Raw genomic sequence first — 288,358 nt, forward strand, 5'->3', positions numbered from 1 at the left:
AATATCAGAAAATAAATTAAATACAGAATCTTTAAACATCACAAAAGCTTGTAATACTGCATTAAGCTCTACCTTTTGAGCTGATTGTTTGGGTACTAAAAATGTAAAAGTTTGATCAGGGGTAACTACTGCTGCTGTACCATTACCTGACCCATCAGTGAATAAATTTGGAGCATTCATGATAGATGTTTTTCTTGTCATTTTTGGAAAAACTACAAGATGCAAAGACCAAAAAGACAAAAAAAAGGATTATATGGAAAGTGATTATCAAATAAAACATTAGATTTACACATGATTATTGCCCAAGTATTTAACTCATTAGCTAACTCATCAATTTGATCCATAGTATATGGAGTAATAATTTTATTGGGAGAAATTCCAACACTCCCTTTGCTGCTTTTATTCCTTTGAGTATTAATTGTCCTACAGCCTCAGGATACCTAGTAAGAATAGTGTTAGGGGAATAAGACAAATGTATCCACAATAATGGACCTTCTTGCCAAAATACTCCTGTAGGAATATTTTTTGTTGGTATTACAAGAAATAATAAAGGCAAACTTATATCAGTTCTATCCAAATGTGTATTTTCCATATACGTTTCAATAATTTTTAATGCCTTTTTGCTTCAGGTGTTAACATGCAGGGTGAATTTGGATCTGATGGACCTTTTAGGATATCAAATAAAGGTCCCAACTCTCCTGTTGGTATGCCTAGATAAGGCCTTATTCAATTTATGTCTCCTAATAACTTTTGAAAGTCGTTAAGTGATTTGAGTTGATCTACTCCTATTTGAATTTTTGGTGGACGGACCATGGTTGTGGATAATAGAACTCCTACATAATTAATTGGAAAATTTAATTGTACTTTATCGATTTCTATCTCTAGATTATAATATTTTAATAAGTTTGTAAGTGTGGCATAACATACTAGCAATGTGTTTTTATCTTTATGTGCTAATAATACATCTTTCATATATTGATATATTTGTAGTTCAGGATTTTGATTTCTAAGTGGCTGGATTACTTTGTTAACATAAATTTGACACATAGTTGGGCTGTTAGCTGTCCCTTGAGGTAGTACATTCCATTCATATCTCTGATCAGGACCTTCATGATTTACTGCAGGGATAGTAAATGCAAAACGTAGACTATCCTCAGTATGAATTGGAATTGAAAAAAAAAAAACAATCTTTAATATCTATAGCTAAAACATACCAGCTTTTTAGCAAAGCAGACAATTGGGGAATCCCTGACTGAGCAGGTCTCATCATAACCATCTCATTGTTAATGGCTCTTAAATCTTGCAATAATCTCCATTTACCAGATTTCTTTTTAATGACAAAAAATGGGAGTATTATGGGAAGATATGGAAGGTTGTATATGTCCCTCCACTAATTGTTGTTTGACCACATCATGGGCTGCTTGTATCTTTTCTTTAGTCAGGGGCCACTGAGGAACTCATACAGGTCTTTCTGATTTCCAAGTAATTTTTATTGTCTCAGTGACCCCTTCTGAAAACCAAATCCATGTCTATTTATTTATTCCTTGATCTATTTGAATTGGTACTGTTATACCTTGTTCTTGTTCTCCTAATCTTTTTTTCTTTCCTAAAACCTTGTCTAGCCCTAATAGTGGGCGCATTTGGATTGATGTTATTCGTTAATGTCAAACCTAATTGATCTAGTACACCTTGTCCCCATAAATTTATAGGAAGATGATCCAATACGTATGGCTGTAGAGTTCCTTCACATCCTTCAGGATCTTTCCAATTGAATACCATTAACTTCTATGGGGATTAGTTGCTACTCCTAGGCCTCGAAGCATTTCAGTGGCTTGTTGTAATGGCCAATGTTTTGGCCATTCTTGACGAGAGATGATGCTAAGGCCTGCACCTGTATCAAATAGCCCATTAGATTCATGTCCTTGAATATTTAGTTTTAGCATGGGGCGAGAATCTAAATTTAAAGACAGCATAGCCCAATCTACACCTGTGGAGTCTAATACCCTGGAACCTCTTTGTGCAGTAAGGCTGGAAAATTTATCATGCAGGTTGGGTATTATTAATTACTGTGCTATTCTATCTCCTGGTGAAATTACTGATATACCTCTTGGAGAACTAGCTATAATTTTTATTTCACCTTCATAATCAGGATTAATTACCCCAGGACTTATCATAAGTCCTTTTAGTGTAGAAAAACTGCATCCCAATAATAAGCCTACTGTTCCTTGGGGAAGAGGTCCTTTTACTCCTGTGGGAATGATTTGAACTTTCATCTCTGGAGTTAGTACTGCTCTGGTGGAGGCGTAGATGTCCAACCCTGCACTCCCTCTGATTTGTCTGATGAGGGATCTAATGGATAATGTGTCCTGTGAACTAAACCTGATGGTGTTGCTGGGTTCCTCCATTGCCCTGTATATTTGTGGTTGTGGGCCCCAGAGCATTGGGCCCCCTGTCCATTTTTTGGCAATGGAGCCCAATGATTTTCTCCATGATATCATGGTTAAACACCTGGTCCTTTTCCATTGTTTGATAATGGAGTACCCTCTATGGTGGTTTGAGAATGGCATTCATTAGCCCAATGTCTCCCTTTATGGCATCGTGGGCAAATACCCAGTATTCTACTCCTTTGATACCTAGCTTTGTTAAACCCTCCTCCTATGGGGCAACTCCTTTTAAAATGTTCTGTTTGTTCACAATTGTAGTATGTTTTCAGCTTGGCATCTAAAGCCTGTTTTACTGCAGCTGCCAAGACTTGCCCTTGTTCATTAATGTCTCTACATAATTTGATATATGTGTTTAAATCTCCATGTTTCCATGGTCTAATGGCCTCCTTGCACCATCTGTTTGCTTGCTCAAAGGCTACCTGTTTAATTAATGGCATTGCTTGTTCTGTATCCCCAAAAACTCTGGTAGCTGTTAGAATAAGCAGATCTACAAATTCAGCATAAGGTTCATTAGCTCCTTGTATTAGCTTAGATAATTCACCTTGTAAATCTCCATGTCCTTGTAAAGTCTTCCATGCCCTAACTGCATCTGCAGCAATTTGTGAATATATAGCAGGATTATATGCAATTTGTTGCAGCTGACCATCATAAGGTCCTTTTCCTAACAACATATCTAGATTTCTCTGAGGATAACCAGCTGCTGCATTTCACCTGGCTCTCTCCGTGCAAAATTCCTCATTGGCAACCTTCCATAACAGGTATTGTCCTCCATTTAGCACAGCTTTACACATACTAGTCCAATCTGCTGGCATCATATTCAAGTTTGTAATGGATTCGACCAAGCTTATAGTGAAGGGTGCTTGAGGACCATAGGTTGTTACAGCCTCTTTTAGCTGCTTCACTGTTTTGAAATCTAAAACATGGTGATTTTGCTGCCCTCCTGCCGCCTCAAATACAGGGCATGCTAATCTTTGAGATCCTGTCTCATGTTCCCATCTATCAACTACGGGGGTTGAGGGCCACTCAGCATATTTTGTCTCCATAGGCAGAGCTGTTGGTTGGACACTTACGCCATCTGGTGATAGAAAGGTGTTAGAAGCAGCCTCCTTTTGTAACTTTTCCCCGATCTCTTTTTCTGCTCTAAACTTTCTTCCCCTTTCTGACTATCTCGAGAGGCCTCCTCTTTTACCTGATCTCATATATCTTCCACCATAATCTGAACTGAAAGGTTTGGACTAGGCAAACAAAATTGTATCATCATCGACAATGGCAATGTGCCAACTGGCAGAGTTCCTGGGTTTTTCTTTTCGCTGTTCCTTAAATCTTCACCATGATGGTCCCATTGTGATATATTCAACAACTCCTCCTTAAAAAGCCATGGGCTACATTTTTGTATTGTATCAGCATATGCCCTGACTGTTTTTGGTTTTACTGGGGTGCCTCCTTCCTCTAACAATTTACTTAACATTCTTTCAGTTTGTTTTTTTGCTAATTTCTGACCCCATATTTCTGCTACAAGGATAACGCAACTCAAATAGATAACTCAAAACAAAACCGAAGCAAAACAAAACAAAAAAAGAACAAAAAATCGTATCAATTTTCCTATTTTTGTGAAATGTATATTCGTGGTCTATCTCTATCTCTTCCTCAGGGCTGAACAAATTCAAACCTTGAGCCAACCATTTTTCCCAGTTTGCCTGAGAAAGTTCTAGGGATAGGCAGCTTGAAACAAAAACAAACAAATCAAAAGAAGAACACATTGTTTTTTTGAAATGGTCACCCATTCTCTCGCCTTCCCTCAGGGATGAGCAATTTACCTTATCACTTACCCTCAGGCGTTCCCCATATGGGCCACCAAATGCCACAGTCTTGCTGGACAAGAATAACTGAGCCGCCACAAAGCCTTGTAGGTTCAAACAGCAACTACTTTATTTCAACTCTCACCGGCACTGAATGCACGCTTTTTCGCCAAGGCTACCCATTCGGCCCTTCCAGCAACCCCCCACACCTGAAATCCCTCCTCCGGCACTTCCCCAACCAATGGGAACTCTCCAGGAATCCCTATGAGAACTCCAAAGTTGCGCGAGAACTCCAAAGTAGCAGGCGCCCAAGGCAGCATGAGCCGACCCATTGCCCAACAGTAAAGGTCAAATATAAAATACAATCAATCCAGCATCACAGCAATTATATATAGCTTAACTCAAATCCTCATCTCAATGGTTTGCTGGTGTCACCTTTCAAACATTCCCTCTGGCAAATGCCAGGCATCATTCTGACCAGCCGTGGCTCTCAACACTTAACTCATATGTAGTTGTGAGATTAAGGAAATTAATACAAAAAAAGACATTTAACAGTGCCAGCCACTGAGTAAGCCCTCAGGTAATATTATTTTTATTTCCATAGCCCATCACAGGCCTAGTCTTCAACCTTCAGTTATTTAGCAAACATTTATTGAGCACCTACCCTGGGCCTGGCCAGTGCTAGGGAAGAACACACCCTGGTGGAACATCTGGTATGGCCAATGACACATTTGTTAAAATACCTTTGATGGAGAGATGTGCTAGATCAGTGGGAGGATTTCATACTGGCCCTGACCTGGCCTGAGCCTGGGAAGGCTGCCCCATGGCTGATGTTAGAGCTGAGCAGTTCTCAGCCAGATCAAGTAGGGATGCTTGGGATAGGTAATGAGTATGAGTTAACAAGTGGGAGAGGCAGAGAGAAGCATAAACAACTCTGGAGAAGGTTGGCAATAAAGAACAGGGGAAATAGCAGCTGAGAGCTCAAAGTAAAAATCCAGGAAGAATTTTTTTTAGTTGTTGTTGTTCTTTTTAAAAAAAAAAAAAAAAAAAAAAGATCCAGGGACATGTTTAAATGCTGACAGGAAGGATTAGGTAGAAAGGAAGAGGGTGAAGACACAGGCCAGCCTGGGCAGATATATCATGCAGAGAAGGAATAAGAGTGCAGGAGGCAGGAGGGAGGGAGCCCCAGCCAGGCAGGGCCACTCCTGGTGGAGAAGGCCTTTCCTGCTCAGATAGGAGGGTCGGGTGTCAGGCACAGGTGCATAAGAGTTTCACATGGAAGGATTTGCAGCTATTCATTTCATCAGAGCTAAATGTGGCCAAGAATCCCTGGCATTTGTCATAGTTCAGTGAGGCAGGTGGTTACATGTGCTCTCCCCTGGCGGAGGAGAAGTTCAGAGCTCCCAGGGCACATGTGGTGCTGCAGTGAGTTCTCTCCATCTCAGGCACCATTCATGCAAGGGAAACGACAGCACAGCTGTGAGCTGGCCCATTACTGCCCTAAGTTGAGGGGCATCTCTCAGCCAATCATGGGAATTCCCATGCCTCAGTCATTAGGACTGAAGCAGACTTGCTTGCTCGCTAGGATGGCAGCTGCCCTTGTGAGTGGTACAAAGACCCACAGATTTTCCTGGTGCCATCTGTTTTTCTTTTGTATGTGGAGAAACTGAGGCCCAGAAGGGCAGAGGACTAGTTAGAAATAGTTATCCACATAGGTGACAAATATATGAAATGCTTTTTAAAATGCAGATGTTTGTCCATCTGCACAGTGCTACGTTTTCCCCAGGTAGGGAGTGGGGGGCAGCTAAGACTTTAGTAACCAGGACACCTCTTCCTCTCACCTCTTGTCTCTTTCAGTTGCTCATCCTATGCTTTGGCAGTGATGAACCCGTCACACAATTTCACCCCTCCCTGTCCTGAGACACAATGTTTCTAAGGTTTGGAATATTCTTTTGGGGGGGATGTGTGTTACGGACTGAATTGTATCTCCTTAAAACTCCTATGTTGAAGCCCCAATATCTTAGAAGGTGACTGTATTTAGAGATGGAACCTTTAAAGACATGGTTAAGGTTAAATGAAGTCACAAGGGTGGGACCCTATTCCTACACTTTGGTGGAAAGGCCACTCAAGGACAACCCAGGAAGGTGGCTGTCTGCAAGCCTGAGACAGACAACATGGAAACCATGCCTGTGGACACCTTGAACTTCTAGTCTCTGTAACTAGGAGGAAATGAATTCCTGATGTTTAGGCTACCCAGTCTGTAGGATTTTTTTGTGAAAGCCCTGGCAAATAAAGACTAGGACAGTCTTTATTTTTTTTCCTCCTAATACAAAAATAATCATTTCTTATAATTTAAACAAAAGCAAAAGCTCCCTTACCAATCTCCTCTCTCCTTCCCCCAGGGGATGCCCTGGTCAAGAGTGTGGTAGCATCTTTGAAGTTCCCCTTTTCTACCTTTCTTTTATGTATATATGCATTTGTATTAGTATGTGGATATGAGATCTGCCCATTTGTATTTTTTTCACTTAATAATATCTGAGGGATTTTTTAATGTCAGTACAAAAAGGTCTTTCTCACTGTGTATATAAAATATTCTATACAGTGTTTAAGAGTGTGACTATATCACAGTTTACTTTAACATATTGAGGGGTTATTTCCAAGTATTCCCTTTGGTGAACAACCATGTGAGATCACATTTATGCATGGATATATTCCTAGAATTGAAATAGCTGAGTAAATAAGCATTTTAAGTTTTAGCTTATTTTATTTAACTTGATGATAGATAAAACAATGACGTGATTTACAAAGCATAAGAAGATAAAAAGTGAAAGGGAGGACCCCTGCCAGCTGGCACCCCAGTCACGCCTTTCTTGTGACCTCTCTCAGAGGCTTGTTTCTTTTTCAAATGCCAATACAATCACAAATGAGTGTACAGTCCCTTTTCTTTCTCTCTTCTACAGGACAGTATGCACTACATATATTATTCTGCAACTTGATTTTTTTTCACTTAACATTATAGCTTGAGGGTCTTCTACCCCTCAGCATATCAAGAATATTTTCATATTTTTTTAAAAAATAAAGTTTCACAAGTATCCTTTTGTTCAGATATATCATAATCTATTTAACTGAATTCCTATTAAGACTCATTTAGGTTGTTTTAAATTTCATGATGCTTTAATCAAGACTGCCATCAAAAGCCTATGGTTTATCTATCTTAGATTTTGGACACATTGCCCCAATACTTTTCTCTTGACTCCTTTATCTGCCTGAAAAATTGTTTTCATCTTTAAATAACCATCAAATATCACCTCTAGAAGCTTCCTTCCCTCACAGTCCTTTCTCTTTGCGTTGCATTTTCTGCACGTGGTTGCATTAACCCACAGCATTATCATTTGCTGCTGGCCATACCTGTTTTTCTCATTGGACCATGAGCTCCTGGAGGCAGAGATTGTGTCTTAGTCATCTTTGTGTTACTAGTGCCTAGCACAGGTTTGGCATACAGTAGGTGCCTAATAAACAACATGTGAGAGGCAAACGGGGAGTGGGCTGAAAGATAGTCATTCTTATGTGCTCTGGGCCACTTGTATGATGTCTGAGGGACATGTGACAAAGAGGCATGATTCATGATCCCAGTTCTTTCTGATTTCATTGAGAACTTTATGTGGTGGTTCCAGCCATGCCATGCAGCAGACTGACTAGAAGCACTTCTTGGAGCTGTCCCCAAAGAATGTCTGGTGCTTATTGTTCCAATTTAACATTTAATAAGACACAGGCTTCTGACATCATTGCCCACGTTGCTCAAAGTATCAATGTCAATTAACCAAGAGAGGGAGTTCATTTTCAATGAGCTGGCCTTACCTCAGTTTCCTGATAGGAGTTGTTGATCATGGCTATGAGCATGTTGAGCAGCACTACCACCATGGTGATGTTATAAACGCCATAGAGAATGTAGCCGATGTTCTCGATGAATTTGTGGTCATATTTCAGCACCACCGAGACCACTTCAGATAAGCCAAATATGGACCAAAATAAGGTTTTAAAACTTTCTTCAACCCTACAAGGAAACAGACAGTCCTTTTATGAGGTCCGTGTGGGCTTACACTTTAATAATGCTGTCCTTGCCCAGACTTTAGTGGTCCCCCTGGAGTGGGGATGGGGCTGGTTGGTAGGGTATATGTTCTGAAATAATGAGATCTTCAGATTTCTAAGAAAACTTGGAAATTCCGAGTATTATAAATGGCAATTTCTTTTCCATTCAATCTATTAATTGGGACTCCTGACTGAGGTATTATTTTTTATCTTGCTGTAATTAATTAAACATCTAAAATTAAACACCAGGGCTAATGTTTGCTCAAAAGCATTATTAGCCTTGGAAAACACCCTGTTCCTTCAGTAGACTCTGAAGCATCTTGTCTCAGTCTACACAGCCCCAGGTGAAGGGGAGCGAGGGCTGTGACCTGGGGAGGTGGGCAGTGTCCACAGATGGAGCTAGTTTCCTTGGGGCCTGGCATTCACTGGGCACTTGGCTTAGAACAGCTCACATCAGCTTCATGGCCACCTGTGTGGTAGGCTCATTTTTACCTCCATTGCACATACTTGAGGCTAGCTGCATATATTAAGTCTTCTAAACTAGGATGGAATTATTAGAAATGAAAGTTAGGAGTCCACATTTTTAAAATCCATCAAGTAACTGCACAAATCTCCCCCTGTGGTGCATTCAGGTGGATGCTACACATGCTTTGACAGAAATTTAGATAAGATCTGGCTTTTAGAATATTGTTCTTGGACTCTTTTGAGACTCTGAAGTTACTGAAATACAGTTATTTTAAGCCTAAAACCCAAACACATTTCACCGGCCATATTTATGGCTATGCCCATGTATTGGATTTATGACCTCAAACACATCAGAAATCTGGATTTTGCCTTGGTGGTCTGGAACATGCCAAAGTAGATGATACCATCCGAATGGCTAAATCAGTTCTTTAATTGTGCACCCAAATTTTTGTTACAATTATGAGAAAGAAAAAACTGTTTTTCACTTTAAAATTTCAGGTTTTTAACACTCCACCCATAAAAAGCCAGAATTAACTAGATCTCAAAGAGAAAAAAATCACTGTATCTCAAGGATTGATATTTATTTGACAAGATGTATAAAAATACTAGTACTTTTCACTTGAGCTAAAAATCCACTCTTGATTTGCATGAATTTACAGCTCTCCTGAGTGTGTGTGTGTGTGTCTGTGTGTGTGTGTGTGTCTGTGTCTGTGTGTGTGTGTGTGTGTGTAAGCCTAGCCAGCTGTTTGGCTTGTTTCCTATGAATCCAGGAGTCTGAAAAACTGGTAGGTGAAGTTGGGTTTGTGTTGTCAGTGTTCGTTTTTGATTTCTTTCAAGGCTCTGATTTTGGAACAATTAAGTCATTTCAGTGTTGGCAGGGAGAAATTCGGTTATGGGTTTTGAAGTAATGACCAGGTCTCTAAGCCTGTCTGCAGAGATCATAAAGCTGTTCTGAGATGTGGAAAAGTAGTTTCTTTATGTGAGAAGCAGTATCTGCTTTGTGGGAAACAATGCCACACACTGTGTGGCAAGACTCACTACAGTGTTGTCTCCTATTGCAAAATAATCTTTCAGTTATCCTTCTAGTAGAAGAGAACAGTGCAGCCAGTGTCCAAAACCACTGGATGAACTCCGAATCCCAAAATGGGAGGGGATAGCAGGGATGTGGTCTCTCTGATGGTTGTTCCCTTCAGGGGAAAACCAGAGGGCACCCTTCTGAGAGGGGGTTGGCCAAGCAGGTGCTGGCTTAGAACTCTGTACTTACCATGAACAATGTAAAAAAATGGCTAATACTTTTGACAGAGAGATATTTTACCCAAATTCATTTTCCTTTTCTTACCTTGGAACACCCCACAAACTTTGGCTGACACTAAGGAAGCAAGGAATTATAGAACGTATCCATGGAAAACCTTCTGAATTTTGATTAGGTAAAATGGGCCTGGTTTCAGCATGTATTTTTTTCTCGTTTGCTTCTCACCATGAATTTTGCCACTGAGGACCAATTTACCCCTGGCTCCTAACGTAGGCATTCTGTGTCAATAATCAGAAGGAGGCAGAGCTGGCCCATTAAGCAGTGTGTGTTGTGGTAAAGGAATACTTACAAATATCTCAGCCTATGCATCAGCCCCTCCTCTGCCTGGTCCTCCAGCAGAGGACATACCTAGCTTGGAACAATAATCAATTTCTATTTGTTGTCTGTTTTACAGCCAGACTTTGTGCTCTGTATCTATTTCATTTCTATTCTGTTGTTTAGAGATTAACCTCTGGACATGGACTTGACCATGATCTTTAGGAGACTCCAACTATAAGGGGCTCAGACTCATGGGGACATGAGCAATAACCAGCTGCAGCGGCTGGCCAGAATGAACTCTTAGCCAAACTATGCATTTCTAAAAATGTCTTCCATGTTCTGAAAGGATTGTGTCTATGACCCTTGTTTCCTCCTTTTTATGAGGAAAAAAAAGAGTTGAGGTAACAAAATCCTTCTTTAAAGAAAAGGTGGGTGTATTGGCTTGAGTCACCCAGGACAGCTAGATTCATCATTTGGGTCTCTTGGGTCTTTCACTTGTACCTATCCCTCTTGACATGACCACATAAAATTAACTTATCTATATCAAAAACATAATAAGAAAAATATAAGGCAAAAAACTAAGTGAGGAAAAAAATCTGTATTTGCAAACATGAGGCAATGTATGATGTCATTCTTACATAAAGAGCTCTTATAAGAACCAATATGAAAATGATAGACATAATTGTAGAAAGCAAAGGGAAGAAAAACTTTAGTGACAAGAGCTTTACAATTAATGTGACATGCCATGCTGGTGTCATTTTCTAGTTTTAATATGTGGCTGGAAATAAATGAAACTTGGCCGCACTATGCTGAATGGGAAAAGATTTGTGTTATCTTGACCTGGAGACCTACAAATATATATTTTCAGAGAGAAGGTTGGTCCTGTAAATAAGCTCATAATACATTACTGATCCCAAGGGCTCAGGCCCTAGTATCCTGTGAGGTTAGTATGCTCTCTGAGTTAGGTATTAATCATCATCCATAATTTTCAGGGGCAATGGAACATAGGGCATGGGACAGAAGGCTCATCACTGGGGAGGTCTGGGGCTGGCAAAGGAAGAAAGTGCCTTGGCATGGGCTTAACTGATATTTATCATGAAACCACCCTTTTCATGAACTAGTAGGTTTCAAGGCTAAAATTGAGGCTTTTTACTGACAGGGATGGAAGCCACTTCCTCCAACCCATGCTGGCTGTAGAGTCACAGATCTCTTCAACTGTGTCAATCACAAGTGTTTTCACAGAGATAGTTGGGGGAGTATAAAAGGCAAAGGTGCAAAGCTGGATTCAAATCTCGGCAACATCATGCACTAACTGTGTGAGTTTGGGTATGTTACAATTAAGCCTATTTAAGTCTCCATTTACTCATCTATGAAATGGGCATAATGACACCTTATTATTCAGTTCCTGTGAAGATGAAATGAGAAATATATGTAAAATATATAATAATAGCCCAATAAATGATAGCTACTATTTTGATTCATTTGTTTATTTTCTGAATTCTAATTGTGTAGTAGGTTATAAAGATATAGTCATGTCCAGAACACATGTGTTTGTCCTTTTGTAGGTCCCAGTTGAAAAAAAAGCCCAATAAGGTGAGAGAATGCTGTGACACCACAAGCACGTTGCTCTGCTTGCCTCTGCCTTCCCCAGTCACACATATAACCCATCAACTCCTTAGGTGCTTTCAACCCAGGCAGACCTGAATGAAGTTAATAATTCAGCTACTTATTTACTTTTCTGAACAAACCTCATTTTCTTTCCTATCTGCAAATATCATCACAAAACCTTGATTTCATGCAAATTCTCCTTCTGATTTCTCCAGCCCATGCTGTTTTTTTTTTTTTTTTTTTTTTGGCTCTTGGCTGGCAGTGGAAGGGACTGAAGTTTAGTCAATAGGCCACCCTGGCATAAGAAGTACTCCTAATGAAGAAAGAGAGAAAAGTGCCCTTGAGTGATGTTGAATAGAACATAATTCACCCTTCTCTGACTGGGCAGGGGTGTGTATGTGTGGGAAGGTTGGGGCTGATTTGTCATGCAGAAAGCAGGGAAAAGGTAATCAGTTCTCTACCAGATCTGTCTTGCCTGGATAATGAGACTTTAATAACAAGTTTCCTGAAGAGGCAGTTGTGTATGGGCCTCAGAGAACAAACTGATCAACAAGGTGAGGGTTTAGGGTGATGGTTATGAAAATTGCTGCTTCTTCAGAATTCCAGGACTCCCTCCCCCACTCCCCACCCAGCAGTTCAGTTCAGTAGCCTACCCAAATCTGCACATAGCAGGCTAAAATTAAGCAGGAGGATCAGACCTCAAAAGGCTGTTTCTTCAGTTCAGAAGATAATAGCTGCTGCTGCGCTAGAGCTCTGTCACAGGGGAAACAATGCCTGCCTGCCATCCGAGCTGGGCTGATGGAGGAAGGTGTCTGGAGTGAGAAGAGACCTTATTGGAGGGCTGTGTTTCCCCAGTGGCCAGACCCAGAGACCAAATGAGAAAGGCTTGAGGAAGGTCAGTAGAGATGGCCAAATGCCCAAGGAAGACTGCACCTCATCCCTGTCACCCTCTGAACCAACTTCTCATTCTACCTTCAGTCCTGGATAAGTAGTTTGATTTGGACAGTCCAGAAGGAGAGGAGTCTGGCCACAAAAGCAATGCCAAAGCAGCCTGGATTCATTTATATTGAGGACCAAGCTATGATCACAGTAGTTTGGGAGCTCTTTGGGGGCAGAGGCTAAGCCTTCTTGGTATCTGAGACTACATACACAGGCTGACACCCAGGAGGCACTTAGTAAATTCAATGTCTATTGCATGAGTGGATAAATGGATCTCTGATGCACATTTTGACTTCCTTTTCTCTGATTCTAGTTTCATGGCTGATGAATGGGTCAGTATGTGGGTCAGTATGCCTGGCAAACCTGGGTTTGACTAAGTTTTTGGCCAAATAACGTACCTGCTCTATGTCTCTTTTTCTCTGGAGATAAAATAGAAAAATAATAACATCTGTTTTGTAGGATTGTTTGTAAGGATTAAATGAATTAATAGGATGCTTGTGAGTTGCATAAAATACTGTCTGGTACTTACCAATGGCACAATAAATTTTATTAGTAGTAGTACTACTAGTTTTTTAAATTCTCTCTCTCTCTCTCTCTCTCTCTCTCTCTCTCTCTCTCTCTCTCTCTCTCTCAATTGGAATAAGCTTTAGGATATGACTGAAATCCTCTGACACCCACAGTTAACTCTCAGAAGAATCCTTTATGAGTAGAAATCAGATCCTGCACTTCCCTTCTTAGCTTCCATATGGCCAACAACCAAAGCCAATAACCTGGCTGAACTCTTTAATGCCATAGGAAATCTGGCTCCTGCCACTTTCTGGAGCCCTTATGGGCAGTTTAGTTTCCTGTGGAATGACAGTTTAAATCTTTCCATCCTAGACTGAATTTTAGTTAAAAAAAATAAAAGAAAGGTAGGAATTTCTTCTTTGTCAGGCTGCATCTGAGAATAACATGGAGGATGTGGGGAAGCATCTAGGAACGTGCCAAGAAGACATCATCCAAAGAAGCATGTTTTTTATGTATCCTTAGGTCTCTTTCCTCAAAGCTTTGTAGCTTTTCAGCCTGTTTCAGAGGCTCAAAGGTACCAGGCTTTTCAAATCCATGTCATGAATAAACAATAAGAGAGCAAATAAGTGAGCACTATATGATAGGAGAATGTCTGTAGTAACAGACTTTATTAATATCTTATAAAAATCTACAATTTTACTGTTTATTAGAAAGTTATACAAAGATAAGAATTTATATTACATCTAAACCACTTTGTTTTGGACACATTAACATCATTTCCACTTACCAAGCCTCTCTGGGTCTGACCATGTGGTGTCTTTCAAGTCTATGCATTTTTCTGTGCTAGTTGCTCTGCATAGAATGGCCTCAATAAGCTCTTGTGCCCTCAGACACCTTTATTAAATTTGTAAGATGAAAGATGGAGGTAAGTTTCACAATTTAATAGAGTATGATGTAAAACTGGCCTGCAGAGCTTCCGAATCAGGGTGCCCATGTTTCTACAGTGATCTAGGAACCTGGGACAAGTCTGTCCTCTGTGAGAACCAGTAGGCTGATGCCCTTCCATGTTCCCCACCTCTGAACACTTTCATCATGCTCCACACGAAGACAATGGCAGTGAGCCAGGTCCTCCATATACCACAGGGTGACTTATCCCTGGTTTCTATTAATAGGGCCTTGGTTTGGGGGTGTTTTCCAACAAAACCCAGCCTTGGCTGCCCCAGCAGGACACCCCTGTGTGGCCATATCCTTGCACTCTACCTCTCCTGCCCACATGGCCATTCCCTTAGTGCAGCAGGACATCCTCTTTCACGTGGCTCCCTGTCACAGCCTTCTGGGGCCCATGGCAGAGATCCTCTGGAGCTGTTCTTCTTTCAGATTTCTTTCTTGCAGACCATTTCTTCTATTTGTTATCATGCTTCTTTCTTGCGATTATGTGATAAACACCTGTCTTTCCTAACAACTGCAACTGTCATGATGAAAGGGGCCTTGGCTGTTCTAACCACCACATCCCCATCATCAAGCTAGCACCAGGTTTGAGCTTCCCCTTCTAACCTCTCCTTCACACAGTTGCAACAGCATTCTTTCTGAAGGCAGCTTTGAGTGTATCTGCCTGTTTTTAAAAAGGCCTTAGTGGAGACTGTAACACCTAATGAGGACTATCTCTCCATAATCTGGCTCCTTCTGGACTCCGATTTAGTCTTCTGCCATCCCCCGAACACTTGCCTACCTGTGGTTCCCCCAAAATGCCATGCACAGGCTGGAATGCCTTCTAGTCATCCTCCAAAATCCTCCCTAAGGCGACCCCTTCCATGAAGCCATTCCTGGCACTGCCAGGTGGAGTTCAGCAACTCCTCTGGTGTGTTGCAGTGGTCACAGGGTGTTACAGCTGCTACTTTCCTCCTCTCCAGTCTTCACTTGTCTATAAGTTCCCAGGGGCATAAAGAATCTCATTTTTTTGGAGGGGGAGGACTGAACTCAGGGGCACTCCACCACTGAGCATCATCCCCATCCCTATTTGCTATTTTTATTTAGAGACAGGGTCTCACTGAGTTGCTTATGCCTTGCTTTTGTTGAGGCTGGATTTGAATTCTTGATCCTCTTGTCTTAGCCTCTTAAACTGCTGGGATTACCATGCCTGAAAGTAATCTCTTAATCTTCATGACTCCAGGACCCAACCCAGAACTTGGCATAGAATGGCTGCTACCTAAATGTTCCTAAATGAATGAACTCACTTTGGAGTAGAGCACTTGTTTCACATAAAGGAGAATCAAAGGCTGCAGTTATAGCTCAGGTATGTAGAATCATCAAATTCTCGCCAATAATCAAAATCTGGATTCAGTATCCTATTCTTTAGAATTTAGAAGCACAGGAAAATGACCCAACCTTTGAAGAGACTAGGCCTCTGCCTCAAAAGCACAGGGGTATGGGATTCCCACTCTTGTTAATTTCAGTTCAGAAGGTGGAGGATGGTCTTGAATCATAAAGATCTGGGCTGGGATCCTCTTTCTGGCTCTGTGATCTTAGTTAAGTCCAGGTCTCTCTGAGCCTTGGCTTCCTGTAGTGGTATCTGTCATTCCATAGCACAAATGAAATAAGAGGGAAGATACATACATGTGTTTGTCATAACATGTTGTTCAGCACATGATGCTGATTCTTCTTCCTGCTTCTCACTGCCTCTACCAGGAGCTTTGATTTCAGCTCTGAGCCAGGAGTATGTGAAGCTCAGCCTCCAGAGTTGGACAGTTGGTGGCAAGTAGAACAGGCCTAGGATGGGGAAGGTGTATGAGGGCAGGGTCTTCACAATTCTCTCCCTTAGCCCCACACTCTCCAGGATCACTGGAAGGAGAAGCTGGCTTGCCTGTGACCTGGATAGGTGAGGCAGGGCTGGATCAGTGCTTTCTTCTTCTGGTGGCCATATTAATCCCTTCCTTTTACAGTGTGGAAATTTTCCATAACTGTCATGGAAAATAGAAGCTTCTAATTTTGCCTAGCACTGCTGAAACTCCTTTCATTAAAATAATTCCTGGGGAGACAGAACAATCTTAAGAGAGGTATTATTTTTGATTAGAAAAGTGTCAGCCCAGCTCTGCTAGGAAGCTGACTCCACAACAGTCTATAGAAAAGGTTGTCTGGGATCATCTTTTGAGGGATGGAGCCCACATTAATCTGCAATCAGAGTTAAATAAGAGAGGCCAAGTTCACTCACAGGGGAGAGCAGGGGCCTAACATGTTCTATTGGAGAATCTTCCACTTCCCTGCTCTGGGTCACTTTATTGCCCCTAACCGCTCCTATTTTCCATGTATTTGTCTAGTTAAGTGTGATATAACAACTTTCTGTCAAATGGTGGAATACATATACGACAATGGTCACATATGGCCTAGATGTGTGGTAGGCTATGTGGTCTAGGTTTGTGTAAGGGCATTATATATTTGTAGAATGATAAAACTGCTTAATGTTACAGTTGTCAGAATGTAACTTTGTAAAGCCATGCGTGACTGTAGAAGGAGAGCATTTTTTTCTATGTATTCTCTCCCAGCTGTATTTCACCTATGAGCTAAGGACTTTTTGTTTCTCTTTCTCTATACACTAACAGTTCTGGGACTCCAAGGTTTCCATACAATCTCTAAACAGAAATTCCTTGCTTTATGGAATATCTACATTTCACCAAAGTTGCCTACAAAACCTCCAAAAAGCAAATCCTATTTCTCTATTCACTTCCATGATATAAGCATAATTTATATCCCCAAGAAGAACAAAATTCCTAACAATCTGAACTGAGAACTTAAAAAAAAAAAAACTTTTCTATTTCTTCAATACATCTTGGAAAACTTTGATTTTGTACTCTGAGAGCATAAAACTGGTCTGGACACCTTGTCTTCCTCCCCTTTGGTTATTCTCAGTTTGTAATAGAAGTGGCTTGGAGATAATGAGCTGCCAGCAGGTGTGCTATCTGTCATGTTCAGACAGGCTTCAGCTCACAGAGCAGGGACCCTTGCATCCAAGTTCACCAACCAGCAACCTTTGCATCCACATTTCTACTCCTTCCCTTCAGGCCAGCCTCTGTCAGGGAAGTGGCCATGAAAAGCAACCCAGACCTTTGGGAGAATCTTGGGTCTGAAGTAGAAGGAGGATGAGAAATTGAGAACCGCTTATAGGATCTGACTTGAGGGCTTGCTACTGCTTGATCTGGCTATCTACTCAATGCCTTGTGCTTAAAAATGTGTGTTTGCATGACCTGAAATCCTGTCAGTATGATGCTTGCTTAGGTTAATGAGCTTCTGGCTTCTGAGATGCACAGAACTGACAGTGGCTTCCATATCCTCAACTGTGCAGTGATGAAGTCAGATCAGACCCATCTTTCTTATCCTGTGATCCAATACTACCTGTGCAGAACCCTGCAGAGCTTTTGTTAATGTAGATTTCTTGGCCCCACCCTAGAACTATTATAATTAGATGCTAAGAGGTGTCCCAAATTTTGCTCCTTCTTCCCTAGGTGATTCTGGTGTGTTGAAGACCACTGACCTCATTAAGGGTGTTCATGTTGTGTTTTTATTCACATTTTTGGTGAAACATTTCAATCCATCCATTTTCTTCTACCTGCTTTAGTGAGGTCTGCTGGTGAAGGCAATGGGCATTTGAGGGTGGGGAGGAAGTTTTGTGACTTAGGAGCAGGAACCCACTGGGAGTTACTGCAGGGCTTGGTCGAGGGCAGGAGGTTGGAGTTGATAGAAAAAAATTTATTTTCCTTATCTTTCCTTTTGTCTTAAACTATATGCTTTACCCTCTACCTTTGGGACAGAACTGCATCTTGGTAAGTCTCTGGTAGAACTGGCTTTTGTGAACTGGCCTGGGACCACACTCCTAGGGCCAGCGAGGCTTTCCTGAGACAACTCTCTCTAGATTTCTAATAGCTGCCTTAAAAATTTTTTCTTTAAATTATTTATTTATTTTTCTTTAAAAATGTTTTTACTAGTGCATGATAGCTACACATAATATTGTGGGTTCATGTTGACACAATCACACATGCATAGAATATAATTTGTTCCATTTCAGTCCCCAGTACCTCTTCCATCCCTCCCTTTCTCCCCTACCCCTGCTCTACCTCTTCTACTCCACTGGTCTTCTGGCCTTCCTCTCATCTATTTATTATTTTTACATATGGGTGCCTCTCTGTGGTACATTCGCACATGCACACAGCACAATTTGGTTGACTTCATTTCATAGTTCCTCCCATTTCCCATCCCTATCCCTTCCAACTCAACCCTGCTCCTCTACTCCACTCTATTGATCTACCTCCCATTTTTGAAGTGGCCCCCAAAATCCCACCTCCTTATTTTGCTCTTGCTTCTGCATATGAGAGAAAACATTCAGTCCTGACTTTCTGAGTCTGGCTTATTTCACTTAGCACGATATTCTCCAGTTCTATTCATTTACCAGCAAATGCCATAATTTCATTCTTCTTTATGGCTGAGTAAAACTCCATTGTGTATATGTACCACATTTTCCTTATTCATTCATCTGTTTATGTGCACCTGGCTGGTCCTAAAACTTGGCTATTGTGAATTGAGCTGCTGTAAACACCGTATCACTACAATATGCTGATTTTAGTTCTTCTGGATAAATATCAAGGAGTAGGATAGCTGGGTCATATGGTAGTTCCATTCCCAGCCTTTTGAAGAATTTCTAGACCAAACAGCTGCCTCTATTTAAAAAAAAAAAAAAAAAAACATTTTTTAGTTGTAGTTGGACATGATACCTTTATTTTATTTACTTATTTTTATGTGGTGCTGAGGATCGAACCCAGTGCCTCACTTGTGCTAAGAGAGCGCTCTACCTCCGAGCCACAACCTCAGCCCTCAAACAGCTGCCTTTTAAAGTGGACTCTTGAATAGCATTTAGGAATCCAATTTTCCCTTGAACATGGCCAGAACAGAGATGGGGGGCAGGTGGATCATTTCAAAGTGAAGGTGAGGGGATTCCCGCAGTGTATTCCAACCCACATTTTCCTTCTGTAGGATTGAGTCTTCTGAATCTACAGAAACAGATGAGAAGAGCTCTGTCTTACCCTACAAACTCAAAGTTCCACAGGGTAGGCAGGTCTGGGTGGAGACCATGGGATGGTTTGCTCTGGAGTAGGCACACATCTGAGTGGGGTCTTCATCATCAGCATAGCTGCATTTAGCATAGCTTTGAGTTCCTTAAGGTATGAGTCTTATTTATTCTCAAATGGATTTTTATTATCAAAGAAGATCTCTAGGAGGGTGACATACTCCAGAGAGAGTCAAAAGGTAAAAGATGACATTTACAAAAATCAATTTTTCCTCTCTCTACCTCAATGCTCTATTGACTTTTCCTGTTCAATTGAATCCTATTTACTGCCACACATCCCATTTCAGGAACTTCCAAGGCAATGACTATCCTGTCTCTTTTTTTTATTGTACTTTCTGTTCCATGCTTGTACATATCCCCATCCGAAAAGGCTTGGGGTCCTCTTTGCCTGGGTCCCTCTAGTCTGGAAAGTCTCAATTACATTCTGAGCACGAGGGACTCAACTGATTTTACCCTTTCTCCTGATTTTACTTTTCTCCATAACTTCCTGAGCCAGAGAGCCCAGGCCACCTCTCCTTACTTTCTCTATAGATAGCTAGGTTACATCTGGTTGAAAATTATGGCCAGATCAGTCCTACTCTAGGTCATGGCCTTTTTCATGGTCCTGTAAGGGGAGAGAATAAAGGTTGCACAGATCAGCCAGGACAGCAGAGATGGGACAGAAGCCTAGGTTACCAGATGCCCAGTCTATTATTTACTTGGCTGCCTTTAACCTGGCTGCGTTTTCCCTATTTATTCTCTCATTCTTGCTCATTTAGCATTTAGTGGGCAAATATTCTATGCAAGGCACTGTGCTGGACTGAAAATGGGAGTGACATCAGGGCCTGACCACAGAAGGCAAGACCTTTTGTTCCTAGGCTGACAACTTCTTCATGTCCAAAAACAATGCATCTCATGTCAAGGGGATGCATTTAGCTCTTTTCTAGCACATTTAGAGCATATTTGCTTGTGGGGACTTCAAGCTTATTCCCTTCCTGAAACAATTAACTGCTGAGTATTGGAGTGATATAAAGCAGTCCCCCTAAATCAATAATGTGCTTAGCCTGAGCTGGTGGAGAGTTTGTCAAGTAGGCCATTACCCAGAGAGGTGTCTATAGTGCCAAATCTGTACCCAGGTGTCTCTGCTGTTTGTCTTTCATCCCATATTTGCCCCCATCTTCATTATCATAAGCACCATTTATTAAAGATTTATGATAAGTCAAACCATGTAAGTTTCCCATTTATTCTAATCCTGTATGGATGGATCTCTTAATATGTTTTATCCTTCCAGAATTAGGAAAACTGGGGCCAAGCACTTGCCCAAGGCCACATAGCGAGTGAGAGGCAGAGTGCAGACTGAAACCCAGTCTTTCTGTCTTTTCTGGTGCTAAGGCTGCCACACAACCTGGGCCACCTTCAGGGACATTTATCACCACTGGACATGGCACCAATTCTCTGTGGACACAGTTACTTCTTTTTTGCCACAGAGAGTAACAGCCTTTGAGGTTCAGCACTGAGGGCCACCCAGCAGGCAGGGCAGCATAATCCCTAGTTCTGAGCTGAGCAGCCTGACAGCCACTGCACTTGGTTCTTAGACACAAGTATCTTCCCTTGATGGTTATTTCTCCAGAAGCAGGGTAAGCTGAGGCCCTGATGTAAGGTGGGAATTGCTCAGGGTGCCTGCATGGTTAAGGCTTAGGGGCCGTCTTCAATTACTGGAAAACTTAAACACCAGACCGCTTAGGGTTTCTTAGGGGTAAGTGTCAGAAAGTCTCCTTTTAAGATTCTGGTAGGAGGTTGATGAAGGCAAGGAGAAGTTCTGGAACTGCATGGGTCTGGAGAAGGACTCAGGCTGGAAACTCTCTGTGTTTATCCACTTTACATAAACTGCCACATCTATCCATGTAGGTATTTACAAAGAAGGGGGAAAGTCCTATCTTCATTTTACAGATGAGTACATAAGGGCTTAGATAAATCAAGTGATTTGGCTAAAAGTCATTAGCCAGTAAATTCCTTTGTCAGAGTATACATCTAGCCCTGCCACATCCTTTCAGTAGACCCTGCTCAGACCCTGAGCACAAGAGAGTCAATTGATTTGCCGCTTTCTCCTGATCTTGCGCATTCCCCATCTCTTGCTCTCTCTACAGATATTTGGGTCACATTTGGTTGAAAATTATGGCCAGAGAAGTCCTACTCTAGGTCATGGCCTTTTTCATGGCCCTGTGGGTTCATACAGGTTCCGTGTAAGGAGAGGGAAGAAGGGTTACACAGATGAGCCAGGGCAGAAGAGTTGGGATAGAAGCCCATGTCACCAGATACCCCACCAGCCTGGTATTCCCCACAGAGAGGAGGAGTTTTGAATTTTTGTAGTCAGAGAGTCAGTGAGCTCTGTCTCTACCTCCATGGTGTGTGGGTGCCATTGTGTTGTTTTGTCTGCTTGGCTGGCTGGAACCCCTCAGAAACAATCTCCGAATCCTGATATCAGTGCCTTACTTATCACCCAGGCCACATGCCTCCTGGCTACCTGGCCTGGGCCTCCTCTCTGGCTGCAGGGGCATATGATGCTGTAGGACTTGCTCGGTGCCCATGCATGGGCAGTGGTATGCCCAGCCAGGTGGGAAGAACTGCTGACCCAGGCCAACTTGCAGACCTACTTCCCATGCTATGTGACATGGCTTCACTATGGCCGCCCTTAAAGTGTAGGTGAGTTCATGAATCTGACTCATGAGAGATAGCAGATGGTAAAGATCTGACTATTAAGTTCCCTTTCTCATCCTGATGTGATGCTCCCTTCTCTGTACACAGCAAGTACTGAAAACGCTTGTTAAATGACTGAATGAACTCCTAACCACAAGTTTAGAGAAGTCTCAAGTACAAACAAATGAATTCTCACAGGGACCAGGAATCTTCAAGATTTGGCTGAAAAAATATTCTTGGGTTTTGTTCCCTCAGTAGTCTCCCTGGCAGGGTCTATCATGCCCAGGTTATGTATTCTGGCAGATAATGGCTTAGGGCAGCAACCTATATTTGCCTTCCCTATACCTTGCTTCATGTATTGCCCATGCAGTGAGACCTTGACCTTGTCCTTGCTTACCCTCCACCCATATTTCACTTTCCTTTCCCCTTCAGTATTATTTTCCTCAGATTACAACTCACTTCCTTTAATAAAGTGCTGGCATGCAATTTTTGCCCAGGGTTCTCTTTTCTAGGCAACACAGGCAATATGATGATGATGATGCTAATGATAATAATTATAACAATAATATCAATTCCTCCCATTTATATGTTATGGGCTAAACTATACGTGCCTTGACCTGACAAACTCTATTTACCCTGAGACTCCAATTCATATAAGAAATGCTTCTTCTATGAGAAAACCTGCCTCTGCCACCTCCCATTAAGCACAACCTGTTTGAAAAGGCATGGTGGTATAAAAATGTTTATGTTATTTTTATTTAATGTATTATGCTCTCTTTTTAATTTCCATTTTTCTTGGGCAATGTACTATACCCTGTACTGGGTCATTTTGACCCACTTCCTATATTCCTATGGTTTTTGACTTACTGGTAGCTTGTGGTTTTTAGCTATAAACATATAATTTTATATATATACTTGCTGCGAGGGATTGAGGGTTGCAAAGGCAACTTGCTTGCTGTCCTTTCTACCCCCCAGTGAATAATGTCCCATGTCTTGCTCCAAGACTAACTTGGTGATTTATTTCAAATGTGCCAAGATATATTCTATATGTGTGAGTTATATCATCTCACAAAATCCTCACACTATCCCTACAAAGCAGGCATAATTATTATGTCCATTTTAAAGATGAGGAAATGAAGGCTCAAAGGAGTTAAGGAAGGTGCTTATGCTGCACAGCGTATAAGTGGCAAAGTAAGGATTTAACCCAGCTCTTTTGTTCTTCCAACTTCAGAACTTGAACTCTAAGCCACCTTTGAATAAAGTTATCTTAAATCTCAAGAAATACCAAAGAAACCTGAATTTCTGTAAGAAACTACTTGCAAGAGACTCCCAAGGATTCCCAGGAAAGCCAGAGAGAGCCTCAGGTGAGAGCCCTGGGATACTCACGTTGTAAACACTGGGTTGTACTTTGCACCTCAGTAGTAAGAATACAGGTTGAACATCCCAATCATGAAGGCCACAAATACCATGATGAAAATGACCATGAATTTGAAGATATTTTTCATAGTTCTCCCCAGGGAGATCTGTAGGGGCCCAAAGCTCTCATTGGCTGGCAGGAAGTACACAATGAGAGAGAAGCTCAGCACAACTGCTATCGCATACAGCCCTTCGGATATGATCTGAGGGTCTGAAGGCCACCAATTGTCCCTGGCTAAAAGAAAATAATCTGGGTTACTGACTGGGGGGATAGGATCTGCTCTGGAAGAGAAACCAATTAGGCATCTTCAGGGGTCTCCAACCACATGACTTGCAATTCCTACCCTGCCCTAGATTAATCCAAATACAGAACACAAGGTACCTTCCTCTTGAAATGTGCTGGTCCACTGCCTAGAACACTTTCCTCACTTCAAGGTCTGATTCACTTCCAATCATCCTTTAAAGATCTGCTTAGGTGTCACCTCCTCCAGGTGTGTAACTCCCACAGGCTAGACAGGATCCCTATTCCCCGTCTGTTCCCATGGATGTCTGTACACACTCTGGTTCTGGTAGTTGCCACACTGCTTGCTATTCCATCACCCTTACCAGTGTTTACACTTGACACCCAGGTGCTATCCCACTCACTGGGGAAGCAGCATGAGGAGGTAACACAGGAGCACCTATGAGCAAGGGTTTGGAGACAGTCAACTAATTTTCTGGAGCCTCGTTCCCCTCATCTGTACATTAAAGATCCTACCAACTCAGTACTATGAGGAAGATGAAATGAAATCTGATATTCAGTGCTCAGCATGGCACCTGGCACATAGTGGGTGTTGATGAATGCTTGTTAAATAACCACAAGTTGGAACAAATGAGCTCACATAAGAACCAGGGTTAGAACTAGGAATGATCAGATCATGCCTGAGAAAATACTCTTGGGTTTTGTTTCCCAGGTGGTATGTGCCAAGAATGTTGCTTCCTGATTTAGCTAAGGCTCCCCCAAAGTGGTGACCAGTCAGGCATGTTAGCCATAACAGCTATCTGTTCTGGCTGGGTAAGAGGCTGGGACCAATCCTGAGCTGCAGAGACTCTGCTTGCAGTCACTGGTGACCACCAGGGCTTCAACTGCTTTCTGGACATTCTTGCAGCAGAGCAAACCTGCAAAGTGCTCCTCCTGCAGTTCTAATGCCATGAGGAGCAGTGTCCATCACAAATCAGCTGCCTACTATGTGTCAGGACATACAGCCATCCTCAAGTGAGGGCAGTACCTCTCTCCCAAGAGAAGTGTGTGGGGCTGTCTGTGGTCATCACAATGACTAGGTAGGAGTATTTCTGGGATGCTTAAAATACTGCAATGCCCCAGACAGTCCTGCACCATGGAAATTGTCCTGCTGAAGAAGCCAATAGTGGTCCTGTTGAGAAATGCTAAGTAAAACTTAAATTGAGAAACCTAAATAGCCCTTACACTTACATGAGCTGTAATTTTCACTACAGCCCTGTAGAGTAGATATAATTATTGCCATTTTTAAGATTGGATTTGGGGTATGGGGTACTTTTCAGAGCCTAGTAAGTGCAGTTAGCAAGGATATTGCATAGCAATTCTTGGCACCCCAAGGGAGATGGAAGAAGAAGAATTTTATTCTTCATTTTCAAAGCTAGATTCTGTTAAATAATTATAAAAATAGAGAGCAAGTAAGAAACCTTAAGTAAGGGAAGCAGGGCTACAAAGTTTCATGTAGCACATTCTAAATTACATTTGGAAATATAACAACATTATAGATATTATGTTATCATCAAGGCCATAACTCAAAAGTTCATGAAAGACAACGAAGGAGAACAAATTATGTGTTTTCCAATATATCTCTCACTCTCCATGGGTAAGTAACACATTTGAATAACATGAAATAGGATGTGACTTCTTCTATTAAACAGACACTAAAAAGGATTTTTTCCTGCCACCTATAATTTAGCATTTTCAACCTCAGCTATAACTATAAAAGCTACACCAATAATCTATTAAGATAGATTTAGCTGTTGTCAGATCCTAGTGACCAGGTCAGAACTTTTAGTGAAAAATATCCTGCCTGGAATGACCTGTAAGAGTTATAATGGGTGTAAAACAAGCAGCACTATGATTATTCAGACCTAGGTGTTTTCATCTAGGAGCCATTTCCATGAGGAAAATGGCTTTATCACAACCTGAAAATTTGGGGTCTGTCTATATGCAGCTGTAGAGCTTGGAGAGAACCATTGGTTTTCTGGCCACAAGGGGGCTCTGTTCTCCCATAACTGGAGCACAAGTGAACACTGAGAGATGCAGATGATTTCCAAGGGCATGGGGTGAACCACAAAAGCAAGGACAATAATGTGCTATGCTTTGCGTTGGGTGAGACTTAATACAATTCATAAAGAAATAGAAGTCACAAATGAACAATACTGCAGCCTGAATCGTGGCATTAAGAAACATCTCTCATCTTTCCTTGGTGAACCTGGAGCCACACGGAGGGGAAAATATACAAGCTTATTGTGTTTTAAGAAAGTCAGAATTTGCCAAATTCTGGTATGTGTGTGTCAGCCAGGTGGGTAGTCGAGGAGAGAGTAGATGATTTGTAATACTACAAGACTCTTCATTTCTCAATGGGGGGGGGGGTTACCTACCAAATTTGCACATAATACAATTTATGTTGATAGTAAAGAGCAAATCAACTTTTTAAGTGACAATCCTCTACAGATCATTATTGTACTGATCATGAAGATTCTGGAGAGGCAACAGCCATATGGCTTCATGTAACAGAGACATTCGACACTTAAACCCTTCAAGGTGTAGCAGCTGCCATTAAGGAAGACTTATTAAGCATTCAGCTATATTTTACTGGTGAAAATAAATAGCTGTTGTTCCTTCACTCTCTCATCTTTCTTTTTCACCATAGAAAGTACTGTGTTTGAACAAGAAAATGACCCAAGAGAATGTACTGATAAAACTATTATCATTTAGTGAAAATTTAGTATTTTCAGGGCATAGTGCTAAATTCTTCACAGTACTATTTAATCTTCAAAACAAACATTTTGACATAGGTTTTATTATTTCCGTTTTACATATGAGAAAATGGAAGCTCAGAATAGTTAAGTAAACACATGTTATAGGAAGCTACAGAACTAGAATTTGAATTCTGGTCTAATATTAAAGTCTGGGACAAAAGTACGAGGCTATTCACCTTGACTTTCAATTCATCTCAGGCCAGGATTCCCTGCTATACAAAGCAATCCTTTATTTCTGATTATAGTATTATCCCTGCTATGAAAACAACTTTCTGTTTTCAGCTATAAAATAGGAACAAACAAAACAGATCGCTTTTTTTTTAATTTTTTTATTGTGGGTTGTTCAAAACATTACAAATTTCTTGACATATCATATTCCACACTTTGATTCAAGTGGGTTATGAACTCCCACCTTCACCCCATACACAGATTGCAGAATCACATCAGTTACACATCCATTGATTTACATATTGCCATACTAGTGTCTGTTGTGCTCCACTGCCTTTCCCATCCTCCACCCTCCCCCCTCCCCACCTCTCCCCTCCCCTCCTCTCTCTCTACCCCCTCCACTGTATAACCCTGAGGGTCTTCTTCCATTACCATGCAATTTCCCTTCTCTCTCCCTTTCCCTCCCACCTCTCATCCCTGCTAAATGTTAATCTTCTTCTCCTGCTCTTCATCCCTACTCTGATCTTAGTTACTCTCCTTATATCAAAGAAGACATTTGGCATTTGTTTTTTAGGGATTGGCTAGCTTCACTTAGCATAATCTGCTCTAATGCCATCCATTTCCCTGTAAATTCTATGATTTTGTCATTTTTTAATGCAGAGTAAAACTCCATTGTGTATAAATGCCACAATTTTTTTTATCCATTCGTCTATTGAAGGGCATCTAGGTTGGTTCCACAGTCTTGTTATTGTGAATTGTGCTACTATGAACATCGATGTAGCAGTGTCCCTGTAGCATACTCTTTTTAGGTCTTTAGGGAATAGACCAAGAAGGGGAATAGCTGGGTCAAATGGTGGCTCCATTCCCAGCTTTCCAAGAAATCTCCATACTGCTTTCCAAATTGGCTGCACCAATTTGCAGTCCCACCAGCAATGTACAAGTGTACCCTTTTCCCCACATCCTCTCCAGCACTTGTTGTTATTTGATTTCATAATGGCTGCCAATCTTACTGGAGTGAGATGGTATCTTAGGGTGGTTTTGATTTGCATTTCTCTGACAGCTAGAGATGTTGAGCATTTTTTCATGTACTTGTTGATTGACTGTATGTCCTCCTCTGAGAAGTGCCTGTTCAGATCCTTGGCCCATTTGTTGATTGGGTTGTTTGTTCTCTTATTGTCTAATTTTTTGAGTTCTTTGTATACTCTGGATATTAGGGCTCTATCTGTTGAGAGCCACAGCCGAAGGGGCCCCAGCAAACTTCCAGCTGCCAGCAAACTTCCAGCTGCCGGCTGATGATTGGCTCACAGCGGCCCCAGCAACATCTAGCTGATTGGCTCCTCGGCCCCAGCAACATCTAGCTGATTGGCTCCTCTGTGGTGATGCTCATTGGGCTGTTTCCCTGCCCTTTCAGACCACGGAGCTGCTCATTGGGGGACTTTTTTGGCTCTGCACATGTGACCCAGCCAATCCGCCTCAAGAGCAGGAGGATTGTGGGAGGTGGAGAGAAGCTTATGTGGGAGAGAGAGGCTTGTGGAAAGCTGGTGGTGGCAGTTGAGGCTCTGAGGGTTTTTCCTGAGAGGCTGTTTTGTTTGGCGTGTGTGGTTCTAAAAATAAAGTTAGTTTCTTTTGACAAGTGGCTCCTGATTGTGCCCAGCCAGACTGCGGCATTTGGTGGCTCGCACGGGGAGCGACTGAGGGTAAGTGAAACTGCTCGCCCCTGAGGGCAGGGCGAGAGGATGGGTAGCCATTTTAAGATTCCTCTTTTATTTTGCTTCACTTTTGTTTTAAGTTGCCTGTCCCTGGAGATGAGTGAGATGGAAGAAAAACCGCTCACATCTGAGGAAAAACTATTTACGTCTGAGGAACAGATAGGGAGAAAGGAGGGATGCACATGTCAGGAGGATAGAAAGGCTATAATGACTTTTTGTTGTTCCCTTTTTATTTCATTCTGTCTCGGTTTTGTTTGGCGTCATCTTGTTGGGTTGTATTATAGTAGAAATACGGGATCAGAAATTAGTAAAAAACAAACTGAAAGAGTGTTAAGTAAATTGTTAGAGGAAGGAGGCATCTCAGTAAAATCAAGAACAATCAGGGCATACATTGATACAATACAAAAATGTAGCCCATGGCTATTTAAGGAGGAGTTGTTAAATATATCACAATGGAACCATCATGGTGAAGATTTAAAAAGAATAGAAAAGAAAAGCCCAGGGACTCTGCCAGATGGCACATTGCCATTGTGGACGTTCATATCTTGTTTGCTTAGTCCAAAGCCTTCAGTTCAGACAATGGTAGAGGAAGGAGAAGACATAATGATTCAAGTAAAAGAGAAGGTCTCTCAAGTTAGTCAGACAGAGGAAAAGATTCAAGTAAAAGAGAAGGCCTCTCAAGCTAGTCAGACAGAGAAAGAAAGTGTAAAACAGAAAAAGCCATCAGGGGGAAAGTTACAACAGGAAACTGCTACTAACACCTTTCTATCACCAGAGTGTGTAAGTGTCCAACCAACAGCACCACCTCTACAGGAGACTGCTACTAACACCTTTCTATCACCAGAGGGCGTAAGTGTCCAACCAACAGCGCCACCTCCATATGCTGGGAGGCCCCCAACCCCCGCAGTTGATAGTTGGGATCCTGAGACAAGATCTCAAATATTAACATGCCCTGTATTTGAGGAAGGAGGGCAGCGATTTTACCAAGTTTTAAATTTCAAAACAGTGAAGCAGCTAAAAGAGGCTGTAACAACCTATGGTCCTCAAGCACCCTTCACTGTAAGCATGGTCGAATCCATTAACAACTTGAACATGACGCCAGCAGATTGGGCTAATATGTGTAAAGCTGTGTTAAATGGAGGACAATACCTGTTATGGAAGGTTGCCAATGAGGAATTTTGCAAGGAGACGGCTAGGCAAAATGCAGCAGCTGGTTATCCTCAGAGAAATCTAGATATGTTGTTAGGAAAGGGACCTTATGAGGATCAGCAGCAACAAATTGCATATGATCCTGGCGTATACGCACAAATTGCTGCAGATGCAATTAAGGCATGGAAGACTTTACAAGGACATGGAGGTTTACAAGGTCAATTATCTAAGGTAATACAAGGAGCTAATGAACCTTATGCTGAATTTGTAGATAGGCTTATTCAAACAGCTACCAGAGTTTTTGGGAATACAGAACAAGCAATGCCATTACTAAAACACCTGGCTTATGAGCAAGCGAATCATTGGTGCAGAGATATCATTAGACCATGGAAACATGAAGATTTAAACACATATATTAAATTATGTAGAGACATTAATGAACAAGAGCAAGTCATGGCAGCTGCAGTAAAACAGGCTTTAGATGCCAGAGACATTAATGAACAAGGGCAAATTGTGGCAGGTGCAGTAAAACAGGCTTTAGATGCCAGGCCAAGAACATGCTACAATTGTCAACAAACAGGACATTTTAAAAGGAATTGCCCCATTGGAGGAGGGTTTAACAAAACCAGGTATCAAAGGAGTAGAATACCAGGTATTTGCCCACGATGCCGTAGAGGGAGACATTGGGCTAATGAATGCCGTTCTCAAACCACCATAGAGGGTACTCCATTATCAAAAAACGAACAAGGACCAGGTGTTTATCCACGATATCATGGAGAAAGGCATCGGGCTCCATTGCCAAAAAATGGACAGGGGGGCCCAATGCTCCGGGGCCCAAAACCACAAATATACGGAGCACTGGAGGAACCCAGCAACCCCATCAGGGTAGTGCCAAGGACACATTGTCCATCAGATCCCTCATCAGACAAACCAGAGGGAGCGCAGGGTTGGACATCTGCGCCTCCGCCAGAGCAGTACTAACTCCAGAGATGGGAGTTCAAATCATTCCCACAGGGGTGAAAGGACCTCTTCCCAAAGGAACAGTAGGCTTATTATTGGGACGCAGCTCTTCTACTCTAAAAGGACTTATGATAAGTCCTGGGGTAATTGATCCCGATTATGAAGGTGAAATAAAAATTATAGCCAGTTCTCCAAAGGGTATATCAGTAATTTCACCAGGAGATAGAATAGCACAGTTACTAATAATACCCAGCCTACATGATAAATTTTCCAGTCGTACTGTAGAAAGAGGTTCCAAGGGATTAGGCTCCACAGGTGTAGATTGGGCCATGCTTTCTTTAAATTTAGATTCTCGCCCCATGCTAAAACTAAATATTCAAGGACATGAATTTAATGGGCTACTGGATACAGGTGCAGACCTTAGCATCATCTCTCGTCAAGAATGGCCAAAACATTGGCCATTACAACAAGCCACTCAAACGCTTTGAGGCCTAGGAGTGGCAACTAATCCCCATAGAAGTGCAATGGTATTAGATTGGAAGGATCCTGAAGGATGTGAAGGAACTATACAGCCATATGTATTGGATCATCTTCCCGTAAATTTATGGGGACGAGATGTCCTAGATCACTTAGGTTTGACATTAACAAATAACATCAACCAAAATGCACCCACTATTATGACTAGACAAGGTTTTAGGAAAGGAAAAAGATTAGAAAAACAAGAACAAGGTATAGCAGCACCAATACAAATAGATCAAGGAACAGACAGACATGGGTTGGATTTTCAGAAAGGGCCACTGAGACAATAAAAATTACTTGGAAATCAGAAAGACCAGTATGGGTTCCTCAGTGGCCCCTGACTAAAGAAAAGATACAAGCAGCCCATGACCTGGTCAAACAACAATTAGCAGAAGGACATATACAACCTTCTGTATCTCCCCATAATACTCCCATTTTTGTCCTCAAAAAGAATTCTGGTAAATGGAGATTATTGCAAGATTTAAGAGCCATTAATAATGAGATGGTTATTATGGGACCTGCTCAATCAGGGATTCCTCAGTTGTCTGCTTTGCCAAAAACCTGGTATGTTTTAGTTATAGATATTAAAGATTGTTTTTTTTTTTCAATTCCAATTCATCCTGAGGATAGTCCACATTTTGCATTTACTATCCCTGCACTGAATCATGAAGGTCCTGATCAGAGATATGAATGGAAAGTACTCCCTCAAGGGATGGCTAACAGCCCAACTATGTGTCAAATTTATGTTAACAAAGTAATCCAGCCACTTAGAAATCAAAATCCTGAACTACAAATATTTCACTATATGGATGATGTATTATTAGCACACAAAGATAAAAACACATTGCTAGAATGTTATGACACGCTTACAAACTTATTAAAAAAAATTATAATCTAGAGATAGCAATACATAAAGTACAATTAAATTTTCCAATTAATTATTTAGGAGTTCTATTATCCTCAACCATGGTCCGTCCACCAAAAATTAAAATACGAGTAGATCAACTCAAATCACTTAATGACTTTCAAAAGTTATTAGGAGACATAAATGGGATAAGGCCTTATTTAGGTATACCAACAGGAGAGTTGGGACCTTTATTTGATATCCTAAAAGGTCCATCAGATCCAAATTCACCCCGAATGTTAACGCCTGAAGCAAGAAAGGCATTAAAAATCATTGAAACATATATGTAAAATATGCATTTGTATAGAATTGATATAAGTTTGCCTTTATTATTTATTGTACTACCAACAAAAAAATATTCCTACAGGAGTATTTTGGCAAGAAGGTCCATTATTATGGATACATTTATCTTATTCTCCTAACACTATTCTTAGTAGGTATCCTGAGGCTGTAGGACAATTAATACTCAAAGGAATAAAAGCAGCAAAGGGAGTGTTTGGAATTTCTCCCAATAAAATTATTACTCCATATACTATGAATCAAATTGATGAGTTAGCTAATGAGTTAAATACTTGGGCAATAATCATGTGCAAATCTAATGTTTCATTTGATAACCACTTACCATCGAATCCTTTATTCTCTTTTTGGTCATTGCATCCTGTAATTTTTCCAAAAATGACAAGAAAAACACCTATCATGAATGCTCCAAATATATTCACTGATGGGTCAAATAATGGGACAGCAGCAGTAGTTACCCCTGATCAAACTTTTACATTTTTAGTACCCAAACAATCAGCTCAAAAGGTAGAGCTTAATGCAGTTTTACAAGCTTTTGTGATGTTTAAAGATTCTGTATTTAATTTATTTTCTGATAGTCAGTATGTAGTTAATGCTATAGTATCTCTTGAAGATGCTGGTAGGATTTCCCCTTCTTCTACTGTTTTCTCTTTGCTTTCCACTATACAAAGTCTAATCTGGGACAGAAAAGATCCATTCTTTATAGGACATATCAGGGCACATACAGGATTGCCTGGAGCCCTTAGTTTGGGCAATGATTTAGCAGATAAAACTACACATGACATACATATTTTCTCTACACTAGAAGAAGCTATAAATTTTCATAAAAAGTTCCATGTCAATGCTAATACTTTACAAAAGCGTTTTAAAATAACTAAGGAACAAGCTAGACAAATAATAAAACAATGTCAAAATTGTGTGACCTTTTTACCACAAGTTAATCTTGGAGTCAATCCTAGAGGATTGATACCTAACCATATTTGGCAGATGGACGTCACACACTTGCCAGAATTTGGAAAATTAAAATATTTGCATGTTACAGTTGATACTTCTTCTGGATTTTTGATGGGCTCCCTTCATGCCGGAGAAAAAACTAAAGGTGTTATAGCTCATTGCTTACAAAATTTTGCCACTGTGGGTGTTCCAAAACAGTTAAAAACAGATAATGCCCCTGGTTATACTTCTACCTCTTTTAAACAGTTTTGCTCAACATTTGGCATTACTCATATAACAGGAATCCCATACAATCCACAGGGACAATGCATAGTTGAAAGAGCTCATCCAACTATTAAAATGTACTTATTAAAGCAAAAAGAAGGAATTGGGAAGGGGTATATATTCCCCAAAGATAAACTTAAAATAACCCTTTTTACTCTAAACTTTTTAAATTTGGATTCATCAGGACTTAGTGCTGCGGAAAGGCATATGTGTCCAAAAAATGTACATAAGCCCAAGGTACTTTGGAAGGATATTCTAATAGGACAATGGAAAGGTCCTGACCCAGTAATTGTCTGGAGTCGGGGGTCTGTTTGTGTGTTTCCACAGGGAGAACAGCAGCCGATTTGGATTCCAGAGAGATTAACCAAGGTCCTGACCCAGTGATTGTCTGGAGTCGGGGGTCTGTTTGTGTGTTTCCACAGGGAGAACAGCAGCCGATTTGGATTCCAGAAAGATTAACTAAAGCGATTTCTACAGACCAAAAAGAAGATGATTTGGCTCAAATCCATAACAACTGATATCCAAAACTCCAGTTTGGCTATTCTTACATCTGCAACAGAACCAGGATGCTTTTTTCAATATCTATTTTATTATTGCCCTTTGCCATATCATGAAGTCCTATTTTGTTTTTTGAGCTCATACAGACCTAGGTTAATGTTTTGCTGATCAGTTCTATTTTTTGACTATAGAGTTTTTAAACATTGCAATGGAGATTTCACCTGTAAAAAGTTATAAGGCCTTTACTATAATGTTATGTGTTGTATGTATTATATTATGTGTGCACACTTGTGTTTTGTGTTATATGTTTGAATGTACGTATGTCCATATATCATATATGATGAGCGCTCATGATAAAATGGATCCAAATATTTTTTTCACGTGATTTATATGGTTTAATTTAAATTGGGTAAACAACTGTTGAGGATTGTTTTAATATGTAAACAAAAAAGAAGGTTAACAGATCTGTTTGTTTACTTTCACCTTTCCTTTTCATTATATTTAATAATTCTCTTAAAGATAATGTAAATTGTTAAGAAAATTGTTTTCTTTTAGTGCCTTCTGTAATGTTACATAATTTTTTCTTTAGCCATTATTGCCAGAATTCCTATCTTCATCCCAGTGCCAGTGAAGACAATGTAAATTGTTAAGAAAATTGTTTTCTTTTAGTGCCTTCTGTAATGTTACATAATTTTTTCTTTAGCCATTATTGCCAGAATTCCTATCTTCATCCCAGTGCTGGTGAAGTCAAAGATAAAACCAATCTACAGCTTCTACAATAGCCATCACTGAACTGCTTGCAGAACTTGCCTGGACACATTGTGAGCTCACCTGTATGCATTGTGAACTATCTGTTGGTACAGCGAATTGTGGTAGTGCTGGAATATTTTTGCTGATGGTGTCACCGGTGGTACAATTTTTCAAAGGAGCCCTCAGTTGGCTTAATGTCATGGCATTTTGCATCCTCCTCTACTAGTGATGGTGTAAAATTTGGGGGCCAACAGAGGTGAGGCAAAGAACCTCACCCCCCCACAGGTGCAAAGGCCTATCCACAAGTATGGCTGTATGCTGGACCGGTAGTCAGTGACGGGTATGATCCAATTGCAGTGGTACCAACCTAAGACAGGAGGCTGACGCCTAGAGGTCAGTTCATCCGATGACGGGTAAGGACCATATGTTGAATTGCACTGCCTAACAGGCACGGTCCCTAAGCCACATGCTTGTTGTTTAAACAGAGAGGGGGAGATGTTGAGAGCCACAGCCGAAGGGGCCCCAGCAAACTTCCAGCTGCCAGCAAACTTCCAGCTGCCGGCTGATGATTGGCTCACAGCGGCCCCAGCAACATCTAGCTGATTGGCTCCTCGGCCCCAGCAACATCTAGCTGATTGGCTCCTCTGCGGTGATGCTCATTGGGCTGTTTCCCTGCCCTTTCAGACCAGGGAGCTGCTCATTGGGGGACTTTTTTGGCTCCGCACACGTGACCCAGCCAATCGGCCTCAAGAGCAGGAGGATTGTGGGAGGTGGAGAGAAGCTTGTGTGGGAGAGAGAGGCTTGTGGAAAGCCGGTGGTGGCAGTTGAGGCTCTGAGGGTTTTTCCTGAGAGGCTGTTTTGTTTGGCGTGTGTGGTTCTAAAAATAAAGTTAGTTTCTTTTGACAAGTGGCTCCTGATTGTGCCCAGCCAGACTGCGGCATCTATCTGAAGTGTGAGGAGTAAAGATTTGTTCCCAGGGTGTAGGCTCCCTATTTACCTCTCTTATTGTTTCTTTTGCTGAGAAAAAACTTTTTAGTTTGAGTAAGTCCCATTTGTTGATTCTAGTTATTAACTTTTGTGCTATGGGTGTCCTATTGAGGAATTTGGAGCCCGACCACACAGTATGTAGATCGTAGCCAACTTTTTCTTCTATCAGACGGCGCGTCTCTGATTTGATATCAAGCTCCTTGATCCATTTTTGAATTCACTTTTGTGCATGGCGAGAGAAAGGGATTCAGTTTCATTTTGTTGCATATGGATTTCCAGTTTTCCCAGCACCATTTGTTGAAGATGCTATCCTTCCTCCATTGCATGCTTTTAGCCCCTTTATCAAATATAAGATAGTTGTAGTTTTGTGGATTGGTTTCTGTGTCCTCTATACTGTTTTGGTACCAGTACCATGCCGTTTTTGTTACTATTGCTCTGTAGTATAGTTTGAAGTCTGGTATCGCTATACCGCCTGATTCACACTTCCTGCTTAGCATTGTTTTTGCTATTCTGGGTCTTTTATTTTTCCATATGAATTTCATGATTGCTTTCTCTATTTCTACAAGAAATGCCATTGGGATTTTGATTGGCATTGCATTAAACCTATAGAGAACTTTTGGTAATATCGCCATTTTGATGATGTTAGTTCTGCCTATCCATGAACAGGGTATATTTTTCCATCTTCTAAGATCTTCTTCTATTTCTCTCTTTCGGGTTCTGTAGTTTTCATTGTATAAGTCTTTCACCTATTTTGTTAGGTTGATTCCCAAGTATTTTATTTTTTTTCTGAAGATATTTTGAATGGAGTGGTTGTCCTCATTTCCATTTCCGAGGTTTTGTCGCTGATATACAGGAATGCCTTTGATTTATGTGTGTTGATTTTATAGCCTGCCACTTTGATGAATTCATTTGTTAGCTCTAATAGTTTCTTTGTAGAGCCTTTTGGGTCTGCTAGATATAGAATCATATCATCTGCAAATAGTGATAATTTAATTTCTTCTTTTCCTGTTTTTATGCCTTTAATTTCTTTTGTCTGTCTAATTGCTCTGGCCAGTGTTTCGAGAACTATATTGACCAGAAGTGGAGAGAGAGGGCATCCCTGTCTTGTTCCAGATTTTAGAGGGAATGCCTTCAGTTTTTCTCCATTCAGAATGATGCTAGCCTGAGGCTTAGCATAGATTGCTTTTACAATATTGAGGTATGTTCCTGTTATCCCTAGTTTTTCTAGAGTTTTGAACATAAAGGGATGCTGTACTTTGTCAAATGCTTTTTCCGCATCTATCCAGATGATCATATGGTTCTTATTTTTAAGTCTATTGATGTGGTGAATAACATTTATTGATTTCTGTATATTGAACCAGCCTTGCATCCCAGGGATGAATCCTACTTGATCATGGTGTACAATTTTTTTGATATGTTTTTGTATCCGATTCGCCAGAATTTTATTGAGGATTTTTGCATCTAGGTTCATTAGAGATATTGGTCTGTAGTTTTCTTTCTTTCAAGTGTCTTTGTCTGGTTTAGGTATCAGGGTGATGTTGGCTTCATAGAATGAATTTGGAAGTTCTCCCTCCTTTTCTATTTCCTGAAGTAGCTTGAAAAGTATTGGTATTAGTTCTTCTTTAAAGGTTTTGTAAAATTCTGCTGTATAGCCATCCAGTCCTGGGCTTTTCTTAGTTGGTAGTCTTTTTATGGTTTCTTCTATTTCCTCAATTGATATTGGTCTGTTTTGGTTGTCTATATCCTCCTGACTCAATCTGGGCAGATCATATGACTTAAGAAATTTATCTATGCCTTCACTATCTTCTAATGTATTGGAGTATAAGGATTCAAAATAGTTTTTGATTATCTTCTGTATTTCTGAAGTGTCTGTTGTGATATTGCCTTTTTCATCACCTATGCTAGTAATTTGAGTTCTCTCTCTTCTTCTCTTCGCTAGCATCACTAAGGGTCTGTCGATTTTGTTTATTTTTTCAAAGAACCAACTTTTAGTTTTGTCAATTTTTTCAATTGTTTCTTTTGTTTCGATTTCATTAATTTCAGCTCTGATTTTAATTATTTCTTGCCTTCTACTTCTTTTGCTGTTGTTTTCCTATTCTTTTTCAAGGATTTTGAGATGAAGTATAAGATCATTTATTTGTTGGTTTTTTCTTTTTTTAAGGAATGAACTTCAAGCAATGAATTTTCCTCTTAGAACTGCTTTCAATGTGTCCCATAGATTCCGATATGTTGTGTCTGTGTTTTCATTTATCTCTAAGAATTTTTTAATTTCCTCCTTGATGTCTTCTATAACCCATTGATCATTCAGTAACCTATTGTTCATTCTCCAAGTGATGTATGCTTTTTCCTTCCTTCTTTTATCGTTGATTTTCAGTTTCATTCCATTATGATCAGATAAGATGCATGGTATTATCTCTACTCCTTTATATTGTCTAAGAGTTGCCCTGTGACATAATATATGATCTATTTTGAGAAGGATCTATGTGCTGCTGAGAAAAAAGTGTAACTGCTTGATGTTGGGTGGTATACTCTATATATGTCAATTAGGTCTAGGTTATTAATAGTGTTATTGAGTTCTATAGTTTCCTTATTCAACTTTTGTTTGGAAGATCTGTCCAGTGGCGAGAGAGGTGTGTTGAAGTCTCCCATGATTATGGTATGGTGGTCTATTAGACTCTTGAACTTGAGAAGAGTTTGTTTGACGAACATAGCTGCACCATTGTTTGGGGCATAAATATTTATGATTGTTATGTCTTGTTGGTGTATGGTTCCCTTAAGCAGTATGTACTGTCCCTCTTTATCCCTTTTGATTAACTTTGGCTTGAAATCTATTTTATTTGATATGAGTATGGACACTCCTGCTTGTTTCCAAAGTCCATATGAGTGATATGATTTTTCCCAACCTTTCATCTTCAGCCTATGTATGTCTTTTCCTATCAAATGCGTCTCCTGTAGGCAGCATATTGTTGGTTCTTGTTTTGTGATCCACTCTACTAGCCTGTGTCTCTTAATTGGTGAGTTTAAGCCATTAACATTTAGGGTTATTATTGAGATATGGGTTGTTCTTCCAGCCATATTTGTTTATTTCTGTTACTAAACATTGTTTGTTTTCCTCTTTGATTGTTCCCCCCCCCCTTTACTGTCCTACCTCCCACTGTTGGTTTTCATTGTTATTTTCCATTTCCTCTTCCTGTAATACTTTGGCTAGGATGTTTTGAAGAGATGGTTTTCTAGCTGCGAATTCTTTAAACTTTTGTTTATCGTGGAAGGTTTTAATTTCATTCTCCATCCTGAAGCTTAATTTCGCTGGATACACAATTCTTGGTTTGAACCCATTTTCTTTCAGTGTTTGAAATATGTTATTCCAGGATCTTCTAGCTTTCAGAGTCTGTGTTGAAAGATCAGCTGTTATCCTGATTGGCTTGCCCCTAAATGTAATCTGCTTCCTTTCTCTTGTAGCTTTTAAAATTCTCTCCTTATTCTGTATGTTGGGCATCTTCATTATAATGTGTCTAGGTGTGGATCTCTTATGATTTTGCACATTCGGCGTCCTGTAGGCTTCTAGGATTTGGGATTCTGTCTCATTCTTCAAGTCTGGGAAGTTTTCTTGTATTATTTCATTGAATAGACTGCTCATTCCTTTGGTTTGGAGCTCTGTACCTTCCTGTATCCCAATGACTCTTAAGTTTGGTCTCTTAATGTTATCCCATATTTCTTGGATGTTCTGCTCATGGTTTCTTAACAGTCTTGCTGAGCTGTCTATGTTCTTTTCCAGTTGAAATACTTTGTCTTCATTGTCTGATGTTCTATCTTCTAAGTGTTCTACTCTGTTGGTAGTATTCTCCATTGAGTTTTTAAGTTGGTTTATTGCTTCCTGCATTTCTAGGATTTCTGATTGCTTGTTTTTTATAACCTCTATCTCCCTGTATAGTTGATCCTTTGCTTCCTGGATTTGTTTGCGTAATTCGTTGTCGAAGTGATCTTTCATTGTCTGATTTTGCTGTTTAATGTCTTCCTTGATACTCCAGATCATCTGAAGCATGTATATCCTGAATTCTTTATCTGACATTCCATCTGCTGCAGCTGTTACCTCTTCTAAAGTTGCGTTGACCTGCATTGCTTGTGGTCCTTTCTTTCCTTGTCTTTTCATACTGCTTGCGTATCTTTCCTGCAGGTGCGGGCGGCGGCTCTGCTCTCTCCTTATTCCAATTGGGGTGTCGTGGCTACCACGCCGGCAGGTCACTGGGCCTGTTCTGGGAGCTGGTGGCGGCTCTGTTCTGCCCCTACTCCAATTGGGGTGACGTGTCTGTCGTACCAGCAGGCCACTGGGCCTGTCCCGCTGGTCGGTCGCAGATCTGCCCACCTTTCGGGCACGGGTGGAGGCTCTGCTTTGCCCCTACTCCAATTGGGGTGTCGTGACTACCCCGCCTGCAGGATGCTGGGTCTGTTCCTGGCAAGGGAGGCGACTCTGCTCTGTCCCTACTCCAATTAGGGTGGTGTTTGTACCCCGCCGGCAGGCTCCTGGGCCTGATCCGCCGGTCTGTTGTAGGTCTGCCTACCTTGAAGGCGCGGGCGGCGGATCTGCCCTGCCCCTCCTACCACGCCTGCGGACCCCTGGGCCTGATCTGCAGGTTGATCACTGGTCTGCTCACCCTGCGGGCACGGGTGGCGGTTCCGCTCCGCCCCCACTCCAATTGGGGTCACGTGACCACCACACCGGCAGGGCCTGATCCGGGCGTGGGAGAAGGATCTGCTCTGCCCCTACTCCAGTTGGGGTGACGTGTGTACCACACTGGCAGGCCACTGGGCCTGACCCGCCAGGCTGTCACAGGTCTGTTTACCTTGCAAGCGCGAACGGCGGCTCTGCCCTGCCCCTCCTACCACGCCCATGTACTACTGGGTCGTGGGTCTGCCCACCTGGCGGGTGTGGGTGGCGGCTCCGCTCCGCCCCCTCTCCAATTGGGGTCACGCGGTAACCAAGCTGGCGAGCCGCTGGGCCTGCTCCGGGCGCTGGCAGCGGCCCGGCTCCTCCCCTCTGGCTCGACGATAAATTGAGGAGACTCGGGTGTCTGTGCCTCACCCCCCATACCAGGAGACCAACTGTTTATGTCGCCACTGGTATTGATGAAGTTCTCTCCTCCGCCGCTTTCTGATGACATCAGATCTCTGCCATGTTGGTATCCTATGTGAATGGCAGCATTTCGTTCCCCTTGCCGGGCAACCAAAGCAACGGGTGAGTCCTCACTGGCCCTCAGCAGGACCCGGACCGAGAAGCAGTTTCCGCGGGCTCCTAGCCCCGGGCCAGGGAAGTTCCGAGAGCTGGAACTCGGCCGCTCCGTGCTCGGTGTAAGCTCCTATAAGTGTAGGCTCCAAGAAGCAGTCCCCGCGGGCTCAGTTCCGGGAGCCGGAATTCGGCCGCTTAGTGCTTGGTGTATGCTCTGATAGGAGCAGGGTCCAAGAAGCAGCCTCCGCAGGCTCCGCAGCCCTGGGCCAGGGCGGTTCCGGGACGGTTCCGGGAGCCAGAACTCGGCCGCCCCACGCTCAGTGTTCGCTCCGATAAGATCAGGTTCTAAGAAGCACCCAGGCACTGAACCCTAGCAATCTGTCTGCAAGCCGCAGGCGAATTGCAGCCTGAAATTACCTGTTCTATGGCTGAATGAGCTGCGGTCAGTCGAAAACAGGGATGGTGACGTCAGCTTTCCAACATGGTGGCTGCTGGCCTCCTCTGTGGTCTGACCGGTGTGGAGAACCGAGATGGACCACTTCCTTCCCCCGTCTCGAACCCAGAATTCAGCCCTGAGTACGGTGCTTGCACGGCTGGCAGAAACTGCAGCGCTGTATCCCTGCGTCGCTATCTCCTCGTTTCCCAGCGCGCACTGCAGACTCTAGCAGCGGGGCGATTTGCTGAATAAGCAGTGTTACCCTCCGTGCGACAAACCTCTCGCGTTTGAGTCCCCATAGCCAATCCTCGTGTGATGGAAATCCTTCCTCCAGGTTCCAGAGCACCCCACTATTGCTGGAAATTCCTAACAAGATATCCTTTAGCCGTCCTGAGTTGTCATACTCCAACACAGTGAAGCAGCACACGGGGGCAATGCACTCCCCTCGCCGCCATCTTCCTTGACCCCCCAACAGATCGATTTTGTAGTACTATTACAAGGACTGGATTTTATGTGAGTTAGATGTCTACACAATTCCTGGCCATAGTAAGTCCTCAATAAATGGATGCAATAACTATTATCATTATTATTCTTAAAATATCAATTTACTGCTTCAAACCACATGGCTTTGTGGTTCAAAGGGTACTTAGAGGACCTATATCCATGAGGAAAGAACTTTTGAACTAGCAAAGAAGGCCTTATCTTTGTACAAAGCAGGGATCCAATATGGAAGGAAATATTTTTTGGTATATACATTCCTTTTAGGACTGGATTCACATCAGAAAAAAAATGTTTTTTAAAAAACAAAACCAAAAACCTACAGGAATGCCCCCAACAACCTTTCCAAAACAAACTCATTCTTCCTAATACAGAAAGATGCATTTCTAAATCACTAATTAACTCCACGTTCTGTTCAGCTGGTTGCACTGAAGGAATGAGGTATTTTGGGGGACTCTGGGGGGCTCTGACCTGGCTGTCAGTCCACAAGACCCAAATTGGCCAAAGTGCAAATTGCAGGCTGTGACACCGTCCTAGTCAAGGGCCAGGGCGGGGGCTCAGATGCACCCAGGCTGAACCAGACTCACCGTAGGTGAAGTAGGCCACTTCCGGTGGAAGTGCGATGTTGTGCAGTGTGTCGTCCTGCACGTACTGGTCCACGTACAGCTGGGCCTCACTGGCCTTCAGGAAGCCATGAACCGTGTGGTGAAGGAGGCCACGAAGATTGACAGCCTCCCGAAATCCAGGAGGTTCCACAGGTGCAGCATGTACTCCCGCGGCCCCTCCTCCCAGATCTCCTTACATTCCGACCAGATCATTCCTGCATGAGGGGGAGAGGACCAGGCCCGGTTTTCAGATTCTTTGGCGTTTGTGACCACAAGAGGGCACGGAGGGAACCGAGATATGATAGAAAAGGTCAACTCTTTGGCGCTAGGAATGTTGATGACCAGAAGCAAACGGAAATGTGCCTTCAAAGAAAGGCTTAGAATCAGGAGATCCTCAGTTTGGGAGAAGACACCTCAATGGTCCCTGTCCTTACAGACAATCCTCTTTTTTGGAAGAGAGGAAAGAGTTCTTAACCATTGATAATTTATTGGAGGCATAATAGGGGAAATATGATTGCTGATATTTACACATGGTAGACATCTTAAGGGATCATTCAGTCATTGATTAAATGTAGGGAAACTGAATCTAGGAATTTCTTAAGGTACCACATATGACCTAAAACCAAGTTTTTCTAATTTACAGATTAGAATGCTTTCCTCTATATTTCTGTAACTATTTCAATGAGCTTTAGTATGTGCTTATTAGGTGTTTTTTGGTACCAGGAATTGAACCAAGGGATGCTTAACCACTGAGCCACATCCTCAGCCCTTTATTTTTTATTTTGAGCCAGGGTCTTGCTAAGTTGGTTAGGGCCATGATGAATTGCTGAGGATGGCTTTGAACTTGCCATCCTCCTGCCCCAGCCTCTCAAGCTGCTGGGATTTCAGACATAAGCCACCCCACTTAGCAGTTATTAGTTATTAAAAAAAACAATTAGTTTTTAGTTTTCAGTTATTGGTTTTTGAAAAATAATTTATTGGATTTTAAAGACATAAACTATGTCAATAGTTCCCCCATCCCTCTTCCAGTTCATCCCTGTAAGGTGGCCTGGGCTAATACTTTGGTGGGTATTCTTTTAGATCTGCACTAATACTGTAGCTACTTTGCAAATATGTGTCAGGTGACTATCTTCCTACTTCTTCTTAAGAGCTTCAAAGCTGAATTCCCACCCTGTGGAGACTGCTGTTAGTGACTATCTTGCCAGTGGCAGAAATACCAACTACTCCAAGCTGGCCTCCCTATCCTTCCCATCCTCACTTTGTCCCTCCATTGCCCAGTATTCTCTACTGCATCTCTGACTCCTCTGGCTGTCATCAGTGATCACAGTAGTTCTGCACATCCTTCTCTGGTAGACTCTCAGATCCTTCCTGCCTTTTGATTTTCAGCTCCATTCTCTTACCTCATGAAGTACAGGTAACATTATGGTTACATTTCCTTTTCAAACACCTGCAATGTAGTCCTTATTTAACATCCAAATTCCAAAGCTAGACTGTTGAACCTTTCAATCCTCCTCTATCTCCATACATTCTGCACTCCAGCAGACCAGGTCTACCCATCAGTCCCCAACAGTTCCACCCCCAGTCATTTGCTTATTTACTTTTCTTCTTTTCCCTACACTTCAAATACAGTGGTCTTTGAGAGTTCAGCTGCTGAAAAGCCTGGAGTCAAAGATGATGCTTGAGCAGACAGAGGATGATGGTGGCACTACCATAGCCAGAGTCCGACTGACTTGGTCATAGGCCCAACTCTGGTCGTGTGTGAGTGATGAGCTGATTGCCTATACTCTTCTGGGAATCTGAACAGAAACTGTTTTTGCCAGAATTTTTCCTTTTTCTAGTGGAAATGGCCCATAAAATAAAAAGAATTGAAATGTTTTTCTAAGCAAAAAATAATTTGAGAGCAGCTGTTTAGAGAAGAGTCATGGCTTTGTGTGCTGAATATCAAATTGGAGTTCCCACAATAGGAAATATCCCAAAACACTACAAGTCTGTTTACAAGACTTCCCCCAACCCCTGCCTCCCTCCCTCTCCATCCCTCCACCCTGCTTTAACAAAGCTACTTCTAAAGCATACCCTCTCAAAATTTGCATGATAATTCAATGAAATCATAATTTTCTTAAAACACTGAAATATACTTTCATTTTGCCTGTTCAAATAGGTATTTTAAAAATGTTATTAGAAAAACCATTACAGGCTAGAAAATGTTTATTGCTTTCCTCTACCTCCAAATTAAAATTCCTAATGTTTTAGTGAAATTGCTTTTAGTTGGGCCTTAGGAGAATCAGAGACTATCACTTAGAGTGATTGGCTTTGATTTAGGAAATCCTGGGGTCAGGTTATAGCTTCAATATTTAATGACAGTGTGACTTTTGATAAGTCCCTTGATTTGCTGTGGGACCCAGATTTTATATTTGTAAAATGAATGAATTGAGATTTTGGAGTAACTTCAAATAATTAAAAGCTATTTGAATCTGAAATGTAAATTATGTACAGAAAACTGACTTTCCTGATGGGTAGTGTAACACCTCATTGGGCATTGCAAATCAATTTCTCCATGGTCAAATGTCTGCATCAGTTTTCCTAGATTTATATATTAACTTACCCAGACTAATTTAAATTATTCCAAGGCCATAAGTAAAAGTAACAGGCCCAAGTGTTTGAGCAGCAGAAATGCTTAATGAAAAAAGAAATGTGTGAAATTAACTACTTTAGTGAGTGAAATGAGGCCCCCTACTTCCAAGTTGCCAAGGGTAGTTTAGGATTTGATACAGGAGCTGAGCCTCCGGGTCTTTTGCCTCCAGCATGCCAATCAAAGTATCCAGAGCCCAAGAGTTCAAGGGTTGTGGATACTGGGCACTTGAACCTCCTCCAGGCCAAATTCTCATCACTTAGGGATGCCTAGAGCTCAGAGAACAAGGTCTGAGATAAATAAGAAGGGGGCCTGGCCAAGGAACAGGCTGGGACTTGCCAGGAAGCCTCAGGATAAATGAGTAGCTTGATGTAGATTGCTTCTGAATAATGGCCTGCAGGCTGTGGAGATGGATTTTGACAGCTAAAAAAACATTTACTTCCATCCAGGCTCAGATGGCATTCAGAAGGGCTCCACTTTGAAGTCCTGTGTGGCTTAAATATGCCCAGTCTTTACATGGTCATTGCTCCCAGGGGTTCCTCTTCTCCATCTCAGGGCCCCACATTTGCTTTTCTGTTCCCTCAGGCCAATTTCTTATCATTGGTCCAGGATACCGAGGTTCTGTGAACTCACAGGAGGGCAAATATGCCTGGGAGTTCTGTATCCACAGGCCCTAATATCCAAACACTATCTCAATAACCAGTCCTTTGGAAAATCTCTGGATCTTACACACTTTCAGGGTTTAAAAATGTCCTAAGAAAATTCCTTCTCTTCTTTGTCTTCTTTTCTAATTATAGCAGCCAACAATTATTGAATTCCTTCTAGATACCAGGTCCTGTGCTAAGCACTTTATAAACACTACATCTTCACACTAGTTGAATAGATAGTACTATGATTATCTCCACTCTACAGGTGAGGAAACTCATATATAAAGGTGGCAAGTGAGTTGTGCAAAGTCACACAGGCAGTCCAGGCTTCTTGTTGTCCACTGTGCTGACTCCACTATGCCTTTCACTAAGTACAAGCTTACTCTGATGGGTCATCAACTCACTTATCCATGGACCAGATGTTGACTTTCACTTCTGTGCCAGGCGCCATTCTGGGGATGCAACAATCAACATAATGGTAGTCTTTTGTAATAGTGGTTGATTTAATTCTTTGAATATAGCCCTTGCCATTCTACCATGGCAACTCATTTTTAGACTGGACATGATTTGTTCTTTTCCTCTCTCCATGCTCCTCTTTAATCTCTCCCCATGCCTAATCTTAGTTTCTGGGAAACTGATTTACCTTTCTTCCCCATTTTAGATGGATTTATCTGTCCTTGAGTACACATCCACCATAGGAGCAACATAATCTAGACTTTGGGGATTGCACCAGAAATCTCAGAAATGACTGCCTCCCAAATTAACAAGTGACTTAACAGAGGACACCTGTAATGTAGCCTTTTAATCACCTCTTTGAAAGGCCCTATTCCTTCTGATTAGCAGAATTGCTGTCTCTAGGACAAGAGTCCACTGTGTTTCTCCTTTGCTAGGTAAGAAATAAAACTTCTTTTTCCTCAAATCTGTGTCCTTGTTATTAGATTGGCATTGGGGACAAGGACTGTGCTTTTGGTAACATTTTCATAGTAATTTAAGTCTAGTGCTGGAGACAGATGTGTCCACAGGTCACAGAGCTATATGGTGACAGATGTTGTAATGAAAAATGTTCAGGAAAGTCAACATTACAGTCAAATGACCTTGGCATACCACATATCCATTGACTCAGTGAAGGTGTGAGTTCATGAAGGGGAACTTAGGGCGAGGGACAAGTGGTAAACTAGGTGAAGGGGCAAGGGCTGGCAAAATGTTCCAGGTGATAGCCATAGACATAAGGGGGAGTGGGTCTTTCCAGGGAACTGACGTGCTCCATAAGATTCAAGGGTCAGGCAATAGCTTCAGGTGAAGTTACTGAAAAGCTCTCTTTTAGGCAGTGCTAAGGAAACTGGGGTTCATTCTGAGTGCCTAGGAAGCCCCTAAATGTGATATGCAGGGCAGCCACATGGTCTGGCTTTCTGGAATACACTTTGGAAAATTGTTTGGGATATTTTGTTAGGAAAACTTACCTAGATGTAAGCTGAGACTGTTAAAATAACTCAGTGCACATGACTTTACAGTTTTACTCTTGGTCAAGCCTAAGAGTGTGATTTTGGAGCTAAGATGTAGCACTGCCCTCAGAGTTTATAATCCTAGGTGGGTTTGGGTGAGGCAATAGCTAGACGTTCATATTTTATAGATGTGGAAACTGAAATCCAGAGAGGCAAGGCCACTAAAGAGAGGGGGACACAGTCAGGACTGGGCTTCCTGACACCTGGTACCAAGCTCATTCCCCTAACACTTTTTTTGTTTTGCTACTGAACTGGACATTTACATCTCATTCCAATTGAGTGTTCAGTACTGTAGCATCTGTTTAAGAATACACTGCCAGCTTTTCTAGGAGATTGGAGCAGAGTGAAATGATTCTATTCCTATATGGAGGAATCACATTAGGCGAGGTTTCCTGACCTCCAAGCCTGTAATGGCTTTCTGGGAACTACTAACATTTTATATACTCCCGTGATGAGCATCTCTAGAGATACATGCTCCAGTTGAGAAGCTTATTATAAGTTCTTCAACTACTCTAGAGTCAGGTAATAAACATAGGACACTGATGTTGGGGATTCTTCAGGGTGGAAGGAGTGATAGTCTCTGGTTCACGTAATACTCTACAAATATATAGTTCTACAGAATATATGTGCCTACCAATAAATTTGTCCTTCCTTACTCAGTCATGCTTCTTACTTGACATCCTTGATGTTATGTCCTCCTGGATTTTCTTCTACCCTGCTGGCTATATATTCTTAGTCTCTGTGTGGCCTTAACCTCTCCACCCCATGCTTTACATATCTTGGGTTGACAGAAGTTTCTAAAATTCTGCTGATGACCATGAAAAGCATTTGGAGTGAAGGAAGAACATATTTCTAATTGGGTTTAACCATCCTGTGAAATGATACAGCAGAAGAGGAATAATCTATATGCTCAATAGGAGGAGGCTGGGGAGTATTGTAGAGTACTGCACTCTATGTGGCCACTGAAAGAAGTCATTGAGAAAATTAAATGTCCATATGGAGAGAGGACTGCAATTAAATAGAAGATGACAAGAGCAGCTGCAAATCTGTGTGACTGCAGAAATAATAATGTTAATTTAGACAATAAACAGTGAGCATACATATAGTCTTGTCAGAGGTGGTAACTATTATGAAGAAAATCAGAGAAGGGAGGAAAAACAGAAGAGGAGGAAGTAGGGTAGGGAGACTTGCAATTTTAAACAGGTTGATTCAAAAAAGGCCTTATTTTCAGAAGGGGAACTTCTGAGCAAAGACCTGAGGAAGTAAGGAGTGACTCACACAGCTCCCTGCAGGAGGAACTCTCCAGGCACAGGGGCCAAGCCTAGTAAGGACTTCTGAGGCAGAAGCAGTGAGGCAAGGAGACCAGTGGGCCTAAGACAGGGTGAGTGAGAGGAAATGTGGCAGGAGGAACCATAGAGATGGGGCAGAGAGTTGAGGGCACCATAGGCTGTGTGATAACATTAGTTGTCATATGGAGGGAGATGGGAAACTACTGAAGAGTTTCTGAGGTCAAGTGACAAGACTTGGGTACCTTTTAATGGATCACTTTATCTCTTGTGCAGAGAACATATTGAGACATGTGAGTGGGAATGGCAGAAACTGAAATACTTGAATAAGGTCATTCACCTTCCTATGGCTAAAATGTCCACCCCTGCATTGAGCAGTTTGGACTTGTTGGGTCCTAAGCTTCTCTTCAATTCTACAACTGATTCTGGCAAAGAGGGAACAATGACTTGGGTCTTTTCATAACCAGTCTGTATGAAGTACTACAGTTATGAGTGTGATATGCCATGGGGAGAGAGGTTTGTGCAGTTGTCTTTGTAACTGATTCAAGGCCTTCTTGGCAGTGTCTTGGAACAGAATTCTAAGATGCCATCAGCAGGGGTCTGGTACAACTTTATGCTCTGCTACTTCTGAGCAGAGAGTGGATTAGATACATGTTAGATCTCACAATGGACCAGCAAAAAGATCCTTTTGTATGAACACAAAGGTTATCTCTTAAAGTTCATCATGATTATTTTTGTCATAATTAAAGAGCTCTAGAAGATATTTAGAACAAGATAATACTACTTTTATTTATAGTTTCTTCCTTAGTACCTGACATAGTCCTTAATAACTAAATGATTAATGCAAATGCTTGATAACTAAAACATATTTATTGAGAAAAATGGATAAAATATCAGAAAAGAACATCTACATGTTCCCATCACTGCATCCCAACACACTATCTGCACTATGCCTTCACCCTCCCTCCTGTTACAATAAATGAAGGTTCCATGTTCCTGTTAAGGCCAACTACTCTAATTGGACCCTGGATCTCATTGCTCCACCTGTTCAGGAACTTTGCCTCCAAAGCTGATGGTCCGTCCTTAGATCTCATGTTATTTGATCCATCAGCAGTGTCTGACATAAAGGATCACTCCCTGGTTCTTGATATAGTTACTTTTGGGTCACCAGAAGTCTGTGAAGAAGGTCTCTTGGTTATCCTTTTACCTCATCTCTTTTTCTGTATACTTCGCATCTTTCCATACCTAAACCATTGGCTTGATCCTCAGTTCATCTGTCTATAGTTAAAGTGAATGTTATCTCATATAATTTACGTAAATATACCGGTATGTCAAATTTTTTTTGTTTCCAGACTCATTTTTCCTCTGAACTTCAGACATATATATCCATTTGTTACTTGATGTTTACTCTTAAATGTCTAATACATAGCTGTCAAGCTGAAGTCTTGATTTCCATTTCTCTTCCCTGTCCAAACTGATTTTTGTCTATTCCTATCTTAGTAAATGGCTTTGTGCTATCCTATTGCTTGAGCTAAAATACTTGGAATTGTCTTTTCTCTCTTTATTTCATATCCCACATATAATATAATAGTAAATATTATTGGATTTTACCTTCAAAATATAATCACCATCTCCTGCCCCCTTACATTAACCATTTACCACTTGGATAATTGCCGTGGCTTCCTAACTGGTCTGTTACTTCTGCTATTTGTCCCACAATCATCTGTTCTTAACACAGCAGTCACTGACTCTTTACTGAATTCACATGATGTTATTTCTGTGCCCAGAATTCTGCAAAGCTCTTCTCCTGCCTTCATCTCTACTTTTCTCCTCTGTATTTATGTATTCTAGCCACATTAGTCTGCATGATGTTCTTTGAACATGTCCAGCTTGTTTTGGATTCTAGGCTTTAACATATACTGTTCCTTCTGCCTAGAATGCTTCTTACCTTATCAGAGAAGGGGGATAAGTGTACCTGCTCCTATTTGCTCAATTACTCTGAGAGGTGAAATGTGAACAGAGATCTGAAGGAAAAAAGGAAGCAAGTCATGCTGTTACTTATTCAACATAACTCTCTCAATCAGAGGCATTTTTTACTAATTGGATGTATGAAGACATTAAGAAATTTTTAATTTTCTTTTAAGTCTGATAGTGTTTTTCTGGTTATGCTTTAAAAAAAAACCGTCCTGATTTCTGTTACCAGCCACTCTGCAATAACTGAAGAAAAATTATTTTTAGACATTGGAGATAGCATAAGTCTGTGATTCCTAAGTAATGGGAACCATGAGATAAGTCATATGAGGACACTGGCTGTCTTTCTGGAAGCACATTCCAGTCTGCCAGGCATAGGAGGGGGCCCAGAAACAGAGCAGGCAGTCTCACTGAGTGAAGAGGCTGAGATTAGAGCTCAGACAGAGCTCCAGAGAGAAGGGTACTGTGCAAACACAAGCAAGCAAGCAAGCCAATCAACAAAACTCCCTGAAGGAAACAAACAAAAAAATTCCAGAAATTTAAAGAATTTAAATGTTCTTGAATAATAAGTCATAAAAACAAAAAGTGGATTCCAAAGACAACAGTCAGGGAGCTATAAGTTGGACAGTTTCTAGAGCTCTGACCATAAGAGCTGAGAGTCTTTACTGACCACCAGGACTTTCAGTAGAGACCTCAGAAGTGAATCTCCATAATACAAAGGTAAACAATCCTTAGCTTCTCCAGATCCACTCTAAGAAGGAGTGGAAAGGAATGAAAATGATGTGCAAATATCCTTTCCGAATAAAGTAAAACCCTCTTTAATCTTTTCCCCTTGTAGTGTACTAAGGATTCAACACAGGGCCTCACACATGCCCGGCAGTGCTCCTCCACTGAGCTACACTGCAGCCCCACTCTTTAATGGAAGTCAACAGCTATGATTGAGTATGGTTCAAAACTCACATGATCCCCAGTGTATTGGGAGATGGGGCCCCATGTTAAGTGTTTGGGTTATGGGGTCCTCATGAGTGAACTGATGCTTTCTCACATGAGTGGGTTCTTGCTCTTTGGGAGTGGATTAGGTACTGTGAGAGTGAAGTTTTATAAAAGTGACATTGCTCCTAGTGTTTTCTCTCCTTCGTGCATGCCCACTTGCCCTTCCACTTTCCACCACAAGTTGACATAGCACAAGGCTGTCAAGCAGATGCAGCTGCCTTATCTTGGACTTCCTAGCCTCCAAAAGTGTGAACCAAAATAAACCTCTAACACATATAATGAGAAAATGTTACCCTCTAAATTGTAGACTTATATTTATTATCAAGATTTTATGTATCTGCAATAACAAAAATATCTTTTAAACTATACAATTTTATATCCTTTTTTAGAAGCAGAACTTGATTTCCTAAGGCTTTCAGGAGACTATTTTTAAATGATCAAAATAAGGTTTCCCATGCAAACCACTTTTCAATCATTTTTAATACATTTTTAATGAAAAATACTTTACAAAAATTTCCCCAAACATTTCCTTTCAAAATTGGGAGTTATTTTACAAGTCTGTGCATTTTAAACACGAGCTCACATAAAAGCTGACTTTGACTTTCTTCTTGGTCATCCACTTGCTATTTTGTCTGCCAAGAGTATATTCATGATGGGAGGTTGAGTTCAGAAATCAGAGTTTAATAATGGCCTATTATAATTGGCAGGGAGGGGGAGAACAAAAAGAAAGAGCAACTTGCTTACCTAAGACCCACTTTATGATGAGCATTTCTGTCCAGGAGAACTGTGTAGTTTTCACTCTGAAGATCTGTTTTGGGTAGTCTGTGAAGGTTTCATTGGGCAGGGTTTTAACACCTTCAACTTGGTCGGATGCATTTACCACTAACAGTCCCAAGAAGATTGTAAAAAAAACTGCGTGGGTTACAAACTTCATGAAAGGGATCCTCACAGTTTGTCCTAGCTGAAAACAAAATGTGCACAAGATGTGTTAAACTGGCAGCTCTAGGTGGGTGTAGGTCTTTCTTTAAAACATTGATTTCATCAAACCAGAGTTTAACCAGAGAATTTTCCATCTTAGACAGACTACTAACTGAGCCCAGACAGTGTTTTCTCTTATATATAAATTTGAGATGCTGCTTGACCAAATCTATTTAATACTGACCTCATTTTTTTCTATTTAACAGTCTTAGAGGGGCTAATAGAAAGGAATGGAACACAGTGATGTGTCATCATGTTACATCTGATTGCATAGATACTCTTGTTTGCATGGATATGATTTTTATGTCCTACAGATCTGGAAAAAAATAATATGTCTGAATAGAATATACAATTTCAAAAGATATATTTGAGGTATGCTCGTTTGCTGTTTAATTGGGATTTATGATTAGATAGCTTTCAACCTTTCTTCTATCTGGATTAACTTTTTAAAAATCTATATATTTCCTGCTAGGTACTGCTTTAACTGTGTTCCCACAAAATTTGACACTGAACACTTTCATTGGTAATTATGCATATTTTAAAATTCTCTTTTGATTTAATTTTCAACTTAGGTATTATTTTATTTCCATACAAGTAGGACTTTATTTTTTCCTGCTTTCAAAAATTCTAACTTTACTATTGCTTATTTACAGAACATAGACTATGCTATTATTTTAAAATTTATTCAAGTTTTTCTTATGGCCTAGTGTTAATTCTTCATTCCACATGAGTCTGAAATGGTCCAAATTTTGCCCTATTTGGGAGCAAGTTTTGGTCACATTTTCTCAGATCTCAGGGTGTCCCATCCAAAGATCATTTAGATCTTTGAGGGCTGAATTCACATGATGTTATTTCTGTGAAGGGCTATGTATTGAGTCCTTGCTGAATCCCTATTAATAAACTTACTTGCATCTCTTCCTGGTCACTGTTGTCACCCTCATTTAAGCACCAAACCTTAGCCCCCATCCAGGTATGATAATAAGACAAGAGTTAAGAGGGAACTATTTTCTGAAGCTCAGCTCCTTCTCCAGAGAAGATATTCAGTTATAATCTGTGACTGATTAATTGATGTTCACACTCTGCCTCATTCAGGAGTCCTAGAGTGAAATGTCACACAGGAGCTAGAGTATTGGTACAACAGAAAATCAATTACGGGGGTAAAATTTTTATCTAGGTAAAATTTTTCTAATTATGACTATGTTCAACATAGCATTTGTAAATCAGATGCCCTGATAATGTTCTTTAAATGTGCTTCAGTATGATAATCATCTTCTTTTAATTCTAGTCTTTCATATAACATGATTTATTATGAGTCCGATGACATTGAAGTGTCAACTGCAATATATATATATATATATATATATATATATATATATATATATATATATATATATATATTACTGCAAATTGAACTCAGGAGCACTTAGCAACTGAGGCATATACCTAACCCTATTTCATATTTTATTTAGAGACAGGGTCTCATTGAGTTTCTTAGTGCCTTCCTTTTACTGAAGCTGGCTTTGAACTTGTGATCCTCCTGCCTCAGCCTCTCAAGCTGCTGGGTTTACAAGCATGAACCACCATGCCCAGCCCTGCAATATTTTTAAGAAGCTGCTTTTATCTTTAAAAAAAAAACCCTGTATCTCAGATACAGACAAAGGGAATCCCTGATTGTGTTAGAAGTTACTTGAGTTCACGTGCATATTGTTGTATGATATTTGAAATAACTTCAGAAATGTAAAGAGTTGCTTAGCTGATAATCAAAGGCCCACAAATACCTTACAAATGAAATTTGTATAAACTGTAATGCTTATCTTTGTTATTTACAAAAACAGTAGTATAGTTTTGGCAACAGGCAGATGTACTAATTTCAGAAGGCAGAAACTAAATGAAAGGACTAATAAAAATATCTCACATAAATTCAGTAAATATATGAATCAATTCAAGTCTAATTTTATTTGTATGATATTATATATCCATTTTGAAAATCTCAGCATTTTAGCTAATGATGTTATCCCCATTTCCCAATCAGGACTGTGGAATATTTTGGTATACCCAGGAGATATCCTTAAATAGTCTTCACATTGTTTCTTATTATTGTGTCACAACTTCATTCAGGACACAGTAATAATGGAAGATATAAAAAGACCTTAGGAGGAGAGTGGGAGAGGCAAAGAGAGGGCAAGGTATCCCCATATCTTGTATATCACAACAGATCCACAGGAATGTCAGAAAAAGATGGAACACTTGGACAAAGACACAGCTCCTAAGGGATTGTCAGCCAATTTTCCTGACCCTTTGTCTAAGGACTATACATAGTGTCTTCTGTTGATCTGGGGTACACCTTTCCATCTTCTCATCCAGATGAGGCATCTGATTGAATACATTTGTGACTAAATACAAGCTGACCTTGGGATTCCCTAGAAGACCTTGGTACTAGAGATTTATGTTCCTTTTGTTACCTCTTTCAAGTTGGTATCCTATGGCAGATGATGAGTGTGTATAAATCATTAGTGAAAAATGTAATTAAAAAACCCTGATAACACCCTGTGGTGATTTGGAAGTTTACCCTGGGCTCAGTTCCCACTTGATCTAGGTCATAGTGAAGAAAAGTGAGACTAGGAATTGATTTCTTTTTCTTTTTGTTTTTCTGAGACAAATGCATCTTTTTACCTGGTAAAATTTTGACAAAGGTCAGATGAAATCCAGTTATTATAGTGGCTTTCTTTTTCTTTCTGTGTAAAATTTCTTATTTTACACATTAAGACAATTTTTGAAGCAAATTACCCTTGGAGAAAATGTTCCCCTTCACAAGACCATCAGATGGGCCAAAAGAAAAATAAATTCAACCAATATGTGCCAACAACTTTTAGTTATGGAATCATTAAAACTGGGTCAGGTCACAACTTTTAAAATGGATGTTAGAGCTTTGGCAAATGTAGTTGTCCATTCTACCTGCAGTGCAGAACCTGTGAGTCTGACAACGTGCTGAAAGCAGCTTAGGACCTTATGAGCTGAGAACATCACAGAAGATATATGTCTGTAGAATCTAGTCTCTGGCTTGCCTCAGACTTCCTGGGCACCATTCTTTTACTCTGAGAAATATATGAATTTGAGAGCAACTGAGTATGCCCTCGAACTGGTTCCAAAAAAGTTACATTCACAGATCCTCAGGGATTGGCACCTGCATTTACTGGTTGGTATAAATTTGTTCCATGAAACTGGACTATTGACCTTAACCACTAGTGTAAGCACCTGGTGGTCTGGGGGTCTACTATGCCAAGAAAGTAACCTGTGACCATGGTTTTAGTAGATCACAAGGAGAATGTTTCCTGTACCTCTTTCTAGTCTTATACCACCAGAGTCTCCCTCACTAAATGTCATCCTCACTTTCAGCCAGATGCCAATGGTCTCAAGCTCAGTTTATAAGGGCTCAGTTTATAAGTTGGAAAGTTGAACAGATGCAAACTTTGGAATCATTCCAAAAAGAAACATGTACTTCTTTAAAGTCTAGTTGTTCTAAATGTTAGAAAGATCCTGGTTAAATTACTGGTAGATTCCTCAATATGCTTCTTCTAAATTCTTATTCAAAATATCTAACCTATGGATTAGGAATCTCTCCTTTTGAGGGAAGTATTCATTTAGGTGTCTCTAGTCAGAATATACACACATTTTAATGTGAAGTCACAGTTTGTTCTGTGGGCTGAAGAGGTGCTGAGTGATAATGGAATTTACACCGTGAGACATTTAATGAAAGAAAAGAAAAGAATAGAGTTTATCCTTTAGAGGTTTTCTTTTCTCCTTTCTAGAAAACTCCTTCCAGCTCTAACATTCCAAAGCAAGTCTAAGGTTAAGATGTGTACAGTAGGCATTGAAGGTCATAATACTGTTGATGTAACCAGAGAATTATGTGCGTGCATGTGTGTGTGTACATGTGTGTGTATACGTAGTGGCTATAGGAATATTTCTGGAGTCAGAGATCCCAGGTTTCAATCACAGCTCCATACGTTTTTGGCAAGTTGCTTAAACTGTTACTGTCTTAGTTTATTCAGTAAAATGGAGACAAAAATAGTACCTCCTGCACAGGATTGATGCAAGCAATGAATTATGTAATGTGTAATGTGTGTATAGTGTATCTCAACAGGTGGCCCTGAGCAGCTCAGGGAATACCCTCAAGGGAAATTTAAAAGAGACCTGACTAACTCTTGAAAAGCTCAGCATGTTTGAAAGCTCTTTAATGAGGCAATCTTTCCTTGTTATGAACGATGACACGAAGAGTCATCTTAATACCACAGATGAAGACTTGTCACTCAGCCACCAACAAGCCCCAACCCCTGCATTTAGCTCAGACCTGAATTTACAAAGTACACAGAAATGACAAGTACTTAATGATCAGCCCATGTTTATCTTGAATGCTTTAAATTTTACTCTAACTGGAAGTTTTGGGAGCATCAAATATAAATCAAACAATATTTGAACAAAGGAGAGAAATCCCCAGTCATGGGCCAAACTTTCCTGTAATCATTTCCTCCAGAATGTTCCAGTAGACTGCTACAGATCTGACCCTTATGTCCTTTGGGTGGTATCAATTTCCTGGATTGACTGGGCCTTAGAAATTCCAGAATACCCTTCCTGTACTATATACATTTTTGGTGGGTCTTATATGCATATTTGCAAAGATTCTTCTCAAACCTACCAAAAAGCTAAAAAAAATTCATCAGCAGCTGGAATATCGTTTTTTTTTTTTTTTTCCTGAATTGTTTTCCATGCTACCAGGCAGGCAGAGGCAAATCAATTTGCTGTTGTTGACTAGTTCCAGGTTCTTGGAAGCTGTCATATTTAGCTTTGTAGCAAAGTGAGGATTGGCAGCATTTTCTCCACAATGTTGTTATTTTAATTATTGAAAAGCCTAGAATCAGTTCTGAGGCTCAGAGAGAGCATAGGCAAGTGTCTCTATCCATGCAGTCTCTGGTTACAGGCCAGGATCCAATTTCCACTACATACTAGATGATCCCAGCATCAAAACACGTGCCTGCAACCAATGACCAGCTCTAGTCCAGCTCTAAATCTGCTTAGTTTCTTTTTGTTTTCTGAGTTTTTTTGTCCATAATAAAATTCAGAACAAAAGTGGTTTTATCTACATATGTATTATTATTTAGAAGTACATAGCATGAGACTACCGTAGAAACAGAATTCTCAATAAATATAAGGTCAAATTCTGTGAACACTCAGTATTTGGCTTTTATTTTCAATATTGTCCATAGGAGATAGTGTTTGAGGCCTGGCCTCCCTCTATGATTCCTAACTGACTCTGAGACAGTCAAATGATTGCCTGCCTGGTTAGGTGGCCTCTTCTGCACCCCTGGAGCCTCAGACCTATTATTCTGGACTGAGTTCTCTATAAATGGACTTGACAAGAGGGTCACCTCACTAGTGAAATTTTTATTAAGCACATTAGCTGATCAAATTTCCTGTGGAACTAATCTCCCTGTAGTCATATTTTCTCTTGAGTGTTGATTACCTTACTTTCTTTAAAAATCTATCACTAGATAAATGTCGCTTTGGAACTTTTGAAAACAATATTAAACCCATGAAACATATTTTAAAATTTCTGCATGCTTTGGTTTTCTAGACACTAACTCTTGCCCTGAGCTGGAGTACTGGTTCTTTCTGTGGCTTTGGACCAAATGGCTGGGCTACCGTGGGGTGGTGGTGATAGAACAGGCAGTGGGATAATTTGGAACCTGCAGATACCATTCCTCTTGTCTTCAGTTGTCCCTTGACATACTTTCTTAAAAACCAGCCCTGCACTTTTTGAGGTCATATTTTGCCCTTTTTTCTCTTGTAACCTAATTAATTGCCCATGTGGGCCAGAACATCATCAAGGAGGCTAGGAAAACAAGAACAATGTGGCAATGGGTCTGCAGTGCCCCAGAATGAGCTGCAATTTAATTCTCAGCCTGCTAGTTATTTCTCACTTCTGAACAGACTTCAATGAAGCATATATGTTATAATGTAATTGAGAAAAGTCCATGAAAAGGACTTAGCAAAGAAAAGTACTCAATAAGTGCTGGCTATTACTATTACCATAATTATGATGATTGTACTGTGGGTTTGGAGGACATGCTTAGCACATTGCATAATTAGAAGAAGAAAAGTGCCTTTATTCTTTCTCTGTTCTGTTATGCATCCATTTAGATTTTTCCTCACATGTTTAAAATTTCCCATTTTGTTGCCCTTCTCTCTTTAAAAATGATGATTAAAAACCAGGTCTTAACATTTTCCCTCTTATGTGACTTTCTACATTTGCTAGATATCTTAGAACTATTATCTTTTAAAATTTAGTTTGGTTCTTGGGCTAGAACTCAGGGCCTACTCTCATGCTAGGCAAGGTTTCTACCACTGAGCTACATCCCCAGCCCAGGACTATTATCCTTCAATAATAGTGGGAAAAGATCAGTGTTGATTTGAATAACATGAACTTCTGGTAATGCTAAGAGAGAAGAAATAACTGCAAACGACATGCACCTTAAGCAGTCTGTACCTTGCTGCAGGGAGCAATCCAATAGGCTATGGCGAGAAAAGGGAGGCCTATGGAGACTCCAAAGACAGCCAGAAATTTCACAGTGATAGACTCTTGACATAAGCCTGAGAGATGTTCATACCACATGGTAAGCAATTGCTGCTGACAGTTAGGATGAGCAACGAACTGTAAAAACAAAACAAAAAACAAAAACAAAAAGTAACAGGAAAATGGCATTGATAGCACTTGAACAGTATAAAATTTAGAAGTAACTTGGGGCTGAAGTGTTTGACCTGGGGGTGACCTGAGTGTTGGAGCTGGGTAGCTGGGGCAGGTATTTGCAGGGGTAAGTGGAGATGGGTGGGGCTTCTGACTCTGGGATGCTGAGGAGCTTTGTGCTACAGCCAGAACCCTTGTAGGTTGGGCTGGGTGAATTAGTCCTTTCCAAAGTGAGGCCCAGGAGAAGCCACAGTCACAGAAAATGACAGTCAGCTTTTGTATAAATGCTTATCTTGAGTCCAGGCTATTTATCTGATCAGGGGAGACTTATCTCTGGGCTCATTTGTAAAACCATACAGAGGAATGATTGGATCATGACTAGGGGTTTGGAGTCAGATTTTGGGTTTGGATTTTGCTCTGTCATTTACTAGCTGGATGTCCTTGTGCCAGATATTTAACCTTTTTGAGCCTCTTATCTGCAAAACAGAGTTTATCAGGTCATCTTATAGGATTAAATGAGATACTTTAGAAAGGTACCCTTCTCTGTTCCTCTGTGGTCTAAGGAAAAACAATTACAGTGTTTCCAGAGAACATTTGAAAATTTCTCTGTATTTCCTCACTGCATCTTAGTGGTGTTCAGCTAGGATCCATGGAGTTCTCGTGGTGTGCTGGAGCACTGGCACATTGTATTCCCAGGTAATACCTTTCTTTTGGGACATCATGCAGCCTCTCACCACCATCTTCCTCCCTTGGAACTGCCCTGCCCTAATGCTCAAATTACAAGTTGGACCTCTTGTGACCATCTGATATTGTGTGGCCTCGTCGCTAGATACCTATGATAGTTTATTTGACTAGGGATAGAAACTTGATCTGAACTGGGCCCATAAGGTTTTCTCTTTTAGGTATTTGGAAGTATGATGAAAGAGGCAGTTTATATAGTAGGCAGTTAACACGTACCTGGGGAGATCTGGGCAGCTGTGTTCTGAGTAGACTAGTTAGCAAAATAAGCCAGTTGAAAAGAAAAAGGAGAATGAAGATGTGAAGAAGCTGAGATAGTGTCTGACCCAGCTCCACTTTGCTCTTATGAGCCCTGAGATATCCTTATATTCATAGACAAAACTTCCTTTTCCCACTAGATCTGGCATATAGGCTTGATTTGCCACAATCAAAACACCCCTTTTCTGCAAATAGTTTTTACCACATGGCCATTTGTTCATTTGACCCTGTGTCTTAGCCATTATAAACTGGCAATAGGCAATATTTAAGTAAAACTTATGGGAATAAAGTTTAAATTTGAGAAAATTATAAACATTATCTTATGTTTTCCCCATGACAGGAAAAGGTATTATTTGCTTTTGTCAGGCCTATCCTTTGGCTCTACTCTGCATATCCAATAGATAGGGGTGCTATTGGAACCCATGGTCTAGAAAGACTAGACTGGATATTTTTTGAAAAAGCTTTGAACTGATTACCCCAAAGTATAATGTGCCCATTTCATCTCATTTACCATTTTGGGTATTAAGAGAACATGTACAATAATTTCTGGGAAATGTAAAACATTCTCTTTTCATTATAAGAACAATATAAATAGAGCTATTTTAGAATTTTCAGTGCAGACATGTTCTTGTTTCTAGTTTCTGGGAGCTCACGGTAGCAGCAAATGATCTGCAAGGACACTATCAAAAGTTTATTGCGCTCTGCAGCCTTTGATGCTACTATTACATGAATATTAGATGCAAGCAAATGAGCCTTCTTTTGTAGCATTATTGGACTCATAGCAACTAACTATCGTGGTCTTTCCAAGATAGACACAAAAGATTCTCCTCAATCTACAGAAGACTCAGCAGATAATGTACTGTCCTGGCCCCCTTTCCAACTCAAAACAAAGAGAAGCAACCAACAGAAAATTATGTAAATATCATAGTGATTTAGAATCTAGTCAGTCATAACAAGGTCCCAGAGTGGATGGTGGGTGAGCATAGGGGGAACAGTCATTTTTGTTTTCATCAGTCAAGCTTTCATGGGCACTGAAAGGGCACTTGCTCTGGAGACTCAAAGTCTGATTCCAAGGTGGGACATATGCCCATGAAATAGTAGAAGATGACTACTGGACTCACCCAAGGGCTTCCTGTACCTTAGCTTCCCTGGAAGGTTCTTGTTGCATTCGCCATTATTAGTTTCCCTGTGACTGGGGAGAGCCCACCCCATGCTTACTCTGTTGTTTCTATGCAGGCAAATCAGCACAACAGATTAGGTAGCATGAGATTGGGCAGAATTCTGAGCCAGAGAAAAGTGGGGACCATCCCTACTGTCCCTCACTTGCCTGAGGGGAAGGCAGTGGTCTAACTAGAAGAGAGGTACTCTCCTGAGACTCTGCTTTCCTTGATTAGATCTTTGCTAATTTCTACAGCTGCATTTATTCCTCCATAATAAAGCAATCTAGCTTTAAATACACTGTTTATTTGTAGACAGGCTTTATAATATAATGCTCCCAGAAAGCTGACAGCAGCTGATAACTGAAGCCCAAGTTGATGTTTACTTTTCATGGGCATTTTTCTATACTCATGGAAGACCTTAGAAGACACCTTCATGACACATAGTTTGAGGTGTATCAAAGGACTTTCTCTGCTGTAATTTTAATGCACAAAATATATCATCCCTGATCCAAGGAGGATGAGAATAGCGAATGAAGTACACCAAGAGGACACAAAGAAAACTCTAACGAAAAGGGCACAGAGTCAAGGAACAAAGGTAGGAAGAACTGAGAGTGGGAGGAATATTTTCAAAAGCAAGGTCAGAGAGAAACCCACGAAGAGAAGCCGACAGCTAGAATAGAATGGAACTCAGAATATTGGTATTTACTTGGGTTTGCTTTCTTTGACATCTAGCTCAAAAAAGAATGAAATGATCAAAGTATGAATGCCACCATGAGTTTTACCTAAGCCTCTCCTGCCCCAAGCCATTTTGGCCTACAGCATGGTACTTTTAGGAAAATTCTTCAAGGGAAGAGCTGATGTGACTGCCTTGATTTTCCTAATGATAATGATTCATACCATTTAGAGCAGGGAGTTTGTAATGGGCTGGAGTTGAGAATCTTTTAAGGTGGGTTTATGTGGGGCTGAGTATCCTCATAGGAGAGAAAAAAACTGTATTCATAACTGGGATGAACTGCTGTTCAGTAAACTGGGTGATGGAGGGAGTTTAGGAAGTTCAACTGCTAGGCAAGATAGAAGAGTACTCTGAGACAAAATTCTTTATAATGGTAGGGAAAATGTGGGATTAGCCAGACTGGGAAATAGGAACTGAGGGACTGGAATTTGTGGGCGGCTGGTTCTTGAAACCATCCCATCCCAATTCAATTGTCCTGGTGGCCCATTTTCACCAGCCTTCATGGATAATGAAACATTTGTGCTGGTTTCTGGTAATATCTCATCTAATCTTCTTGTTCCTCCTAGCCACAGGTGCATTCTGAGAATATAATTCTAGCTTTTCTGGATTTTGGAGGCATATTGGCTGAACCTTGGCTCTTATTTATTTTTAATTGGCTCATAGGCTATTATTTTTCTTTCATAACCCAAAGAAAAACCACCCTTTGCTCTTTTCTCTACTTATATTCATCCACAAGGAAGTAGCTACTGTTTTAAACTAGTCAGTTTTGGAGAAGGTACAAAAATTCCTTAACTCACTATTGAGATTTTAAGGGCTGTTTTATGGGACATTCAGACCCATAGCCCATACATTAAAAAAACAGAATATAATACTTCTATGATGGTGGGTGGTTAAATACATGGATTTCTCTAGTGCTACCTGGGTTTAAGTCCTGTTTCTGCCTTAGGCTGGCCAGATGCTGTTAGGTTATTCTTAGTTCTTCACATGCTTAGCTTTCCCTCTTCTGAACAATGAGGCTGATAATGAGGATTTAATGTTATAGTTTAGATATTAGATGTCCTCGAAAGCTCATGTGTGAGACAATGCAAGAAAGTTTAGAGGTATTGGGTTATGAGGTCCTTAACCTAATCAGTGCATTAATCCTCTGACAGGGATTAATGGGTGGTAACTATAGTTAGGCTGAAGAAGTTGGGCCATTGGGGGTATACCTTTGGGGTATATATTTTGTCAATGGTGAGAGAAAAATTCTCTCTCTCTCTGGCTTCCTGGTGCTATGCCCTGAGCCATTTTCCTCTACCATGCTTTTCTGACATTCTCTCTTGACTAGGACCCAGAGCAATGGAGTCATTTCTCTATAGACTAAGACCTTTGAAATTGTGAGTGCAAATAAAACTCTGTCCTCTAAAATTGTTCTTGTCATGTGTTTTGGTTGCAGCAGTGAAAAAGCTGACTAAAATATTTAGTGAGTCAGTATTTATAAAATGCTGAGAACAGTACCTGGCAATAATAAGTTGTATATTACTTTTAGATAAATAAAAACAAGCCAATGGCTGTTCTTTCCTTTCCATTTTTCTTCCCCTCTTCCTCTTGTTTCTCCTTTCCTCCCTCCCACTCCCTACCTCACCTTCCTGCCTGTATTCCTGACTGATGTTTTGTTGGCAGACATTTTCTTGAAGTATCCATGTAACCTAAGCAGGCAGGTTAGGCCAGACCACCTTCTCTATCCAATTCTTCTTTCCTCATACCCTACTGAAGGTGGAGCTTGACTTATCCAGGCTATTAAGTCAAAATGGATTATTTTTCTTTGCTGGGGCTGTCAGGGTTACCATCAAGCCTATTCATCAGACACACTGGTACTAGCTCCTCTAATGATTATGGAGCCCTCTCTCAATGAGGAGCAGCGCAGATTACAGACAGAACCTGCAGAAAGCTCTTCTCTCCTTCTCCCTCCCTTAGAGCCTCTCCTCTTCATCACCTTAAAAGCTGCTAAGTCCTGCATGTAGCCCTTTTTTTGGGGGGAAAGGAATACGGCTGCCTTGAGACTATATGATTTCCATATCTCTTAAGCATAGATTTTCCTCTCTGATACTAGGACTTATTTATACAGTAATGAGATGTGGCAATGCATGTTTTGATAAGCTGAAGAATAACTTAGCTGGAAAAAAAATTCATGAGATTCAATGCTTATGGGGAAGATAATTTTCTTTAATATAGATATGCTATCAAAGCACCCCTCCCCCGACTATGTCTCATGTGACTTTGGTCAAGATTTTCCCCTTTGCTTTTCACTAACATTAGTTATAGAAATCCTGTCTTCTGGAAACTGTCTTCAGAGGGAAAAGAAGACAGACACTGCATCAGCCATCAAGTGGTTGTTCTCAGTGAAGGGCAGGAAGTCCATATGAATTATAAGCAATTGTGTGGTGTCATTTCTTATTTAGAGCATTATATAGAATTAGGTTCCATGGTGCTAATATTCTTCCCTTCTTTTTTGTCTTGGCAATGCTCTCAAGTCATGGTGGTTGGGAGGAAAGAAGAGAGTTGGAAAGGTCAGTCATTTACTGGTTTATTTTGTTGGTTTATTCACTTGTTCATTCCTTCATCCACTCAACAAACCTTCCCAAGGGAATCCTCTAGTAGGCACTGTCCTCGGCACTGGGGATAGGTTGCAGTCTTTGTCTACAGGGAACTCTCGGTTTTATTATTGGAAGTGGAGCAGGACTTAATAGCAACACCCCATTAATTCCTGAGCAGGCCCTTCATGGTGGGTGAATGAATGAATAACAAGTGCTCATTGGAGCATGGATCATTAGATGGTGGCATTAATGCCATTTCTTATGGGTTTCTCTTTATTTGTGCCCCACATCTTCAGAGAATCTAGTTGCTAGAATCTAACACATTCTGGGGTTAGACCACCCAGGTTCAAAACATAGATCTTCTGTTTACCATCTGAGTGATCCTGAGTCAGCCTTCTCACTGCTCTTAGTTTTGTGATATCTGCAAGAAGTATCACAGTGCTCAGTAAGTATTGAAGGTGGTCACTTGTATGAATGTTATTCCCATTATCACTTTTCCAGTTCCTCCAGGGGCTGTTTATATAGTTCTTTCACTCTTGCTGAGTTTATACCATTAGCATAGAGTGTTGAATAGCTATGTTCTTTTAGAGTTAAACATTCCTGGAGTATATAGTGTGTTTCATTAAAAAAAATAAAAAACTACTATTATTTTATTAAGTTTTAAATTTATGGGGCACTTTGGTATGAGCCAACATTGTTATTCTCATCAAGCCTATTTATTTTTCCATGAAGTTCTGGAATAGCCATTATAGGAAAATAATCCATGATAGTCCTGGGAGATGGTGGTGGTGAGTTTTGGGTGAGGAACCCATATAGTCATAGCTCTTTTTAGGTGCCTCTAAATATGGGCACCAGGCAAAATGGAAAGTTTGAAAGATATATCTTTAAGTTTATACTGTTATTTACTGAGGATCTAGTATGGAGGAGATATATTATTATCCATAATCTTTTCAATAAATCTCCCCTAAAATGGATGTTTTTATATGTCCACATCCACAAATGGGATTGTATTATCATTTCCATGTTTCAGTTGAGGAAATTGAGACTAGACTATCTCAAATTAGCCACGGTCTCATGGCTAGAAAGTTGAGGTTCTAATTCTCATCTGCCTCTAAGCCTGAGCTCTTTTCACTTCACTAAATGCCACCCTCCCCTTGAATTTTCTTGATCTGATTGACTTAGATTTTACCCTCTGCTGGTCTTAGTTCCCTGTCATAAATAAAACAATAAAAACCAGATATTACTGAGAACTTACCATTGTTCAGGTTGAGCACTTTATAAACATTTTTTTCACTTATTTCTTGTCATACAATGTGGTGAGAACAATCATGCCCATTTAAAAGCTGAGAACACTGTGACAGACAATATGTTGTAGAGACACTATGTTCATAACCATCTCCTTATGTTGCTTCTCCCAACTGAGGCTTCCAACATCTCCTCTGGGTCAGGCCACTGTCCCATTCTGTCCATTAGGCAGGAGAGCATCTCTGTGAGCCTGCGGATTTCAGATGTGCCACAGAGAGGCTTGTATGTTTTTCAGCCAGAGTTCTGGATGTCTACTCTTGCCCTGTGAAAGTGAACTATGTCCTTTTGGGCAGGACAATTGATTTATGACTTTCATCTCCAGAGTAATAGAAGTTGCAATGATAATCCCATATCCACTTCATTTATACTGTTGTGATAGATGGAAGGATAGAGATATAGATAAATGGAATTTTAGCTCGGGAGAAAGGAAGTAACTCAAAGGGAATGGAAAGAAGAAAAATAAAGAAGAACAAAGCAAGGGAAGGGAGAATGGAAGTGGGAGATAAAGTTCAAAACTTGACCTCCAACTGTTATTCCAACTTGGTTTCTACTCTTTTTCTTCTCATTCCTAGTGTCTAGTCAAACTGTGCCAAACTAGTCCCTGAGCCTGTCATAAGCATCCTATCTCTGAGTCTCTGCTCAAGGGATCTGCTACCTTAAATGCTTTTCCTAATATCTGTCCTTGTTCAAGTTTTATCCAGCCCTGCAATTATCTTTTCCATGAAGGCTTACCAAGATTCTTACCAGTCCGGTGAGAATCTTTCTTTTCTTTTATGTAATTCTTAGTTTGTCTCTCTTATATTCAATATATGCCTGTATGACCCTCTGCGGGACAGCAGATTCCTCCTGGAGGGCTCCTGTTGTGCTCAATGAGTGGGTTCCATTTGAGTAAATGGCAGAGTCAGAAGTTCTCAGCTTTTAGACTGCAAACCTGGTATCATCCATAGGATCAAAGTAGCCTTCTTACTCACTGTCCCTGTGGTGTGGCAGATTCTCAGCACTACTGGCTATGGCATCACATCTGGAAGAGCCACATGGGTACAAAAGGCTGAAGGTTTGCTTGCTTTCCAGGGGACATGATGAATAGATAATTATTGAATTCATGTCTCTGCTGAATTCAGTAGAAGTGCCAGCAGATTGGAAATAATAACAACAACTTCTTTAATTCCCAAAGGCAATTGAGTTAGGAGTTTAAAGAGCCTGCCAGGAAAAAAAAATATAGCACCATCTGGAGAGGAACTTTAAGAACAATGAGCCAAGGAGGAGGATCGAGTTGGAACTCAGCCCACGGGAACTTTTGGCTACATTTTGGGGTTCTTTATTTCATATAATCTGCTTAAACACTATGCCTGTACCCTTTTCACAGTATTGCTTTAGAATTTCTTGCTTTTTGTTTTGGTCTGTATTTTTTGGTAGTAGGGATAGAATCCAGGGCTTCAAGTATCCTACACAAGCATTCTACCACTGAGCTATATTCCCACCCTAGAATTTCTCGATTTTGGACCACTATCAGAAACATCCTCCTCACTGTTGGGAGGTTCCATTTTGATACATGTGTCAATGTCTCTCACTTGTTTCCAACCTTCCCTGACTCCTCTCCCATGTGTGGACCCCAATCCCACCCAGTTGTGGCATGCTTCTTGGTTATTTCCACAGCTGAGATTCAGGCCAGGCAGCTGCTCACTGAGCATTCTGGAAGTCTGCCAGGCAGCCAGAGGATATGGGGACTGCTGAAGGGTCTTCAACTCCTGCAGATACTTCATTTCACCTGAATTTTAGTTATGTAGCTCTCTCCATTATTCTCAAAGATGTATCTCTATTCCAGTTTCCCTAGCAGAATGTAAAACAATCTCTCTCAGCTGTCCTTAAACAAATCTCCAGTTTTCTAAATCAAAAGGAAATACTTATACATATGTCCCAAATTGGTGGGCGGCTCTGAGGACTAGTGACTCAGCAGCATCTCTCTCACCAAAGAAAGAATGATTTTCTGAAAATCATGAACCAGCCTATGCCTCCATCTCAGAGATGCAGGAACCAAGACAAATGTCATTGGACTTCTCCCAGAGCTGTGGGTGAGCCATTTCCTGAGCACAGGTGCCTAGGCAGCAGGCCATGGCTGAACTTCCTGGAGATGGATGAAATGCTGTGATTTGCAAGTGCTCATCAGGTTCTCCCACAGCAGTGAATCCTGAGAATACAGATGACATGGCCAGAGTCCTACTGCTATAGATGATTGCCTCTGTTCTTTCACAGTGTCATAAAGAAGCTACTCTGCATACCTAGGTAGCATTTTTTTACCCCATGTAGTGCTGTGACTTATCCTGAAACTAAAGAAGTAGCAGAAGTTGCTTCTAGAAAACTTTCTTGGATTATTTCCAATTACTTCCCTTTTTGAGACTTTGCCTCTAGCCAAGTTTCTGTGAATACCATTTCCAAACATAGCAAATGTATCTACCCAACTGTGTTCAAAGAATTTCCATTTAGCTCCTCTAACATTTGGTTCTAATCAGCCTTTAAAATCCAACTTCTTATTCACCTCCCAGTTCCACTAAGTACCTTAGTCTCCCAAGATGTCTTGGACTCCCATGGATCTAATTCTGTGGCCCCTTCACTTGTCATCATTTCTTGAGTGTGGATAGCTATACTCCTGTATTTATATCTGATCTTTTCTATTGTTTTACTCTCCTTGAGAGAACCAACTGTCTGTGTATGTCCAAGAGTGTGCAGCCTTATGTTTTGCATGTAAGGGGTGCTCAGTAAACTTCTGTTGAATGATCAATAAATTGAATGTTCTTCTGAATCCATTTAAGATTTGTTCCATGATTTTCCCTGTGACTCATCATCCCAGAATAGTTTCAAAATATGACAAAATCCTCTATTACTCAAGGTCTGATGAACACTTAACTGTCTTCACGTCTTTACTAAAAAGTAGATAGGAGAGATGATGAAAACTAAATGGGGCTCTTGTCTTGTGCAAAAGATTGAAATATAATTCTAAAATAGGTGTTGAGGATCATTTCTTGATCAAATGAGGATTATTTAATTTCACTGTACATTATGTACTACTGAAAGCTTATATAAATTCAATATTTTAATATCAATTCAAATATTTATATAATAATAATAATAATAATAATAATAATAATTACAATAAGGAATAACTAATTTTTTGAGCACTCTTCTCTGCCAGACTTTGTGCTTAACAGTCATTATATTACTTAATCCTGTATTAGTCTGCTTTCAGTTACTATAACAAACTACTTGGTACAAAGAGGCTTATTTACTTCATAATTTTAAAGGCTGTAAGTCAAAGCTTGGGTGGCCCCATCAGTTCTGCCTCTGATGAGGAGTTTTTGGTTATATCACAGTATGGCAGATGACATCATCATGGGAGCATGTAAAGCAGGAGAGATCACCTGGTGAGACAGGAAGCCAGAGACCAGGGAGTGGGCCAGACTTGCTCTTTTATCACAACCCAATCTTTTGAGAAATAATTTATTCTGCAAAACCAACTTCAATCCCTTCTGAGGGTTACGTCCCCAATGCCTAATTAACTTGTACTAGACTTCATCTCTTAAAGGTTCTACTACCTCTCAATATTGGCACACTGACAACCAAGTTTTTAGCACATGAAATCTGCAGGTACACACTCAAACCATATGCAATTCATAGGAAACCCTTGCATCACTTCCTTGATGTTCATATTATTAAATACTTATTTTAAATATGGGGCATAAGACATAGACTAAGGACCTACCCTGCAATCAGTCACAAAATTGATTGTTTATTAAAAGCCAATTTGACTTCAAAAATAATGTTTTGAACTATTATCTGTATTTCCACAAGGGAGATAAAACTCAGTCAGACATACCAAAGCACAAAGGACCATGATTTCTTCAAGTCTGCAAAGGCAGATGATCTCACCATCCAAGATGTGTTAGAACTCCCATGTCTCTTCATTTCTACCTATTAGTCTCAGTGGAGAAAAAGATCAGGAATACACAGAAGAAAGACTCAAAGTTAATGCTCTTAACAACTCTATCCTCTTAAAAGGAGTAAGAGGTCATGCTAAAGATGAAATCCTGGGGTTTTTTCTTCCACATGTGGAGAGGAGTAGCAGTGACTGATTCTGTGATGGCTCAAGTTTCTGGTCACCACTTTGCCAGGAACCAAGTTAATGTAGAGGCACCTAAGACCAGATTTATAGCCTTGAATAGTGCAAATGATGCTCAAAAATCTTCTTCTCTGCTGAGGGAGCCAATTAGAGTCTCAGGCCGTTTGCCAAATCACACCTGACTCTGATGTCTTAGTAGGAAGAGCTGCAGTTCCAGGTGGTTCCCCAAGTCTCAGTTTTGATTGGGTAATTTCTTGTTGTTTGCATAACTCTGCAGACCTTCCTGGCTGTTCTGTCCTTTGGGTAACAAGATTCATGGAGTTGAGGACATGTGAGCTCTGTGGTCAGCCTGCTCAGTCTTAGCCCCATCCCTGACTTGTGAGGGACCAACTAGCTTAACTTCTCAGTTAACTTCTCTATAAAGTGACCATAAACATGACTAACTCAAGGGAATTTTCAAGGGCTTAGGAAATGCATATTCCTTTTTTGGTACAAATTATGGTGCAGTTCTTAAGTAGCAACATGCTATTTTTTTTTTGTTGGTGGGCTATTTTATTTATGAAATAAAAATCATAAGTATAAATCACTTATATCATGCATTAAAAGTTTTGATCAACCAAAATATGGTCACTAACCAAGAACCTGTTTATTTTTCATGGTTCTTAAGTAGAGAAAGAAACTTGGTCATCAATAAAAGGAATAATTATTATTGTAGTTCAAACACTTTATCAACAAGGATAACATAAATCCAAAGTTACTGATATCCAAACAAGAAATCTACATGGGAATTTGTGTCCATATTTAATTAGATGAAAGAAGACAGAAATAGACTGCACATGCTTTCTTCAAATATAAACCACAGCTTCCAAGCAATACAAAAATTGTAGTTCTAGGCTGATATAACTGAGAATTATATGGTTTTAAAAATGACTTCCTCAGCCACATTTGGTGGTTTATACCTGTAACTCCAGCTTCTTGGGAGGCTGAGGCAGGAGGACCACAAGTTCAAGCCCAGCCTGAACAACTTAGTGAGACTCTGTCTCAAAATAAAAAATTAAAAGGAAAGGGAATGTCGCTTAATGGTAAGAGCACCCCTGAATTTAATTCCAATATTGGGGAAAAAGACTTAATTATATTATCAAATTAAATATTAGGTGAGATACAAGAAGATAAAGAAATCAGAGGGCAATAGTTGGAGCTTTCTTATCTCTTTGTGATTCCAAGTTTCCCAAATATTTTTTGCAGAAAATGTGCATATAAACCAGTAATAATATATTCGTTAATTTTCCTTTTAAAAACCACATTATGTTTTATTTTTAAATTTACATTTTAAAGTAATGCTTTAAAATTAATTTCATCTTTGTGAATTTGTATTATAATGTTGATGTATATATAGCATATTTTACACATATTTTATTTTTACTTGATGTTTTATGTGTATATGCAGTTTTATGGTTGAAATATACTCAAGATTTAGTGCTACTAATTTAAATTTTAATTTTGAATTTTCAAATTTATAAAATGTTACTTCTACCAGTATTTTGATCTTATGAGACATAAGGGCTGAAATAATGGCAAAGTTACTGGTTTAAGGATAAGGAATAACACGTATAACCCCATTGTCGTAGGTCTCAGCAGCAGGTGAGAAAAAAATCTAGTCTCAGTGGTTGATAGTCATTTTTCTATTCCTCAGACACACAGTACATGGTTGTTGATACCAGGTATGTGCCTTTAGGAATGGAAGATACTGTAAACAAGATGGTCAATGCTGTGTCTGGGAAGGTTTTTAATCCCCCAAACTTGAGTCCTTCCAAACTAGATGTCAGGGAAGTTTTTTAAATTACAGCTTTCTCCTATGTTTTCACATTTGACTTAAAGTTCTCACTGAAGTCACTTTACTATCCTTAATATACTAAGTGCAGATATCAGCAACTCCCTTCTCATTCTAAGTAGGCCAGCACTGCACTAGGAATAGCTGCTGCTCTGTCTATAACTCTGCTCTATTGCCCCAGCATCCCCTCTCCACTTGGTGCTTCTGTTTGCATTGAAGCCTCCTTCACAGGCTGGGCCCATATTGCTGGCCAAATAGACCAGCCCTCAACTCTTTGCTCTGCCCTTAGGTTTTCTCCTGCAATTCTACTGATGGGCCAGCAGGGACCCATGTAGTGCTAGGTGCTGAATTCCTTTGGACCTTGATGTCTCCTTGGCCTGTGGTATCTTATTTCTCTGCAAAGCTGGCTAGATTTGCTCTCCTTTGTTCCTACCTCCAGATCTCCACTATTTTTACAGAATGACAGTCTCTTCTCATGCTTTTTTTTTTTTTCTAAAGGGCAATCCTTTAACAGAATTGCTGGTAGTGATGCCCAGAGTGAAGTATGATCTGTTGTTCCATAATTTCTTCTTCCCAGGCTTCAGGCCTGCATGTTTTTGCTTTTGATGATGCCAAGTGGGGTTTTACTTGATTAATTTCATTTTCCCTCCATCTGACCATGTGTGGTCACCTTCCACTAAGGCTGGATGGAGAGAGGTATAAAATCCTGATGCACACTGAGTTCATCTTGGCTTATAGGAAGGGAGGTTGAGGAGAGTTCTGAGTTCAGAACCACTGTTCACCCATCCCACTTAAGTCTTGTCCAGATCGCTTACTTTGGGAATTTTTCTCTCAAATTTTCCTTAAAAATTAACTTTAACTCCTGCTCTTCTACTTCCTAACACCAACCTGATCAATAAATTTGACCCAGCTCAAGTTCTTTCTCATGTGGTCTGGATTCTATGCAAATAATAGAGGAATGAACATCCCTTCTCCTCCAACAACCACCATAATTCTTCACATACATTGCTCACAGGACACTTTTAAGGGATGCCTCCTAATTTTCTACATCATGTTCCCTGTTCCTATTCTAATACTTTAAGAGGCATTGTTACTTAGACAAAGAACCTGACACATATCTAAGCGTGACACTTAGTAAATGTTGGTGTCGTCGTCGTCGTCTTCTTCTTCTTCTTCTTCTTCTTCTTCTTCTTCTTCTTCTTCTTCTTCTTCTTCTCCTCCTCCTCCTCCTCCTCCTCCTCCTCCTCCTCCTCCTTCTCCTTCTTCTTATCCTCCTCCTCCTCCTCCTCCTCCTTCTCCTTCTTCTTCTTCTTACCCTCCTCCTCCTCCTCCTCCTTCTCCTTATCCTTCTTCTCCTTCTTCTTCTCCTCCTCCTCCTTCTTCTCCTCCCCCTCCTTCTTCTCCTCCTCCTCCTTCTCCTCCTCATCTTCTTCCTCCTCCTCCTCCTCCTCCTCCTCCTCCTTCTTCTTCTTTTTGTAATGTTTGTGGGTACTGTGCCACCTGGGGTTTCTAGTTTGGACAATTTCAATTGCTGTCTTCACTTTCCCAATAAATGTGGAAATTTATCACATCCCAAACACTGAGAAACATTTCTGGTGAAGGTACATCTTAGTCATGCAGATGACCTCTAGATTTAGATGTCAAATGAGGACATGAATATTCAGCATCCAATGCAAAGGTCCCCTAGGCACTTGGGATTGCTAGTTGAAGCGTAAGTAGTTCCATTTTTCATCTAGGAGCCAGTCCTGTGCCATGATATAAACAGTACATAAAATTTATGAGTTGGGTTAATTTTGCTCATATTTTAATGGTTTTTTATTAAGTTATTATAAATATAATCTCTGTCTTCATAATCATATTCATATTCTTCTTAATAGGGAACTGAGATTGAGTCTCACAAAATGTTGCAATATACTTGAAGTCACATCTACCTACACTCAGATTTATCTGATCATTTGTGTTTCATTTCCTCAGCAGATATCTACTGAACTAGGCACTAGTAACACTAAGGTCAATAATAATGTCCTGGTGCTCATGGTCCTCTAAGTATAGTTAGGGAAACAGTCCAACAGGCAAATTTAATGTAGTTCAATCAGTGCCATGGCAGGATATCATGAATTCACAGAGAAGAAGAACCCAAGCCAAGCTGGGATGAAGAGGGTCAGTGAGTAAAGGATTGCTGGGGGAGGAATTTTTGTGTTGAGTAATGAAGGCTATACTCAAGCCACCAAGAGAGTTGGGAAGAGCATGCTGAAGAGAAGGAGCAGCAAAGCATTTGGGCTCTAAAGGGAGACAGATTTTGGTTTAAATCTTGCCTCTGACTGTGACTGACTGATATTTAACAAGTTATGTTACCTCTGAGCTGCATCTGTTTTATCAGGCTCATTGAATGAGAAGCACTTGGCATAGTAAAGAACATAGATTGAACACTTAATAAATTGTCATTGTTGCTACTGAAGCCTTAGAGCACAGAGTGTCAGAAAAGTTATAGGTAACTCAGGGTCCATGCAGGAATGAAAGAAGTTGGGAAACACTGAAGGACTTGTGAGTCATGCTGAGACAAAGACTGAATGTGACATGAAAAAGCCAGATGCCTGGGAGTTAAAACTTGTAGTAGACTTTTACTTTTTGATATATGGGTTAGATAGCCATAGTGTAGGGTTTTGTGCACCCACACTTGCCCCTGCTGCACCCTCAGGTACTAAAGAGCAGAACGACATCCTCCATTTAAATTATAGCATGAGACAGTCTTAAAAGGCTCCAGGGACACCTGATTCATGGAACCTGCCCAGTGGACAATGATAATTTATTGCAGCATCCAGTATTCTGTTTGCAGACTCTTTAAAGGTTAATGACCAATAATGTAATTATGATGGGGAAAGTTTCTGGGCCAGTTGTGGGTTTAATTTAATTTACAAAGCCATCTGGAGCTATGCAAAATTATTTTTTACATTTTTTCCAGACCAAATTTGGATGCCTTGTAGTTATTATAATATCAAGCCTATAGCAAAGGCATTACCCTCGGTCTCTGAGATCCAGAAGGAAGCATGGTGGCCTGAGGATGAGTTTACACAAGGATTGTGGTGGATTTTATAATTTCCCCTCCCCCTGCCTCTCCAAATGCAGGGAAGGAGGATTATTTGGCTAGTAAGGATGGGTTTCTGTTAAGAACTGAGTCTCATTCATCTGTCCAAGAGGCCAGAAAAATGGCTATTTACTATGCTTAGGAAAAAAGTTCATATTTGTTCCTATGTCTATAAAGACTTTGGTAATTTGGTTCTTTACATCCAGTCATTTTCCCTTTTGCTCTCTATGATCCAGCCCTACTGGCCTCCTTACTATTCCTAAAATGCACCAAGGCCCTTTCTCCCCCCCTCCCTCCCTCCCTCCCTCCCTCCCTTCCTTCCTTCCTTCCTTCCTTTCTTACCAGGGATTGAACTCAGGGGCACTTGATCACTGAGCAACATCCCCAGCCCTACTTCATATTTTATGTAGAGACAGGGTCTCACTGAGTTTCTTAGTACTTTGCTTTTGCTGAGGCTGGCTTTGATCTTGATCCTCCTGCCTCAGCCTCCTGAGCCACAGGGATTACAGTCGTGCTCCACCTTACCCAGTACACCAAGGCCTTTCTTGACCATCCTGTCTAAAATATAAGTTCCTCCTTTCTTATTAATTTTCTTTCTGTTCTTTCACCTGGCTTTATCTTTCATCACTTAGCAACTACCACAGTTTATTATACATTTAAAGTCTGTGATTATTAAATGTACTAAAATAGAAGACCAAGGACCTTTTTCTTTTTGCTTACTGTATTTTATCTAGACTTAGAACAGTGTCCAGTACATGGTAGCAAATTCAACAAATATTTGTTGAAAGAATAAATTCATGAATGAATCCTGTGCCTAATGTAATTGATTCAACAGTGCACTCCCACAAGTAGGAATGCTAACTTTTCTCTCCTCCGGGAAGGGATGGCATTTCTAAACATGGCAGCAATATCTCCCATTCCAATTGCTCTGGAATATTATCTTCCTGCTCTTGGAGTTGGCTTAACTTTCAGTGACCTATTTTGATCAATAGAATGCTGCGGAAGTAATGCTGCAAAACTCACTAGTTAAAAGCATTAGAGATCTTTCAGCAGTTGCCATTATTCCTAGGAAAGCCTCTTAGAAGTCCAAATCCCCTGAGACCACCATGCTGTGAGGAAGCTCAATATGGCTATGCTAAGGGAGACCACGAATTCTTTGTCTAGGAAGGAGTCAGTTATTTCAGGAAGGCATCTCTAACTACCATGTAAAGAAATGTCAGGATATTTGTATACTGTTTGTAAATTTAAAAACCCATAAAATTATGATAGAATATTATATATAATATAATATTACATGTAATATTATATATATATTCTTTCCCCTCCCCATAGTACAAGGTCAGTTTTGTCTGGGTAGTGGTTTATTATCAGCTAAGGATCTGTAACTAGTGCTAATGAATTTGTTGAAAATTTGTTCTTGAAAACCCTCCCTAATGGGTTTTAATTTCACTAAATTCAGCCTGATGGTCTTTGGAAGTATCTTCCAAATTAGCCAATACTCTAACATCTCCTTTTTACCAAGGGAATGAAGGACCTTATTAGAAAAGCAAGTACTATGTTTATTTAATTGCAAGTATCTGAGGGAATCTGGATGAGGAAGGCTAGCTGAGGATCTGGTGAGTGTAATATTCTGAGGATCTTGGTGGACTGGAGCAAGAGTGTCTTGCTCTGCAGGTTCATTTGTCTCTCCCCACCATGGGAATTCCTCTGGCAGCCTATATGACTGGTCCACCAGGTTAAGAACTGAACTCAGTACAGGCTTTGGAACAAGCTGGATATGAGTTGGAGTCTCTGCTTGGCTTCTTGGACTTCAAGTGACTTGCTCCTCCTCTCTGGGTCTCAGTTGCTTCATTAGTAAAACAAAGAAAGCATGACAATGGCTGATGTGAGGATGCAGCATGTATAAGAAGGGCAGAGACACAGCTCCTGCTGGCACTTAATCAGAGAGAACCACTCAACCTCCCTTCTTCGTGAGCATCCCTCCCAAGTTCCGTTTCCTCTGTCTTTGTTCTTTGCTCCAATCCCTTTCCCATGCACTATGGGCCTAGGCCTTCTTTGGGTTCTTCAGAGCTCTGTGCTGTGCATTTTACCACAAAGTCCTCCAAGTTCCAAAGGGGCCTCTAATTCCCCCTGCCCTCTTACCAAAAGTAGACCTCTGTTAGTGTAATTTAGGAACCTGAGTAGTTTATTCTAACATGAATTAAAGAGGAAGGCAGGAGCCAAATCATGCAGCAGCTTGTAGGCCATAGTTAGTGGTTGAAACCTGAGTACTTTAGAGCATGATGATATTGGTTTCTTGCCAAGATCCCTCTTACTAGGAAAGAGCACCCAGCCCTACATGCTGGGGTCCTGGATGCTGAGGGCTCATAGATACACTCTTTTTCAAAAATTCCCTCCAGCCAATGGGAACCACTTTGTCCAGAAATATTTATGTACCCCCCCACCCCGGGAGACCTGCAACTGGTGACTGACTGATATAGGTATACAAATAGGTAAAAGGCCAACCCTTAGCCTTAATATGGTGCAAATCTGTGGACCTACCACACACTCCACTCTGAGGCACCTCTCCAGATCAAACTGAAGGTGGACTTCTTTGAAACCACCTCTTAATTTAGCTTCTTCTCCTTCAGCATCCTACTCTGCCCCTTCAATGTAGGTTTCTCATGAGATCATGATTTAGTAAAACAGGACTTTCAAGAGCCCTTATCTTAGGCTCTGCTTCGAGTAGTGATGAGTATCAGACTATACCTGGCTTATAGATGAAAGATATAAGCTGGGGCATGAAATAATTCAATTATTTATTTTTTTTCCTGGTGTGTGTGTGTGTGTGTGTGTGTGTGTGTGTGTAGGTATGTGTCTGTCTGTATATTTGTAGGGGAAAGAGAAAAGGAAGGCAGACATGTTAATTATATGCTATTGTCATCATCTAGGCATAATATAACTATGGCTTAGATTACATGAAGTATCCTTATTAAACAGAAAGTTTCATCTACAATTATACTTACATCAAGAAAATGTGCAAGTGACTTTAGGCAGATGAATGTTAAAAGGAGTAATGCACTTTGGCATATAATGGGATGAATATGTGAAAGTTAAAGTGCTCATTGAAAGTCTAAATCTATTTATGAGCATTTAGTACAAAAATAATGTGATAGAAATGTGCAGTTGGTCTTTAGCTTAATTACTGGAGTTAGTCACGGGTCCTTGGGGGAGATTGTAGTTTCTAAGATCTGTTTAATTCTGGGATAAAAGTGACAATTTGAAAATGGCTTTTGTTATCTTTCCCACTTTGGGCTAGTAAATATTTCTGACTGCATCTTTTCTGGAGGGCACTAAGTGGGTATATGTTTCTGTCTTGAATGCTAAATAAAAATTTCTCTTCCTGATAATCCCCAAATAAGGAGGTAATAGTAATCAGACTCTGACTTTCTTAACAAACACAGCACACAATGAATATAGTTTGATTAAACAAGCCAAGTCCACATAGTTTAGGAAACATAATAACCAAGGAGAAAAACAATGCTTTGAAGAATTATCCTTTCACACAAATATTTATGTATGACAAGAGCTGAATGAAAGGCAGCAAAACATCCAAAGGTAATCATGTTCTGCCCTGATGTGACAACCCTTACTTTAAAGATCTGAAATCTCTTTTGCAAATTCACAGTGCTATCAGTGTATTAGAGAAAGTCTTGTCAGGTGATTTGCAGCATACCTGAAGAAGGGCAGAAAGAAAGCATCAGACTCTTTCTTCCCTTCCTCTTCACTCTAAGTGTGGCGGGATGTGGGAATGGGGAAGCAATGAAGGCTAATAAGAGGAGGGAGCACTCTCAAGATCCTCTGCATAGCACTCAGTGAAGCACTCACTCAGTGATCTGAGCTCCCTTCAGGAAGCAAAGTCCTCAGTGACTCTCCCTGACTGTGCAGGATTCCCTGGGAGCCATTTACTTCTCTGCTCTCTCCCTATAGACTTCCAGGCCAGAATCTGTATTAGGGCTTCCCTGGATAATAAGAACTCTTTTCAAATTATAAATCCCAAATGAGCATGCAGTTGGCAATGGAAGGACTGTATATGACAGACCCAAACTCTGGGGCCAGTCTCAAACATCACCTGGATTCTAATGGGTTTTAATTACAAGTGGGAATTACAATTGGAGAAGAAGTAAAGCCTTTGATGTCCCACTGAATAAACCATCTATTCATTTAGTGAAATTGGAGGCTTTACATTATATACAGAATGTGTATTGTTATCAGCTATCAGAGATCAAGATAAATGAAGAGAGGCCCCCACCTTCTAGGAGCTCCATCTTTATAAAATTTGAAATAATTAGAACATCTTTAAAAAATACCAGTTGTTGTGTGCCCACCCAGACAAACTGGATTAGACAGTCTGTGGCAGTGGTATTTTTAACAAAGCTCCCAAGTACTTTTCTTACTTGGAATTTGGACCCATCATTTGAGAGCCACTGGTCTTGAGAGATACAATATATCCCATATAACTACAATCCCTGCCCCCAGGGCCTTAAAATTAAGGAGTCATGGCCTAGATCCTGAAAACTAGCCCAGAAGTTCTCAGCACTTAATGATTTCTCTTGCCATGCACAAAAGTTAATTCAAAATGGATCAAGGAGCTTGATATCAAATCAGAGACACGCCCTCTGATAGAAGAAAAAGTTGGCTACGATCTACATTCGGTGGGGTCGGGCTCCAAATTCCTTAATAGGACACCCATAGCACAAAAGTTAATAACTAGAATCAACAAATGGGACTTACTCAAGCTAAAAAGGTTTTTCTCAGCAAAAGAAACAATAAGACAGGTAAATACGGAGCCTACACCCTGGGAACAAATCTTTACTCCTCACACTTCAGATAGAGCCCTAATATCCAGAGTATACAAAGAACTCAAAAAATTAGACAATAAGAGAACAAACAACCCAATCAACAAATGGGCCAAGGACCTGAACAGACACTTCTCAGAGGAGGACATACAATCAATCAACAAGTACATGAAAAAATGCTCACCATCTCTAGCTGTCAGAGAAATGCAAATCAAAACCACCCTAAGATACCATCTCACTCCAGTAAGATTGGCAGCCATTATGAAGTCAAACAACAACAAGTGCTGGCGACGAAGAGCATGAGAAGAAGATTAACATTAAACAGGGATGAGAGGTGGGAGGGAACATGGTTTCATGTATAATGTTTTTCAACTAGGAAGCTCACCCACAGGTTGAATTTTCAGTTCCATCAGCGTTTAGGAGGAGTGATCTTTTCTCACAATTTGTATCTGCAAAATTCAGTGACCTCACAAGAATGTACGTGTGATACCAGGTAGGATTCTATATATGCATATAAAAATACATGTGCTGAATAGGCTACAGAGAAAGGGAGACAGACATTTACATATTTGTTAACTTTAAAAACTCATGGAGAAGTATTACAATGAAAAGTTGACTAGATTTATAACACATAGCCTGGATGAAGCAAAAGGAAAGTCCAAGTATACACCATGCCTCCTGTGAACTGCCTGTACTTCTTTTCAGTTAGGTTTATTTTTCTCCATCATGTTAGGATTAGTAGTCAGACTCTAGTAGGGTACCGGTTAGTGTCAAGGATTCAGTATTTCGAATGGAAAATAGGAAAATGAATCCAATGTGTATGCAAACATGTGCTACACAAAAATCTTCCCACTCTCATCCAGAACAATGCCTTGTGATTACCATCGCCCCAAGTAAGACACAATTAGAGGAGAAGAGGAAGAAAATCTGTGAAGACATATCCGGAATGGAAAATGCTCAGGAGTTCACAACCTTGGAGGTGATAGAGGAGCTTCCAAAAGTAAAGGACAGGGAAAACACTCCACAAACATGGAGCTCTGCTAGCCTAATGACTTCTTGAGAAACTACCTCTGAGGTTAGGCACTTGAAATATATATTGTGGTCAGGAGCTTTAGCTTCCTTTGTAGTGAGACCATCAGAGTTGGGTATGCATCTATGTCACCTGGAGGACATGGTTCCTTATTTTCCAATGAACATAAGTCAGCAGTGCTGAATCCTCTCTTTGTATGTAAACTGTGGCCACTAGGGGCTTAGTGTCTCCCCATGTGGACTGTGAATTCATTTGGTCGTCCTCCACTTTTCATGGTGTTTCTTCAGCTGCACTGGTGTTTCTTCACGAAATACAATGAGTTCAACTGGCACACACTGCTAGAGGGAGTTCTGTCATGTGTGGTGGGTCAGGATCTGCTGGAGAATACACCAACTGGGTTGCTATTCCATACAGCTTGACCCCTTGACCATAGCAACCTGATTTTGAACATTGCCCTGAAACCTCTTCACATAACAAGATGCCTTTACATATAAGGGTCTGCTGGCTGCACCATGTCAGTCACAATTCATTTGGAAGCCAATGGCAGATCCACATGGCCCCACCACAGATGTTATATCACACACCTGCACTCCACTGATCAAGGCCCACTTCTCAGCAGGCTCCAACTTACTGGCAACTCTATTCTACACCATTTTCATGAAATCCAGTCAATCAAGCCACTGTCTGGTACAGTCATGATCAGCAACAGGATATCCAAAGGTTCTCCAGTGCCACCTGGTCATGGGAATTTCAAAAATTTCATGGTATTTATCTAGCCATATTTCAAGGATGAAGTAGGTTTCAATTCATTCAGGAACCATTAAATGGTGAGGAATCTCCTTTCAATGAAAGCTCTGGAGAACTCTCACAGGCAAGGCTTCCCAAAGAGTGGCCAAAAGGTCACATGAAGCCAGGCCCATTGATGTCTACCATGTGAGGTCTATGTGTGTTTTGACTCTCAACTATGGCTGCCAAATCTTTAAGAATAAAATCATGTGATATCCTGGCTGAGATTCCCAGTGCTGTGTGGAAAGCCACCCTGGGCCTAGATCTCTGTTTCCAAGGTTGACTCTCACGTGTGGCCACCTAAAATCCCAACTCAATTCACGGCAATACTTCTCTGAGGTCAGTTCCAGAACTCAGTCTCTAAGGGGAATCACACCAAAGTTCAAGCTGAGGTTGACCAAGTCATCTCTTCCAACCGCCACACAAATGACCACAATTAAAACCAAAAACACTCCCACATGGCCCTCATCTTCTTCCATATAGACACTCATCATAACCTCTGGCTGGAGGTTTCCATGAGGGGTGCAGCCCAAGACAGTGTCCAAAATAAGCTCCCATGCCCCTCATTTGCCTAAGTCAGAGTGGCCTGGACACCCTTCTGAGAACCAAGAGAGATCCAATAGGCCTGCTGTTAATACTGCTCCACTTCTCAAATTTGAGGCCTACTGACTGTTGGGTATAGATTCTTTATGTGAATTGGAGTCATGAGAAAACTCAAGAACATATGGGCTAGCCTCTGCAGGGCTTTCAAGACCTCATTTGTCCGAAAGGATCCCTATTCTCACTTCAAGCAGGTCAGGAACCTTACAGAGGAAGGAGAGAAACTTCATTCACAATGACTTCTCTTTTTGCCATTTTTGTTTTGGATGCACACATGGGTTTTTTATTTAGTTCCATCGGGTGCTGAGAATCTAAAGCACAGCCTCACACAGTGCCAAGAGGCTGATTCAGACACATCTCTTTCCAAAGTAATTAAACAAAGAGCCACAGGGATGCCCCTTCATTTTCATTTGGAAACTCTTTTCTTCAGGCTTCACAAAGGGGTGGCCTGAGAGAAAAACCTCCCTGACATTCAAGGCAACAGAACAATAGGTTAAAAAAGGCCCAAAGCAGGGTTTCTCCACTGAGACTTTACTGGTCACACTGATATCTGAGTTTTCTGAGATGCTCGGCATGCCCTTAAGCTATCCAGTACATGGCCATGTCACAGAGCTTGGAGGTTGCACATATCTTGGATACAAAACCATGAGCCTGTACTGAAGAGTGGCCAGAATTCAGGAAGAATACAGGAACTTAGGAAGATAGTAGGTGTTGCCCATCAATAAGGGAAGCCACAGTCCATTCATAAATTGGGCAGGATGAATGCTGGGAAGCTTTCCACTAGACAGGACACATACATTGATGCATTCTGTTTTCTAATCACTACAACCGCAGACACAGTGGGATACATAAACATAGAAACAGTCGCCTTGAGCAAACGACTCACTAGAAACAGTCCACTCCAAAATGAACCAACCGCCTTTCCTATATATTCTCAGAACATGAGACAAAACCACAAATTCAAACACACTCCCAGAAAGGCACCTCCTTTCCCCAAGTAGGTCTGCGACTATCTGGAGTGTCCTCTGACTGGTGGGCCATACTATGTTCCCCAGCAGTGGCCTGTCTTGTCTCAGATCTGGTATCCTTGGCCAACTCTGTGAAGTTGTCAGGAGCCAGCGATGAGCCACTACCTTCTTTCTCAGGAAAGGTCCCTCTTCAGAACTTTCCTGGCATTTGGCATTCTCACTTCAGTAGGTACCAAGAAAGACTGACTCTGTCCTTGGAAAATCCAAACAAGTGAGCCCACTGGGACTGAGACTGGGACTGGATCTGGGTGCCTCCCTACCTGGATCCCAATTTCAGAGAGTTCCATCACCAAGGAAGTGAGGTGAGGTCACTTCCTGCAAGGAACTGAATGAGGTCACTGCCTTGGCAACCACTGTGTCCTAACAGTTGCTTCCAAGGGTCCCATGAGATGGAGGCTGCCCCATCTTCCTCTGACACTTTCAAAAGATAGAATGCTATATAAACCATAGGCCCCCAGGAACAGCTATCTACACAAGCCTGGTTTGGTCCATCTTCCCTGCATTGAGAAGACAGAGGCTGATTCAGACACATCCCTTCATCCTGATCGGGTTGTTTGCCATGGAACATGACTTTTGCTCTCTCAGGTCCTACATAGCTGCCTACATCTTATCCAGGGATCATTTCTGCATCAAACTTTGAGGTTCTCAGCAGGTGTAGGATCCCCTACATTCCTGAATTGAAAGATCAACTCTGTACCTGTTCTTCGGTAAAGTTAGATTGAGGGAACAGTGTATGGTTAGGGTTAATAAAATGTTCGATTTGTGTTAGGAATCATTCTGCTGGATGAATACTGGTATTGGGAACCTGAGATATTTATAAGAATATATAGGTGAAATATAAGTATGAAAACAGAAATCTAGGTAAGATTTGAAGCACAAAAGTGCATTGGGCCCTTGATTGGGATAATTAGTTTTGAATTAAGTTCTGCATAGCTGTATCAGATAAATCAATATACAATGGCATAAGATCTTGTACCTCGGATTATTGAATGTAGAAGAGAACATCCAGTCAAAAAGGGATAGTCAGAGACCACGCGACCCAGACAAGGGGCCCAGTGGCCCACCTGCGCAGTAGACAGACCACACCAACTGGAGGAGGAGCCCAGTCTCCCTCCTGCATATTAGGCAGACCATGCGGCCCGGAGTGGGGGCACAGCCACCCGCTGGCATGGTAGACAGACCACCCCAACTGGAGGAGGGGTCCAGCCGCCTGCCCGTGCGGTCACCTGACCGAGCTCTGAACAAACATAAGGTTTCCCCAACACCCCCCACCTCATCAAACACCTTATGAGAAAAATTGATGGAACTCATCTTGAAAAATCCCACCAACCCTTAAAACCCACCAACCAGTGGGTGTGGCTACCTGCTCAGTTCTGCAGCAGATCAGGACCTGGTTTACATCTCAGAGAATAAGAGTAGAGAGTCCATAGGTGAAAGCTCAAGTCCTCTCACACTGACTACCACCACCACCCTGAACCCAGAGACTCAAGCTAGGAATAGACAACACCACCAACTGGAAGAAAAGAAAACAGAGTTCTGAGAGATATATTTTTTTCTTTCTTTTTTTCTCTTTTCTCTCTCTTTTCATCCATTCATCCAGTCTCCTCTACCCTTCCCCCTCTGGTCCTCACAACCTCAACACATGTGAAACCAAGAATTGTGCATGAAAAAGGTTTCTAAAAACTGAATCACCCGAATAATATAATATAGGGGAATTGCATATGCCCTACCTTTCTCCCCCCACCCTTTTATTTCTTTTCTTTTTTCTCTTATTTTCATTTTCCCGCACTCTTTTTTCTCTTTCTTTCCTTGTTATTTGTTTTTCTCCTTCTTACTCCCTCTATCCCACTTGCACCCCCCTAAATTTTACTATTTATAAGTAGGGTAATCTTACAAATACAGATAGGAATTTGAATCTATACATTCTTCCATAAATTACCCATCTATTGATTTAGAGCTTTCCAAAGTTACTAAGTTAGATTAACCCCATATCCTCACTCCTATCCCCCTAAACATAACATCCTACACCTGAAATTCAGTATTCTTCAAGACACCAGAAACGGTATGCCTTTCATGAAACCAATGTCTATATTTGTAAATGATAATCAAAACCAACATTTGTAGACATAGAGTCTAGCTATAAATGTAGTAATAAGGAAATAGATGATGTACTATTGATATTGGGAACTATTAACATTGTCTTTCTCCACAAAAGCGAAACTTGGCAACTATACAAGAGCAATATAAATATATAGGGGAAAAAGCAATAACATAACAGTTTCACAAAGCAGAAAGAAATGTGAGCAGTATGAAAAGACAAGGAAATAAATGACTACAAGCAATGCAGGTCAACTCAACTTTAGAAGAGGTAATATCTGCAGCAGATGGAATGTCAGATAAAGAATTCAGGATACACATGCTTCAGATGATCTGGAGTATCAAGGAAGACATTAGACAGCAAAATCAGACAATGAAAGGTCACTTTGACAATGAATTATATAAACAAATCCAAGAAGCAAAAGATCAACTATACAGGGAGATAGAGGTTATAAAAAACAAACAGAAATTCTAGAAATGCATGAAGCAATAAACCAAATTAAAAACTCAAATGAGAGTACTACCAGCAGAGTAGAACACTTAGAAGATAGAACATCAGACAATGAATACAAAGTATTTCAACTTGAAAAGAACATAGAGAGCTCAGCAAGACTGTTAAGAAACCATGAGCAGAACATCCAAGAAATATGGGATAACATCGGGTGCTGAGAATCTAAGCCACAGCCTCACACAGGGCCAAGAGGCTGATTCAGACACATCCCTTTACAAAACAATTAACCAAAGAGCCACAGGTGATCCCCATTCATTTCCATTTGTAAACTCTTTTCTTCATGCTTCACAAAAGGGTGACCTGAGGCAAAGACCTTCCTGACATTCAGGACAACAGAACAATAGGTAAGAAATAGGCTCAAAGCAGGGTTTCTTTACTGAGACTTTACTGGTCACACTGATTTTTCTAAGTTGCTTGGCATTCCCTTCAGCTATCCAGTACATTGCCATGTCACAGAGCTTGGAGGTGGTACCTATCTTGGACACAAACCATGAGCCTGTTCTGAAGAGTGGCCTGAGCCAAAGACCTTCCTGATAATTCAGGGTAACAGAACAATAGGTAAGAAAAAGGCCCAAAGCAGGATTTCTCCACTGAGACTTTACTGGTCACACTGATATCTGAGTTTTCTGAGACGCTAGGCATTCCCTTCAGCTTTCCAGTACATGGCATGTCACAGAGCTTGGAGGTGGCACATATCTTGGTCACAAATCCATGAGCCTGTTATGGAGAGTGGCCAGAATTCAGGAAGAATAGAGGAACTCCGGAAGATAGTAGGTGTTGCCCATCAATAAGGGAAGCCACAGTCCATTCATAAATTGGGCAGGATGAATGCTGGGAAGCTTTCCACTAGACAGGATACATCCATTGATGCATTCTATTTTCTAATGTCTACAACCACAGACACATTGGGATACATAGACATAGAAACACTCGCCTTGAGCAAACGACTCACTTGAAACAGTCCACTCCAAACCAAACAAACCGCCTTTCCTACAAAACCACAAATTCAAACACACACCCACAAAGGCACCTCCTTTCCCCAAGTAGGTCTGCGACTACCTGGAGTGTCCTCTGACTGGTGGGCCATACTATATTCCCCAGGAGTGGCCTGTCCTGTCTTAGATCTGGTCTCCTTGGCCAACTCTGTGATACTGTCAGGAGCCAGCGATGAGCCACTACCTTCTTTCTCAGGAAAGGCCCCTCTTCAGAGCGTTCCTGGCATTTGGCCATCCTCACATCAGTAGGTACCAAGAAAGGCTGACTGTGTCCTTGGTAAACCCAAAGAAGTGAGTCCACTTGGACTGGGACTGGCTCTGGGTGCCTCGCTACATGGATCCCAAGTTCAGAGAGTTCCATCACCAAGGAAGTGAGGTGAGGTCACTTCCTGCAAGGAACTGAATGAGGTCACTGCCTTGGCAACCACTGTGTCCTAACAGTTGCTTCCAAGGGTTCCATGAGATGGAGGCTGCCCAATCTTCCTGCAACACTTTCACAAGTTAGAATGGTATATAAACCACAGGCACCCAGGAACAGGTATCCACTCAGGCCTGGTTTGGTCCATCTTCCCTGCATTGAGAAAACAGAGGCTGATTCAGACACATCCCTTCATCCTGACCAGGATGTTTGCCATGGAAGATGACTTTTGCTCTCTCAGGTCCTACATAGCTGCCTGCATCTTCTCCAGGGATAATTTCTGCATCTACCTTTGAGGTTCTCAGAAGGTGTAGGATCCCCTACATTACTGTATTGTAAGATCAACTCTGTATCTGCTCTTCTTTAAAGTTAGATTGAGGAAACACTATGGTTAGGGTTAATAACATGTTCGATTTGGGTTAGGAATCATTCTGCTGGATGAATACTGGTATTGGACCTGTGATATTTATAAGAATATACAGGTGAAATATAAGTATGAAAACAGAAATCTAGGTAAGATTTGAAGCACAGAAGGGCATTGGGCCCTTGATTGGGATACAAAGGTTTGAGTTACGTTCTGCACAGTTGTATCAGATAAATCAATATACAATGGCATAGGATCTTGTACCTCGGATTATTGAATGTAGAAGAGAACATCCAGTCAAAAAGGGATAGTCAGTAGGATTAGGAAGATAGTCCGTAGGTTTAGGATGAAGAGTGAGTATAGGATTTGGACAAAAACAAAAAACCAGGAAAAAAAGTACCTGAACTAGTCACAAAATAATAATGTTTAAAATTTTGAACAGATTGCATTAAAATGTTAAGTCAAATGTTAAAAATTAGAATTAGCCAAAGACCACAGTGAACTTAGAAGAATTAAATAATTATTTTAAATAAGAAAAATGTAAATATATTTAAAAACCTACAAAACCAATGTGTTAGCTTGCATAATGTCAGTGTTAATTTTTAGTGTTTACCATGTTTTCATTTCAACAATATTACAAATATATAACATTTTTAATAGGGTAACAATAAAGGGTTAAAACAATTTTTTAACTCAATCTCACAGAGATGTCTAAAACAAATTTAAATGTCTGTTACTGAAATCAAATTTATGAATGAAATTAACTTTTTAATGATTCAACTATCCTTTAAGTTTTCCTTTAAGAGGGGCACAGTGGCACTCACCAGTAATCCCAGCAGCTTGAGAGGCTGAGGCAGGAGGATTACTAGTTCAACACAATCAGCAACTTAGTGAGGCCCCCAGTAATTTAGTGAGACCCCATTTCTAAATAAACTACAAAAAAGGACTGGAGATGTGACTCAGTGGTTAAGTGCCTCTGCGTGGTACTGAAAAAAAATTTCCTTTAAATGTTAAAGGATGAAAATAAGAAACCAAGAATAAGGTCAAAAGCAAATACTAAGTCTGATCTAATTATTTCTAAAATATTTCTTGATATCGTGGAAAAAACACATAAATTGGAAATCTAAAGAACTTAATACCAGTTCCAGCTCTGCCACTAACCGAAAATTTGGCAAAGTTACTTCTCTGGGCTTCATGCTTCTTAGCTTTTATAAGGATCTGAAATGGACCATTCCTTATGGTCAAAAATCTGTGCTTTTAATGACATGGTTTGTAAGCAAATTAGGGAATAGAGTAAATAAGGACAGAAAAATAAGGGAAAGCATGACTTAGGAAATAAAGAGAAAGGCATGAAAATCTAAATAGATTTTGGCTGAAGTGTATGATAAGCCATCGATAAGCCATCTTCTAATTCTGCATTTTTTCTACCAATATCATCAGTCCCCCAACACCAAATGTCCCTCGTATACCCTGCAAAGCAAACTGATCTTACTTCCAATGGAAGTACCTCCAATTTACACTTTCTGGATGACAGAAGTTAAACACTATTTCTGCAGAAATCTATGATAGTTTTCAGCAGTATTATTTAAAAGAAAAAAAATTAAATACAGTTTTCATTCAAAAGAAATAAAATATAAAGACCATAACAGGCTCAAAATAAGCTAACAAAACTTTGAGTAGATGACCCGTATGTTATGATTGATAGGTACAATTCCTTGGCATGACTGATAGGCAAGATTCATTCAAAAATATCTTAAATTGCTTCAAAGTTAAGGAATGAAGTAGTCATAAGAAATGTCAAATTACTAAAAACATGAAAAGGCTTTAATCCATACAAATAATTATACCCTGCTATATGCTTAATGGTTGTGGTAAGGGCTTTATATTTATTATTTTAATCTGTTCTTGAAACAAATCTTCACAGTAGTTATTATATACTTTCATATGTAATAACTAACTCGTATTGAGTTCTTTCTATATAGTAGGCCATATCCTGATATTCATTTAGACCTCATAATAACAATAAGAGGCAAATATTATTCTCCCCCTTTCACTGATAGTGACTCTCCTTACAAGTGACTTCTATAGTCTCTAGAAAAAAACGCAAATGAACTCTGCTTTACAACTAACTTACTCTACCAGTGTTTTCCAAATTGTGAGTCTAAAATCAATTTAACAGATTATAATTGCTTTCATAAAAAGAATACCATGTTTTGAATAAATTAAGATACTTTTTCAAATATGTATGTATATATACATCTATACATAGGTTTATATTTATGTTCAACATGAAAAAAAAAAAAAAGATTTCTCACTGTGAACAAATATTTTTCAAAAACACTACACAAGGACTGATGAATAGTGGTAGAACCCTTGCCTAGCATGTGCAGGGCTTTGGGTTTGATTCCCTAGCACTCCAAGAAAAAAAGAAGCAGGAAAAATAAAAGCCACACTAAACATTGGATCTAGTAATGTTAAAAGAACTAGTAATGTTAAAATCTAAAGTTGAGGTAATGGGAAGAGACTGGGGTCTCAAAAATAAACATTAATTCTGAAAACAAATTTTAAAAAATATTCTCCAAAGGCTATGACTAACAATGATAGAAATGCCAATACCAATAAAAACAAAATCAGCCATCTTTATACTTTGTTTCATTTAATCCTCACAAAAATCCTATGACAGTTACTATTTTTCCCACCTTGGCCAGATGGGAAAACTGAAGTATAAAAGTCTAAGTAACTTGGCTAAGATTACCCAGCAAGTAAAAAGACTAGAACTGGAGCTTTTATTAAGCCTGGCTGAAACCAAACCACAAAGTCTTTTTCAAACCCTGTGCTTGCTAAGAGGAAATAAGCACTACTCTCAGTGTACATTTCCAGGAATAAATTGGTATTCTAGAATACAAAGTATCATGTAAAAGGGAAATGCCAGAATATACTAATTTACACAATCATTTGAATCATTCCAAGTCTCCTGAACAGATGATTGCCTGGTAGAAACCCATCACAAAAATAACAACTAGTTTCAAAACCAATATGAAAAATTTCAAGGAAGATCGTAAAGGGCAAAGAAAGTACAAAGCTTTAGTCCCCATGATTTTTTATAATAACATGGTTACTAACAGGCTAAACTAAAATATCCAACCATAGTGTACCATTTTACTATATTTTAATATATATTAATACATTTTAAATAATTCTTTAATAATAATAAGCAATCTCTTTCTTTTCTTTTCTTTTGTGGTGCTGGGGATTGAACCCAGAGCATTGTGCATGCGAGGCAAGCACTCAACCAAATGAGCTATATCCCCAGCCAATAATAAGCAATCATTTTAAAGTGATGTTGAAAAATGTTTAATGAGGGCTGGGGTATAGCTCAGTGGTAGCATGTTTTCCTAGCAAGCACAAAGCCTTGGGTTAGATCCCCAATGCCACTCCAAAAAATAAAAAAAATAAAATGACATGATAATATATTAATGATATAATAGGAAAAAAACAGATTGAAAAAGATTGAAACTATTTCATTAAAAACAAGAAGTATCTTTCACCATTTCTGTGATGAAAAGAAATCAGAGAGTGAGTCTGGATAGGGAGCTTCGGAGATGCCAAGTTATACAAATCTATTTACTTGCCAGGGCACATGCTCTTTGGTAGGCAGAATAGATTCCTGTCTCTATTTCAATTTTTCTCTTCTTTCTTAAAACTTTATTTTTCTCTTTTTTTCCCTGAGTATATAGTTGAATTTACCTACGTTAAGTGCAAAATTCTATTGTATGTATCTCTAGATATACATTTGTACATATAATCAGCCCTCTGTATCCATGGGTTCTGCAACCATGGATTTAATCAAGCATAGATCGAAAATATGCCAAAAAAAAAAAAAAAAATACTGTGCCTATACTGAGCAAGGACACATTGTTTTCTTGTCATTATGCTGTGAGCAATTCAGTATAATAACTACACACACAATTCAAAAAGCAATGTAATCCGTTCAGAGCAGAGATCCTCAGAGATTTTCTCATAGAAATTAAAAATATATACATATTTGCTTACTTAAAAAAGATATAATTGATAATAAAGATTGTATATATTCAAGGTATACAATGTAAAGACTTGATATATTCATTGTATAATGATTACCACAAATTAATAGATCTATCACTACCCATAGTGTACATAAGATCCCATGAACTAGTTTATTTTATAATTTAAAGTTTGTACATCTGGACCAACATCTCTTCAATTCCTTTGTCCCTCAACTCCTAGTTGTACTCAAGTTGCCTACAATAGAAGATCTCAAGTCTTAGTAAAAGAGTTCTCAAATGCATGTTGAAACATAACTGATGATGATTTTGCTCTGCCTGCCCCACATCACACAGTAGCAACTCTCAGGAAACATGTTATTAAAAAAGCTTGGATTAAGTCTGTATGTGATAACTAGTGATAATGAGCAATGATGATTATCATCTGAGTTTACTCTATGTGTCAGGTGTTATGGTAAACATTTGATATTCATCATCTCCTTCAATTCTTATAATAATCATATAATGTAGGTTCTATTACTATTTTACAAACACAAGAACAGTCTTGGGATAAGTAATTTTCTCAAATGATATAGCTAGTCAGTGGGGAGCCATTAAGTGGATCCAAATCCAAAGGCCATGTTTTTACAACTATGCTCTACTAGAATCTGAAGAGAAAGCTTCCAAACAATGGCACTAAAATAGACATATGTGAATTATTTCTTAAATACAAACTCAAATTTGAATTCTATTCCGATTTGACAAGAATTTCTTAGGACTGGCAAGTATCCTCATTTATAGTGTTTAAATTGACCTACTCCTTGAATAATCTTATTATTAGAGACACTGTTTCCACTAACTTCATTAACTCCCACTAACTGATGCACCAATCAGGAAAGAATGAAAAATTCTAATGAAGGGAAGGGCATCACTGACAGATGGGCTATTTTTTCAAATTATTATTTTAGTTGTCAGAGTTAACGGGAGAAAATCCATTTTATTGATTTGAGGTATATCTATAGTAGGACAAGATATAATTTTAAAATGAAAATTTTATGTGCTTGTAAATACTTTTCAATAACACAAGAGACTGATTACTGTTAAAAGCAGATACTATTTTCTACGGAAACAGACAGTTCTTACAAAATAATATAAACTCAGTAACAATCTAGTCTTTGAACTTCATATCTTGTAGCTCCAAAATTCATGAAAACCTCCCGATACCAAACTCACGGGCTGTCTGCAGTGAACAGCTAGAACTCTCTGCTGTCTGACACCAACAGCTAGAACCTGTTGAGTATTTAACACATTTTACCCAATTATTCCATAGTTTAAGTTGTAAACTATGGAACAAAATTAGTTCTCATCAGATCATTTCTTTTTCACAAGAGTAGTTCAAGTTAAAGTGCAGCAGCCTGTTTTGGTTTCTTTGTAACAAAGGGGTTAATTAACTCCAGAATTCTTGAATTAGCTAAAGGAGAAACCATAGGACTGCTGCTCAGCGCTCACAGGCACTCTCATTTGCAGAACACTTTGCCAGTGTATCTCTGCAAGTCCGTTAGGTAGTCAGGACAGGTTTTATCTTGAAGCTACAACTGGGGCTAGGAGCTGGCTCCCAAAGGAGCAATAGCACAAAGCTAATAGCTGAACCTCGCCAGCCAAAAACTTTATGCGGTCATGAAGGAAAACTCCTCATTTGATAGTTAAGCCCAGAGACACACTTACATCTGCATCTGAAACAAAACACTCCAATTTGGAGTCCAGGAACCTCACACTGCAAGGTGCTGGACAGTTACAGTCCTATGCCAAAGTCAGAGAATGAAGCCAAGATACCCTAGAAAACTTCCTCTCAAAACTGAAGGCAGAAGATCGCTGCACCTCCTGCAGAGAAGTCAGGCTAACCCATTCTCTTGGTTAGTACTGGAGTTCTTTCCGGCTTTCACTTTCTCCCAGGGACTGGCCCTCTCCCACCCCCCCCCCCTTCCCTTAACGCTTCCGTTTGTCAACAAGACCATCTGGTCCTCTAGACTTGAGGCGGCGGCCATACCCCCGCTCCCAGTAAGACAGGTCATCAAAAGCAGCGTCAGAGGGATCAGAGTTTTCTCCTCTAGCACTTCTCACTCACCTCAGGCCCGGAAGAGTTTACCGCGAGTACTTCACTTCAATGTCCGCCTCCTGGCGCTTCAAACTCCACCACAGGATTCAAAACCAAGCCAGCGGCTCTTTTCACTGGCTGCCGTCCTCGTGACGTCACTACGTCTGAGGTTGCCTCTTGGTGCCAGGAGGCTCAGTGGTGCGGCTGGTTGGAAATGGCTTTTCTGTGCGTTGTGGTGTCAATGCGCAGCGGTTTCCGGAGGCCGTGGCCGAGGTGGGCGGGGCTAGACCGGAGGTGCAGGTGGGAGGCAGCCACCTGGGATCTTCACTTGGCCAACAGATCAGCAGGAGCAGAGCTGGCTCTCAGAGTTCAGGGTGTGAGTGAAACATTTTACTGGCAGGGGTTGGCGTGTGCCCTCTGCTATGTGGAGAGGCAGAACCTTGTGGGTGTGGATTAATGGGTTTTGGATATTTATTTTCTTCTTTTCCCTCTCTGCTTAGTGAGGCAGGGCTCATGCCTCTGGGTGCTTTTCCCCCCCTGAATTAATTAGAAATCCAGGTCCCATGTTTAGAGGGGCCCACGGCTTCATTTCTCAGTACTCCCTGGCCTACTACCTGGTTGAAGCTATTTGGTGTTTGCTTGCTTTTTACAATCTTTTAATGATGACATTTGAAATAAATTTATTTAAAGCTATTGGCTTAGTTTGTTATTGGATGAAGTGATAATTTTTAAGTCTTAAGATTGTAGGTATTGTCTCAGAATGTACACTTGAAAAAGACAAAAAGTACTTGGAAAAGAATGAGAACTATTTTTTGCTAAGATAACTCGTCTTCCTTTGTAAAGATATTTAAATTTTAGTTTTATTGTATTTTTGTAGTGCTGGGGATTGAACCCCGGAGCCTCATGCATGCTAGGCAAGCCCTCTGCCACTGAGTTACTGAGTAATTTGAATTTTATTGTTCTTCATATTACTGTTATTGTATCCTTTCAGCAAATATTGATTGTAGATTTTAGGGACACAATAGTACACAGTAGGGTCAAAATTCCTACCTTCTTGGAGTTCATATTCTAGTGATCCAGTATCACTGTATACAAATAGGATGCGACAATGCAGACAATTATAGTGAAACAATGTATGGGAATCTCAACAGATTATGGACCCTATGATTCTTCAGTAGGCTGAATAATATCAGAGGCATTGTGTATTATATGTGATGCATGTTATATGATTGTCTCTGAACACTGGGAAGATCATCAATAAAGCTACTATTTATTTCTCACTATTATATGTATTTTAGCTAATGGAAGTTATTTGAAGCTGGGCTTGGCAATAAAATTGAGAAATCTTTTTATTTTATTTTAAATATGTCCTTATTGTATGGTACTTTACCTCTGACATTTCAGGTATTTTATTAGTCACTTTATGTATTTTCTTCTCTCATTTAATTATAAAAACAGCCCATTCAATGTATATATCATTAATTTTACCAAGAGAAAACAGAATTTTCAGAATACCCATAAAGTAAAATACTTGAATTCTACAAACAAGCCAACTCAGAAGTCATTTGTTGCTGAAATACTTTTTAGGTTAAGTGACAGTAAGATGATATCCTAATCTGAAAATATGCATTTCTTACCATATTCTTATAAAATTGCATTTATTTTTGGTGAATAAGTAAATGTAAGTATTTTTAAATTTCATCAGTTTTGACATGCACATGGTGTTGGCTTATCAGTTTTATAGGTGTTTCCACACCTCATTCAAGTATTAATTTTTCATTTAACTTCAGTTCAGCTACACTTGCCATATAGTACTGTTGAGATGTAGACTGTATTCTTAAGGAATCTTATATTGGATTAAAGCAGACTGGTTTTGACATTACAATCTGCCACAGTCTGGCTGGGCACAAATAACTGGGAGGTCAAGAGCCACTTGTAGATTCAAGCAGGAACGAACTTTATTCCAGAACCCACTCGAACTCAACGGGAACACAACAGGAACTCCATGAGAACTCAAAGGTAGTGGGCATCCTAGGTAGCAGGAGCCACCTTATTGCCAGACAGCAGAGGTTTATATACACAACTGAATACACAGCTTGTTTCAATTTAGCATCATCCAATTACAGAAATCAGTCATTATCTTAATAATTATACACAGATTAAGTTAATTATCATCATCTTAATGGCTCACTGGCATTACTTCTCAACCACCCCTTCTGGCAAAATGCCAGGCACCATCTTGACTTGGTTGTGGCTCTCAACAACAATCAATGCCATACTGTGCCAGCTGGCTAGTCTTAAGTTTGGCAAGATATTAAGGAGGTGTAATATAGGAAAAGAAAATGGGTATTTTATAATGAAATGAAGGAAAATAGATTCCAAACTTTCCAACCATGTAGAGCTACGGAAACATAAGTTCCCACATTTTGTTAGAAACTGGAGTACTTTATAATTTACACTCATGTTATTGGACCACTAATTTATTTTCATAATAAATCAAAGAGTAAAGGAGAAAATGGAAAATTAGATTTAAAGTTGCCTCAGACACTTAAAAAAAAAGATGTAAAAGCGAATTTAAACATGGAAATGGTGAGGTCTTATTTATTCCCCTCAGGAAGGTCCTTTGGAAACTTCAGTGCCTGCAAGAGTCTTTCACAGCTGGGTCTGGAAGCAACAGAAGGAAAGGCAGATGGTCCTCGGTTGCTGGGGCGGACCTGGGCTCAATTTGTCCTTCCTTGCAAGATTCCTCCAGGGCTGGGAACTAAGTTGCTGATTGCATTGAACTCGCAATCCTCCTGTCTCAGCCTCCTAAGCTGCTAGGATGACAGGTATGTGTCACCATGTCTGGCTAATCGTTTTGAATTTTGAATATTTTTCAGCTTTTAGAATTTTTGCATATACATCATTAGATATCTAGGGATCAGGACCCAAGACTAAAAACAAAAGTTCCTTATGTTTTGTTTGCATCTTATTCACATAGCCTAAATGTAATTCTGCACACATATTTTATACACCTGTGACCTGTCTCATGAGGTCAAGTGTGAAATTTTTCCTTTGTAGCATGAAGTTGAAGCTTAAAAACTTCCTGATTTTGGAGCATCACCAATTTAAGATTTGGGGATTAGAGATACTAAACCTGTAATAAGTTTTAATTCTGTCCTTCCAATGCAGGGAATTGTTTTTCAATCTAAATTAAGTATATCTTAGGCACTAGCAGAAACAAATTAATGGTTTGAGATGTGTTTCTGGCTAGGTGCAGTGGCACATGCCTGTAATCCTAGCATCTTGAGAGGCTGAGGCAGGAGGATCAAGAGTTCAAAGCCAGCCTCAGCCAAAGTGAGGCCCTAAGCAACTCAGGGAGACCCTGTCTCTAAATAAGATACAAAATAGGGCTGGGGATGGGGCTCAGTGGTCGAGTGCCCCTGAGTTCAATCCCTGGTAAATAATAATAATAATAATAATAATAATAATAATAATAAAAACAGTAAATTATAGCTGTGGTCCAAAATGTACATTGGAAATGTTCTTCCAATATTACATTACAGAGAAGAATAGTTGGTTTTTATTTCTCTGGGAAATGGTCTGCAACCTCAATTTATCTTATCGGCAAAGGTGATCCATGTCAAAATTCAGTCTGGCATTTGGTTGTGGGCTGTGTAGTCAAACTTCACATTTCTTTCATTCTCTTAGGAGCCGTGAACCCTTAGATTTTTTTTTTGGGGGGGGGGGATTCATTGAATAGGAAGAATATCCACTCTGGAGCCCAAATTCACAGAATGTCTGAATTCTTCACTTTGGTCTCGTCAGCAAGACGCCACAGAGAGCCTCATATCTAATTTCCTTATTTAACATCACAGACACTGAGAGGAAGATGAATGGCACAAATGCAGTATTTCTAGGAAAAAAGCATCACAAATTGGTCTTTTATTATATGAATACAACCTGTACACCACATGCCATGAGGCACTTGTGGATTCAAAATAGGAACTCCTTTATTATCTGAACTCCCACAAATGCCACCCATGGCCACCCATATGGCCCTTCCAGGAACACCACACACAAGAAAATCCCTCCTCCGGCACTTCCCCAACCAATGGGAACTCAAAGTAGCAGGCTGAGGCAGACAGCAGGGGTCTGATATACAATTGAATACAGAGCTTAACATAACCATCATCATCTCAATGGCTCTCTGGGCACCTCTCAACCACTCCCTTCTGGCACAAATGCCATGCATTATTCCTACTCGGCTGTGGCTCTCAGCACCTGTGATTGACAGAAGCAGATCTCCATGTAATCTCTTGGGTGACCAGAGCCTTTGTTCTTCAGAGATGAGGGACCCCTTGATCCATGCCATATCTCCTGGTGCCAATGGAACTGGGGACCAGGGTTTGACCACAGGCATATTTTAAATCATTTCCTTTCCTGAGAGGGAGACAGACAGGCCATGTGTGTTTGTCCCCTAGCCCCCACGCTGGCTCAAAATTTAAGTGTCCTTCCCCCTCCATGGGTTCAGCCTGCAGGTTGCTTAGCAAGGAGGCTTCGAAGATGTCAATCTTCCCAGGACACAGACAGAGAAGCTCCTCTTGCAGTAGCTTTTCATGGGAGGGTCTCTGCTCCTGGATGTCCCTTCCAAATGTGTACCCCTGAGAGGTCCCCTGCACCCACTCTCCCCCAAACAGACAAGCAGGTAGGCTAGTTGGCAGCCAGTCACTCTCTGTGATTGCATGTCCTGTTTGGAGTGGCCAGGAGACTTCTTCCCACCAGAGGAATCCGGTGAAGATATTGGACTTGGGCGCTCTGAACAGAGGAGTGACCCACAGGACCATGCAGTTTGTGCTCTGAGCAATCTCCTTGTAGGGATTTTTATATATTTACATATGAATATGTGCAAAATTATATGAAAGTAATAAAATATAAATATATTATACAATTAAATAAGTTAATTATACAATCATGCATTATTGTAATAGAATTTTATATAAATAACAAAATGAGATTAACACAATTGCATATATTAATAATGCAATTAGATATTGCATTTGATGTTTTTGGCACTGGGGAGTGAATCCAGGGGTGCTTAAGCACCTAGACATAACCCAGGCCCTTTTCTGTATTTATTGCATTTGGAGATAAGCTCTCATTGAGTTGCTTAGCACTTCACCAAGATGTTGAGGCTGGCTTTGAGTTCCGGATCCTCCTGCCTCAGGCTCCCAAGATGCTGGGATTACAGGCGTGCCCCACCGCATCTGGCTATATATATTATCTTAATGGTAGAATTGTATATATAAAGAATAAAATGATCTATTAATACAATTTCATTTATTAATAATGTAATTATGTGTTATCTTAATAGACTTTTACATAAATAATAAAGTGTAATATTAGTACCATCACATACATTAAAAATATTATAGATCATCTTAACAATGCAATTATATATTGTATTAATATGATTAAATACAATATTAATAATACAATTGCATAATATTAAAACACAATTATCTGCCATAAAACAATAAAATATTCAGTATTCAGATATAGAGTCATATATAATTGCATATGAGGTTATCGTATTAATCATATGTGATAATCATGCAAAAATTCTTTATAATATTAACAACTTAATCAACGAAGATATTTTCTTTGTGGTATTTATTTTTATGCACTTTCTTTCTGAGGTAGAAACCGCAGCACTTCATAGAAGCAAGCTCACTCCACCCAGAACCCACATCCCTGAACCATTTCCAAGGCACCGTCAAGGTCACACTGGGGCAGACATGGATTCTCCTGAGAATCATGCAGTTACTCAATTGGGGTGTTCAGATGGAAGAATCGGAGAAGAAGGCTTCCTTCTTTCTCCTTTCTATACTTCCCTCACCCCAATTTCCTTGTCTCCCTGCTAAATATCCTCTGAAGGTATCCCTGAGAGATGAAGGAAAGGAGGACATAGATACATATTAGGGCATTTTTGTAAGATTTTTTTTTTTTTTTTTTTTTTTTTTTTTTTTGCAGGAGGGTACCAGGGATGGAGCTCAGGGGCACTTGACCACTGAGCCCCGTCCCCAGCCCTATTTTGCATTTTATTTAGAGACAGGGTCTCCCTGAGTTGCTTTTGGCCTCGCTTTGGCAGAGGCTGGCTTTGAACTCGCCATCCTCCTGCCTCAGCCTCCCAAGCCACTGGGATTATAGGACTGCACCACCACACCTGGCCAGAATGTCTTTTTAACGCTGAATAGAATTCCATTCTGTAGCAATAGTACATTTTTCTTATTGGGTTATTTGTTGTTATTCTTGATATCAACATTATTCAAAGCTATACTATCACAGAAAACAAAGTCACATAGAACATGTGCTGAGTCTCTCTGCATTAGCATCTTTGGGATCCATCTAGTGACATGGACATGGTATCATTCAACCCACAAAGAGATCAGTTGACACCCCTGTAGCAAATTCCTCATCTTCTCATTATTGCCCCAGTCACATAAAACCCATTTTTTTTGCTAATGTAAGAAGACCATAGTATAAAGGATTACTTGCTTGTTCCAGCTTGACTGACATGTATGTCACCTCCTACAAGAAAACCAAATTTGGTCTTCTCCTTCCTCTGGCAGAGGTGACTTTTAATGGCTCAGGGTGCCCATAAGCCATATCTACAGCTGACCACGTGCATGTGTGCAAACGATCTAGTACAAGAAAACAGTATGTATGCTACACGAGGATAAATTGCATGGATTTACACTCATGCATGATTATATCTATAATTACATATGTGCACATATAATCACTGATAACCCCATTTGTTCCAATGATTCAAAACGGAAGGTCAGTCTAAGACTAACTACAACAAAAAAGGATTTCCTGATAAAAACATGTTCTTTCTGCCTTCCATAAGCCAAAGCCAATGGATAAACCAGAAGCCATTGGTGTATACATCAGGGAACAGAGTCTCACCTCTTGTGGGTCTGGAGGGTATTTTCAAAAACCATTAAAGATACTTTGTATCACTTTATACAGGTCCTTTAAATAGCTGTCCCAATAAGAAGATGGGACAATGATTTGCTCATTCATTCTCATCTCCCCACATCTGGAGGCAATATTTGGGGAGGGAGGAAAGCACATGGTCTGGATTCTGCCTGAATTCCATGTTCTCAGCTGCTAAACTTTGGATAATTGACTGACCTTCTTCATTGATTCCCCATAAGATTTTAGGATAGGAATATCAATAAGATCCATAAGTGATATCAACATCCTATGCATATTTATCTGTTTCTATATTTTCCACGCCTATACATCCATATTTCAATGAGAAACACCTTTTAGCAAAGAAATAAAACAAAACCCATCAATCAAACACCAATTCCATGCCACGGGTTCCATGAAGCAACCAGAGCCGACCAGTAGGTGGCGCCCTCTGCTCTGCGTCCAGAGAGCAATCTTCTGAGGCGGGAAAGGAGGCAATTGCAGGATAGCAAGATAGTGTGCCTGGGAAGAGTGTCACCAAGGGCCACTCTAGCGGCCAGACGTCCGGTGTCCATCTTCCTGCACACTTGCCCCTGGCCCTAGCAGCGCAGGAGAGTGCACTGTGGAGTTGCATGGCCCAGGAGCACCCTGTGCTTCTGAAGAATCCCTCCCAGCTCCCTAGGCATCACCTCCATTCCATCTTGGATCTTTTCCTCCATCAGTGAAGAAGTGGAGCTTTGGAGAAAGTCCACGGAGACGCTCCTGGGTCCACCCCCTTTAATTCACTGCACATCGTTCCGAGTATCACACTGGGAGCTGGCAACGGGTCAGCCTGGGGTAATGGCCACTCTGCAGAACCCAAGGTGGAATTTTTTTTTTTTAATTTTTTATTGTTGGTTGTTCAAAACATTACAAATTTCTTGACATATCATATTCCTCACTTTGATTCAAGTGGGTTATGAACTCCCACCTTCACCCCATACACAGATTGCAGAATCACATCAGTTACACATCCATTGATTTACATATTGCCATACTAGTGTCTGTTGTGCTCCGCTGCCTTTCCCATCCTCCACCATCCCCCCTCCCCACCTCTCCCCTCCCCTCCCCTCATCTCTCTCTACCCCCTCCACTGTATAACCCTGAGGGTCTCCTTCCATTTCCATGCAATTTCCCTTTTCTCTCCCTTTCCCTCCCACCTCTCATCCCTGTTAAATGTTAATCTTCTTCTCCTGCTCTTCATCCCTACTCTGATCTTAGTTACTCTCCTTATATCAAAGAAGACATTTGGCATTTGTTTTTTAGGGATTGGCTAGCTTCACTTAGCATAATCTGCTCTAATGCCATCCATTTCCCTGCAAATTCTATGATTTTGTCATTTTTTAATGCAGAGTAATACTCCATTGTGTATAAATGCCACATTTTTTTTATCCATTCGTCTATTGAAGGGCATCTAGGTTGGTTCCACAGTCTTGCTATTGTGAATTGTGCTGCTATGAACATCCATGTAGCAGTGTCCCTGTAGCATACTCTTTTTAGGTCTTTAGGGAATAGACCAAGAAGGGGAATAGCTGGGTCAAATGGTGGCTCCATTCCCAGCTTTCCAAGAAATCTCCATACTGCTTTCCAAATTGGCTGCACCAATTTGCAGTCCCACCAGCAATGTACAAGTGTACCCTTTTCCCCACATCCTCGCCAGCACTTGTTGTTGTTTGACTTCATAATGGCTGCCAATCTTACTGGAGTGAGATGGTATCTTAGGGTGGTTTTGATTTGCATTTCTCTGACTGCTAGAGATGGTGAGCATTTTTTCATGTACTTGTTGATTGACTGTATGTCCTCCTCTGAGAAGTGTCTGTTCAGGTCCTTGGCCCATTTGTTGATTGGGTTGTTTGTTCTCTTATTGTCTAATTTTTTTGAGTTCGTTGTATACTCTGCATATTAGGGCTCTATCTGAAGTGTGAGGAGTAAAGATTTGTTCCCAGGATGTAGGCTCCCTATTTACCTCTCTTATTGTTTCTTTTGCTGAGAAAAACCTTTTTAGCTTGAGTAAGTCCCATTTGTTGATTCTAGTTATTAACTTTTGTGCTATGGGTGTCCTATTGAGGAATTTGGAGCCCGACCCCACCGACTGTAGATCGTAGCCAACTTTTTCTTCTATCAGACGGCGCGTCTCTGATTTGATATCAAGCTCCTTGATCCATTTTTGAATTCACTTTTGTGCATGGCGAGAGAAAGGGATTCAGTTTCATTTTGTTGCATATGGATTTCCAGTTTTCCCAGCACCATTTGTTGAAGATGCTATCCTTCCTCCATTGCATGCTTTTAGCCCCTTTATCAAATATAAGATAGTTGTAGTTTTGTGGATTGGTTTCTGTGTCCTCTATTCTGTACCATTGGTCCACCCGCCTGTTTTGGTACCAGTACCATGCTGTTTTTATTACCATTGCTCTGTAGTATAGTTTGAAGTCTGGTATCGCTATACCGCCTGATTCACACTTCCTGCTTAGCATTGTTTTTGCTATTCTGGGTCTTTTATTTTTCCATATGAATTTCATGATTGCTTTCTCTATTTCTACACGAAATGCCGTTGGGATTTTGCTTGGCATTAAACCTATAGAGAACTTTTGGTAATATCGCCATTTTGATGATGTTAGTTCTGCCTATCCATGAACAGGGTGTATTTTTCCATCTTCTAAGATCTTCTTCTATTTCTCTCTTTAGGGTTCTGTAGTTTTCATTGTATAAGTCTTTCACCACTTTTGTTAGGTTGATTCCCAAGTATTTTTTTTTTTTTGAAGATATTGTGAATGGAGTGGTTGTCCTCATTTCCATTTCAGAGGATTTGTCGCTGATATACAGGAATGCCTTTGATTTATGCGTGTTGATTTTATATCCTGCCACTTTGCTGAATTAATTTATTAGCTCTAATAGTTTCTTTCTAGAGCCTTTTGGGTCTGCTAGGTATAGAATCATATCATCTGCAAATAGTGATAATTTAAGTTCTTCTTTTCCTATTTTTATGCCTTTATATTCTTTTGTCTGTCTAATTGCTCTGGCCAGTGTTTCGAGAACTATATTGACCAGAAGTGGAGAGAGAGGGCATCCCTGTCTTGTTCCAGATTTTAGAGGGTATGCCTTCAGTTTTTCTCCATTCAGAATGATGCTAGCCTGAGGCTTAGCATAGATTGCTTTTACAATATTGAGGTATGTTCCTGTTATCCCTAGTTTTTCTAGAGTTTTGAACATAAAGGGATGCTGTACTTTTTCGAATGCTTTTTCCGCATCTATCGAGATGATCATATGGTTCTTATTTTTAAGTCTATTGATGTGGTGAATAACATTTATTGATTTCCGTATATTGAACCAGCCTTGCATCCCAGGGATGAATCCTACTTGATCTTGGTGCACAATTTTTTGATATGTTTTTGTATCCAATTCACCAGAATTTTAATGAAGATTTTTGCATCTAGGTTCATTAGAGATATTGGTCTGTAGTTTTCTTTCTTTGAAGTGTCTTTGTCTGGTTTAGGAATCAGGGTGATGTTGGCCTCGTAGAATGAATTTGGAAGTTATCCCTCTTTTTCTATTTCCTGAAATAGCTTGAAAAGTATTGGTATTAGTTCTTCTTTAAAGGTTTTGTAAAACTCTGCTGTATACCCATCCAGTCCTGGGCTTTACTTAGTTGGTAGTCTTTTGATGGTTTCTTCTATTTCCTCAATTGATATTGGTCTGTTTATGTTGTCTATATCCTCCGGACTCAATCTGGGCAGATCATATGACTTAACAAATTTATCGATGCCTTCCCTATCTTCTATTTTATTGGAGTATAAGGATTCAAAATAGTTTTTGAATATCTTCCGTATTTCTGAAGTGTCTGTTGTGATATTGCCTTTTTCATCCCGTATGCTAGTAATTTGAGTTCTCTCTCTTCTTCTCTTCGCTAGCATGGCTAAGGGTCTGTCGATTTTGTTTATTTTTTCAAAGAACCAACTTTTAGTTTTGTCAATTTTTTCAGTTGTTTCTTTTGTTTCGATTTCATTAATTTCAGCTCTGATTTTAATTATTTCTTGCCTTCTACTTTTTTGCTGTTGTTTTGCTCTTCTTTTTCTAGGATTTTGAAATGAAGTATGAGATCATTTATTTGTTGTTTTTTTCTTTTTTTAAGGAATGAACTCCAAGCAATGAATTTTCCTCTTAGAACTGCTTTCACTGTGTCCCATAGATTCCGATATGTTGTGTCTGTGTTTTCATTTATCTCTAAGAATTTTTTTTAATTTCCTCCTTGATGTCTTCTATAACCCATTGATCATTCAGTAACCTATTGTTCATTCTCCAAGTGATGTATGCTTTTTCCTTCCTTCTTTTATCGTTGATTTTTAATTTCATTCCATTATGATCAGATAAGATGCATGGTATTATCTCTACTCCTTTATATTGTCTAAGAGTTGCCCTGTGACATAATATATGATCTATTTTTGAGAAGGATCCATGTGCTGCTGAGAAAAAAGTATAACTGCTTGATGTTGGGTGGTATACTCTATATATGTCAATTAAGTCTAGGTTATTAATTGTGTTATTGAGTTCTATAGTTTCCTTATTCAACTTTTGTTTGGAAGATCTGTCCAGTGGCGAGAGAGGTGTGTTGAAGTCTCCCATGATTATGGTATGGTGGTCTATTAGACTCTTGCACTTGAGAAGAGTTTGTTTGACGAACATAGCTGCACCATTGTTTGGGGCATAAATATTTATGAGTGTTATGTCTTGTTGGTGTATGTTTCCCTTAAGCAGTATGTAGTGTCCCTCTTTATCCCTTTTGATTAACGTTGGCTTGAAATCTATTTTATTTGATATGAGTATGGACACTCCTGCTTGTTTCCGAAGTCCATATGAGTGATATGATTTTTCCCAACCTTTCACCTTCAGCCTATGTATGTCTTTTCCTATCAAATGCGTCTCCTGTAGGCAGCATATTGTTGGTTCTTGTTTTGTGATCCATTCTACTAGCCTGTGTCTCTTAATTGGTGAGTTTAAGCCATTAACATTTAGGGTTATTATTGAGATATGGGTTGTTCTTCCAGCCATATTTGTTTATTTCTGTTACTAAACATGGTTTGTTTTCCTCTTTGATTATTCCCCCCCTTTACTGTCCTACCTCCCACTGTTGGTTTTCATTGTTATTTTCCATTTCCTCTTCCTGTAATGTTTTGGCGAGGATGTTTTGAAGAGATGCTTTTCTAGCTGCAAATTCTTTAAACTTTTGTTTATCATGGAAGGTTTTAATTTCATCTTCCATCCTGAAGCTTAATTTCGCTGGATACACAATTCTTGGTTGGAACCCATTTTCTTTCAGTGTTTGAAATATGTTATTCCAGGATCTTCTAGCTTTCAGAGTCTGTTTTGAAAGATCAGCTGTTATCCTGATTGGCTTACCCCTAAATGTAATCTGCTTCCTTTCTCTTGTAGCTTTTAAAATTCTCTCCTTATTCTGTATGTTGGGCATCTTCATTATAATGTGTCTAGGTGTGGATCTTTTATGATTTTGCACATTCGGCATCCTGTAGGCTTCTAGGATTTGGGATTCTGTCTCATTCTTCAAGTCTGGGAAGTTTTCTCGTATTATTTCATTGAATAGACTGCTCATTCCTTTGGTTTGGAGCTCTGTACCTTCCTGTATCCCAATGACTCTTAAGTTTGCTCTCTTAATGTTATTCCATATTTCTTGGATGTTCTGCTCATGGTTTCTTAACAGTCTTGTTGAGCTGTCTATGTTCTTTTCCAGTTGAAATACTTTGTCTTCATTGTCTGATGTTCTATCTTCTAAGTGTTCTACTCTGCTGGTAGTATTCTCCATTGAGTTTTTAAGTTGGTTTATTGCTTCCTGCATTTCTAGGATTTCTATTTGTTTGTTTTTTATAATCTCTATCTCCCTGTATAGTTGATCCTTTGCTTCCTGGATTTGTTTGCGTAATTCATTGTCAAAGTGATCTTTCATTATCTGATTTTGCTGTTTAATGTCTTCCTTGATACTCCAGATCATCTGAAGCATGTATATCCTGAATTCTTTATCTGACATTCCATCTGCTGCAGCTGTTACCTCTTCTAAAGTTGTGTTGACCTGCATTGCTTTCTTTCCTTGTCTTTTCATACTGCTTGCGTTTCTTTCCTGCAGGCACGGGCGGCGGCTCTGCTCTCTCCTTATTCCAATTGGGGTGTCGTGACTACCACGCCGGCAGGCCACTGGGCCTGATCCGCCAGTCGGTTCCAGGTTTGCCTACCCTGCAGGCACAGGCGGTGGCTGTACTCTGCCCCTACTCCAAATGGGGTGACGTGTCTGTCGTACCGGCAGGCCACTGGGCCTGTCCCGCTAGTCGGTCGCAGATCTGCCCACCTTTCGGGCATGGGTGGTGGCTCTGCTCTGCCCCTACTCCAATTGGGGTGTCGTGACTACCCCGCCGGCAGGTCGCTGGGCCTGTTCCTGGCACGGGCGGCGACTCTGCTCTGCCCCTACTCCAATTAGGGTGATATGTGTACCACGCCGTTAGGCTCCTGGGCCTAGTCTGCAGGTTGGTCACAGGTCTGCTCACCCTGTGGGCACGGGTGGCGGTTCCGCTCCTCCCCCACTCCAGTTGGGTCACGTGACCACCACACCGGCAGGGCCTGATCCGGGCGTGGGCGAAGGATCTGCTCTGCCCCTACTCCAGTTGGGGTGCCGTGTGTACCACGCTGGCAGGCCACTGGGCCTGACCCACCAGTCTGTCACAGGTCTGCTTTCCTTGCAAGCGCGGGCAGCGGCTCTGCCCTGCCCCTCCTACCACGCCCGTGTACCACTGGGTCGCGGGTCTGCCCACCTTGCGGGCGCGGGTGGTGGCTCCGCTCCACCCCCTCTCCAATTGGGGTCATGTGGTCACCATGCCTGCGAGTCGCTGGGCCTGCTCCAGGAGCTGGCGGCGGCCTGGCTCCTCCCCTCTGAAAATTCTGCTTTCTACTAGGAGTTTTTCCAAGTAGAAAATGGGGCCATTTATGGCATGCCTGTAAAGTGTGCAGAAGATGATCATTTGGCTCAATTTTAGACAGGCAATATAGATGGAAATGGTCCTTCCACCACTGCCCTCCCTCCTTGACATTCTTCGCTGAGGGAAACCTTCCATGGGACACATTTTGTGTTCTTCTGGCTCCAAATCTATAAAAAGAATCTTGAAGTTGGCATTGGGAAATAGAAGTTTATGGAGAACACTGGCTTGGTGTGTTACCATCCTTTGTGGATTCCTTCCATTTCTATTAAGAATGCAGGTGACTCACAAAGGATTACAGTCTGCAGTCTTATTCAGCTCTCTCTGCAGTTTCCCAAAGAACTTTTCATGAACATTATTTTCTTTTTACTTGCTCAGTCTGCCTTCTACCTCAGGTGGTGATTCTGCTTCTTACTTAGAGAAGTTGAAGCTCTCAGTATGAATTCCCTCAGCTTTTCTCCTGTGGTAATCATTAGTGCTATTTCCCAAATTGCTCTGTTTTTCTCTCCATTCAAACCATGGCAAGATTCTACTCCCTGATCCTTCTGGAGGTGGGGTAGGAGGTCTGACTAATTCTTCATAAAGTGAGCAGAAACAAAGAGTGCCACATCCAGGTAAAAGCATGTGATTGTTGGGGTGAGGCTCTAGGTCTAGGTTCTAGGTTTCTACCTCTTGGCATAGTGGAAACATTTGACATGTTGGCCATTCTATCAGCTTGAATTCCTGGAGTGGATCCTGTTCTAAGATGGAAATAGGATAAACAATGAATAAATCTTAATTTGTTGAAAAATCACTGCAATGTTGGTTTTCTTTGTCAACACAGCACAAGTTAGCCTATCTTGACTAATATCCTGTCCCTTTCATCCAACAAAATGCTGTATCCACACCCATCCTTTTTTGCTTCAAGACTTTTTCAGATGATAAGCTGTCTCCCTGGATATACCAATCTTTAAAATCACTCTTGATTAGCCCTCAAAAAATAAAATAAAATAAAAAACCAGAAAACAAAAAGCAAACACCCAACAACAACAAAAAGCAAAACAAAAATAAAAACCAAATTATTTAGAACTTTGCATTGTCTGGAAGGCTGCATTGTCTGGCCTGTCTTTAGCCTCATCCCACACCTCACTTCTCATGCCCTCTAACTTGGTCACATTCTCTTTCTTTTGGTTCCTTTTACTTGGTTTCTTTTCACCTCAGGACCTTTGGATATACTTTAAATATGATCTTTCTGCCAGAAATGCCATCCCCACCACTGGTTGACTGTTTATATTCTTTTGCTCTTGAGGTATTAGCTCCTTAGAGAAATTTCATTGACTCCCCTACTTATGTCATATCTTCTTTTAGAAGCTCTCATAATTTCATGTTCTTTTCTTCATAATACTTACAATTGGAGTATTACAGGTTATTTGTGTGATGCTTTGATTAAGGTCTGTCTTCCCTCTTGATGGCCAAGATCATGATACTTTCATTCATTACTATGTCCCCAGTGTTTGGCAAATCACACTTTGCAATCATTCAGTAAAAGCCTGTTGAAGGTACAAATGAGGATACACAGCCATGCTGTACAATTTGGTAACCACAGGCCACATGTTGAACTTTAAATTAATTAATTTTTAAAGATATAAATAATTGTTCCATAATCACACCAACCTCAATTCCAATGCTAATTAGCCACATGAGGCTTATAACTCCCATATTGGACAATAGAAAATAGAACATTTCCATCATCATAGAAAGTCCTGGCACTATCAAGTCCAGGAGACATTACCTGGCATGAATGCCTTCAAGTGTCTGGTTCTTGGCAAACTTTCAGCCTATTCCTTTCCCAGTAATGATAAAGCCACAGGGAAGGATCACTCCTCTAAACACATTACCTGAACATGCTTCTCTTTCTCAGCAATCTGTGGCTTTTTGCTTTTACCTCTCTCTACCTAAATTGCCATCCTATTTAGCACTTCCCATTCATGAAGCCTCCCCCACTGTCCCCCACCACAGATATTTCTGTGAAACTACATCATTGGGAAAATTTTACTAAGGTCCCAAACAGTGCTAGCCAGTATTTTCTTTGGCCTCTATATTGCACCTTTCCCATTCGTTTGTGCCCTGCTCAGACAGGATTGTATCATTTGTTCACTATTTCTGCTATCACTACATGAGGCCTCAAGAGCAAGGCCTGGGCCTTGGTCTTCCAGTGTGCTGAGCACAGAACTGGTGATATGTAGACATCAGTGGGTGTTTGTTAAACGAGGAATATGTAAGTGAATGAAAATCTTAGGGAATACTATTTCCTTAATTCAGTAGCATGAGGAAAAAGGGAAGTGTGTTATTGAGGTAGAGACAGTAGGGTCTTCCCAGGACCCTGTGCGCTAATATTCCTCCCAATGGACATGTATCAGACCCTTATTTTGTGTGAGAATAGCTTCTGAAGTCAAGAATAACCCCTAAGTTCTTGGGTCTTGAAGGCTTGGGAGCAGTGGAACTGTTTCTTGAGGAGAGTGGGGGCCTCTCAGCTGAATGGAAAGATGGCTCATACCATGATCAGAGTCCAAGCCAAGCTGCACCCCACAAAGACAGAACTGGGAGCCAGCTGGAAGTCTGAAACAGAGATTAGACTGTGAATTTAACTTTGCTCAGATAGTTAAGTAGTTAAGGGACTCCCTCCTGTGCACAGGTTGCTGCTGTTAAAGTCATGGGATATTTGTCCCAACTCACTCACTAGACTGATAGCTTATACACTGTCTTATTCTCCTTGGGTTCTCTAGCAGGCTGAGGTCAGTGTCTATGGGTAGATCCTATGGGTGGTGGCTAAAATGATTGATTAGATGGAACTAATTACCCTTGTTGGAAATGCTGCATGGTAACAGATATGCTTTCTGTTCTGATAATAATCTATTTTGCCAAAAATATTCTCATGTCTTCTTGTGATTTTTTTCAGTAGCAGGCCTTTGCTTAATTATGTCTATCTCCTTTTAAGATGAAGTTATAGCTTCTGTCATGCGAACAGGACATTCTGAGTTTCTTTGCTCCATCCTCCTTCAACAATTGAGCCTACAGGACTAATGACCACATAGTTCTCTTGTAGTGACTAGGATATTCACCTGATCCTAATTAAGGCATACTGGAGGAAGGGATGAGAAGAGATGATATAGGGAGAGGAAGGGAAAACATCATTATGGTAAGTCCAGAGATGGAGAAGCAACAAAGAAGACTGAGACATGTTGTCCAATAGACAACTGGTCCATTGAACAAGTTGAACAGGACACCAAGACCTGGGTCTTGATGTCTGTGACATGTCACTGAGCACACCACACACTGGGTTCACTTTAGGGGTACAGCCTGGGTCCAAATGAGCCAAATTGGGATCCAGAATGGGTCTTCATAATTGGTGGGGCTGGAAATCCCCTATGCATTTATTTAGAGTCAGTTTATGTTATGAGAAGAAGGCCTTTGAGAAGGATATTTAGGTATGACTCCCTGGGGCTAAGATAGAGAGATGGAGAAGACTGTTATCCAAAAGGGCCCTGGAGGAGGAGGTCTAGAGTAGTGATGTACATTAAGGACTCAATAATGTCTTTAAGCATAGAAATCTGTTTGACTATGTTAACTTAAGGTCTCCAAATTTATTTGAATACAACACATTTTCTTTCACTCTCTTTTTCTTTTTAAGGTAACACCTTATTAGCAACTCAAGGAACTGCCAAGAAAAACTATTTTTTTTGGATTACTGGATTAATGGGTTGGTTTTTACATCAAGTAGACAGAGCCATAGGAATTTTTTATGGTTTATTATTATAGCTATATAAGCTATAAAAGGCAGTATATTTGTAAATAGACCTTGGTGCTAGTTAGTTTATAACTCAAATATCCAGGTTAGATTGTGCCTATGCAAGCATGGTAAAGTTAATAAATTAAAAATGGAAGTGAATTATAATATTAGTATGCCTTTTGATATTATAAATTTTCACCAGTAATACATGATATAATAAATGTCAAGGAAAGCTTTGAGTCTGCCTACTATTGCATAATGGTATACATGGTTTGAAAGAATTGATCCCCTGGAAATGAGCAAGGCTGGCATTTTATGCTGGTCATTGATCATCTTTCTGCCTATGGATGGCAACAGACATTTGACATTCATGATGGATATTTCATGAGACCTTTCTGACTCTCCTAATTGGCAAATACCACTAGAGCAAATAATTTCCCTCATGAAAGCTTTTAATTCTGAACTAAACCATCATGCTTATGGAGGGCTCCACTTTTTCTTGTCATTAATTATCAGGGCCATTTGTACTTGGTAATTGACAATGAGAGGGAACATGTAGCTGTGAGGAAGTGGCAAGACTTCTGGCTTTACTGTGCACTCTACCATTGATGACAGTTTTGCTAGACTTATTTTATGTTTCAGAAAAATGGCTAATATCTGCATGCCATGGACTCTTGAAATTGCTCATGAATAGCTGAAACTGTGACTGTATATTTTCAAACATCAAGCATCATCTCCTGTTCTCTGGCTTTTCAAAGACATCTTCACTTTTTCCATGTGCTAAGTGGCAAGAAGATACTCTGGTTTGGGGAGGGAAGAAAATGTTTGCAGTTTTGGAAATTCAAGCTCACCTTTACTAGTGCTGTGCAGCCTCTACCGCAGGTTTATGTGAACTCAAGGGCATGGATATCTCAGCAGTTTCAGGAAGTGATTGCCATGCTTTAGTAAAAAACATCAGGGAGTTCTTGTCTTAGTTTTAAAAAAATGTATTTCCCTAAGCTAAGAAAATATCATTATACTTGAAACCACAATCTGACTTTTCCAAGCACAGCAATAAACTCTCTGCTTTCTAATATGAATCTCAAGGCTACCTTTTCCATGGTTTATCAATATGATCTTTGGGACTCAGAGTCTTAGGAAAAAAATCAATATTTTTTCTTAGGATTTGTGACTATTATTGAAGTAAAATGGCAGAAATATTTTATCAACCTTGGAAGCTCTTTATAGATGAATCCCACAGATCCATGTCATTTCTTGAAGACTGGTTGACCTCACACAAAGTAAGATAATCAGGGGAGAGGAGACATTTCCAGTGGGCAATTTGGGAGGTAATAAAAATACTTTTCACGTTTGACATGTGAAATAGCCACCCCCATCAAAAAAAAAAAAAAAAAAAAAAAAACAAATCCTCAAAGACAGATCCACTCTGCCTTGCTCATATAGAAAGTCCATTGACATTTAACTATACAGGTTTTTGGAGCTTTCCAGTTTTCATCAAGACGAATAATGTCAGCCAACAGAGCAGATTCTACAGAATTCAAATATATATAAAATGGAAATACAAGTGACTTTTGCTCCTTAGGACCCTAATCTGACCAGACACTATGATGCAAGGGTTATTGGGTGACAAGAGTCATTACAGACATGTTGATATCTATTGAGGAGGTGGAACAAGCTTACTTTTGGGAAAGTGTACTTAAGCTTCCCACTAAGGGATTTCATATGACTTTGAAGTAAATTTCTCTAATCCTTTGAGGACCATGGATGCCACAAATCCTTTACTCTAAACCATTTTCTGCACAATTAATGCTATTGAAAGACCTGAGTTATCTGTTTCTCAAGATTTGGAATTGGCTTTCTAGTAATGGGATTCCTCACTGTGACACTACTGCCAGTAGTCTGGAGTCTGAAAATCTCTTCTGTTCTCCAGGTTAAAGGTCTAGTCATGGACTGACTCATGATTCCTCTCTCTCTATTTGGAGGCTGGGAATTGAGGTGGGAAAAGGTGGTGGGATCTGAGCAGCCCTGTGAGACTAGCAGTTCCCTGTCTGGAGAGAATTTGGGTGTAATCACAGTCACTTTACAGGAACATGAAATATGAGCACAAAGCTAGGCCAGCTGCCCTGTGAAGTGAGGCAGGAAGACCAAGAAAGATGGGAAATCTTACCTTCTTGACTTCATATTTAATGGCAAGTTTGATCCGGCTCAAACTTGGACGGTGGTGGTTGGACCAGACTTGGAGGTTCACATCACCATTTAAAATCACCTCTACCTCTTCTGTGTCTCAGCACAGGTCCAGCACGCCTTCCACAAAATCCTTGCATTGCATAGATAACTGCCTGTAATAATTCTAACAGAATAAAGAAAAATCAGGGGTGTGTCACAGTGAGCCCCACAGATAAGCTTGCCCAGCACAGCAGTGTCAATCAGCAATTGTCCAGCAAGTGTGAACTTAATGGAACACATTGGAACCAAGGGCAATTGCTGGATTCAGAAGACAGGGATGTTTCTCTTGACACACAACCTAGAGGACACATTCTCTAAGTCAGCACTTGTCAGAGTGTAGTCCACAGATCACTTGCATTAGAGTTACTTTAGATCATGCTAAAATTGTAGAATTCATGGGAATGAGGCCCAGGAATGTATTTTTTTAAAGTTTGCTCTTTAAATGATTTGAGTACCCGCCATAGCCCATCCAGGCTTTTTCAAAGCAGCAAATCTTTGGGCCTAATTACTAGCCAATTGTAAGGGAGGAGTAATAAGGAAATGAACTTTAAAGATGCTAGAAATAATACCTTACTCATTTACCACCAACCTAAAATAGTGACTGCTCTGCATAGGAATTTACTAGAAAGATAAGGCTGACACACTGAAGTTGGAAGAAATTTATGCACAGGTATGCTTTTTATATGTGCTAGAAAATTGCTTGTAATTTACACATTTAAAACTCTGATGCAATTTACACTTTACAGGATTCTTTCTTATTACAAATCCATTTGTATGGCAAATCATGGCTCCTTAAATTACTTGACTGATGAGTAGACACTTTTAGTCTTGAACTTTTTGTTGTTTCACTTTTTTAATGAGTTGCCCCTGGGATACTCTTTTCCTTCCTCTAGGTATATCTTTCCAACTATCTTTGAGAAATTTCCTCCCTTCCTTTCTTAGCAACACACCAACTTCTCTCCCTCCCAAACACACAGCTTAATTTTTAGATAATGATCCAAAATGTTGGACAAAAGAATGTTTCATGTCACCCTCATACCACTACTTTCCTCCAAATATATCCTCCTGAGGCTTCCTTATTGCTTTCTTGATTGAAACCAGTCTATTTAGAAACTACATAAGGACCAGATGTCACTTTCAATGTTAATCAATGTCAACAACCCTCAGACTCATAAATAGTAGTTGGCAATAGGAGAGCAGTTTTGCTTTTCCGGAGCCCAGATTCTTCAGCAAATAGGTGGGAGCCTGGCAAACTGCAGGAGCTCAGCTATTTTTCTGAGTTAATGTTTTTTGTCTCCTTCTAGGGCTGCTGCATTAAAATGTCACTTGGCAGTAGAGAAAGAGGTAAGTAAATGCTTGCTTGCTGGGAAAGGGAAAATGATTATGAAAATATTTTCAGATGAGAATGGATACCCTTCATTTTTATGTATAATTTAGGTAGAAGAAGGAAATTTGAAAATTATGAGTAGAAAAAGGACTGCTCACCTTAGGCAGATTGTGATGGAGAAAAATTTGGGTAAGATACTTAGAGTGTCCTAGGTTTGGGCATCTATTGGGTGGTGGTTGGGTGGTGACATGAAGAGTTGTATTCTGTGCTTCTCCATCCCTAACACCCACCCATTCACATTCATTCATCATTGAGGAGCTACTGTATACCAGACTCTAAGTTAGCAGAGAAGGAGGCTAATGTGGTTTCTAAGTAGTGAGGGCTGAAGGAGGCTGGGGATCCATCCTTAGGGTCCCATAAGGGTAATGCCAAGTAAAACTTGCACAGAGTTTGTCCTGGTTAAAACATTTTGCAGAGTGCCGATGAGCCAGAGTTGGGAATCTCACCGTATAATACACTGGGCTCAGCAAAATGGAGAAGATGGTTCACCTCACCACATTGACCCTGACCCATTCAACTCTGGCAGTCCCTCTGTTACAACTGACATTTCCTGAATCTCCTTGCCCTGAAGCATCAACCTATTGCCTCTTCAATGAGAACCAGAATTGTCTCTGAATGTCAGTTTTCCTGGTAAAATGGAACCTGTTGGCTAGACTATACATCAAATCTTGGTGGAAACTCCTACCTGTAACTGAATGCATGAATGGGTACATGAAGTAGAAAAGGCTTGCCTTAGCCCTGTTCTAAGCTCCCACACTGGGAACAAGTCAGGCTATATGGCACTATACATGTTTATCTTCTGCAGAGTTTGAAGCAGGAAGTGCTCCTTCATTAGAGGCTGTCAAATTCCTGGGCTCTTTTACCTAGCCTGCCCATCAAAAAGGAGGCACCAGAGCAGCCAAAGTATATAATTACATTTTTGTCTTCTGCATTAGACACAGGCTGTATGTCAATAAGGCTGGTATCTGCAGGTGGCTGGAGGGAAAAGAGAGAACCCAAGACTGCCAGAGAGGAGAATCTATGGTCATGTATGGTGGCAGAGGGTTATAGGTGAAACCTCTAAAGAATTATGATGAGTATGCTTAATTGGGCCAACCCTGAGCTCTTGAGCCTTACAACACATACCCCTCATTGTAGTTGAGGTAGATGAGATACATGTTCAAGACATCAGACATGCTCTTTAAATTTTTTAAAAATATATTCCTATATTCTGAGGTTCCCCAGTCCCAATGGGTGACAGGTGTATCATCTAGCTCAAGTCTTATAAAAAGTCATGATGGAAAGGCTATCACCATTTTCAACTTAAAGATGAGGAAACTAAGACAGAGATAAATGGGCTGAATACACTTCTCTTTCTTGTGTTAGTTACTGATCTATGGGTCACACTCTCACCTTTGGTGATTTGAACTCCTATCTCACTCCCACTGTCCCTCCATTACTGCTTTTGTTATTCTTGGCAGTTTCAGTATATTGAAAGATGACTTTCCTAATACCCTGTCCTCTCACTTTCTTGACAGATCCTTTTACAATGAGCTCATCTTAATCCAAACTCAGCCACTCAGTCTCTTAGTTATTTCAGTAGCTGTGCATCATCCATGATTGCAACTACAAATATCTTTTTTTTCCAATCACCGCCTCCCTATATGTCCAGCTCACTGTTTCTGGGACCCCAATTAGTAATCTTTTAATTTCACCAGACCTACAAGCATTTGACCATTCTTCTTTTACCCTAATTTATACTCCCCACTTTAGGTTACTGTTTTCCTCCTTAAAAAGCTTATATTTCATTGTTAATTATATGATAACCTCTGCACACATCATCAACTTTTCTGGGCTTCACTTATTTTAGCCTTCACTGGATAAAAGCCTGGTCTTAGTTGAGTCTAATCGTCTACCACTCTGGTCCTGCCTCTGTACAGTAAATGTGTCTGAGAAGAGACAACTGCACTGATGCATCTTCCTGTTAACTGTCTATAACCTCAAGTAGTCCTTAGTATTCCTGGCAATTTACTCTTTTACTCTTAAACAAGCATTTCATACCTTTCCCCCCTACATCTTCAAAAATCTCTACTTCTTCCTAACTCTTGGATGAGGACCTTGTTTTCTATTTATTAAGAAAATAGAAGTTATCAGCAGGGAAGCTCCCCATGCTCACACCATCACAAATATGTACCCACACATATCTGTGTCCATGTATTCTGTTTTCCCTCTTTTTACTTTGGATGAACTGCCTCTGCCCCTCTCTAAGATCAACTCCTCCACTTGCATCCTGGATATCAACCTCTTATGCCTACTCAAGGATGATGCTCCTACAACCTTCCTTATTCTCTCCTGTGCTGTCAACTTCTCCTCTCCCTACTTGCTCAGCACACAAACATGTGGTTATTTTTCTTTTCTTAAATAGAAATTTATCTTGACCCCTCTTCCTCCTCCAATTGCTATTCCAATTTTCTGTTCCATTCTACACCAAAATTCTTCAATAGAGTTTTCTACATTTATTGTCTTCAATTGCCCTTTTTGTACTCTTTATTGTTCCATTTAATAAGGCTTTCCAGCCCAGAGAATTTACTGTGACTCTTCTCAGTAAAGTCATAAAGGATTTTCATGTTCCTAAATTCAACAGTTGGTTCTCAGTCCTCATTTTACATATCAAGTGCTTTGATATAGGTGATCATTTCCTCTTACTTGATATACAGTTACTTGGCTTCAAATATAAATATACTTTTGTGTTTATTTTTCCTGAATTGCTACTTTTTTTTCACTCTTTGTTGATTCATACTCATTCTCCTTATGTCTTTTTTTTTGGAATACCCCAAAGATGTGTCCGGTCCTCAAAAGTCTCCTTTTATCTATTGACACTCATTGCTTTAGTGATCTTATCTGGTGTCATGGCTTTCAGTAATGTACATATGCTGATAAATCTGAAATTTATATCTTTGATGCAACCTTCTCCCCTGAACTCAAGATTCATATATCTGACTGTCAACTTTATATCTTCACTCTAATGTCTAATAGGCATATTTCAGATTTAACAAAAATTTTGAAATGAGTCTTTACCTTATTTTCTTTCCCCCACAGTTTCAGTTATTCTAGACAAAAAAATTCTTAAATCTAGCCTTGATGTCTATCTTCCTCTTATAACCTGGAAACTTAGTGGGACTTTGTATGAAAATGAAAAATAAAACAGGGTGGAGATGTAGCTCAGTGGTTGCATATCCCTGGGTCCAATTTCCAGAAAACAAAATCAAGGAAAGGTAATGGGGAGTTGAGGAATGCTATAGTTTGGATCATGTGTTAGACTTAGTCCCCAGGGTGGTAGTAAGGGTATGCCCCCAAATTACCTAAGGACCTTCTACTAGGCCCCACTTCTTAAAGTTACTACCACCCTGGGGACCAAGTCTCTAATACATGATCCAAACCATAGCATTCCTCCACTCCCCATTACCCTTCCTTGATTTTGTTTTCTGTAAATTGGACCCAAGGATACGCTACCACTGAGCTATATCTCCACCCTTTTTTTTTTCATTTTCATATAAAGTTTCACTAAGTTGCCAAGACTGGCCTTGAACTTGTGGTCCTCCTGCCTCAGCTTCCTGAATCACTGGGATTATAGGCATACACTACTGCTCCTGACGTTTTTTGTTTTCCTTTATTGTACTTATAACAATCTTATGTAGTAGGTTTGCTTATTTGTTATATTTATTTTTAATATCTACCACCAGAAAGTAAAATTCTTTTTTTTTAAGTTTTTATTTGTTCCTTTTAGTTATACATTGGTAGTAGAGTGTATTTTGACATATCATACATATATGGACTATAACTTCCAATTTTTGTGGTTATACACGATGTGGAGTTACACTGATTGTGTATTCATGTCAGAATGTAAAATTCTTGAGGGCAGGGATTTTTTTTCCATTTTATTCACAAGTATATCCTAAAATCTTATAGCATTTCCTGGAACATGATAGGCATCCAGTAAATGCTTATTGAGTGACTCACAGCATAAAACTTTTCTAAGACAACCTAGCCACTAAGTGGTAGAGCCAAGATTCAAAATAGGTTGATTTGACTCAAATGCTGTTCTCCTCCCTCTCTTCCTGTTGCCTCTGGGAGCAGCATGTTTCCTTCTACATAGCACACTCTAAAAATGGGCCTTAACTAGGGCTTACTCTCAACTCATTTGGGGAATTAAAGGGTGGCATGTGGCTATCTGAATCTCCAACAGATTCTATGGTGTAGTAGGTAAGTACATAGATTTCGAAGTCAGAAGGACCTGAAGTTTGAAATCCTATTACTTGCCAGTAAAATTATGAAACTGAGCAAGCCACTTAAGTCTTTTGCATCTCAGTTTTCCCTCTGTAATAATATGTACATCATACAATCACTGTGAGAATTCAAAACCAAAAAATGTGAAAATGCTTAGTATAGTTAATGATAAATGCTAGAAATCACAAAATAAATAAAAACTTAAAGAAAAATAAAGTTTACAAATGGCATTTGTTTTTATTGGTAGCCACTCATTTTATCCATTAATTTCAAACTCCTAACCTCTTAAACCTTTGTGGCTATTAACTACTAAAGTGTGAGCAAGACTGACTTATGGGTAGCAGGAGAATAAAAAATACCAGAGAAACCCTTACACTACAGATCTAATTCATATATTAAATACCCTGAATATGTCTACTTTCTTCATCTCTAGTAATTATATAAGTTCTTCCCAGATTAGTACCTCTAGTCACTACATACAGGTTAACAGTGAAGTCTGTAAACTTACTGGTCTCTACATCAGTCAGAATGAAGGTGTTCACCTTGCTGAGACCATCTCAGAGGAATGGATAGGGTGAACATCATGGTTCATCATATGAGGGCTTCTTTTGTATCCATAAAGATCTTTCTTACTTGCATAAATTGTATGTAACATCCTTAGGTAAAATAGGATGCATAGGTGAGATGGAAGTTCTATCTAGTCTTGTCAATACTGATGGCATCCATAAAACAAGCAGGGTAAGATATGTGAATGTGGATCTTGTCATTTATCTCACTAAACCACTAGGTAGGCCCAGATATTCTTTACTTCATCTCCTGTTAGGGCACACTTAAATCTGTTCTTTAAAATAGAGGGTTGAAAGGAGGTATTCTTAGATTCTGGGGACTAATGAATGAATGAGGAATAAACACACCAGGCAATATGTCCAGCATTCAGGGCTTAGGAGATGTTGTATGCTGCAGTGCTTCTTTGGACCATAGCAATGGCTATGCTGAACAGAAAAAGAGGCCCTAGATTTTTACCTCTTCAAGGATGTCACATAAATTACATCATATAGGATATAACTCTTTGAGACTGACTTTTTTTTCTGAGCATAATCTCTTTTAGATTCACCATGTTGTTGCATGCTTCGAAAGCTTATTTTCGATCCATCCACATGGGCCTCTGGAGGTCCAGGCGCATAGCAGGGCTGGTCCACCCCTCCCTAGCAGGGCAGACACCTGCCAGAGCCTAGCCTCTGGTGCAGGACCATCCCTTCTGAGCAGCAGACTACCACTTGAGGTCAAACCCAGCAGCCCAGATCCACCCACTCCAACTTATGCAGGACCCAGATCCAGAATGCAGTAGCATTCACTGAGGGACACCAGCAAGGTCTGGAAGCCCAACAACAAGGTGAGGTACAATCTGCACGGGTACTACAAGAATATAGGGAAGAAACTGTAATATCTCAGATTCACACTGTGAGAAAGGTAAACACATAGACAACATGAAAAAACAAGGGATGAAAGTGCCCCAAATAAACCAGGACACTATAATAACAGAACCAATGGACAGCAAAGTTGATGAAATGTCAGAGAAGGAGTTCAGAAGGTTCATAATTAAAATGATCTGTGAATTAAAGAATGACCTAAATGAGCAAATATAGGTGAAAAATTGATCACTCCAACAATGAGATAAGAGAGCAAATACAGGTAGCAAAAGATTACTTCAAGAGAGAGATAGAGACTCTGAAAAAATCAGAAATCATTGAAATGAAGAATACAATAAATCAAATAAAAAATTCAATAGGAAGCATAACCAACAGACTAGATCACTTGGAAGAAAGAATGTGAGATAATGAAGACAAAGTATACAATCTGGAAAACAAAGGTGATCACACAGTGAAGAAAGTTAAAGACCATGAACAGAATATTCAGAAATTAGGGGACAGCATCAAAAGACCAAATCTAAGAGTCATTGGGATAGAGGAAGGCACAGAGTTTCAAACCAATGAATGCACAATCTCTTCAATGACATAATATCATAAAATTTCCCAAGCATGAAGAATGAAATGGAAAACCAAATACAAGAGGCTTATAGGACATGAAGTGTACAAAATTACAACAGATCTACACCAAGGCACATTATAATGAAAATGCCTAGCATGCAGAAAAAGGATAGAAACTTAAAAGCTGCAAAAGAGAGGAATCAGATCATATAAAGGGGGAAATCAATTTGTATCTCAGCAGATTTTTCAACCCAGACCCTAAAAGCCAGGAGATCGTAGAACAACATATACCAAGTCCTGAAAGAAAATGGATGCCAACGAAGAATCTTATATCCAGCAAATCTAAGCTTTAGCTTTGATGATGAAATAAAAACCTTCTATGATAAACAAAAGTTAAAATAATTTACAACTAGAAAGACTGCACTACAGAACATCCTCAGCAAAATATTCCAAGAAGATGAAGTGAAAAACAATAATGAAAATCATCAGAGGGAGAGATTACACTAAAGGCAAATCAAATCAGTGGAGAAGCCAAGTCACATTAAATACCAAAAAATAAACAAAAATGTCTGGGAATACAAATAATTTCTCAATAATAACCCTGAATGTTAATGGCTTAAACTCACCAATCAAAAGACATAGACTGGCAGATTGGATAAAAAATAAATAAATAAGACCCAACAATATGCTGCCTCCAAGTGACTCATCTCATAGCAAAAGACATCCACAGTCTGAAGGTAAAGGGTTGGGGAAAAGCATACTACTCAGATGGACTGCAGAAGCAAGCAGGGGTTTCCATCCTCATATGAAACAAAGTAGACTTCAAACTAAAGTCAATCAAAAAGGATAAAGAAGGACACTACAAACTGCTCAAGGTAACCATACACCAACAAGACTTAACAATTATAAAGATATATATATATATACCCTAAACAATGGAGCATCTATGTTCATCAAACAAACTCTTCTCAAGTTCAAGAGTCAAATAGACCAGACCACAACACAATAATTTTGGGTGACTTTAACACACCTCTTTCATCACTATATACATCCTCCAAACAAAAGCTGAACAAAGAAAGTATAGAACTCAATAATACAATCAATAACTTAGACTTAACTGACATATATAGAATATTTAATTTTTCAATGAGTAAACACACTTTCTTCTCAGCAGCACATGGGTCCTTCTCTAAAACAGACCATATAATATGCCACAAAACAACTCTTAGCAGATATATAAAAAACTAGAGGTACTACCCTTCATTCTATCAGATCATATGGAATGAAATTAGAAATCAATGATAAAATAAGAAATAAAATCCACTCCAACACCTGGAGACTAAATAATATGCTACTGAGTGAACAATGGGTTACAGAAGACATCAAGGAGGAGATTAAAAATTTTTAGAGGTGAATGAGAACACAGATACAACATATAGAAATGAAAGCAGTTCTAAGAGGAAAGTTCATTGCATGGAGCTCATTCCTCAAAAGAAGAAAAAGTCAACAAATAAATGACTTAACATTACATCTCAAAGCCCTAAAAACAAGAACAAATCAACACCCAAAGCAGTAGAAGACAGGAAATATTTAAAATCAAAGATGAAATCAAAACAAAAAAATAATTAGAAAATTGACAGAACAAAAAGTTGGTTCTTTGAAAACATAAATAAAATTAACAGACACTTAGCCATGCTAACAAAGAGAAGGAGAGAGAAAACTCTAAGAGTTATTTTCTGATATTATCTCATTGAAGAGATTGTGCATTCCTTTGGTTTGAAAATCTGTGCCTTTCTCTATCCCAATAACTCTTAGATTTTTTCATCACTAACATACGTGATGAAAAAGGAAATATCACAACAGACACTATAGACATACTGAGGATAATTAGAAATTATTTTAAAAACTTGTACTGCAATAAAATAGAAAATATTGAAGGCATTGACAAATTTCTAGAGTCATATAATTTGCTCAAATTGAATTAGGATGATATATACAATTTAAACAGATCAATTTCAAGTGACAAAATAGAAGACACCACTAAAAGCCTACCAACCAAGAAAAGCCCAGGACAGGATGGATACACAGCTGAGTTCTATAAGACCTTTAAAGAGGAGCTAGTACCTATACTCTCCAATTTATTTCAGGAAATAGAAAAAGAAGCAGCACTTCCAAACTCATTCTTTGAGGCCAATATCACTCTGATTTCAAAACCAGGAAAAGACACATCCAAAAAAGAAAACATCAGACCAATATCTCTAATGAACAGAGATGCAAAAATTCTCAATAAAATTCTGGCAAATCAAATACAAAAACATATCAAAAAGATCGTGCACTATAATCAAGTGGAATTCATCCCAGGGATACAAGGTTGGTTCAACATATGGAAATCAATAAATGTAATTCATTGCATCAATATACTTAAATATAAGAATAATATGATCATCTCAATAGATGCAGAAAAAGCATTTGACAAGGAGTAGGGAAGATGGCGGCGAAGGGAGTGCATCACCCCCGAGTACCGCGTCACTGTGCGGGAGAATGACGAGTTAGAATGGCTAAAAGCTATCTTGTTAGGAATTTCCAGCAAAATTGGTGTGCTCCAAAACCTAGAGGAAGGGTTTCCATCACACGAGGATCAGCTAAGGGGACTCAAACGCGAGAGATTTGTCCGCACGGAGGGACACGCTGATTATTCAGCAAATCGCCCCGCGGCTAGAGTCTGCGGTGCGCGCTGGGAAACGACGAGATAGCAACGCAAAGATACAGCGCTGCAGATTCTGTGGGCTTCTGCCAGCTGTGCAATCACCGTGCTCAGTGCTGAATTCTGGGTTTGAGACGGGGGAAGGAAGCGGTCCAGTTCGGTTATCCACACCGGTCAGACCACAGAGGAAGCCAGCGGCCACCAACTTGGAGAACTGACATCACCATCCCTGTTTTCGACTGGTTGCAGCTCATTCAGCCATAGAACAGGTAATTTCAGGCTGCCATTCACCTGCGTCTCGCAGACAAATTACTCAGGCTCAGTGCTAAAGAACCCAAGGAAACTGCTTCTTGGAGCCTGCTCTTATCAGAACATACACCGAGCCCGGAGCGGCTGAATTCCGGCTCCCAGAACTTCTCTGGCCCAGGGCTAAAGAACCCGCTGAAACTGCTTCTCGGTCCGGGTCCTGCTGAATACTGTGGAGGTAAATACCAACTGAGCATTCATAGGCAGTGGCCACAGGATTGAGATGGGGCTTGTGAGGGCCGGTCAGGACTCACCCGTTGCTTTGGTCACCCGGCAAAGGGAACGAAATGCTGCCATTCTCATGGGATACCAACATGGCAGAGATCTGATGTCATCAGAAAGCAGTGGAGGAGAGAACTTCATGGATACCAGCGGCGACAGAAACAGTTGGTCTCCTGGTAAAGAAAGTGAGTCACAAACACCCGAGTCTCTCTCACTTTGTCATCAAGCCAGAGGGGCAGAGCAGAGCCACCGCCCGTGCCTGCAAGGGAGGCAGACCTGCAACCGACCAGCAGATCAGGCCAGTGGCCGGCTGGCATGGTAGTCACGTCACCCCAATTGGAGTAGGGGCAGAGCAGAGCCATCTCTGGCGCGTGGAACAAGCCCAGCGACCCGCTGACGTGGTAGACACATCACCCCAATTGGAGTAAGGGCAGAGCAGAGCCGCCGCCCGCACCTGCAAGGTAGGCAGACCTGTGACCAACCAGCAGAACAGGCCCAGCGGCCTGTCAGTGTGGTAGACAGATCACCCCAATTGGAGGAAGAGCACAGCCGCCGCCCGACCCTGCAAGGGAGAATTTTCAACTAAAGAAGAGCAATATAAATATACAGAGGGAAAATATCAAAAACACAACAGTTTCACCAAGCAGAAAGAAATGCGAGCAGTATGAAAAGACAAGGAAATAAAGGACCACAAACAATGCAGGTCAACTCAACTTTAGAAGAGGTAATAGCTGCAGCAGATGGAATGTCAGATAAAGAATTCAGGATATACATGCTTCAGATGATCTGGCGTATCAAGGAAGACATTAGATAGCAAAATCAGACAATTAAAGATCACTTTGACAATGAATTACTTAAACAAATCCAGGAAGCAAAAGATCAACTATACAGGGAGATAGAGGTTATAAAAAAAAAAACAAACAGAAATCCTAGAAATGCAGGAAGCAATAAACCAACTTAAAAACTCAATGGAGAATACTACCAGCAGAGTAGAACACTTAGAAGATAGAACATCAGACAATGAAGACAAAGTATTTCAACTTGAAAAGAACATAGACAGCTCAGCAAGACTGTTAAGAAACCATGAGCATAACATCCAAGAAATATGGGATAACATAAAGAGACCAAACTTAAGAGTCACTGGGATACAGGAAGATATAGAGCTCCAAACCAAAGGAATGAGCAATCTATTCAATGAAATAATACGAGAAAACTTCCCAGACTTGAAGAATGAGAATCCCAAAATCCTAGAAGCCTACAGGGCGCCGAAGGTGCAAAATCATAAGAGATCCACACCTAGACACATTATAATGAAGATGCCCAGCATACAGAATAAGGAGAGAATTTTAAAAGCTACAAGAGAAAGGAAGCAGATTACATTTAGGGGTAAGCCAATCAGGATAACAGCTGATCTTTCAACACAGACTCTGAAAGCTAGAAGATCCTGGAATAACATATTTCAAACATTGAAAGAAAATGGGTTCCAACCAAGAATTGTGTATCCAGTGAAATTAAGCTTCAGGATGGAAGATGAAATTAAAACCTTCCACGATAAACAAAAGTTTAAAGAATTTGCAGCTAGAAAACCATCTCTTCAAAACATCCTCGCCAAAACATTACAGGAAGAGGAAATGGAAAATAACAATGAAAACCAACAGTGGGAGTTAGGACAGTAAAGGGGGGGGAAATAATCAAAGAGGAAAACAAACCATGTTTAGTAACAGAAATAAACAAATATGGCTGGAAGAACAACCCATATCTCAATAATAACCCTAAATGTTAATGGCTTAAACTCACCAATTAAGAGACACAGGCTAGTAGAATGGATCACAAAACAAGAACCAACAATATGCTGCCTACAGGAGACGCATTTGATAGGAAAAGACATACATAGGCTGAAGATGAAAGGTTGGGAAAAATCATATCACTCATATGGACTTCGGAAACAAGCAGGAGTGTCCATATTCATATCAAATAAAATAGATTTCAAGCCAAAGTTAATCAAAAGGGATAAAGAGGGACACTACATACTGCTCAAGGGAACCATACACCAACAAGACATAAAAATCATAAATAAATATGCCCCAAACAATGGTGCAGCTATGTTCATCAAACAAACTCTTCTCAAGTTCAAGAGTCTAATAGACCACCATACAATAATCATGGGAGACTTCAACACGCCTTTCTAACTACTGGACAGATCTTCCAAACAAAAGTTGAATAAGGAAACTATAGAACTCAATAACACAATTAATTACCTAGACTTAATAGACATATATAGAATATACCACCCAACATCAAGCAGTTACACTTTTTTCTCGGCAGCACATGGATCCTTCTCAAAAATAGATCATATATTATGTCACAGGGCAACTCTTAGACAATATAAAGGAGTACAGATAATACCATGCATCTTATCTGATCATAATGGAATGAAATTAAAAATCAATGATAAAAGAAGGAAGGAAAAATCTTGCATCACTTGGAGAATGAACAATAGGTTACTGAATGATCAATGGGTTATAGAAGACATCAAGGAGGAAATTAAAAAATTCTTAGAGATAAATGAAAACACAGACACAACATATCGGAATCTATGGGACACATTGAAAGCAGTTCTAAGAGGAAAATTCATTGCTTGGAGTTCATTCCTTAAAAAAAGAAAAAAAAACAACAAATAAATGATCTCATACTTCATCTCAAAATCCTAGAAAAAGAAGAGCAAAACAACAGCAAAAGAAGTAGAAGGCAAGAAATAATTAAAATCAGAGCTGAAATTAATGAAATCGAAACAAAAGAAACAATTGAAAAAATTGACAAAACTAAAAGTTGGTTCTTTGAAAAAATAAACAAAATCAACAGACCCTTAGCGATGCTAGCGAAGAGAAGAAGAGAGAGAACTCAAATTACTAGCATACGGGATGAAAAAGGCAATATCACAACAGACACTTCAGAAATACAGAAGATAATCAAAAACTATTTTGAATCCTTATACTCCAATAAAATAGAAGATAGGGAAGGCATCGATAAATTTGTTAAGTCATATGATCTGCCCAGATTGAGTCCGGAGGATATAGACAACATAAACAGACCAATATCAATTGAGGAAATAGAAGAAACCATCAAAAGACTACCAACTAAGAAAAGCCCAGGACTGGATGGGTATACAGCAGAGTTTTACAAAACCTTTAAAGAAGAACTAATACCAATACTTTTCAAGCTATTTCAGGAAATAGAAAAAGAGGGATAACTTCCAAATTCATTCTACGAGGCCAACATCACCCTGATTCCTAAACCAGACAAAGACACTTCAAAGAAAGAAAACTACAGACCAATATCTCTAATGAACCTAGATGCAAAAATCTTCAATAAAATTCTGGTGAATTGGATACAAAAACATATCAAAAAATTGTGCACCAAGATCAAGTAGGATTCATCCCTGGGATGCAAGGCTGGTTCAATATACGGAAATCAATAAATGTTATTCACCACATCAATAGACTTAAAAACAAGAACCATATGATCATCTCGATAGATGCGGAAAAAGCATTCGACAAAGTACAGCATCCCTTCATGTTCAAAACTCTACAAAAACTAGGGATAACAGGAACATACCTTAATATTGTAAAAGCAATCTATGCTAAGCCTCAGGCTAGCATCATTCTGAATGGAGAAAAACTGAAGGCATTCCCTCTAAAATCTGGAACAAGACAGGGATGCCCTCTCTCACCACTTCTGTTCAACATAGTTCTCGAAACACTGGCCAGAGCAATTAGACAGATGAAAGAAATTAAAAGCATAAAAACAGGAAAAGAAGAACTTAAATTATCACTATTTGCAGGTGACATGATTCTATACCTAGCAGACCCAAAAGGGTCTACAAAGAAACTATTAGAGCTAATAAATGAATTCAGCAAAGTGGCAGGATATAAAATCAAGACACATAAATCAAAGGCATTCCTGTATATCAGCGACAAAACCTCGGAAATGGAAATGAGGACAACCACTCCATTCACAATATCTTCAAAAAAAATAAAATACTTGGGAATCAACCTAACAAAAGAGGTGAAAGACTTATACAATGAAAACTACAGAACCCCAAAGAGAGAAATAGAAAAAGATCTTAGAAGATGGAAAAATATACCCTGTTCATGGATAGGCAGAACTAACATCATCAAAATGGCAATATTACCAAAAGTTCTCTATAGGTTTAATGCAATGCCAATCAAAATCCCAACAGCATTTCTTGTAGAAATAAATAAAGCAATTATGAAATTCATATGGAAAAATAAAAGACCCAGAATAGCAAAAACAACCCTAAGCAGGAAGTGTGAATCCAGTGGTATAGCGATACCAGACCTCAAACTATACTACAGAGCAATAGTAACAAAAAGAGCATGGTAGTGGTACCAAAACAGGCGGGTGGACCAATGGTACAGAATAGAGGACACAGAAACCAATCCACAAAACTACAACTATCTTATATTTGATAAAGATGCTAAAAGCATGCAATGGAGTAAGGATAGCATCTTCAACAAATGGTACTGGGAAAACTGGAAATCCATATGCAACAAAATGAAACTGAATCCCTTTCTCTCGCCATGCACAAAGGATAACTCAAAATGGATCAAGGAGCTTGATATCAAATCAGAGACGCGCCGTCTGATAGAAAAAAAAGTTGGCTACGATCTACATATTGTGGGGTCAGGCTCCAAATTCCTCAATAGGACACCCATAGCACAAGAGTTAATAACTAGAATCAACAAATGGGACTTACTCAAGCTAAAAATTTTTTTCTCAGCAAAAGAAACAATAAGAGAGGTAAATAGGGAGCCTATATCCTGGGAACAAATCTTTACTCCTCACACTTCAGATAGAGCCCTAATATCCAGAGTATACAGAGAACTCAAAAAATTAGACAATAAGATAACAAACAACCCAAGCAACAAATGGGCCAAGGACCTGAACAGACACTTCTCAGAGGAGGACATACAATCAATCAAGAAGTACATGAAAAAAATGCTCACCATCTCTAGCAGTCAGAGAAATGCAAATCAAAACCACCCTAAGATACCATCTCACTCCAGTAAGATTGACAGCCATTATGAAGTCAAACAACAAGTGCTGGTGACAATGTGGGGAAAAGGGTACACTTGTACATTGCTGGTGGGACTGCAAATTGGTGCAGCCAATTTGGAAAGCAGTATGAAGATTTCTTGGAAAGCTGGGAATGGAGCCACCATTTGACCCAGCTATTCCCCTTCTTGGTCTATTCCCTAAAGACCTAAAAAGAGCATGCTACAGGGACACTGCTACATGGATGTTCATAGCAGCACAATTCACAATAGCAAGACTGTGGAACCAACCTAGATGCCCTTCAATAGATGAATGGAAAAAAATGTGGCATTTATACACAATGGAGTATTACTCTGCATTAAAAAATGACAAAATCATAGAATTTGCAGGGAAATGGATGGCATTAGAGCAGATTATGCTAAGTGAAGCTAGCCAATCCCTAAAAAACAAATGCCAAATGTCTTCTTTGATATAAGGAGAGGAACTAAGAACAGAATAGGGACGAAGAGCATGAGAAGAAGATTAACATTAAACAGGGATGAGAGGTGGGAGGGAAAGGGAGAGAGAAGGGAAATTGCATGGAAATGGAAAGAGACCCTCAGGGTTATACAAAATTACATACAAGAGGAAGTGAGGGGAAAGGGAAAAATAATACAAGGGGGAGAAATGAATGACAGTAGAGGGGGTAGATAGAGAAGAGGGGAGGGGAGGGGAGGGGGATAGTAGAGGATAGGAAAGGCAGCAAATACAACAGACACTAGTATGGCAATATGTAAATCAATGGATGTGTAACTGATGTGATTCTGCAATCTGTACACGGGGTAAAAATGGGAGTTCATAACCCACTTGAATCAAAGTGTGAAATATGATATATCAAGAACTATGTAATGTTTTGAAAAACCAACAATAAAAATTAAAAAAAAAATAGAAAAAAAAGCATTTGACAAAATACAGCACTCCTTTATGTTCAAAACACTGGAAAAACTAGGGATAACTGGAACATATCTGAACATCATAAAGGCTATCTATGCTAAACCCAGACATCATTCTAAATGGAGAACAATTGAAGGCATTCCCTCTAAAAGCTGGAACAAGACAGGGATGCCCTCTTTCACCATTTCTATTTAACATAGTTCTTGAAACACTGGCCAGAGCAATTAGACAGATGAAAAAAATCAAAGGGATACAAATAGGAAAAGAAGAACTCAAATTGACACTATTTGCTGATGATATGATTCTATACTTTGAAGACCCTAAAAGTTCCAGCAGAAATTTTTTAGAACTAAGAAATGAATTCAGCAAAGTAGCTGGATATAAAATCAACACCCATAAATTAAACACATTTCTGTATATCAGTGACAAATCCTCATATAGGAAACCGAGGAAAACTACCCCATTTACAATAGCCTCAAAATAAATAAATAAATAAATACATACATACATACTTGGGAATCAACAAAAGAAGTGAAAGATCTATATAATGAAAATTACAGAATTTTAAAGAAAGAAGTCAAAGAAGACCTTAGAGGATGGAAAGATCTACCTTGCTCTTGGATAGGCAGAATTAATATTATCATTATGACCATGCTTCCAAAAGCACTATACAGATTTAATGCAATTCTTATCAAAATCCCAATTACATTCCTCATAGAAATAGAAAAAGTAATCATGAAATTCATCTGGAAGAATAAGAAACCCAGAATAGCTAAAGCAATCCTTAGCAGGAAGAGTGAAGCAGATGACATTACTATACCAGACCTTAAACTATACTATAGAGCAATAGTAACAAAAATAGCATAGTATTGGCACCAAAAAAGACTGGTAGATGAATGGTACAGAATAGAGGACACAGAGACTAACCCTCAAAATTACAATTATATTAGACAAAGTTGCCAAAAACATGCATTGGAGAAAAGATAGCCTCTTCAAGAAATAGTGCTGGGGAATCTGGAAATCCATATGCAACAAAATGAAAAATTAAACCGCTATCTCTCATCATGCACAAAACTCAACTCAAAATGGACCAAGGACTTAGGAATACAATGAGAGACCCTGCATCTAACAGAAGAAAAATTAGGCCCTAATCTCCAACATGTGGGATTAGACCCCGACTTCCTTAATAAGACTCCTGTGGTTCAAGAATTAAGATTAAGAATCAATAAATGGGATGGACTCAAACTAAACGTTTCTTCTCAGCTGAAGAAGCAATCTATCAGGTGAATAGAGAGCGTACATCTTGGGAGAAAATCTTTGCAACTCATACATCAGATAAAGCACTAAATTCTAGGGTACATAAAGAACTCAAAAAGCTAAACACCTCCCCCCCACAAAAAAAAAACCATCACAAATAATCCAATCAATAAATGGGCCAAGGATCTGAACAGACATTTCTCAGAAGAGGATATACAATTAATCAACAAATATATGAAAGAAATATTCATCATCACTAGCAACTAGAGAAATGCAAATCAAAACCACTCTAAGATTTCATCTCACTCCAGTCAGAATGGCAGCTATTATGCATACAAATGATAATGAGTATTGTCAAGGATGTGGGGAAAAAGGCACACTCATACATTGCTTCTGGGACTGCAAATTAGTGCAGCCAATATGGAAAATAGCATGGAGATTTCTTGGAAAATCGGGAATGGAACCACCGTTTGACCCAGCTATCCCTCTCCTCAGTCTATAACCAAAAGACTTAAAAACAGCATACTATAGGAACACAGCCACATCAATGTTTATAGTGGCACAATTCACAATAGCTAGATTATGGAGCCAACCTAGATACCCTTAAATAGATGAATGGATTAAAATAATGTAGCATATATACACAATGGATATTACTCAGCAAAAAAAGACAATAAAATCATGGCTTTTGAAGGTGTGGATGGAGTTAGAGAAGATAATGCTAAGTGAAGTTAGCTAATCCCCCAAAACCAAGTGCTGAATGTTTTCTTTGATATAAGGAGGCTGAATCATAGAGGGATAGGGAGAGGGAGCATGAAAGGAATAGGCGAACTCTACATAGGGCAGAGGGGTTGGAGGGAAAGGGAGGGGGCATGGGGTTATAAATGATGGTGAAATATGATGATCATTAATAGCCAAAGTACATGTATAAAGAAAAAAAAGCTTATTTTTTTTCTGTTTAACATCCACTATATGTTTGTATCACAATTTATATATTCATTCACTGATTGATTGGTTGTTTCCAGTTCTTGGCAATTAAGAAGAAGGCTGCTATAAATATTCACATATAAGTTTTTGGGTGAAAATAAATTCTTATTGTTAGAAAAGCTATCTAGGAGTGGGATTGTTGAGAATATGGTAAGTGCATGTTTAACTTTGTAAGAAACTACCAGTTTGTTTCTGGAATAGGTATACTATTTTATATTACCACCATCAAATTATGAGAACTCCAGCTACTCCATAGTCTTGCCAGCATTAGCTATTGCCAAATTATTTTCTGTGTCATGGTATTTCATTGTGGTTTTAATTTGCATTCACTAATGGGTAGTGATGTTGGGCATCTTTTTCTGTGCATCTTTACCACCTCTGTATCTTCTTTGAGGAAAGATCTGTTCAAATTCTTTGTCCTTTTAAAAAAATTGAATTGTTAATTTTCTTATTATTGAGTTTTGAGAGTTCTTTTTATATTCTGGATATAATTATATATTTATATAAGAATTATGCAAGTTTTCAAGTCTTTTCTCTTAGTCTGTGACTTATTCTCTTAACAGTAACTTTCAAAAAGCAGATGTTTTTAATTTTGGTGAACTCTAGTTTATCATGTTTTCTTTCTATGGTTATGCTTTTGATGTCACAACTAAGAAATATTTCCTTAACAAAGAAAATTTTTCTCTAGAACTTTTATAGGTTCATTTACATATTTAGCCATGACCCATTTGTGTTAATTTTTATATAAGGTGTGCACATAGAATTTCACTTGTTCTAGTCTCATTTGTTGAAAAATTATCCTCTTTCCATTGAATTGCTTTGACACAATTGTCCAAAATTACTGACTGTATTAGTATGTGTTTATTTCAGTCTCTCTATTCTGGTTCCTATAGCCTATCTTTTCCTACCTTCACTAATACCCAATGTCTTTATTTTTGTTGCTTTCTGTTAATTATCAAAAGTAAGTACTTTTAGTCCTCCAACCATGCTCTATGTTTTAAAATTGCTTTGACTTTTTTTCATTCCTTCCATTTTTATATAAATTTTTAAAATAAGATTATTCATATCTAAAATAACTTACTCTGAGATTTTTAATGGAGTTTTATTGAATATATAAATCATTTGGGGGAAAATTGATTTCTTTGTTGAGTCCTTCAAACAATTAAAATGATATTTATCTCCATTTACTTGGGTGTTCTTTGATTTCTTTTACTGATGTTTTGTGGTCTCAAACATATGGGTTTTACATATGTTTGTAAGATTTCTAATTGAGTATTTAATTTTTCAACTACTAGAATTTACTTTTTTCTTTTATATTGTTCATTAAATAGTAATATGATTAACTTTTGTTTGTTTTCCTTATGTCCTATGACTTTGCTAAATTCACTTATTGGTGCTTTGTTGATTTATTGAGATTTTTCCATATGAACAAACATATTCTCTGAAAATATCGATTGTTGACCTTCTATGAACACATAGTTTAGACACATTTATTAACATGACTGATAAAACGCTCAGAATGATTATTTTACATTTTTTGGACTTATGAAATATTGTTTTAAAGAAGAAAATGTTGTCAAAGAATGTTTTTTGTTATCTTTCATTTTTTAATATTTTTTAGTTGTCAATGGATCTTTTTATTTTATTTATTTATATGTGGTGCTGAGGATTGAACCCAGGGCCTTGCACATGCTAGGCAAGTGCTCTACCACTGAGCCACCCCTCATCCCTGTTTTTTGTTATCTTTCAACTCAAACTTATTAGCTCCATAGTTTTTATGTAGTCAACACATTAAACAGTTTTAAAACTATTCACCCTTTATTTCTGGTTTTCTGTTCAACAGATATTAGCTGAAATTCTTTGGTTCTTAATAGCCCAGAATTTCTTTTCTTTTCTTTGAGTTCTTAAATTTCACAGGCTTATTTATTACTGAAATGCATTTCTAGTCCTAATACAAAGGACAAACTGAAACCATCCAACAAGGTAAATTGATATCTTGAACTTTTGGTGCTGAGGCTATTGTTTTGACAGCATCAATTTAAGGAAATGATTAGTTTGCTTGATTTTGGTTAAAAAATCCCAACTCTACAATTTTGTAATAGCTACTGACAAACTTAAAACAAAAGAGGGAGAGAAGCTCATTACACTGATGGGTCAAAAGTTAATTGATTTTCTCAGTAGGATGCTGTAGAGACACCCACACAGTACAGAATAATTAACACTCATTTCTCAATGGAGACCTTAGAAATTAGATTTAAAAAGAGTGTGGGCTTCAAATACATTCCCTCACCCCTCCCTTAAGGAATGTAGTTATTTGAAAGGAATGTGTATGGAAAGCTTCAAGTGAAATATAAAAGGAGGTAAGTCAGTAGATGTGTGTATGCTGTAAAACCTGGGAGATGTTTCTGCTTTTGACATTAAGGTTAAGTTTAATAAATTGTTGTTATGACAATATTAATAATAAATATGTTCTAAACATTTTAGTGTGTTACTAAACAGTCACAACTGTCTTATAAAGCAGATAGGGCCATTAACCCTAAATGAGAAAAGTGAGAATTGACTAAAATTGGAGGTCACTGGTTACCTTGACTGGAGTACTACTGGGAGAATGAGGGGCATCATCAAAAGATGAAAGAAATATTAGAGCCAATAGTTTAGACAGCCCTGGTGAGAAATTTTATTGCAAAGAGAAATGAATTAGTAGCTGATGTGAGAAGTAGGGTCAAGAGAAGCTTTTCTTTCCTTTCTTTCCTCACTTTCTTCTTTCATCCTCCATTTCCCCTTCCTTTTTTCCTTCCTCCTCCTGATGAGATAATATTTTTTTATGCTGATGGAAATTTTTCAGTAGATAATTATGCTAATCATTGCCTATGATATTAGTAGATCATTATATTAATCCAGTAGGCTTAGTAGTTTAGAGCATTGAATGTAGTGTATAAGTAGAAGAATAAATTTATATAGAATCATATATGGTTTGTTTGTAGTAACAGGAGGGAAGGTCAATTTGTAGGTGAGGAAGCTAGTAGGGTTAATTCATGAATGAAGAAGATTACAGATATTTTCTTCCTATTGCCTTAATTTCTTTCAGTGAAATAGGACTAAAAAGGATTAGTTAACATTGGAAATAAAGGAGGTTGTAGTAGAAGTTCAAGGAGAGGAGGTCTGATATAGGTTTTAGGAGAACATGAAAATGCAAAGATTGGTCAGTTAGGATATGAATATGGAGAACAATAAGAGCCCAGTTGAGAATGATGGTCCTCAATTTAAATGAAGTCAGTCAATGTGGTGATTTTTTTTCCTACCACATTCATTTTCTTGGGTGCCAGTATGGAATAGATAGAGATTTTACCAGGGTTGTTTTTTGTATACAAATCAAGAGAGGGGCTGAGAAGTTGAACAGTATATGAAGGAGTGCTTATGATTACAGTCATGGTACTGAAACTGGCATGAAGAAATTTGAGGGGAAGTTAAAAAATGAAAGAAGGGTTATGTGAGTTTGGGGTACTGGAGGAGATAAGAGACTGACAGAACTGGTGTAGTCAAGGAAGATGGAAATATTGGAGCTGCTATTCTGAGATTGTGATTGGTGATGCTTAGATGATGGAGGATTTACATTCATTGATCAGAACACGTGTAGGCTCAAGTAAACTGCTGATGACCAACAGAAGTGTGGAATATGAAGAGATGAGTCCAACTGAGTCAGGGTGTTGGAAGAACAATCTATGTGTATGTTAAAATGCCAAGAATTTAAACAGATGGAACTGAAATCATGGGGAATGATTGGGAGTGACCCATTGTTGCAGACTGTACCAAAAAAGGAAGTGGCAGATGTCCTCTAATGAAATATGGCTCAAAGATGGATGCTCTTAGGGAGGAAAGATGGAAAAAGGTATGGAGAGTCAAGGAATAGCAAGTGGATGCCCATCCCATTGCCAGGCCCAGTGCTATGAAGACTGTGGGAACAAAACCAGGCCCAGTTATGAGGACTGCAGGGGAGACTATGTCATTAGGGGGAGCCAATCTTTAGAAAGAGTAACAAGGTGGAGCATCTCTCAGGGAAGCAGTCAATGACAAGGGTCCTTTGCTGAGGAGGGACTATGACTTCTAGTGGATGAGGTGAGAGGGTATCTGGGAATGAAGAAAAAGGCAGGTATTAGGGTGGAGTAGTGGAAAGGAGGAATCTTCTGGAGAAACCAATACAGGTTCCAAGGGTGATCTGGGACACAGTGGCTTCCTATGGCAATGACGTGGAGAAGCTTAGTTATGTGATGTTATAAGGATTTGTGAAGTGAGGCAAATAAAGCAGGAAGCACAGTGCTGGACACACAGGTCACACACAGTAACTTTTAGCTCGCAGGACTTCAGTGCTGCATCCTACCCTAGCACACTCCCTTCTGCACATCCCCTCACTTGTTTTGTTGGATGAGAAAACTCTGAATGCTAATACTTAACAAACATGACTGAATTCTTATTAATTATAACTGGAATCATTGAAATAATTAATGAATGTGAAATGATGGGTAAGAACCTGAGCCTGGTGCTCATTTTTGCAGTTGAAAACTGAAAAGCTTCAATCCATGTTTTAGGTTTCATGCATACAATTAATTGTTTCATTAACCTTCACCATATCAATAAACTCATGATCCAAAGGATCATCAAATCAAATACTCTTCAGTATTTAAACTCCACTTAGGAGCACAGACCTAAGGAATGTGGTTCAAATTTTGTATATGATACAGAAATCCAGTACTTCTTGGAGCTTTCTCAGCGAGATTTAGATAACTCCTTGGTTCTCAGCATCCAGGGTTGTGCCCTGAGGGTGGGGTCAGGTAGACCTGGGTCCTTGCCCAAGACCCCCATAGAGGCTCTGCCATTGTTTACTCACTGTCATCCTGAGTTGATATGCTCTCTGCAGGAAGTCTTCTTTTGTTCACCCTAAGTGTATTCCCTGCATTTTCCAAATGCATCTCTGTGCATCAGGGTTTCAAGGTCTGGGAAAGAGTAGTGTGTGTGTCTGTGTGTGTGTGTGTGTGTGTGTGTGTGTGTGTGTGTGTGAGAGACAGAGAGAGAGAGAGAGAGAGAGAGAGAGAGAGAGAGAGAGAGAGAGATTGGTGATTTTGGAATTTTTACTGATTAGTTTTTTTTTTCATGAGAAGGATTGCTGGATAGTTAGTGTTTGGGTTCTAATCTCAGCTCTGCTGCATGCTGCATGTATATTTTTGAGTATAAAATTTCATCTCAGTATTTTCTAGTTAAGTCTACATAACAGGGATGATAAGAATATCTACTTTGTAATTTGTTGCAAAGAGAAAACTGAAAAAGATAATCTAAATGAATTTCTTAACACAATAAGTGACAACTGGCCAATATTACAGCAATCTCAACTTTCAGGTTAGCAATATGGCTAGTTGTCAATTTGAGTGCCTTTTCTAATACAGCTGACAAATCCTCTTATTGGATTCACTCCCAAAGTTTCACTCTGTGTGAGTCCTTAGGTAAAAGGTACAAACAGTTGGACAGAAGCTTAGAGTATGGAGATTGGGGCAGAGTTCTGCTAACTCGCAATGCAGGAGCAGCACCCAGGTACTGAGCAATGAATATGCAGGGCACTGTGTACCACCTTCTTCTACCAAGCAGAGCTGACAGTGCCTCTGTAGGCACTTCAGTTTCTCACCTGGTTTTTGGTTTACTTAATTGGAAGCTACTGACATTGTGAGCAGCTCTTAGCACTTCAAAATGATATTTGTGAAATCCCAGAAGTAATGGATTGCTCTGCTTGTTGATTTTTTAACAAGTCCCTTCTGTTGGATTCAGAAGCTTGCCTAAGAACATAGGCTGTCTTTTAAGGAAGCATCTCAGGTATTTCATTAGCAACTCAGGTATAATGTCTACTGATTTAGCATCCACAGTGATGGGCTCTGGGAATACAAATCTAGATAAAAGACAATCCTCACCCTTGATGAGCTCAGGGTCTTCCTGAAGAGGATACAAGTAACCAGATGAGAGCCACAGGTTGATATAAGTGCCTTGGGGTGGAAGACAGGGTGGGGACACACTAGCTTAGCTACAGATATCAGGGGCTTCAAAGAGAAGGCAGAGTGTGAACTGACACCTGAAATGAGTAGATGTTAGTGGGGCTGAGGCAGGTGAAAGAAGAGGTAGCAGAGAATAGATATTCCAGAAAAAGGGAGCTCCCAGTGCAAAGGTTCCATGAAGAGAGAATATTCATACATGTATGGCTTAGCTGACTTTAACCAGAGCATGGTCATATGCACAGTATTCAATATTTTACATAATTTCTCAGAATTAAGTGAACATCAATATGCTTATGTATCTGGAGAAGAATTTGTGTACACTCTGTACATACTTATCTGGATTAAAGATGCTGATTGTGTCTCTTATGGAACTTCCAGAAGAACCTCTCAGCTTTCTGCTCTTCCTGCTAGAACCACAGTGAACCCAAACTGGGAAGCAGGTCTACCTATGGGAGCTTTGCCCCATGCTGTTACCACACATATCTCACTCTAGCCAACATAGGTATGTGATCCATGGCAGAGTGACTCCTCTAAACTGTGACTTAGGAAATATGCCAGGACATGTAAGTTGAAAGAGGAACCTCCAGCAGCCCTGTGGTTCACTAAATAGAAGCAACTCCACCTTTTTTCAGGCCTGCCTCCACCTGGGTTGGCCTAAGTATGATTGATTGGTCTCTGCACTTCTCACAGTGAGAAACTATGGTTTGAATGTTTCCTCCAAAGTTTATTTTTAATCAAAATTTTGATACACTACCAATATATTTCTTTTTATCAGTTATTGCCACTGGTGTCTCTAATATACTGTCAGAATTTTACAGAATTTTTTTTAAATTGCCATTCTTTTTTTTTGTTGGTTGTTCAAAACATTACAAAGCTCATGATATATCATCTTCCATACATTTGATTCAAGTGGGTTATGAACTCCCATTTTTTACCCCAAATACAAGTTGCAGAATCACATCGGTTACTCATCCACATTTTTACATAATACCATATTAATGACTGTTGTATTCTGCTACCTTTCCTATCCCCTACTATCCCCCCTCCCCTTCCCTCTCATCTTCCCTCTCTACCCCATCTGCTGTTGTTTAATTCTCTCCCTTGTTTTTTTTCCCTTTCCCCTCACAAACTCTTATATGTAATTTTGTGTAACAATGAGGGTCTCCTTCCATTTCCATAGTTTCCCTTCTCTCTCCCTTTCTCTCCCCCCCACTCGTCTCTGTTTAATGTTAATCTTTTCCTCATGCTCTTCTTCCCTGTTCTGATCTTAGTTGCTCTCTTTATATCAAAGAAGACATTTGGCATTTGTTTTTTAAGGATTGGCTAGCTTCACTTAGCATAATCTGCTCTAATGCCATCCATTTCCCTACAAAATCCATGATTTTGTCATTTTTTAGTGCTGCGTAATACTCCATTGTGTATAAATGCCACAGTTTTTTAATCCATTCATCTATTAAACTAAAAAGTTTTTTTCTCAGCAAGAGAAACAATAAGAGAGGTAAATAGGGAACCTACATCCTGGGAACAAATTTTTACTCCTCACACTTCAGATAGAGCCCTAATATCCAGAATATACAAAGAACTCAAAAAAATTAAACAATAAGATAACAAACAACCCTATCAACAAATCGGCCAAGGACCTGAACAGACACTTCTCAGAGGAGGACATACAATCAATCGATAAGTACATGAAAAAATGCTCACCATCTCTAGCAGTCAGAGAAATGCAAATCAAAACCACCCTAAGATACCATCTCACTCCAGTAAGACTGGCAGCCATTATGAAGTCAAGCAACAATAAGTGCTGGCGAGGATGTGGGGAAAAGGGTACACTTGTACATTGCTGGTGGAACTGCAAATTGGTGCGGCCAATATGGAAAGCCGTATGGAGATTCCTAGGAAAGCTGGGAATGGAACCACCATTTGACCCAGCTATTCCCCTTCTCGGTCTATTCCCTGAGGACCTTAAAAGAGCATACTATAGGGATACTGCCACATCAATGATCATAGCAGCACAATTCACAAAGTTGATGTCTTGGAAACTTAATCCCCAATCCATAGTGTTGGGAGATGGGGTCTAATAGAAGATGATGAGGTCATGAGATCTCTGCACTCATGAATGGATTAATGTCATTATTGGGGGAGTGGGTTGGTTATGGCATGGGTGGGCTTGTTATAAAACCAAATTCAGTCTTTCCTTACTCTCTGGCACTCTCTTGCCCTTCTACCTACCACCATGAGATAATGCAATCAGAAGCCCCTCACCAGATGCTGACATTTTGGCACTGGACTTCCCAATCTTCATGGTTCTGAAGAGAACCATGAGAAATAAATTTCTTTATAAGTTATCCAATCTGTGATATTCTATTATAGGAACATAAAACAGGCTAAGAGACAACATTAAATGATACGATTATTACTATTGTTGCTACTATTAGTTATTATTTATTGTTTACTATGTACAAAGCCTTGAGCTGATTGCTTTACATATTTAGCTCATTAAATTCTCATGGGAAACCTAGGAACTAGTTATTATCATGTTTCTTCTGTGTAGACAGGGGAACTAAAGCCCGGAGACTTCAATAGCAGCTGAGATCTGAACTCAGGTATGACTGACTCCGAACCCATGATTTTAACATTGGTAAGTACTTATTTGATAAAAATATCAACTGCCCTACCTTATGCCCTGAATATGACTCTGCAGGACAGGGTGTGATAGGGGTGTTCAAGGTCCTTCCTGATGAAAAGAAAGAGAAAGATGAGGGAATATTGTTATGAGACAAAGGTACTGAATTTAAGTAAGGCAATCCCTTTTTTGATATACCTAAGAGAAGGTTATCAAAGGGAGGCCAGCTGAATCCAGGGATCTGAGATTAACCTTCATACTCTTAGGTTACCAGTAGGTATGTTTATGATCAGAAAGACATGGGATAGAAGCTGTCCCTAAGGATAGGCCCATCCTATTGTTCCCAAGGCTCTAAGCCTCTGAGCAAAATGTCCATCTGTCCACTCTCTGTACCTTCTTTGGTCTCATGACTCTTATCAGGGCGTTGGTTACTTTTATTCTGCAATGAGAATTCCAGTTCCATCAGTGGTGGTGAAAAATTATGGAAATGGATGGGGGTAAGCAGAGGGATTGCTGAGTTCCCTCCTGATGTGACTTGGGGAATTGTGGAGCACAATTCTCAGGCACACAGAGAAACAGCATGGTAGGATGAGAGAGCATTACTTATGTTACTTCAGTCCGTCAGGGGGCAGCATGGTGACTGTTGTTCGTGATGCACTGGCTTTTAACTGGCACATTTTGGGGGTCAGTTTTCTCTACTGGGCTAAAGCATACAATCTAGTTTCATAGTGGTGCTAAAGTAGAAGATTTCTTTATCCTGGATCCTTCCAAATTTTTCATCCACAAAGCACACAGCTCAGCCACATGAGTGCATGGATTGGCTCATGGTAGACCTTATGTATAAATTCATTCATTTAATCAATAAGCATCTGTTATGGGATAAATACTGTGCTGGAGTCCTGACAGTGCAATGGAGAGTGAGGCAGGCATAGTTTTGCTCTCATGGATGTGGCAGACTTGAGGGCAAGGTAGACAATGAGAGTCCAGTTGTGAAGTGGCATGGTGAGCTCTCCTCTTTGCAATTTAGACCTGAGTCCCTCTATATCCAGCCTCACATTTATTTATTAGGAAGACATTTCCTTCCAAATAAACCCAACTGCTAAATTGCAGAAACTAGGAACGAGTCTGTTAGCTCAAAGGTTTGAGTGACTTCTAGGAGTCACTCTTATGGAGATGTTCTGCTCAATTCAACATGGGCTTACTGAGTCTCCTGTGTGCCAGAAATTGTGCCTTGCATTAGAAATAAAAGGAGGAGTAAGATGGCATTACTGCTCGCCCATGGAGTTATTGCACAAGCAGATCTCTTTAATATCATGTGGTGAGTGCTAGTCATTCAGGCAGCATGTGGTCATTAAGTAACCATTTTGTGCCAGGAGCTGTTCTGTTTTAGAGGTACAGCCATAAGCAAAACAGATAGCCTCTACTCATTTGGTACTTTTTATTTTATAGGGGAGTAGGGATTGTAGACTATTTTATATAGATGGTGAAACAAGAACTCCCTGGGGGGACTTTTTTTGTACCAGGGATTGAACCCAGAGATTATTAACCACTAAGCCACATTCCTAGCCCATTTTATATTTTATTTAGAGCCAGGGTCTTACTGAGTTCTTTAGGGCTTCATTAAATTGCTGAACTCTCAATCCTCCTGCCTCAGCCTCTGGAGCCACTGGGATTACAGGCCTGCACCACTGGCACCCGCCCTCAAGGGGGTTTTGAATAAAGAGTTGAAGGAGGTAAGTAAGGTAGTAAAAAAGATTTATGAGATGTTCTAGGCAGTGTCACAGTCACAGAGGGAGAAGAGTGTAAAGGGAGAAGAGGGAGAGCTTCAGGAGTTCGTTAGGAATAGCTGGGGGGCTGGTGACTGGGGCAAAGAGGGCCAGAGGATAAAAGGAAGAGATGAAGCCAGGAGAGCAGCAGGGAGAAGATGGCCCACACCCTAATAGGTACTTGTCAGGATGGTAGTTTTTCCTCTGGTGAGATGGGAGATTCATTAGAAGTTTCAGGAAGTGAAGCTTACATGATCTGATTTATGTTCTGAGAGAGGATCACTCTGGCTGCTGGGATGGAATAAATTGTAGAGGCAAGACTAGACCAGAAGGACCAATTCTAGGGCTGTTGCAATTATCCAGAGGAGCGAAGATGGTGGCTTGGATCTGAGAAGTAAAAAGTAAATAGTCAAGGAGATGAGGAGTGTACCATTCTAGAAGTCTTTTAAAGAGTAAAGAGGATTTGTTGATGGACCGCATATGAAGTATTAAAAAAAGAAAGAAACAAGGATGAATCAGAGATTTTGGGCTTGAACAACTAGTAAGATAGAGTTACCATTGAAATGAGCAGTAGGATAGGCTAGATAATTGTTTGGCAAATATTTCCCTCCTTCCTCTCTGTCTGCATGAGAAGGATCTACATTGATGTTGGCTTTGGTCATAAGACTTGCTTAGGCAAATGAAATGTGGGTGGAAATGATGGTGTGTGGGTTCTTGGCCTAAGAAACATCATGGATTTTCTGTTGCCCCCTTGAGAGCTGACTGCTGCCAGGACAATGTGTCCTAGGTAGATATCCACTATCTACTGGGCTCCAGAATAAGAATTAATACAGCCTCCTTTCCTAACACCAGAATTTTGATTATAAAAATAAATGTTAATTTCATAGACAACTGAGTTTTGAGGTGGTCTGTTACATAGTATTAGTGTGGCAATTACTGACTGATAAAAGGGACACAGGTTGGCTCCGTTCTTTCAGACATCAGTATCAAAGACAGGTTCTCAGCCATGTCTGTGTCTGGGAAGTTGCCCTGGAAGAAATAAAGCCATTGCTGAAACCTAAAGATTCACTTACCCAGTTTGAGAGGTGGAGATAACCAAACTAAGGGCATATCACAAGCAGAAACAGAGACACATGAGAAATTACAGGAATATACAGGGAACTATGCAAAGAGAGGCAGAGGGTAACAAAGATGAATTTAAAGAAGTAAATAAGAAATGGATTATAAAGAGTTATTTGAATTCCCTGATAAGGAGACAACCTATCCCCTAGGCAGAGGGAGTCACCAAAACCTTTTAAGTGGGAGAATATCATGGTTTGATTTGCACCTAGGTAAGATCCATTTTTTTTGTCAATGTCAATATCACAAAATGAGTTTATTTATAAGGATAATTAAATATAAGATTCTTTTGGCCCCTTGTTGAAGACCGCCTCAGTGTTATGGAATGTTGTGTCCTGAAGGCAGAAGGGTCAAGTAGGCTCTGTTTATAATCACCTGTCTCTTGCAATAGTGTTCAGGATGCAGGGATGGAAATGGATTTGGGAAACACTGAAGTGTTAAAACCAGCAGGATTTATATAGAGAGAAAGAGCTCAGTATGTGGCATGCTTGAGATATCAAATGCTGGAAAAAATTTCCTATCATGTTAATGTCTCCTGGGATTCTAGATGGTTTTTCTTTTCTTCTTTACAAATTCATTTCCTAAATTAATCACACATTTAAAATATAAACAGAAAAAATTTGGGGGTATGTTACAGTGTTTAAATCTGTGTGTTTTGCTATAGATCAAATTTCTTGCACCTTAAAATCTTAGTATTGTTGAATCTTAAAATCTTAAAGTTTTGATGTCCTCTTGGCCAAGGTTGCTGTGTTTTCTACTTGGTATCTGACTATTTGAATCTTTTTTTTAGATAAACTGAAAGAAAATCTAAAAAGAGTTTCAGAGCAAATGTGACCTATACATCTTATTTGTACTAACTGTATATTGTGAAAACATTTCAGAGCAACACTAATTGGGAATTGGCATCACCAGATAACATATCCTTTCAGAGGATTATGTCATGACTCATCTGATTATAGATTCAGAATAAGAAATATGCATGAGATTCATTTCAAAGAGTAATTAAAGCACAGCATATGTGTAGGAGTAAATTTTTAAAAATTGCTTGTGATTGCTGAAAATGTTATTAAGAAGTGCTAATAGCTAGATGGTAAAGTAGCAATTTAAAAAAAATGTAGAGCTTTGCTGATGATAAAGAACAAAAATCAAGTTAAGCAAATCAGTACTTGTAATTTCTCTGTTCAAGGAATATACCTGGCCTTCCACTTCAGTGCCCCTATCCATAGTGTTCCAAGCCTATACTGACACTCTTCTTTGCCACCTCTAAGAACCCTACTCCTTTTCAAGACTAGCTTGAAAGTAACTCTAGGGTGCCTTTTCTATATTCCTGGGGAAGTCTGCTGTTTCATGCCATGGGATCCTACTGCATTTTATTCTTAGGGTCCAATAGCCTTGTCCATGTGCTGTCTATATTTTTGGCTTTTGGACACTTAACCAATCAAAGTCATTCATTTGTATACTCTAGCCCAGGATGTGACACACTATATATGTTAAGAAGTGTTGCTCAGGGCTGCAGTTATGGCTCAGTGGTAGAGCACTTGCCTAGCATGTGTGAGGCACTGGGTTCAATTCTCAGCACCACATGTAAATGAATAAAGAAAATAAAGGTCCATCAACAACTAAAAAGTATTTTAAAAAGAAATGTTGCTTAAAATGACTTGATATGTATACTCTGATTTAAGAATCTTCTTTTATAGGAAGCTAAGGAGCAAGTAAATGTTGGTATGTGGCTAGAAAGAAATTGAACTGGGTGCAATAAAGCAGTATAACGTGGCTCAAAACTATGGTCTTGAAACCAAAGCTGGCTGCTAACAGCCATTATGTTATGCTTAGATGCTTGCAGTGACTTTCTAAAAGTCCTGGAGAAGGCAGAGGTGAAAAAATGAGTAAGGATTGCTTTTAAATAAGTTTTAATCTAATTAGGAAAATGAGATTTCATATTTTTGCTTTGAACTGATTTATTTAATTAAAGACTGGATAACACTTGGAAGTAGTTCTTATAACTATTGTGTAAACTCAGAGACTGAGGCTTTGACATGATTTCATTTATTTCCACAGTGTTTGTGGTCACTTATGTGCTTATTCCTAGGCTTTTACCTCCAAATACAGACTGTATATTTTAAAACTATTTTTAAAATATTTATTCTTAAGCTTTAGGTGGACACAATATCTTTTTACATTTATGTGATGCTGAGGCTCGAACTCAGTGCCTCCTGCATGCTAGGCAAGCACTCTACCATTGAGCCACAACACCAGCCCCTCCAGACTGTATTTTAAAGATCAAACTTGTGTATTCAATTGGAAAATGCTCATCTACACTTGTAAGTCCTGCATGCTCCAAGCAAAACATATGGATATTCCATCTAACACCAAAACCTGATCTTCTGTTTCCTGTTTAAGGAAAGAGTCCCTATACACTCAGCCTCTGGAGCTAGAAATTCTGGGTTCATGTTATCTCTGCCAGTTACTTGCCAAGATGTATGGATTCTGATCCAAATTATCTTTTTTTGTTTGACATCTAAACACCATACTCACACTATTATGTCAAATTCTCACCATTTATTGTCCAGACATTTGTACTAGCCTACTAATTGGGCCACTTACTAAAAACAGTTCCTTTTGCTATCCAGATGCTAAAACACCACTCCCTTGATTCAAAAGCTACAAGAGCAAATTTGGGCCTTTTATTATCACACATTATTAACATCAAGCTCCTTCCTATAACCCAACTTCCCTTCAGCAGCACCTATCCTCCATAATTACTAAGCCTGTTCATGCCTTTGTACATACTCATCCTTCTACCTTTATGCCTTTCTTTCTCTCTCTCATTCATCAAACAGAAGGATGTCACTTTTCATCCTTCAAGAACCACTTCAAACTATCATTTCTTCTGAGAAGGCTTCTCTCATATTGCCACGTAGCTTGTTGCACTCTTTTGTTTTCTCCTAGCAGTTTGCTCATGTTACCCTATAGTGATGGTCTTGTTACAATACAGCCTCTCCCTTTCTTTGGGGTTGGGGCCTGGAGTTCATTCCTACTTGGTATTCCTAGGACCTAGCACAAGGTTTGGCATGCAGAGGTAAGAGTACCTTGCTAATACTATTCTAACCATTCTTATTCTGTTTCCTCATCTGTAAAACAGGAATGATAATCTGTTTCTAAATTTCAATTTAGATGTTGTTATGGAAATGTTCTGCTGGAGTTGAAGGAAGGGCTAAAGAAGTGAGGAGTTAAGGGATTATTTAATCCATGCAATTGGCTTTATGAATGAGGAAGATGTGCTGCAGAACAGTGAAATGATTCAGCCAACCTCACATGGAAGTTCATGGCAGAGCCTGGGTCTCCTGACTCAAGGTCTTTTTATTCCATTTCTCTGCTTTTGGAAACTTCAAGGACATATCCTAGTATTGTCCCAAAGGACCTTCCTTTCTGATGCTATATAACTTGAGACATATGCCATGCCCTGAGGAGAGTCTGATCATAAGGCTGCAAGCAATTTGCTTTCCTCAAGTAATCTCCTAAATAGGACCATCATGCAATTGCTCCTCAAATATTTGCATGAAATATTTGGGTTAAAAACAGATCCAAACACTATGCTTAATCTCTGATTTCTAAATTTGCAATCTTAGAGGAGAATCTATTTAGAGCAATAAATTCTGGCTCCTGATTTTTTTTCAGCCTAATTTAAATATTTTTTCCCTCTTCTTGCCAACTTTCTCAAGCTCAATTTTCATGATTATGTTAAAATATGTTTTATGTGCATAAAATATGAAGTTTCTGATGTCCTTTGGGAAAATACTGGGTAGATTCTTAAGAGTATAAACAAAATAATCACCAGAGAAGAGAAATTGTCATCAGAAAGACTTTTTGTCCAGCAGTCCTAAGTGAGATGGAAAAAGGCTCAAAGTACTGTTTTCAAAGAATGTGTGTGTAGGAGAAGCTGTTAACTCAACAGAAAAAGAACATTAATTCACATCATGCAGAATGTTGGCAGCTGCAGGCTACTGCTCCTAACAATGAAAACATGAACACTGACCTCCAAGCAATTGCATTCTGAGTAATGATACTGGAGATAGAGAGGGAGAGAGAAAGGAGGAGGGGAGAGATGAGAGAGAGAGAGAGAGAGAGAGAGAGAGAGAGAGAGAGAGAGAGAGAGAGAGAGAGAGAGAGAATATGAATATATGAGGAGGGGCAGGGGGAAGAGAAAAGAGATGAAGTGCTTAGCATTTCAATGTGTCCCTTCTGAATTTTTAAAGCTTTTGTCAATCAATAACTAGCAATCTTTATATGAAGTCAAGAAAAGCAGGCTATTATTATTAATTCCATAATATAGGTATGAGAGATGAAGAAATCACAGTAATATGAAAGATGATCATGCTACCAAGAATTTGGGTAGCCCATTTCTGTTTGAGAACTGATAGTACTTAGAAAAATTTAGCTTTAATAATTATTATATTCCAGTAATTTTAGTAATATTTACAATCTAAATTTTCTTGATTTTCTATATCTTATACAACATGGCCTCAACTGTTACCTGAGCTTGTACCCCTACTCATCCACAATTCTTGTCCATTAGGGGTCAAGAAATGAGTGTATATGGTACCACACCACCTGATACATTTTATTTGGTGCTGATAGAAAAGTGTATGACCTTCTGTTGCTCAGGCAGTGCATATTTTGAAAGGAAGTCTGTGCCAGGATATTAGAAGACTTTATTTCAGAGTTATTTATTGCTACACTGTGTTTGAATCTGTGACATCTATGGTATATATCAATCACATAGTTTGTAAATGGTAAAGAGAGATACACTTAGTTCATCAATCTCAGGAGAGATTACTGGCTTGTTACATCTGAGTGATGGAGATTTTTTTCAAATTTCAGTTACTTGCAGTTATCTCACTTTTCTTGAGTGGCATTAAATGATACTCTAACTTGGATCCAGAGGCTGCAGTGGCATTCAAGAGCTTCTTATAACTCATGGGCTGATGGGCAAAGACAAGAACTATGACTTATTACTGGTACTGCACAATTACCAAACACTAAAATAATCTAAAGCCTGAAAAAAATGTTAAAAATGAACTGAATAATGCTTTTGACTTCCTGTTTAATATTTGTGGATGAAAAGAAATTTCCTAAAAATAATGAAAATAATTTTATTCATAATAGTCCCCCCCTAAAAAATACCTGAAACTAAATCTAATAAAGATTTTTTTATATATAATTGGGCTGTGGTTGTAGTTCAGTGGTAGAATGATTACCTAGCATGTGTTAGGTGCTGGGTTCAATCCTCAACACTACATAAAAATAAATAAAAAAGGTATTGTGTTCATCTGCAACTAAAAATATTTTTAAAATTCATTATAATCTATTTAAGATTTAAAAATAATAACAATGAAAATTATAGAACACTAAAAATAGAAATTGAAGAAAATATTAGATGGAAAGATCTCCCATGTTCTTAGATAGGCAGAATTAATATTATTAAAATGGCCATATTATCAAAGCTGATAAACAGATTCAACTTAATACCTATCAAAGCACCAGTGACATTCACAGAATTGGATAAACTAATCCTAAAATTTATATAGAAGAATAAATGATCAAATAGCCAAAGCAATCCTGAGCAAAAGTAGCTGGAGGCATCACAATACAGAATTTTCAATTATACTATAGAGCTACAGTGACAAAAACAACTTGATACTGGCATAAAAAATTTGTAGACCATGATTGATTAGGATAGATGATGTATACGAACCCACATATATAAAGTCTTCTGATTCTTGACATTGTGCCAAAAATATGCTGGAGAAAAGACAGCTTTTTCTTTTTAACAAGTTTTGCTGGGAAAAACTGGACATCCACATGAAGAATGAAACTAGATCCCCATATCTCACACATAACAAAAATCAACTCAAAGACATTGGAATTAGACCAGAAACACTGAGAGTATTAGAAGAAAATTATCAGGTCAACATTTCAACAGTTTTAGGCATTGTATTTCTCAATAAGACTCCTCCAACTCAAGAAATAAAACCAAGAGTTAATAAATGTAATGGCATCAAATTAAAAATCTTCTGCACAGCAAAGAAAACAGGGTGAAGGAAGAACCTACAGAACGGGAGAAAATATTTGCCAGCTACTCTTCTGACAGAGGATTAATATCCTGAATACATAAAGAGCTTGAAAAACTCACCACCAAAAAAATAAATTAAGACAACCTTATCAATAAATGGGCAAATGAACTAAAGAGACATCTCTTGAAGGAGGAAATGTAAATGGCCAACAAATATATGAAAACATGTTCAACATCTTTAGCAATCAAGGAAATGTAAATCAAAACTGCACTGAAATTTCATCCTCTCCAATTAGAATGGCAATCATTAAGAATACAAGTAGTAATAAATGCTGGCAAGGAAGTGAAAAAAAGGAATTATTATACACTGTTGAGATTGTACAACCACCATAGACATTAGAATGGAGGTTCCTTATCCCAGTTATACCACTCCTTAGTATTTATCTAGAAGAATTAAGCCAACATCCTATAGTGATATATGCATACTCATGTTTATAGCAGCACAGTTCACAATAGCCAATTTATGGAACAAATCAACATGGTTTAGATATTAGGTGTCCCCCAAAAGCTTGTGTGTGAGACAGTACAAGAAAGTTTAGAGATGAAATGATTGGATTACAAAAGGTTTAATTTCATCAGTGTATTAATCCCCTAATAGGGAGACACTTGTTGATAACTGTAGAATGGTAGGGTGTGACTAGGGGAGGTGGCTCCTTGGGTGCATGCCTTTGGGTTTTATATGTTGTCCTTGTTCAACAGAGCCCACATGATCTTTCTCCCTTTCTCTCTCTCCTTCTTGGGTGACATATTTCCAATTGCTTTCCTTTGCCACACTCTTGTGCCATGATGTTCTGTCTTACCTCATGCCCAAAGAAATGGAGCTATCTGTCTATGGACTGAGATCTCTGAAACTGTGAGCTCCAAACTAAACTTTTCCACATTAAAATTATTCTTGTCAGGTATTTTGATCACAGCCACAAAGAAACTAGCTAAAACAGTATCCATGAAGAAATAAATGGATAAAAAATATGGATAAAGAAAAATACACAATGGAGTTTTGCTCAATTATAAAGAATAAAATCATACAATTTGCAGGAAAATGGATGGAACTGAGAATGTGATAAGTGAAATAAGCCTGACTCAGAAAGTCAAGGGTCATATTTTTTCCCATATATGAAAGTTAGAGGGAAAAGGGGAAAAAGGGATTGCATAAAAATAGAATGGAGACCAACAGAGTAGAACATGGGGACTAGGGGAAGAGAGTTGTGAAAGTGAAGGGGAGGTACTGGGAAATGAAATAGACCAAATTTTGCCATGTGCAGGTAGGAATATTGTTTTATTTAGCTTTGTCACTGCTGTGATCAAAAGACCTGACAAGAACAACTTTAGAGGAGGAACAGTTTATTTGGAGCTCATGATTTCAGAAGTCTCAGTCAAAAGAAAGTTGGCTCCACTTCTAGGGGCTCAAGGTGAGGCAGAACATCACAGCAGAAGAGTGTTGTGGAGGAAAGCAGCTCAGTACATGGAAATCAGGAAACAGCTCTTGCTCACCAGAGACAAAATATATACCACAAAAGCACATCCCTAATGACTCACCTCTTGCAGCCACACCCTACCTGCCAAAAGTTAGCACCAAGTAAATCCCTAGCAGGGGATTAATGTACTGATTAGATTAAGGCTCTCATAACCCAATCATTTCACCTCTAAACTTTTTTGCATTGTCTCACACATGAGCTTTTGGGGACACCTAATATCTAAACCATAACAAATATATCACAATGAAACCTACTATTACATATAAATATAAATCACACATAAAAATATTAAAAATTATTTGTGAATGAAAGATATCTATCTGTGCTTTGATGGGCAAATTAGTAGTCCCTTTTATTGGTATCCCCCTTCATTCTTCTTAACTAAGTTCCCTTCTCTGATCCTTTTAAAGAATATCCTTCCCCGAATAGATTTGTCTCTGCTTCAGCACCTGGGGCCCACCCTCACCCTAGCCTGAGACAGAAATGTCCTAGGGTGGGAAGTTACCACAAAGTTTTATTTATGACAATGCTAAAATTTGATAGGAACTGGTATTTATCAACTGTTGACATAACACAGGGGAAATGCCAAAGTTAAAATATTCAGTGAGAAAAGTAGGATTCCAAATTGTCTATATTTTCTTGCCATAATTGTAAAAGACAAACAAATCTATTCAAAGAAGGGAAAAAAGCCCTGATTCTTCCTACTTGGTTAAGGTTATAAAACAATGTAGAAATGAAACTGTAGGAGTAATAGTTATACTGAATACTGGAATGGAATAGAAATCCCAGAAACAGAAACTTGTACATTTGGGAATTGGTCTTTAATGAAGGCGACTTTGCAGATGAGTGGAGGAAATTTGGATTATTTAATAGATGATGCTGGGAAACTATGTGGAACAGAAAACCTTGTAAAAACTTGCTCTGCAAACAAAAGGAAATTCCAATTTGACTAAACACTTAAATGACTGATAAATCTATGAAAAGAAAAGAAAGAAAAAAATATATGTCTTTATGACTTTGGGTGGGGAAGAATGTTTCAGGAAAACTAAAAACATAAAAAAAATTCAAAACTAAGGGCTGCTGGAGCTGAGCTTGCCTAGCACCTGTGAGGCACTGGGTTTGATCCTCAGCACCACATAAAAATAAATAAATAAAATAAAGGCATTGTGTTCATCTACAACTAAAACTATTTTTAAAAAACCAAACATTAAAAAAAGATAAGGGTTTCTGTTCAAGAAATGATGCAAGATGTTTATCAGAAGTTAGGGCTCAAAAGACACTATCCCAAAAGACTTTGAAGTAAAAGAGATTGGGAGGACCTCAGAGGCAAGAAGGTCATCTGACCTTCCCCTCTCTCTGTGTGAGAGCTGGCCATCAAGTAATTTCCTGCCCTAACCCACCCCCTAAAATTTTGTCATAGACCCTCATGTCAGAGGGGTCCTACCTTATATTTAGGGGAAGGAATGGTACACAAAAGAGGTCACAGAGAATCTAGAAAGACCTTACTTTTACTATTAGATAATATTCTTGTTCAGTCATATTTTCCATTCTCCATTGAACCTAAGCATAAAAATAGAATAGTTCTCCCAGTTCTTTGAGTCTACATTTATTAAGGATCCTATCTATGACTTGTGAAACTCTGTTAAATAAATTTGTCATGCTTTTCTTTTATTCACCTGTCTTATGTTATAGGAATGTCAGCTGTGACCCTTGTGATAGGTTAAAAAGACATGACACTCTTTTTACTCCAATACAGATAAGTGACAGACTAGAAGAAGATATTTGCAATGTCTGAAATAGGCCAGGAAATATTATGTAGAATATGTAAGGAACTCTTGCAAGAAAAATTTGAATACCCCAAGACAAGTTGGGTGTGATGGTATATACCTGTAATCCCAATTACCCCATGGGCTGAGTAGGAGGATCTCAAGTTCCAGGTCAGCCTAGGCCACTTAGTGAGACCCTGTGTCAAAATAAAAAGAACTGGTGAGGTAGCTCAGTGGATCACCCCTGGGTTCAATCCCCTATATTTCCAAGAAAAAAATACTGCAAGATAGAAATAATGTTGAAGAGTGGTAAAGGGCTCTGCACAAAACTAAACTCAAAGTGGATCAAGGACCTCGGCATTAGACCAGAGATCCTTCTCCTCCTAGAAGAAAAAGTAGGCTCAAATCTCCATCATGTTGGCGTAGGAATCAAATTCTTTAACAAGACTCCTAACCCACCCCTTAAAATTACATCACAGACCCTCATGCTAGAGGAGTCCTCCCTTATATTCAAGGGAAGGAATGGTACACAGAAGAGGCCCCAAAGAATCTAGACATGCCTTACTATTACTATTATATCATATTCTTGTTCAGTCATACTTTCCATTCTCCATTGAACCTAAGCATGAAAAGTCATAAGAAGTCAAATCAAGAATCAATAAATGGGATGGTATCAAACTAAAAATCTTCTTTATAGCAAAGGAAACAATCAAAAATGTGAAAAGAGAGCTTTTAGAATGGTAGAAATCTTTGCCACCTGCACCTCAGATACAGCATTAATCTCCAGCATATATAAAAAACTCAAAAACTTAACAACCAAAACCCAAATAACCCAATTAATAAATGGGCAAAGGAACTGAACAGATACTTTTCAGAAGAAGAAATATGATTGGTTAACAAATATTTGAAAAACTGTTCAACACCACTAGCAATTAGACTTAATTATCAATTAGAAATGCAAATTAAAATTACACTGAGGTTTCATCTCATTTCTGTCAGAATGGCAATTATCAAGAATTCAAGTAATAATAAATGTTGGTGATGATGTGAGGAAAAAAACTACACTTGTATATTGCTGGTGGGACTGCAAATTGGTGCAACCACTCTGGAAAGCAGTATAGAGATTCCTCAGAAAACTTGGAAACACCATTTGATTCAGTTATCCCACACCTAGGTTTGTTTATTTATTTATTTAAATGTTATTTATCTGTTTAAATTTTTTTCATTTGTTATACTTAGTTGGGCATGACAGCAGAATGCATTTCAATTCATTGTACACAAATGGAGCACAACATTTCAATTCTTTGGTTGTACATGATGTAGAGACACACAATTCGTTCAATCATATGTGTACCTAGGGTAATGATGTCCATCTCACTCCATCATCTTTCCTACCTCCATAATCCCTTCTCACCCTCCCCTTTGCTCAGTCCAATGTTCCTGCATTCTTCTCATGCCCCACCCCCATCATAGATCTGCATCCACTAATCAGAGAAAACATTCAGCCTTTAGTTTTTTGGGATTGGCTTACTTCACTTAGCATGATATTCTCCAACTCCATCCATTTACCTGCAAATACCATGATTTTATTATCTTTTAATGTTGAATAATATTCTATTGTGTATATATGCCATATTTTATTTATCCATTCATCTACTGAAGGGCATCTAGATTGGTTCCACAATTAATCTATTGTGAATTGTGCTGCTATAAACATTGATGTGGCTGTGTCTCTGTAGTATGCTGTTTTTATGTCCTTTAGATATAAACTGAGGAGTGGGATAGCAGGGTCAAATGGTGGTTCCATTCCCAGTTTTCCAAGGAATCTCCATTTTGCTTTCCATATTGATGGCACCAATTTAAAGTCCTACTAGTAATATATGAGTGTGCCTTTTTTCCCACATCCTCGCCAACACTTATTGTTGTTTATACTCTTAATAGCTGTCATTATAACTGGAGTGAGATAAAATCTTAGAGTATTTTTGATTTGCATTTCTCTAACTACTAGAGATGTTGAACATTTTTCATACATTTGTTAATTGATTATATATCATCTTCTGAGAATTGTCTGTTCAGTTCCTTGGCCATTTATTAACTGGATTATTTGGGTTGTTTTTTTTTTTTTTTGATGTTAAGATTTTTGAGTTCTTTATATATCCTACATATTAGTGTTCCTTCTGATGTGTGTTGGGAAAAATTTGCTCCCATTCTGTAGGCTCTCTATTAAACTCACTGATTATCTCTTTTGCTGAGAAACAGCTTTTTAGTTTGGATTTATCCCATTTATTGATTCTTGATTTTATTTCTTGCAATATAGGAGTCTTGTTTAAAAAGTCAGGGCCTAATTTGTCATGATAAAGATTTGGGCCTTTTTTTTCTTCTATTAGGCATAGGGTCTCTCGATCCACTTTGAGTTGAGTTGGTGAGATAGGAGTTTAACTTCATTTTGCTACATATGGATAGCCAGGTTTCCCAGCACCATTTGTTGAATAGGCTATCTTTTCTCCAATATATGTTTTCTAATATGAGATAACTGTGTTTATGTGGGTTCATCTGTGTGTCCTCTACTCTGTACCATTGGTCTAGCAGCTTTTTCTATTCCTATGAGGAATATCATTAAGATTTTGATTCGAATTGCATTAAATCTGTGTAGTACTTTTGGTAGTATGGTCATTTTGACAATATTAATTCTGACAATATTTATTCTGCCTATCCAATAATAAGGTAGATCTTTCCATCTTTTAAGGTCTTTAATTTCTTTCTTAACTTTCTGTAGTTTTCATTGTAGAGGTTTTTCACCTCCTTTGTTGATTCCCAAGTATTTAATTTTTTTGAGGCTATTGTAAATGGCATAGTTTTCCTAGTTTCTCTTCTAGAGGATGTGTCACTGATGTACAGAAATGTCTTTGATTTATGGGTGTTGATTTTATATCCTGCTACTTTGCTGAATTCTTTTACTAGTTCTAGCAAATAGTGCTAATTTAAATTCTTCTTTCCCTATACATATCCCTTTAATTTCTTTTGTCTAATTACTCTGGCCAGAGTTTCAATAACTATGTTGAATAGAAGTGGTGAAAGTGGGCATCCCTGTCTTGTTCCAGTTTTTAGAGGGAATGCCTTCAATTGTTCTCCATTTAGAATGATGTTGGCCTGGGGCTTTACAATGTTGAGATATGTTCCTCTTATCCCTAGTTTTTCTAGTGTTTTGAACATAAAGCTGTGCTGTATTTTGTTGAATGCTTTTTCTGCATCTATTGAGATGATCATATGATTCTTATCTTTAAGTCTATTGATGAATTACATTTATTGATTTCCATATGTAGAACCAACCTTGCATCCCTGGGATGAATCCCACTTGATTGTGGAGCATGATCTTTTTGGTATGTTTTTGTATTCTATTTGCCAGAATTTTATTGAGAAGTTTTGCATCTATGTTCATTAGAAATATATTTCTGATGTGTCTTTGTGTGACTTTGGAATCAGGATGATATTGGCCTCATATAATGAGTTTGAAAGTGTTCCCTCTTTTTTTATTTTATGAAATAATTTGAGGAGTATTTGAAAGTCTTATAGAATTCAGCTGTGTATCCATCAGGTCTTGGGCTTTTCTGGGTTGATAGGCTTCTGATGGCATCTTGTATTTCAATGCTTGAAACTGAATTTTTTAACTTGTATATATCCTCCTGATTTAGTTTAGGCAAGTCATATGACTCTAGAAATTTGTTGATGCCTTTGATATTTTCTATTTTATTGGAGTGCAAATTTTCAAAATAATTTCTAATTACCTTCAGTATTTTTGTAGAGTCCGTTGTGATATTTCCTTTTTCACCATTGATGTCAGTAAATTGAGTTTTCTGTCTTCTTCTATTAATTAACATGGCTAAGCATTTATCAATTTTATTTATTTTTTCAAAGAACCAATATTTGTTTTGTCAATTTTTTCAATTGTTTCTATTTCATTGATTTCAGCTTTGATTTTAATTATTTCCTGTCTTCTACTGCTTTTGGTTTTGATTTGTTCCTTTTTTCTAGGACTTTGAGATGTAATATCAGATTATTTATTTATTGACTTTTTCTTTTTCTTCTCTTAAGAAATGAACTCCATGCAATGAACTTTCCTCTTAGTACTGCCTTCATAGTGTCCCAGAGATTTTGGTATGTTGTATCAATGTTCTGATTTACCTCTAAGAATTTTTTTAATCTCCTCTTTAATGTCTACTGCACCACATTGTTGTTTTAATAACATATAATTTAGTCTCCAGGTGTTGGGGTAGCTTTTATTTTTTATTTATCTTCGATTTCTAATTTCATTTCATTATGATCTGATAGAATGCAGGGTAGTATCTCTACTTTTTTTTTGTATTTGCTAAGAGTTGCTTTGTGGCATAATATATGATCTATTTTATAGAAGGATCCATGTGCTGCTGAGAAGAAAGTGAATTCACTTGTTGATGGATGACCCACTCTTAGGTTTATATCAAAGAATGTAAAATCAGCAAAATATAATGATGTAGCCATACCAATGTTTATAGCAGCTCAATTCACAAAGTAAGCTATGGAACCAACTTAGGTGCTTTTCAACAGATAAATGGTTAAAGAAAATGTGGTACATATACACATATTACTCACTCATAAAGAAGAATGAAATTATGATTTTTGCCAGTAAATGGATGGAACTGGAAACTATCATGCTAAATGAAATAAGCCAATTCCAAAAAGCCAAAGTCCATATGTTTTCTCTCATATGTTAATATTGTCTCACAATAGGTGGGGGGTGAGGGGGTGCTAAAGTCTAGCAAGTGCTCAGCTTCATTAATGATTAGAGAAATGTTAAGTCAAGTGACTTCACATTGCTCAAACTGGAAGACAATGGAAAGCAGAATAATACTCAGTGCTGGCATCATGTTGCAAACTGCAGCCCCAAGAGAGTGTAACCAGGGCAGGCCTTCTGGGCAGCAGTGTGTTTGGTGAAGTTAAACATGGATGTTCCTTCGTGAATCTGGAGTACCTTAATGAGATTGTAAGAGGGTACAGGGATGTCTTTGCAGCACCATTTGTGGTAATAAGAAGTTAGAAGCAATGTAGGGACAAGAAGAAGTTAGAAGCAATATATGCTATCCCTGTGGGAAGGAATAACTTTAAGACTGTGCAGAGGATGAAAGACTAGATGGTAGACAGAAGAAATGAACCATTTTTACCCACAGCAACATAGAGACAACAGGGAAAAAAGCACTGGGTGACAGAGAATAAGAAAGAACAACTTTTTATGCCATAATCCCCCTGTATGTAATTTACAAACACACAAACATACCCAATCAACAGTTACTTTTCTGTAACCTGCATTAAAATATAAACTTCAAGAGGACAGAGATGATGGGGTTCTTAATGATCTTGAGGTATTCACAGTCTCTAGAATTTGAGAGTACTGTAGAGGCATCGGATATGTTCCTTAAATGAATTACACATATCAACATTCTTAAATATATAAATACATTGCAATGGGTGACTATTTTAGTATGAGAGCATGGGAATGGAGAGAAATTATGAAGGGTAACAAAAATATTGTGGTAATATTCCATCATCTGATTCACAGTAATAATTCAAATTTTGCACCTGGGATAGGAGGAACTCTAGGCAGAACATTCCGAAACACGTAATATTCTTAGGTGCTGGAATTAGTGTTCACTTCTTTGTCCCCTCTGAATTTTTATATTTTCTAAAAATTCTAGAATGAGTAGTATTTTATTTTTATTATCCCCAAATCCAACACTTGAAAATGCCTTCCTCAGGCTGGGGCTAGCTCAGTGGTAGAGTGCTTGCCTAGCACATGTGAGGCACTGGGTTCAATTCTCAGCACCACATATAAATAAATAAAACAAAGGTCCATCAACAACTAAAAAAAATATTTAGAAAAAAAGAAAATGCCTTCCTCATACTTGAAAGGAGCAATGCCCTCAATACCAACTTTCCTTCCATTGCTTCTGTCCCTACCTTCCCACCTTTTATCCACCCTGCCTCCTTCCCCCAGCACTCCCACCCCCACTCACTTGTATGGAGTTGTAGTATAGCATCCTTGGCTGTGCTTGTGTCTCTGTCAATAAGTAGTACCAGCAGCCTTACCCTTTTCTTTCAGACTGACCTCCTAGTGTAGGACTGACTTTGTTTTTCCAGAATAACTGATTTATGACCTTTTATCTTGCTTTCCTTTGAAGATTTGCCTTGTTTCCTGGTCTCAGCCTTCTCTAATTCATGTGAACCTGGTACTTCTTCCAGTGTATTGCTCAATAGTGTCCCCTACTCCAAGGCCTATCCTACCTAGAAATTCAGAAGGTGATCTTATTTGATAATGGGGTAGTTACAGGTGTAATTAGTTATGATGGAGTCCTACTAGAGTAGGGTGGCCCTTTAGTCCAAAATGACTGCCACCCTTATGAGAAGAGACATAGAAATATCCAGGAAAACCACCACATGCTGTCAGAGGCACAGACTGGAGGGATGTGTTGATGAGATAATATTAGTGGCAACTGCCAGAAACTAGGAAGAGGAAAGGAAGGTTTCTCCCTGAGAACCTTTGGAGACAGCATGGCCCTGCTAATGTCTCACCTTAAATACTGTAATACAATAAAGTTCTGTTGTGTTTCATCACCAAAATTTTAATAGTTTGTTATGGTAGCACTAGAAAACCAATACACCCACCCTGACTAAACTGGGTGTCCACCAAGGAGGATTTTGGGTGCTCAGAAAGCCTTGCCCATATTCTGTCTCCTTTTAGTCTGTCACAACACCAAAAACCTCAAGGGGAAAGGAGGAGGAAGAAAAGGTCTACTCCATGCTTATATTTATGCTAAAATGAGCTCCATTTTAACACAAATTAGAGATATGACTCAACAATTTCTCTCACTTGAATGAAAAATTAAAATGGGACAAAGATGTCTTCAGAGTCTGGAACATGCAGTGCAAAGATTAAAAATCAGTAGGATCTTTTCCATACTAGGATTATCACTTTTTATTCCACCTTCCAATATCTCTGTGCTGCCAATGCTTTGCAGAGAATAATTTGGCCAAGTCTGGAAGTCAACATCTTCTTCCTTCAAAGGTCAGGGTGGCATATTGCCCTCTTCCTATTCCACCGGGCTTCTGAATTAGAGGAGAAGTTAAAGCCCTGGTATATTATGTTTCCTTTTCCTGTGGTTCTCCACTGCCCAGTGCACCCCTGTGTAGCCCCAAAAGATCCCAGAGATTGGAGAAGCAGGGCCTTTGGAGGCTCATAACAAGAAAGCTGTCTAGGAGGCAATCACATCCTCTAACTATGCTGTGGGTCCATCTGTGATGATTCACCCACTGGGTGAGATGTGCTATTCCTTCTGGAAACTCATGCCATTCACCCTCGTTCAGGGATGATCTCATCTTCCTCAGCAATCTTTAACTTCTTCCTGTCTTTTCCTCTCTAATCCATTTTCTACAGTAGGCAGATTGGATCTTTCAAACTGTAGATGCGAGTCACTCTTTCACCTGCTGAAAGCTTCCAATGGCTCTCCAGATTCCCCTTACAATGAAGTCCAGCTTTTTACATGGTCACTAAAGGTAAAGCCCTGTCTGAGGTCCTGGTCAGCATCCCTATCACCTGCTTCTTTTTCCTTTGACTCCCCACAATGGATCCATACCATGATACCTGCAATTTTCTGAATGAGCCTCCTTTTCCCTCTCAGCAGTGTGTTATTTCATGTAACTTTCCTATGCCCAGAACCCTCTTTTCCATTCCTTGATGTCTGTTTTGCTCTTTTATGCCCTTGGGTTTCAGTAAAACATTGCCTTCTTTGAAAATCTTTAAATATGTGCATGTAAACAGACATACACACACACACACACACACACACACACACGTGCATGCACCTGCACACACACACACATCTGCATCACTGACTCAACTCTCTGAAAACTATAGAGTTTATAGTTTTATAGTTTATAGTGCATAATTTGTAATGCTGTGTTTATTTTTGTGGTTGTATGAAGAATGTCTGTTTCCTCCATTAGACAATGAGCTCCTTGACCGTGGGAACTTTACTTTCATTATTTATTTGAGCACCTAACCCAGAGGCTTGCTTAGGCTAGAGGCTTGATAAGAATCTGTCATGGCTGGGCACGATAGCTCTTGCCTGTAATCCCAGTGGCTGGGGAGGCTGAGGCAGGAAGATTGTAAATTCAAAACCAGCCTCTGCAACTTAGCAAGGCCTTAAGCAACTCAGTGAGACCCTGTCTTTAAATAAAAAATAAATTGTTTGATGGTTAAGCACCCTGGGTTCAATACTGGGTACCAAAAAAAAAAAAAAAAAGAATTTATGGCATGAGCACTTGGGTTTTAGACAGATCTATAACTAGGGTTCATCTGGTTCTGATACTCTGTGAGTCTATAGACTCTGCCCCTCTCCCAACATCCTGACATGTATCTCCCCATTTAATCTGAGTGTGAATTTATTGCTAATTAAAACACATGCATCCATGCCAATGATATGTGCAGCATACTTGATTAATGCTACCCCATTATGATTAATTTATATAGCATTGTGACTTTTCTTTTTCAGAGAAAAAAAATCATTGTGTTTTCTTTTGATTTAATTAGTGCTACTACTTATTGGCTAATTTTCTTGAAGAACCATCTCCATTTTTCTCTGTATCTCTAATAATTCAGACTGATAGTTTCACTTGTGTAGGAAATGATTTTTCCCCCTTTTTTTAGTGTGTGGTGATGAATCTTTTCACAGATATTTTTCAAAATCTCTGCTTACATTTGGCAGGAGCTCTGATGCCCATTTCCTCCCCCTCTCTTTTTCTTTTCTATCTTTCCAGCCCACATCACTTCTTTTCAAAGTAATATTTGAGCAGCATTCTTAGTTTATTTGGTTTTAGTGGTCTGCATTTTTCCAATTGGAGAACATTTCCTTGGCCTATTTTTAACCAAAGAGCTCACACGTACAACCTAGATCTTTTTTTTTTTTTTTTTCTGAAAACTCTGCTGAGGGGATAGGCAGCTTAGCAAAAATCAGAAAGACCCTATGAATAGAGGAGGTGCTGAAATATAATCTGTATTAATGGTAAAAAAAAAAAAAAGTTGTGGTGCTTACAAATTAGTGGGCTTTGAGAAAGGAATTGCCACTGAGCTTTCTAGTGAAAAATTAATAATGCTTATTATGTGTCTAGTTCTCTTCACAGATATATTCTTGATCTCATTTAATCCTTACCAACACACAGAGGCTATTATTCATAAGTTTACCAACTTATTTATTTACCGAGCACCACATTTGTGCCAGCACTTTCTTGAAGTTAAGTGGGATGAAGTACACAAAGTTTTTAGTAAATCTTGGTGTCACTGAGATGAGCAGATTAGGGTAAGAGAAAATGTTTCGGTGGGGGAAGAAGCAATCCCCATTTTGAAGAAGTTATGATTAAGTATCTAGTCCTTCCCTCCCATCCTTCATTTTTCAAATACGACAATTAACTTCAAGTAGTTGTCCAAAATTACATGACTTGTAGGAGATGAAACCCAGGTCTGACTGGCTCCAGGGCCAAGCTTTTTGCTCTCCACTCTTCTGTGTCCAGGAAATGAAGCATGACTACACTGTGTGCTCACTGGAGCCTGACTCTACCTATGTTTTAGTTTAATAGCTTCTTTCATCTCACCTGAATAACTCTCACCCAATTTTCACTGTCTCCCTGTATTTCAGAGGCTGATCCTCTTGGCAGAAAGCTAGAAGAGCATTCTAATTTTAGGCATTATTTGTGATCTCAAAAAACTGTCATTAAAGGACACATTAATTAGCTAATTTTCCTGTTATGACTCATTAATGAATGCTCTATCAAAAGTGCTCCTCCAGACACTTAGGCAATGAAATAGAAAGACAAAGCTACCTTGGGCAGAGTCACCTTTATCCCCTTTCCTGAAATAAGCCAGTCTTCTCAAGTACAGGGGCCTGTGACCATAGCCCCAGGTAGACCAACAATAGAGCACACCTCATTGTGTGTGCCTAGTGAGGGCCAGGCCCTTCCACTCATCACCTGCCTTCTGTGGTCTCCTCTGCTCATTGTGCATCATTAGATGTTCAAGCACAGGCCTAGAGTGGCCTAGTTAGATTCCTTAGTGTATCAGGGATGATACAAAAGTGAGTGCTTTGAGGGCTTTTCTGCCAGATTCTCTTATACACACATACACCACACACTTGCACCTTCACAGCTTGAAAAATATTTCCCCAGTGGAAAAGGAAATGATTTTCAAATCATTTCCTGCATGCTAAGCAGGCATTTGTTTATACTACCAGCCAAGCTTTCAAACTTCAAGGCAATATATTTTCCTAGGGTGTTAGTCTATAAAATTTAAAAATCCTGGAAGTATCCAAAGCATATGAGAAACTAGTACAAACACCGGAGGGCGGGGCAAAAGACTTACTCAATTTTTGGGACTGCTTCCAGCCTAGGCTGGGCCTTCACTCAGCTTTTTGTCTTCCTAGCTCCAGATGGCCAGAGTTCAAGTGTACTCTGAGCTCTCAGCACCACAATTCAAAGTCACTCCTCTTTCTCTCCAGCTCTTCCCTTTACTGTCTTGATAAGTTTGCAAGCAGATTACAAACTGTCATCTCAACATCTTCACCTTCCACAATGGGATCTCACTAAAATCATAGCAGGTGGAAAATTGGCCTGATTTATCATTATTTGCATTTTTAATTTGTGGTATTTCAGGCCTGGAGGGTTTTTTATGGGTCTTAAAATGACAGCACAACATCAATATATAATTCATTATCTATTTTTCATAATATCCGTGGTTAACTATCCATTGAAAAACACAAAGGTCATTAACGCTTAAGGAGAATGAGTCACAACATTAGCTTTCTTGATTCCTACTCTTCCTCTCTGAGGTCTGTCAGAATAAATTGCTGTGACTGAAGCACAAGTCTCCATGCTGCTCTTGTGTCAACAGGAAGACCTTTCTCAGCAGCAGATTTTCTAGCCTTCAGAATGGACAAATGTTAAATAACTGAGCTGCACTGTTTGTTGGGCTTCCACAGTTCTCTGACTTGGGGACAGTAGATGCTTTCAAATTGATGCAAAATTGTAAGGGAGCAAGAGGGACCCCTCCATCCCATCCTCCTTTCTTTCCTAAGCCCTGCAGTATTCCCTTGTCACCCTTTTCTTCCTTATCCCCTGCCCTGCCCCTAGGGCACTGCTGCCACCTACTCTAAATTGGAAGAAATACTGACTTCTAATCATTTTGAAACATCATTTCCACAGATAAGCAACACATATAGACAAATCGCCTAGGAATGCATCTAGGAAGATATCAACAAAATAAAGGGGTACCTTGAGCAATTTTATAAGAGAATGATCAGCAAAGAAAACCAAGCAGACTAATTCAGGAAAGATACAGAGGCCTCTATATTCTTGGTGGCAGGAGTTACAACCCAACCGAGATAGACATATTCTTTATTTTTTCTTGCTAACCCAGATGCTTCTACACAGAGAGAGCCCATTCCACCAGGGTAAAGCACCCTGAATAGTCCAGATCACACCAATCTTCCCTTTCTCTGGCTCCTAGTGCATAGATAAACCAATCAATCAAAATGTCAGTTTTGGGCAGTGCTCTCAAACCCTATTTTAGGTAAGACAAAGAAGACACGCTCTGCTGTCCATATACCATAAAATGCAACATATGATTAGTTTTCAGTCATTGAATGCGAAGGTTTTATCCCTGGCTACCAGCTGTAGTCTTCTTTAGAGCTTTCACATTTCACCATGTTCATCAAATACTACTATGAAATTCATAAATGTATTAAGTTTGAGCCATAGATAAAAGTAATAATTTGCTTCAACAGCTGGAATGATTATTCTTTTAGGATTTATTTCATTCCTTTCATCACGTATTTCTGGAATGCTTACTAATTCACTGGGTATATTTAAGGCACTGGGAGACTCCACTGACCAGTTGAATTTTAATATCTTTCTAGAACCAAGAATATAAGAGAGACATATGCAATCCTTGAACAACTACACAATTTCCCCACCAAAAAATAATGGCTTTCTAGTAGGCATCTGATTCCAGACACAGTTTACTGGAGACCTTGACATTGGCTGCACTTGTTGTGAATGACTAGCCTCTATTCTGGTAGTAAATTAAAATGACTCCCCAAATTCAAGTTTATCCTGGATCATATATACTAGTCAGGACATATCACTCCAGAGTGAGCATTTTAGAAGATGTGGAGGATGACGTGTTGCATATTTCCAATGAAACCCTGACAGTATTTTACATAATTGATGACACTAGATCATCTCCATAACATGTGACAACAAGCAGCCACATGTAGTCCCTAGAAAGCAGAACAGACTCATCAAGAGTGCAATTTAAAACACATTCATTGGTTCTTTATTCTTTCATTACAGTTTGACTTCTTTCCTGCTAAACTGCTCTCTGAGAAGATTTATAATGTCAGGAATGAACATACAAGGATAGTTGAATAAGTAATAAAGTTCTAAAGGAACAGTTATGTTGATTTATAATGCACCATTTGTCGACAATCTGAAAGACATTATTTCAAACAAAGGTAACTAGGGGGATGTTAACAGCCAGCAAATGTATTTATGCTAGCTCTTATTCTGAGTAAATGACTGCATTGTAGAAAGGATTTGCCATCATGTTAGTAGTGTTCTTAATTGTCCACAATTTCCATAATTTACTTTTGAAATCAAAATATCATAGAAAATGATTTCAACAAACTTCCAGTTTTAGATATTATGTACACTAAAATATGCCAGAATTTGGGTTTTAGTAAATGAAACAAATGGCTCAGATGTGTTTCCAAATGTTAGTCTAGCATTGTTTTATTTAGGCTGGCATGCTCCCAGATGTGAGATAAGTAGAGAATTGTGCAATTATCCAGAAAATCTGATCCAAAGCACATTTTTGCTTGCTTTTTTTTTCCTTCTTGGCCAGAAATATCTGAAGTAATAGGCTTAGCTGTTTCTTTAATAGAGCCTGTTCAGAATTGGTCTGAAGGCTGGGGAATAAGAAAAGTTCCAGTAGCCTTGCTTGGGACATCGTTGCCCTTGGTGTGAGAAAAGAAGAGACAATAGCTATATTTCTTTGGAGCTTCTTTGGGTAATCTCCGCATCAATAGCCACCATGTTTTCTAGATGAGGCCATGAATAATGTTAAGGAATTAGATGGAATAAAATGAGCTTAATTATAGGGTGTTTTATCTATTCACAATCTGCAGGTGCCATGCTACCTCCTCTTGGCCTAGTTTATCTATCCCTAGCTGGTGGGACAAGCCTTTTCTTTCTGGCTTTATGTATGCATTCCTGAACTGCTCCTCTCTTTAGTCTTATTGCCCCACCCAGTCCCAGTACAAATCCTCCATTTCATCTTGGGTTAATAAATTTCCAAAACACTAGTTTTCACTACTTAGTACCTGAATCATCAACTTTTATTGGCTTTCCATTTCCTCCTACAGAATAGCATTCAGAGTGCTCAGCCTTACATGCAGTGTCCTCTGAGATCTAGCCCCCCACACACTTCATCTCTTCAGCATTCCTCTTGGGTGCCCCAGCAAGAAGTCGGTATTTTAGTCACATGGAGTTCCTCATCTATCTCCTCCCTGCTCTGGGCTTTATTGGGCCTCATCTTCATTTGCTCATCCAAATGCCACCAGATACTTTCTTTCCCCCTGGATCCACCTCCTACTGCTCAGTAAGAACTGCTCTCATTCCATCCTTTGAGATATCCATGAACAACATGTCCCAGGAGAGCCTTCCTTGCTATGAAATGGTACCCATCCTTGGTCACCTAATTGTATTCTATGAAGGTATAGCTCTTGCATTGCATCTCTTTTGGATAATGAAATTTTTACTTGCAAATGACATCTTTTCTCAGTTTGATGGCCAGCCCCCATGTGATGCCTTTTTGTGTGTTCCATAGCCAAGAGGGGAAATAATGAGCCCAATTGTAGTCACTACTCTTCCAGCCACACCTGGAGTGAGGAATCCCTTCATCATTCAGGTAAAGGCCAATAAAATTTTGAGAAGCTCAATGTATGAACAAGACCTCTGGCACAGGTTTGCTGGAGTGACTGAATCAGCTCTGGATGCCTAGACTAGAACAATGGTTTCATTACTTATTAACTGTGTGCTTTCTGCCTACTTCTGTGCTCTCATACAAAATGGGGATAGTAGTAGTACCCACAGCATACTGGTTATTGTTAACCAAGATCAATAAGTAAGGCAGTTAGTGCATGGCATATAGTAAATGCCCAATAAGTGTTGTTACTTTTATTAAACATCATGTCAAAAGAGTTTCTTACATTATGTCCTGGTCTTCTCTTTCAGGGGAGTGTCAGTTGAGAGTAAAAGCACAGGACCACTCTTAAATAATGGACTTTGGAAATGAGTATCCATCCTTTGGCCTGATAGGTAAGGTGCTCTCAGGGTGGCTAAATTGTAGGGCTTTGCCCTAGACCCACTGGAATGACAAGCAACTGTACAATTTTATTTGCTTTTTCATGTGATGCCATCTCAGTCCATTGACAAGAAAATAGCAATAGCTGGTGAGGTTTAAGAAAGGCGATCCTGAGTCTTTTAACATTGGGCTGAGACTGAACCTAAGATTAGCACAGTTCAGCATGGGATAGAGATGTGAATGAGACAAATCAAAACCATGCAGATGAAACAATCATGAAGTCTAAGACCAGATGAGGAAATAACCTTGGTATCCTAGACATTCCTAAGTGACCATGGATAGGGCTGAGGTGTCTGCCCCAGCACCACAAATTCCTTGTTTTTTTACCATATTGATTTGTGCAAAGTCACCTTTTATTTACATTTATGTTTGTTTTTTTTTTAAAATATTTCACCTAGTGGGCTGCTTTTCCCTCAGTTCTACATCTGACCCAGGTGAGATGTGTAACCCTTCCCCTCTGTGAGCCTGAATGACAAAAGCCTGGGGCTTTCACCCTTTCTCAGACCAGAAGACAACCCATTTTGCTACTGGGCACATGTAGAAGAGCCCACTGGGTCATCTTCCCTCAGGATGGTGAGTGGGAGAGTTACCTTGAATTCAGTCTCAATGTTGGCTAGTCTGGCTAATTTGTTGCTTAGCTCCAGTGCCGTGAGGATGGGGTCTTCGCTAGACAGTGACAAATAGGCAGCGCTTGCCAGTCCTTTGTAGGCATTCATGCAGGAGCGCTAGTGACTGAAGGAGTCTTTCCACTGCTTCTCCGTGCACTAGGTGCACTTACAGAAGTAGTCGTGGGGCCGCTTGATGCGGGCGCCCTTGAGCAGCAGGATGTGCACGATTTTGTACTCCTGGCAGTGGGCCACCAGGATGATGGGCGTGATGTCGTGAGAAAAGCGCGTGCCATCCTCGTCATAGGCATAGAAGTTGTCGTCCTGCAGCTCCTGCTCAAGCGGGCTAAGTGTCAAGCGCTGGCACTGTGGGAAGGCAGGGTGGTTGAGAATGGCCTCCACAATGTGCACGTAGTCCTTGCTGATGGCCAGCAGCAATGCGTCTCCCACCCGCGCCAAGTTCTCTTTCTTGAGCAGCAACTCCGTGACCTCCAAGTGCTCGTTGCCCATGGCCAGCTACAGCGCATTCTGTCCCATGTAGTCCATGCAGTTGAAATTGAGGGTCTTGGACTCCTCCAGCATTTTCCTGACCACCGGGTTGTTGCCATACTCCGCTGAGTCTAGGAAGCGCTCTTCCTCAGGCATCAGGCAAGTGCCCTTCTCATTGAACATGTAGGTGGGACCCCGAATAGCCTGCCAGCGGCCCTTCTCCCCCAAGGTCGTGTGCCTGTGCTGCATGTTTTTGAAGGTGCTGCTCCCCAACCTGTGGGACAATGAGGCAAACAAGTTCAGTTACATTCCCAGAGGCCTGCAGACTCCTCAGAGGCAGAACAAACAAAAATTGTTAGATAAAAAATATCATGATTGGAACGTTATTACAAATTATGAAATCTAATTAGAAATCATTGTCTTAAACACCCAGATCAAGACAAATAGTTGCCTGAACTTTTTTTTTTTTTTTTCCAAATGGAGAATCTTCAGTTATCCAGTTTTTCTACCCTTGGGTAGAGGAGTCCAGCAGAGCTGTATGTGGGTTGATGTGGAATGTGATGGGAGATGGAGGGAGAGTGTGGGGAGGGTGAGGGGTAGGGATGTGACAAAGGCCTGTTTCATCCATTTGTGTAGTCAAGCAAGTCACTTGTTTCCCCTGTACTTTTGTTTTCTTATGTACAACATAGAAAACTTTCTGCACCATAGGGTCCATGGGGGGATTAAATGAAGTAACTTGAATGGAGAAAGTAGGCAGTATTACTTTTATTCTGTTCCTTTGCATCTACCCCAGTTCTACAAGGGCTGTGTCCACCACAGTTACTGCCACATTTGCCTCAAATGTCTTGCCCCAGTACATTGTCATACTGCAAGTATGGTCACATAGGCCTGTTTATATATTTCTCCATGAAAATTAAGCATCTAAGAGAAAAAAAATGTGACAGGGAGCAGGACTAGAGTCATTGCCACTTGCTGATGGCTGCAATCAGCCCTCCTGAAGGAGTTCAGTTGTAACTTCTTAAGACTGAACCTGGAGTTTTATATGGGTTGGGGGAATAGGTCAACTTACATGCTGGGTTCACTTCTAAATATTCTTTCTCACTGTAGTGTAATATAGAGGTTAATATTAATACCATTAATCATAGCAGTTAATATTTATTAAGTACCTATTATGTGGCAGGTGCTATGCTAACATATATAGGTGCTAACTTCACATATATTAATGTGTTAATTCTTGTATCAAACCTATGAGGAAGGCACCATTATTATCCTCATCTCAAATAAAGATGCGGAGTGAAGCTAGGCTCAAAGACAGTATTTGAAGTCAGAAGGTTTAAAGTAGGAATTCTGGCTCTGCCATTTGCCAGTCTGTGACTTTAAACAAGTTACCTAAGAAATTAATAAGGTTTTAAATGGCAAATGAGATAAACTAATAGCTATCATGTAATTTGAGCTCAACTCAGTATGTTCCATTTCCAGCTAGCCTTGAGTACCTAAGAGGGGGGCTGGGGCAGATGATCCCTCAGCTTCCACTGACTTAGAATCTTAAACTTTTCTGATTCTCCTGTTGACCCTTCCTGAATTTTCTATTCCATTTCTCCACTCTGCTTCCATGGACACTATTCAAATAATATTGAACGGCATCGATTTTAACAAGACGCATCTATTCTAAAGATAAGTACTTAGGAATTTGTTTCTAAATTATTTTGCATGATCCAAGAAAATTATCTTTTTGTTATCAGTTATGTCTTAATGCATAAAGAATACTTAGTATTTCACTTAAGCCATTTTTAATATTTTTTAGTTGTAGGTGGACACAATACCTTTATTTCATTTATTTATTTTTATGTGGTGCTGAGGATTGAACCCAGTGCCTCACGTATGCTAGGTAAGCACTGTACCACTCAGCCACAAATACAGCTTAACAAGCCATTTTTAAAAGTAATCACAGAGCAAGACTTTTAAATTAAACCTAGGGTTTTGAGGTTTTAAAAAACTATTAATTAATCTTATGAATTTTTAAATTTTGGGCTCCATGCAGTTTACTTCTCATTTTCCCTTTTGACCTATGCCAGCATGATTTTTGGTATAAACCAAAGATTGGAGGCCAGAGCTTAGAACTCTAATTCTGCCTATAGCAGAGTCCAAGGGAAAAAGCTGCTAAACTATGTGGTAGAACATATTCTTTATCTGCTAAAAATAAAAGGAATAATTATGGGCAATTAAATCTATTTGGATTTTCATGGCTTTCTCTTTATTTCCTAAGTCAGGCTTTCCCTTATTTTTCTGTCCTTATTTACTCTATTCTCTAATTTGCTTACAAACCATGTCATTAAAAGCACAGATTTTTGACCATAAGGAATGGTTCATTTCAGATCCTTATAAAAGCTAAGAAGCATGAAGGCCAGAGAAGTAACTTTGCCAAGGTTTCGGTTAGTGGCAGAGCTGGAACTGGTATTAAGTTCTTTAGATTTCCAATTTATGTGCTTTTTCCACGGTATCAAGAAATATTTTAGAAATAACTAGATCAGACTTAGTATTTGCTTTTGAACTTATTCTTGCTTTCTTATTTTCATCCTTTAACATTTAAAGGAATTTTTTTCAGTACCACGCAGAGGCACTTAACCACTGAGTCACATCTCCAGTCCTTTTTTGTTGTTTATTTAGAAACAGGGTCTCACTAAATTACTGGGGGCCTCACTAAGTTGCTGATTGCTTTGAACTAGTAATAATCCTGCCTCAGCCTCTCGAGCTGCTGGGATTACTGGCAAGTGCCACCATGCTCCACTTAAAGGAAAACTTAAAGGATAGTTGAATCATTAAAAAGCTCATTTCTTTCATAAATTTGATTTCAGTAACAGACATTTAAATTTGTTTTAGACATCTCTGTGAGATTGAGTTTAAAATTGTTTTAACCCTTTAAAGTTACCCTATTAAAAATGTTATACATTTGTAATATTGTTGAAATGATAAACATGGTAAACACTGAAAATTAACATTGACATTATGCAAGCTAGCACATTGGTTTTGTAGGTTATTAAATATATTTACATTTTTATTATTTAAAATAATTCTTTAATTCTTCTAAGTTCTCTGTGGTCTTTGGCTAATTCTAATTTTTAACATTTGACTTAACATTTTAATGTAATCTGTTCAAAATTATAAAAATTATTTATTTTGTGACTAGTCCAGGTACTTTTTTTCCTGTTTTTTTTTTTTTAACCTCACCATTTAATCTTCAGCTATTTAATTTATCAGCCTTTAAGGAAGGAATAGGGTAGGATATAGAGTTGGTGAAACTCAAAATTGTCAGTTTGTTTTTTGTTTTTGTTACCTTCAATAGTAAAAAATTATTTGAAAATAGGCAAAATGTATTGAAATAATGATGCATGTTTAGGACCCTCTTTGGAGTTTGGTTTTCCATAACCAAATGTTTACTCTATGGGAAAATAGCTATAATCCTGTTGAAATTCAGTGGTGTACCAGAAGACCATGCAGGGGCTTTTGGAAAGAAGACTCCTGCTGTATCTTGGAGGAGGCCTGCCTCGGTGGTGAACAGATGGAGCCATTCAGCATGGGAAATTCTAAGAGGAGCTAGCCTTGGAAGAGAGGGTAGTGTCTGAAAATGTGATGTATATTCTGGGTAGGCAAATACTTAAATAGACATTATAAGAATACAGTACTATTCAGGTCAGTGGTAGTATTTTCTAGATATTTTTTGATGTTTTCTTTATTATCCCCTATATCAACATTAACTAAAATTTGGCATTCATAAAATAGTAATGCAACATCTTAATTTTCCCCCTTTTGAGTTACCTGAAGACTCTTAAAAAGTATATAAATATAATCAATTATACTTAATCATACATTTAAACTTTTCTTTAAAAGAAAATTTAGAACTGTTTTGGAAAATTTCGAATGTATAGTTGTCAGATTTATATCTAGCCTTTTACTATATGTATATTTATACACATGTATATACACATACATACACACATGCGTATCTGCACACCCACACACACTCTGTGTGTTTCTCCTTTTACTTGTTTTCTGGCACAAGTCCAGACTGTCTTCCCCTTATAGGGTATATTGTTGTAACCTTCTAATCAAGCTCCCTCAGAATAGTACTGATCATTTCAAACTCAGCCTACAATCTTAATAAGAGCTCTAAATCATCCCTTTTAACTTGTATTCTTCATCATAGTGTTCAATTTACTGTCTTCAAAAAACCTCTTTCTATCTAAAGAGGAAATTAGTATCACACTTTAAATTAATCATCATCCCCACCCGCATCTTTCACTTCTTTTAAAGTCATCTTCTCTCACTATTTTAAGAAACTGCTCACTTCTGACTATCCTGGTTCAAACCATTTCTCTTTGTCTTCCCTTTTCATTCTTTTCTCCAAACTCCTGTTTTTATACCCAATAACTCACAGTGTAGCTCTTTATTCTTTGGTATAAAGAGAAAAGATTAGATGAGAGACTTCTAGGATTTCATCTTTCTGTGTGTGTGTGTGTGTGTGTGTGTGTATACATGCTCAGTTCTTGTTAGATCAATAGCAGGCACTCAATTAAAGTGTATTGAGTGAGTAATGAAGGAATAACAGCTATGAGGTAGTGAAGAATCCTATCAAGATGGATATTTGTTTTGTGGGATATGGTATTTCAAAGTTTGAAGATTTTCTAAGCAAGATAGGGAAACTATTTTCTTTGCAGTGGAATTTTAAGATCAGAAGTCATGGTAAACAAGTATCTTTTGATTAGTTATTCTAAAGTGCAAAAAATATGTTCTTGGTGTAAAGTTTTATCTTCATTTAAGACCCTGGAATTAACCCGAGAGTTGGAAAATTGCCCATGGAGGTAAGTATTTGGGAAGAAAGGAAAGATGGGAAGGAGAAAGGGGGACCAATGGAAGATTCATAAATGTATCTGATTATTAGTATCTAAGGAAGGAAGAAAACTAACCAATAATTATGATTGTAGAGTCCTAGAGAAGTATACTTTGAACAGCTTTCTCAACTAATGCCATAATTTAGCTGATGAGTGACAGGGTGGTGGCATTCAACTTGTAGGTTTATTTGGCCATAACTTCCACATTCTTTCTCCTGAGGAAATGCCCAGACGTGTAGATTCTGGTGACAGCAAGGCAGTTAAATAATCTGTGGTATGAATTTGGTTTTATTTTATATCCCAGCAGCTATAAAATCTGTGAAGAAAACTCTGATTCTTTTTTTCTCTATGGAAAACTGAATACCTTCTTTACATTTCTTCTTTGGTGTAACTCTGAATTAAAATTTTAATTTAGGGATTACTTAATTCCTATTCTTTATCTTCAGCAAGAATCTTGAAGCTTTTTATTTATTTATTTATTTTATATTTATTTTTTAATTTTCGGCGGGCACAACATCTTTGTATGTGGTGCTGAGCCACATCCTCAGCCCCTCTTGAAGCTTTTTATAACTGTAAGAAAAAGTTGCAATTCTCTTGAGCTATTGCCAATAGCTTACAGTGGTGCCAAAATTTATGTGTGGGAAAGTTGATTTCAATGAGGGTAATTTATCTGAAGTTTAGCTAAGAAACTAGTGTTTTGCTGCCAAGCAATTATTTGCATTTCTAAAAAATGACTTATACTTTTAACCAATGCTTTCTTTCATTGTAGACTAGTTACTTAAGTAATTTATTATCAGTAGTGGTATATATTCTATAATGGAAACTATATTCTTGTTTAATTTGGTTAAGCTCAGCCTTTTTTAAAATACGTGATTTGGGTACTTCCATTAAACATTGCCTTTTGTTTAAATGAAATCCACAGGAATTAAATCAACAACTAGAAAAAAGAAAAAAAAATGGAAGAACGTGAAAAAAGAAAGATAATTGCTGAAGAAAAGCACAAGGAATGGGTTCAGAAAAAGAATGGACAGGTAAAAAGGAAAAAAATGCATACACATATTCTAACATCGCTTTTCAAAGTCTTTCTTCCAATTAGTCCTTAGCTAGGTTTTTCTTATATTTCTCTTAGGTTCTTTCTTCTTTGGGGTTTTGCTTTTGTTTTTTACCCCTACCCTCATGAATATTTATCAAGTCTCTTGTCTTCTGCCCTTTGCCCTTTACTCTTCTTTTGTTTTTGGTACTAAGGATTGATCCCAGGCATGCTTTACCACTGAACTACATCTCTGCCCTTTTTATTTTGTTTTGAAACAGGGTCTTACTAAGTTGCTGAGACTGCCTCTAACTTGCCATCCTCCTGCCTTAGTCCCCTTGAGTCACTGGGATTACATGCATGCACTACAGAGCCTGGATGCCCTCTAATTTTGTTCTTTTCTGTCCCTGTGACCTCTACTAGTGTCTGCCTGCATTCAGCAATTCTAAATATTTTTTTAAATATTTTTTTAGTTGTATATTGACACAATACCTTTATTGTATTTATTTATTTTTATGTGGTGCTGAAGATGGAACCCAGCACCTCACATGTGCTAGGCAAGCGCTCTACCACTGAGCTACAATGCCAGCCCCACCGATTCTGAATCTTTAGGCTTGAATTTTTTGAGTCTTGGATTTCTATCCATTAGATCAGCAGGCAACTCCAAATGTGTACACCTAAAAATAATACCTTTGCCCCATTCCTCTTCATAGACTTTTTCCTATTATTCCTTTATTTCTATTACTTCTACTGTGTCTTCAGTCACTTAATAATAATTCTGTTGCTCCAAAACATCCCTTCCTTTACTATATATAATTGCTGCTTCTCTTTTATTTTCTGAATCATCTCGTTACTTCCTTCAACTTTATTGTTTACTTCTCCACACTAGGATATAAGTTCTTATAAGATCAGGAATTTTGCTTCTTTTTTTCAGTTCTCCAACAGCTTATCCATTACCACACATTAGAGGTACCCAGGAATATTTCTTAAATGAATAAAGCCTTCCTGTATGTCTCTGCCAGATTAAACTTTGCTGAATAGATCTGTCATTCCTTATGTCTAAATTTTTTTTTCATGTTCCACACCTGTACTGTCTTCTGACTGAGATTTTAACAACTCTAGACTGACTGGTTAAAGAGTCTCCACTCTATTCCCTGAGCCAAAGTAGCATTTCAGCCACGTACCATCAGTTTTATCTTTATTCTATGCTGATTCTTTTTACTGGGATTATTTAGGGAGCTCACACAAGATAATCACAGCCGCCCCCCATCTTCTTGGAGTATTAGTTTTACTGGAAATTTTTTCAGAGGAAAATGTTATATTTTTATGTTAAAGCAAACATAGGTATATAAAGAAGTAGACTGTAAGTTTATTTTTATTTTATTTTTCAAAGTGTTGATGATCAAACCCAGGGCCTTGCATATACTAAGAGAGCACTGAATTTTTTTTTACATTATTTTTAAGATACAAATAAATGTCCTAGAAATCTTGAGCTTTTGGCTGTACTGCCCAGGCCTCAAGAGTATGTATTCTTGAGAAATTTTGAGAATACTTATCTTCTTACTATTTTTCATTTCCTAATTTTTACATATGGTATTATATCAGGATGGAATCTCATCATATTCTCTGTTCTAATTTTCCATTTGTCATCTAACTCAGATTGCTTCCTACATGCAGATTGGCTGTTCACATGTTAGAGATTCTTTCCTGTGAATCTTTGTTCAATTTATATTAACTTTTATCATATGGTGCTTTGTATTTTGTGTATGTTTTATAAAAAAGAAAAAAAATGGCTGTTTTGTAGTATGTACATCCCTTTTCTTTCCTTGTAATTTTAAGATCCTTAAGAACAAGAATTCTTTTTTACATTATTTTTATCCGTTACAAGGTTTATAATTCTTTGTATATAGTAAGCATTTATTAATTGAATGAGTGATTGAATTTTCTTTTTTCTTTTTCTTTTTTGCAGTGCTGGGGATCAAACCTAGGGTTTCTCTCATGCTGGGTTTTACCACTGAGCTATATTCCTATTCTTCCTTTCAATTTTATTTTTGTTATTATTATTATTATTATTATTACTTTTTAATTTATGGTGCTAATTGAACCCATGGCCTTAAGCATGTTAGGCTAGCATGCAACCATTGAGCTATCCTTCATATCCCTACTTTCAATTTTAATACATTCTTATGTTGGATCACTCATTAGAAATATTTTTAAAAGGTCTTTATTTTGTTTATTTATTTTTATATGGTGCTGAGGATCGAACCCAGTGCCTCACATGTACAAGGCAAGTGCTCCGCCACTGAGCCACAACCACAGCCTGATACATTAGAAATTTTAAAATAGATGGGCATGGTGGCACATGCCTGTTGACTCCAACTACTTTAGAAGCTGAGATAGGAGAATCACAAATTTGAGTCCAGTCTGGGCAATTTTCTGAGACCCTGACTCAAAATGAAATTAAAAAAAGTCTAGGGGAGGGCGTAGCTCTGTGATAGACTGCTTATCTAGCATGCACGAGGGCTTGAGTGGAATCCCTAATACTGCCTCCCAACCCCCATTTAAAAAAAATTATTCTGCTATCACTTTGTTTTTTATTGTTATTTGTAAGTTTAGAATGATATTGATTTTATTATTAAAATATAACTATGAATATAGATAAATGCTCAAATTATAGGACAAAGTTTTAAATTTTTAATTATAGTTTTTGTCCTTACCTATTGTTGAATCTGATGCCAAGTGATATTATTATGAGTATCAAATAATTTCAGTAAGTTGAAGAAAACATAACCTTCATCATCCAGGCATTAGAAGAAGGAAATTGGTTAGAGAGGCGTCTGTGTTTATCAAATACCATAAAAGTATTTGATTTTACTTGGATTGTGTTTGTTTAGAAATCAATTACTATGGATTGTGTTTGTTTACTTCATCCCCAAAAGAGTACTTTGAATAAATGTCACAATGAAAATAAGTCTATATGACCATTACAAAATTTTTGTTGACACCTTTTTGAAGTTTATATGAAAATAGTGCTCCATGTATGGTGTGCTCTCTCCTCTAGAAGCTTCTCTTATCTTCTAAATTCATTCAGCTAATTTTACCATGCCAATCAAACATAATTGTTGTTTTTCTAAGAATGTAAGATACTGCTGAGAGATATATGATATATATTCACTGTTTTAGTTAGTTGTAGTAGACCTAATCCAATTATTTTTGAGGAAAAAATTCTTTTGGAGTAAGTGGCTTGCCATAACATAAATCACTAATTATTGAAAGCAGGATTCCATAAGGTAGAAAATGATTCAGAGATGAACCCTGAAAAATTAATTTACCTATTCTTCAGCATTCTTGTGCAAGTTAAAGAATAATCGATCCCTCCTTTTTTTTTCTTAAAAACTATCAGATTTCTTACTCAGCCTTAGTTACATTTACCTGTATTTGTAAGGACTGCTCTCCTGGTTCTTCTCTTCCTGTCTGGCATCTAGATTTCTGTTTACATTTCATGGTGTGTGGTCCTCTGCTGCCTCCAGCTTCATTTTAGTTGTATATTGGGCTGCTATTTTCTCTAAGTCATTTTCACTGTGTTTTATCAAAAAATCAGACAAAAAGAATTTATGTATACATTAGTAAGATTGCTTTCTTCTAATATGACTGTAAATTGTGAAATCCTTTTAAAAAATGGTTTATCTCATTGAGTACACTTAATATTTGTGTTGTTATGCTAATTTATTTTCCAAATTAATTTTTTTACACATTAATACAAATTTTGAAAAAGGCCTCTACTTTCAGTGTTTTAAAAGTTATTTAAAAATAAAAATGTTTTTAATTCTCAAAACACACTGATATTTTATTTGAAAGACTTAATTCAAATCAACAAGGTGTATGATTGATAACATTGTTATCAGTGTATCATTCATGCTTTCAACATATGTTTACTTAGCTTTTTCTATGTGCCAAGAGGGCCCTATTCGAGGAATTAAAATAGAAAGTCAAAAACTTTAAGTAGCCAGTTGTTCATTTCTTTTACTTGTAAGAAACAAAGGTTCTTTCAGGGCACCATTTTAGAAAAGGAAGATTAATTATTGTCCTCTGTGATATAGAACCAGTGTGCTAGAAAATCTGAAGCCACTTAATGGCTGACTGCTTTCTCAGTAGCAGTGACTATTCTGACTGCCTGCTGTGCAATAAAATACACCTGTTTTAAGTTTATGAATTTGACAGATATATGTACCTGTATAATTAATAAGCACCAGAGTCAAGATAATAGAATGTTTTCATCACTCCGGAAAGTTCCCTTCGCATCCAACCCCCATTCCCTTCCAATAGCCAGCCCCAGCTCCAAATATCCTGGTAATATTTCTATTCTGTATATAAGATTGTGCTTTCTATACTTTTTTAAAATCAGAATGAAAGAATGTGTTGGACTTCTTTGTGTTGGACTTCTTTTGTTTTTAAATATATCCTGATATTTCATATATTGTTGATTCATTTTTATTGATTAGTAGTCTCCAATGGAATAGCATAAATTGTTTATCCATTGAATTGTTGATGGTCAGTGGATTGTTTTCCATTAGGAGATATTATTAATAAAATTATATGACCATTTATATACAAGTCTTTTGTGAACATTTGTTTTCATTTGTTTTGGGTAAATGTTTAGGAGCTGAATGTGGTAAGAATGTGTTTACAAGAAATTGCCAAAGTATTTTCTAAGGTGCTTATACCAATTTATATTCCCATGACTATTTATGAAAGTTCCAAATATTTTACATCTTTGGCAAAACTTATATTGTCAGTCTTTCATTTTACTTCTTCCAGTGTGTGTATAGTATATGCCATTGCTTTAATTTTCATTTCCCTGAGATCTAATGCTGTTTCACATCTTTTTATAAGCTCATTGTATTAGTCTTTCAGGGATGCCATAACCAAATACCATAGACTTTGGTGGTATAAACAACCAAAAATTTTCTCACATCCCAGAGACTGGAAATCAAGATGAAGGTGTCTGCAGGTTTGGATTCTCTTTAGGCCTCTTGCCTGCAGATGGCTTGTCTTCTGGTTTTTCTTGTGCACACATATCTTTAGTGTATTTTCCTCTTTAAAAGACATCAGTCTTATTGGATGAAGACCTCATTTAAGTTTGATTAACTCTTGGAAGTTTTTATCTCCTCACACTGGGAGATAGGCCTTCAACATAGGAGTTGAAGGGACACAATTCAGTTTATTATACTTATTGACCATGGTAGGCAAGCACTCTACAACTGAGCTACATATGTTGTTAGCTTCTTTTGTATCAGTTTAAGTCTTTTGCCCATTTTTTGAAGGGGTTATATGACTTCTTATTAAGATCTAAGAATTTGTAAGAATTCACGGTTGAGTAAAACTTAGGGGCAGAGAGCATGCTTAGCAGGCTCTGGGTTCAGTCCTCAACAAGCCTCCTCTCCTCCATCAAAAGACATGTAGGAATTATTCTTTCTTTCTTTTTTTTTTTTTTTTTTTTTTTTGAGATGGGGATCTTGGTGATATCACTTTGTTACCCTGGTTGGCCTCAAATTCCTGGGCTTGTCAGGTGATCCTCTTGTCTGAGCCTTCCAAGTAGCTGGGAATATAGGTAAATGTGACACTGGGTGAATTTTGTACATTTCTCTTCACTTTTTCTTTTCTTTTTTTAATGTGGTGCTGGGGATTGAACTCAGGGCCTCACTCAGGCTAGTCTAGCACCTACCAATGAGCTAATCCCCAGTCATAGAATTCTTTATATATTCAGACCACAAGTCCAATGTCAGATAAATGCATTGCAATTATTTCCTCCCATTTAACTTTTTTTTTTTGCCAAGGACTAAATCCAGGGATGTTTACCTACTGAGTCACATCTCCAGCCAGTTTTTTCTTTTTTGTTTTGAGACAGGGTCTTACTAAGTGGCTTAGGAGGGTCTTGCTAAGTTGCTGAGGCTGACTTTGAAATTGAGATCCTCCTGCCTCAGTCTGCTGAGTCACTGGGATTACAGGTGTGTGCCATCACTCATGGCCCATTTAATTTTTTTCAATAATATATCTTAAAGATCAGAATGATCTTCCTTCCATCCTTCCTTCCCTGGGGATTTAACCCATGTAGACTTTACCACTTAGATATATCCCCATCCTTTTTTTGAGACAAAATCTTGCTAAATTGTGTAGGGCCTCCCTAAGTTGCTGAGGCTGGCCTTGAACTTTTGATCCTCCTGCTTCAGCCTCCCTATTCACTGGGATTATAGACACGCACCTCTGTGCCCAACTTAAAGAGCACAAGTTTTAAATTTTGACAATATTCCATATTTCAGTTTTTTCTTTTATGGTTATGGTTTGTATGTCTTTATTTAAGAAACATTGTGTAGTTCAAGAGTATAAATTATTTATTGTTTTCTTCTAGAAGTTATAACTTCAGCTTTACCTGTATGTTTATTTTGAGTTCATTTTAATATCTGGTTGAGTTAAATGTTGGGATTTATTCATTTGCATACATATATTCAATTGTTCCACTGTTAATTGAATAGATAATCCTTTCCCTATCAAATTACCTTGGCACTTTGTTTAAAATCAATTGACCATACACACACACACACACACACACACACACAGATCTATTTCTAATTCTATTGTCTTCTATTGATTTATATCCTGTGTCAGCAGTAATAACTTGTTACTACAGCTCTATAATTCTTGAACTTATAGTTTTTTAAAAATAGATAATATAAATCAACTTTTGTCTTCTTTTCCAAACATTTTAATTTCTTTGCACCTTTCTGTATGTAATTCAGCATCTGATTATGAGATTTGCTAAGTATGCCTGCTTGAATAGTGCCTGGCACTATTGGGATTTTGTTAAATGTGTAGATCATTTTGGAGAAAATGACTCAGTAATATCAAATTTAAATTCTATGAATATGTTTTTTTCTTTCCATTTATTTGTCTTATTTCTCATCAGTTTTATTTAGTTTTAATGATGGCATTATGCATCATTTGTTACATGTATTTCTAATTATTTCACATTTTGGGCTATAGAGCAGTTATTTTGCCTTGTTTCTGATATTATCTTGTAACATAAAATTAATTTGTGTAGTCATTTGTTATTATTTCTTCCTTAAATGTACATTGCAAACTACCAATGAAGCTATCAGAAGCTAGAGTACTTTGTAGTAAATTTTGAATTGTTTTATAGTAAATGTTTATCCAGATACTATTTCTTCTTGAATTAATTTTGAGAAGTAGTATGTTTTAAGGAGTTTTGACATTTCACTTTGGTTTAAATTTTTTGGCATAACATTCTTTTTAGCATTCTTCCATTTCGAAGTCTTTGTGGTCTATAGTGATCTACTACTTACTGTGTGAACTTAGACAAATTACTTACCCTCTTGTGCCTTCCTTTCCTCCTTTGTAAATAGGATAATAATAGTACCTACCTCATACTGGGATTGTAGAATTAACTGATAGTCCATTTGTATAATAAAGTACATAGAATAGTGTGAGGTATAGATACCAATGAAGTGTTAGTTTCTGTCATTGAAAACATTGTAGGGACTGGATGATTTCTTGTTGGTGAGGTTAGGCAGGAGAGTCATAAATCACACAGATTAAGAGAGATATATTCCAAGACCATTTTCAGTTTGTAGATTTTCTGCCAGTGAGGAGTAAATAAAACCCATTATTGTTCCATTGGCTATTGAGGTTTTGTTATGAAAAGATTCCTTTTCACAGCTAATGGCTGCACAGCAAGAAATAAATATATTAACTTGAGGAATGGTGCAAGCCCTGATTTTCAAAACTTGCTTTTGCTGCTCAGCACTGAACAGGACATATATTGTATGTAACTGATGTTTGTTAATTGGGTGTTAATTTATATTACAGTATTTTACAAGATACTTTCAGGGAAGGAAATTCTCTTTTTGGATCATCTTTCTTTGCTCCATGAAAACTGATATATATATATATATATATATATATATATATATATATATATATATATATATGTATATGTATTCCATATTCCTTTTATACCTTTCAGATTAATTTCTAAAACTTTGATAAAGAGAACTATCCATGCCATTATTTATTTAGAATTTAACTACAGTTGGTAGGTTATCATTTGAGTAAGGAGAAGAAAAGCATTGAGTTATAGTCTATGTCAAAAATTATTTTTTTCCTGAAAAGGGCCAGATCTTAAACATCTCAGGTTTTCTGCCCATGCAGGCTCTGTGTGAACTATTCAACTTTGCTATTGTAGAATAAAAGAACCCATATGCAAATATATAAGAGAAATGAGTTGGCCATACTTATATAAAATGTTGTTTACAAATACAGATGGCCTGTGGGCCGAATTTGACATTTAGCCTTGTTTGCAAGCCTCTGATCTATATAAAACAGTATACCTAAAGATTTGCCCAATTATGTCCTTATATGCAATCTTCAGCAAGCATTATTCATTTGAACTATATAACTCACTTTTGGTGAATACCTATCCAAGTATTTGTATTGACAAGTTGTCTATCTAGGAAATGTTTATATACATGAGGGTAAACATCCATTAAAAATACTAGGATTCAGCAGTCTAACAGATAGTAATATTTATTCACCAATTTATTTAAAGAATATTTATGGAGCACCTATTATTTACTCAGCACTATCCCAGTTGCAGGTATACATTGGTGAGCAAGATCTTTGTCAGTGTCCTAATGAAACTTACAGCCAAGCAGTAACTACCTGTTATTGAGATTAAATGGGTAATTGCAGTATGTTATATATTCTCATAAACCACATTGTTCCAACCACTGTTGCACCACTTATTTTAAGAATAATAGAAGTTTAGAAAATTATTGCACATAACAATCCTTCCTTATGTGAGAATAATTACAGGTATTTCAATTAAAATTTCTATTTTTATTTAAGAAAAGGAAAGAAAGAGAACAAAAAATGAATAAAGAAATGGAGGAGAAAGCAATGAAAGAACTAGGGAAAGAACATTTGCAGGAAAAAGCAAAAGAAAAATATCAAGAATGGTTAAAGAAAAAAAATTGCTGAAGAATGTGAGAAGAAGAAGAAAGAAAAGGTATTTTTATTAAAGTAGCCAGTTATATAATATGTGTTTTTGGTGTTCATAGGTGCCAACTATATTTTAGAAAAAAGTATATAATTAGAAAATTGACTGTATCATAGCATAAAGATATGAAAATATCCTTACTTAGATTATGCTTCTTTAATCTTCAAAATGAATATGTATTTTTGGTTTCCTTACATTGAGTAATTTCAATAAGCCTATATATTTTTCAGTCATATACAAAATTGTTGTTAATTGTTTTAAATATTTTTCAATATACTTTTATCTAGTCATATTACTGTATAATAAATTACTTTAAAAGGAAGGCAGATTGCTTTCTATTTCTTGGGTTTGATGTCTTATTGTTTAGAGGAAGACACATTAATATCACATCCCTGATCATGTTCAATTTTACTCTCAAATTATAGAAATATAATTCAATATTGTGGCCAGTAAGCCATTGTGAGAGGAAGCAACCGGGAGAAAAGACTCAGTAGAATTTGAATCGAATGTTTAGTTATAGAATATCCTTGGAAATGCTTTGGTCTTGTCATTTTAAGGAAAAAGAAAAACAATGGCAAGCCGAATTACAAGAGAAAAAGGAAATAGCAGATAAAAAGTTTAAGGAATGGTTGGAAAATGCAAAAAGTAAACCTCGTCCAGCTGTAAAGAGCTATGGTTATGCCGATGGAAAACTTACAGGTTAGTTTTTATGTTATGTGGCTTACATAAGTATGGTTTGCAGAAGCAAATTTTATACATTTTATTTCTTTTTCACAGAAATAGAAACTTATAAAATTTATTTTTCTTTCAAATTACTATCTTTTAGAAAATTATACTATGTTGGTAGGAATTTATTCATTCTCCATAAATGATATATAAAGGTATTGGTTGTAAAACTTCAAACTTACACTTTTAAGCAATGATTTCTAACATTAGAAAATAAATGAAATTCTCAGGGATGAAGTTGTAGTTCAGTCATGAAGCATGTCCTTAGCATGCATACAGCCCTGGGTTCAATTGCTAGCATCCCTGGTAGTGCTCTTACATTCTTGGATGAAGAAGCCTTACTCAGGGTGTTTTTAATGGTTCAGCTTGCCTACCCTTTTTCTAACCTTCTCTAAGGCAGAGCTTCCAGTGTCTTTGGCACATTCTTTTTACAGGGTGGGATATAGATAGCACATGATCAAACAGAACCAATTGGCCTTTAGGCTTGATCTGATGATAAATGGCATTGCATGTTTTTCTTTGTGCTTTATGTTGAAAGCTCATACCTTGATGACAGCTGCCTTCGATTGTTTAAATGATTTATTATTAAAAATACACCCATTCTGTTTTGTTCACACAATGGAACATATTCCAGACTTTGTTTTGACCATCTTGGTGAAGTGTGTGTTGACATATTATGCAGTCAAAGTGGGCTGCCAGGGTCTGAAAGACACATTCCTGCTGTCAGGATTAGGCCTCTCTTATATGTCATAGAGGTCATTCATTATATCCATTAATCCATTTTAGCTACTGAGGATGGCTTCTTCCTCCTCCTTCTCCTCCTCCTCCTGCCCCCACCTTCCTCCCTGCCACACTGCCTCCATCTCTTTCTTTCTTGCTTAAAAAAGGTCAATAAGCAGTGATTTTAACCTAATGATTAGATAGTAAAGCTAAGACTTTAGATGGGAATATACATATTGACTAGAAATTAATTGCTAAAACAATGGACTATTTTATTAAATTACTTTGCTTTTTAAATGAGTTTAATTCTTTTTTATTTTATTGGTTCTCTTTAGTTATACATGACTGTAGAATTCATTTTGATATAACTATACAAATATAGGACATACCGTTCTTATGGATATACATGATGGTGTATTTATATACATTATATGAAAATTATTTTGAATTCATTTCACTCTTTTCTTTTCCTATCCCCATCCCTTCCATTCATTCTAATAAGCAACATATTTGTCTGCATGCTGTACTTCCCTTAAGTCTTTATTCTTTATCCTATCATTTTTATGAATTATGAAATAAAGGAATTTGTGTGCCTATAATGACCAAAGGATTTGAAGATAATTTACAGAATGTTCTTCCTTCACATAGTTATTATTGTCAGGCATCACAAGTTTTAAACAGTATGTTCATCAAAAGATGCTCTCTAATTAGTAATAACATTGCACTGATTCTGTGAAATCATATTAACTTGAATAACAGTAAATCAAAATTCCCTGGTTCTAAACAAAAATCTTGATTTACTTTAGCTGTATAAGCAAAATAATTTTTTCTGTAAATTTTAGTCTCTGACAAGGGGAATCTAGTTCACAAATAACTCATTTCCTATATAGGGTTAAGAAAATGAAGGTTTTATTCAATTTTATGGTTCTGAAATTAATTCCATAGTAAAAACTTTGCAGGTATTATTATTTGCATAGATTTTAACAATATTACTTGCGTTCTCAGCATTAATTTTTGTATATGCTTTAACAATATTGTTTGGCTTCTCAGAATTATCTTTTACTACATTGCTATAGTGTGTCAGTGATAGTTCGCTTTTTTGACAGTTTAACATTTTCTAGGAATTTTAAAATAAGTAATTTTTCTCAAGAAGTTTAGTTGTTTTGTTTTGTTCTGATTTTTCAATGATTGTAAGTTTTTACAGTGGAACTTCCTATCCAGAACCAGCCTTTTGTAATCCAATTCCATGGAAACCAATTCATATGCCACCTCCCAAAGAAGCTAACGATCTATCAGGAAAGAAGAATAAAACACCTGTGATAAGAGAGCCACACAGGTCATCTCTGGTAATTCATAAAGCCAGAAGCAATCTTTGCCTTGGAACTCTGTGCAAAATGGAAAGATAGTATATGTGGAAAATACTATGCTTTTACCTAAAGCTACTTAATTTTGAAATCAAAAGATTTTTTACCTCTCAATCAGCAAGTTAGTACTTGATGTGATTATTGACATAATAATTTTTGTATTTTATATGGAGTCTGAAGGATTAATTGAGAAAGGTATTGTTTACGTTTTGGTTTTTCTTTTAAGATTGATCTTGGCATATTGTTTTGCATGATAAATCTAACAATTTTGTTTAGCTTGTATTAAAACCACACTGTAATACCCATAAAACCAATTTTTTTTCCTGTATTATTTCATACTCTATATTGTTTGCTGATGTTTATGTTTAAGAACATAACATTAAGATTAATTTGTCCAATATGCATTTCTAAACTGCATGCTTTTCTAAATGGATTAGAAACCAAGAATAATCAAAAACAGTCTTTGTTTATGGCTTTTAGTATACTTTTACCATTTAGATATTTTTAAAATAACTGAGTTAAAGTTTATTTTGTTACAGCTACAAGAGTTGGGACTTTCAAATGAAAATCTAAATACATCGTTTCATGCTCTGCGTCTTAGATTGATGTGTCATAATCTTGAGACCTTAGTAATATTGTGCTTTATTTTGTAAAAATACTTATGCTTTAATTGTACTTCTTGTTAGCTTTGAAATTAGGATTGTCATTGCATTATTTTTTAATATTGAAAAGTTAATTGTTAAGTTTTATGTTGCTGAGGTTGAAATCACAGATCTTATTAATAAACACATTTTAAGGATAAAAGTTGAAATGATTACTAAAATAGCACACAATTTGTATTAAATTTTATTAAATATGCTTTTTAGGAAAAGCCTGTTATCTTTTTTAGGGCCTGAGAAAGAAATGAAAATTTATTCATTTGAAAGTGATTTATATTTAGAATATATTCCATATTTTTGCCAGATTAGTCACTGGCCAAGTTTCTGGTGATCAGGTAATATGTTGAACAATGCAAGGACAGCAGAATTTTTTAAGCATATTCATGTAATCACAACTTTAGAAAAATGCACTTCTAAGCATAGAACAATTTGTTAGCAATCAGTAGGGATTGTTTAGTCAAAATGTTGGTGAGATTTAGGTTTAGTTTGTTTGTTTTTATGCAGTACTAAGGATTGAACCTAGAACCTCAATACTCACTGAGCTATGCTGAGCTATGTTTCTGGCCCTTGTGACCCTTGACCATATTTCTTAGAACTCCTGAAATAGTGATACTTCCAGATAATCATTCTATTTGAGTAAATTTGCCTTTATAGAGAAAATGTAGAATCTTTCAGGGTAGCAATATTTTTCTGTTAAAAATATATGTGCATTTTCTCTATAAAAGCAATTTTGGCTTTATATAACTCTGTGTGTGTGTGTGTGTGTGTGTGTGTGAGAGAGAGAGAGAGAGAGAGAGAGAGAGAGAGAGAGAGGTGTATCTGAAGTATCTGAATTTCTGAGGGTTTCATATGTAGTTGTTATAATAAACATTCTATTTCACAGCTGAGATTAACTGTTAAATATAACTATTCTAGCAAGACTTTTCATTCAGTCATTAATCATTTTAGTGTATATCCTGAGTTCAATAGATATCAGTAGTTTGAATTTTATTCTTTCTCTTTTTTTAGTACTGGGGATTGAACCTACAGGTGCTTTACTACTAAGACACATCCACAGCCCTTTTTATTTTTTTTATTTTGAGACATTGTTTCACTAAGTTGCTTAGGGCCTCATTAAATTGCAGAGGCTAGCCTCAAACTTGTGATCTCCTGCCTCAGCCTCCCTTGTTGCTGGAATTATAGCTGTCTACCACTCTGCCTGGATTTAATTGTAATTGCCTCTGAAGATTTTAAACAAGGAATTGATAAGGTGTGGTTTATTCTTTGAGATTACATTGGCTGCTCTGAAGAAAATTACTTAATTGGGAGGAGGGGAGAATGGAGGAGGGAAATGTTTAGAAGATTTTTTTATCATCTAGCAAAGAGATCATGATAACTTGGATTAAGATGGCGGCAGTAATAAGAAGTAGAGATGTATTTGAGTTATATTTTTGAGATGAAGCAAACAGGTCAGCAATTATTTAGATATCAGATTGAGAAGGAGGAAGAATCAGATATGACTTCTAGTTATTTGGCCTGATAACTATGTAAATAATGATAATTATGACAGAAATAGAAAGATTAATAGAGCAGATTTATGGGCTAAGATGAAGAAAGAGGGAGGTCTTCCAGAATTCAGTTCTGGATTTGTTAGGTTTTCAGTACCAACTTAAAATCCTAGTGGAGATGGTAGTTAAATATATGTATCTGATGCTCAAAAGAAAGCCAGGATTGGAGATATGAACTTGAGAAATATCAGCACATAGATGGTATTTAAAAACATGAAACTTGATCAGAATACCTAGGAAGAGTTTAGATAGTAAGAAGGGTGGGCTGAATATTCTAATTTTTAGACGTTAAACAGTCACCAAATCCTGAATCAGCAGCCAGTAGAGTAGAAGAAACCCAATAGAGTGTGATGTCACAGGAGCCATGAATAGAAGTGAGTTGTGAACTCTGTCTACTGCCTCTTGAGAACTAAGACAAGGAAGAGCCTTCATTATTGGATTTGGTAAGATGAAAGAAGTTTTTTGTTAACACAATAGTGAACATGTATTGAATTATTTCTACAGTCCTGGTATTCTTATGCTTTCATATGTGCTATTCAATCCTCAAAACAATCTTATGAGATAGTTACTTTCATTATTTTCATTATATACTTGAGGAAACTGAGATACAGAGAAGTTATATTGCATTTATTGATAGTAAATCACGGAACATGGATCAGAGCCCAAGAGGTTAAGTTTCAAGCTTAACAATCAGATTTGTTTCCTTTCCTATATAATATATATGAAGAAAAACTGGAAGGAAACTATAATGAAGTAGACTTCATAGAGAATCGGAGGTAAGAAAGCAGAGCCCACAAGTTAAAGCCACTTTTTGCAAAAGTTTTATAGTGAAAGGAGAAGCTAAATGGGATATGAGCTGGAAGGAAATGTAAGGTCAAGGTCGCTTTGTTTTGTATTAGATGAGTGATATTAAATGTGTTTCTGCTGATGGTAATGCTATAGTTGAAAGGTGACTTGAAGATTTAGGAGAGATTAGAGAAATGATTTGAGAATTAGAGGATGATTTGAGAAATGCAGTTCTTAAATAGCAAAAATGGTGGCCTATATAGAAGTAAGAAAATTTCTTCTATTTTAATAGAGAGCACATTTTTCATAGATTGAAAAGTAGCTGAACTGAGAGTATTATAGGAAGTAGATGTAGGTATGAAGTAAAGGCAAGATCATCTGCAGAAAAATTGAATAGGTTATTATAAGTTGGAGAAAAAGGTAATAGAGAAATAAGCATTTTGGATAGAGAAAAACAGAATTTTTAGAGAAATCAGAAGAGCCAATTGGCAATGGTGCTTTCCATTTGATATATTTGGTTATAGGGTAAAACCAATTAGCATTGTTCTATCATGTTTTTCTCCATTTATGGAGAAGAGTTTAGCTATGTGGATTTAGGCCCAGAGTAAGGTTTATTCAGGATTAGACAAGTAGACAGTTGGATGGAGAGAAAGAGGAACAAAGCAGTTAAAGAGTTTTCAGGGAGTGATTATAGTTCTGGAACATGATGTTTCACAAAGGATGGGTAAAAAGGGGTGAAACAGAGGAGGAGAGATCTTTAATAGAAAAGTGTTTGTTAAGATGTCACAAAGGTTGGGTGAACTGGAAGGAGACTGGAGAGGCAGGAGCTTGTGGTAGACAGTAGCAGTGACTGTATCCAGAGTATACCATGGCAGTGGGTGGTCCAGATAGAATATATATATATATATATATATATATATATATATATATATATATATATATATATATAGAGAGAGAGAGAGAGAGAGAGAGAGAGAGAGAGAATGAGTTGAGGAAATTAAGAATTTGGGAGGCCACAGTATGAGGGAGAGGATTATTATTTTTAAAGATGGGTACTAAAATTGCTGAGAATGTGGCACAAGTAGTGGAAAAGAGGAAGACAGTAAGCCAGATACTAGAATTTCAGTGAAGCGAGGTCATATCTTAGCCAAATGACAGTCAAGAGGAACAGTATGGGCTAGTATGGTCAGATGAAATAATCTTCAGAATATCTGACAGTTTTGAAGGAAGAAGGGGGGATGAAGTTGTTTGGAAATAATATTGGAAACAAGGTAGGGGGAGAAGACACCTATCTACCAGTATCAAGCCTCAAAGTTTCAGAGGGAAAACAGTATTTTCAGGAGGTTACTACAGGCATGAACAACTTTCCAAAGCATGCCTGTAGTAGGATGGTTCGGATGGGTAGAGACCAAAGGCAGAGCCACCAGTAATAAGACTGTGGAACTATTTCAGGGAGAGGTGAGTGAGGATCAGACAAGGCCAAAAGGGTTGGAGAGAGATGTTTGAAAGATCCATCAGTAGCAGAACTTGCAGGGCTGTTTTAGAACAAATTGGTAAGATAATTGGTAATAATATTGGCAGAGAAAGCGAACACTGAAATGAAGGTCAGATTTGTGGGGAGGAAACTGAAGGTCTTTTTTGGGGAGGGTACTAGGGACTGAACTCTCAGGACAGCTCGGCCAATGAGCCACATCCCCAGCCCTATTTTGTATTTTATTTAGAGACAGGGTCTCACTGAGTTGCTTAGAGCCTTGGTGTTGCTGAAGCTGGCTTTGAACTCTTGATTCTCCTGTCTGGGCCTCCTCAACTGCTGGGATTACAGGTGTGCACCACCCTGCCCAGCTTTATTTTTTTAAGTCAAATAGTACAATTTTTTTTTTTTGTTAGGAAAACAGTATTTTGTTTCACTTCTCACTATCTCTTAGTGCTTCTCTCAGGAGGATATTATATTTTTTTTCCTTTGGTAATTTTCTCCTATAATATTTTTTGTTCATTTCCCCCTTAGAATCCTGTTTGGCAGTTGTCGGTCTTTCTGATTTAATTCTGTATTTTAAATGTTGCTTTTCTTCTATCTCACTCCTACCACCATGACTCTCTACCTAGTGAGGGGACTATTTTCTGAGAGATTTCTTTAATATTATCTTCAAATTCTTAGATAATTTTTATGGTACCTTATTTTTAAATTCCAAGTGTTCTTTTGTTTATTCCTATTTCATAACATCCTATACTAATTTATGGTTATAATATCTTCTCATTTCTTTTTTTTTAAAGAGAGAGTGAGGGAGGGAGGGAGGGAGGGAGGGAGAGAGAGAGAGAGAGAGAGAATATTTAATATTTATTTTTTAGTTATCGGCGGACACAACATCCTTGTTTTGTATGTGGTGCCGAGGATTGAACCCGGGCCGCATGCATGCCAGGCGAGCGCGCTACCGCTTGAGCCACATCCCCAGCCCACATCTTCTCATTTCTAAAGACATTAATTGTGGTAAGCCATTCTTATAGACCGTGGCCACCATTAGAAGATGGCGCCGGCTTCCACTGTGGCCTGTGATAAACAACTCCTTTTTTGGAGAGTTGGCGCGCAATCCCTTACCACCCTGTGAGAGAGATCCACGTGGCAGCTTGGGATTGCTATGCGGGAGGCTTTATTAGGCTGTGTTTGGGCGCTCGGTGGGGGGTCACTAGAAGATGATACTTGAATCAAGGCCTGAATAAACTGCTGAAAGAAGAATCCTGTGTCGTGTTTTCCCTTGCCGGCGAGGGGTCGCGACAATTAATTACAATTTTTCTTCTATTTTAATTGGCTCTTTTTGCTCTGGATACCTTTTTCCCTTTCATATTATCATATTCAGAAGTTTCCCTCAATTGTTTATTAATCTCTGTGTGACTTTATATTCACAATACGAATCCCTGTCTGTTGGTATTTAGGAACAGGTCATTAAAGAGCTGAATAGAAGCCATGTGGGCATAGGTAGGGCTTGTCAGTGGTGGATATTTTTGTTGTTTGTGGTACCTCCAAAGTGTTAGAAGTCATTTCCCCTGGGGCTGTAAAGTTTCTTAGAGAAGCAGCTTCTAATTTTCTAGGGGGATATAAGCCTGGTTCCAGGGCCGGGATGAGATAAACTGACAGTCCATAACATATAATGAACTGTGGTTCTGTGTCTCAGAGTTCATTATACATTATGTACTGTCAGTTTATCTGTGTTTCAGTCTTGCCAGTGCATAAACTGTCCTCTCCTTGGTTCTATAGGCTGAGTTAGTTGTTCTTCTCCTCCCTCTCCTTCTCCTCCTACTCTTCCTTTCTTCTTTCCTTTAATAATCAATGCTTAGAAAACTTTAGATGGTTAATGAGAAAAGATAGGAAAAAGGCACCCAATGGAAACAACTAATTAAAAAGAAGAAAAAAAATCAACTATTGTAATGTCCTTAAAGATGAGAAAAAAATACTGCATTCATACTGACTTCTAATTCAGACATTTCACCTCTTTCTGCTTTCTTACAAAAGTTTGTTGGAATTTTTAGTTAAGCACTGTATTCTCTTCTGTAATCTTTGTCCTTGTAAATTTGTACATTTTTCCTTCAGGAAATTTCTTAGCTATTATCCTAAAGAATGGGACAGAAAGGAGATACTTGTGTGTGATTAATCTGCTATGTTTAATTGGACTTCTTAAGTTTCATTTTGAACATATTGCTATAGATATGATGTGGAGATAGAGGTTTGTTCCCAGATTTGAGAAATTTCACTTAGTGATAGATATTTATACCTAATCAGATTAATATCATTATTGAAGCATACCCCAAGAAGTCTGAAGCATGACATTATTTCATTTATTCACTCAACATGTAACTATCAAGCATTCACTGTGTGCTGGCAAGAAGATGACGGACTAGGATGGAATGTGAGGAAGGAGCATAGAGGTAAGGCAGAGGGAAAGAAGCCATTGAAGAGCACCAAAAGTGATGGGAGGAGGACATGAAGAGAGTTCTCCTATAGTGAGAGTGGGTACTTTCAGAAAGGGTGAGCAGAAGGTGTTCTGTAGCATCAAGTAAAGCTAAGGTTCAAGGAGAATGAGTGAGTGAGAACTTCTACTATTTACTGAATCCCTAACATGGTGCTAGATTCTGGGTGAACAAGACTGTCCTAATCTGAAAAATGTAAGAGCTTATCACATGCCAGCAGAGATAACAACAATTAATCTTATACTCGCCCTATGAGGAGATGGCCCTCAGAGTGATTAAACAGACTCAGGATGAGCCGCCCAACTAAACAGAACTTTGAAGAATTAGTAATAGACTCAGAACTCAGGTGTATTTCCACATATAACCTTTTTTTCTTTCAAAGAACAACCATAGATGATATGTTAGCTTTTGAAGAACAAAAGGATTTTCAGAGGGTTTGCACACATTGACACATTAATACAAAATTACAAAGGAAATTTGAAAATTCTTAGTCATTTGTAAAGAAAATCTTAAGCATTTCTTTGGAAAATATACTTTGAGTCTTTTGATGTTAAAAATAGTATATTTTGTAAATATAAATAGTATATTTCTGTAACCTCAAAGTCTGAGGTGACAAAAATGGGTTATTTATTTGAAAAACAAATTTCCAGTGAACTAATTGGCAATTCAGTGTTTACACTCTCATTGACTTGCTTACTATGATACCCATGGCCGAGGTGAATAACAAAAGTATGGAGTAGTTTACAACAATTACACCTTAAAAGTAAAAACTAAATTTTCTTTATTCAAACAGAAAACAATATTTGTGTTCTTACTATTGCCCATTAATATCCTAAATTAAATCAAATGTTGGCTTGAGAAAAACATGTCCCCCCAAAGCTACTTTACCTACCTACTGTTAATAATGGCAGTATGCCTGATAGAAAATATTTTTCAGAAAGGACAGCAGTGTCATGGATTTCCTCTTAAAACTGAGAATACACTCAATTATCTGTCAACCATAAGAAAGCTGTGCTATTTGTGCAGGGGCAAAAGTTGGCAAGGAACACTACCCTTTTTTGCCTAGAAACTGCAGAGCCCTTCCACCCACCCTGTTTCCCTTTTCTCCTTCATGTTCTTCTAGCTGATAGAATCAGCACAGAACTTAGAAAAAGGATAAGCCTCTCCAGCCTACCTTTTACGGCCCTGGGAAACACTTGAGGGCCGGAGGGAGATGGGATCTCTCATTGTTCCTTTTTAGTGGCAACAAAGGGTGGTGTGGGAGTGGAATGTTTTCTTAGTTTGATTAAATTTACCAAAACAACCACCTAACCCCTACCTGTCTATAGCTCCCACTCCCTCAGCAAAAGGCTTTCCTCCCTTGGTGTAGGCTGAGATGCAAAGTGCCCACACAGATAAATCTAAAAGATGAATCAGAGAAAGTGTCTCTCAGTAAAATGCTCACCAGTTTTATCTGTTCAATAAAGACCCTATCCTGGGTGATCTCAAAACCTCTTTTGTATGCTAACACTTTATTATTCTGAGTGATTAATTTTTGTAATTTTAGGGTGCAGATGTTGGTTACTAATCTCTACTAAGGACAGTGAGAGCAGCATCATTTCCTTTGTAGAAGGGTATGTGTGAAATAAAAACAGCTTCCTTCAGGGAGTCTTCCTATGGGCCATGCCCAGCTCCTGCTGGGAGGTAGTAGGACTCAGGAGAGCAGTAGCGACTCACCAGAGTTTGAGTACATGTTTTGTGGGGACTTAGACAAGTCTTAACCCCATTAAGCCTCAGTTAATTCTTCTAAAAAATGGGCCCAATAAAGCTTAGTCCATAGGTGGATGCAAAGATTAATCATGTAAAGTACCTAATACAATGCTTGACACATGGAATTGCTTATTATGTCATTTGGCTGTACTTATTAATAACGGAAGTAGTATATGCCCTTCTTAGTTTGAATAAATTTACCAAAACAACCACCTAGCACCTACCTGTCTACAGCTCCCACTCCCTCAGCCAAAGGCTTTCCTCCCTCGGTATAGGATGAGATGCAAAGTGCCCACACAGCTAAATCTAAATGGTGAATCAGAGAAAGTATCTCTCAGTAAAATGCTCACCAGACATACCCATGTACAATTTTCCCAATATTTTGTGCAGTTACAGAGAATTTGCCATTGTTTCCTGATCCCAGAGTGGACCCAGCCTCAGTTTGCAATCACAAGTGCTTTTGAAATACTGTCAAGTATTTGACATTTTCTTCACTCAATTATAGTGTCATTTTGCTGTGTTTTGTAAAACATTGGGTCTTTGGAAGTTGCATGATCAGATATCTATCTGAAAATAGGTGATGCTTTAAGGATTGACTATCTTTTAATGATGTAGATAGAACATTTAGTATAACCAGTTTCTTTGTTTTTATTTTGTAGAACTCTTCCATTTGAATTCCATGAAGGATTTCAGGAACATTTTGGTTTTCTCTGGCTAGGTTTTTTTACCTCATTAAATTTGATGCATGGTTAATATGTCTCTTGGAAACTCATGTAAGTTGTCTTTGGTGGAAATGATGGGAAATTATTTCTCACATTTCATAAGAATGAATTAGAAAAAATTCTCAAAAGTTATCACTTTATTATGTCTGATTCGATACTCTAAGAAACAGACACTAAAATAATATTAATCATTCAAGAGGTTATTTGGGTCATCGCCTGGGGGTAAATGAGAATGAAGCCAATGAATGCCAAGAGACCATGATGCAAGTCTGGTCCCTGTGGAGGAGAGAAGAGAAGGATTACAGTTTGGTAGTAAGAGTCTTATTACAATGCAGTTCTAAGAAAAGTTCCACCAGTCTGGTGAGTTTTCCAACCAAAATTGCAGAGGTGTCCACTTGCAGTTATGGGCCTGCTTTTGAATCCCTTCTGTGCTGAACCACAAGCAAGAAATAGGCCACTGGTAGGGTGGCCTCAGATAAAATACTGCTTCTGCAGTAGATATGAGACTCCCATTACCATGGCCACTACACTTTTATTGATTCCCATAGCCTATGTTACAGTCTTATGTTCTATGTAATTAATATTTTTCAGCTATTGGTTCACAAAATTATTGAGATACTTGACAGTATTTCAAAAGCACTTGTGATTGCAAACTGAGGCTGGGTCCACTCTGGGATCAGGAAATAAAGGGACAATTTCTGTGTAAAGAATTTGAAAATAATAAAGCTGACTAAAATATTCTGGTCTTTTTTTATCACCATGTGCTGGCAATTCTAAGTGATGTCACTGATAAATACTTCACCCCATCAGGACAGACGACTCCAGCCATCACAACCCCAACCTTTAATGTCACTGCCAGGCTTCATTTTTCTCTTCTTTTTCTTTCCAGCCATGAAAGTGTGCCAAAAAAAAGTTGTACAGTTTTTCTCTCCAGATTCCTGAGAGGAATGTACTTAAGAGCATCTTTGGGAATGCTATATACTGAAGGGCTTTAATGTTGCAGTACTATATGGTTTCAAAAAGTGAAGACATTACTTTATTTTATTTATTTATTTATTTATAGTTGTAGTTAGACACAATACCTTTATTTATTTATTTGTTTGTTTATTTGTTTATTTTTATGTGGTGCTGAGAATCAAACCGAGCTAGGTGAGGGCTTTCATCGCTGAGCCACAACCCCAACCCCAAGAGTTTCTTAAAGAGTGGCCAAGGAAGCCCTCAGGCACCAGGCCTAGATTTTGAAAGATGGTAGACTTTGGCTTGGCAGAAAAAGGCACATGGTAGGCTTGCAGGGTATAGGTAGAATATTCAGGACTCAGAGGATAAGGAAGTATAAAATATATTTGGGAAATCATCAAAAAATTGGTGTCATACTGGGTATGAATAGAAAGTAGGACTAGAAAAGTAAGTTGGAATCAGAATGTTAAGATTTTTGAATGCCAGTTTGAGTAGTATGTGCAGACAAGTTTAGAAACAACTGTCTTAAAATTTTTCAAATATGACTTCTCTCCATACCCACTACTATGACACTAGTCACAGGTCACTTGAATTACTTCCTGTTCAGTCATTTTGCTTGTAATCACCCCTCATAATTATCCTCCCCACAGCAACCTGGTGATCTCCCAGCAATACAAATATGACCATGTGAAATGCTTTTCCCTTATTTTTTCCAACATCTTCAATCCTTTTTTACCTCCTGGCTCAACAACATTTACCAGTATAACACAGGCAGGTCCTTCGATGAGTATTGTACATGGTGATTTTCAGCCTACTTGGATATATACCCCTTGGTACAGTGTTTAGAATCTTGGGAAAGAAACTCTTTGTTCTCTCCACCATTTCTTTTTCCCCTGTCCCCTTTTCTCCATTCTGAGACATATTCTTCTACCAAAGGGCTTGACCCTTAATATGGAATACAAAGCCCCTTTATGAAGTAGCCCTGTTTCTCTAATCTCATCTTTCACCAAGCTCTATTTTGTTACTTTAACTTCTCATACTCCAAACTTCTGAAAATTTCCAGAAGAGACCAATTATTCCTAAATTGTGTGCCTATGCTTAGTTCTCTCCTGTCTTTTTAGAATGCCTCACCATTTTAGCTTCTCCAGTGTGCTCTCTCTCTCTCTCTCTCTCTCTCTCTCTCTCTCTCTCTGTGTGTGTGTGTGTGTGTGTGTGTTGTAAATGGACCTTTTATTTAATTTATATGTGGTGCTGAGAATTGAACCCAAGGTCTCACACATGCTAGGCTAGTGCTCTACCACTGAGCCACAACCCAGCCCACTCTAGTGCTCTTTCTTAAAAAAAAATAACTTGAAGTTTTGAAAGCAAATCAGCAAATCTCTCAATGTGGGGATTATCTCTTTGGAGATTACTCTGACTCCTTACTCGGCTGGGTTGGGACTCTTCTTTTATTATCAAGGTTCCTATGTATTTTTCTTACTAAGCTTGCTGTGTTATACTATAATTAATTGTTTTAATAGGTCTATAATTGTTACCTATGTCCTTTAGATTTTAAAATTTTATAATACTTTGATTTAATTTAGTTTTTTGACTTCAAGAAATTCAGAGAATTATTCTTAACAGAAGCTAACATCAAAATACGTCAATATTGAAAAAAAATTTATATATATTTTTAAAGAAACTATAACTGCTACATAAAACCATGTATATTTATGGGGTACCATGTGATGTTTTCATACGCACACACACATACACACACACACTCTTTGTGTCATGTTCAAATGGAGGTAAACATATCTATTTCTTCGAACATTTACTATTCCTTTATGGTGAAAACATTTAAATCTTCCAGCTTTTTAAAATGTATAGTACATTATTGTATAGTCACACTACTATACAGTATCACATGAGAATATCTTTCTCTTATCAAATGGCACTTAATATCTGAAACTTTCCCCATCCTTTCCTCTCCCCTACTCTCCCCGGCCTCTGGTAACCACCATCCTACTATGAATTTCTATAAGATTAGCAGTTTTAGGTTGGACAGACCTAAAACAAAAGTAATTCATTTTGTTTAATCACAAAAGTGTGTTTTATACTTGCTGAATTTGGGGAGGGTGCCATCTATCCAAATGGAAACATTGCAACATGTTTTAAAAATATGAAATTACACTACATGCTGGAGAACTTAATAAAAAAAAGGTAGGTGAAACTCCAAAAATAAAGTATATATAGGAAGAACAAAATAGTGAAGACCAATCATTAGGGCAACATCTGCCTTCAAAAAGCAGACATTCAGGAGTTAAGTAGACAAAAGATTTGTAGAAGGAGAGCCAGCATGATGTATAAAAACCAGAAAAAGGAGTGTTTTGAGAAGCAGAGATGTGATGGAACTAGTATTCCAGGTGGCAAGGGGTCTTGTGAAATTTCTCTCTGGTGACACCTACTCTGGGAAGCAGCATCCACAAAGAAGGAACCACCATCTCCAGGAATCAAACTGGATAAATTTATGGAGGGTCCAATCCCTTTTGCCATAATCCAAACCCAAGTAGTTCTTGGCCTTTTTGAGACACACAACCTTTTGAAAAATCTCATGAAATCTAATGACTATCTATCCTTAGGAAAATGCACCTGGGTACACATACATATGCAATTTCACTTATAATTTCTCATGGTTCACTCTACCACTACCTCTAAACCATCCCCACTCAAGCTTTTAAATGGACTTTCACATTAGAAGTATGGTTCCACCATCAGATCACAAACAATGCTTGGGTTCTGAGGACAGGTGATATGCTTGAGGATTAAGAATTATTATCTCTGTTCAACCCTTGATAGGTTTAAACTCATGGAGGCCATAGGAGAAATCCTCTTTTGCCTTACCCTTCTAATGAGCAATGGACTGAGAAGAAGTATCCCTTGGTGCCTGCTAGTCTTTCCAGCCTGCCAATTGAGCATTTTCTGGATTTCTACCTATTGACTAACCAAGTCACTAACTTAGGCTTCTAGCTACTGTGGTTCTGCAAGCCTTGGCTTCCTAAGAGGTCTCCTTTAGAATTTTAACCAGAAAATAATTTACCTCATCCATGTCTGGCTTTTGGCACCCCTTCTTTTAAATGACTTACCTTCATTTATTCCCTTTTTGAATTAAAGAATTTAGGAAAGCAATGAAAACATTCTGGCTTCCAGAAATAGTTGTTTAAATTTTTAAATGAAAGGGGAACAGAGTGACAATCAACTTTTGTCAATCTTAGCTCTAGGAAAGAGCAGTGATGTGAGAGATTCAGAGAACTGGACAATAAAAAATATTATCTTTGACTGTGATTTATATTATGAAGTTGTTTTTGTATGTATTTTATGATTTTATTTTCTCTGAATTTGCATAAAAATATTTTTGCAATAACTGTTTCAAGAGAGAAATCAGATGTGTTAGGAAATTGTTTTGGGATTCTAAATGTGTTTATTTGATCCATATGTGTCATTAGTGATTAAGTCTTGATATCTCTTCAAGAGAGAATTTTAGAATTTGATAAATGGAGATTCCTTTAGGTAGAATATGATATTTTGTGAAAAAAAAACTAAATGTAGTGAATGTGAAAGAATATTAGTCTAGAAATAATTATTATAGTCAATTTTATCTTTGATTTTTAAAGAGTAAAGTGTTTGCATAAAAATCCTGCCCCAGTTTATAAGGGTTCTTAGGGTGATGGGCTAGTCTGGTGCCATGCTGTTGAATTACATGACTCTGCATTTTTCAAAATACATAGAACTGTGTACCCCAAAAGTAATTTTTCTTGCATGCAAATTTTAAAAATTAACCAGGATGGAAAGCAGACTAACAAATGGATCTAAATGTATTACAAAAATAACCTCTCTGGAAGGGACATGGAAGAAAAGACTTAACCTAAATAACTTTGGGAAACAATGTTTCATCTAGATAGTACAAAGGATCCAGAAGGAAAGACTAAGAAACCATCACAGATCAAAGGAGACTTAGGAGGAAGATAAAGGCAGTATAGTAGCCCAGGATAATATAGGCCATCGATGGAAAGACTGCAGAAATTCAAATGAAGTTTGTAAAGTTGAGTTAATAGTGTTGTGCCATGTTAGTTTCTTAGTTTTGATAAATGTGCCTTGGTTATATAAATGTTTATACATAGTTATGTGTTAATGCACCATGGTTATAACTAAGAGGAATATGGGTGAAAGGTGCAGGGAAACTCTCAATAATAGTATGTGCTCAACTGTTGTAAGACCAAATTTATTTTCATATAAAAAGTTAAAAAGTGCTGCCTCAAAATCCATAAATTTAAAAGTTAGGCTTTGTTGATTCTAGTAAATACTGGATATTTTGGTATTCTTCTACTTTAATATGATAGGTTGTCATTTGGTAGAAGACCATTTAAACATAGATATAAATGGAATTTAATTAAAGAAAGAACTTTATTTTTAGGTCTTAAATAGAAACTAAAACCAAACTGAATAATTTATCAAGGCTAAAACATGTTATGAATGTGCATGTGTGACTATGTTTCATCCAGCATAATGCTTTTGCCAAACAGAACTAGTGTTTGAAATATTTCCAATAGAATATTATTCACAGAGAACAATGCATGATTTCACATTAAATGCATGAAAAGAAACTGTAATTTCATGGTGTCAGTGGGGGAAAAACAGCCTATTGTTTGTGTCATTGTATCTTCTATTTAAAAAACACAGGGCTGGTGATATAGTTCAGTGGTAGAGTGCTGGCCTAATGTGCACAATGCCAGAGGTTCCATCCCCAGCCCCCTACACAAACACAGACACACAGTTCTTAACACTGCCTGTTGCCTCCCATCCAGGCAGTGATAATTACTTTATCATCCTGCCCCTGTAAGCTTATGCATTTACATTATCTGGTATGTCGTTATGGTTTGGATCTGAAAAGTACCCCAAAAGCTTTTGTGGTAAAATTATGATCCCCCATGCAGCAAGGTTCAGGGAAGGATTTTATAAGCAAAAAATAAAAAAAAAAAAAGATTAAAAAACTGTATCTGGCCCTGGCCCCTTCCTCCTCCCCGACTTCTCCACTCCTGCCACCTCCTTGAGCTGAGCAGTTTTTCTCCAATATACTCTTCCACCTGATGTTTCTGCCTTGGAGCTGTGAACCATGGACTGAACCTCAGAAACCATGAGCCAAAATCAATCTTTCCTCCTCCAAGTTGTTCTTGTCAGGTATTTTTATCTTGGGGATGAAAAGCTGACCAACACACCTACATAATGGGAATGGGAATAACTGTTTTCCTTCAATTCCTGCAATTTTGTTCAGTATAAAACTTAATAATTAAGTTTTTACTTAAATTTACTATAACTATATTTTAACTCTACAATAGATTTGTTTTTTTCCTCCATAGAAGTGGTAATTTTCTGATAAATACTGAGAACAGATGAGCTTTGTTTAAATTTTTGAATTTAAAAAGTTGTACAGTATCAGATCTAAAACTAGAGATAGAGCTTTGTCCCCTTTATACTAATCAGTGACTGTATATATGTCTGGGTTTGATTATAGTTGGCATCTCTGGATTCTGAGACAAAATATGCATTGCTGAGATGTCATGTCTTTCTGGCAGTCCAAAAGTATAATCACTCAAATACATAATGACTCCTCCAGATTTTTTGTAACCTGGTCTTAAGGTCTGCCTTACCTCCCCCTCTCTGCTCCCATACTCCTAGTACCCCCTGTGATTTCTCATTACTTACCATTTAATTATTTACTCTAAGTAACATGACTTAACTTCTGTATGGTTGTATCTTACCTCCCTTTTTAGATTGTAAAGGCCTACTGAACAGAATCAACTTTTTAAAAATTTTTTAAAATTTTTTAGTGCAGAAAAATGGAATATGTACAAATATTTGAATTAGTGACTCACGAAACCAAAATATCGCCCTTTACATTGTTCCTAATTTCTCAGTATTAAAAAGTTGAACAAGTTTTAAAATCTTTATTTTTCTAATATAATACAATTAGGATCAATAAACAGTAAGTTGGAAAAGCAAACTATTATGTTATGGCAACTTAATTATTTTTCAATCTAATCAATGTATTCTTGTATGTTGATGATTCTAAAAATGTTTCTTACAACTCACCTGCATCTGTATTTCCTTAGCATTGTTTAAAAATGTAGGATCTTGAATTTCAACTTTGAATTCATACTCTAATACAAGAATCTTTATTATTGGTTGAGCCCAGAAATCTGGATTTTAAAAAACTGGAGTGGAGCCTTTATGTATTCTAAATTTTGAGAATCACTGGGATTGTTGAAGAAATTATACCTTAACTTGGAATGATTCAAGTACATTAGTTCAACTTAAGTTGTACAGGGGAAAATAAACAGTATAAATTATTAATGAATAATAATTTCAGTTTGATGTTTGGGAAGTTAATATCTTTATTAGTCTACAAATGAACTTCACTTATGTTATATAGTTTTAAAAATTCATTCAACTGTGGAAAGAAATTTGACAAATCCCACCTAAGCTGAGAATTACTGAGATGAAACAATAAAACCACTGAAAAGCAGTTGATGATGGTGCTGATGGTAGTGATAGTGGTGATGGTGATTGTGATAATGGTGGTGATGGTGATGGTGATGATGGAGATCATGATGATGATAATGATGGTGGTGATGGTGATGATGGTGAGAGTAAAGATATTGAGCATGAGATCATTATTGAAGACATCAGCCCTGTTGACAATGATAATTAGGATGTCAGTGTCAACATGGACAGTGATGATCCCTGTGAGGATGTTGAGGAGGAGGAGAAAATTATGATTATAGCTGATGTTTACAATGATGGATTGACAGGTAAGTTACTCCTAAGAACATAGAGAGTAGATAACTGACAATCATAGCACAAGGAGTGTACTTTTTTGCATACCTGTAATCCCAGATGTTCAGGAAGCTGAGACAAGAGGATCACAAGTTTGAGGCCAGCCTGAGCAACTTGGTGACACCTTGTTTTAAAATAGGAAATGAAAAGGCCTGGTGAAGATGATGGGGGTGATGGAGATGGTGATGGTGAATAAAATGATGATGAAGCTGGAAACAATTATGGAGATATGAGGATGATGATGGTGATGATGGTGGTGATGGTGGTGCTGGTGGTGATGATGATGGTGGTGGTGGAGAAGAAGAAGATGATACATGTATTGATTATGGAGCTATGAGGATGATGATTTTGATGGTGGTGGTGGTGATGATGATGGTGGTGAGGTGGTGATGCTGATGGTGATGGTGGTGAATGTGGTCACAGTGATGATGGTGGTGGTGATGGTGTTGGTGATGGTGATGATAAGGATGTCGACAGTGAGATAGTCACTGACGGCATTGGCAATGTCGATGGTGATAATCGTGGTGCCAGTGAATGGTGTGAACCATGCTGATGATAGTGATGATAACAGTGAGGACCTCCACAATGTGGGAGATGAGAGACGGAAGATGATGGTGGTGATGTTGGTGATAATGACATGGGCGATGTTGACCGTACTGATGATGGGATGAGAATGATTTCCCAAAATAAATTAGAAGCAGAGATAAAAGGAATCACAAGAATTTGGGGGAGAAAAAATGAATAGAATGAAAGAGAACGGATCTCACAGTCTTTGGTATTGCCACCGAGAGGACAGTAGACCAGCCAGTGGTGACATTGACTGGCTGATTAGTGTGTCTCTTCTTCTAGTTCTCAGCTTCTTTATTCTTTTATTTTTCTGGTGTTGCTTATATTCCCAAGGTGGCAGCTTTTGAAAGTCCATATGCAAAACCCAAGACCTCTGTGCTGAGCATATTTACATGGTTTTCAGTGCAAACTCTTCTTCTGAAGTAGGGAATCCCACCTGATGTCTCTAGTAAAAAAAAATCCCAGAGAACTTGGAGAAATTAGCTAGTTCCACCATTTCTAATACATGCAGAGTATTGGGGGTAATCTTATCCCTTTAGCATTGAAATTGCCACTGGGAAGTGGACTTGAGAAATAAGAATCATTGAGCACATTTGCCACAGAGGCTCCATATGGAGTTTGGGTGAAACTCAGAGACTCATCGTACCTGAACTGAATTTGGCATAATTTATCACTTTCTTCAAAGGGTATTGGGATAGGTATGTTTTTTGCTTCTATTGGATTTATAAATATAATTCTAGAATTGTATAAATTAGCCATACCTTCAAGCTGGCTCTTAAGGCACAGAAGACAACTTTAAAGCCAATGAAGAGTTCTTGCTTCTAATTTTCAGGTCGGCCTCTGTCCATGCATAGAAATTGCTAGGGCTGAATTGGATGATTGGGAGAAATGAAGGCTCTACGTTTTTGGTATCTGAGTTAGTATTCACAGTGGACTTGGTTGTCACAGCTACAACGTGGCACAAGATGTATTGATTAAGCTCCTTCCTCTTCTTTACACCTTGGTGTGAAATACAAGATGGCGCCTTGGTCATTAGGGAACAGATTACCATAGTCAATATGAAGGACCTTGGGACCCCATAGAGGTGAACACTGGGTTAAAGGTGTAGCTTGTGGGTAGATGGCTTGCTTGGAAGGCAAAGGGTTGATTTCCCAAGACCATAAATAAATTTAAAAATCAATCAATCAGTCAATCAGATGTGGATTTTGATCTCATGATAGCTATTGATGAGCTCTAGAACTTCAGATCCAATATCTTCTCTCTGAAAGTCTCATCTGAGATCTACGGACAGCTCTATCATCCCCATATACATGGATGACATGGTAGTAAACTTTCAGGCACATAATAGGAACTTATTAAAAACTTTTCTTATTATTGAAATAAAACTGCAATAATGACCTTATTTTGATTTCCCAACATACCGTGATGGATATATGGAATCGAAAGACAAATATTTAGCATCATATGACACATTTTTTTTTTGGCATGTGAAAGAATTCAAGGATTTTGGAGGGTTCTCCTTCCACCCATGATGCTGTGAGGCTGGTACATAGAAGCATTCATGTCAACTGAACGTCTTTGGTGACCGCCATGAACAGGAAGTGTCCATTCCTATCCTTCCTCAGGATATTGGAAAGAAAGTTCCCATTTCTACTACTGCCCTCTCCTTCCACATGGGTGGTGGCCATGTAGGATCGAGATTGTACACCATCAGAGAAGTTCATCCTGAAGGGGACAGTGGTCGAAATAATATAGAAATCCCAATGAACTGGACCATTGGAGCCGATTATTAACCCAGTGACAATCTCTTAGAAATAAGCCCCAAATTATTCCCTTTTCCTTGTGGAGAGAAATACAAGATGGAGTCCACTGTCTCCTTACCCCAATCCTAGAGGCTCTCTTAAGTTTATGATTTAGTAGAAATATACCCTTCTCCGCAGAAATGTTAAAAGTTTGACATTTAACTAGATTCCGACAAACTGTACAGGACCCAGATGGAATTATGTTTGTATTAATTATACAGGAACATGGACGTAGCTTTTAGGGATGTCACATGGTCATCACTGACAGGCAATTTAGAGTAATTACAAGAACGAACACTCATTCTGATAGAATGAATTTTAAAATGGGGTCGAGAGAATAATGATAAAACCAGGATGTGAGCAGAGGTTTTGCTCTAATTTTAACTGAACTCACATGATCTCAGAATTGGGATGGCTGGTTTGATTCTTACAAAAAAAAATGAAGTAGGAAATTTTTCAGTACAGCTCTCTCCTGAGAATAACAATTTTTTTTTTTTTCTCCAAGACTTGTCAACTGGGAGATAGTATGTCTCATTTTGTTGTAACACTTTGTATTTTTGTACTTGCATTTCTACATTTATGTCTGTATTTCTAGTGGCTTTTAAAAATTGGAGGCCAGAGCTGGAGGTACACTGCTGTAATCCTAGGGACATGGAGGCTGAGGCAGGAGGATCGCATGTTAGAAGCCAGCCTCGGACACTTAGCAAGACCCTGAGTTAAAATGTAAAAATAAAATAAAAAGAATGTGCAGCTCAGTGGTAGGACACCCCTCAGTTCATCCCCAGTACCCAAAACTAACAAAATAAAAATAAAAAAGGTAAGCTTTATTGGTATCATTAATACAACATTTTGCAAGATATTTGATATGTTGAAATTTACCCTGCAGCTTGGGTTTCTGACAAATAAATGATTTGAGATCGCCCCTGAATATTGAGTGCATTGTGATCTCCCCAAATAGGTAATATTTGAAGATCATCAGGTACAAATTCTGAATTTCCATGTTGTAAAACACAGTGACACTCTCTTTTAGATCTCAAACAGCATTAGAACGTTTTCTTGATGATCTCCTGTGTTCCGATATCCACATCTTCAATTGCATTTCACGGAAACCCAGGAGAAAACCACAGATATGCAAATATCTTTGCAAAAACTGCCAACGCTACTCAATGATTCACGATCTTCTCTGATACGATTGTCATTGATTTAGTATTTCTCGTATATATGAGGAGTGTCCCAGGGATGTAGGAACGATTAGGATTTCTGCAATCTACTAGTGCAAATGATCATTTCACACTTTTTTTAAATTTTTATTATTGGTTGTTCAAAACATTACATAGTTCTTGACACTTCATACATTTGATTCAAGTGGGTTATGAACTCCCATTTTTACCCCGTATAAAGATTGCAGAATCACGTCGGTTACACATCCACTGTTTTACATATTGCCATACTAGTGTCTGTGTGTTCTGCTGCCTTTCCTATCCTCTACTATCCCCCATCCCCTCCCCTCCCATCTTCTCTCTCTACCCCATCTATTGTAATTCATTTCTCCCCCTTGTTTTTTCCCTTTCCCCTCACTTCCTCTTATATGTAATTTTGTATGACAATGAGGATCTCCTTCCATTTCCATGCAATTTCCCTTCTCTCTCCCTTTCCCTCCCACCTCTCATCCCTGTTAAATGTTAATCTTCTTCTCATGCTCTTCCTCCATGCTCTGTTCTTAATTGTTCTCCTTATATCAAATAAGACATTTGGCATTTGTTTTTTAGGGATTGGCTAGCTTCACTTAGCATAATCTGCTCTAATGCCATCCATTTCCCTGCAAATTCCATGATTTTGTCATTTTTTAGTGCAGAGTAATTATTCCCTAAAGACCTAAAAAGAGCATACTACAGGGATACTGCTACATCGATGTTCATAGCAGCACAATTCACAATAGCTAGACTGTGGAACCAACCTAGATGCCCTTCAGTAGATGAATGGATTAAAAAAATGGATAAAAAAATATGGCATTTATACACATTTTTAATCAAAGCTAACTCGATTGGTGTAGTGCTCAATAAAACATCAATCACCCTCCTTCCCTTCCTCATTGGTTTCTGCAATAACAAGCTCCAAGCTTGCGACGCCTTGGGCACAATAAAGAACTGAATGGCAGCGAGTGGCTTCTCTCAGTTCCGCCTGTTAAAGAGCAAAGGAGAGTGTTCTCATTTATACTTCAGGGGGCTCCATCTGTAGTGACCACAAGTGTCATCACAAGCATTTAGCTCCATGAGGAGGTATTCAGGAGGCGGGAGAGGCCAGACTCTTTCTGTTATTGCAAAAGGTGAATTGAGGAAACTCAGGCTCACGCTTAAGCACAAATGAGTTAAAAGCTTGATTCTTTTAAAAACTTGATTGGGGTGAGGGTGATCACATTCTGAGAATCTGTGTATGGCAGAAATAATCACCCTTTCATTTCTGCACTCATATGAATGAAAAACAGAAGGAAAGTAAGAAAAAGAGCCAGGCATAATGGTACATGCTGACAATCCCAGCGGCTCAGGAGGCTGATGCAGGAGGATCCCAAGTTCAAAGCCAGGCTCAACCAAAGTGAGGCCCTAAGCAACTCAGGGAGACCCTGTCTCTAAATAAATTGCAAAATAGGGCTGGGGATGGGGCTCAGTGGTCAAGGGTCCCTGAGTTCAATCTCTGGTACCTAAACCTCCCCCCCAAAAAACAGAAAAACACTTGAACCCACGTCCCTTGATTGCACTGAAGTTAAAAGAATTCTAAGAAATCATTTGGTAGTGGAATTTGCTCTCTTAGCTTTAAAAGAATGAATCAAAAAGGATCATAGTAATTCTAATGAAAGGCAAATTTTTTTTTCCTTTAGTGGAAAACAATATATTATAAGATTTAATAAATTTTCCAGTGGAATCTTTATTAAAAGGAGAAAAGAAATTACTTTGACATCAGAGTTTTCACTGTGATGCAAAACAACTAAATCCCTATTTTGGTTCTCAATTCCTTGTAACTGTTGTAGTTGAGAAAAACAATATATATCATATATATATATATGATATATATGTGTATTTATAGGATGCATATGACATAATAATACGCATTAAACGTACTTCTCAACTACAGCAGTATAATATATATGATATGTAATGTACAATATTATATATTATATTGCTATAGTTGAGCAATATGTAATATTTATATATGAACATGTATTCATATATAATAGCACTTACATAATATATTAAAATATATCATTACATTTTGTATATATTTTTATATAATGTATCATATTATATTATATATAATACATATTTATATATTACATGTATAAATTATAGTCATAATACATTTATACATCATATATAATCATATGTAATGTGTATATATCAAAATATAAATGTTCCCATATTTTATGTGTAGATACACAATATATTAAATATATAAATATATATATATAAATAAAAATATATATTTAAATATATTTAGTATATTAAATTTATTATATATTTAATATATTATTTATATAAAAATATAAATATACAAACATCTATGCTAAGCCTCAGGCTAGCATCATTCTGAATGGAGAAAAATTGAAGGCATTCCCTCTAAAATCTGGAACAAGACAGGGATGCCCTCTCTCTCCACTTCTGGTCAATATAGTTCTCGAAACACTGGCCAGAGCAATTAGACAGACAAAAGAATATAAAGGCATAAAAATAGGAAAAGAAGAACTTAAATTATCACTATTTGCAGATGATATGATTCTATACCTAGCAGACCCAAAAGGCTCTAGAAAGAAACTATTAGAGCTAATAAATTAATTCAGCAAAGTGGCAGGATATAAAATCAACACGCATAAATCAAAGGCATTCCTGTATATCAGCGACAAATCCTCTGAAATGGAAATGAGGACAACCACTCCATTCACAATATCTTCAAAAAAAAAAAAATACTTGGGAATCAACCTAACAAAAGTGGTGAAAGACTTATACAATGAAAACTACAGAACCCTAAAGAGAGAAATAGAAGAAGATCTTAGAAGATGGAAAAATACACCCTGTTCATGGATAGGCAGAACTAACATCATCAAAATGGCGATATTACCAAAAGTTCTCTATAGGTTTAATGCAATGCCAAGCAAAATCCCAATGGCATTTCTTGTAGAAATAGAGAAAGCAATCATGAAATTCATATGGAAAAATAAAAGACCCAGAATAGCAAAAACAATGCTAAGCAGGAAGTGTGAATCAGGCGGTATAGCGATACCAGACTTCAAACTATACTACAGAGCAATACTAACAAAAACAGCATGGTACTGGTACCAAAACAGGCGGGTGGACCAATGGTACAGAATAGAGGACACAGAAACCAATCCACAAAACTACAACTATCTTATATTTGATAAAGGGGCTAAAAGCATGCAATGGAGGAAGGATAGCATCTTCAACAAATGGTGCTGGGAAAACTGGAAATCCATATGCAACAAAATGAAACTGAATCCCTTTCTCTCGCCATGCACAAAAGTGAATTCAAAAATGGATCAAGGAGCTTGATATCAAATCAGAGACGCGCCGTCTGATAGAAGAAAAAGTTGGCTACGATCTACAGTCGGTGGGGTCGGGCTCCAAATTCCTCAATAGGACACCCATAGCACAAAAGTTAATAACTAGAATCAACAAATGGGACTTACTCAAGCTAAAAAGGTTTTTCTCAGCAAAAGAAACAATAAGAGAGGTAAATAGGGAGCCTACATCCTGGGAACAAATCTTTACTCCTCACACTTCAGATAGAGCCCTAATATCCAGAGTATACAAAGAACTCAAAAAATTAGACAATAAGAGAACAAACAACCCAATCAACAAATGGGCCAAGGACCTGAACAGACACTTCTCAGAGGAGGACATACAGTCAATCAACAAGTACATGAAAAAATGCTCACCATCTCTAGCAGTCAGAGAAATGCAAATCAAAACCACCCTAAGATACCATCTCACTCCAGTAAGATTGGCAGCCATTATGAAGTCAAACAACAACAAGTGCTGGCGAGGATGTGGGGAAAAGGGTACACTTGTACATTGCTGGTGGGACTGCAAATTGGTGCAGCCAATTTGGAAAGCAGTATGGAGATTTCTTGGAAAGCTGGGAATGGAGCCACCATTTGACCCAGCTATTCCCCTTCTTGGTCTATTCCCTAAAGACCTAAAAAGAGTATGCTACAGGGACACTGCTACATGGATGTTCATAGCAGCACAATTCACAATAGCAAGACTGTGGAACCAACCTAGATGCCCTTCAATAGACGAATGGATAAAAAAAATGTGGCATTTATACACAATGGAGTATTACTCTGCATTAAAAAATGACAAAATCATAGAATTTGCAGGGAAATGGATGGCATTAGAGCAGATTATGCTAAGTGAAGCTAGCCAATCCCTAAAAAACAAATGCCAAATGTCTTCTTTGATATAAGGAGAGTAACTAAGATCAGAGTAGGGATGAAGAGCAGGAGAAGAAGATTAACATTTAACAGGGATGAGAGGTGGGAGGGAAAGGGAGAGAAAAGGGAAATTGCATGGAAATGGAAGGAGACCCTCAGGGTTATACAGTGGAGGGGGTAGAGAGAGATGAGGGGAGGGGAGGGGAGAGGTGGGGAGGGGGGGATGGTGGAGGATGGGAAAGGCAGCGGAGCACAACAGACACTAGTATGGCAATATGTAAATCAATGGATGTGTAACTGATGTGATTCTGCAATCTGTGTATGGGGTGAAGGTGGGAGTTCATAACCCACTTGAATCAAAGTGGGGAATATGATATGTCAAGAAATTTGTAATGTTTTGAACAACCAACAATAAAAAATTAAAAAAAAAAATTCCACCTTGGGTTCTGCAGAGTGGCCATTACCCCAGGCTGACCCGTTGCCAGCTCCCAGTGTGATACTCGGAACGATGTGCAGTGAATTAAAGGGGGTGGACCCAGGAGCGTCTCCGTGGACTTTCTCCAAAGCTCCACTTCTTCACTGATGGAGGAAAAGATCCAAGATGGAATGGAGGTGATGCCTAGGGAGCTGGGAGGGATTCTTCAGAAGCACAGGGTGCTCCTGGGCCATGCAACTCCACAGTGCACTCTCCTGCGCTGCTAGGGCCAGGGGCAAGTGTGCAGGAAGATGGACACCGGACGTCTGGCCGCTAGAGTGGCCCTTGGTGACACTCTTCCCAGGCACACTATCTTGCTATCCTGCAATTGCCTCCTTTCCCGCCTCAGAAGATTGCTCTCTGGACGCAGAGCAGAGGGCGCCACCTACTGGTCGGCTCTGGTTGCTTCATGGAACCCGTGGCATGGAATTGGTGTTTGATTGATGGGTTTTGTTTTGTTTTATTTCTTTGCTAAAAGGTGTTTCTCATTGAAATATGGATGTATAGGCGTGGAAAATATAGAAACAGATAAATATGCATAGGATGTTGATATCACTTATGGATCTTATTGATATTCCTATCCTAAAATCTTATGGGGAATCAATGAAGAAGGTCAGTCAATTATCCAAAGTTTAGCAGCTGAGAACATGGAATTCAGGCAGGATCCAGACCATGTGCTTTCCTCCCTCCCCAAATATTGCCTCCAGATGTGGGGAGATGAGAATGAATGAGCAAATCATTGTCCCATCTTCTTATTGGGACAGCTATTTAAAGGACCTGCATAAAGTGATACAAAGTATCTTTAATGGTTTTTGAAAATACCCTCCAGACCCACAAGAGGTGAGACTCTGTTCCCTGATGTATACACCAATGGCTTCTGGTTTATCCATTGGCTTTGGCTTATGGAAGGCAGAAAGAACATGTTTTTATCAGGAAATCCTTTTTTGTTGTAGTTAGTCTTAGACTGACCTTCCGTTTTGAATCATTGGAACAAATGGGGTTATCAGTGATTATATGTGCACATATGTAATTATAGATATAATCATGCATGAGTGTAAATCCATGCAATTTATCCTCGTGTGGCATACATGCTGTTTTCTTGTACTAGATCGTTTGCACACATGCACGTGGTCAGCTGTAGATATGGCTTATGGGCACCCTGAGCCATTAAAAGTCACCTCTGCCAGAGGAAGGAGAAGACCAAATTTGGTTTTCTTGTAGGAGGTGACATACATGTCAGTCAAGCTGGAACAAGCAAGTAATCCTTTATACTATGGTCTTCTTACATTAGCAAAAAAAATGGGTTTTATGTGACTGGGGCAATAATGAGAAGATGAGGAATTTGCTACAGGGGTGTCAACTGATCTCTTTGTGGGTTGAATGATACCATGTCCATGTCACTAGATGGATCCCAAAGATGCTAATGCAGAGAGACTCAGCACATGTTCTATGTGACTTTGTTTTCTGTGATAGTATAGCTTTGAATAATGTTGATATCAAGAATAACAACAAATAACCCAATAAGAAAAATGTACTATTGCTACAGAATGGAATTCTATTCAGCGTTAAAAAGACATTCTGGCCAGGTGTGGTGGTGCAGTCCTATAATCCCAGTGGCTTGGGAGGCTGAGGCAGGAGGATGGCGAGTTCAAAGCCAGCCTCTGCCAAAGCGAGGCCAAAAGCAACTCAGGGAGACCCTGTCTCTAAATAAAATGCAAAATAGGGCTGGGGACGGGGCTCAGTGGTCAAGTGCCCCTGAGCTCCATCCCTGGTACCCTCCTGCAAAAAAAAAAAAAAAAAAAAAATCTTACAAAAATGCCCTAATATGTATCTATGTCCTCCTTTCCTTCATCTCTCAGGGATACCTTCAGAGGATATTTAGCAGGGAGACAAGGAAATTGGGGTGAGGGAAGTATAGAAAGGAGAAAGAAGGAAGCCTTCTTCTCCGATTCTTCCATCTGAACACCCCAATTGAGTAACTGCATGATTCTCAGGAGAATCCATGTCTGCCCCAGTGTGACCTTGACGGTGCCTTGGAAATGGTTCAGGGATGTGGGTTCTGGGTGGAGTGAGCTTGCTTCTATGAAGTGCTGCGGTTTCTACCTCAGAAAGAAAGTGCATAAAAATAAATACCACAAAGAAAATATCTTCGTTGATTAAGTTGTTAATATTATAAAGAATTTTTGCATGATTATCACATATGATTAATACGATAACCTCATATGCAATTATATATGACTCTATATCTGAATACTGAATATTTTATTGTTTTATGGCAGATAATTGTGTTTTAATATTATGCAATTGTATTATTAATATTGTATTTAATCATATTAATACAATATATAATTGCATTGTTAAGATGATCTATAATATTTTTAATGTATGTGATGGTACTAATATTACACTTTATTATTTATGTAAAAGTCTATTAAGATAACACATAATTACATTATTAATAAATGAAATTGTATTAATATATCATTTTATTCTTTATATATACAATTCTACCATTAAGATAATATATATAGCCAGATGCGGTGGGGCACGCCTGTAATCCCAGCATCTTGGGAGCCTGAGGCAGGAGGATCCGGAACTCAAAGCCAGCCTCAACATCTTGGTGAAGTGCTAAGCAACTCAATGAGAGCTTATCTCCAAATGCAATAAATACAGAAAAGGGCCTGGGTTATGTCTAGGTGCTTAAGCACCCCTGGATTCACTCCCCAGTGCCAAAAACATCAAATGCAATATCTAATTGCATTATTAATATATGCAATTGTGTTAATCTCATTTTGTTATTTATATAAAATTCTATTACAATAATGCATGATTGTATAATTAACTTATTTAATTGTATAATATATTTATATTTTATTACTTTCATATAATTTTGCACATATTCATATGTAAATATATAAAAATCCCTACAAGGAGATTGCTCAGAGCACAAACTGCATGGTCCTGTGGGTCACTCCTCTGTTCAGAGCGCCCAAGTCCAATATCTTCACCGGATTCCTCTGGTGGGAAGAAGTCTCCTGGCCACTCCAAACAGGACATGCAATCACAGAGAGTGACTGGCTGCCAACTAGCCTACCTGCTTGTCTGTTTGGGGGAGAGTGGGTGCAGGGGACCTCTCAGGGGTACACATTTGGAAGGGACATCCAGGAGCAGAGACCCTCCCATGAAAAGCTACTGCAAGAGGAGCTTCTCTGTCTGTGTCCTGGGAAGATTGACATCTTCGAAGCCTCCTTGCTAAGCAACCTGCAGGCTGAACCCATGGAGGGGGAAGGACACTTAAATTTTGAGCCAGCGTGGGGGCTAGGGGACAAACACACATGGCCTGTCTGTCTCCCTCTCAGGAAAGGAAATGATTTAAAATATGCCTGTGGTCAAACCCTGGTCCCCAGTTCCATTGGCACCAGGAGATATGGCATGGATCAAGGGGTCCCTCATCTCTGAAGAACAAAGGCTCTGGTCACCCAAGAGATTACATGGAGATCTGCTTCTGTCAATCACAGGTGCTGAGAGCCACAGCCGAGTAGGAATAATGCATGGCATTTGTGCCAGAAGGGAGTGGTTGAGAGGTGCGCCAGAGAGCCATTGAGATGATGATGGTTATGTTAAGCTCTGTATTCAATTGTATATCAGACCCCTGCTGTCTGCCTCAGCCTGCTACTTTGAGTTCCCATTGGTTGGGGAAGTGCCGGAGGAGGGATTTTCTTGTGTGTGGTGTTCCTGGAAGGGCCATATGGGTGGCCATGGGTGGCATTTGTGGGAGTTCAGATAATAAAGGAGTTCCTATTTTGAATCCACAAGTGCCTCATGGCATGTGGTGTACAGGTTGTATTCATATAATAAAAGACCAATTTGTGATGCTTTTTTCCTAGAAATACTGCATTTGTGCCATTCATCTTCCTCTCAGTGTCTGTGATGTTAAATAAGGAAATTAGATATGAGGCTCTCTGTGGCGTCTTGCTGACGAGACCAAAGTGAAGAATTCAGACATTCTGTGAATTTGGGCTCCAGAGTGGATATTCTTCCTATTCAATGAATCCCCCCCCCCAAAAAAAAAAAATCTAAGGGTTCACGGCTCCTAAGAGAATGAAAGAAATGTGAAGTTTGACTACACAGCCCACAACCAAATGCCAGACTGAATTTTGACATGGATCACCTTTGCCGATAAGATAAATTGAGGTTGCAGACCATTTCCCAGAGAAATAAAAACCAACTATTCTTCTCTGTAATGTAATATTGGAAGAACATTTCCAATGTACATTTTGGACCACAGCTATAATTTACTGTTTTTATTATTATTATTATTATTATTATTATTATTATTATTATTATTTACCAGGGATTGAACTCAGGGGCACTCGACCACTGAGCCCCATCCCCAGCCCTATTTTGTATCTTATTTAGAGACAGGGTCTCCCTGAGTTGCTTAGGGCCTCACTTTGGCTGAGGCTGGCTTTGAACTCTTGATCCTCCTGCCTCAGCCTCTCAAGATGCTAGGATTACAGGCATGTGCCACTGCACCTAGCCAGAAACACATCTCAAACCATTAATTTGTTTCTGCTAGTGCCTAAGATATACTTAATTTAGATTGAAAAACAATTCCCTGCATTGGAAGGACAGAATTAAAACTTATTACAGGTTTAGTATCTCTAATCCCCAAATCTTAAATTGGTGATGCTCCAAAATCAGGAAGTTTTTAAGCTTCAACTTCATGCTACAAAGGAAAAATTTCACACTTGACCTCATGAGACAGGTCACAGGTGTATAAAATATGTGTGCAGAATTACATTTAGGCTATGTGAATAAGATGCAAACAAAACATAAGGAACTTTTGTTTTTAGTCTTGGGTCCTGATCCCTAGATATCTAATGATGTATATGCAAAAATTCTAAAAGCTGAAAAATATTCAAAATTCAAAACGATTAGCCAGACATGGTGACACATACCTGTCATCCTAGCAGCTTAGGAGGCTGAGACAGGAGGATTGCGAGTTCAATGCAATCAGCAACTTAGTTCCCAGCCCTGGAGGAATCTTGCAAGGAAGGACAAATTGAGCCCAGGTCCGCCCCAGCAACCGAGGACCATCTGCCTTTCCTTCTGTTGCTTCCAGACCCAGCTGTGAAAGACTCTTGCAGGCACTGAAGTTTCCAAAGGACCTTCCTGAGGGGAATAAATAAGACCTCACCATTTCCATGTTTAAATTCGCTTTTACATCTTTTTTTTTAAGTGTCTGAGGCAACTTTAAATCTAATTTTCCATTTTCTCCTTTACTCTTTGATTTATTATGAAAATAAATTAGTGGTCCAATAACATGAGTGTAAATTATAAAGTACTCCAGTTTCTAACAAAATGTGGGAACTTATGTTTCCGTAGCTCTACATGGTTGGAAAGTTTGGAATCTATTTTCCTTCATTTCATTATAAAATACCCATTTTCTTTTCCTATATTACACCTCCTTAATATCTTGCCAAACTTAAGACTAGCCAGCTGGCACAGTATGGCATTGATTGTTGTTGAGAGCCACAACCAAGTCAAGATGGTGCCTGGCATTTTGCCAGAAGGGGTGGTTGAGAAGTAATGCCAGTGAGCCATTAAGATGATGATAATTAACTTAATCTGTGTATAATTATTAAGATAATGACTGATTTCTGTAATTGGATGATGCTAAATTGAAACAAGCTGTGTATTCAGTTGTGTATATAAACCTCTGCTGTCTGGCAATAAGGTGGCTCCTGCTACCTAGGATGCCCACTACCTTTGAGTTCTCATGGAGTTCCTGTTGTGTTCCCGTTGAGTTCGAGTGGGTTCTGGAATAAAGTTCGTTCCTGCTTGAATCTACAAGTGGCTCTTGACCTCCCAGTTATTTGTGCCCAGCCAGACTGTGGCAGATTGTAATGTCAAAACCAGTCTGCTTTAATCCAATATAAGATTCCTTAAGAATACAGTCTACATCTCAACAGTACTATATGGCAAGTGTAGCTGAACTGAAGTTAAATGAAAAATTAATACTTGAATGAGGTGTGGAAACACCTATAAAACTGATAAGCCAACACCATGTGCATGTCAAAACTGATGAAATTTAAAAATACTTACATTTACTTATTCACCAAAAATAAATGCAATTTTATAAGAATATGGTAAGAAATGCATATTTTCAGATTAGGATATCATCTTACTGTCACTTAACCTAAAAAGTATTTCAGCAACAAATGACTTCTGAGTTGGCTTGTTTGTAGAATTCAAGTATTTTACTTTATGGGTATTCTGAAAATTCTGTTTTCTCTTGGTAAAATTAATGATATATACATTGAATGGGCTGTTTTTATAATTAAATGAGAGAAGAAAATACATAAAGTGACTAATAAAATACCTGAAATGTCAGAGGTAAAGTACCATACAATAAGGACATATTTAAAATAAAATAAAAAGATTTCTCAATTTTATTGCCAAGCCCAGCTTCAAATAACTTCCATTAGCTAAAATACATATAATAGTGAGAAATAAATAGTAGCTTTATTGATGATCTTCCCAGTGTTCAGAGACAATCATATAACATGCATCACATATAATACACAATGCCTCTGATATTATTCAGCCTACTGAAGAATCATAGGGTCCATAATCTGTTGAGATTCCCATACATTGTTTCACTATAATTGTCTGCATTGTCGCATCCTATTTGTATACAGTGATACTGGATCACTAGAATATGAACTCCAAGAAGGTAGGAATTTTGACCCTACTGTGTACTATTGTGTCCCTAAAATCTACAATCAATATTTGCTGAAAGGATACAATAACAGTAATATGAAGAACAATAAAATTCAAATTACTCAGTAACTCAGTGGCAGAGGGCTTGCCTAGCATGCATGAGGCTCCGGGGTTCAATCCCCAGCACTACAAAAATACAATAAAACTAAAATTTAAATATCTTTACAAAGGAAGACGAGTTATCTTAGCAAAAAATAGTTCTCATTCTTTTCCAAGTACTTTTTGTCTTTTTCAAGTGTACATTCTGAGACAATACCTACAATCTTAAGACTTAAAAATTATCACTTCATCCAATAACAAACTAAGCCAATAGCTTTAAATAAATTTATTTCAAATGTCATCATTAAAAGATTGTAAAAAGCAAGCAAACACCAAATAGCTTCAACCAGGTAGTAGGCCAGGGAGTACTGAGAAATGAAGCCGTGGGCCCCTCTAAACATGGGACCTGGATTTCTAATTAATTCAGGGGGGGAAAAGCACCCAGAGGCATGAGCCCTGCCTCACTAAGCAGAGAGGGAAAAGAAGAAAATAAATATCCAAAACCCATTAATCCACACCCACAAGGTTCTGCCTCTCCACATAGCAGAGGGCACACGCCAACCCCTGCCAGTAAAATGTTTCACTCACACCCTGAACTCTGAGAGCCAGCTCTGCTCCTGCTGATCTGTTGGCCAAGTGAAGATCCCAGGTGGCTGCCTCCCACCTGCACCTCCGGTCTAGCCCCGCCCACCTCGGCCACGGCCTCCGGAAACCGCTGCGCATTGACACCACAACGCACAGAAAAGCCATTTCCAACCAGCCGCACCACTGAGCCTCCTGGCACCAAGAGGCAACCTCAGACGTAGTGACGTCACGAGGACGGCAGCCAGTGAAAAGAGCCGCTGGCTTGGTTTTGAATCCTGTGGTGGAGTTTGAAGCGCCAGGAGGCGGACATTGAAGTGAAGTACTCGCGGTAAACTCTTCCGGGCCTGAGGTGAGTGAGAAGTGCTAGAGGAGAAAACTCTGATCCCTCTGACGCTGCTTTTGATGACCTGTCTTACTGGGAGCGGGGGTATGGCCGCCGCCTCAAGTCTAGAGGACCAGATGGTCTTGTTGACAAACGGAAGCGTTAAGGGAAGGGGGGGGGGGTGGGAGAGGGCCAGTCCCTGGGAGAAAGTGAAAGCCGGAAAGAACTCCAGTACTAACCAAGAGAATGGGTTAGCCTGACTTCTCTGCAGGAGGTGCAGCGATCTTCTGCCTTCAGTTTTGAGAGGAAGTTTTCTAGGGTATCTTGGCTTCATTCTCTGACTTTGGCATAGGACTGTAACTGTCCAGCACCTTGCAGTGTGAGGTTCCTGGACTCCAAATTGGAGTGTTTTGTTTCAGATGCAGATGTAAGTGTGTCTCTGGGCTTAACTATCAAATGAGGAGTTTTCCTTCATGACCGCATAAAGTTTTTGGCTGGCGAGGTTCAGCTATTAGCTTTGTGCTATTGCTCCTTTGGGAGCCAGCTCCTAGCCCCAGTTGTAGCTTCAAGATAAAACCTGTCCTGACTACCTAACGGACTTGCAGAGATACACTGGCAAAGTGTTCTGCAAATGAGAGTGCCTGTGAGCGCTGAGCAGCAGTCCTATGGTTTCTCCTTTAGCTAATTCAAGAATTCTGGAGTTAATTAACCCCTTTGTTACAAAGAAACCAAAACAGGCTGCTGCACTTTAACTTGAACTACTCTTGTGAAAAAGAAATGATCTGATGAGAACTAATTTTGTTCCATAGTTTACAACTTAAACTATGGAATAATTGGGTAAAATGTGTTAAATACTCAACAGGTTCTAGCTGTTGGTGTCAGACAGCAGAGAGTTCTAGCTGTTCACTGCAGACAGCCCGTGAGTTTGGTATCGGGAGGTTTTCATGAATTTTGGAGCTACAAGATATGAAGTTCAAAGACTAGATTGTTACTGAGTTTATATTATTTTGTAAGAACTGTCTGTTTCCGTAGAAAATAGTATCTGCTTTTAACAGTAATCAGTCTCTTGTGTTATTGAAAAGTATTTACAAGCACATAAAATTTTCATTTTAAAATTATATCTTGTCCTACTATAGATATACCTCAAATCAATAAAATGGATTTTCTCCCGTTAACTCTGACAACTAAAATAATAATTTGAAAAAATAGCCCATCTGTCAGTGATGCCCTTCCCTTCATTAGAATTTTTCATTCTTTCCTGATTGGTGCATCAGTTAGTGGGAGTTAATGAAGTTAGTGGAAACAGTGTCTCTAATAATAAGATTATTCAAGGAGTAGGTCAATTTAAACACTATAAATGAGGATACTTGCCAGTCCTAAGAAATTCTTGTCAAATCGGAATAGAATTCAAATTTGAGTTTGTATTTAAGAAATAATTCACATATGTCTATTTTAGTGCCATTGTTTGGAAGCTTTCTCTTCAGATTCTAGTAGAGCATAGTTGTAAAAACATGGCCTTTGGATTTGGATCCACTTAATGGCTCCCCACTGACTAGCTATATCATTTGAGAAAATTACTTATCCCAAGACTGTTCTTGTGTTTGTAAAATAGTAATAGAACCTACATTATATGATTATTATAAGAATTGAAGGAGATGATGAATATCAAATGTTTACCATAACACCTGACACATAGAGTAAACTCAGATGATAATCATCATTGCTCATTATCACTAGTTATCACATACAGACTTAATCCAAGCTTTTTTAATAACATGTTTCCTGAGAGTTGCTACTGTGTGATGTGGGGCAGGCAGAGCAAAATCATCATCAGTTATGTTTCAACATGCATTTGAGAACTCTTTTACTAAGACTTGAGATCTTCTATTGTAGGCAACTTGAGTACAACTAGGAGTTGAGGGACAAAGGAATTGAAGAGATGTTGGTCCAGATGTACAAACTTTAAATTATAAAATAAACTAGTTCATGGGATCTTATGTACACTATGGGTAGTGATAGATCTATTAATTTGTGGTAATCATTATACAATGAATATATCAAGTCTTTACATTGTATACCTTGAATATATACAATCTTTATTATCAATTATATCTTTTTTAAGTAAGCAAATATGTATATATTTTTAATTTCTATGAGAAAATCTCTGAGGATCTCTGCTCTGAACGGATTACATTGCTTTTTGAATTGTGTGTGTAGTTATTATACTGAATTGCTCACAGCATAATGACAAGAAAACAATGTGTCCTTGCTCAGTATAGGCACAGTATTTTTTTTTTTTTTTTTGGCATATTTTCGATCTATGCTTGATTAAATCCATGGTTGCAGAACCCATGGATACAGAGGGCTGATTATATGTACAAATGTATATCTAGAGATACATACAATAGAATTTTGCACTTAACGTAGGTAAATTCAACTATATACTCAGGGAAAAAAAGAGAAAAATAAAGTTTTAAGAAAGAAGAGAAAAATTGAAATAGAGACAGGAATCTATTCTGCCTACCAAAGAGCATGTGCCCTGGCAAGTAAATAGATTTGTATAACTTGGCATCTCCGAAGCTCCCTATCCAGACTCACTCTCTGATTTCTTTTCATCACAGAAATGGTGAAAGATACTTCTTGTTTTTAATGAAATAGTTTCAATCTTTTTCAATCTGTTTTTTTCCTATTATATCATTAATATATTATCATGTCATTTTATTTTTTTTATTTTTTGGAGTGGCATTGGGGATCTAACCCAAGGCTTTGTGCTTGCTAGGAAAACATGCTACCACTGAGCTATACCCCAGCCCTCATTAAACATTTTTCAACATCACTTTAAAATGATTGCTTATTATTGGCTGGGGATATAGCTCATTTGGTTGAGTGCTTGCCTCGCATGCACAATGCTCTGGGTTCAATCCCCAGCACCACAAAAGAAAAGAAAAGAAAGAGATTGCTTATTATTATTAAAGAATTATTTAAAATGTATTAATATATATTAAAATATAGTAAAATGGTACACTATGGTTGGATATTTTAGTTTAGCCTGTTAGTAACCATGTTATTATAAAAAATCATGGGGACTAAAGCTTTGTACTTTCTTTGCCCTTTACGATCTTCCTTGAAATTTTTCATATTGGTTTTGAAACTAGTTGTTATTTTTGTGATGGGTTTCTACCAGGCAATCATCTGTTCAGGAGACTTGGAATGATTCAAATGATTGTGTAAATTAGTATATTCTGGCATTTCCCTTTTACATGATACTTTGTATTCTAGAATACCAATTTATTCCTGGAAATGTACACTGAGAGTAGTGCTTATTTCCTCTTAGCAAGCACAGGGTTTGAAAAAGACTTTGTGGTTTGGTTTCAGCCAGGCTTAATAAAAGCTCCAGTTCTAGTCTTTTTACTTGCTGGGTAATCTTAGCCAAGTTACTTAGACTTTTATACTTCAGTTTTCCCATCTGGCCAAGGTGGGAAAAATAGTAACTGTCATAGGATTTTTGTGAGGATTAAATGAAACAAAGTATAAAGATGGCTGATTTTGTTTTTATTGGTATTGGCATTTCTATCATTGTTAGTCATAGCCTTTGGAGAATATTTTTTAAAATTTGTTTTCAGAATTAATGTTTATTTTTGAGACCCCAGTCTCTTCCCATTACCTCAACTTTAGATTTTAACATTACTAGTTCTTTTAACATTACTAGATCCAATGTTTAGTGTGGCTTTTATTTTTCCTGCTTCTTTTTTTCTTGGAGTGCTAGGGAATCAAACCCAAAGCCCTGCACATGCTAGGCAAGGGTTCTACCACTATTCATCAGTCCTTGTGTAGTGTTTTTGAAAAATATTTGTTCACAGTGAGAAATCTTTTTTTTTTTTTTCATGTTGAACATAAATATAAACCTATGTATAGATGTATATATACATACATATTTGAAAAAGTATCTTAATTTATTCAAAACATGGTATTCTTTTTATGAAAGCAATTATAATCTGTTAAATTGATTTTAGACTCACAATTTGGAAAACACTGGTAGAGTAAGTTAGTTGTAAAGCAGAGTTCATTTGCGTTTTTTTCTAGAGACTATAGAAGTCACTTGTAAGGAGAGTCACTATCAGTGAAAGGGGGAGAATAATATTTGCCTCTTATTGTTATTATGAGGTCTAAATGAATATCAGGATATGGCCTACTATATAGAAAGAACTCAATACGAGTTAGTTATTACATATGAAAGTATATAATAACTACTGTGAAGATTTGTTTCAAGAACAGATTAAAATAATAAATATAAAGCCCTTACCACAACCATTAAGCATATAGCAGGGTATAATTATTTGTATGGATTAAAGCCTTTTCATGTTTTTAGTAATTTGACATTTCTTATGACTACTTCATTCCTTAACTTTGAAGCAATTTAAGATATTTTTGAATGAATCTTGCCTATCAGTCATGCCAAGGAATTGTACCTATCAATCATAACATACGGGTCATCTACTCAAAGTTTTGTTAGCTTATTTTGAGCCTGTTATGGTCTTTATATTTTATTTCTTTTGAATGAAAACTGTATTTAATTTTTTTTCTTTTAAATAATACTGCTGAAAACTATCATAGATTTCTGCAGAAATAGTGTTTAACTTCTGTCATCCAGAAAGTGTAAATTGGAGGTACTTCCATTGGAAGTAAGATCAGTTTGCTTTGCAGGGTATACGAGGGACATTTGGTGTTGGGGGACTGATGATATTGGTAGAAAAAATGCAGAATTAGAAGATGGCTTATCGATGGCTTATCATACACTTCAGCCAAAATCTATTTAGATTTTCATGCCTTTCTCTTTATTTCCTAAGTCATGCTTTCCCTTATTTTTCTGTCCTTATTTACTCTATTCCCTAATTTGCTTACAAACCATGTCATTAAAAGCACAGATTTTTGACCATAAGGAATGGTCCATTTCAGATCCTTATAAAAGCTAAGAAGCATGAAGCCCAGAGAAGTAACTTTGCCAAATTTTCGGTTAGTGGCAGAGCTGGAACTGGTATTAAGTTCTTTAGATTTCCAATTTATGTGTTTTTTCCACGATATCAAGAAATATTTTAGAAATAATTAGATCAGACTTAGTATTTGCTTTTGACCTTATTCTTGGTTTCTTATTTTCATCCTTTAACATTTAAAGGAAATTTTTTTTCAGTACCACGCAGAGGCACTTAACCACTGAGTCACATCTCCAGTCCTTTTTTGTAGTTTATTTAGAAATGGGGTCTCACTAAATTACTGGGGGCCTCACTAAGTTGCTGATTGTGTTGAACTAGTAATCCTCCTGCCTCAGCCTCTCAAGCTGCTGGGATTACTGGTGAGTGCCACTGTGCCCCTCTTAAAGGAAAACTTAAAGGATAGTTGAATCATTAAAAAGTTAATTTCATTCATAAATTTGATTTCAGTAACAGACATTTAAATTTGTTTTAGACATCTCTGTGAGATTGAGTTAAAAAATTGTTTTAACCCTTTATTGTTACCCTATTAAAAATGTTATATATTTGTAATATTGTTGAAATGAAAACATGGTAAACACTAAAAATTAACACTGACATTATGCAAGCTAACACATTGGTTTTGTAGGTTTTTAAATATATTTACATTTTTCTTATTTAAAATAATTATTTAATTCTTCTAAGTTCACTGTGGTCTTTGGCTAATTCTAATTTTTAACATTTGACTTAACATTTTAATGCAATCTGTTCAAAATTTTAAACATTATTATTTTGTGACTAGTTCAGGTACTTTTTTTCCTGGTTTTTTGTTTTTGTCCAAATCCTATACTCACTCTTCATCCTAAACCTACGGACTATCTTCCTAATCCTACTGACTATCCCTTTTTGACTGGATGTTCTCTTCTACATTCAATAATCCGAGGTACAAGATCCTATGCCATTGTATATTGATTTATCTGATACAACTGTGCAGAACGTAACTCAAACCTTTGTATCCCAATCAAGGGCCCAATGCCCTTCTGTGCTTCAAATCTTACCTAGATTTCTGTTTTCATACTTATATTTCACCTGTATATTCTTATAAATATCACAGGTCCAATACCAGTATTCATCCAGCAGAATGATTCCTAACCCAAATCGAACATGTTATTAACCCTAACCATAGTGTTTCCTCAATCTAACTTTAAAGAAGAGCAGATACAGAGTTGATCTTACAATACAGTAATGTAGGGGATCCTACACCTTCTGAGAACCTCAAAGGTAGATGCAGAAATTATCCCTGGAGAAGATGCAGGCAGCTATGTAGGACCTGAGAGAGCAAAAGTCATCTTCCATGGCAAACATCCTGGTCAGGATGAAGGGATGTGTCTGAATCAGCCTCTGTTTTCTCAATGCAGGGAAGATGGACCAAACCAGGCCTGAGTGGATACCTGTTCCTGGGTGCCTGTGGTTTATATACCATTCTAACTTGTGAAAGTGTTGCAGGAAGATTGGGCAGCCTCCATCTCATGGAACCCTTGGAAGCAACTGTTAGGACACAGTGGTTGCCAAGGCAGTGACCTCATTCAGTTCCTTGCAGGAAGTGACCTCACCTCACTTCCTTGGTGATGGAACTCTCTGAACTTGGGATCCATGTAGCGAGGCACCCAGAGCCAGTCCCAGTCCAAGTGGACTCACTTCTTTGGGTTTACCAAGGACACAGTCAGCCTTTCTTGGTACCTACTGATGTGAGGATGGCCAAATGCCAGGAACGCTCTGAAGAGGGGCCTTTCCTGAGAAAGAAGGTAGTGGCTCATCGCTGGCTCCTGACAGTATCACAGAGTTGGCCAAGGAGACCAGATCTAAGACAGGACAGGCCACTCCTGGGGAATATAGTATGGCCCACCAGTCAGAGGACACTCCAGGTAGTCGCAGACCTACTTGGGGAAAGGAGGTGCCTTTGTGGGTGTGTGTTTGAATTTGTGGTTTTGTAGGAAAGGCGGTTTGTTTGGTTTGGAGTGGACTGTTTCAAGTGAGTCGTTTGCTCAAGGCGAGTGTTTCTATGTCTATGTATCCCAATGTGTCTGTGGTTGTAGACATTAGAAAATAGAATGCATCAATGGATGTATCCTGTCTAGTGGAAAGCTTCCCAGCATTCATCCTGCCCAATTTATGAATGGACTGTGGCTTCCCTTATTGATGGGCAACACCTACTATCTTCCGGAGTTCCTCTATTCTTCCTGAATTCTGGCCACTCTCCATAACAGGCTCATGGATTTGTGACCAAGATATGTGCCACCTCCAAGCTCTGTGACATGCCATGTACTGGAAAGCTGAAGGGAATGCCTAGCGTCTCAGAAAACTCAGATATCAGTGTGACCAGTAAAGTCTCAGTGGAGAAATCCTGCTTTGGGCCTTTTTCTTACCTATTGTTCTGTTACCCTGAATTATCAGGAAGGTCTTTGGCTCAGGCCACTCTTCAGAACAGGCTCATGGTTTGTGTCCAAGATAGGTACCACCTCCAAGCTCTGTGACATGGCAATGTACTGGATAGCTGAAGGGAATGCCAAGCAACTTAGAAAAATCAGTGTGACCAGTAAAGTCTCAGTAAAGAAACCCTGCTTTGAGCCTATTTCTTACCTATTGTTCTGTTGTCCTGAATGTCAGGAAGGTCTTTGCCTCAGGTCACCCTTTTGTGAAGCATGAAGAAAAGAGTTTACAAATGGAAATGAATGGGGATCACCTGTGGCTCTTTGGTTAATTGTTTTGTAAAGGGATGTGTCTGAATCAGCCTCTTGGCCCTGTGTGAGGCTGTGGCTTAGATTCTCAGCACCCGATGTTATCCCATATTTCTTGGATGTTCTGCTCATGGTTTCTTAACAGTCTTGCTGAGCTCTCTATGTTCTTTTCAAGTTGAAATACTTTGTATTCATTGTCTGATGTTCTATCTTCTAAGTGTTCTACTCTGCTGGTAGTACTCTCATTTGAGTTTTTAATTTGGTTTATTGCTTCATGCATTTCTAGAATTTCTGTTTGTTTTTTATAACCTCTATCTCCCTGTATAGTTGATCTTTTGCTTCTTGGATTTGTTTATATAATTCATTGTCAAAGTGACCTTTCATTGTCTGATTTTGCTGTCTAATGTCTTCCTTGATACTCCAGATCATCTGAAGCATGTGTATCCTGAATTCTTTATCTGACATTCCATCTGCTGCAGATATTACCTCTTCTAAAGTTGAGTTGACCTGCATTGCTTGTAGTCATTTATTTCCTTGTCTTTTCATACTGCTCACATTTCTTTCTGCTTTGTGAAACTGTTATGTTATTGCTTTTTCCCCTATATATTTATATTGCTCTTGTATAGTTGCCAAGTTTCGCTTTTGTGGAGAAAGACAATGTTAATAGTTCCCAATATCAATAGTACATCATCTATTTCCTTATTACTACATTTATAGCTAGACTCTATGTCTACAAATGTTGGTTTTGATTATCATTTACAAATATAGACATTGGTTTCATGAAAGGCATACCGTTTCTGGTGTCTTGAAGAATACTGAATTTCAGGTGTAGGATGTTATGTTTAGGGGGATAGGAGTGAGGATATGGGGTTAATCTAACTTAGTAACTTTGGAAAGCTCTAAATCAATAGATGGGTAATTTATGGAAGAATGTATAGATTCAAATTCCTATCTGTATTTGTAAGATTACCCTACTTATAAATAGTAAAATTTAGGGGGGTGCAAGTGGGATAGAGGGAGTAAGAAGGAGAAAAACAAATAACAAGGAAAGAAAGAGAAAAAAGAGTGCGGGAAAATGAAAATAAGAGAAAAAAGAAAAGAAATAAAAGGGTGGGGGGAGAAAGGTAGGGCATATGCAATTCCCCTATATTATATTATTCGGGTGATTCAGTTTTTAGAAACCTTTTTCATGCACAATTCTTGGTTTCACATGTGTTGAGGTTGTGAGGACCAGAGGGGGAAGGGTAGAGGAGACTGGATGAATGGATGAAAAGAGAGAGAAAAGAGAAAAAAAGAAAGAAAAAAATATATCTCTCAGAACTCTGTTTTCTTTTCTTCCAGTTGGTGGTGTTGTCTATTCCTAGCTTGAGTCTCTGGGTTCAGGGTGGTGGTGGTAGTCAGTGTGAGAGGACTTGAGCTTTCACCTATGGACTCTCTACTCTTATTCTCTGAGATGTAAACCAGGTCCTGATCTGCTGCAGAACTGAGCAGGTAGCCACACCCACTGGTTGGTGGGTTTTAAGGGTTGGTGGGATTTTTCAAGATGAGTTCCATCAATTTTTCTCATAAGGTGTTTGATGAGGTGGGGGGTGTTGGGGAAACCTTATGTTTGTTCAGAGCTCGGTCAGGTGACCGCACGGGCAGGCGGCTGGACCCCTCCTCCAGTTGGGGTGGTCTGTCTACCATGCCAGCGGGTGGCTGTGCCCCCACTCCGGGCCGCATGGTCTGCCTAATATGCAGGAGGGAGACTGGGCTCCTCCTCCAGTTGGTGTGGTCTGTCTACTGCGCAGGTGGGCCACTGGGCCCCTTGTCTGGGTCGCGTGGTCTCTGACTATCCCTTTTTGACTGGATGTTCTCTTCTACATTCAATAATCCGAGGTACAAGATCTTATGCCATTGTATATTGATTTATCTGATACAGCTATGCAGAACTTAATTCAAAACTAATTATCCCAATCAAGGGCCCAATGCACTTTTGTGCTTCAAATCTTACCTAGATTTCTGTTTTCATACTTATATTTCACCTATATATTCTTATAAATATCTCAGGTTCCCAATACCAGTATTCATCCAGCAGAATGATTCCTAACACAAATCGAACATTTTATTAACCCTAACCATACACTGTTCCCTCAATCTAACTTTACCGAAGAACAGGTACAGAGTTGATCTTTCAATTCAGGAATGTAGGGGATCCTACACCTGCTGAGAACCTCAAAGTTTGATGCAGAAATGATCCCTGGATAAGATGTAGGCAGCTATGTAGGACCTGAGAGAGCAAAAGTCATGTTCCATGGCAAACAACCCGATCAGGATGAAGGGATGTGTCTGAATCAGCCTCTGTCTTCTCAATGCAGGGAAGATGGACCAAACCAGGCTTGTGTAGATAGCTGTTCCTGGGGGCCTATGGTTTATATAGCATTCTATCTTTTGAAAGTGTCAGAGGAAGATGGGGCAGCCTCCATCTCATGGGACCCTTGGAAGCAACTGTTAGGACACAGTGGTTGCCAAGGCAGTGACCTCATTCAGTTCCTTGCAGGAAGTGACCTCACCTCACTTCCTTGGTGATGGAACTCTCTGAAATTGGGATCCAGGTAGGGAGGCACCCAGATCCAGTCCCAGTCTCAGTCCCAGTGGGCTCACTTGTTTGGATTTTCCAAGGACAGAGTCAGTCTTTCTTGGTACCTACTGAAGTGAGAATGCCAAATGCCAGGAAAGTTCTGAAGAGGGACCTTTCCTGAGAAAGAAGGTAGTGGCTCATCGCTGGCTCCTGACAACTTCACAGAGTTGGCCAAGGATACCAGATCTGAGACAAGACAGGCCACTGCTGGGGAACATAGTATGGCCCACCAGTCAGAGGACACTCCAGATAGTCGCAGACCTACTTGGGGAAAGGAGGTGCCTTTCTGGGAGTGTGTTTGAATTTGTGGTTTTGTCTCATGTTCTGAGAATATATAGGAAAGGCGGTTGGTTCATTTTGGAGTGGACTGTTTCTAGTGAGTCGTTTGCTCAAGGCGACTGTTTCTATGTTTATGTATCCCACTGTGTCTGCGGTTGTAGTGATTAGAAAACAGAATGCATCAATGTATGTGTCCTGTCTAGTGGAAAGCTTCCCAGCATTCATCCTGCCCAATTTATGAATGGACTGTGGCTTCCCTTATTGATGGGCAACACCTACTATCTTCCTAAGTTCCTGTATTCTTCCTGAATTCTGGCCACTCTTCAGTACAGGCTCATGGTTTTGTATCCAAGATATGTGCAACCTCCAAGCTCTGTGACATGGCCATGTACTGGATAGCTTAAGGGCATGCCGAGCATCTCAGAAAACTCAGATATCAGTGTGACCAGTAAAGTCTCAGTGGAGAAACCCTGCTTTGGGCCTTTTTTAACCTATTGTTCTGTTGCCTTGAATGTCAGGGAGGTTTTTCTCTCAGGCCACCCCTTTGTGAAGCCTGAAGAAAAGAGTTTCCAAATGAAAATGAAGGGGCATCCCTGTGGCTCTTTGTTTAATTACTTTGGAAAGAGATGTGTCTGAATCAGCCTCTTGGCACTGTGTGAGGCTGTGCTTTAGATTCTCAGCACCCGATGGAACTAAATAAAAAACCCATGTGTGCATCCAAAACAAAAATGGCAAAAAGAGAAGTCATTGTGAATGAAGTTTCTCTCCTTCCTCTGTAAGGTTCCTGACCTGCTTGAAGTGAGAATAGGGATCCTTTCGGACAAATGAGGTCTTGAAAGCCCTGCAGAGGCTAGCCCATATGTTCTTGAGTTTTCTCATGACTCCAATTCACATAAAGAATCTATACCCAACAGTCAGTAGGCCTCAAATTTGAGAAGTGGAGCAGTATTAACAGCAGGCCTATTGGATCTCTCTTGGTTCTCAGAAGGGTGTCCAGGCCACTCTGACTTAGGCAAATGAGGGGCATGGGAGCTTATTTTGGACACTGTCTTGGGCTGCACCCCTCATGGAAACCTCCAGCCAGAGGTTATGATGAGTGTCTATATGGAAGAAGATGAGGGCCATGTGGGAGTGTTTTTGGTTTTAATTGTGGTCATTTGTGTGGCGGTTGGAAGAGATGACTTGGTCAACCTCAGCTTGAACTTTGGTGTGATTCCCCTTAGAGACTGAGTTCTGGAACTGACCTCAGAGAAGTATTGCCGTGAATTGAGTTGGGATTTTAGGTGGCCACACGTGAGAGTCAACCTTGGAAACAGAGATCTAGGCCCAGGGTGGCTTTCCACACAGCACTGGGAATCTCAGCCAGGATATCACATGATTTTATTCTTAAAGATTTGGCAGCCATAGTTGAGAGTCAAAACACACATAGACCTCACATGGTAGACATCAATGGGCCTGGCTTCATGTGACCTTTTGGCCACTCTTTGGGAAGCCTTGCCTGTGAGAGTTCTCCAGAGCTTTCATTGAAAGGAGATTCCTCACCATTTAATGGTTCCTGAATGAATTGAAACCTACTTCATCCTTGAAATATGGCTAGATAAATACCATGAAATTTTTGAAATTCCCATGACCAGGTGGCACTGGAGAACCTTTGGATATCCTGTTGCTGATCATGACTGTACCAGACAGTGGCTTGATTGACTGGATTTCATGAAAATGGTGTAGAATAGAGTTGCCAGTAAGTTGGAGCCTGCTGAGAAGTGGGCCTTGATCAGTGGAGTGCAGGTGTGTGATATAACATCTGTGGTGGGGCCATGTGGATCTGCCATTGGCTTCCAAATGAATTGTGACTGACATGGTGCAGCCAGCAGACCCTTATATGTAAAGGCATCTTGTTATGTGAAGAGGTTTCAGGGCAATGTTCAAAATCAGGTTGCTATGGTCAAGGGGTCAAGCTGTATGGAATAGCAACCCAGTTGGTGTATTCTCCAGCAGATCCTGACCCACCACACATGACAGAACTCCCTCTAGCAGTGTGTGCCAGTTGAACTCATTGTATTTCGTGAAGAAACACCAGTGCAGCTGAAGAAACACCATGAAAAGTGGAGGACGACCAAATGAATTCACAGTCCACATGGGGAGACACTAAGCCCCTAGTGGCCACAGTTTACATACAAAGAGAGGATTCAGCACTGCTGACTTATGTTCATTGGAAAATAAGGAACCATGTCCTCCAGGTGACATAGATGCATACCCAACTCTGATGGTCTCACTACAAAGGAAGCTAAAGCTCCTGACCACAATATATATTTCAAGTGCCTAACCTCAGAGGTAGTTTCTCAAGAAGTCATTAGGCTAGCAGAGCTCCATGTTTGTGGAGTGTTTTCCCTGTCCTTTACTTTTGGAAGCTCCTCTATCACCTCCAAGGTTGTGAACTCCTGAGCATTTTCCATTCCGGATATGTCTTCACAGATTTTCTTCCTCTTCTCCTCTAATTGTGTCTTACTTGGGGCGATGGTAATCACAAGGCATTGTTCTGGATGAGAGTGGGAAGATTTTTGTGTAGCACATGTTTGCATACACATTGGATTCATTTTCCTATTTTCCATTCGAAATACTGAATCCTTGACACTAACCGGTACCCTACTAGAGTCTGACTACTAATCCTAACATGATGGAGAAAAATAAACCTAACTGAAAAGAAGTACAGGCAGTTCACAGGAGGCATGGTGTATACTTGGACTTTCCTTTTGCTTCATCCAGGCTATGTGTTATAAATCTAGTCAACTTTTCATTGTAATACTTCTCCATGAGTTTTTAAAGTTAACAAATATGTAAATGTCTGTCTCCCTTTCTCTGTAGCCTATTCAGCACATGTATTTTTATATGCATATATAGAATCCTACCTGGTATCACACGTACATTCTTGTGAGGTCACTGAATTTTGCAGATACAAATTGTGAGAAAAGATCACTCCTCCTAAACGCTGATGGAACTGAAAATTCAACCTGTGGGTGAGCTTCCTAGTTGAAAAACATTATACATGAAACCATGTTCAGTAAAATAAATATTTTTGAATCTGTGAATGATATATATTCCATGAAGAATTTCGATTGGCATATGTATTGCTATTTTTTAATCTCCAGATTTTTCAAAATATGAAATATATGTGTCTTATTATTCACTCCCTAAATTCATTCATGTTCATGTATGTGGATTTATAATCAACTTTTCACAAGATTATTCTCAGAAATATTCATTTTCCTGTAATACATATTCATTTCCTAGTACTGAAAACTAACTTCAATGAATGGTGCCTACAAATCTTAATATTTCTACAGTAAGTGACCCCAGTTTAACATCAATGCAAGTAGATTCTTATGGGACATGATGTGTATTTTGACATTAATTTTTATTCAACATTGGTACATTACTATTTCTTCAGTTTATGTACATCATATGATATATCCTTTCATCCACATGTTCACAAATTTATAGGCATTTGATTCACGTTCAATCACTTCCTGCTTCAGAACACATGTATTCCTCCATGTTTCTTGACTGGCTTTTTCATGAGACTTCTTTCCAAACACATTATTTTCGATTTCCATAGTCATTTTTGAAGCAAAACTCACACACTCTTCATGAAAAACAGTAACTCTTAAATTACCATTAGATGAATAACTGGTTGGAATGAATGTATGTATATCAATATGAGATTTCAGGTATATTTTCAGATATCAAGTCAATTCATTATTTGAAGTTGGAACCAGTTATATTTTTTATTCACAGTATGGTCTATTCATGCATCATCTCTATTTCATAGACACAGGGTACACCTATTTGTATCCCCAATACTAATTTATAGGTCTTCAAATCATTGCTCCCAGAAATAGTGGAAGAAATACTCTTGTCACGTGATCTACATATTCATTTTATCACAGTAATATTCTGGACACAAAATGCAAAGGTCACACTTATGATTGTACTAAAATCTAAATTGAATGTGAGCATGGATTACTAAAAACATCCATGTCCATGTTGCCTAATGCTTTCAAATTTCAATCCTATTTGGTGACTACATATTTGTTTCTTCCTAACATTATATATTCAACCTCCGCCCTGATGAAAATGTCTGGACTGAGATCAAATGTAAACAATGAGACAAACAATCTTGATATAATCGAGAGGATTTCAACAATAACTACATATTTGAGCTTGAAAGTAAGCAATTTAAAGTGTCCTTCTTCCTACAGTTTCTACCACTTTCCATTAGTCCATTTGAACTATTAATTTGTGAAATAGATGATTCCAGTAATGAAGTTAGTCTCTTCATGATGCAATTTCTTCTCCATATTCCCACCTCAGAAACACCTTGTGACATTGCTGCACTGTGGACCCAATCTGCAATGCATTATTTTGTGGAGAACATTTCAGGTCCATACCATATGTGCACCCATGCATTCTTCAAAGCCATATTATTTATATGCTCTGGATCAATTATTCATAACGTAAACAATGAACAAGACATTTGAAAAATAGGAGGCCTATTCAAAGCTTTTAACCACATAATACTGGAATACCTCTTCAGTGAATTAAGACATAAAAATAAAATTAAATGTGATCTAGTTTGAAAAGAAGGAATGTAAAACTTTCCAAATTCGCAGGTGCCAATATTGCCTATGTAGAAACCCCGAAAACACACAATAGTGTTCTTAAGAACTAACAAGCGAGTTCAACTGTCATAAAATACAAAATAAATGTATGAAAATTAATTGTATTTCTATAAACTAGCAATGTAACTATGAATTCTCAAGTGAAAAATATAATATTTATAATCATCAAAAAAGTAAATATTTAGATATGAATATAGAAAACATGTATAGGGCTTATATGCTGAAAACTACAACATGTTGTTGAAAGAAATGAGAATTCTAAATGACTGGAGAGATAGATCTTGTTCATAAACTACAAATCCTAGTATTGAATTATGTCAGTTATCCCCAAACAGATATATAGGTTTAACTCAATTTTTATCAAAACAGCAAAATATTTTGAAAACATATGCATGATTATTCTATAATTTGTATGGAAAAACAAAGTAATTGGAATAACTAAAACAATTTTGTAAAAGAATTAAGTAGGATGAATGTATAGTTACCGTATTCAAGACTACACAGTATTGGTTAAGGGGCTGACACAGAAAGGCCCAAAGATGGACCCAGAGAAATTTATCCAGCTGACTTTTCAAAAGTGCAAAAATGGAAAAATGATTGTTTCTCAAATAACTGATGTAATTGGATATCCACTGGTTAAAAAATAAATAAATAAATAACTGAAACCAGATCACAGACTTAATGCAAAATAGAAAGCCATAAAACATTTATATTTAAAGCACTGGATGAAATCCTTAGGATTTAGAAGCAGCTAAAAATTAAATACTGCTATACACAGGTAGTTAACCTAATTTATATTATATATTTGCTTATTAGTCTAAACACTCTAACTTCTGCAAGTTAGTAAAACCATGAGTGTTAAGAAGGGAGAGTTACATTTTAAAAAGTCTAAGAATTCAAGATTTAATTCTGTATTCAAGTTCCAATGAAATAACAATATCCCCGTCTTCACTCTTCAAGATTTTGAACAATGGTGAAGGCAGATGCATTTTAGTCAAATAATTTCAGAATTGTAGGGGGTCATGTACCCTCCCTTAACTCCTTTTCTATCTTGGTAGATCATTCTGAATTATGCATAATAATACATTGCCTTGATATTCCAATCTTAGAGGTTATGAGAGTATCTCCATTCCATTATCTCTTTTTATCTTTGCAGGAACTGCAAGTAGTTGGTAGGGCATATATTACTACCATCCATTTTTTCCCAGGAAATAAAACAGATGTCAGAGTATTTAAGTGAACTGCCCATGTTCCCATGGTTAACAAGTATCAAAAAATGAGCTGAAATCTTGTCTTTGAAGAAGTTCCTTCTGCATGCTGCTGCCTTAAAATGTTAACTGCCTTTTGTTCTTATCTCCTTCTCACAAAAAGTAGTAAAGTTTTCAGACTGGAACAAATCTGAATCTGCTCTTTTCTGAAAGGTGCCACTTTTAATATAGTAGTGTTCTCTTTTACTAAGCACCATAGGTCGTCTTTATCTATAAATTTTCTTCAATCTTAGATCTTGAGATATAAAAGCGAGCCAGTTCATCACACCCAAGGGCATTCAAAAACATTCAGTAATTTCTACTAAAAAAAAAAAAAAGAATCAAATCAGAGAAGCCAGGTTGTGATCCTCTTCAACACAATTTTTAGATAGCAATTAGTATTTTCTAAGTTTAAAACAAAGTGAATCTTATTTTTAACTGAAACAGATTCTATTGAAAGAAGTAGAGCATTGTCTCTCATTTAAAAGATGCCATATTTTACTTAAAAATTTGAAATGAAATTCCTTTCTCCCATTAGAGAGGGCCATGTAGTTCAATGGCAAAGCATCCCTGAGTCCAATCCCCAATACCATAAATACATAAATAAATAAGAATGAAATATACATATTTAGCAATTGTGATAAGAATTAGGTAGCTGGAACATACTAAATTTGCAAGCATACCTGGGAAGGCAACATGTACAAAAGTCCTGGGGCAAGATGAATGTTACTATGTTCCAGGAACTGAGAAAACACCATTGTGATTGGAATCCCAAGGTCAAGGAGAGAGCAGAGTTGATAATGCTAATGATACCTCAAGGATTATAAAATGCACCTCATTTGAGGCCACATCAATCTGATCAATTTTAGATGGAATTAATTCAGAGGTGAGAACAGGCATTTATAAATATGAACCATAGATTATACATGGGAGGAGTAATTAGATTTTTCTTCATACAAAAAATTATAGAAGTGTGAGTTGAGGAGGTAATGCTGGATATTAAGACAAATAGAGAAAGATAAAACAATGAGAAGCAATATAGAGGGGACTTGGGAATTGGTTGTGAAAGATAAAGGAGAAGTAGGAATTAAGAATGATTTTCATGTTTCTATCAGGAACAAAAGAAAGAAGGAAAACAAAAAACCAAAAAAAAAAAAAAAAATAGAGAAGTACCAGAGTGTGGTGTTTGAACATATTAAGCTTGTGTTTCCTACGAGTCATGCACTGAGTTTGGTAAATCACTAGGTGTTTTCAGATTGATAATATACACTTCCTGGCATTATCATGGAAATGTGTGCAATTCTAGACTTCCCTTTTTCAGTATCTGTAAGAACAACCAAATATTCAGAAGCAGACATCACTGTTACAAGAACATTGGTCAAGAACCGGATCTGGTGGCACACACCTGTGATTTAGGTGGCAAAGGCAGGAGGATTGTGAGTTCAAAGTCAGCCTCAATAACTTAGTGAGGCCCTAAGCAACTTAGTGAGACACTGTCTCAAAATAAAAAATATCACAGTGTCTAGAGATGTGACTCAGTGATAGAGGGCCCCTGGGTTGTATTCCTTGGCACCAAAACAACAACAACAACAACAAAACTCAACTGAATAAAAGATCTGCAGACATTCTTCACATAAGGTGGGAATTTTGTTTTGTTGTGTTTTGGTTGAAGAGTATATCTAAATAATAAAAAATGAATAAAACACAAATATATGTTCAATAAAGTGAAGATAAAATGAAGAGAGACTGGACATACTAGAAAGGTAGTCTTGTAATTATTTTTTTACCCTAATCAAATGTCATAAATGTTTCTTGCAAACAAAACTACTTTTCAGATGTTATCACATAATTTGTCTCATTTAGAATAAGAACATATATGAAATGGAAGATGATTTTTAAAATAAAAAACAATATGAAAACATGAATAATGGTAGAAAAACAAAAACTATATTTTAGTCTTACTCATGAATGTAGATGCAAAAATTCTACATTAAATGTATGCAAGCAGAGTATGTTCTGTATCAGAACACTGTGATCAAGCAGGGTTTATTTCAGAAATGTACTTATCAAGATAAAGCTCAATAGTCATTTCAATCAATATATTACAAAGAAAAATATATGATCATGACAAAAATAGTCACAAGGTATTAATAGCAATCAGAAACCATTCTTAATAACATTCTTAAGAAAAATAAACTCCTGAAATATAAAATTTAATTTTTAAAAAAATTTCCATAGCAATTATTATTCTAAGAAGATGAATTAATTTCATTAGTCAGAAAAAGGGCATGAATGCTATCACTAATGTTATTCAGTATGGTTTTGGGTATATGAAACAATATAAACAAGAAGTGTTCAAATTGTGTCAAATTGTGTCTCTTCCTCTGTCTTCCTTCCCACTTTTCCTAAGTCTTTCTCTATCTCTCATGTCCCCCTTCTTTCTTATTTATGATGTAATTATTCACACAAAATTCCAATCCAATCTAGCAAAACTTATCAAAAATAATCAAAGGAATTTTGTGGAAAAAATGGATGCAAGATTAATCAAAAAAATCAAGAGCTTTATTTGTATTAATAATCCCTAATAGTAACTGAAAAGAAAAAAACTACTTTAGTGATAATAATAATGAAAGTCATGTTTATGAATAAGTTTGCAAAGAATACAGTATAAATAATATAAATATAAAGAAAAGCACTCAAGGGTACTCCCCAAATGATCTAAATTCCTTCACCTGGGCCCCAACTCCTGAAGGTCCTAGCACCTCCCAAGAGCACAACAGGCTGGCAATCAAGCCTTTAACACATGGACCTTTATGTATATCCAAACTAGAGCAGATATGAGCTCTCAATATATCTTCTATTGCATGCCGATGAAAAATATCTAGCCAATTAGGGAGAGATTTAGTCTTCATCATGCATTTTGTTCTTTTGATCTGTTTTCATGCATCTCCAAATTATATACAGATTTTCCTGTTTCCTTCAGAGAGGTTGGGTTTTCTGCAGTACACACAGGTGGAGGTTAGCATGCAGGACATTTATTAGGAAATACTCCTAGGAAGGGAGAAGACAAGCAAAATTTATTTGAGGGAGAAATGCTGCTCTGACGCTGTCACCACTAGTCCCTCTGGGAAGTCTCAACAAAGGTCCCATTAGTGCTCCTTAAAGCTGAGATGGACCAAGCATTGTCTTGAGTTGTTTCTAGGAAACTAATAATTGGCAGGAGAAGCCACTTGGAAATAGAAGCCACCTTGATCCAAGCAGTTTTCTTCATCGGAAACAGTCCCCAGACAGGATTGACAGCTGAGGCATGCTTCTGTAAGCATGCTGGGGAAAAGGTCTTTATCTCTGAAGGAGAATCTGGGTGGTGCAGAAGCCACCACACACGTGACTTAAATGGACTAGTATTAATATCAGCGTTAGGGTCCTATTTTAGTCTACTGTCAATTTTTTTTGTTTCTTTTTCTGTGAAAGTTAGACTTGAAAATACAGATTCAATATGAAGCATGGTCATAACCCCTAGAAGTGTTTGTGTATGGAATGAAAGAGATCCATTCTGTGTCTGGGATGTCTACATTCCCATCATTTGGATCCTGCCTGAATTGATCGAGGGATTCCATCTTTGTGGCAAGTTCAGTAGATAATTTGACAAAGATTTGCTCTTGAATTTTACCTTGTTACCTGAGTAGTCTCTCCTGAATCCCTCATGCTGCCTGGCTCACTGCCAGAAACTCTCTGTTATTTTTAGAGTCTTTTCAGAAAGAAATTTTTAAAATAACTTTTTTTTTTGCTATTTTTGATATTTTTCTTTTAAAAATTTTGTTATTTTTTTGTTAAAATGTTGACTTATTTTCTGTTAATTTAAACCATCTTAGACATAAGTTCACTTTACAATTATAATACAAATATGAGTATGAAAGTATTTTTTTTTCAAATGTTGGGCAATAAAAATATTTTAAAAAGCTCTTTTCTAAAGGTTATGATTTTTTTGCAAGATAATTTGTCAGTTAATCCCAAATCAATTTATCAAATGACTGCTTTGCCAAATTATTTTGAAGTTCAAACTCAGGACCCATTATTTTAGCCACAGTTAGTGTGGGGGTTAAAGATAAAGAGGATTCAGAGTTGGGTTTCCACATATTCTAATGGGCAGCCAGTTAAAATTGAATTTCAGACAAACCATATTTTTCTAGTATAAGTATATCCCATACAATATTGGGGCATATCAGTACTAAAATAATAGTAACCATAATAACAGTTTATCTAATATTCAAATTCAACTATTCGTCCTGTATTTTTGTTTGGAAGATCTCATGATGTTGTTTAGAAATCATGTAACTCCTTGCTGTGTCCTTGGCTTATGTCTGTGGTGCTCTTCAAGTCAGAATTGTTCTGTCCTCACAAAGTGCAGAAAAAGTAATCTATGGCTGCATTCCAACACCCCTCAGGAGCTTGCTTGTTTCTGAGAACTTCATAGCTGCTTTGCATTTCTTATGTTTTATTCTTAATCTCTGATTTGGTCCCTAGTTCTCATCTTTCCTCATTCTTCGCATTTTCTATAGTAAGTGCACATGTGCCCAAGGCTTCAGTTACAATTGATGTGATAAACAGGTATTCTGATTCCAAAATCTGTCTTAAACTCAGTATTGTTTCCTAAGACCCATGAGTGTATCTCTGTATGCTTTTTGAGAGCCTGAACTTGAATTTCCAAAGTATATCTCAAATTCAACAAATTTTTTTTTTAAAAAGTCATTGGTCCTATCTCAAATACAGACAATTCTTCTAATCTTCACTTTGGTCAAAGGTAAACATTTCTTGGTTCACTGATTCTTACAGGTTAAACATGTGTAAGAATCAGCTGTTTTTAGAATCATTAGAATGTGGACTTCAAAATCCTCTACTCAGATAATAAATCCAGACTGTGCCCAAAATTCTGTTATTCTTTTGTTTTACAAGTCCTTTGTGCAGTTCTGACCTAGAAACAAGATGTTGATTTCTAGGATTTGCTTTCTGTCTCCCTTTCCAGTCCCTCTTTATGTCAGTTGAAATCATAATTCCCTCCCTGGCCTCCTTTGCCAGTTTTTAAATAAAATAATATAGTTATCAAAAATACTTTGTATATTTGACATTCTTTCTGCAATGAATAATAACATAGGTTTTTTTTTTTTTTTTATGTTTGGTATGTACCTAGTAAAACTGCTAATAACCTTTGTCGGTATTGTATTTGAAGGCACTAGGAAGACTGAGAATCTAAATCACATTGCATTTATGGAGATCTTGGTGAAGATTTTGGTTATTTTACCTTTTGACATTAGTTACTCTATAAAGCAAAGTATAGACAAGTTCTCCAAGGACTCTCTGGTTAAATATTAGGGCAATACCTAATCCACAAATTGGTGCATCCTAATATGTTTAGTCTTGCCAACAACCTCTAAACTACTCATTTTTTATGTTGTTTACTATTGAAATCTAGGTAACTCTAATATTTTACAAGAAATGAGACCTATGGAACTAAATAGCTGATTATAGATGAAGTTGAAACACTGTTAACATGTGCTTTAGTCATCCAAACTACATTTCTAAAAATTTTTCCCTTAGATATATAGTGAGAAAATTTCTACACTGTGAAAATATTTCTACACTGCAAGTTCTTTGAAATGTAAAATTTAAAAAAAAAAGATATTTGTAAATATTTTCAAATGAAATATGCATTTGAAAATGTTAACAGGATGACCAAAAAATTTTGGAATGTTTCATAGATATTTTAAGAATCACTCAAACATAGAAAAAAGGGTCTATTTGTATGTATTTATGCATTCATTTTTATCTGTCTATATCTACCCAACATCTTTCTGTTTATCTATCTGTCCTTCTAATCTATGTCTAATTACTTGTTTTATTTAGAAAAACAGAAGGGAAGGAAATGAGACCAGAAGTATTACGGAATGATAAGAAATTTATATTTTCTTCTCTATGGTCAACATTTTAACTTTCCTTTTTTTTTTTAATTAATTTATTTTTTTTCTGAGATCACTTTGATATTAATCTTAAAAAGAACAATTACTGAGATCCAATGTTTTAGAAATAGTTTTGTCAAATTCTATTGGAGCAATTGTATAAGTTCACAGGAAGAATTATTATCCAAATATTTAGGTTTAGCCAGGATCAACAATTTAGTAATGGACAAAACATCATTGGTAATGAAAACAATTATCCATCAATCTCATTTCATAATATTAAACTGCAGGTAATTTCGGATAAAAGACTCCTTTCTCCGTTATGTGTTGCTTATGACAGGGAAATAATTGAAAATCCTAATTAGCAATTTATATATAAATATACATGGGTGTATGTGAGTATATCATTAAAGCCTTAAACAAAATAAGTAGATCAGATATAATACATTTAAGAATAGACTTTCCTAGGCATACTTCAATGTATTCTCTTTAGATTAACCAGTGTACAATTTTTCTAATGCATATTTTAGCCTGGAAAGTAAGCACATTATGAATATAGTGACTTATGTTAGAGCAGTTGTATGTTGCAGTCAACTCCGAGGTAATTGTAGGGAAATAATAAGAATATGATCAAGCAACTTAGATTTATTAGTTTTAAATGGATTCATGAAGGCAGGATTTTTAATAAGATTTAAACAAAATGTAGAAACGGGGAGCAAAATCTTTGATTATTTGGGGAATAAAAATAAATTAAAATCCAAATAAAGTTTATGAATAACATAGATAATACACGAACACATAAACTGGTTCCCTTGTCAATTAAAAACATGTTATATACAAGAATAAAATAAACAAACTATTACTCTAATAAAAAAGATTTTAGGAATATTATTGGTAATAGTTTTCTAGTTCTTTCTTTTTTTATTTTTTATTTTTTTTTCTGGCAATTTTCATTTTATTTTATTTTTTTATTGGTTGTTCAAAACATTATAAAGCTCTTGACATATCATATTTCATACATTAGATTCAAGTTGGTTATGAACTCCCAATTTTACCCCAAATACAGATTGCAGAATCACATCGGTTACACATCCACATTTTTACATAATGCCCTATTAGTAACTGTTGTATTCTGCTACCTTTCCTATCCTCTACTATCCCCCCTCCCTCCCCTCCCATCTTCTCTCTCTACCCCATCCACTGTAATTCATTTCTCTCCTTGTTTATTTTCCCATTCCCCTCACAACCTCTTATATGTAATTTTGTATAACAATGAGTGTCTCCCTCCATTACCATGCAATTTCCCTTTTCTCTCCCTTTCCATCCCACCTCATGTATCTGTTTAATGTGAATCGTTTCTTCCTGCTCTTCCTCCCTGCTCTGTTCTTAGTTGCTCTCATTATATCAAAGAAGACATTTGGTATTTGTTTTTTAGGGATTGGCTGGCTTCACTAAGCATAATCTGCTCTAGTGCCATCCATTTCCCTGCAAATTCTATGATTTTGTCATTTTTTAGTGCTGCGGAATACTCCATGGTGTATAAATGCCACATTTTTTTTTATCCATTCATCTATTGAAGGGCATCTGGGTTGGTTCCACAGTCTAGCTATTGTGAATTGTGCTGCTATGAACATCGATGTAGCAGTATCCCTGTAGTACGCTCTTTTAAGGTCTTCAGGGAATAGTCCAAGAAGGGCAATAGCTGGGTCAAATGGTGGTTCCATTCCCAGCTTTCCCAGGAATCTCCATACTGCTTTCCAGATTGGCCGCACCAGTTTGCAGTCCCACCAGCAATGTACAAGAGTACCCTTTTCCCCACATCCTCTCCAGCACTTGTTGTTGTTTGACTTCATAATGGCTGCCAATCTTACTGGAGTGAGATGGTATCTTAGGGTGGTTTTGATTTGCATTTCTCTGACTGCTAGAGATGGTGAGCATTTTTTCATGTACTTGTTGATTGATTGTATGTCCTCCTCTGAGAAGTGTCTGTTCAGGTCTTTGGCCCATTTGTTGATTGGGTTATTTGTTTTCTTATTGTTTAATTTTTTGAGTTCTTTGTATACTCTGGATATTAGGGCTCTATCTGAAGTGTGAGGAGTAAAAATTTGTTCCCATGATGTAGGCTCCCTATTTACCTCTTTTATTGTTTCTCTTGCTGAGAGAAAACTTTTCAGTTTAAGTAAGTCCCATTTGTTGATTTTTGTTATCAACTTTTGTGCTATGGGTGTCCTATTAAGGAATTTGGAGCCCGACCCTACAATATGTAGATCAGAGCCAACTTTTTCTTCTATCAGACGCAGAGTCTCTGATTTGATATCTAGCTCCTTGATCCACTTTGAGTTAACTTTTGTGCATGGCGAGAGGAGGGGATTCAGTTTCATTTTGTTGCATATGGACTTCCAGTTTTCCCAGCACCATTTGTTGAAGATGCTATCCTCCCTCCATTGCATGCTTTTAGCTCCTTTATCAAATATAAGATAGTTGTAGCTTTGTGGATTAGTCTCTGTGTCCTCTATTCTGTACCATTGGTCCACCCTCCTGTTTTGGTACCAGTACCATGCTGTTTTTGTTACTATTGCTCTGTAATATAGTTTTAAGTCTGGTATCGCTATACTGCCTGATTCGCACTTTCTGCTTAGAATTGCTTTTGCTATTCTGGGTCTTTTATTTTTCCATATGAATTTCATGATTGCTTTATCCATTTCTACAAGAAATGCCGTTGGGATTTTGATTGGCATTGCATTAAACCTATAGAGAACTTTTGGTAATATCGCCATTTTGATGATGTTAGTTCTGCCTATCCATGAACAGGGTATATTTTTCCATCTTCTAAGTTCTTCTACTTCTCTTTTTAGGGTTTTGTAGTTTTCATTATATAAATCTTTCACCTCTTTTGTTAGGTTGATTCCCAAGTATTTTATTTTTTTTGAGGATATTGTGAATGGAGTGTTTTTCCTCATTTCCGTTTCAGAAGTTTTGTCGCTGATATACAGAAATGCCTTTGATTTATGCGTGTTGATTTTATATCCTGCCACTTTGCTGAATTCATTTATTAGTTCTAGTAGTTTTTTTGTAGACCCTTTTGGGTCTTCTAGGTATAGAATCATGTCATCTGCAAATAGTGATAATTTAAGTTCTTCCTTTCCTATTTTTATGCCTTTAATTTCTTTCATCTGTCTAATTGCTCTGGCCAGTGTTTCGAGAACTATATTGAATAGAAGTGGTGATAGAGGGCATCTCTGTCTTGTTCCAGATTTTAGGGGGAATGCCTTCAATTTTTCTCCATTAAGAATGATGCTAGCCTGAGGCTTAGCATAGATAGCTTTTACAATGTCAAGGTAAGTTCCTGTTATCGCTAGTTTTTCTAATGTTTTGAACATAAAGGGATGCTGTACTTTGTCGAATGCTTTTTCTGCGTCTATTGAGATGATCATATGGTTCTTATTTTTAAGTCTATTGATGTAGTGAATAACATTTATTGATTTCCGTATATTGAACCATCGTTGCATCCCAGGGATGAATCCTACTTTATCATGGTGCACAATTTTTTTGATGTGCCTTTGTATCCGATTCGCCAGAATTTTATTGAGGATTTTTGCATCTAGGTTCATCAGAGATATTGGTCTGTAGTTTTCTTTCTTTTAGGTGTCTTTGTCTGGTTTCAGAATCAGGGTGATGTTGGCCTCATAGAATGAATTTGGCAGAGCTCCTTCTTTTTCTATTTCCTGAAATAACTTGAAAAATATTGGTATTAATTCTTCCTTAAAGGTTTTGTAAAACTCCGCTGTATACCCATCCAGTCCTGGGCTTTTCTTGGTTGGAAGTCTTTTGATTGCTTCTTCTATTTCATCTATTGTTATTGGTCTGTTTAAGTTGTGAGTATCCTCCTGACTCAGTCTGTGCAAATCATATGACTTAAGGAATTTATCGATGTCTTCACTATCTTCTATTTTATTGGAATATAGGTTTTCAAAATAATTTCTAATTGTCTTCTGTATTTCTGTAGCGTCTGTTGTGATATTGCCTTTTTCATCCCGTATGTTAGTAATTTGCGTTCTCTCTCTTCTTCTCTTCGTTAGCATGGCTAAGGGTCTGTCGATCTTATTTATTTTTTCAAAGAACCAACTTTTAGTTTTGTTAATTTTTTCAATAGTTTCTTTTGTTTCAATTTTGTTGATTTCCGCTCTGATTTTAATTATTTCTTGCCTTCTGCTACATTTGCTGTTGTTTTGCTCTTCCTTTTCTAGGGCTTTGAGATGAAGTGTGAGCTCATTTATTTGTTGGTTTTTCCTTTTTTTGAAGAATGACCTCCAAGCGATGAATTTCCCTCTTAAAACTGCTTTCATTGTGTCCCATAGATTCCGATATGTTGTGTCTGTATTTTCATTTATCTCTAAGAATTTTTTGATTTCCTCCTTTATGTCTTCTGTAACCCATTGATCATTCAGTAACATATTGTTCATTTTCCATGTGATGTAGGATTTTTCCTTCCTTATTTTATCATTGATTTCCAGTTTCATTCCATTATGATCAGATAAAATGCATGGTATTATCTCCACCCCTGTATATTTACTGAGGGTTGCCCTATGGCATAATATATGGTCTATTTTTGAGGAGGATCCGTGTGCTGCTGAGAAAAAAGTATATCCACTTGATGATGGTTGATATATTCTATATATGTCAGTTAAGTCTAGGTTGTTGATTGTGATATTGAGTTCTATAGTCTCTTTATTCAGCTTTTGTTTGGAGGATCTGTCCAATTGTGAGAGAGGTGTGTTGAAGTCACCCATAATTATTGTGTTGTGGTCTATTTGATTCTTGAACTTGAGGAGAATTTGTTTTATGAACGTCACAGCTCCATTATTTGGTGCATAAATATTGATAATTGTTATGTCTTGTTGGTGAATGCTTCCTTTTAACAGTATATAATGTCCTTCCTTATCCCTTTTGATTAATTTAGTCTTGAAGTCAATTTTATTCGATATGAGGATGGCCACCCCTGCTTGCTTACGAGGACTGTGTGCGTGGTATATTTTTTCCCAACCTTTCACCTTCAGCCTGTGTATGTCTTTTCCAATCAGATGTGTTTCCTGGAGGCAGCATATTGTTGGATTTGTTTTTTTAATCCATGTTACCAGCCTATGTCGCTTTATTGGAGAGTTTAAGCCATTAATGTTTAGACTTACTATTGATATATGGTTTGTACTTCCAGCCATGTTTGATTATTTATATTCTTTTTTTTTTTAATTTAGTTTGTTTCTCCATGGTTAGCTTCCCCCCCGCCCTCTGTCTTTATAGAGGCACTTCCCACTGATGGTTTTGGTTATTGTTTTTCATTTCTTCCTCGTGTAGTGTTTTGCTCAAGATGCTTTGCAATGCTAGTTTTCTGGCTGCAAATTCTTTTAGCTTTTGTTTATCATGAAAGATTTTTATTTCGTTATCGTACCTGAAGCTTAATTTTGCTGGATACAGAATTCTTGATTGGCATCCATTGTCTTTCAGTGTTTGAAATACGTTGTTCCAGGATCTTCTCGCTTTCAGCGTCTGTGATGAAAAATCCGTTGTTAACCTTATTGGTTTACCCCTGAATGTAATCTGCCTCCTTTCTCTTGTAGCTTTTAATATTTTCTCTTTGTTCTGTATATTGGATATCTTCATAACAATGTGTCTTGGCGTTGGTCTACTGTGATTTTGTGTGCTCGGTGTCCTGTATGCATCTACAATTTGTATATCCGTTTCCTTTTTTATTTCTGGAAAGTTTTCTGTAATTATTTCATTCAGCAGGTTACTCATTCCCTTGGTTTGAATCTCTGTACCTTCTTCTATCCCGATGACTCGTAGGTTTGGTTTTTTTATGTTATCCCATATCTCTTGGATGTTTTTCTCGTGGTTTTTAACTAGCCTTTCTGAGTTGGCTAGGCTCTTTTCAAGATGATATATTTTGTCTTCATTATCTGATGTTCTGGCTTCTACTTGCTCCACTCTGTTAGTGATACTCTCAATTGAGTTTTTAATTTGGTTTATCATTTCCTTCATTTCTAGAATTATTGTTTGGTTTTTTTTTATAATCTCTATCTCCTGATAAAGATGCTTAACTTCTTCTTTTATCTTTTATGTAATTCATTTTCAAAGTGTTCTTTCACTGTTTGGATTTGCTGTCTCGTATCTTCTTTAAGGTTCCATTCCATCTGTCTAAGGTATTCCTTGAGTTCTTTATATGACCATTTTTCTGCTGACTCTAGGTCCTCCTGAATATTTAGGCTGTCCTTCATTGTTTGTACTCCTTTTCTTCCTTGCTTTTTTATGCTGCTCATGTTACTTCTTGTTCTGTTTGACTGCTGAGTTACTGTTTACTCTTATAGATTTATTTGATGCTTGGGAGGAAAGATATTAGAAGGGAAGGGAAGAAGTCTCTAAAGAGAATGAGAGTAGGCAGGTAGAATTCAAGGAAGGGGGAATAAGAAAATTGAAAAGAAATGAAAAGACAAAAGAAACAAAAATAACAAAGATTAGATAATAAAGAAAGAAAGAAAAGACGAAAAAAAAATTTTAACAAAAATAATAATGATAATAAAAAAATGAAAATTAAAATTTAAAAAATAATAATAATAAAATTTAAAAAATTAAAAAAAAATAGAAACATTGAAAAAAAGTTAATGAACATCAACAAATAAAAATTGAAAATGAAAGAAAAAGAAGAAAAAAAAGAAAAAGAAAAAAATGATAATAATAATAAATGCAGTCCTAGAGTTCTATTAACTTCTCTTCCAGTAGGTGGAGCTGTGCCCACTGGGCCAAGCTTCTCTTCTCAATAGGTGGGAACCATTCACTGTGCAGCAACTCTTTCTCCTAGACTGGGCGGGTCTCCAATCCTGAGTGTCTAGGGCCTTGTCTTGTGTTTCCTCAAGCCTGGCCGTGCTCACCTGTGGCGCTCACCACAATACTGGCTACACGCCAGGTCTGCTGCTCCTGGGAGCCCTGTTTTCATGAACACCTGGGCTCACTCTCCCTGTTTGCCTCCCTCAGACCCTAAGTTTGTAGAGCTTGGGGCTGAGATCCCCCAGCGAATTTGCTTGCCCTCCTGTAGCCACGCCCCCGGTAGCTGGTGCAAGAGACCTCAGTTGTCAGCACTGGTGGGAGCGGTAGCCGGGAGTTCCGAGCTGCAAGTCCCGCGCCACTCCTGATTCCCTCGGTCTGGTTATTGCATTCACAGGAGAGCTGGGAGTGGCCCTTAAGGTTTCCCCGCTGTGTGGAGAGAGATGACTAGGGGATTACACACCTGTCACGCTGGTTTCAATGCAGTTATCTCCTCTGCTCGTGATGCCATTTCTCTGCCATGGTGGTATCCCATGCAAATGGTGACCTTTCATTCCCTTTGCCGGGTGACCAATGCAACGGGTGGGTCCTGACTGTCTCTCCCAATCCCCGTTTCAGTCCTGTGGCCACTGCCTATGAAGGCTCGGTTGGCTTTTACCTCTGTAAGTACCTAAGGGCCGGCCAATTATTTCAGCGGGATCGTTAGTGCTGAGTCACACGAAGCAGGCAAACCGGAGCTTAATTTCCTCTGATTTTGGCTCTGTGTGTGTGTTCTGAGGGGCCCAGCCTGTACACCCCAGATCCACGTCAGCTCAGCATTGCCTAGTGATCCTGAGCAAACAGCATTTAGACAGTTTACGGCTCCCTATGCCCGCGCAGTTGAAGATGTCAGAGACTTGATCTCTCTGCGCCTGCCACCATGTTAGATCTCCTCAATGATATTCATGTTGCCCTTACAGCTTCCTGGCATAAGCAAGTTCTTGGGATTATACAAACTGCTGCTTCTGTTTCCAGTCCAGATTTCTAGAAATGAAACCCTGCCGCCGTCGCCTCCATCTCTGGGCCGCGCTCACGAGCGCCACGCTCGTCTGCGACTGTAGCAGAGCCGCCCTGGCCTCTGCAGCTCTTCAGCCCGGTGCCCGGCCCCTGGGGCCCAAGCGGCTGCCGCCGCGGCTCTCCGTCCCCCTCCTCCGGAGCACGGGTCCCCTGGCAGGGGGGTGCAGAACGACCCCAGAGCAGGCTCTGCCCGAAGGTGCAGCGGCAAACAGGCCACCGAGGCGCTCGAGGCTGCAGTCCAGCCTTTGGAGGACAGGGCTCAGCACGCAGCCCAGCTCCAACCTCTAGATGCTGCTGCCGGACAATGTATACAGAGCCATCAAGACGGCAAGCAGAAAGCAAATGGCGGCTCCTGCGGAGTGGATTTTCAGCACAGAAACCACAGCCCCGCCAACAATCCCAATCCACAAACTCTCTCTGTATAAAAAATATTCAAAAGAAAAAACGGCGGGGCACACTGAGCTTTCTTTGCCTCGGGTACTTACAATCCACTGCTGATTACACATTCAGCTTCTCTGCCCGGAGTGAAGCGAAAGAGGACATTTTAACTTTTCAAAAGTTAAAAAAAGTTATGAAAAGACCATCAACAATTCTCTGACCAAAGTAAAAGTGTCATTGCTATTAAAATATTTTTTTTATTTTAATACTATATTGTTATGCTTTTCTTCAATGTTATCAGAAATGTTAGCTGAGTCAAAACTCAGTCCTTCACTCAATCATTCACCAAATAATTTTTGACCACAGGCACATGCTAGGTACATTAGTAGGTAAGGTGGTAAGAAGATGAGTAAGACATGATTCTTGTATTGATGACCTTATAATCTAGGGAGAATAAGCAGGCAGAGGAAGAGATACTACACCGAATGTCAGTAGTTGGACAGAGTTAGATGTATAGAAGAGAGGTCAAACAAATGCACCTGAAAGAATTAGGAATTTTTTTAAAGGGAGAAGACAATCAAGTGAGGTCTTGAGAACAACCAAGGCTTCACTTTGGGAGGGCTGACACTTTTTGAATGAGAAATCTGTTTGTAAAGGCATGGATATTATTTGCTTCTTTAATCAATCTCCTATTTAACATTGAAGCAGTTTGCTGAAACTTAATATTATAAATGGTGTGGCAAATATATTTAAGGCTAAATATTTACAGGCTTCTATGCTTATTTCTAGGTGGGAGGAGGATTCAAGAAGTAGAGGTGAAAAATTAATCTTTCTGGATACTTTTAAGGCTTCAGCTAGAACTTGACAAATTATAATTTAAAATGATTGTATTGATCAGCAATTCATTTATAAGGAATAAAAACAAACGTTAAGCATTAAATTTAAATAGAGAGAAAAATAACAAAACAAGCCAAAAGAAATTTGTAAGAAGAATACTGTAAAGTAAATAAATTTTTAAAATATAAAAATTATTTTAATGTTAAAGAGAAGATCTTATTGGTTATAATGTTGGGTAAGATTCTCTGCTGCAAAGATCAGAAATCCAATCAAGATTATTTAAGGAATAAAAGTAGGAGTTAAAAAATAAGGACAAATGTGGTTCACGGAATGTACAATGGAAAGAAAGAAAAATTAAGACTGTCAAAAAAAAAAAAGAGAGACTGAGGCAAGAGAATGTTATGTTCAAGGGTAGCCTGAGCACCTTAAAATAAAGTCCAAAAAGAGCTAGAAATGTAGCTCAGTGGTAGAGTGCCCCTGGGTTCAATACCCAGTACTGCAAACAAACAACAACAACAACAACAAAAATAATGAGCAGCTGGAATAGCAGTGGGCAAATATATGAGTGTTTTTTGGTAAATGTACATTGCAAAATTTCATTATTTCATAAATTGTAGATGATGTTATATAACTGCTGTTCCTCTACTATAGAAAAGACGTACAGAAATGATTTTGGAGCTATATCAATATCCTCCTCCTGAATGTTTTCTGAGTTTATGGTAGTGACAAATGTAATACATCTGATCTCTTGTGATGCACAGCAGGATGGTGACCAGCAGCTCCAACACAGTAATGGGATCATGGGACAAAACCATGATCCCACTGATACTTCATAGTGGACTGTGTTACTAAGCTATGACGGTCACTGGGTTAAATATATTTAAGGCATTTTGATGTTTAATAATTTCAACATAGGATAGACTTCTTGGGACTTAACCCCATCCTAAGTTGAAGAGCATTTGCAATGTTCTATTTCAGTGGCCTATTTAAAGTGTAATTTCTGATTATAAACTTTTAAAGAAATAAGCATGTGAGCACATAAAATATTAACCTTTTTAGTACCATTATTGATTTTTATTAGAAAGCATACCATAAAATTTGCTATATCAACCATTTTTTAAGTGTAGAATTCAGTAGCATTAACTATATTTATTATGTTCTGCAACATCATCATTATCTACTTGTAAAGATTTTCCATTACACCAAATAAGAACTTTAACATTTAACAAACCTCCCCTAACCATTTCCTTAACTCCTTACTATATATCTCTTATCATTTTGTCTCTATGAGTTTGAATATTTTAAATGTTGAATATTTTAATTGTTTCATCTACATTTATTCATGTAATATTTTCCTGTTGCTTATAGCTTATTTTACTTAATGCTTTCACAGTTTATTGATACTGTACCACTTATCAGACATCATTTACTTACTACTATTCCACTGCCTATGCACATATCATATTTCACTTATTTATGCATCTATTTATAAACACTTGAGCTATTTCTATCTTTTAGCTATTGTGAATTATATTGCAGTCAGTATAGACATACAAGTATTTAAGTTTCTATTTTCAGTTCTTTTGGTATATACTTAGGAGTAGAATGACTGAGTCATATGATATTTCTATTTTAGTTTTTGAGAAACCAACAAACTATTTTCCATAGCATTAAACTATCTTGCATTCCTACCAGCAATGTAGAAGTTTCCCCATTTCTTTACATTTTTATCAGCACTTATAATTTCCTGATATTTGTGTGATAGCAATTCTTGTAAGTGTGAAATAGTATATTATGTAGTTTTGATTTACATTTCCTGAATTTCCAATGATATTGATTATTTTTTATGGGCCTAGTGAATATTTACATGTTTTCTTTGAGAAAATTTCTATTCTGGTCATCTGCCCAATTTTTAATAAGATTGATTATCTTTTTGCTATTTCATATATTCAAAAATTTAGAGGCTTAACAGATATGCGATTTGCAAATATTTTTTCCCATTTTTATATTGTCTTTTCACTTTGTCAATACTCTGATACACAAAAAATTATTTTTAAGACATTAAATTAAACCTTTACTATATCTTATAGGATGGGTCTCGAGTAGGATTTAACTCTCTCTGCTTTGATTTATTTGGGAGTATCTTATTTCCCACCTCATATCTGAAGTGTAGTTTTGTTGTATACAGAATAGTTGATTCATTGTTTAAAATTATTTTTCCTTAACATTTAAAATATGTTATCATATTTCTTTTCTTTGTGGTTTCTGATGAGCAATTGACTGTCAGTCCCTTGACAAGTAAATTTTCTCTTGCTGTCTTCAAGAGTTTCTCTTCATCTTTGTTTTTGATAGTTTGAATATAATGTTTAGATATGGGTCTCTGAGTTTAACTTGCCTGAAGTTGGTTGACTTTCTTGGAGATCTCTCTCTCTCTCTCTCTCTCTCTCTCTCTCCCCCCCCCAATATATGTCATCAGATTTAGGGAGACTTCAGCCTTTATTTCTTCAAATATTGCTTTCTTTATCTCTTGTCCTTCTGGGATTCTATAGTCACATGTTAGTGTGTTTGATGTCATTCTGTGGGGTCCTTAGACTCTAATAACGTTGCTTTATTCTGTTTACTTTCTGTAGTTTAAACTTAAAAAATAGTGATTGCACAGTCTTCAAGTTTGCTTAGTCTTTTTTCTTTCTGCTCAAATGTACTTTTGAATTCTGCCAACTCTTTATTTCTATGATTGTATTAGGCAGCTCCAAAATTTCAAGTATTTTAAGTTGGTTCTCTTTTTTTAAAAAAAAATATTTCTATCTCTTCACAGATATTCTTATTTTATTTATTTACCATTTTCTTATTTTCTTTAGTTACTTGTGCATCATTTTATTTAACTACTTGATACATTTAATACAGTTTTTTCAAAGTCTTTGATAATTCTGTTGGTTGCACTTTCTCATGAGTAGCTTCTGGAAATTTATTTATTTATTTATTTAAGTGGGCCATACTTACCTGTTTCTTTGTATGCCATTTTGGACTGAGAAAAAGAAGCTGGACAACAGGAAGTATATGTCATACGATTCTTTTTACTTAAATTTCTATAAAGGCAAACTCACGATAGAAAACAGAACAGTAATATATGAAATTGGTTTATAGGGATAAATGAATAACAAATTGTTATTAGCAAATTTTTGAGAATAATGGAAAGGCTTATTTTCTTCATTGTGCCAATGGTTTCATAATATATTTATTTGTCAGTACTGACTAAATTCTATGTAGTGTACTGCACTTTGATCATACCTCAATAGAATAGAGGAAATAGGCCTTTTAAGAAAGCCTATTTGTAAATACAGAAATGCATAAAAATCTAATTTAAACATTGTAGTTTTAAAAGTCTACCAGTTATACCAAAATTTTCCTAAAGCAAGAATTGCTACTTTGAGGAAAATTTGGTAAAATTTAGACAGGTATTCTTGTGGGATTTAATCTCAAAACTAAAATCAGTTTGTTCCCCAAAGCTTAGTAAAATAAAAACTTCATTAGAGTGAGAACTTTGTTGTTCAGTTCATATGTAAGACATATATAAAACATGAATGTGGTAAGGATGGGGTGTTTCAACAGTGCTTCAATGGAAGTATTGTTTCCTTTTGACTCTATTCAAATTATTATCCCAATGTAATTAAAACTTGTTGATTGTTTCCTATCAACTCACTTCCTCAGGTTTTCCTTTTTATTTTCACTTTATTCTTTTCTTGAATTGGAAAACAGAGGAATGGTGGCTTACATAAGATCAACAGTTTTTTCATTGGAATATTTGATGTGTACTCCCATATATATACACAAATTCATATTCCTGTCTCCATTAATGTCCCACAAAAGACTGAAATACTGTTAGATGCTTATAGTATTTTTCTAAAAATAAGCTTCTGTCATTTCTCATCAAATATTGTTTCCTGATTACTTGAAGTAAATTGCATCTTTCAAAGGAAGAATGATAAACTCTGCTTAGTAGAAATGACTAAGAGATACTCAAAATCCCATTTTAATGTATTTTTTAGTTCTTGAAAATACTTATAAACACTTGTTCATGGTTCTAGCTGATAAGTGTGTAAGACAGATGGGCTTCTCTTGACTCATTGAAAATCACACATTATTGTTGGAAATAACAAAGTCCTATATTATAATATAAATACTCTGTGGAAAAGTGGAGGAAATTTATTTTAATAGGCTGATTAGAGAAGATGCTATGAAGAAGTGACAGTTGAGAAGATCCCTGAGTAAAGACAAGAATGAATTAAGGAATTACCTGGGCAATCATAAGAGGGATGTTTTTCTTCAGGCATCTCAGGCTGTGTGCAAAGGCGTTCAGTGCTGTTAGTCATGTGGCAGGCACAGCCAATAGGCTAGAGTGGCTGGATGGGAAAGAGCAAGGATGAGGCGGGAGATGTACCTGGTACAAGACCATGTTGGACCTGATAAGCCACATTAGACTTTGTTCTAAATGTAGCTGAAGGACTGAGGGATGCTGGGAGGGGGAGTAACAATAGAACTTGTATTTTAAACATAAAATTGGCTTTTGAGAATAAAATGTAGGAAAACATGGAGACACAAATATTTAGGAGCTTTCTGCAGTAGTCCAAGAGAGTAGCAATGGTGACATGGATTAGTGTATTTAGTGATTGGTAAGAACATTTCAGGTATATTTTGGAAATAGATGCAGTTAGCTTTTTAAAAATTTTCTTGTAAGTTTTATTCCAATTCAAACTGCTGGTGTTGAGCGTGATACAAAGGGTTTTCATTCAGAGCATTGGGTGAATGGTGGCACTGCTAATTGCATGAATAATTATAGTTTATTGGTGATGATTTGACTTCCAAAAAGGACATCATCATTTGAGTCATATTTTTATGTAAATATTTATGACCAAATTTTGACATTTTTCATCCCTTTATTTAAAACTCCATACCTTAAAACACATGTTTTTTTTTTAAAAAAAATTGTCATCTATTCATCCAATTATCTGATGTTGTCCCATACATAGGGTTGTGTTTTAAAAAAGTCCTCATAAACCAAAAAGACAAAACAAAAAACCAACAAACCCTTGTTGGTTAGAGAGTAAGGATGAGAAACCCATTTGCAAATCCCTGCCAAGGTGCCCAGAATTCAGCAGGAGAAAGAGGCACTTTTACTTTGCACAATGGTCCACCTGTTTAAATTGCATTCTTAATATCTAGAAAATTATAGTTCTAGAAGGAAAACTCTTAAAGGAATTAAGACAAACACAATAAAAAATTTAGTTATAAAGGATGATATCAAACTGTATACTTTAATATTTTATATACAAAATAGCATTAATCTATATAATGCTTTTACTAATCTTGCTAATGAACTTTTGAAATCTTCAATTCTTCATTTGTAAGTACTCTCTGAAAAAAGTGGTCACCCTTTCCACATATCTACAAGAAATGTTCCCTCTTCTCTATCATGTCTGTTGATCTGACTGCCAATACAATACTGCATGATCAAAATTCATGCAGGACCTGAATTTGAACTCCATCCTGGAACCTAAATTGAGAAGTCAATCTTAAGAAGAGAAGGCCAGATGGAAAATAGGCCATTACAGCCACAGCAGTGTGAAAGTCAAAAGCCCAGCCAGTAGGAGGGTCCAGGATCTCTCCTTAGTTATGAAGTATTGGTTCTTAGAATATGAGAGGTGTTATTTCCATTCAGAAATGTTAGGTTTTGTATTAGGTTATGATTTGTGAAACAATTACTCTTCATTATCTTCCTATTGTTTTATTTCACAAACATCATATTCTGCCAGCATGAAGCTTATTGTCACCTCAATGAAAAAAAAAAAATACTTATTTTCAACCTTCTTGACAAATTCATAAACATTTTGAATTAACTCCTAAAATGAGTATGTTCTTAGAGGCACTGTACAGGATTTTAAGTGAAAACTCTGTTTAATTTTATCACTTACAATTAAGCAGAAAACTCTCATGCTCCCATCATTAAAGGAATAAGATAGATTGTATTGTCCTATCAATGTCTGTTACAGTCAGTTTAGGCTACTACAAGAAATTACTGCAGACAGATTGACTTAAATTATGGACATTTATTTGTCATAATTCTGGAGGCTGGAAGTCCCAGGTCAGGTTGTGGTGAGAATTATCCTGTGTGTTGTAGCCTGCTGACTTCTTGCTCTATTCTCACATGACAAAGAGGAAAAAAAAAAAAAAACACCTTCTGCTATCTTTCTCTTTTCATAAAGACACTCATGCCATCATGAAGATTCCAACTTCATAATTTCATCTAACTCACCTTCCAAAGGCCACAGCTCCAAGTACCATCTCATTAGGGATTAGGGCTTTTGAACTGGGTAGAAACACATTTATTTCATAACAATGACATTTATAACACTGGTTGTCTTAGTAATTCATAGGTGAGATGAAACATTCCAACAGTTTTCTTATAAAAGGGGAAAGACATCCTCACTGATTCAGTTCTTATAATCTGTTGAATGTAGACAAATGAATTTCCTACCATACTTTCTCAGGGCTGATTCATTTTATCTGTATATCTTCTGTGCCATGTGTGAACATTAGGGCTCTTTAAAAAATGATGGGGGATAATAAATGCTTTCGAAATTTGTTTTGCTGAAGTGAACTAATGACAGGAGCATATGGTGAAATATATTTTTAATTACTTTTCAAAAATGTTAAATGTTTTTCCCTATTTTCATATTTAATGTTCTTGATCAAGCTTATTGAAAAGTTTTCTCAGAAAGAACAGAGCATTTTGCATAATAACACATGACTAACTTTATAGGCAATATATATCAGTATATGTAAGCAACATTTCTACTGCAAGAATTTTAGAACCTTATGATTCTTAATGTCTTCAAAGGGTAGAAACTTCCACCCTAAATCAAAATTTCCAACACTAAAATCTTCCATTTTATTGAATTATTTTTTTTTTTCCCATTAACAAGAATTTGAAAGTGATGGCCTGTTTTAGGATAAGGCTAGCTAAACACTAGGAGGACACTGAATGCTGAAATTTGAAGATTAGCTTTTTAATCCAGGATGCTCAACGCCATTATATTTGAGAAGCTTAGCTTATAGAACATATGTGGATATACTAGGGCACTTGCAACTTTCAATTTTAGGGAGTTGAAGTGGTACGTGAAATCTCTGCTTATATTCATGTCATAAAATGTCCTAAGGTTGTGATTGTTCTTCCCATGATTAGGCAGAAATTACATTAAATGTAATACTGAAGATGAGATAATGGCTAAAATCACTGTTTATTGCACATAAATAGTCATTTGAACATAGAGGATGAAGGCTAAGGCTGGGTTTTTACTCCTCTAGATGATTCTCACAGGTTTCTTTCTTCATTTTGGAGATCACCTGATTATGCCCCATTTACTTGCCTGTTAGAGTCTGTAAACAAGTCAGGATGGCACGCCATCCTGACTTGTTTATAGACTCTAACATTTCTCTGGCAAAATGCCAGGCACCATCCTGACTTGTTTACAGACTCTAACACTTGCCTTTGCTATCTACTTATTAAAGAAAAAGAAACACAGCACAGTATTACCCAATTTCTGTTTATTGATGGTTTGTCATTTCCTTTTGTTTCCAGGAATTGAAAATTTCCTGTTACAAGAAATGATGAAAGGGAAAGCCGTTGTCTGTAATTGCTAGCTCAGGGTACTTGCTATCCCTTTTGATGAAAATTGAGTATGCATAAACTATTGAAACAATATTTATCTAGAGTTCAAACTGCATGGTAGATGATATTTCCACATCCAAATGTCCCAAATGATTTGGTTATGAGAAATATTCAAAAGAGAGGTCTTTGGCATGCAACTGTAAGACACACCTGAATTTGGCTTATTACAAAAACAAAGAAAAGTATTATTCATTGCTGGTGGGACTTGCCAATTGGTACAGCCAATCTGGAAAGTAGTATGGAGATTCCTTGGAAAACTTAGAATGGAACCATCATTTGATCCAGCTATCCCACTCCTAAGTTTATACCCAAAAGACTTAAAAACAGCATACTTCAGGGACACAGTTATGTCAATGTTTATAGCAGCACAATTCACAATAGCTAAATTGTGGAACCAACCCAGATGCCCTTCAGTAGATGAATGGATAGGGAAATTTTGGTACATATACACAATGGAACATTACTCAGCATTAAAAGAGAGTAAAATCATGGTACTTGCAGGTAAATGGATGGAATTGGAGAATGTAATACTAAGTGAAATAAGCCAATATGAAAAAAAAAACAAAAAAAAAAAAACAAAGGCTGAATGTTTTCTTTGATATGAGGATGCTGACTCATAATGGTGATGTGGGGGGGGGAGCATGGGAGGAATGATGGAACTTTAGATAGGGCAAAGGGGAGGGAAGGGAAGAGAGGGGGCAAGGGGGTAGGAATGATGGTGAAATGAGATAGACTTCATTACCCTAAGTACATGTATGAAGACACAATTGGTGTGAAAATACTTTGTGTACAATCTTGAAAAATTGTGCTCTATGTGTATAATATGAAATGAATTGCACTCTACCATCGTGTATAACAAATAAGAATAAAAACATGATATAATAAAAAATAAATAAATAAAACTTGAAAAGAAAAGCTATTATTACATTTGAGTTTAAATCATGGTGAATTGTATGTTACTGAGAAGATGCCACCTGTGTCACAGATCCTATCCCTAGCTTTCCTTCTCTTTGCTCATCACACTGAGATAACCTTTTCTGGTAGAGAGTGTTTACATTTCTACCCCTCTGCCTGGCTTAGGAACCTCTGCAAACAGCTGCCACGCAAGGTCAGTCACTGATCTGTGAAGGTGGCCTTATTTGGAAATAGTGTCTTTGTAGACAAAATAAAATGAAAGTGAGATTTTAGTGGGAAAGGATGGGCCCTATATCTATTACTGGTGTTACCTTAAGAAGGGAAATTAGAATATGGGACACAGAGATAAAAGCACACCCAGAGGGAAGAAATCCAGTTGAAGATAGAGGTGGCTGAAAGGTCAGGTAATTTAAGGATATTCACATGCCACCAGAAGCTAGCGAAGAGAGAAAGATCCACTCCTGTAGGCTTCAGAGGGAGCATGGCCCTGCTGACCCCTTGACTTTGAACTTCAGGCCTCCATGCTGTGTAAGAATTAATATCAGTTACTTCAAGACCTTAGTCACACCTCAGCTAATAAACACGGTGGGTTCCAAACAGGGTATCAAACCCTCTAGGTAACATAAGTTGCACAAACTTTATCATCACACTTTCCACTAGAGTATTAGATGTGAGGCATTCATAGACACTGATGCTTGCCATTCCTGAAACAGTATATTAAATCATTCATCTTAATTGAGATTTTGCTCACAAACTTCTAATATTTGCACCTATGGATTAAAAAATGAGATTACACTCAACCCCACTGTGAACCTCAGGTGGCCTGGGGTGTTCGCTTTTGGCTGTGGTTGACTGTCAGCATGATTGGGTTGGGTGATTAAAGCAGCAGCTTAAAGGCATAGTCAGAGAGCAACAAAAAGCCAAAAAGCATCTCACACTTGGGAAAGGTGGAGGCCAATTCGTTACCAAAAGAATAAATCAATAAATAAAATTTAAAAGAGGGCAAGAGTTAAATTACAGTATTTTAAGCTTTTTGTGTGTTTGTGTTTCTCCTCCATGCCTCTGCAGGGATGCCAGCCACAGGCTGAAGTTCACAGATGCATTGGGATTCTGATTTCACTGCCAACTTGGGAACTGTAAAGATGAGGCCAAACTGCATTTCCCATTTCCGGCATGGTGTGCGCATGCACTGTGTGACCCTAAACCCACCCCTTCTTCTGAGGTTCTAGGCTGCCTGCTGCTTTACTGTAGACTCTAAAGGCAGCAGACTTCTCTCCTGCTGGAAGGAGACAATTAGGTTCTTTCACATTAGTGTGACAACATTAACTTTAAAGTTGCAAGAGAACTTGAAAGTAGCAAAAAATACCCTCAGACCTCTTCTCTTCAAATATGTTCTATTTCCTAATGGACATTTTGGACAGAATTCTTGAAAGGAAGTTTTAATAGTTGCCATGACCCTTTATGACTTCATTTCTTTTAGGGTTCAGAGCTCAGCTGTATGTGTGGGTTTTTTTTTTTTTTATTTTATTATTTTTAAATTTTTATTCATTTTTTTAGTCATACATAACAGTAGAATGCATTTTGATATATAATACACGCATGGAATGTACATACATCTATCATATTGTCTATTCTATTCTGCTGCCCTTCCTTTCCTCCCTACTTATTATTATTATTATTATTTTTTTTTTAAGGTGCCTTCTGAAAAGACTTGCATACCATATCTAAAAACCTCTCCCACATTTTCCAGCTGTTGTGTGTATTGCTTCTCTTGGCACTTCCTTTCTTTAATCATCTCTGGCACTGCCTGCCTCCTGTTCCATGCTGCTACCAGAAATAGCCCACTCAACAGGTGGTCTCTAAGGAAGAAGTCTGCTGAAATTTGGGGGGATATCTCACATCCAAACCATAACACACTGTATTCTCACATCAACGTTGTTTTATGAAATATACATTGTCACTGTTGCTATTATATATTTCAGAACACCATGCTTACTCAGAAATGTTCTAAGATCTGTTTATGCAGATTGTCCTAATTTACTAAAATGATTATATTTATGAAATATGCGATAGTTTTGCAATAATAATAGTGATGTGTACATTGTAAAATTATAGGTCTAGATGTTTCCAGTACTAAAGTTAGGTGGATTCTACTATTTCTGCCCCCTTTTCCATTTATACTACTGCTAATAATATGAAATTTAAAATTATGAAAAGTTCAAATAAAACAATTTTTTTGTTTGTTTTTATACTTCTTCAGCAATTAAAAAGGGCACAGAAACATGCTTTTAGAGAAGTGTTGCAAGGAGATAATGACATGTAATCTAATTCATGAGAGTAGATGACCTCTTCATGAGTCTTATGTGGAAAGACTTCTTGAGTCTTATGAGGATATAATTTAGGAATATAGAGTCTCCCTTTCATAAAATCAGTCTGCTATAATCTCTAATCTAGGATTTGTGTCATGAGACTTTGCCATTGGGTTTCTTCTCAAGAAGTTCATCAAAACATTATGCAATTTTCAGTCATAGTGAAGAAATTATATTCACTATTTTAACATTGTGAAAATATTGGAAAAGACACCAAAACTCTTTTGACTATCCTACAGCAAATCAGAGCAGTCATCTGTGATCACATTATGAGTGCACATTTGGGGATGATATAAACACATGAGGATCTCAATCATTCAATAGGAAAATCTACGAATGTGTGGGAGGCAGTGTGATTGAATGAGTATCAAAGAGAGGTTGTATTCAGCAAATATCAACTGACTCCTCCACATTTTTGTCTGAGCTTGCCCTGCATGCCAAGAAATGTAGAACAAGGAATCTTTTTTTCTTTGTTTTAGAGTACTTCTGCATATCTTACAGATGTACTTCCAGTCACTGTCACAGAGATGTTTATTATAGATGTAAGTCTTATAACTTAAAGGATAACTTGTAGATTTATAAAATATTATGACATCAAATGTCTAGAATGACTATAATATACTCCAACATTTTCTAGAATAGAGATTTTTGCTTTTTACTTAAGTATATGTTCCAATTTTGACACTTAAAATATTTTCTGTTTGTATTTAAGTAATAAAAAATTATAAACTCTTACATAAACAAATGGCTTTTTGGAATGTCTCATTATTATTACTGCTATATTCAGAAGCTATCATTTTGAGGTCTTGATGTTCAGGGGAGATATCAAAAATAAAATTTTATGAAGAATTACTTAAACTACACAAAATGCAAGAATTATTAAAATTATAAAGAAGTTCAAAGACAAATTAATCAGAAAAATTTTACTATCCAGCTGAAAACAAGATCAATATTAATTAAAATTTGTTCACTCATTCTGTATGCCCATATGCGCGCATACTTACATACACAGATTCAAATAGAAACAGTGTATAAATAGATGATTTTTATTTAGAGTTTCCATTTTTCTGTTGAAATTCTTTCTATTATCTCCTTATATCAAGTTCCATTTTATGATTATATCCAATGGTTTATCCATGCTTTATGCTTTCATGAGAGTCATTTAAGAATATTTATTTTCTAATTCCATAATCTGCATTATCTTTGCATCTCTATTAGTTGTTTTTGTTGTCTTCTTTATTGAGCACATTTTATTACTTTTTATACATTATATTATTAGTTTGTTGCTCCATAAGAAATTACTCCCAAGCTTAAAACAATAATTATTATCTCATAATTTATCTGGGCCAGGAATCTGTTGTGGTTAATCTGGGTGGTTGTGGCTCAGGATATCTTATGTGGATACATACAGTCAAGTTTTCAGCCAGGGCTGAAGTCATTTAAAAAGGCTGAAAACTACTTTCAAGCTCACATAAAAGGCTGGATAACTACTCTGTAGCTCATGCAATTGGCGATTACGAGGAGGGTGTTTAATTACCCACCATGTGTCCTGTATATCTACTTAACTAATGATGCAACCAATGACTTCAGAGCTAGTGATTTCATGTTGTGAGGGGAGAGCCCAAGATAGAAATCATGTTTTTTTTTTTTTTTAAATAACCTAATTTCAGAGGTGACATACCTTTTCTTTTGTCATATTCTTTTAAGTTAATAAGTCCAGTTCACACTCAAGGGGAGATGATTACAAAAATGATGTATGTCCCACAGCAAAGAGATCATTAGGGACCATCTTTGAGGCCATCTATTACACACATCTAGTGATTTTTGCAAGCATGCTGGACATTATACCATTCTGTGTTTCAGGTCTTATTTCTTTTAAAGAATATTCAGTTCTCTTTTTCCAGATAACTACTTTATTGTGAGATCATTTTAATCTCATCAAAATGTTTTCAAACCTTTTTTTTTTTTTTTTTTTTTTGAGAGGGGTCAATACAGTCCCTTGCTCTAAGGCTAGAATAATCAGTTGTGCTAAAAATGTAAACTTTTCTAGAGTCACAGAATATTCAGCAAGATCTCTCCTCTGGTTTGATTTTCAAAAATGATATCTCCCATATACCTAAAACAGATACTAATGCAGGAATCCACTGTAGATGCACTATAACGTACATTATATTACCTTTGTATTAATGTTGTAGAAAATAGCCTATTTCATCTTCCTTGTGTCATAATTTTTCTATGTTAAAATCTAGATGGTGTGAAAAATGAGTTGTAGTAAAGACACCAGATATTTGGTAAAGAAAATAATTATTAATTACAATTTTGATTTAGAGGTAGAATAATAGATAATAAGTATAATTGAAATATTCACAAGAGTGAAAATAATTTGGAAATTCATATTTCAGTGTCTGCTTTTCATATCAATAATACAATGAACTATGCTTCTGATCAACTTCATTGCCTTTGTGATATGATGCAGCATATATTTTTGCATAATTGACAAACATAGAAGATAGTCAATAAGAAGGAAAGAAAGTTTGTCTGAAGGACTGTTTTCAGGCCTCCAGTTGAATGTCTTCTGTTCCGCTCTCAAACCAACTGAATTCACAAACTAGTCCATAAAATTCCCCTCTGTCTTTCAAAGTTTCTGCCTTGTTCTATCACTTCCAGGAAGTCACAGTGTGGGTTTCTTTCTCTCTCCTCTAGGAATCTACTCTCCGCCCTGTTGCTTTGTTCCCATTTTGCTAAGTATACTGAAATACAAGCATCCTGAGGGCAGGTTACTTTGCCCACTTTCAAGTTTCTGCCTACTGTCCCCTGCTGATGGCGGGGCTCAGAAAATGATACACTGTTGGGGAGGCTCTAGATGCAGCCTCAGAAGCAGAGTTTGTAAACTTTTCCTGCCCTCCTGTCTCTTACTCTTCTTCATTCTCCCCTGAGGTAATCCAGAAAAACTAGAATGTTTCTTGCCCCTAGGCAGTTCACAGACCAGAATCTCTGTCCCCAAAACCAGCCATAAAACCTAAAATGTTTTACTCTCACTTTCCCCCACCTTTCCGTATAGGAGATAGACATAAATAATAATCTCACCTACTTTGTTTGGTTACAAGTCATAAGAACCCCATTCCGGAAAGGACATTATTCCATATCTGAAAAGGAAGAAATCCTACAACCAATGAGTCAAGAAGCATCTGCACAGACAGGCTTCTCTAGGTACTCAGTAGCCTCCAATCTGTTCTATTAGATCAGATGCTTTTTGTCCAACAGTATGTCTGCATAGCTGTACATCCTTCATCAAATCTAAGCATAAAAATGGACAGTTCAGCCTGGGTCCATTGGTCTTCAATTTGAAGTCTCCTGTGTTGTGTAAAACTATGACCGAACAAATTTATTAGGATGTTCTCTTGCTCACCTGTCTTGTGTTATAGGGGTGTTGGCCCTAACTTTTATTATAAACAAGAAAGGGATTACCCTCTTTTCTGCCCCTACAGTGAGCATCAAGAGCAATGATAATAGTTTGAACAATGATGATCTTTGCTCATAAATCTTAGTATTTGGGTCTAGAGAAAATAAGCAAATTTCCCAAACAGAGATAGGCTTTCAATGGTTTTCAGGTCTTCTCTTTCTCCACGTAGTCCCATTTCCACATATCCACTTTAAAGCGACAACAACAAAATAATGTTGGCATGACAGTTAATAGGCTGCACAGGCAGAGGAGAAAAGGGTTATATCCATGTTCATTATGAAATCCTCTAAGTCCCATCACAATTTAATTTCTGCTTATTATTTTATCATGCCAAATATTCCATTTTTCAGCAATAAGAATCGAGTTTAAAAAAGAAAAAAAAAAAAAGAACACAAAGACCAGAGTATTTATAATCATGATTTATTTTAAGATCCATGTTTTAAAAAATATTTCCCTTTCCAGATTTCTGGACAATTTGGTCAGAGGGAACACTCCACCTGCCGGGTGTCTCTCCCCCTTGATCCTAGCTATAATTATGAGTAATGACTCCCAGCTGTTCTCCTTGTGGTGCATTTGTTTTGTTCTGTGCATTTGGTACTGATGAGACAGGACATTGAAGGTAGGGACATGTACATGTGTAGACATTCCAAATATACATATGGAATTGTATGTTTATATGCATGCAGTTAGAATTTCTACAGAAAGCTATCCATGTCAGTGGTGGGAAAAAAACAGTTCACCTACTAAAAGGAGTGGATATTCTATTTTGTTCACCTCTAATTCTTTGATCAGGTTCTGTCCAACTGTTTTTCTCCAAATTCGATCAGGACAGAAACTTTGTTGCAACAATTTCAATTGAGTTTAGGGGACAGAGTTTTAGGAGTCAATCACTCTGAGGGTATCATTTAAGGGTTAGGGACAGAGCCTCTAATTCTATCTATCTATGCTGTATATTACAAACAGGAGAGACAACAGAATAAATATTTGTTAAACCACAAAAAGAATTGATACATCAAATTATAATCTGTGAATACACAGTCAGAAATAAGTATTCCTCAATATTCTATCTCAGCAGTGTTATTATCATTACATGACAGATATCGGTATATTCAGAATTTTTTTTTAATTTGAGGTTAAGTAACACACTTTATGATTCATCATGATTAGTAAAAGTCACTTATAATGAGCATGGAATTGGTTAAGTAGATGCCAGAGGGTTAGGCCACATTTCTAGGCATACCCCTTTCCCCTCTTCCTCTCAAGAATGCAAATTGAAATGAAAATAAGATAAATTAATGATAATGGTTTTGGAAAACTTTGCATTTGTTTCAACTTGAAAATAGGCATAACTTATATTTTTCAATATTCACAATTACAAATTACAAAAGTCCTCATAGCTATAGAGATGTACAAATGTAATATATTTACATCTTTGGTGAGAACCATTTAACTACACGTGACCTATTGATTGTGAAAGAAATGGAATTCAAATGACATATTGAAAAATATCACTGTGAGAATTTGGAAATAGATATTAATTTAAATAGGCATCTGGGTCATTACTTACCTGAGGAATTCATTGAGTTCAGCACCATATAGTGAATAAAGAAAATGTCTTAGATTCAGAGAGAACAGGGTTCAAATACTACTAGTAATATGGAGTTGAACAAATTACCTACATCCTCTAAGCTTTAGTGTAAGTAGGGATAATAATTTACAAGTAGCTAGAAATACTAAATTAAGTAATCATGTAAAAGTCTGGATTTTCTCTCACATCAGATATCAAGTCATCTCTCCTTGTGGATTCAACCTATTGCTGATTGAAAATATTTGGTGGAAGAAGCTACATCTATACTGAACACTTACAGATCTTCCACTTGGCATTATTCCTAAGTAATACAGTATAACAACTTTTTGCCTAAGAAGTTTTTATATTATTTTAGGTATTATAAGTGGCTAGAAGTGATTTAAAGTATTCAGGAGGATGTGCACATGTTATGTGCACATACAACACCATTTTGTATTAAGGGACTCCAGCCTTTGTGGATTTTGATATCCCTGGGTCCCTAGAACCAATCCCCTGTGGATACTGAGGGACAACTTTATGTACCATTTGTCTTCCTGCAATAATTCATTTTTCCCCTTACGTTTTGACTATTGTCTATTTCTGCTATAGAAGATAATTATGCTACTCCAATACAGGACAGTAGGAGACCAAAATATCCTACCTTCAATATGGCTCTTTGGCATAGGAATGACTTGGAGCTGATTATTGTGAGAAATAGGAGACACACACAGAAAAACTCTGAAAACAGCATAAGTTAACCTTTTTTAAGGGAAATTTACATCTATAGAGGAAATTTCCACTTGTGTGTGTACCTATTCCTCTGTATCAGGAAGAGAAGGCTGACTAAATTATTAGGGACATTGAAGGAGAAAGCACTAATTTGAACCTGAATAACAAACCCTACTTACTCTTCTTTACCCTGCTTTTCCTGATCATCTCCCCATAACTTGCCTCTCCATAGTTTGGTTTCATGATGTAACAGAAGGTGCTACTTAAGCCAGGTTTCTAAGCCACTTCTTTGAGATATATATATACTGAGTTATGCATGTTAATAAGCTTCTGTGTGTGTGTGGGGGGGTCATTTTATTCTGATGGAAGCCCCATCAGAGAACTTACAAGGGTAGAGAAAAAAATGGTATTTTCCTTCTCTACACTGCTTGGTACTCACTCTTATCCTTTCTTGTGCTTTTCCAAGTTTCATAGGAATTGGAAGACAGGAAAAAAAAAAAACAACTTTATTGATTTGTGAACACAGATCATTGTTGTTCAAACTATTACCACAGCAGCTGGGATTCTGTATGGAATTTAGTTCTGCCAATGAGCTGAACTGGCAAGAAATTTGGAAGGTAGAAAACTGGTAAAGGCCATTCTGCCTCTGGCAGTGAAAATAGGCTTCAGAAATGTGAACTTTCACTATGTGGCCTCCACTGATGCACCTCATGCCAGCCACCAGCTTTGGGTCTGCTGGATCATTCTGCTGAGTAGCAGTGTTTCATGAAGCTTCCTGATCTCTGTAGGGTCAGTAGTACCTTCTGGAACTCTGCATTATAGCAATGTAAATGAAAACATGAAAATTTGAAATCTTGACTTCCCCCTCATCTTTTCCAGTCCTTTGTTAGTATCTGATGGAGTTAGGCCATCCTGTCCCAAAATGCAGCACCTTGGCATTTCAGGAAACAGCAGAAGCAGGAAGGACACTCTCACTTTCCTCTCACTTTTTCCCCCTGAAGCTGACCATAACACCTAGGAAATATTTTCTGACTTTGCCCTGAAGCAGGTTATCAGATACTCTTTCCAGAGGTACTCCCCTCCCAGGAAAGGAGTATCATTATTTCTGAAGACACAGGGTCACAGAGATGAATCTGAACCAATACACCTTGATAAGTCCCCCTCAGTTTTACTCTTTCCTTCCCCCCCCCCATATTTTTTAACACAGTAATACTTCTCCACAATTATATACTTCTTCAAACCTTGTATAGGAATTATATAGGTTTATTATTTTCTTAAGGAATTTCATAAAGAAATGAAAAACCTAATGTCCCATAGAACTTAAGTTAAATTAGTATGCTTTTTTCACGTTCATCTGTCTTTGTCAGCTTTCCTTTCAAACCCAGCAAGAGTCTCTAAGAGGGCTGAGGAAAATCTTTTTCTCCCCTTTACACTTACTTCCCTGTATTAAATCACTCTGCACTTGAAATAGCTAGGGGTTTTTCTGCACTTAACTTTAAGTAATACACTTGCTACATTAGGTTCAAATCTGTTCTAGACACCAGGTATTTATTGTTTAAATATCTTTATTTTATTTATTTATTTTATATGGTGCTGAGAATCGAACCCAGTGTCTCACATGGGCTAGGCAAGCGCTCTACCACTGAGACACAAACCCAGCCCCTAGACATTAGGTATTTGAAGTAGAAAAAAGTTTTCTCTTTGAAAAGCCTAGGGAGTAGGCAACTCCATCATCAGAAAAATCAATCTCTTCATTTATTTGCAAGAAAAGTTCTCTCTTTTCTGGATTAAATTAAATTTTATAATTAATAACTATGATACATATTATTCAATTTCTCATCTTCCCAGAAGTAATTAAGTCTATCTTATCATAATGTATTGATATTAGGTGCTGATCGCACTGCCAGACATAAAGAAACAATTAGAATTCTCTACCACTTAATATTCTCATGACATCTGTCCTTTCCCACAAATTGTAAAAGCAGAACACACCTGGAATGTGAATCAACCTGATTAAAACCCTGAGTATGAGGTTATAGTTGTATCAATAGCATTTACTGTAAAATTTGCTATTTTTTTCATTACTCTCAATTAAGTTTAAAAAAAATTCTCTAATGATTTAACATCAATGTAATATAATATCAATGACCAACTATTAACAAGACAAATAAGTACCTTTGGTCTCTCCCCTTCTCCCTCCCTCTTCTCCATCCTTCTCTTTTCTTTTTACAATTTTAAAAGGTGGAAGGTGAATAGTTTCTTTCATCCCTGAAATCTCTGACATTCTGCTTCTCTCTTTTAGAAAAAATAAAATCTTTTTTTTTCTGTAGGAATTTTGTCCAAAATCTTCTTTCTAGTTCTGGGAATGAGTAATCCTCTTTTACTTACTATCTATATGTAGCTCTTCTATTCATCTATATGTAGCCCTTGTGGCTCATTATATATATTTGTTCCAGTTTCTAAACTTACTATGAATTTACATTTCAATACCCTATAAGTTGTTATTTATAAAATAACTTGTCTTTGATTTCTCTAAGACCAAACAAAATTGGCAGCCTGAGACTCAACGACTTAGATAAGCTATAATGAACAGATTTAATCTAATCTATATTAGGGGATTCTTGAAATACTGGGTTGAGAATTTGATGCAGGCAAAGTCTGGGATCAAGAAGAAGAAGGAAAAAAAAATGCCATGTTCATTTACCTTAGGTTGCAACAGAGAAACCTAGGATCACATCTGCCTTGTACTCTCCATCCTTATTCTAAAATTTACCTATTCAGTCATCCCTACCTGGAATCAGCTCTCAGTCTGGTATAGCCTTAAGATGGGAAATGGTGATGGGAAGCAGGTGTGCATTTCCAACAAGCTTCGAGCTGCGGCTGCGGCTGCTGCTGTTGATCTATAGAGCACACTTGAAATATCAAGGTTGAAGACAAAGAAGAAGAAGAGGGGGAAGAAGAAGGAGGAAGAGGAGAAAGTTGACTATGCAACTTTACAAAGGTTAAACCATCAGAATAGATTTTGAAGGCAAAAAAGGCCAAGATAGCAGTCCATGGGCTACTAAAGTCCTAGGCCAGAGGAGGGCCTGTCTCTGGGGAGTCGCAATAGACCAGCTCTAGCCACTTGCTCCAAAAATCAAATGGGAAAAAATGATGTTGGAAAGCAGGAAAGAACATAATTTAGTATAGCCATAATGAGAAGGCAAGCCTGTAAATGTCCTCAGCCCTGTCTTCCTGGACACTGTTCAGAGTTTTAGGATTAAATAGGGGAAGAAACTAAAGTGGAGGGAATAGAAATCTGCCTAGCGAACCAGTCTCAGTCAACCTGTGGTCTGGTTGATAGTTGTGCCAGGTCTAGTTCAGGGAAGGTCCACTGGCCCCAGGGAACCCATTAACACTAGAAGGGGCACCTCAGGTCTCATTCTGAAATGATTGCTTTTGGTTCTGGAAGGCAGCCTCAGTTCCCATCCTTAGATAATTGCTCCTGCTGAGGATGGGGGGCATTCTCATCACAATTGGGTGGTCTTCTTGCAAGGCCCACTGTTTCTAGAATCTTGAAAATATCTTAGTTCCTCCTATCTTGATGTCTTTAGCCTTGAAGGGGGAGGATTACCAGTGTCAGATGGAAACTCCTTAAATGTTTACCATGTCTGCTTACACAGCTGAGCTGGAATCTGACCCAAAGTTCGAGGCAGAAAGGAGACAGATACAAAATGAAGGCAAAGATGCTGAGATTTTATTCTGCTTTTAGTTACCTCCCTGGACATCTGCAGGCTTTGGTAAATTTAGTGCTTTTAAGCTATGACAGCTTCTTAGTCCCTATTATAAAAGTTCAGCTGACCCCCGAGAGAGGTATTACCTGGAACAAAGTCAAGAAGAATAAATTTAAAGAAGTATTAGTTCCTTTGGAATTACTGTGTCTTTAAATTATGATAAGAAAGATCAAGTTAGGTCTAAATAGAACCTGTTCATTGCTTCTGTTAGGTTGTTTTCTGGATTGTTTGATTTATTTATTTTTTGGTGGGGGGAGGTACTGGAATTCAAGCCAAGGGCAATTTAATACTAAGCCACATACCTATCTATTTTTATTTATTTGTTTGTTTGTTTTGAGAAGGAACCTCACTGAACTGCTGAGGAGACTGGCCTTGAACTTGTGATTCTCCTGTTTCTCCCAAACTGCTAGGATTACAGGTGAGCACTACTGTGCCCAGCTTCTATTAGCAAATTAAAGCATGGAAATGTTTCAGACAAGCAATTTTAAAATTTTGCTTCCATCAGATTATTTTTATTTTTCTCTCCCATAGAGTTTGATAAACGTTGTTTAGGAATATCAGTTTCTCTCACTTATATCAAGATGAACCAAGGAAAAACATTTTCTGTGCCTGCAAGCACAGAGAAAGGTACACGGTCATAGCCATAAATAATAAAGTGTTAGAACCTTAAGAGACAAGAACTCAGTGGGGTTGAGTCTAGAACAGCAATTATTTGTATACACGCCACTCCTTAATCTCATTTGTACACTAAGAAAAGAGATTTTTCTATGCAATTTTGGAAAACTTGTACTATGATGCTTTTGTTTTTTGTTTTGTTTGTTTGTTTGTTTGTTTGTTTTGGTACAAGAGATTGAACCCAGGGGCACTAAATATGGGCCACATCCACAGTCCTTTTTAGTTTTTGAGACAAGGTCTTGCCAAGTTGCTTAGGACTTTTCTAAATTGCTGAGGCTGACTTTAAACTCATGATCCTCCTGCCTCAATCTCTGGAGCTGCTGGAATTACAGGTGTGTGCCACCAGTAGGAATATTGTGCTGTGTTCTTAAGGTAAGCATATGCTTTGTCCTTCATTATCTTACACTGAAATAACTGAAGATTGATACTAGAAGATACTACAAATAGAAAAGTAAACATAATATTGTGAGAATTATGCTATTTTTAAAATGTGTAACTCTTAAATATATATTTTACATACTTTTTACACACATAATTACAAGTGCAATTGATCAAAATTTGATTAGAAATGCAGCCCTCTGAAATTCATACATACTAGTGACATTCAAGTATGTATGATACACTAGTGGCAAAATAATTGGGAAAACAAGGCAAAACTGTTAACTACTTAAATTCTTCTTCAAACTGCAGGTCAGTAGTGGAGTATATGTGTGTGTGTATGTATTTACTCATCATATTTTATCTATAATAAACTACAGATATCTTTCACTAAATATTTTGCTTTAACTGTTTTGTTTTTTCCTCCTGGACCTAAGTTACCCACAAACATATTAACAAAGTCTCTTAAGAAACTTGCCACCCTTACGGAACACCGAGTTCATTCTAGATGCATTAGGGAAATCATATTAATGGTACCCACCTGATGTAAAAGAATCATTCATTCTGACAAAGATAATACCTTTGTAGTAGTTTAGGGTAAATATTAACCAACAATTTCATACTGAAATAATGTCCAATGATACACCCATTTAAGTAGGAAATCTGCGATGATGTCAAGTTACTTTAGTTGCAGCCTCATTAGGCACCACAAGAAAACTGGAAAGTCTAAGGTATATCTTTTTTTTAGAGAGAGAGAGAGAGAGAGAGAGAGAGAGAGAGAGAGAGTTTTAATATTTATTGTTTAGTTTTCGGCAGACACAACATCTTTGTATGTGGTTCTGAGGATCGAACCCGGGCCGCACACATGCCAGGTGAGCGTGCTACTGCTTGAGCCACATCCCCAACCCCCTAAGGTATATCTTGACATTGTAAATATTACTTAACCCTATTCACAAAACTTCAAATGCTTTGTTTCTGGTGTCGTGAATATATTCACAATTTATTAAGTCTCAAATAAAATTTGAATTTAGCACCAACATGTCTTGGAAAATGAGTGTGATCCTTACTTCTTTCATTTTTTCTTCTTTTCTCCCTTTTTAAAGTTATTTAAAAACTGGTTATAAATGAAATCCCCCTTGTGACTACAGTGGAAAATGAAATAGAAAAAAACATGTAAGAATACAGAAGAGGATAAAAACCTTACAATGCTAGCCTCATGAGAGAACCACTGTACACATTTCAGCATATTTTCTTCAATATTTATATGCTAAACATTTTCTTTAAACTTTGCAGAAAGCAAAAAGTAGAAAGTGTTTTTAAATGATACTTTTCACATAAAAGAATATTGTATATCACATTTAATTTATAATCCAGCTTTCCACTTTAATAGCATGCATCATTTTTTTTTCTTCCTTTGTGGGGTTTACTTACATGGTACACATACTCATTCTTTATTTTGGAAAACTAGATTTAGTTTTTTGCAGTTGCAAATCAAAAGCACTAGCATCCCCTAGTGGCTTAACAGATTTTAAGCACAAAGGCATATCCATAAACTTGTCTGAATTTTCTTAATAATGCATATAATAATTGAAAATACCATATTTTAGTATCTAATTTAAATGTTTTGTTATTTCCAAGTGTAAGTTGATAATAAAGTAGTTAAAATGTTTAAAGTAATATACTGATTTAAACACAATTTTAATATTTTTTTACATATTTTTTCTGTCCCTCTTCATAATAAAAAATATATTGAAATCACTTAAATTTATTTTTAAAATAGGTTTTTAGATTTGCATATGTATAAATCTGTTGGGGTTTTGATAAAAATAAAATTATCAATTTTAAAAGTTTAGGTGGGACTTGAGATTTTGTATTTCTCATAAACACCCCAAATTTACCAATGTGAAGCTCCAAGCAGCACACTCTGAATACTAACAGATTAAAATTTATTTAAATTTGTGTATAAATTATTTTAAAATATTTACAAATATTCCATATAACTAATGGTATAGTTACATTTTAAAGACAAATGTTCTAATAATTAACAGATTCATGTGTATTTTAATATACTATTTTGTATTAATAAGTTCAAAAAAAATTCCCTGGTTGTATTCCTCTTTGATGTCTTTTCAATTTAGAAATATGAAAACATAAAGCTATTTGATATACAATTTACCTTTAAATGTTTATCACCTAGTAGATTTTCATAGAAATATTTCCCTGAGTCAAAATTCAATCTAAAGAATGAATTTCAACTGTATTGTTTTTATCTGAACCAAATGTCAAAGGGACAATGCATTTAGCACAGTTTTTAAGCACACAATAAAAACTTTATAACTTCTAGATATTATTATATTATTCCATAAAATACTGTATTTAAATGCAGCCTCCAACTATTGTAGACTTATTAATGATTTTTTTGAGGCAACACTACTGAAAGAATTATGGGTAAGAAATGGTAACTAAAAAGTGGTGCCTCTTTCTGCTAAGGGACACTCTACCTATTACCTGTGACATTAAATAGCCAAAGATACTTGGTTTGAGTAAACTCCTATCCCTAAGTTTGTATCATAATTAGAAGAAAAGAAATCACTTGAATGTTAGATGGATGCATTTTACTACTTAAATTTTATCACTTTTCACAGATTATATAAAGCCTTAAATGCTAAGGAAAAGGTTATTATTTATTTTTTATTTTTCAAAATTTGCTGTATTTGTGCATTGTAGTTAGACATACAAGAATTCATTGTAACATATTTGTAGATGCACACAATATAACAAAATTTGGCCAATTGTGTTCTCTAGTAACTCTTTTTCCTCCTCTTTTTCCTCCCCCTATTTTTAAATATTTCCTTTTATGTATAACCTTATTTTAATAAACATTATTTCTAGGAAAGCAGATAGAAAAGAGAATGAGATTATGTGTATTAAAAGAACATTTAATTGGTGATAAGTAACAGTATATTACTCACTTATTTCTATCTTGGAAGAGAAATTAAAGCAAGATTATTTACACAGATGCTAAGAAACATGGGGAATAATAATCATTTTTGATGTACAAATAACACAATTATATTTATAAAATGGAAAAGAAAGCAAAACCCTACTAGAATTACATTAGTCCACCATACAAAAAGCCAAGCATGTATTATCATCTGAGTTGTTCTAATTAGAAAAATCAAAGTATAAGGACATTAATAACATACCTTATCACTAGGAGCCAATGATACAATTTGACTAAGACCCAGCAAAAACAATAAGCTCCTCATGACAAGGAACTACAGCCCTTTAATGCATGCATTAAAAGCACACAGCATGAGGAAGATTCATCACATTGCCTCTGTTCACTTTAACCAGGAGTCCCTTAAAGGAACCCTCAACACTGGTTGGGTCAGAGCCTCCAGTAAGGGATGGACATTTCAGCCTTTAAAAAGATTGGGAATGAGTCATCACTGATATGCATCTAGAATGTATTTGTCTATACTGACAAAATATCTTTTTTGTTTTGTACTTCAATCATTTGTAAGTTGTAAAACTAACACCCATCTCTAATGACAATTTCAAACTCTTGTCCCATATACCACAGCATAGTCTGTAACATATATGGGACTGAAAACATGAGTAGGCCAGGCATGGAACACAAGTACTTTGGGAGGTGACAGTATGAAAGATGAAAAAACTACCCTGTTTATAGTGCCAAAAGTAGCAATATAAACTAAAGAGTAACAACCTGACAAAAAGAGTGATTAGGAAGTAGCTGCTATAAATTATTTTAGCTTTAGATATTTATTTTACACTGATTTAGTTGTATAACGATTTTATTGGCATTTAAATGTAATTTGCCAAGAATATGAGTGCATACTAGCTATCTAAATGCAAGACACATTTATAAGTAAAAAATTATAAACTTATGACACTCTTGTGACTCTCTCCTAATGATGTTTTCAACTTTTAATCATTTGTATTTCTTTCTTTGCAGACACAGGATAATTAATATAGAAATGTCATTTTGAGTTTAGATTTTACATACATTTATTATTTCACTTAAAATAGTTTCCAGCTGTAGTTAATATTGATTTGAATTTCCATATATACGAAAGTAAGATATTTACTTTCACCCTATATTTCTTCTTCTTTTTAAATATTGCACTGAGGAATCTCTAGAAATCACAGAAAAATCTTCCAGTGTGAACTAATCTGGACTATTTTACTACTCTGTATAAATTACTACTCCTGTTAGATTTTTTACAAGTAAAACTGTAGAATATGGAGCTGGGGGCATAGCTCTGTGGTTAAATGCTTGCTTAGCATGCATGAAATTATGGGTATGATCATCAGCACTGTGAAAGAGACAGAGGAAGAAACGAAGGAAGAAAAGAAGGGAGGGAGGGAAGAAACACACACACACACACACACACACAAATTTTGCAAATAAGACCTTCCAGCAGGTAGAATGGTAGCCTCTTGTGCATGTGTTTTGAATTTATATGAAATGGAAGACAAATGCACACACTAAGTTATTATTACATGTAAGACAAAAACAGTAACTAGTGTTCTGTGAGTCTTATTTCCTCTGTGGGTAGTATATTACCTAACTAAAATTCTAAGTCATCTCTGTGTTAGATTTCCATTGCTGTGAGAAATATCTGAGAGAAATGCACTTTAAAGGAGGAAAGGTCTATTTTGGCTCAGAGTTTCAGAGGTTTTGGTTTATGGTCAGCTGGCTTTATTTCTTTGTGGATGGTGGCAAAGCAGAAAATCATGGAGGGAAGTGTGTGGTAAACCAAAGCTGCTTATCCCATGACAGCTAGGAAAAACAAGGAGAGGAGGAGGGGCCAAAGACCTGACTTCCTTCCATCAGGCCCCACCTCCTAAAAGTTCCACCACCTCCCAGTAGCCCCATTGGTGGGGTAGAGGGGACCAAGCCTTGAATACATGGACTTTTGAGAGAAAAATGAAGTTCTAAATTAAAACAATCTATATGAAGTATCATTTACTCTACAATCCAAAATTTTTAAAACAATAAAATACAACTGAAATTACCTTCGGTATATTCCCTTTTTAAATAGGGAAATATTCTGATTTTAAAACACTGAACAAGGTTATCTTAATTTTGTGTGCTAAAAGAAATAGTGTAGGATGGGTTATATATCAAGTAGGTGAATACTTTCTGTATTTCTGATTGAAAAATAATATTCAGAAAATATCACATAATCAGGGGCAGATAATAGCTGAAGATATACAGTTGTTTATCATAACACTACCTTTTTACCATTTTTCTCAGTATCTTGGATGAAGACATACATCTTCTTAAATATTTATCCAAATGTGAAACTAACAGGTAATATTATTGGAAAGTTGAATCAAAATTTTAAAAAATTTGATAGATTTAGGTTGACAATTCATAAACTCATTAGGCAGAACATGACTTTATTGAATACTATTAGTATTATCTGAAAGATAAATCTGAGAAATATTAGGTGAGTAAAGCTTAATTTGATTTATTTTTTATCTTTTTTTTCTTTTTTATTTATTTTTATTTTTTTTAGTTTGAAGAACCTCTCAGAACTTTTGAGTATCTGATGTTTATCAAAATATGCAATATAATAATACAGTATAAATATTTTAGGAAATTTATCTGACCAAAGATTTTTTTAAGGAACATTACATAGGATGATTCTATGAGATGAATTTTGCATGGTTTAGTTCAAAATTCAAAATGCCAAATCATCAAACTGAAATTGAATGAGGATCAACAAAAAAACCTACATATTTAGATCATACTTAAAAATATTAAGCAAATGAGAAAATGATGAGGTCATCTGCCATAGTGATTCTATATGAACCAAGAATGTTTCTAATTTGAACAAACAGTCAAATGCATGGTTGAGGGGGTGTAGCTCAGTGGTAGAGCACTTGCCTACTATGTGCAAGGCTCTGGGTTCAATTCTGTGCACTGCAAAAATAAACAAACAAATAAACAACAAACAAAAACATACACACCCACACAATTGCAGTACTAATGTAATAATAAGCAATATAGGAAATGAGTTCATTGTATTAACATCATTGCAGTCTATGTGGAAGCACAACCTGGGACATTTCACAAATAGGATTATGCAATTGTACAACACTTAATCTTAAGTGTCCCAAAGAAAGGCACCTATCCTTCACATTTTGTCCTGGATATCACTTTAACTAGAATAGACCTGCATCAGTCCCTATGTATTGTCAAACAACTATAAAATCTCATTTGCATATAAAAATAAACATTTCTTTCTCATGTATCTGCAGGTCATTTGTGAACCTCTACTGATCCCAGTCAAGGTGGAAATCTGGCTGTGGGCTGTGGACTGGATCTGGGTGGCCTACATGTATCTCTCATTCCTCCTTGGACCAGCCAGTGTACATTCTGCTTATGAACATAACAAAAATATAAGAGGGGAGTGGAAACATGGTAGCTTCTGATGTCCTAGTCTCAAAAGCAGCATCCCATCATTTCTATCTCATTAACTAAATCAAGTGGTAAGTAACAGCCTAAATTCATGTGAGCAATATACCCTGCATTTGTAGGAGGAACCTAACAACTGTACAGCTAAGACTATGGATATACAGAGGAGAAAGAACTGAAACCAACACTCTTTTTTTTTCCAGTGCTAGGGATTGAACCCATGTGTTTAACTAGAGACATTTAACTGGAGTAGATCATAGAAAGAGGCTTGGGAGAAAGAAAGTTCTAAAGACGAGGGCATTGTAGAGCAGTTGTTGAAAATCAAAGTGTTTAGCAGAAGGAAAAAAGACTTGGGGAATCCAAAACTGTAATCAAGTCCTTAAAAGGCTGAGTATAAAAGAGAGCCCAGAATTATCTGGGGTTGCCCCAGGAGACAGAAAAATTCTAGCCCTAAATGGAAAACTGGCCATGTGTTATCATTATCCATGTAGTTTGGAAACATAAAATCTGTTAGATTCAAAAGCAATGATCATCACAATGCAATCCTGCTAAACTTAGCACTTTTAGAGAATAGGCTGCAGGCATAAAACCCAGCATATTGTTTATGGTACACTAAAGTGTGGTGATCAAATCTGAGCAAATAGGAGTAAAATACTTTTAAGAGTACACCTAAGTGTACTAAGTGTAGCTTTCAGCAGTACAGTATTTCTCTAAATTGATAAGAAAAAACAGTACTAGATGAAGTGATCAAAATGTAGATTAATGAAATGGAAATTTTTTTCTGGATCATCCATGTTGGTATTGCATATTTATTTCTGGTAACTATTTTACAAATTATTTTAAAAGATCCATTCTCTTTTTTTTTTTTTTGCCTTTAGAAACAGCTCCAAAAAATCCAGTCATCTTTATGTGTTTATGGGGTGAAGTGTCACATGAGTTGTATAATACGCATAGCTAGCATATTCTTATAATGATATTTTCAATAGCAAACATTAGAGTGACAAATGATCTCATTTCGGAAGATGAGTTATATTGAAAATCATTAACAATCTGTTTGAAGCAATATATATAATTTTACATCTATCATTATTGTCAGTATTCAAAAGTCTACACATTTGCTCTTATAGCAGATAGGGGCCTAGTCAATGTATTTATATACTGAAATCTATGTGAACAATTTAAGTGAACACCTAGCTATCCTTGGCATTAAAAGATTAGAAAGGCTAGTTAGCAATTTCTATGTTTCTTCCTACTGCTATGTAAATACTATTTATTTATCAACCATGATATGTAAACTTGCACATAGAAAGAATTTCTCTTTATCTCTTTTCTATACATAAGTATAGACGCACACAGGCATCTACTTATACTAAGCTCACCCACCAACAACATGATAAACACATCAGGTTTAAGAACAACTCATGAAGGGTTTTACACACCTTGGGTACTCAATACTGATTTTTAGATTAAGGGACTGAAAGCTTCTGGGCACCCCATCCTTTCCATCTACATTGCTTTAACTGAATCAACTAGGAAGACACAGGCTAAACTCATGGGAGCAGTGTATGTATGCTGCATTTGTAAAAAGAACTGTACAATTACAAAGCTGTACTCTACAGCTGTCTTCATCTTTGGGGAAAGAAGACTAAAACAGAATGTTGCTTGACTACAATGGTCCCGAGAATAATTTCTTTCTGGGAATTAATGCACAAATGAAGCAGGAATTTTTTAAGTCTCATTATACTTGCAGGAGATATGCCAACAAGATAGTCTGGCTTTGGACTAAGTAACCTGGCCTATTCAACAGCTCAGGGTCTCCCTCCACACATAGGACTGGAGACATGCTGGCACATCTTTCATGAGATCGATGAAGTTGACTGATACGTGTTCTCAATGCTGCACTCCCAGGAGTAGACAAGCCTTTTTCTGTAGGTTAGTGCCTGTGAACAGTCACAGCTTCTTTCATCAGCCTTCATGAGCAACCAGACAGTCACAAAATTGTGCCTTGCATTCTTTTTAGTAGAGGGAAGTCCTTTTACCCCAGGCTTCTGTGCCAGATACTTGGCGTGGAATATCTCATTTAATACTTTTGACCATTTGTGGAAGTATTATATGAGGATTTACAATTTAGTGAGATTGTAAGAGTTAAGTTGGTACTTCTCAAACCTTAATGTGCCCACATATGACAAAGAGATTTTACTAAAATGTAGACTTTGATTCATGGGCTCTGGGGTTGGGACTGAGATCTACTTTGCTTGCCAGATCCCAGATGATGCCTACACTGATGATTCAGGAACAACCTTTGTGTAGCAAGAGGCTAATCGCTTGTTTCATGGGGTTTATACCTAGCAGGGGAAATTTTGGAAATAATGTGTTGGTTTGGAAATCTGTGCCAAGTTTTATTTCATGCTGTATAGAAGTTAGGGGAGAGAACTGCAGCTCGTGTTGGATGCAACACAAATGTTCACAATGAGTTTGGTTTGCATTATTTTATTATCATGAGGATTGCTCTCCTAACCATAGGAGAGTAATAAAGACTATGTTGCTGAATACCAATAATCACTGTGTGGCTTCATCTAGGTGGTGCATGATACTCCTATTATTGTTCCCATGCTTGAGTGTATTTAGACTCATGAAGACATAGTTAGGAAGCATGTGTTTTCTGGAAAGCTTTTTAGGGATGAGAAGTTGGCAATAAATGCAAAAAAGAAATGTGTAAGGAAACTAAGGCAAACTATGAAGATCCTTCCAAAAGTTTCCAAATCTAGATTCAGTTTCAGAACTATATCTGCTGGCCCTACCTAGTGACTCTGTGTTCAAGTAATGTACATGTTTTGCTTTCTGGTGATGGTTCTCATACTTTGAAGGCAGAATCTTATCTTCAATATAAAGAAATACAAGCTTCCAGACAATCATTTTGAGGATATTAGTAAATATGAGAGAATGAACAATGAGAAGAGACAGCCTGAGGAAGACAGACAAGAGAGTCTGAGAGGAATCTGGTGTGGGGCAATCTCATTGATGATCACCACTCTTTTTTTCTTGAAGTTCCTTCAGTTATTCAGATGGGTAAGTGAGGAGGGAATGTGGGTGCTCTTTGGAGTTTCTTAAATACTGAAGTCAGCAGTATTTGTCCTCCAGCTATTTCAGAAACTGAAGTAAGGTAGCATGATTAAATTTGAATGATACTGACTGACACTGTCTCTGAATTCCTTGGCAGGTGATTCTGTAATTCAGCTACAGAATTTGTGGCACTCTGTCAATATAGCTGTGTGGAAACTTCCCTTGAATTTTTCTCCTACACAGATCAGGGTTATGAATGGCTTCAAGTGAGCTCTGCAGAGGCAATGAAGAGGAAGCCATGTTCAGCTAGGGAGAACAAGAAGCTTCCCTGTCCCAGGCCTGAAGCCTCTCTAGCACCTGCCAGATATCTGTCTTATGTGACCCAGGCATAGGGCAGGGGCTGGATTTTGGAAGTCCCATGTTTCACTAAAGGTGGAGACCTAGAGGTGGATTTCCAGTACCTTTTCTTGTGTCCTGGTTTGTCTTTGCTTTCTCCTCCTTCTTGCCTGTTTCCTCCTTCACTTCATGATTGGCAGACTTCAGTCCAACACTGAAGTAACAGCCTCATACAGATTATTTAGCCAACTCCCATATGAGTGTGCTCAAATTCTATAAATAATCACTTATTCTCTATCATTCTTAGTATTTTTGTTTCTGAAGGAAAACTCTTCAGTGATGCAGGATTAGTTCCAAATTTTCTTTTCTTTCTAAGGACAAATATATGAAGAGCACATGACTTGGCATAGAAAACTATACCTTATCTCTAAGAACCAAAAAATCACATAGTTATTTATTTGAAAAGGCAAATGGGTGAAGGGAAGAAAACGCAGACTATCTACAACAGGACTTGACAAAGGAAAGTCTACAAGTCTGACCAACTGTCCTTTAAATAAAGTTTTATTGGGACACAGCCATGCCCTTTGTTCACCTATTTTCTATGACTGATTTCATGCTCTATGGCAGAGTTGTATAGTGCAAGAGAAACTGGATAACCCACAAAGTCTAAAATATATTATCTGGCTCTTTACAGAGAGATTTTTTTCCTATTCCTATTATAGACCTTAAAGAGAGAATTTTTTACCAGGTTTTATATTAAAATATTATTAGTTTCTATTTTAAGAAGTCTTATATTTTTAGAATTTCTCATGAAAAGTGTTTCAATAAAATGTTATGAAAAATTTGAGCCTTTATAAAATCTACTGATCTAGTTATGATGTAAGTTACCATATATTAATCATCTACTTTGTGCTAAACATGGTAAAATATAAATTATTTAAACTGCTCTATACTATAATTTTTATAGATTAATAATCAAACACTTAAAAATCTATTAAACTTCCTAGTATAACACAAATAAAGTGACAGAACCAATCTCAAAATCCAAAACTTTAACCTGACAGTCATCCCTATCAATACTTCCCTAATAACTAAAGTTCACCTGGCTAATAATTCAAACAAAAAACAAATAATTAGTATTTGATATAATGATATGCCTAAATTAAAAATGTGTCTTTTCATAGATATGAAATTACAAATGTCTTTGAAATGTTTTTACAGAGAAAATAAAAATATAATCAACAGCCAGCTTTTGCAAAATGCAAGTTTAATAACAGCATCTTGAGTAAGACTCTTATTTAGCTGAATTCAACCTTTCCTGTTCATATATAATTTGAACAAGCTATAATTCTTTCAAGCTATTCAGACTTGTTACATGACTGTCCATTTTAGATACATTTGACACCTCATTTTTTAAAACGTTCTTGTAGCTATATAGCTATATTTTAGTTTTTTAAATCTCATAACAACCCCTTTAAATCCATTTTCAAACATTCTACTTAAAGGTACAATAAAAGAGTCAATCTGAATCTATGCTGCCAGATGACATAATAGCTTAAGCAATGATATGATGTATTTTGTACAATCCATCTCTGCCCTTCCCCAAGGTTAGAAAACGCTCAGTGTTGTGATGCGAAAGATTGACCTGTTCTGCTGTAATCATTATTTGAGTTTCTAAAATGTACTCTGTAAAATAAAATGTATTTCTCTTTTGTCCTTTAAATGCTTGCCCCTCTCTTTTCCTCATCTCTTCCCTCAATCCTCCTCTTTCTCCCCTTTCTTCTTTACCTTGGAAACAGTGTTGAAAAAGCCCTACTCTGCAAGGCATGTTGAGAAGATAATTGTGGAATAAGGACACTGATTCATTTTGGCTTTACCCTGACCTCCAACCACTGGGAAAGCAGCTTTATCTTTGAGGACATCAATTTATTTCCTCAAATGGACTGAGAATTAAGTTAATGAAGTTGAATTCAACCCTGAAAACACTGTGACTACAGTGCTAGAGATAACCCAGAAGGTCAGAAGCAATAGGCCAACACAGATTGGCAAGGCAGGAACAAAGTCCACAGGGGTTAGATGTAAGGCAGAGAAAAAGATAACTGAAAACTCAAATGCAATAAATTAAGGGCAAGAAATGAAGGGAAAACTCACCATGCCTTTTTCTACCTGCTCCCCTGGGTGGACATAGAAGAAAGAAGGCATTAAAGATGTTTTCATAGGAGAGTTGTGGTGACTGTAAAATGCCATGTGTCCTACCCTTCACCCAAACAAAGCATATAACAGAGTTGAGTCAGCTTCCTCCCCAAGAGTGAGCAGAGAGAGCACACTCATCTGTTCCTTCACACATTAGTTCAATATAACTACCCAATTTCAGTCTGAATCTCTCTCTCTTTATCCCTCCAATAATTATGCAATAATTATGCCCACAACAACCTAACTCTACAGATTCCATGAAATGCAAACATATGACTTATATTTTATAACTTGCATGGAATTTATTTCCACTGATAAACCTGTCTTCTTCTGCTTCTCCTTCCCCTCACTTTGGTGCTCTTTCATCTTATGCCTTTGTCCCGATGGCTACAGACCACAGGGCAGCAGGAGAGGCCAAGGAATCAGGCTTCAGGAAAAAGGGCTGGTGGGGTAGATAGAAGCTGCTGCCTCCCTGCACCTGTGCCCTACTTTAATAGGAATCTTCCTAATCCAGGGTGGAACTCGTAGTGTCACAGGCACACAAGGACCAGGTCAGAGAAATCTGTTGAAGCAGGATGCACTATCCAACTCTTCATTTATAAATCTGCATATTTGAGGGTTCAAGACAGAAATATATATAACGTCACATAGAAATACTTGCCAATGAAGAGACCATGTGTACAAAATGACCTCCACTTGAAAATTCCTCACAGACTTACTCTCCCATTTCTTTTACTAAATATGTCAGATTTGCTGGGAACTGATTGAAGAAAAATGGAAACTGAAAATCTTAACAAATACAAAGGACACTGGGAAATGGACTTAGAGGAAGTGGACTGACAACACTGACAAGTCCCTGCTTGGTCATGGAGAAATAAGGATCAGGTTAAAACACCTGGAAACAAAATGACAAATAGGAGTGATGAGATTAGATGGGCTTTAGATGAATATGTGATTTTCAAGGAATTCAGAGAAAACCTTATAAAAATGATCAAAGCCCTCCAATAATTATTCAAAAACCAACTATTTCTATGAAAGTACTGAAAATTACATGAGGGATGAAGGCTGTGGCCTTACATTCTCCTGCAGCGATGATGACCTAAAAGGCAACACAACTCATTCTTTAGTCTAATATTGTGCAATCTCTTTATTCTAAGAATGCACACATAGTGGAACAACAACCTAAATTTTATAAGTAAAATACAAATATAATTTTTAAACTAGTTGTTAAAATTTTTAGGAAAAATTCTAGCCAAACCTTTCTCCATTATTAACTACGCAATTATGCAACTCTTTTAAAATCAGTTTCAAATGCTCTTTCCCTGATACCAACTTTTCTTAGATATTAAGATCTTCCTCTGCTAGGAAAGAATCTCAGGGATCCCTGGGCCCATTTCCTCAAGTTAGAGAGAAGATAACCAGAGCTCATAGGATAAGATCACTTGCCTGAAGTCAAGGGAATCCAAATCAAGGTCAGAGCTGTTCATCAGCCTACTGGCCCCTCTGCATACTGCTGCCCCAAATTCCAATCTAGACAAATTTCCACATTTGGAACTAATATTAAAAAACATGAACCAGAAGTTTGTTACTTTACAAACATGTCACACTTTCTAGAGTGAATCCTGAGTCAGCAGTTTCTATAATGTCTTTGGGAACAGTTTCTAATTTGAAGTGTATCTTTCCAGAGTTAGATTTAAAAAAGGTAACCAAATTGTCATTTTAAAATAAGTCCATGCTTCAATGATCAACTACACATTATTTCATTCTGTTCTTTCAATATAATAGTCACTTTTTTTGGGAGAGAGAGAAAAAAAATATTGCCAACAAATGCCATTTTGCAAAGTTTACAAAAACTCGGTTTGGCTCATTTGTAAAAAGAAAAAAAGCTTCAGAAAAATAAAAACATAGATTTGGGGATGTGGCTCAGTGGTACAGTGCTTGCTTAGCATATATGAGGTCCTGGGTTCAAACCCCAGTACTGAAAAATAAAGGTACATGTCATTTTTATTATACTAACAAGATGCTACCTTACTAAGGAAATATTGAATTATTGACAGCCAAATAATGTAGTTAAGGATATGCAGATTATGTAGAAAAATAAGCATTTTTAATTTTGAAATTTAAATAAAACATATTTCTTTTTCAGCTATCCTTTTGTCTTATCTAGTTAATATTAAATATTGTATAAAAGTACCTAGCAGATGTATGGAGGGAAATTATGTTCAGTGATTCCCCTTTCCTCTACTTGTTTGATTTAGTTTCAGTGTTGATGGCTTATTCCTCTGTTTGCTCTATAAATTTTCACAGATTTCTGTTTTATCACTCATTAGTAATATAATTACTCAACTACTTGTTCATTTCCACACTAACGTGAAAAAGTTTTAAGGATGGGAACTTTGTCTTATTTACGTAGCAGAGTCACAGAATATTAACACATCGGGGGCACACTAAGTGTTGATGGAGTTGTCCTTCATTTTGTTTTCTTCTTCATTTTTAATTTAGTTCTCTCAAGCAGATAATCCCCAAATTGAAACACAACCCCTCCCAAAATC

At 38.0% G+C, this 288,358-nt stretch overlaps 1 long non-coding RNA gene and 1 pseudogene across 1 annotated transcript; one reads left to right on the top strand and one right to left on the bottom strand.

Moving 5' to 3' along the window:
* Positions 1-8,101: 8,101 nt before the first annotated feature.
* On the bottom strand, positions 8,102-170,385 carry LOC124097448 (short transient receptor potential channel 7-like; annotated as a pseudogene).
* Positions 170,386-175,335: 4,950 nt separating this feature from the next.
* LOC124097441 (uncharacterized) lies at positions 175,336-185,189 on the top strand. Its single transcript, XR_009227562.1, has 3 exons — positions 175,336-175,446; positions 184,368-184,527; positions 185,076-185,189. It is a non-coding gene; the product is annotated as an uncharacterized LOC124097441 (long non-coding RNA).
* Positions 185,190-288,358: the final 103,169 nt, after the last annotated feature.

Source organism: Marmota monax, unplaced genomic scaffold, assembly GCF_021218885.2.
Source record: "Marmota monax isolate L192 unplaced genomic scaffold, Marmota_monax_Labrador192_F-V1.1 WCK01_AAM20220418_F8-fsc00419, whole genome shotgun sequence".
Lineage (NCBI taxonomy): Eukaryota > Metazoa > Chordata > Mammalia > Rodentia > Sciuridae > Marmota > Marmota monax.